Raw genomic sequence first — 288,358 nt, forward strand, 5'->3', positions numbered from 1 at the left:
CCTCACTCGTGGATCAGACCTCAGTGACTGTTGCATTTTCCAAACTCGTAGATTGACTTTTCTTCCCACAGCCTGTCACCTGCTTGTTCTGTTGCTGATTTTGTCATGGTACTCGCCAACTTTGGATAAATTTAGGACATACGCTGCCGTTGAAGGGACGATGGGAGAAATTTGGAGCCAGTGAAAAAGAAAGTCGATTTTGCTGGGTATGTGTGAGAGAGAGGGGGGGGGGGGAGAGGCGGGTTTCACATAGGGACAGCCCCCTGCCCGGGGTCTGCTCACCAGCAAGTTATCTCTCCGGAGGAGGGGAGGGAACGCGCACGCTGAGGTACCGCCCCCAGCTCCCTTCTCTCCGCGCATTCGCTCCAGCCATTGTGACGTCACTGCGTTCTAAAAAAGAACCGAGAAAACAATCTGCATTGAGAGAAATAGATACAGTCCGGGTCCTATTTAAAGGGGAAGCTCTGGGCACCCCGGAGTCAGATCCAGCTTTATAAACAAAGGCGAAGGAAGGATTGCGGGAGAAGCCTCCTCAGCAAATATGGTGTCGCCGGTGACAGTGGTGAGTTCCAACAGCCAGCTTTTTGGTAACTGCAAGGCGGGTGGGGAGAGCAAAGGGGGACGACACACACACACACGCAAGTATAAAATCAAGTGTCAAGATTGCAATAATTGCTGCCTCGGGAAGCGAGCCCTGCAGATCCGCGGCTGACGACTTCACAATCGCTTCGGGGTTTTTATTTGGACAGGTAGCCGCTGCCAGAGAGCATCTGACCTACGCTGGGAATCCTGTCCCCATCATCTGTGCCGGCTCCTAGAGTAGTCCCCCGCCACCCCGTAGTACTTCCATCTCCTTGCCCTTTTTCTTTTTTACTCTCTCCTCCCGCCTCCCTCCGTTGCTGGTAGCAAAATGTGGCTGTGATGGCGGTGGAAGAAGGGGGGGGGGTAGAGATTGGAAAGGGGGAAGAGAGACATCATGACCGGATCGGTCGTTGCTTTACATAGCAAGCGGTGTGGGGGCGTGGGGAAGAGGTGGAAACCCTGCCAAAAGTCAATAGGATGAAAACATTGGGCATGTGACTAGGAAGCGTGACTTTGTTGATTTCTCTCCTTGGGGCTTGCCGGCAAGGCACCGTCTGATTGATGGAGAAGATTGCGGGTGGGAGGGATTCCAGTTCACCTCCCCCTTTCTCTGGCGCTTTCCCCCCTCGCCGCCCCCCCTCGACTTGCTTTGCTCCGGAATTGCTGGAGGATGGCACCATGCTGCCAATCTGCCTGCCTGTGTGTACTTGCATGGCCCATATATATGCGCGTGTGTAAGGCATGTGCCATTCCCATTACGGATTTCTGATCCCCGGGTGGGTGCCCTCTGGGATCGAGGAACAACAGTGCAGAGAAATCAGCAAGCTTTATTTTTGCTTCTCCCCGCCCCCTGCCCACTCCGCAGCTAATAAACATCTTTGTCCGAATGCCATTTAGACTGCTGAAGATGTTTTGAAAATAAAATAAAAATAGGTAAATCTATAGGTATATCTAAATCTTTCTCTCTACATGTGTGTGTGTGTGTGTGTGTGTATATGTAGCAGAATTTTAATCTGGAATGAACACAGCTATGACTGATTGATAGATAGGTTGCTGAAGCAGAGTGATGTAGTCAAAAGCATGCTAGAAGGACGCAGGAGACCTGGGTTCAAATCCATTGCTATCCATGATGCTTACTGGATTTCTAGTACACCAAGCTGTTGTGAGGATAAAATAGGATAATCCTTTGCAGCGCTATTATTCTAGGAAAAAAAGGTGCAGGAGCTCACCATGAACACCTCCCTTGTTCTCTTATAATGGCAATAGTGCCCACCATGTGTGTAGCCAAGGCAGGGGCAGCTGCTCCCCTCGAATCAATAAAAATCAATAAAAATATATAGCAAACTGAGGTTCTGCCCCCCCCAAATCCTGGCTACGCCCATGGTACCCACCTGGAGCAGAGTTCCATTGAGTTCCAGCTGAAAAACCCCCTGATCCTAGGTAGGAACATAGGAAGCATCAAGAGCAGTATTTCCTACACTGACCACCAGCATCTCTCCAAGGTGTTAGGCAAGAGCCTCTCCCAGCCTTACCTGGGACCTTCTGCATGCATCCATCTAGTTTGTCTGTCCTAACCGCAATACGGGACATGGGTGGCGCTGTGGGTTAAACCACAGAACCTAGGACTTGCCGATCAGAAGGTTGGCAGTTCGAATCCCTGTGACGGGGTGAGCTCCCGTTGCCCAGCCCCTGCTCCTGCCAACCTAGCAGTTCAAAAGCACATCAAAGTGCAAGTAGATAAATAGGTACCACTCTGGCGGGAAGGTAAACGGCGTTTCCGTGCGCTGCTCTGGTTCGCCAGAAGCAGCTTTGTCATGCTGGCCACATGACCTGGAAGCTGTACGCCGGCTGCCTCGGCCAATAAAGCGAGATGAGCGCCGCAACCCCAGAGTCTGTTGGGAAACTGCCAGGGAGATAGTGTCCATCATGAGCCCCCAAGCTGGAGTTCTGGACGTCCATCGGCCTCCCGTACTCACGCAGATCCAACAGTTAGGGGCACAAAGCCTTTGGAAATTCCTGGCATCATTCCTAGGCTGGTGCACCCTCTTTATCAGCAGAAACGCAGCCGAAAGCTTGCATCACAGAAGAGCAGAAGAGCATAATTTACAGACTTTATTTAGCGTTTAACAGAACAAAAGAAAACACGTCCATTCTGTCAGCGTGTCTGAGCCGACTGACAAAAACGAAAGGAAAAAACAGCAAGCATAAACATCCTGTGAATAGGACATGCGCAGACTCTGTTGCTTACAAAAGCCTGCTCCCTTTTAAGGTGGAACGGAAATATCCTAACATCCTCCCCCTTTCCGTGTAACCTGTTGTACCTGTGGTTCACCCAATTGCAACCTTTGTACATAAACCTTAAGTTGTTCTTTGTTAACAACCTTAGACAACAGATCAGCAGGAATTTCATTTCCTGCCATGTAGGACACCTGAATCAGTCCTTTCTGAATACACTCTCTTGCACGATGTAGCTTAATCTGCAAGTACTTGGTTCTCTGCTTGCAACTCTCGGAGTTCAGCAAAGCCAAACACGATCTATTGTCTTGATACACTTGTATAGGACATTTCACAGAAACTCTGATGTCCTTAAACAGTTGCATCAACCATTCACAATCCATGAGTGAAAATGACAGAGCATTGAGTTCTGCTTCACAGGAACTTAGGCTCACTGTTGTCTGCTTCTTGCACAACCAGTCAAACAGGCAGTGGTTGTACATGTAGCACACACCAGAAGTGCTTGTACCATCCGTGGTGTCACTTCCAAAACTAGCATCTGCAAAGATTTCAAGACCTCCAGTCTTTTGACTGGTGAACCTCAGCCTGTAGTGCATAGTCCCTTTCAAATAGCGGGCTATGCGCTTCAGAGCTTTCCAATCCTGAACCGTAGGATTGTTGGCATGTCTGCTAAGCAGATTACAGCTTACAGCTATGTCAGGTCTTGAACATCTGGCAATGAAATTCAGCTTGCCTAGAATGCATCTGTACAGCGTTGTGTCAGAAAACGCTTCAGCAGTACTGTCTACCTGGTAACCTGTCACCATCGGTGTGTCTGCTGGGTTTGCATCAACCAAATTCAACCTGGTTAATACATCAGCAATTTTCTGTGTTTGGTGTACCAGAAAATTACCTGCTTGGTCCTTCTCCACCTGCAGAGAAAGATAGTTGGATACCTCACCAAGATCCTTCATGTCAAAGTGCTCCTTCAGTTGAGCTAGGGTGCTTTGATAAAAAGCCTGATTCTTCCAAAACATCAGAAGATCATCAACAAAACATAAACAATACAGTTTGTTTTGCCCCTCCTCCTTGACAAACACACATGGATCAGCTTTGCCCTGGTGAAAACCTAGAGAAAGCAATGTCTCAGTGAGTTTTGTGTTCCAACACCTGGCACTCTGCTTAAGACCATATAAGGATTTCCGCAGTTTACAGACCATACCCTTCTGTATCTCCATCCCATCAGGTGGAAGCATGAACAGCTCCTCCCCCAAAATCCCGTACAAAAAAGCTGTATTAATGTCGTGGTGGGAAACATGCAGTTTCTCCTCCGCAGCGATCTTGAGCATCAGCCGAATGCTCTCATATTTGACTGTGGGAGAGTAGGTCTCGTGGTAATCCTGTCCTGGTACCTGTGAAAAACCTCTGGCAACCAATCTGGCTTTGTGTCTGACTACCTTGCCATTCTGGTCTGTCTTGGCCTTGAAGACCCATTTGCTGCCAACCAGTCTCATTCCTGGGACTACCGGTACCAGTTCCCAAGTTTGGTTCCTGTTCAAGGAATCAACTTCAGCCTTCATGGCATTAAGCCAAGGCTCAGCATCTTTAGAGGTTAACTCCTGAACCTCTTTGAAGCTTGAAGGTTCCCATACCTTCTCTGAGCTACTAAGAACAGCAGTTGCTGTCTTAGCAAACTCATCAGCATACCTCTTTGGAGGTCTGCCCTTGGTCGCCCTTTCAGACCTACGTACTAGACGCAAGTCTTCTGGACTCATCTCCTCTTTCTTAGGAGAAAAGTGACCAATGGTGAACAGTGGTTCTTCCAGTTCATTGTCAGACGCATCAGATGGTCTGACTGAGGCCTTTGCGCTCTGGTAGTCTGCTGTGTCATCACTTTCACTGACATCAGCAGCAGCGCCGCCCACTGAACTGGAATCCGAACTCTGATCATCATCATCATCATCATCCTCATCATCATCCTCATCCTCATCATCAGCAGCAGCTTCCTCAGCTTTAGCTGCTTGCTTGACATCACCTTCATCCTCTTCTGGGTAACACTGGAAAATTCCCACATTTTCCCCCCACTTAGGATTGTACTCAACACTCCTTGTGAACTTAATGGACTTAGAGTCAGTCATCCATACCCTGTATGCACCTTTTTCGTACCCCATGAACAAACCATGTGCCCCACGCTTCCCAAGCTTGTTGGTTTGTTGTGTGCGTACCCACATGTCCGAACCAAAGATTCTCATGTGTTTGGTGTTGGGTTTCTTGCCAAACATCTTCTCATAGGGGGTACAACCAATGGGTGATGACAATCTGCGATTAAAAGAATAAACAAAATTCCCCAAAGCTTCCCCCCAAAACTTATCAGGGAGATTGGCATCATGCAACAAGGTTTTGATTCCTTGCAGCAATGTTTGATTTGCTCTCTCCGCAAGCCCATTCATCCATGGCGATCTGGGCGTTGACATGTCATGCTGGATTCCCTTCTCAGTCAGGAAAGCTTCAAACTGCTGAGAAGTAAACTCCCCGCCCCGATCAGTAAATAAACAAGAAATACGTTTACCGTGCACATTTTCCAACCAAGCACAGAATTCCTTAAACTTCGGAAACGCTTGTGATTTCTGTTCGAGCAAATACACATGAATGTACCTGGAAAAAGAATCAATCAGAATCATGAAGTACCTTGCTCCTCCTATAGAGGGCGCTAGTGGCCCTACCAGGTCTGCATGCACTAGCTGGTAGGGTTTGGAAGCCTGCCTGCTAGACTCCTTGCTCTGCACAAGATACACATTTCTCTGCACAAGATACACATTTCATGTGAAATTTACAGGGTTTGATGTTCAAACCCTCAACCACTTCTGGCATCTTGGCCAGTGCCTTCCAAGAGAGGTGACAAAACCTTCGATGCGCATCATGAATGCAACCTGCATGAAGAACTTTGTTAGTTTGTGCAACACAACAAGAATCAGCATTAGATACAACAGCAGTGTCATCATAAGTTATATGGAACAAACCATCCATAAACTTTGCATGCAAATAGTCCTCTTTGCCTTTACTGATGACACAGACGCTCCTCTTGAAGGAAATCTGAAAACCACGCCCAGTAAGCTGTGGTACGCTCAACAAGTTGCTTGCAGCGCCTGGAACATATAGTACACCACTGATGGTTGTGTGCAAACTTGCAAGTTTCACAGTCCCTTCTCCTGCAATTTGCAACGTCCTTCCATCAGCCAGGTGGATCTCACCTTCCTGAGGCTTGAAGGAGATAAAGAGATGCCTGTCCTTGGAAACGTGGCGGCTGGCACCTGAGTCCACAATAAACCTGCCTTTGGCTGTTGGAGCAGTCCTTACAGCAAGCAAACCCTTGTTTTGCACTGGTGTGGGCTTTTGCAGCTTGCCCCCCTGCTGCTCCTGGCCAGCAGACTTGCCTTTAGCCTTTGGTGAAGCTGTGCCAGCAAGCAAAACCTTGCTTTCCACTGACGTGGGCTTTTGCAGCTCGCCCCCCTGCTTCTGGCCATCTGCAGACGTGCCTTTAGCCTTTGGTGAAGCTGTGCCAGTAAACAATGCTTTGTTTTTCCCTGGCGCAGGCTCTTCACCCTCCCTCTGCTCCTGGCCATCTGCAGGTGTCTGCCTGTGGCTCTGTTTACCTTTGCCTTTCCGGCCTCTGCAAAGGCGATGGCCTTGGTTCCCATGAGAAACAGAGCTCTCAGCTGCCGACTCCTTGGCTCCCTCTGGAGGCTGGAATGCTGCCTGGGACGACGTGACGGTCAGCTCCCCCTGCAGCTTGCAACTGGTGCCCTCAGCATCCCTGCATTCATTCGCATTCTGGGAAACAGCTAGGACCTCCGATGCAGTCAAACTCTGGGCTGGGATTATTGGCTTGTGAGCTTTTTTTAAAGCAGACCACATTGCACGTGCAGTGGTGTTGCCAGCCAGCGTCTTAATTTCCTCAAGAGATACGGATAGGACTATTATGTCAATCGCTTTCGAATTCTGGCCTTTCCATCTCTCTGTCAGAGGAACTGGGGGGGCTTCAGAAACAACATGCCACACCCCAAACTGACGCAGTAAACTCTCACACCATTTTGCCCAGGGTTCATAATTCTGCCCATCCAACTTAAGGGACTGAGCATCTCCAGAAGCTTGGAAAAACTCCATTTCAGCTTTTGGCTGTAGCCGTGAGTCTTCTATGCCTTCAAAAGACTCCTTATCTTGGCAGCCCATTAATCACGAACTCTTTGGCTCGGCTCCCAGGCCAATTAAGCCTTGCCGGAGTTCAAAGGCTCTTTGCCGAGGTATAACAGAAAAAGCGTCCGTCCCTTTCGCTTTTCCCCCCTTCATACCTCTTACGCAGTCTGTTGCAGCTTTACTCTCCTGTAGGTGCTGTGAATCTGGGCCCGAAACCTTGGTGTTGGGAAACTGCCAGGGAGATAGTGTCCATCATGAGCCCCCAAGCTGGAGTTCTGGACGTCCATCGGCCTCCCGTACTCACGCAGATCCAACAGTTAGGGGCACAAAGCCTTTGGAAATTCCTGGCATCATTCCTAGGCTGGTGCACCCTCTTTATCAGCAGAAACGCAGCCGAAAGCTTGCATCACAGAAGAGCAGAAGAGCATAATTTACAGACTTTATTTAGCGTTTAACAGAACAAAAGAAAACACGTCCATTCTGTCAGCGTGTCTGAGCCGACTGACAAAAACGAAAGGAAAAAACAGCAAGCATAAACATCCTGTGAATAGGACATGCGCAGACTCTGTTGCTTACAAAAGCCTGCTCCCTTTTAAGGTGGAACGGAAATATCCTAACAGAGTCGTCCACGACTGGACCTAATGGTCAGGGGTCCCTTTACCTTTACCTAACTGCAATACAACAGGCATTTCATTCCAAATGAAATTAAAACAGGTATTGTAGTGACTTCACTCATTGGGCACTTGAGGATGTGTGCTGTTGTGGCGAGAGCAGACTTTCCCAACCCTGGATCACCAGATGTTGTGGGACTACAACTCCCATCATCCATGACCAGCAGGGGAATGATGGAAATAGTAGTCCAACAACATCTGGGAGCACAAGGTTGAGAAAGGCTGAGCTAGAGTGTTGGGCCTTGGCAGACCAGGGTTCAATTCTCTGCTTAGCCACGAAGTTCACTGGCTTGATATTGGGCCAGTCACTGCCCTTCAGACCAGCCTACCTCACAGGGGGTTGCCCTGAGGATAAAATGAGAGCAGGAGAGCCATGTACACTTCCTTGAGGTTCTTGGAGGAAAAGTGGGATAGGAATGAAATAAAATTGTGATTAATACCTTCTTCAAAGTCACGTGCCTCACTTTCTGATCTTGATGCTCTTTAATTCCAGATGAGTGGTTTGGAGGTCAGCAGGGAAATGTTCTCCGCGTGTGAAAAGAGACTTTATTTTTATTACTTTATATATTCAAGGGCTGATCTTTGCCACAAAAGCAGGTTGTGGGGCTGAGATCTGGTGAAGTTACTGCATGGGGTTCCACAGGGATAATATTTATCTCTGCAAAGAAACAAAGTGTTACCTCTTTGTCCTTGGGTACTGGTAAGAAGACCGAAAGATAATGTCATTTTCATGTTACCTTGATTAATTTAATTATAAGACTCAGTGATTATCATCTGCATTACTTTTATACCAGGAGGACAAAAGTGACAAATTTAAAATTTAGGAAGATTTTGAAAATTAGGAAAGTATTTTTACTGTTGGGATAGTGTAACATATAAGTAAACGTTTTAAGCACAATTTGGTACTTCACTGGAGTATTTCAAGGAAAAGCTGAACATGTGTTTGCCTTAATTATAAGGCATGTTTTGCTCACTTCTGCAGCACATATACAAAAATTGGAACGATACAGAGAAGATAAGGCTATTTATTTATTTATTATGCCGCCCTTTGTCCAAATATCTCAGGGCAGTTCACAATATGTAAATACAAAATGAGAACACAAAATACATAATAAAACAAAAACTAACCAATGACCCCCCCTCCCCCAAAACACATTTAATAGGCCACAAATATTAATCAGCCAAAGGCCTGGTTATAGAGAAACATTTTTGCCTGTTGCCTAAAGAGATGTAATGAAGGCACCAGGCGTGACTCTCTGGAGAGAGCATTTCACAAACGAGGAGATGCTGTAGAAAAGGCCTGTTCTCATGTTGCCACCCTCCAGACGCCTTGTGAAGGAGGAACACGAGGAAAGGCCTTAGATGATGATCACAGGGTCTGGGTCTGTTCATATGTAGAGGGGTAGTCCTAGTGGTATTGCAGTCCTTAAATGAACTTTTGTTGTTGTACAAACTGAAGCACATACATAGCTCATACTTTAACGTTCCCCCCCCATTCAGCACTGCCAAAACCTGATACTATGAAAATCATGGGCCAGACTGCTGACTGGCCCCTTTAATTGGGTTTGTTTTAAAGGGAAAGATAAATAGACAGAACCCGTCCTGTATTATGAAACTGTATTATGAAATTGGGAACCCTAACCAGATCCTTCTGGCTAGTTTAATGCCCTCTATTCCGTCTGTGTATTGGAAGGAGATAATACTTTTTCTTTAACTGAATACACGGTGATGTTTTTTAATGTGGGAATGAAGTGAAATGCAGCCTATTTTACTGGTGAAGCTTCAGGCCAAGATTTGGCCCTTGTGAGCCTGAAAAGCCTTTTCTGTGTCTTTACCTCATTGCCAATCTTCTTTTAGAACCAATAGAACATTGTGCCAAAAAAATACTGTCTGATAAAGGAAAGGTACAGATTATCTCTATTTGACCTTTCACCTGCCTGAAGCAGCTTGAATTCTTTTTTCTCTTTTCCTCTGGACATGAAACACCTGGTTATAAAACATTCTATTCTCTGAACATGACTTATGTAGGCTGGAACTGGAGTTTTTTGCAGGTAGATTTTTGTGGCCGTCTTAGGTATCTATTCTTGTCCCTCATTTTTTCTTCTGTTAGATCTCTTGCTCCTTTTACTGACCAACTTTTAGACCACAAAGACATTTACTAGCTACAGAGCTGGCATCACTGAGCATAAAAGTATGACTTATTTTCGAATAAAGCATGCATAGGACCGCACTGCATATTTTCTGGTAAAACAGATTTGGCAACTGTAATGTCCAAAAGTCCTTGAAGGCTTATTTAATCGTTCATTTTTATTAGGTGTCTGAAAACTGTGCTCAGTACCCCAAATATCTCTAGGGACAGTAGATAGTTAAAATAACTTTTTAGAAAAGCCCTGCTGGAACAATCTAGCCAAACTAAGATACTTCGAAATGTAATGGGACTTACCTCTGGCACTTTGAAAAAAGATAGATATACCTTGTACCATTTTATGAAGACCAGGGTTGCTTTGAGACTTTGAGTCTTGGGAGAGATACTATTTTTATAATATAAAAATACTCTTGATAGTGCTGTATCCTGCCATAGTTCTTTATATCTCAGACCTTGGGCTTTAGTGTGCTGGCACCTGCCCTTCCAATGAACACCAGGCAGGTACCTACACCATTGACATTTAGATACCTGCTTAAAACTCACCTGTTAAGCCTGCTTTCCCCTGAGACATTGTGTTTGTTTTATGGATGTAATTTTCTTGTTGCGTTTATGTGTGAGTATCTGGAGGCGGTTGGAGGATGGATGGAAGCTAACAGATTGAGGTTGAATCCTGACAAGACAGAAGTACTGTTTTGGGGGACAGGGGGAGGGCAGGTGTGGAGGACTCCCTGGTCCTGAATTGGGGAACTGTGCCCCTTCAGGACCAGGTGCACAGCCTGGGAGTCATTCTGGAGGTCCATTCTGTGTCCAGGGCAGCTGTCTACCACCTCCATCTAGTACGCAGGCTGAGACCCTACCTACCAGTCTGTCTCACCAGAGTGGTGCATGCTCTGGTTTTCTCCCACATGGACTACTGCAATGCACTCTACATTGGGGCTACCTTTGAAGGTGGCCCGGAAACTACAATTAATCCAGAATGTGGTAGCTAGACTGGTGACTGGGAGTGGCTGCTGAGACCATATAACACTGATCCTGAAAGACCTACATTGGCTCCCAATATGTTTCCGAGCACAGTTGGTGCTGACCTTTAAAGCCCTAAACGGCCTCGGTCCAGTATACCTGAAGGAGCGTCTCCACACCCATTGTTCAGCCCAAACACTGAGGTCCAGCGCTGAGGTCCTTCTGGCGGTTCCCTCACTGCGAGAAGTGAGGCTACAGGGAACCGGGCAGAGGGCCTTCTTGGTAGTGGCATCTGCCCTGTGGAACGCCCTCCCACCAGATGTCAAGGAAATAAACAACTATCTGACTTTTAGAAGACATCTGAAGGCAGCCCTGTTTAGGGAAGCTTTTAATGTTTGATGTTTTATTGTGTTTTCAATATTCTGTTGGGAGAAGCCCAGAGCAGCTGGGGAGGCCTGGCCAGACGGGTGGGGTATAAGTAATAAATGTTGATGATGCTGTTCATGATTTTTTCTATTAGTGTTGGGTGTATAGAAATGTTTGAAACCAGCTAAATAAATAAAACCCTGGCAATACCTTCCCCCTCTTACTATAGATTTACTCAGAAGTAAGTTCTGTTACAGCAAAGTTCCTGCTTATTTCTGCTGCTCTCCATGGTTGTCCTCACCCCCTTTCTTTCAAAGCAATTTCTTCTGCTGCAATAAGTTTCTGGCTGTTCACAATTTCACAACTGCACTCATAACACCCCCCACAAAAATTACAGAGCAATCATAACTCCCAGCTGCAGAACAGAATGTAATGGAAGATCCAGCACCGGCTACAAAGTGTGTCCTGTACAGAGCAGGAATGCTCATACTGGTGAACAGGAACAACTAATTTCAGGGGCAGATGTAGCTATATAAGAAATGGGAAAAGAGGGAGCTTTCAACTAAAGGGGCAGTGGCCCCCCCAAAGCCATAATGCTTCTTTGCTAATCCACACTGGACAATACATTTATTTTTCAAGACAACAAAATATTCACAAGTTGAGTCCAGAAAAAATGCACATAGACACATTGGAAAGTACTGGAATGCAAGAGTTTGTTATCAGGATTCTCCATACAAATGAAAGTAAACAGGTTTTGTTCATTCTGAGGATCACAGAAACCTTTGTCTGATGGGTTCCTACATTGTAAGAGAAAGTTCAGAGATGCCCATGCCTTCCCACCTATTCTGCTGCACACTTAATGGAAACCTTTGATCTACTGCAGGAGTTTCAGAAAATGCCTGAGGAAGTAGTAAGCTTCAAGGTCCTTTGAGAAGAGCTAGCTTTATTTTATTTAAAATGAAGTAAGTGTGTGTGTGTGTTTGCACATTTGGAGTCTGTAGTTTCAGTTCTCCATGTTCTCTAATTCTCAGTAAGCTGACAGTTCCCCTCCTTCCCCAGCAGACGCTAGTGAGGGTTCCCTGTACAAGAAATGCTGCAGTCAGATCTTAGGCTGATTCTTCTGGCTCAGAGTATCTCCTTTCATGAGAGGCTAGAGGAGCCAGTCAGAGCATTCAGCAGCACTGCAGGGTTTGGAGCCTAAATCACCATGCTTGTTATTTATACAATTGATGTGAATGTGAATGTACCTTTATAGTATTTTTTAAAACAACAACAACAACATGAAAGGCTATTATTATCGTAGACTGTGCAGTTTATGACTAGCAGTGCATTTGAAATGCCCAATTCTGCTATTAGAAGAACTGCATTTTGTAAAAATAAGATGTTTATGCATATTTATGTCATTTCCTTTATTTATCCTTTAATAACATATGCTTTAATTCTTCTAATAATGCAGGAAAGCTAACCACTTTAAATTTCCACTAATTTCAATGGGGGAGATTTTTTCCAGAAGCAATTCTATTCATAGAATCATAGAGTTGTAGAATTGGAAGGGATCCCAAGGGTCATCTAGTCCAGCCCCCTGCAACACATGAATCTCAGCTAAAGCATCCATGACAGATGACCATCCAACCTCTGCTTAACCCCCCCCCCCCAGGAATCAGTCAGTCTACCACCTTCCAAGGGAGTCTGTTCTACTGACAAACAGCTCTTACCAACAGAAAGTTCTTCCTCATGTTTAGTTGGAACCTCCTTTAACTAGAAGAGAGAGCCAGTGTGGTGTAGTGGTTAAGAGCGGTAGTCACGTAATCTGGGTAACCGGGTTCGCGTCTCCGCTCCTCCACATGCAGCTGCTGGGTGACCTTGGGCCAGTCACACTTCTGTGAAGTCTCTCAGCCCCACTCACCTCACAGAGTGTTTGTTGTGGGGGAGGAAGGGAAAGGAGATTGTTAGCCGCTTTGAGACTCCTGAAGGGGAGTGAAAGGCGGGATATCAAATCCAAACTCTTCTTCTTCTTCTTCTTCTTAGAACCCACTGGTTCTGGTTCTCCCCTCTGGAGCAAGAGAAAACAAGCTTGCTCCCTCTTCCATGTGACAAACCTTTAGCTGTTTGAAGATGGCTGTAATATCTCCTCTCAGTCTTCTCTTTCCCAGGCTAAACATATCCAACTCCCTGAACTGTTTTTCGTAAGACACAGTTTCCAGACCCATTATCATATTGATCACTCTCCTTTGCGCATGTTCTAGCTTGTCAATATCCATCTTAAATTGTGGCACCCAGAACACAGGAGTCCAGGCAGAATAGAGCGGTACTATTTCTTCACTTGATCTGGACAATAGACTTCTGTTGATGCAGCCTAGAGTAGCATTAGATTTTTTGTGTTGCTTCATCACACCGTTGACTCATTTTAAGCTTGTGGTCTACTAAGACCCCTAGGTCCTTTTTGCATGTACAGTCGTACCTTGGAAGCAGAATGGAATCCGTTGACTCTTGTACAGTTTTTGCCCATATACTCTCAAATCTGCCTTCCATGCTCTGGGTCATAGATCTCTTCACAAGTGTACACATTCTTTACATATAATGCTACTCCTCTTCTCTTCCTGTTTGGTCTATTCCTTTTGAGCAGGTTGTATACTCCTCAATTTCTACATTCCAGTCATGAGACTCATCCCACTCATCCTACATACCTACTTGGGAATAAGTCCCACTGGGCTCAATACTTCTGAGTCAGCATGCGTTGGATTGCACTGTTAAGCATGTGGTTTGTTGCAATAGCAGTTACAAATAGGATTAGATTAGCATGGAGTCTAATTACTTCTGTGCTATACTCAGTCAAAATTGAAGGATATGTGGATCATTGCTCCCTGGCATTAATAACTAAAGATACATCCTGCAGTGTAATCTATATATTCTTTCTAACTGTTTATAGCTGGGATGGAGAACCCAAGGCACTCTGAATGTTGTTACCTGCAGCCCCCATCATCCCTCACCAGTGACTATGTCAGCTGGGATGGATAGAAGTTGGGAGTCGGACAACATCTGGAAGACCACAGGTTCCCCATCCCTGCTCTCATTAGCTCTCATTTATGCTACAAAAATCTGCAGGCTATTTCTGGCAGGTGTGCAAGTTAAAGTGCAAAGAGATACTGTAATTTGTCTCCATAACTTTCCTTCCCCGGGGGTGGGGTGGGCGGGGGGGGGGGAGATTTGGGTTTGTTTCGCTGCAAGCAAACCATGAAGAGTTACCAAGCCTTGTTCTTGACTTGCTGCTCATGATTTGTTGGGGGAAATTTGTTGGGGGAAAAGAAATAATGAGCCGGGTTCAGATATCACATGGTGCCAGACCACCGCATTGAGTTGGACTAGATGCCCCTTTGGGGACCCTCCATCTCCACAATTCTATGATTCTGTGTTTCCCAGCAGTGCTTCAGCATCGAGGCAGGAGCAAAGCACCCTCAATTTCAGAATGCACCAGAATACTGCAAATTCACATTTAACCACAGTTAATTTGACCGAAGGTTTAATGTGATGTGCAAATGAGGCCACTGAGTGACAAACAAAAGATGAAATGTGAAAGGAGTTCTGGTGTCATAGCACCCTGCAAGTATCAGGCATTGATTACTACCCAGAGATTTCAAAACCATCAACTAGCCTTTATTGGTGTTGACACTAAATCCATATCTGTTTTTGGTGCATTATGCTGCTTGCTTTTTAGATGATTTCCTTTCAGTGAAAAAGATGGAAGGAAAGTAGATTTCCTTTGAGAGAGGGTTTCTGAAATTCCTTGGGACACAGATTGGGAACAAAGCTGCCCAAAGGCCCCTCTGCTAGAAAGCAGAAAGCAAGGCATCACCACTCAAAGGACACTGGAGAACATCTTTTTAGTGAATATTTGATGCTTAATTCTATCCTTTCTCAGTAGGCACTGCCTTAAGGTTTCATCACCAGCTGAGTGGCACTGAAAAGGGATTACCCTGCCGGCCTAACCACTTTGTGAAAGGAACTTTTGCTGAAAACAACTGTCCCTTCATATTGTCCTGCTGCTAATTCAGGGGACATGGCTTTAGCTGATTGTAACTAGGGCAGATTTGTTTTTTGTTTGCAAAAATACATCAGTGCTGCTTCTGCTGCAGTAGGGCAACAGTGTGTTGACACCAAAGAGCTGGCATTTCTACCTGTTATTCCATGGCTAAAGGTGGTGGAATAGTTGGCACACAGGAATGGCTAGTTGGCCTGAGAAAGGAGGTGTGATCTTGTTTAGGTCATCTTATGATGCTTATCTACCTGTTACAAAGCACACTGCTTCTCCCATGGTTCTTAGTTTAACTTAAGAGGGGAAAAATACTCTGAAGAATATGGGAACATGTACGTGATGTCCCTAAGTAAAGGGAGTTGAGTGAGAACATAGGCCATTCATCAAGGCCAAAAATGTTGGTTTTTTACTCCCAGCTACTCCAACCCAAAGCAGCTCTCGGTGGTTTCAGGCAGAGATCTTCCCCAGCCTTATTTTATTTAATTTATTCTATTTCCTTTACATTCCACCTTCTCCAAGGAGTTCAAGGTGATGGCATACATGGTTCTCTTCCTCCCCCATTTCATCCTCACAACAAACCTGAGAGGTAGGTTAGGCAGTGGCTGGCTTAAGGTCATCCAGTGAGTTTCATGACTGAGGGGGGATTTGAACCCTGGTCTCCTGGGTCCTAGTCTGACACACTAACCACTACACCACACAGGCTCCTGCTATCTGAGCCTCTTCACCTGGAGCACCCAAGGTTGTGGAGCCCGGGATCTTGCACATATAAAACATGTGCTGATCTAGGGGGAGACAGCTATGGCAGTTGTACCTTCCCTGCCTCAGCAGAACTAATGGCGGCTTCATGCTGTTGCTAAGGCTGTTTATAGGCTAAATCATTAAAGCACATTCAAGTGCACATTCTTCCCCTCAGAGAATTCTGGGTAATGTAGTTTACCCCTCACAAAGTTACAACTCCCAGCGATCCTTAACAACTGGGCCGGCCCAAAGCTGAGGCATTGGATGGCAGGACCCACAGGGCAGATCCTGATGTAGATATTTATCCCCCACCCCTTATTCCTGGTGATCTTCACTCCTTCCCTGGGAGGAAGGGGAGTGCCATTTTGTGGTTCGCCTCAGGTGTCAAAATGTCTTGGGCCAGCCCTGGTTCACAAATGGCAGTGCCCTGAATTCTTGGGGAGAGAATGCACTTCAAATGTGTGTTATAGTGTGTACATAGCCTTAGGCTGGGGAAGGGGACAAGGGAAATCAAGGTTAAACTTCCTCTCCCAGAGAGTGCTACTTTGCTGATCCTCAAAGCAGCCACATGGGTTTGCAATTTAGTAAGAAAACAAACAAAGCAAGCTCACAGGAAATCTTAATCATGGCTCTTCTGTGTCCCACCTAATTTGGCCCTGCAAAACTGCTTAAGCGCAGATGTGCCATCATTGCCCTTGTCAGAATCACAGAACTTTGTTTTTCTTCCTGGAATTGACCAAAGTAGAAAGTATGTTATAAGTTAATTGACACAAGAGATATTTGTGCTACAGGTCAACCATAGTCTTGGAACCCTATAACATCTTAAGGGTTCTTGGAGTCATTCAGGTTTTGCATGCCAACTGCGTATCCTGTGCAACTGTATATTAGAGCCCCAGCACTTTTGGTGTTATTTTAATTTTAAAGGAAAACAACTTTGAGAGGAGATAATTTGGAGTAGTTGAGCAGTTGGGTTCTAAGTGATCTCAAACACATGCTTATAATATTAGAAGATCATTCAATGTGTGACTTCAGGGTTAATTCTGATATATAATTCTTATATCTCACTGATAGTATATAAACACTACTTGAAAAGCTCACTTTAAAAAAACCTCTCTAACAGAATAAGTAACAATCAGTAAGCCAACTAACCAAGAGGGTGGTGGAGGAGGACTTGCTTAGTAACCAGGCAGAGTGACATGATGTTCATTGAGCTAGCACATGCTCTGGTTGGCTGTGTAGTTCTGAAGAGGTTTTTCCTCTGTATGCTTGGTTGTATGTCTCCCTACTATGTACAAGGCCAAAAGTAAGAAAAACAAAAGCTCTTTGTTTATCTCCCCCCCCCCCATGATACAGTGGAACCTCATGTTACATACCATCCCCCTTGCGACCTTTGCGAGTTGAAGTCACGTGCCGGCAGCAGCGGGAGGTGCCATTAGCAAAAGTGCATCTCATTTTACGAGCGGTTTTGGGTTGAGAACAGACCTCCGGAACGAATTAAGTTTGTAACCGGAGGTACCACTATATACCATTTTGTTCTGTTTCTTCAGTAAAGTATTATAAGGATTTCTTTTTTCTTTGGACTTCTTCTGTATTATTTTAGTGACTTTGCTAACACTGAACCCCATGGCAGTTAAGCTACCTAATCCTGCTGCCTTTCTGCTTCAGATTTTTTCTTCCTGAAGCTGCTTTTATAAAACCCAAACCAAACCCATGGTTTTTGGCTTCCAATTCTAATAAAAAGTTTCAACTGGATAAGAATTCCCCCCAATAAAATAAAATAAATTCCCTAAGGAAACTGTTTAACACCTTACATGTTTTGAAACAATTAAATATAAATTAGAAATAAAACAAATCAGCAACTGCATTGACTCCAAAGAAACCAGTAATTAAAGTCACCCAAAGCAGAGGACAAGAACTGACTGAATGCCTTGGTCAGGAGGGTGAAGAGGAAGAAATCAAGTTAGGAGGGAAAAATCTAAGAAGCAGAACCCACTTCAATAGAACTGGACAGAGGGGAAACGTCTAATTAAAAGGGCAGTTGCACTACTGGGAAGGCTGGCACTACAACTTTATTTTAAAGTAAAATCAGGGATGAATATAGCAGTAATGGTAAGGAAACACGGAAAACACTGAAATGCAATGGGTTGAAATAGTAGCACTATCCTGTTGCATGATGTTTTCATGATGGCTTTAATTGCTGCAGATCATTTTATGACGCTGCTTCGGTTTTTTCTCTGTGCCTCACTCTGGGATAGGGGAAATGAAGAAGGGCAGAATATGAATTGAAATAATAAATGACATAAAAGAAGATTGTAAATGGCCTGGGGGAAGTAGGCATTTTTGTCTACCTTGCTTGCTACGAGTCGCCTTGGAGATTGGTAGTGGTCCATAACTGATGGTTCTTTTGAAGAAGAAACACCTGTCAGATGATGCAAACCTATCCAGCATTGAGATGAAAATACAAGAGGCACGATATTCCTTTTCTTTTCTTCATTGCTTATGTCTTGAAAGATACAGTACTGGAAAATTCCCCTTCCCCAAACAAACATTTTCTCCATAAACAATAACTGTAAGTTTTTTAAGCAGATGGCTGAGTCCTGAGTTTCCCTTCCTCATAGGAGTTAAGCAATCAAGGAAGTATCCTTGGAAGTGCCTTGTAAATCTTTTATGGGAACGTCATTGCTATATGGTTGGGAGCGATGTAGCCTTGCAGCTGAAACATTCTGTTTGCTTTTGTTGTGCTTTTGTGAGCATGCAGGACAGAAGGGAAGGGGAGAGAATAAATAACATAGCACAGGGCAGGAGGGAGAGCGACTGGGATCTTTCTAAACTGAAAAACACAATCAGATGAAGTACTCCATAGTCTTTTCTTTCAGCTTCCTGTATCATTAAACTCTGACATTTTCTTGGAAGAATGTATCACAGCCTAAATGAATTCATTACCTTGTGTTTTCCTTATGAATGTGGAAAGGCAGAAGGAATGTTTTACCTGGTTATCTTTTCAGCATTCCATTTTCTTCTCTGCTATAGTTTCCCTTCTCTGTCTTTCTGGGTCTAATCTTTACCGAGTCCCTGTGGTCTCAGTTCCATATCTGGAACATGGAGCATGTGAGGGTCATGCGTTTATTTTAGGTGCTGCTTGCTCTGAACATGGAGAATAAGCAGATATTGGCAAGGGCATAGTCTGATGCCAGGACCCAGCTATGGTGCATAGAGAGTGTCTCTGAGTCATGCTTTTTCTCACCATTGAAGATACAACTAAACATCACTGGAAAATGCAGGGCCATCATTGAAATGTTCTTCTGTAATGTCTAGGAGCCCACCTCCTTGGCTGGGGTCTGCAGAATCATTTTGAGGAGAATGTGAGACGTTTCACGACATCAAAGTAGCTGAAGTAGGAACATTGGGTTAGCTACAGTGCAGTCATGCACAAGTTTATTCTGAAGTAGGGATATAGGGAGGCAACAAATTCCACCCCATCATGTGTTCCTCAAAGTCAGCCATTGTCACACACACCATTGAGGTTTTCACTGAGCTATCCACCATGTTGAACTATTCACCGTGACTCCAATATCTCTTTCCTTTGGCTCCTAGGCTGTATTTCCTATGGGAGTGTTGTGAGAATATCATCCATGTCAAAAATGTCTGTCATACTCTTCTAGTGTGAAGTTATTACTGAGCATATTAGAGCTGAATAGGAAGATTTGAATCTCAAATGTGCTTGCTAATTCATTCTCACAACGCTGCTGCTAGCGAGTAGTTAACTATTTCTGCTTTGTGGATTAAAAACTGAGGATCAAGATCCTCAGTACAAATCTATATTTAGGAAACAAATAGCATTGTGGGTCAAACTGTGGAGAAAAGCAAGGATATCACCAACCTTCCGGCAGCCCTCAGCATGGGGCTGCCAGTGGGCCCAGCATCCGTGTCCCAAATAGCCACGATGATACCATATTTAATTTTTTTTTATTCAACTGCAATCACCATTACACTACTCACCACCCTACCTGGTGAGTCTCCAGACAGCCATTTAGTCATGGGCATGGGTCTGTAGGCTAGGTGTTACAGTGGTGCCCCGCAAGACGAATGCCTCGCAAAACGAAAAACTCGCTAGACGAAAGAGTTTTCCGTTTTTGAGTTGCTTCGCAAGACGAATTTCCCTATGGGCTTGCTTCGCAAGATGAAAAACGAAAACGTCTTGCAAGTTTGTTTCCTTTTTCTTAACACCGTTAATACAGTTGCGACTTGACTTCGAGGAGCAACTCATAGAATGTGGTGTGGTAGCCTTTTTTGAGGTTTTTGAAGACTTTGGTGATTTTTGAAGCTTTTCCAAAACTTCTTTTAAACGTTTAAAACTTTTTTTGGGGGGGTTTGGATTTTGGGTTGGGGTGTTTGGAATTCAAGGACTTGGTGTTGGGGAGGGGTTTGCAAGAATCTGGAAGCTTGTGTGTGTTTTTTCTGCATTTTTATGATTTTCTGTGACCATTGGGCCACTCTGCTGTTTTTTTTAAAAAATTCTGGATTTGAATTTTGTGTGGTGAGTGGCTGGGGGAACAGTTGAGGAGGGGGTTCTTCAGCAAGAAGCAAAGAGTGGAAGAGGAACCTTCTTCGAGTTGTCCCCCAGAGTCTTGGAAAATGTACTGTACACTTTGTTGATTTTTAAATGTTTTTCTGTCATGTTTAGAAACTTAATTTATTGTTCCTTCAATTTTTGAAATGCTCTTTACAGTATGTGTGACTTTAAAGAGCACCTAATAAACTCTTGTTGTACCAAATTTGGCTTTGTTTGGACTTTTTTTGACCATAGGAACGCATTAATTGAATTTCAATGCATTCCTATGGGATCTCGTGCTTCACAAAACGAAAAATTCGCTAGACGAAAAAACTTGCGGAACGAATTAATTTCGTCTTGCGAGGCACCACTGTACTGATGTAAAAGTAGGCACATTGCATTTGGGGCAAATTACAATACTGGGGAGCCACCATGGATGAGAGTTGAGTTTTGCTCTCATTCAAAAACAGCACCTGCACCCGCCCTCTGCTAAGACAGTGGGAAGGGTAATGACTTGGGGTTTGGCTGGGCCATTCTGGTGAGTGGCCTTTTTGAGCCCTTGAGGACTTCTACTAGTGCCCAGCTGCTGGCACTGAGCATAGTGGAAAGGAAACTGAGAATGCATGCAGGCTGGCATAAGAACTCATGCTACTTTATGTGTTCTAGTAGCAAAGCATGCAAAATGATGTCAAGGGCAATAATTAATGCATTTATTACTTATTAGTATTTATGTTTTATCATTCTTTTATATTTGTAGGAAGCATCCTAGAGTGGTTGGCGCAACAAAGTCAAATGGGCGGGGTACAAATAATAAAATGGTTCATTTGTTTGTTTATACTGAAATGCTTCTGTCCACTGGGAGGAAGTCACCTTAGCTAAGTCCCATTGAACCCATTGCCAAAAGATAGTTGCACTAAACTGAATCCTCTCAGTTTTCAGTGGAGTGTTAATGTTTACTTAGAAGTGACTTCTGCTGAATTCCGTAGACGCCCCTCCAGGCAATTGGCAGAGATAATAGACTCATTCTTCTCCAAGGACTGAAGCCTTGGTCATTACTAATTTTTGCTTGTTGACAAGTGCACACATGGCTTGAGAGTTTATTTATTAGATAAATTTCTATACCACTTTTCATTTGGCCTGTAGCAGTGCTCTGAAAGAGCTATTTGAGCAGGTTTGCAGAAGCCCCTCCAGGCAATTCACAGAGATAATAGACTCGTGTCTTCTCCAAGGGAAAGGAGCCTGGCTGGAATCTTAAACAGAACCATCATTTCCTGTTTGCAACAGAGGAGGGTTGCTATTTTTAGTTTTTATGGTCTTATGCAGTTTTCATGCACGCTGGAGCTATCAGAAGCAAAAATCAATTTGCAGTCTGTTAATAATGGCTCTCCTAGATCACCTTGGAAACCCCCATTGATCCTGATGTTAACCTTCACTCCTTCGGTGAATGTACACAAGCAGTTTTATTGTGTGGTAAGGTATGGTTGCTCACTTATCTGTATTACTACCCATATGGTGTAAATATTCTTTACTGATCATTCTCATGCCTGGTGAATTTTGGCATCTTTACCATATAGGAAGCTGTCTGTCTGGAGTCACTCTTGATCTCCAGCTGAAATAACACACGGGATTGCTTTTGCTTCACATCTGTCCCTTGTTGTCCTCCCTCCTCCCACCTTGTTGCCCTTCTCCCTCATCAAAATTTAGAGGGCAAGAGCTTTGGGGGCAAGGTGCTGGTTTCTGTTACTGATAGCCTGTAGAACACTATGTTCTTAATAATAATAATAAGCCAGAATCAGGGTCTTTTCTAGACCTCCATATTTCTGGACAGAAGTGCTTTTGAAGTTCAGGAGATCCTCTAGAGTAGCTTGTGATGCGTGATAGGAGGAGCACTCCTGATCAGCAGTGTGCAAATGGAAGCACTTCTCATGTGTATTCAGGACTTCTTGGAGGACATAATATTTGCAAAGGACCAAGGTGCATACTCTGTGAGAATGAGCTTTCAAAAACCATCCAACATAACCCATGACTGAGGGTTCACTGTTACTGAAATTTGAGAGGGGATGTGATGTTTGGGAATGAATCTGGGACAGACTAGGCAGTGGCTAGTGAAGTGGATAATTTGTTGCTGGACTAATTTCTTATCTTGATCAGCTAGGACCTGCTGTGACAGATCTGGCAGCTGACCTATTAAGAAGAGTGCATCAGGATGGAGTGAGCAGCTCACAAGACATTTTTCTTGGGTTAGCTGTAGCATGTTCAAGGAAATAGGTGTCTGATTTATCTACCACTAATTAATTCCAGGCGTCTTGGAGTTTCATGATGTAAGAGTTAATCAAGAGAGATGTGAGACAGAATAAGCAAGTTTGAGGACAACCTCTTCTTTTTAACAACTCAAGGAATCATTTGTCTCACTAACACTTTATGTGGTGTGGACACCATTATACAGGGTAGGTACCTTCAACCTCTTCAGACCCAGGATCCGCTTTTAACCTAAATGTGCCCCTGGGGACCCATTTCTTAATTGTTTAACACACATTTGCGTGGTGGTGGTGCTCCTTTTGCAACTCAACTTGGATCAGGCCACATCCTACTAGTGGGTCTGGACCCAGCGGTTGAACCCACCCAATTATCAAGCCCTCACTTGCCTCTCTACTTCACAGACAGGTAGAAGAAAATTACGCAAAGGCCAAAGCTGGTACCCTTGTTGCATAAGTAGCTCTTCCCCGAAACTTTTCTCAGCCCAGTTGTTGATGCTCCAGAGTGTGATACGAAACCCAGGGACACAAGGAGATTAAGGAGGTGGTTGTTTTTATGTTTGCAGTGTGTAGGCAGGTTAATCAGATAATTGGTACATTTTGACATGTTTACACCCAGTAGACCGAAGGCTGTGGATCATTTTGCTTAATGAAATTATTTAAAGTCATATTTACTGGGTCAACCATTCTGTTGTGAGGAAACTGACCCACAGATATAAGCAACCTGTGTTTCGGCCTAATGAAAGTAGTTGGAGGAGGAACAACCAACATGTTCCCTTTAACACTGAATTTGCCGCTTCACCTTTCTGGTTTTCCTGCAGAGCTGGTTTTCTCATAGAGCTGCTGCTGTTTCATGAAGGGCATTCAGCTGGCTTGAACCGATGGGCTATGTTGTTCAACAACATCTGAAGGACATCACATTGGCAGAGTCAGCTCATCTAGTAGGCAAATTTGAGGTGGCTGCCTCAGCGGTGGCAGCCCCCAATACGGCAGCTTCGCGGGCACCCCGACACCTCTGCAGAAGGGGTACCGGTATTGGTTGAACTCGTGCCTGAAATTGCTCAAGCATGAGAGATCTCATGCGATTTGGGTGAGATCTCACCCAAATTGGGTGAGTTCTTGCCTGAAATTGTTGCTGATACTGCTCTGCTTCTCTGCCCATGGCAGAGGCAGCAGGGGGAGTGGAAAGCAGTGTTGGCAGTAGCAGGTATGGCACCAGCGGCAGGAGTGGCAGGGCAGGCAAAGGCGGCACTTTCCATTTTGCCTTAGGTGGTGAAACGGGTCGCACTGCCTCTGTGCATTGATTGTCCCTCCTCTATAATAATGGTCTGTACACAATCCTGGTATCTCTACACAGACAAGAATCATGGTCACTTTTCCACAACTCATTTTCCTGCTCATCCAGTGCAAAATGTTCTTGAATTTTTAGCTGTAGTTCCGAGAGATGCCATACTCAGGGTGTTTTTGTATCCAGCTGACTATATTTATATAATATACTGTGCCAAAAAAGTTGTGCTTCTATTCAGCCCGTCTTCTGCGTTATTCAGTTTGGCATAAGTCTGCCAATGAACCCTTCACGCGAGGATTGCCGATGCACTGTTAAATATATCTATTTGTTACATATATTTTAAGACTGACACCTCTTGGTGTCGGAGTTTGTTCAAAGGCTGAGTCAGAGCCTTCTGCAGAGGCCTTATCACACCACTGCCTGCTGTTACTCCTGAGCTGCCCCCGCAGCACCACTCTGCCTTAATTTGGCTTTAGGCATAACTTAATGGCAACTCTGAGATTCTTTGGATGCCAAATTTGATCATGTGTCATATTATGCACTGGTGCAAGAAACAGTCAGCCTGATATATATTGTGGTTTTGACATGGCCTGTGCTCTTCAAGGGCATAGAGATCATATTGGTCCTCCACCTCATTACCCCTCCGGTTGCTCCCCACCACAAAAGTTCAATATCAGACTAATTGAAGCTGTGGCCTTGAATCTCTGTATCTCATTACCCATTCCTTCAGCCTGCTAGTCTCAGCAAGGCAAAATTTAGAATGTCATGAAACCTGATAAAACAGTGCCTTTTCCTTTTTTTCCTTTGGTAATGTACAATCTGTGTTCTTTTCACAGGAGATTGTGATATAAATAATGAACTGTCTCTGGAGAATATGTGCTGTGAAGCTTGAAAGTCTTCATTAGGTCTCAGTCCCAGAGTCTTCCTTTCGCATTAGAACTTTTCTGTGCTAGCTTGGTTTTCTGGGGAAAAGGACACTGGAGGTGGCTCAATAAGTTTTGGTGCCTGGGGCAGAAAATCAAAATGTGGCAAAGATATAATAATGTTGTGGTAAATAATGAACAAACTGCTGTTGATGGGCTGCCTCAGCTTTGAGGTGATGGTGTGTGGCCTACTTTACAGAGGACAGCCCTCTATTTGAAGGGCTAACTGCTGAATCTGTTTCAAAGATTTGTTGTTGTTGTTTAGTCATTTAGTTGTGTCCATGGACCAGAGCACGCCAGACCCCATGGACCAGAGCACACCAGGCACGCCTGTCTGCCACTGCCTCCCGCAGTTTGGTCAAACTCATGTTGGTAGCTTCGAGAACACTGTCCAACCATCTCGTCCTCTGTCGTCCCCTTCTCCTTGTGCCCTCCATCTTTCCCAACATCAGGGTCTTTTCCAGGGAGTCTTCTCTTCTCATGAGGTGGCCAAAGTACTGGAGCCTCAACTTCAGGATCTGTCCTTCCAGTGAGCACTCAGGGTTGATTTCCTTAAGAATGGATAGGTTTGATCTTCTTGCAGTCCACGGGACTCTCAAGAGTCTCCTCCAGCATGCTTTGACTAAATGTGATCCACCTGGAGCAGGAACTGGCAAGCCACTCCAGTATCCCTGCCAAGAAAACGCCATGGACTAAAACAACAGGCATATAAAAGTTTCAAAGATAAGGAACCATAAAAAAAACAAGATGGAGGGCCTTGAAGCTGCCCATCAACAGCTTTTGAACACCACAACGCACACGTAACTAGCTGCAAAGTAACATAACATGATATGTAATAAAACTGTAATTTTAATCGTCATATCAAAAAGCACAGTTCCTGATGACAACATATCATATCTTCTATATGTATTGGTATTGTAAAGTCCAAGGATTGTCAAGTCCAAAGATTACAATGCACAGGTGTACACAAGGGTGTATCCTGAGAACTATTCTACCATTAACTGCCTTTTGTTACTAATTAGTTTGTTTGTCACACTTTCAGACATAGGACGATGCAGAAGGTGGTTTCGCTTGTTGCATGTTTAAGATGTAGGACAATGCAGAAGGAAGATATCAGCATGAAATGGCATTGCCAACAGAAACTGTGCATTGTAATGTTTAGACTTGACAATCCTTGAACGTTACGATACCAATACATATGGAAGATATTATATGTTGCCATCAGGAACTGTGCTTTTTGATATGATGATTAAAATTACATTTTTATTACATATCATGTTATGTTAAAAAGGTAAAGGGACCCCTGACCATTAGGTCCAGTCGTGGCCGACTCTGGGGTTGCGGCGCTCATCTCGCTTTATTGGCCGAGGGAGCCGGTGTACGCCGTTTACCTTCCCACCGGAGCGGTACCTATTTATCTACTTGCACTTTGACGTGCTTTCAAACTCCTAGGTTGGCAGGAGCTGGGACCGAGCAACGGGAGCTCACCCCGTCGCGGGGATTCAAACCACTGACCTTCTGATTGGCAAGTCCTAGGCTCTGTGGTTTAACCCACAGCGCCACCCGCATCCCTATCTACTTTACAGCTATTTACGTGTGTGTTGTGGTGTTCAAAAGATGCTTCACGTAATGAGGCAATAGTAGTATTTGTTGCCCATCTACATCTGGCAGCACTGTCAGCAGACTGGGCATCCACACAAATATCCTGGTGGTGCCTTCCATGCCATGGTGAGGTGTGTTTAATTATGCTAATTATTTCTACATTTAATTTAATTATGCTATTTTCCCTACAGGTCTAAAAGCATGCCCAAAATTACAACAACAACAACAATTTATTATTTGTACCCTACCCATCTGCAAACTTCATACAAATTAGCACCCTCTTTTGTCCTGTTTTTGGGTGATGCAAACCCTCTTTTTGGGCAGTGCAAAACAGTCTACCCTACTTGGCTTGCTTAATTGGTAGGGCTGGGTCTGAGCAGAACAGACTGTGCACAAATAGGAAATGATAGTATGCTAACTTGTTATGGTACTCTCCTTGCTTCGTAATAATTTCAAAAGGTATTGCTAAGTGCAGATATAGTTATGTTGATACCATATTATCTTCCATCCTGATGATGCCCTAAGGAATGCTAGGCAGCAAAGGCATTTATTCCTCATCCTGTTCATATCTCACTGGTGTGATTAACTTCCTGTGAGAAACACTTTTGCTTGCATAACAGTGCATGATCAGATTAATAACTAGAACATGCCCACATTTAGTGCAGGGAAATTGGATCTCAGGAAGAGAATGAGTTCGGTTTTTGTCTCTTTTCATGTTGCTTCCTACATCATCACCAGCCATGAAATCAGGGTTTTAATGCTAATTCAAGCTAAGCAACACCTGAGGCCCATCTATCCATAGTTGCATCTATGACATAGTGACTAAATAAGTGGCAGAGCCTAATTTTGTTATCTGGGTTGTTAAATGTTTTGAGATGATATGTAGGGATAGATGAATCAGTCAATCTGGGTTTCCCCCCAGTTTCTATTTTTTTCAAGTCTTAATGCAGTTCTGCAGCAATTTGCTTTTTTAAAAATAAAAACAACAACACTAAAAATCGATCAGTATTCTAATTTCTTCTTATATATACATTTTTGCAAACAATTTCTCCTCAATTTTTGTGTTATTTTCACTAACATATGTCTTTTTATGCACAAATCTCCTAATATATACAGTTTTGAACACATTTTCTGGTTGGAAAACTTCATTGTGAAATTTGGAGGCCTGCAAACTTTGAAGGATGGTGGTGTTTTGATTTATCTCTTGGTTCGCAAAGTGTAAATTGGGTAGTTTCTCATTAAAATGCAAACAACATCAAATTTCTCCCTTGTTCCTAATTATATCTAAGTTGTATGATGAGTTGAAATCTGCCTTTATTGTTGCATAAAGATCCTCTGCAATTGTGGTCATGATCTTTCCTGCATTTTAAGCAGTTTCCTCAATCAATTCAAATCTTTTTTAAGAATCCAGATGGACAGCTAGACAGAGACAGCATTTGGTTGTTGCTGCTATACAGCAATATATAAAAAAATAAGGCTCGTTCCAGGGATATCCTTAACCTGCACAAATTGCTAAGGAGTAGGTTATAACAGGTTCTGTGTTAGAGCATTAGAATTTTCTCTACCTTCTTATGACAGACAATGACCATTCTTAGTAGGAAAATGCTGGAGATTTTGAATAATAGCGTTGACAGTTAATTGAATTGTGTGTATGATTTTGCGCAGTTCATATTTGCTTTAGAGTGACTTACCTGGAAATAAATCTCATCGAACTTATTTCTGAGTAGATAGCATCATGCAGTTAAGGCAGTATCCAGATCGCCAGTTTTACACAAATTGCATTAACAGCAGTGCTGACATAATAATAATAATAATAATAATAATAATAATAATAATAATAATAATAATAATGTATTATTTTATGCCCCGCCCATCTGGCCGGGTTTCCCCAGCTGCTCTGGGCGGCTCCCAACAAAATATTAAAAACATGATAAAACATCAGTCATTAAAAACATCCCTAAACAGGGATGTCAGATGTCTTCTAAAAGTCAGATAGTTGTTTATTTCCTTGGCATCTGATGGGAGGGCGTTCCACAGGGTGGGAGCCACTACCAAGAAGGCCCTCTGCCTGGTTCCCTGTAGCCTCACTTCTCACAGGAAGGGAACCGCCAGAAGGCCCTTAGAGCTGGACCTCAGTGTTCAGGCTGAACGATGCGGGTAGAGATGCTCCTTCAGGTGTACTGGGCCGAGGCCATTTAGGGCTTTAAAGGTCAGCACCAACACTTTGAATTGTGCTCAGAAACGTACTGGGAGCCAATGTCGGTCTCACTACTGCTCTGCCACAGCCTCACTCAGATAAGCAGCAGCAATCCTGGGACTAGGGGTGGGGTGGCTGCATCCCACCCATTGCATCACTACTGATAGATCACTTATCTCCTAGTCCTCCATAGGGACTAAGTTCCGAGAGCAATAAAAGCTCCCACCTTTTCTAAACAAGTGCCTCTTTAAACCGCAGAATCCTCTAATAATGATATACAGCTATTTAAATAATACCCTGCTTCATAATATTTTTTCAATAGTCTTTTCATTAAAGCATCTGGGTGCAAAGACTTATTGCAGTGCACAGCTACAAAGGAATTTCTCTCTCCCTTTGATAGGCAGCCACCCCTTTTTAATGCTACTTTGATTAATTCCCTTTCCCTTTCTCTGCACCTCCACTGCAGTACCAGCCCCCCCCCGCCACCCTCCCCGGCCAGTGCCAAATAAACTAAAGCACTAATACATTCAAGTCCAGAATCTCAAGGCCAATTGCCAAGGGTTTAATTATATTCTTCTGGCAAATGACCATTGTTTGCTCTTTAAAAAGTCAAGCCTTACTGGCTGCCAACTCTGCCGCTCCAGTCAGCTGAGGAGGGAGGCTTTGAACTGTTGCAAAAGTCTTTTATTTTTGCAGAAGCAGGAGGTAATCGTAGAGCTAGTTGTAGGCTGTGAGCAAGAACAGATCTCGGAGGTAAGGGAGGGATGACTTGTGACCTCACCTAACTGACTGGAAGACTTCAAATGAAATTTGTACACAGTCCGACCGGACATTAAAAAAACAACAACCCAAAAACCCACCCGTCTTTTGGCAATGTTGTTCTGGGGAAAGTTACCTCAGATTATCAAATCCTCTGCAAGTTTTGATGTCTGTCCTTGTTCTCAGTGACAGAGAAGTTAGAGGGAGGATGTTACAGATTGCTCTTTGGAGAGGAGTACAGTCATACCTCATGTTACGTTTGCTTCATGATACGTTTTTTCAGGTTGCATCCCGCAGTGGCCCAGAAGTACCGGAAAGGGTTACTTCTGGGTTTCGCCACTCGCACATGCGCAGACGCAGCAAATCGCGACCCACGCGTCCACAGACGCACTGCTGCAGGTTGTGTTCTATTCATGTTGCAAACAGGCCTCTGGAACGGATCCCGTTCGCAACCAGAGGTACCATTGTATTCCTCCTTCTAACAGAAGACTTTGATGGTGAGTGCCACTGGGGTTTTGCAGCCAAAATGGGGCCATTAAGAAACAAGAGAGAGGCCAAGGCATGCTGGTGGGGGGGGGGGAATTCAAGGTTTACAGAAGAGCAGCGAAGTGTGTAAAGTTATGCATACATATTATTGAGAAAGTGGGCAGAGAGAAGTTTTAGCTCAGGGATATCTGATGAAGCTGAATGTCTGAAGAGTCAGAACAGACAAAAGGAATATTTCTTCACACAGGGCCTAGTTAAACTGTGGAATTTGTACTCACAGGAGGCAGTAATGGCAACAACTTTAGAAGAGGTTTAGAAGAGGATTAGACAAATTTATGGAGAATAAGGCTATCTGTGGCTGCTGGCCAGTGCTCTGCCTCCATTGTCAGAGGTAGCATCCTTCTGAATAGTGGGGTGCAGGTGGCACTGCGGTCTAAACCACTGAGCCTCTTGGGCTTGCCGATCAGAAGGTCAGCGGTTCGAAACCCCACGACGGGGTGAGCTCCTGTTGCTCTGTCCCAGCTCCTGCCAACCTACCAGTTCAAAAGCATGCCAGTGCAAGTAGATGGATGGGTACCGCTGCAGCAGGCAGGTAAACGCCGTTTCCATGCGCTCTGGTTTCTGTCACGGTGTTCCGTTGTGCCAGAAGCGGTTCAGTCATCCTGGCCACATGACCCAGAAAGCTGTCTGTGGACAAACCGTTAACTCCCTCCTACTAACACATTTATTTATTTATTTTTTATAATATTTATTAAAGATTTTAAACATTAAGTTCACATATAACACCCTCACCCAAATACAACACACAAAAAACAACAGAAAAAACAACAAAGGTAACATATAATAACAAACACACCACAAAATCAAATGTCCAACATCCATCTTTTCTTAAACTTTTGGACTTCCTCACATCTCCCATTTCTGCGTTCCCAGTTATAGAGTTATAAACAGCAATTTATCACCTTATTTCAGCACTTATTTTGTAGTTTTCAAATATTATGTCCCCGACTTTAAGCATTGTTTTCAAGTAGTTAAATAATTAATTTAGACATAATGTTATTCCAAAGTTTATCTTATTTCTCAAATCTTACTTATTCTCATGTTTCTTTCAACTAAGTTGCTGGTGCCATGTTGTTTTCAGTCCTACATCTTTCTTAACACTCATACAGTTTACAATGTTTTTGTAAATAGTCCTTGAACTTTTTCCAGTCCTCTTCCACTGCCTCTTCTCCCAGGTCTCGGATTCTGCCAGTCATTTCTGCCAATTCCATGTAGTCTATCAGTTGCGTCTGCCATTCTTCCAGCGTGGGCAAATCTTGGGTCTTCCAATGTTTTGCGATAAGTATTCTTGCTGCTGCTGTTGCATACATAAAGAAAGTTCGGTCCTTCTTTAACACCCTCTGGCCAACAATACCCAAAAGGAAGGCCTCTGGTTTCTTAGAGAAGGTATACTTAAATACCTTTTTCAATTCATTATATATCATTTCCCAGAAAGCCTTAACCCTAGGGCAAGTCCACCAGAGGTGAAAGAATGTTCCTTCAGTTTCCTTACATTTCCAACATTTGTTAACATTTGCTAACACATTTAAAAGACCATAGAGTGACACGGGAACTGAGGCCATTGTCTCTGAACTGGATCTTGTGCCAATGGGACATTGCCAATTTGCACCTGCAGCTCAAACATGAGACAAAAAACTGCATTGTATCTCATCTCAATAGCTGTGTTGTTTCATTGAGCCCAAGGATCTCCCACCACACTGAAAAGAGCTGGTCAGTTAAACCTTTGCCAATAACCCACCCTTGAATGACAATAGTTACCACTGCACGTGTCCAACATTGAATTTTAGTGGGTATTTAAGTGCCATTTAAAATATAGGTTAGATTGCTGTAAATATGTGGGGCTGCCTCTGAAGATGTTTCGGAAACTTCGGCTGGTAAAGAATTTGGCAGCCAGGTTGCTTGGATGATCCTTGGATGATCCTTGGATGAAGGGGGGGTATATAAATATAATAAATAAATAAATGAAATGAAATATATTGCTTTTGTCATGTCAAGCTTGTGCTTATTTAAGCAGATGCATGGGAAAGGTGAGAAATTCCCAGAGCTCTGTTGCTTTTCACAGGGAGCTTTGTCCAGTTCAAACTTTTTCCTCCATGTGATATTTATGGCAGCTTTTCCTGGAAAGCAATTGTTTTCAGTCCATAAAGCCTGGCCACATGCTTTCTCTCAACATTGAATTGGCTCCTGCCCAGTGTGTGGCTGATAGAAAAACCATTCTGTGGGTGTGCCCCATGTAAGCAAATTAAGTCCGATTCTCTGTGTGCTTTCTCAGAAATTAATCCCACTCACTATCTATAGAAGGTTGGAATTGAAGTTGGTAGTGAGGCTGACAGCTAAGAAGCAAAATATAATGGGCTAATACAATAGGAGATTAAATATGGTCCTGGGCAGCATGTTTAATGTTATTTCTGAAAGCTTTGGGATGGCATCTGCCAAGCTCCTGTGGTCTGCAGCCTTCATTTGTTGCGTTGGGACTTGGACAGAATGATCCCAGGATTTGAATAGCCTGTTACAGTGATATAGTTGCCACCTGAAAGCCAAAACCTTATTTGAGTGTGTTGAGTCATTTAAATGTATGCAGACTTGTGTTTATTGACTAAGATTGAGGCCAAGCTAAAAACTAGCGCCCGACCTTGAACTTGGCCTGGAATCTTTTGAATGAGCATAGCTCCGTCAGTAGAGCATGAGATTTTAAATCTCAGGGTCGCAGGTTTGAGCACCATGCTGGGGAAAAGATTCCTGCATTGTAGGGGGTTGGACTAGAATGGCTGTCACGGTCCCTTCCAACGCTATGATTCTTTGAATGTGCATTGCATGCTCTGAGAATCACCTGTGGCCCCTCGACGGCATGCACCACCACTGGGAAAAGGCAAATGGCAGCAGTTCCCAACATATGCACGCAGCAGAATGGGTGTGTGAAATCTTTGAAAAGTGCACTGGGTCTGCCATAAGGGCAGGGCTGGGGCAACATTTGAAACGGCCCTAAGCAGCATTATTCTTTAAAGTCACTTTAATGAATAAGATTGATTTCCAGGGCTTTTGTACTTTACGGGGAATGAACGAAATCTCTTAAGCCCTTATTTTTGGCATGGAGCGGTTTGGAGGCTGTGCAGCTGATGACAATGGGAAAAAAAGAACTATGGTAAAGTTCAAGAAGCCTTTGTTCTTGGAATTGCTGTTGGTCAGCAAAATTCTTGAACGAAAGGGAAGCAGCGAGGGGAGCAATTTGGTAATGTTTACAGGCTCTGTGTAGTCTCTGCGGAATGATTTGATGGATTTCAGGTGGTTGGGATTTTTTAAAGCAAACAAACTCACAGCTCATTACCTTATGCGTGTGTATGTCTTTCCCCACCCCAGGTGAAGAGTGAAGGCCCGAAACTTGTCCCCTTCTTCAAAGCCACTTGCGTCTATTTCGTCCTCTGGCTGCCCACCTCCAGCCCCTCCTGGTTCAGTGCCCTCATCAAGTGTCTGCCCATCTTCTGCTTGTGGGTTTTCCTGCTGGCGCACGGGATCAATTTCCTGACGGCCCATCGCAGCGCCTGCAGAATCCTGGCTGGTTTGATATTCTCATCCATAGGAGATGCTTTCCTCATCTGGCAAGAGCAAGGCTACTTCGTTCACGGTCAGTGGGGCACCAGTGTGTGGGTCTGGGCAACTAAGCTTCTGGAGCACGTGTCATGTACTGTCAATGATGAAGTGTGGAAGTAATACAGATGTCTGCCCATGTGTGCTCCTGCACTGGAGCTTTAGCAGATAACTGTAAATGCAGGAATCAGCGCCAGAAAAGTCTGTCATTTCTCTTGTTGGGGTTAGCTGGCTGAAGTAATATAGCCATGATCTTCATACACTATGAGGCAAATTTACACATCTTTGCTGGTGCAACCCAGTCAGATGGGCGGGGAATAATAATAATAATAATAATAATAATAATATATTTTAAAAGATATTTTAACACACATATAGGGCTGGCTGGCTATCTATCTGTCTATATTTCAATACGTCAGTGTACAATAATTATTTCTTTTCATGAATATTATTAATATGCTGATTTAAATTTCTCTCCTGCCCTTCCTCTCAAAGGAGCCCAGGATGGCAAACACCAAAATATAAACACAAAGCAATTAAAAATAAAATAAAAGCACATGTAGAATGTTTAAAACCGTCTAAAAACATTAAGAACATCTAAAGATAATCGCACACCCTCACAGCTAATTATTTCAAGGTTGCCAGGATCAGCGTCTTTTAGCTATCAAATGTCTGGAATGTTTTAATTTCCCCCTGAATGTTGTTAATGAGGTGACAGATGCACCTCATCAGGAAGTGCATTGCACAAATGGCAAGCCACCACCGAGAAGGCCCTGTCATGGGTCAATATGTTCCACACTTCTTAGACATTTAGCCTGTTTTATTTGATTCTCTCATGCAACCCATTACTCTGAATAATGGCAACATGCCTTAGGCTGAGCAATAGTTTAAAGAAGGTCATACAACAGATTTACAAATCTACAAATGGTGTGCACAGAGGGCCAGTCTAGACATTGCTGAAGTTCCAGGGCAGCCCCTAAAAATGACATTCCTCAAGTCTCGTTCTCCCCCTCTCCTTATATTGTTTAATAAAAGTCATTGCCGATGCAACATAATCACAGTGAGTTTTGCCACATGCTCTGATGCAGGAGGGGAATTTATTTATTTGTGTGTTTATTACAATTAAATACCATATTTTCTCCAGGAAGTTCAAGGTGCTATGCTTGATTCCCCCCCCCCCATTCTGTTCTCATCTCTGTGAGGTAGGTGAAGCTGAGAGATGGTGACGGGGTCACCCTGTGAGTTTCATGACTTAGTGAGGATTTGAACCTGGTTCTTCCTGGTTCTAGTCCAACATTCTAATCACTAAACCAGGAAATTCTTAGTCTGGTGATAATCTCTGGTGAGTTTCACTAGAGATTATGGAGGAGGGAAGAAGAGCTACAAAGAAGTAGATTATCTCATTCTGTCCAGAGACAACAGCGGTGATGATGGTCCAATCATACTATATTTTTAAAAATCAAAGCCATTGCCTGCCTCCAGCCTAGTGTATAAACCCATGCCTCTAAATCTAGATTAGCACATTTAGCTTTTTGCAAATGGAGGAACCACACCTTTAAAAGCAGCATTAGTGAAACTTGGACAGTATGGATGTATTGGACGGGGAGAAATTTATTGCCAGAAAAATAAAAAAGCCACATAGGTTCCTTTGTGCCCCTGAAGAAGCAGGAGCTACCTTCTGTTTGACTCCACCTGTTTCCTCCTGCAAGCTTCCTTTGAAAGGAGATGGATTGTGACATGTAGCCTGAGGCACAGCATGATTCAGAGAACAAGGGAAGGAGATCCTTTCTGTACTCTTGACAGAGGCACACTTCACCTTGTAGGCAGAGGAGCGAGATGAGATAAGCAGGTGGTCTTTGGGGCTTTGGCTGCCGTAGATGTGCTGACACAGAGCACAGGGCTGACTGTCATGGGGAGAGAGAGTGATTTGGCAAGCTGTGCCGAGGCTGGGAAGGGAGCACAAGTCCTAAGGAGTCACATGCTGCTGTCTAAGGGGAGCCATCATCTGTGGCTTAATTTGCAGAGGGAAGAAATCTTCCTGGCAATTAAGCCTTTCCGCTTTTTTAATAAAAAGGTATATGGCTCCCATCAGCTTCAGGGCCTTGTGTCCATGCTTTGGGCATTTATTTCACCTGCCCCTGAGTTTTCTGTAACCAGTTCTCTCTGGTTTGATGATCTTAAAATGACTTGCAGATAGCTGTGGCTGCAGAAGCAGCTCACATCAGAAAATGTAGGGAGAGCAGATAGCCTTTTCCTGTCAGAAGTGAAAGCTTTTTCACCCTGCACGTATTCTCCCAGAAAGTCTATCCATTGCTTGTCTCCATGTATGCCAGTGTTGACATTCACATTTTGTCCCCCCCCCCCTTTCTGTAGGTTTGCTGATGTTTGCCATCACACACATCTTGTATTCTTCCGCATTTGGGATGAAGCCTCTAGATCTGAAAGCTGGCCTGGTGATGACTTTGGTGTCCAGTTTCTCCTACACTTTCCTGTACTCCTACCTCTCGGGCCCCTTCACCTACCTAGTAGCCGTCTACACTGCCTTGATTGGCTTCATGGGCTGGCGGGCCATGGCCGGCGTGCAGCTGTGCAACGACCTGTGGACTTGGACCAAGCTCTCGGCTTGCATTGGCTCGGTGCTCTTCATGGTGTCCGACCTGACCATCGCCGTCAACAAGTTCTGCTTCCCTGTGCCCTACTCGCGGGTCATCATCATGGCCACGTACTATGCAGCTCAGATGCTCATTGCACTTTCTGCAGTGGAAAGCAGGGAGGAAGACATCTTCAGGAAGAGAAAGTAGACGGGGGTGCCAGCAGGCGCTCAAACTCTGCTGGGAGTGCTGTAACTGCAATTCATCCCGGAGGAGAGTTTTGACTCTGGGTGAACCGGTGACTGCAGATCTTGCTTCATCGAAGCATTATCCTTAGTGTTTAGCTGGCTCTTCTCCAGTCCAGTTTGCCGGAGCCTAGAAGCCACACTGGAAGTTTAGTTCACACAGAACCAACTATCTGACCTTTTCCTCTCTCTCTCTCTCTCTCTCTCTCTCTCTCTTTTGCATCTTGGAAGTTTCATGGGAGGGAGGGCCTCTTTAACTACTTCATTGTGTTTGTATAATACTGGAGCTGAGGCTGAACATTCCAGAAGGAGAAGATTCGTTTCAGGACAACTTTTCAAAAGAAGGAAAGGGTAGGCAGTGCACTGGCGTTTAAGAGCCTTGCCTTCAACACTCTGAATGTGCAAAAGTCATGTGAAAATGACCCTTGGTGCTGCCTGACCAAGCCCCGTTTTGCATACATTGCAGTACAACTGTGAAACAATTGTGTGTCTACACAAGGAACCCCCAGGGCCCAAACGCTACAACAGGACACGGGAGCACTTTGTGGGAGTTTATGTCGGTCGTAAAGCTTGGGCTGCCCCTGGGAGAAACCAGTCTGAAGTCCAGATTCGTTACAACCATTTTATTTATGGGCCATTCAAAGCCTTTCTTCTGAATGTGAATCCTGCAGGGCCCATGTTGTTCTGCAGGCTTAAAAGCAACAACAAAATGCAACAATTTTCTCAGGCTTGGGTGGGTGGGTGGGAGGGAACACAGGAAATGAAAAGATTGCTGTACGTGTGCGTGTGAAACGCAATTAACGGTATATGGTTCGTCAGTTTTTCTAGCAATTTCTAGCTTGCATAATCTCAGATTAGAGTACCAAACAGGAGAACATTGTGAGCTCTCTCAAAATCTAACTCACCAGCTGCTTCATTGGCTGAATATTTTGGCCAAGGAAACCACCGGCTCGTCAGACCTACTGTCATAGCTACACGACGGGTCTGGGAAAGACTTGGATTAGTGACGATGCGTGGAGCCAGCTTCTTCTCCCAGCCTCCACTCCAGAGTCCGGACAAAATCCCATGTATTGAAAGAGGAAGAATCGGCAGGGTTATATCCTGCGCATGCAGGTGGTCTGGTCACTGTGAACAAGCGCTGTGTGGCGGATCCCTGACAGGCATTAGCAAGTCATTGTTTCTATACAGTGGACAATCAGGGAACAATATTTATTTGAAACTAAGCCAATAGGCTTCCGTGTATTTGCGCATGTGTAATGTGCCTGTTTCCGTGTACATGTTGCACAATAAGAATTGTGTTACTTTCCCACCAACTGTCACCAGGACTGTAGAATCTGCAGGTGCCTTCAGACCAACAGCTGCAGTTGCGGGTCTTGCCGAGAGGTACAGCCTATCACCAAAGTGCTGAGAGACCAATCAATGCGCCACTCTCCTCTCATCCATCTTCACTGGGCAGCACTGAGTCACTGTAGATCCAATTGGCAGGGAAGTGCAGTGGGGAAAAGTTATGTGTCAGCAGCTTCCTTGCTGTTTTGTTTCGGTGTCAAGTTGCAAAATGGGTTAGCTTGGCCCGCACTGCAGCGATTGGTGTGAAGACTCCTGGTTGTGTGTGCCCACCTAATTGTTTGTGGGGACTTTGAGGGATACATCGTACTTACTGACCGCAATGTATTTTTCTTCATACAAGCTAGTAAGTGGAGGTCATGGGTAGAGCAATCCTGCAGAGGTTGGAGGAGGGAGAATCTGTGTCAAAGGAGCCACCACTTTCAAAGCCCTGCTGGGTTCTTACCTATATTCTTTTTCCTGGCCCATTTCCTTTTCTCCTGTGAAGAGGGAGGTTTGCAGCCTCTCAGCTGCCTTTCCTAGGAGCTTAAGTGTTGATTTACTTTGAGTCTTTACAGTTAGAATTTACAGCATTCCTTTAGGTTCCCTCTACTGTGTTCTTTCAGTAGAATTCTGCCCTTGCTTGCAAAATTACCTGTTCAGATAAGTACCTTTCCCCTTACTTTGCTTATCTGTGTTGTTGTTGTTTTAAAAAAAACCTATTAAAAGAGCATCCTTAGTCATTTTTAAACAGTGGCATCTTGCCAGAGGTGCACCACATATTCGAGATAGATCGCACACACCTACACCCGGTTAATATCCCAAGATAAAACTTCCACACACACATTCTGTCATTCAGAAATGAACTACAGCGTACGCTGTTCCTCAGAGTCTAGCTCTGGGGTGCTCTCTCAATTCCCATAATCCCACTGTGCTGGGCACTTCGGCCTCTGATTATTCCTACAATTGCTGGAGAAAGGGCCATAGCTCTGTGGTATCAGGCTTAATCCCCGACACATCTTCAGGTGGGGCTGGGAAGGACCCTTGTTTGAAACCCTGGAGAGAGCTGCTGCTCCTTGTCAATGCAGACAATGCTGAGCTGGCCAACTGGTCTGACTCAGGATGAGGCCTCTTCCTCTGCTCCTATGGCTGACACCTTGCAATGGGCATTTCCTTATTACAAGCATTATTATTACAAAGTAATAATTATTACAAAGTACCTACCTTTCGCCAGGGATACTTCCAACACGTTGAATTGTTTGCTACTGGCTCAGTCTTTAAGGTAGAAGCTGCTCATGTGACTTTCTGTAATAGTCAGTTCTGGCAACATCCAATCAGTGGAGGAAACTGTGTGTTACAAAAGTATTGTTGGTCTTATAGCACTTGAACCATTGTGGCTTCTCCCAACGAATGCCACGTTCACCATATGTTGCGTAATCTTATACACCTTTATCATGTGTCTCCCCCACCACTCCCTTACTCGCCTAAAAAGCCCCAAATGTTGCAACCTTTCCTTACAGAGGAGTTGCTCCAACTCTTTGATCCTTTTGGTTGCCCCTTTCTGAACCTTCTTCAGCACTCCGGTGAGGTGAGGTGACCAGAACTGTACACAGGGGGTTTGGGGTCCCATGAATCAACATACCCACAGAATCCCCACTTTTCAGCCCAAAGGCAGAAGCAGAAGCAGCAAAACAATGCTGGCAGGACAGTTACACCTGCAGAGCCCCAGTGGAGAGAGTCCTGCCCTCTGGACGACCCTCCCAGGGAGCAGAATGGCAGCTGGGCTGCTACTTATGGCGCCTCAGCCAACCGAATGCTGGCTGTATGCCAGCTGTTGGATTGCACCTTGCGCTGATTACGTCCAGGATTTAGTTGATTAAGTTTTATGTGTGGATGCAGGCTAACACGTGGAATATTTTGTTTTAGGGCAGCATGTTGGGGCAAGTTTCATCAGGAGGCTACTTTGCAATGTTGTACATTTTATAAAACCGTAACTCTGTTCATGGGAGGAGGAGGAGGATGACGACGTACCTGACCCAAGGAGGATTACTTGGCTGACCAATTCCATTTGGAATTGGGGTTCTGCTGTCTGAGCCTGGTAAGGCACATAGTTTGAATTAACTTTTTCATATGCGGCCTATGAATTTTGGCTTCCCTTGTGCTATTTATGTGAACAGCTAGTTATTGTTAAGGCAGATATGAAAGAGGAGGAGAGCATTTGAAATGTGAATGAGTATTCTGACCAAATGCAGGAATTGCTTTTATGAATGAAACAAGGAGAACTTTATGCCACAGGCGTGAATAAAACATCTGGGTAGGCAATTTGAGTCTGATGCATTCTCCACAACAAGATGCTGTCTTGAGCTCTATCTTTTGGTCGTCTGCAATCCACTATGCCTCTCTTCAATTCAGCACCATGCTTATTTTATGTAACTTAGAGTCATAGAGTTGGAAGGGACCACAAGGATCGTTTAGTCCAACCCCCTGCAATACGGGAATCTTTTTGCCCAACGTGAGGCCCAAACCCACAACCCTGATGTTAAGAAACTCATGCTCTACCGGTTGAGCTATCCAAGTGAGCATGTGGCATGGTATGTGGAGACTTTCAGAAGTAACAAATGGAAGACATAAAGTTAAAAGAATTCCTCTTAGCAGTATGAGTAACAGCAATCCTCTCTAGCCTTAATCAGCAGGACTCGAGAGACAGCGGCTTGTTTCAGACTGGCTCTGAAACCACAGAGGCAAGAAAGAAGATTCTGAGTGTAAACACTCTGCTTTGCTCCTGCCCCATGTGCTGCTACATTCTGATGAAGGACCCCAAGGAACACAGGGTCTTTCCAGAGTGAGGCATTGTGGGAAAGGTGCTTTTGAAAAGGGCCCGCACCACTACTGCTTTGTTGCAGCATCCAGTTTCAGACTTGAGCGGTATACTACTTTTAAGCTTTAGACAATATCTGCTGTGGCAAAGGAGCTGCAGCAGGGCTAGCCTGCCCATCAGCCTCAGCGAGGCAGTCACCTCAGGTGGCAAGCTGGGAACAACTGGGAGGCCCCCAAGGAGCATGCCACCTGCTGCCTCCTGCACTTCCTGTCTGTGGCTGCCACCTGGGAAGAGGGGGGCCACTGCTGCTGCCACCTGCTCCTCTGTTACCTTCAGTGCACCAAGGCTTCCCTGGGCCACCTCCTGTCACCTGGGGTGGCGGGGGTTGTGGGTGGCAGAGGAGACGGGAGGCACCATTTTCTATTTTGCCTCAAGCGACAAAATGTCATGGGCTGACAATCCCCCAAATCACCTCACCTTGAATGCCTTGATCTAAGGAAGGCGGCTTCCGCAGAGTGAGGCATTCTAGCATGGGCAACACTGGAGGAGCAGCGCTGAGCATTTTGCTGAAGCAACTGAGTGGCAGGGGCACTTCAAGCGGACAAAGGAGGAGGGTGGGCAGGTGGGCAAGAGTGCACAATTCCCTCACCCTTCGCATTTTGCCACCTGAGGCAGAAGTCTCAGAGTGGCTAACTGGTGGAGCGGCCCTGTGAGGAAGGCTCTTGAGACAAGGGATGGCTGGAAAGTTCTCAGCCTCATTCCATTTCATTCTGTTCAGGCTGAGGACTTTTCAGGGTGCCCATTGTAAATGGGCAACCAATGAGCCTTAAAGTCATTGTTAAAAGCCCCTTGGCTGTTTGCTGGCTAGCGCCATCCGCTTCTTTAGCCAGACGCTAAGCAGATTTCATACTCGTCGCTTTCCTTGCATTCACTGGTGAAGAGGCTTTTCCTCCCCTTAGAGCAGCCAGACACCCTTAACTTCACTTTGATGGGTGTCTTTTGTTTAGAGAAGAACCAGAATAGAACAGATGGCCTCTTTTTTTTCTTTTCATTTCAGGACACCACAATTTCACAGGCCTTGAAAAGTGCCTCCACCACCTCCTCTTCACATTCTGAAATGGCAGCCAGAAAGGATCCTTGTGATAGATAGCTATCTACAATATAGGTGTGTGTGTGTATGCCATATACAGTGGTACCTCAGGTTACAAACACCTCGGGTTACAGACGCTTCAGGTTAGACTCCGCTATCCCACAAGTAGTACCTCGGGTTAAGAACTTTACCTCAGGATGAGGTAAAGGTGCGGTGGCAGCGGGAGGCCCCATTAGCTAAAGTGGCACCTCAGGTTAAAAACAGTTTCAGGTTAAGAACGGACCTCTGGAACAAATTAACTTTGTAACCAGAGGTACCACTGTACACACATGTTGGCTTTAAATAGTCACTGTGTATATATAAATACTGCCTCCAGTCTTTAGGAATGTCCTGCTGCTGTTAAGACCACAATCAGAAAGGATTTGTTTTATTTCTGTTTTCATTTGTGTTTGTTTACATTCCTTGAAGCATTGGTTAAAAAGAAAAAAAAAGAAAAAGCCTGGGAAGAAATAATGGTAAAACAGGAAAACATGAATAGCATTTTTAGCTATGCTACATTAAAATGGGATACAGAACGATATGTGCAGAAAACTTAAATGTATTCTTATTGGAAACAGCTGCTCTTGAGTCCTAGAGCTAGAGGAGGCATTGGAGATCACATGTCCAAAGTCCGCTTCGGGGGCCTAATTCGGCCCGCTGGCCGGTTTAATCCCCTGTGGCAGTTTATTTCCTGGGGTAAAATCCTAAAAAAAGCCCTCAACAACTTTAGTTTGCCCTTTGGTTGGCCCTTCACTTCATCAAATCTGGCCCTCTTTGAAAAAAGTTTGGACACCACTGATTGCAGGATCTGCAGGGCAGGGCACAATTATAGTGTCACTGACAGATGGCTATTCAGATTCTGGATACTTAAATACTCCTCCCAAGCTAGATTGTTCCATTCTTAAGCAGCTCTTACCATTAAGCTTCTCCTAATATTTCCTACAATCTGCTATAAGTCTAGACAGGCATTTGCAATGCATTATATTTCATTAAATTAAAAATTAAAAAATATATGCAGAATATTAAAAAATGTACCAAACTTTTAATTAGAGAAAGGATATGTCTAGGAGCAGAATTATATTTTTTGTGATGTTATAACTCCTGTGACTTTACTATCTGTTGAATTTTTGCCTGTTGTGTTTGCTGTCAAAAGGCACCAGGAGCCCTGAGAGGGCAGAAAAAAGGGAGTGATCCAAAAAACCAACATCAAAACACTTGGGGAAACTTGGGCAGTGGTATTGGGAAGCTCTGGTGGTCTTGAAAGAAAGATCTGGTTCAAAAAAACACAGGAGGTATAATCTCTTGCCTTTAATGCTGTTGCATAATATTATCAGCATTTCCTTCATGAAGGAAATTGTGTCTGGTTAGGGCGAAAGAGCAGTAAGGGGATTTAATCAGTTGGCATCTTCATTCATTCGGCCTGCTTAACTGCTAGCCCCACCATGAACCTGCTGCCCCAGAGAATCGCAGGGTGTGACCTGCAATTCTGTGCCTGCACTTTTTGCAAACTTTCCCCTGCTTTGCAAAATCTAGTTTGGAAGATATATTAACATGTGCTGTTTTGTAGGGTAGGGAGGGATGTAGGAAGATCACTAAAACATTATTTTTTAAAAAAAGTAAGAAGTTTTTATTAGTTTTCAATCACAGTCCAATAACAGCCTCATTATAACAATACTGATTTATAATACAATTATTCATACCAATCATTCAAATACTAAATTATGTAATTTAGTTAATGTGGCCCCCCGCGTGCTAGATTTGATGGTTTGATGGTTTTCTTTATTTCTGCGTTCCAAAATCATCTTAGTTTCAATTGCATTCCTGTCATAATAATAATCCCTTATACAACAACTGCAATATTAGTGACCTATCTGTGTCGACACATTAAATGATTTATAAAACTGCAAGTGAGGAACTCAAACTATATCCTTGTTATTCTGTGGCAATCATTCTGTCTATAGTGTTTCTTCTTGTCCTTGTAAGATGTCTTTCTTTCCCTCAATTGTTGCTTTTATCCATCATGCCTTGGGCAGAGCTGATATCCCATTGTTGTTCCAGAAATTTCTGCATCGCTTTGTCCCGCGCTTTGTTGTTTTGCATCCAGAACTTTAACAACAGCTGCAGAAGTCACTTTGTCTCAGTAAATAAACTGTTGTCACCATTTTTCTTCTCAACCTGGGAGGAAGAGTGGTCTGTCAAACTGCAGATGACTCACTAAAGAACCTTATCAGATCCTTGGCAGTTCACAGACTCCTTTCATCCTTCCTTCCAGCTGAAGATATATTTCTAATTAAATTAAATTCCAAGTCCTCTTAGCGTTATTCAGCTTACTTCGTAAATAATAAAGGATGGGGAAGAGTCAGATCTAACCATCCATCATAAACCTTTTGCAAAATACAGCTTCCCTCCCTTTTTCCTTTTTTTACACACACAGTTCCGTTTGATGTTATATTCCATATTTATAATCCTATTTCTTCTATACTTGCTTGTACAGATATAATTTGAACTAACAGAGGAGGGTTGACGAATCGTAAATGTAGAGAAGAAAACTTTAAATAAAGAAGCCGTAGGCTCCCCTCCCCTGTCTTTTGCACCAAATGAAATCTTATCTCAAGTTCAAACCTCAAAGTCCTTGCAGTTGGTTTGTTCCGCAGTTGACAATCTCATCTCTTCTAGGATGTGGTTGTACTTTAGTTCAATTAAGCATTAACAGGAAAACCTCTGCTTCTTAATGGCAGCGTAGGAGGGTTTTCGCCATGTGAAGTGTTTTTGCACTCAACGCCTCCCTGTCTCTCTCATTCCATGCTGGAGCGAGAGCCAGGTACTGAGACAAACTGCGAGTGAAGCCCATTCCTCCCGTCCCGGGGGGGAATTTGCAAGGATGATTTATCCTCTGTCATCCTTGTATTTCCTTTGCCAATGATCTCCCAATGTCGTGGGGGCTGCCTATATTAAGGCAGAGTAGAACCAAAATCACATTATTTTAAAATTCTTTGGAACATAGTATTATTTCTTCTTCACCGAATAGTATTATTTCTTCTTCTCTGAACAGAGTTCAGAAAAGCAATTTGCTGCTAGCAGATGGTGAGTTCAAATGGGTTGGCTCTGAGTATTGTACAATTACACTTTCCCTTTTGTGCACAGATATATGTTTCCTTGATTGTTTCTTGTTTTGTGTTTTCATTTTGTTTGTATCATGGAGGGATACTGGGGAGAAAGTGAGCAAGATAGTGCTTTGTTTGTACCCTGGTCATTAGGGAAGAACCAATCTAATGAGAAGCATTACCATCATCCATTTTCAGATTGTGGCAATTTAATTTGGCAGTAGTGTTATCATGGCTCTCTTAAAAGTATAGGCAGTCTTGATAAATGTGCTTGTCAGTTGCTTTTGGGTAAAAGAGTTAGTTACCTTTTTGTTTTTAAAATATTTTTTTAGAAGAAAGCAATCCTCAATAAAAGATTTGCTTTTGTGCATTACTCTATGTCCAGAACCCTCTCTATGGTTCCCAACCTCCTTTGAGGCAGATTAGTTTCTTGCATCTTTACAGATATTGTTATGCATAGCTTGCCTGTTTTAGCATATATATATATATATATATCAGACTGTTAGGGGTTTAAGATGAGGTAGGCAATCATTTCTGGCCATTCAGCCATTGTCGTGGAGTTGAAATAAACATGAGAAAAAAGTTCTCAGGCAAAACTCCCCAAGCTCTATTTAGTTGATGGAATTTGAAGCCCTTCCCCCAAAATTACTATTTAATGACAGTCTTGGATTTGGGATTCAAGGAGAAATCTGGTGGGAAAACAGTCGCTCACTAACACCTTTTTGTCTTACGATTCAATTGTCAGAAATTAACATTCCACAAACTTGTTTCTGCTTGCAAAGCACCCTTTTGGATTGAATCCTATTATGTTCAAAAGGGTGGGCTGGGTAGGTGAGGAAAGGAATGTGTGTGTTTGTGCGCTGTGCACCAGACATTGCTTGTCCTGTGTTTAGGCTGTGCAGGAAACTACTTCCAGGCATGCTTTCCGTTCCCCTTCCTCATCAACAAAACGATTAGAACAAGCAGAGCTGAGACTCTTCAGCATCATAGATGCTTTCCCCCATCTGAACGTATATAACCTCCTCCTGGAGACACAAATCTCTCAGCTTAAGATCTGTTTTTACTGTTATTGGTAGGTTAGGAAGTGAATGTGGGGTGGTGGGTGCATGACAGCTAAAGAAATCATGCCTAAAAAATGTAGATATTTTTAAACCCTCATTTCATTACTCCTCCTGCCATTTACATGAGCACTGTTGGGCTCTTAAGTGGTTATGTGTCCTGGGCATCATGGCCATTTGTAAAGTGACCGCTGGCATCTAAGGAGAAAGAGAATTATCTCCATTGTGGAAAGGCACAATGTGAAAAGTGTGCTCAGATCTAGGGTGATCTAATCTCTAGAATGATCAGATCTAATCTTCATTGCCTGAAATCTCCAAAGCTGGCTTTTATTGCTGTTGTTGGCTTGGGCTCTAGTTTGCCTCTGTCTAGTTCCAGCCTTACTGCAGACACTGTGACATCGCCCAGCCCTTCTCTAGTTGTACACAATGACTTCTGTGTTCCCTGGAGCATGAGAAGACACATTTAGCTGGTTTGATGGGGCTTGAATATTGCAATGGGAATGGGAATGTGCAGATTTCTACCAACATTTGCACTTGTTAGGCGTGGGGAAGGCTGCTTCTGCTCATTGATTACTGTGACTGGAGTGCCACTTCAGAAAACTTCATTCATGCCTTTAAAGTTAAAGGAACTGTAGTGGCTTGCATCAGTGGAAGACCTGGGTTCTGCGCCCTTTCCTCGGTTAGCAAACACTGAATTAATTGCAATGCTTCTCTACCTCACCGGGGTGGTGTGAGGAAAATTTAATGTTTTTGAATCCCTCGCAAATGGGGCACATTTTCATAAGCACTATTATTATTATATATTAAACCACAGTGTTACTTAAAAGTCACTTTTAGGAGCTTGCACAATTGTTTTTAAAACCAGCATCAGTGAATACCACTTTGTTTTAGACTGGTGTTTTTTGTTTTGTTTTTGTTCTAAATGAATGTAATGGTCAGTATATAAAAATGTAATGTGTGAATAGGCCCTTGAATATATAATTCAGTGCCTCTGGATTTTGATCAGAGCTGCAAAACTAGTACACCCAGAACACTATACCACAATGGCCAAATACCATAGGAGTTCTATCTCATGCCATTTTAATTTTTTGGTGCATTTTAGTAGGAATATTTACAATTACACTGCATCTCAAGCAGATGAGTAATAGCGGCACTTCCACCCCCCCTCAGATTTAGCTGCATAGACCCTGCAAATTGGACACCCATCATATTGAATTTCAAACCAAAATTGACCTACAGCAGCAAACCCTGAACAATGTGTTCAGAATTATGCTGTTGAAAACTTTGGGGAAAGAGGTAGGGTTGCATTGAATTTATCTGTTACATGAACATGTTATCTAGAAAAGGAAGTTGCAATGGATAATGCTACACTGGGCTATACAGTGGTACCTCGGGTTACATACGCTTCAGGTTACAGACTCTGCTAATCCACAAACAGTACCTTGGGTGAAGAACTTTGCTTCAGGATGAGAACAGAAATCGTGCTCCGGTGGGGCAGCGGCAGCGGGAGGCCCCATTAGCTAAAGTGGTGCTTCAGGTTAAGAACAGTTTCAGGTTACGAATGGACCTCCGGAACGAATTAAGTACTTAACCTGAGGTACCACTGTATAATTAAGATGAAATATTCTTATGACAGCATTTCTCCAACTTTGAGACAATCCTCTCAAAGGTAGTGCACAAAAGCCAGAAAAACCAGGGACTCTTTCCTTACAGCAGCAGACCAAAACAGCCATGTCGACTATCAAAGCTGCAGAGAAGCAGGGACATAAGGGAGCTTCTCCATATCGTAGCCTCTCCCTTTCCTGATTTCTCATCTGGTTGCAGGCGGGAGACACTCTAATTCTGGTCTATTTTTAATGACAGTGTTTGATTAGCAACACTCCCATCCACAGATTTCCATGCACGTGGCAGCAGACTGTGTGTGTGTGCACCTGGTTGCGAAAGAGATGGCTGTTGCTGGACTGGAAGTGCAGAGTAGGTTTTCAGAAAGGGCCAGAGTCCAACAGACGGAGCAGCATTGCCTTGTGACATCGTGCAGGGCCTTTGGTAATGGCTTTACACCTGTGTACTCTCAAGGGCATTGCAAAGTAGGCCCAGGTTTGAATGAAAAGCCTCCACAGAATAATATGGAGTGGCATGCGACTGAGGGTGGATGCATAGTGAATAATTAGAGGTTTTAGATAACAGAAATTGTACATTCTTTAGCATTTATGTGTGGCAATGTAACAGAGGTTGCATGAGGTGCATTTGTACTATTTTACTCACAGAAACCCTCCCCAATAGAATTTTGGCTTCAGAGGGTTACTACTTCCCAGTATCGATCAAGTTGGGCTTGATCAAACTTCATCTGGTGAGTTGCAAATTATTGTTTTCCCCACATGCTAACAATGTTTTCACCATTATGCAAACACGACGCAAATCATTTTATACTAGCTTCAACTGTTTACGCAAAAAACAACATAAAAATAGACCGTAGCTGCAATGAAACCTAAATTGATCTGAACTCAGAAGCAGACACAATGCAAACACTGGTGTTTTTCTTTTCATGTTCAAATTTATTTTATTTTCAGTTTGTTTCATTGTGTTCTATTGTGTGCATCCCCCCCCTTTAATGTAAAATGCTCTGCGCATATAGATGTACTAAAAAGTAAAATAAAAAATCCTCACTGGCCTGAAAGGCTAATATATTTGTGTTTTTTTGTTTGTTAATTGCCATGCTCCTGCTAAAACCACAGAGCCAGAGGAAGTCCAACTTTAATGAAAAACAGCTCATAGTTATGGCTGGCAGGGTGATGCAGCCACCTCTGTCTATTTTGAGTGTCATGAAAGAGCAGCAAATTGTTAATTTGTTTATTGCATTCCTATTGTATATTTCCTTTTGGGGAGTGGCTTTCCTTCCTCAGGTGCCAAGATAACTAGGGCTTTATCTACCTTCATTTGAGGAGGTGTATAATTTGCTCTTCTGCCTCAGGCAGCAAAATGCTATGCATAAGCCCTGCTAACAAATGTGGCGCTGTAAAACTGTAAAGTGGGGCTGGAGAACCTCAAGCCTGGAAGCCAATTCTTGCCCTCCAGTCTTCTCTATGTGGCCCTCAGGACTCTTTCCCAGGCCATAACCCTCACCAGCCCCATTCTGGACCCCTCTTGAGTGCTTTGCCAGGCTGGCATTTGTCACTGAACTCTGATAATGCCTCTTGCTTGCCTGGATAGAGCAGGTTTTCTGTGTGTGTGTAAAACTAGCCTTCTATGCAAAGGTGAAATGTAAATTCATTACCCCACTCATTTTCCTCTCTTGCCCCATCAACCACTGTCAAGTTTCCCCACCCCAGGGTTGTCCAGAAGGGAAATATAACTCTCTGAAAGTTTTTTCTCACCCCTGGTATAAAGGTTTCACCTGCTTTCACCTGCAATTACCAAGAGCAAGTATATGGTTGGAAGGAAAACAGAGAGAACTGCACAAAGTCACTGCCCGTCGGGATATTTGTTTACATGGCGCCTGATTAAAAGCTATTCTCTCTGGTCAGCAAGAGATTGAGATAGTTAGCGATTGCTGGGGACACAAGCAGCCTACACTGGCAAGTAAAAGCTTCATGCCTGACTTCTCTGTTCTGTGCACCTGCAGGAGTCAGACTGGTGTCACATTTCCCAATATCAGGAAGCTGCAAAATTTGCTCCTGAAGTAGAATAATTCACCTCGGTGACCTTATCCACTGCAGCTTAAAAACCAACAATTTTATTATTGATCCATTGCCCATTTGACTGGGCTCTTGCCCTCCCAGAACAATCTTCACCTCAGAGGGAAAGAGGCAAAGCTGCAAGTCCCAGTCCATCAGCTCAGCTGGGATTTACTGCCATTTGGCTTCTGCTGCTCCCCAAACTGCCTCATAGTTGCTCCTCCAAGGAGAGTTTCATATACAGACATTGAGGGGAGATCTGTACCCTGCACTGTGTAGCACATATATGCCCAGCCCATTTGGGGAGTGTGGGTGAGTGTGTGAACCAGCCTCAAGACTTTAATGCATACAAATTCTCCTCTCAACAGTACTCTACCAGTTCACAGGCATGGTCTGATGTCCAGTCTGATTTATGGAAAGCATGTGAAGTGTATGCTAACAAAATGTGCACATTTGCTCTGATTTGCCAGCTCCCATGTCTCCATGGCAACACTCAATGCTCTGCATTTTGTGTGTGTGGTTTAATGCACAATGAAGTGAATAGGACTCAGGAGATTAACATTCAGTTCCTGATCTTCCTTTGGACCACTATTAAACCTTTCTCAATCAATTCACTGGCTGGTAAGTGCCTAGTCATCACTAGCTGGCTATCAGTAGTATTGCTATGTGAGAAAAGGTTTATAACTGCAGCTTGATGTGCTTAAAAGGCAAGGCCATTCAAGTTCTTAAAGAATCTGCTTCAAACATAATTTAAATCAATATGCCCAGACCCTCATACTGTAAGTTAACGATGTCAAGAATTTCATTTAGCTTGGTCCACAAACCAGATAAATTGGTTTGCTATCAGGAACAAGTATTTGGTACTAAATTGGCTCCAATTGCTTAAGCTTAATTTTTAAAATAACAATTATACAGACACTCTATTTATTCAGATTTGCTTGCACAAAGCTTACACAGAGGTTAGATTACACCTGGTCTTTAATGAGTGTTCATCCTGATTTGTTTGTGAGATGGGTGGGGTGGGAATAAAGAAAAACAAGCAGTTCTATTGGGATCTTCTTTATTTCCAAGTTCTCTGAAAGGTACTGGCAACCATATCTGCCATCATGAAGCTTTGAAGGCAGCCTTTAATGAATCCTGCAGCAGCATCTTCAGGCTAATGACTACAAGTGATAACACAGTTGTGGTACTTAAAGCCATGCACAGCAACTATAATTATTCCGAACACTCAGCCGACTTTAAAATTGGGTTTTGTGTGTTGCTCACATGAGGTGTTTTGACTTCTGCAGGCTCTCAGTCACTGATTCCAGGAGGCTTCTATCATCTTTATCTAAAAGAGAAAGGCCGTCAGATATTAACAACTAGTGGATTTTTTGCTACTGAGCTCATGGAAAATTCTTTTCAGGGTTGTGAGGTCAAGAGCTTGTAGCAGGTGTGTACTCCTCCTGAATGTTTATTTAAGAACAGTGCTTGTACTGGAGGGTGGGGGGCTTAATGAGAGCCACAAGCCCCTCAACCTGGCTTTCTTCTGTTTTAGGCAAATAATTCCCCACCACCACCCAATAACCTTCTAAAATTAATAGCTAAAGAGACTGACAAAAGTTAAGGGGAACTCGGCCTCTTATAATTTTAACACCATTTAAATTGACACGTATCAACTGGTGTCAGTATGCACAGATTTTGGAAGGTGAAGTCATGCGCACTTGTGAGCTGAAGCAAATCAAAATCAGTCACTCCCATATTTCAGCATGTGCTTGTGACTGATACTATCACACAATCTTATCTGTCTGAAACTTATTACCTAGTGACTCACCAGCAGACAGGCTGTCTATTAAACTTTCTGAATTCCATTCATGCCTACTTCTACAGTAAGTTTCAAGTAGCATGGTAAGTTTATCATCATGCAGATAGGTAATTTTACTGTTTAGTCTGAAAATATATTCCTGTTTCTTCCAGATGGTGAGAAATTCACACTTCCCAACATGATACATGAGCCAAAAGAACGGCTATCCTTCAAAATTGGCACTTCCCCAAATTATGCAGTGCGGTTCTCTAACCAAAAAATGCATATTAGGAAAACTTATAGAAAAAAGCATACAAAGAGTCATTATGTTAGAGGAAATTCCTTGCAAAAAATGTGTGCATTAGTCAAAATTGTACAAACAATGTGTGTATTAGGAGAAATGCACATGGAAATGCAGATGAATTGAAACTGATGTGGAAATGTGGAGAACTGAAGATAGGAGAAATGAGAAATCTGTTCACCCCTAGTTCCAGAGGTTTAAAAGGTTGGTGGGAGGCAGTTTCACAGGGTGACCTCCAATGAACCATTGGAATGAACCATTGGAATGAACCAGCAGGCTGAAGCTGGATGACTTCTCCATTCTCCAGATGATACTGAACTGAAACTGCAGGCTGTTACTGACTCTCATCAGCCTGTTTTGCTGAAGTAGTAGCCACAGATACAAAAATAAAGCTGAGCAGTATCAGCCAAATATAGATCCCTTCTATTGGTGCTGTATCAGTTTCTTTCTGAGCCGTGCCTGGAAACATCACTCTCAGCTTTCACTTAAAAAGAACAAGCCAGGGATCCTGACACATGGGGAGGAGAGGGGCGAAGGGGCAGAAGGCAGGCAGAATAGGCAAAGGCAGGAGATGGGTAGCAAGGACTCCCAACAGAGATCACCCGTCCTGTATGCCACTTATCTCCCCCTCTCTCCCTTCAATCTGCTCTGTGAAATTTTGACTTAATAATCCCAAAAAGGAAAACTGGAGGGTGATGTTATTCAAGTTTTTATTCCCAGCATGAATGATCTGGCCCAGGCTAGATCAGGGCTAGTATGAGAAAATGCCAACTTGGGCAGAATTAATTCTTTTAGACACATGTTGGGCTCCTCCAGATGTCTTTTTTATTGCACATTCATGATGATTTGTGCTAATGATGCTATCAGAACCGTCACATGCAATTCTCCTTTGAATGCTAATTGCTCCAGCCAAAGTTTTGGGGTGGCCATTCTGCTTCATGTCCAATCACATCCTGGGCGAAATCCCATAACTTTTCGTACCACAAATGTTCTCTTTTTTTTTGCCCTCCTTCTGTTGCATCATAGCCTTTCTGGACAGCCAGAATGCCACAGCATTATAGAAACATTACTGAACAATGAAAAAATCCACCACGAATTCACTATTATTGTGTGAGGAACATGTTGCAGAGCACCCCCGCAATAGAACATCATTCTGGAGGGGGCCTGTCCTGTTTGGCTTTCTCACGCTCAATATAGTTACACTAATAAGCTGGTGCTGTTAACTACGCCAACCTTCGCCAAGGAAGGAATTCAACTTACCATACACCGTCAGTGTGCAACTGCATTTTTCCTGCCCAAGCTCATTCTCAATCTCTATGGTGTACTCTCCCGTGTCCTTGGCAGTGCAAGTGGGGATCATCAGTGTGCAGACACCACTAGTTGAGTTGTACCAGAACTTGGAATTGGCTGTGATGTTGATTTGACCCTTGTACAACGTAACCACAGGGCGGGGGTTTCCCAGGAAAGCGCAGCTCATGGTGCAGTCATGGCCCCGGCGCACGGCATGATTCTTCAGTGGAGTAATGAAACGGGGGGCATGGCGCCAGTCTCGCTCATGATATTCTTTTATCTTGGCATGGAAAAGTTCTGTTGAAGGAATGGCATAATCAATACTAATTCCAAAGGGGTTTCCTCCTATTCAGATATCCATGTTTGGCTGTCTGTGCCTCCATGGTATGATGATACAAACCTCAAATACTTGACATGGCCTTATGACTTTGCTTTCAGGCCATGGAATTCCTCAAAAGCTGCAGGGCATTTATTTGTCACAACTATTCATTTCTTACTGATCTCTTTTATTTACTCATTTAATAAATTTCTGTACTGCCCTTCCTGCCAAAGGAGCTCAGGGCAGCAAACATACAAATGATTAAGCAATGGATGGATCTGAAATAAATTCCAATACATATCCAGAGTGGAAGAAGATCTCTACCTAAAAGGCTTGCTGGAATAATAATAAATAAAGAGGGGTTGGAACAACTGAAGACAACTCAACTCAGCCTCACTTTTAGCAACTGAGATACTTGGGCCAGAAAACAGTAGTTCCAAAACTCCATAGACATGTGGATATGAATCAAACTGTCTTCTGTTGTTCTAACCCTATTCTCCAATGCCCGTTTATCCTTGAATGCACCCCCCTATTTTTTGGAAGGCCATTGAATTCAATGGCTAACTTTCTCCAAGGTAGTTCTGGTAAACTTAATTTTGCATGGGATTAAGTGGAAGAAGTTTTTCTTCATTTGTACATTGATGTGACTATGTTTTTAAGTGGTCCTAGGCCTTATTCTTGCAGCATTTATACAATAGAAAAGGGAGGCATGATGTCGTTTGCTTGGGTATTTGCTGACCTGCAATGTGCTTAAGTTGTCAGAATATATATTATATATAGCTCTTTCAGAAGGTGGTTTTCCTGAACACAGCTAACAGCTATCATTAAGATAGATTAACTAGTGTGGTTCAGTGACATGGGAGGCACACAAGATATAATTAATATATTAATGGAATTTGCTAAGCCACTGGCTTAGATGGTTTTAAAAGATTAGGCAAACGAATGGAGGGTAGGCCTATGAACGGTTGTTAGCTATAATAGCTGTGTGGAGCTTTCAGGTTTAGGGACAGTGTCTGTGAACCTCAGTTGATAGGGAGTAACAGTGGGTAAGAGGTGTCATGTTCATGTACTACAGATGGGCTTCTTGGAAACATCTGTCCAGCCCTTGTGGGAGAAAGAATGCTGCACTAGATGGGTCTACAGAGAAGCTGTAGCTCTGCATGAGACATATGCAAGAAACAGCTGGAAGTGCTATTTAAAATAGGGAAGTTGCTCTCCAGACAAAAGGCTGCTTGGCTGGGTCATAGACAGCTGTCTATGACTTAAGAGGAATGGGGCAACTTTAAGGACTTTTGCTCATGTGCCTATAAAGCAGCTACCTCTGCAGTTCACTTACTTTCAGTGCCCAGGGAGGGTTTCCATGGAAAGACTTTTGTGCTTGCACCTATAAGGTGCTGTGGCCACCTGAAATGCATGACAGCACCTATGAGGAATCTTATTCTACATGCTGAAATGGAGGAGAACTTCCTGGGGAAAAATAACCCTCGTTTCATAAGACATCTAGGCATTTTGAGCTGGACAGATTCTTATTCCAAACCACATAATAATGAACTTTGGCAACACTTCTACTTTCAACTCTCTGTCCATTTCCAGCTTCAGAAAGCAGGGCAAAATTGCAAACTGAGCCTCAATCTGCTGAGACACAACAAAAACACTATTTGGCTACTTATGCAGACATAGATGCTTACCTTTGTCTTTGTTGATATGCCAGGAATCCTTTGAATCTAGAGGATCACTGTCACCAACTTCATTGCGGGCAATAACCCGGAAGAAATATTTCCTGCCAGGAAGCAGGCCCGTGACAGTGTACTTGTTGCTGTAAACTTTCTCTGCAGCCGTGAACCAGGTGGCTGTGCTAGTGTCACGTTTCAAGATGACGTAATGGGCACCTCCATCCTCCTTTATGTCTGGAGAGTGATCCCATTTCAGTGACACGGTGTTTGGCACCTCTTCATACAGGTTCAGGTTAGTAGGAGGCCTTGGGAAATCTAAGGCAGAAATACCGAGTATGAACCAGTGTTTCATCTTTCTCTGTTTGCGGTCTTCTATCATTTATTTGGAGGGCAGCATCTCCCTCTGGAATGATAGACAGAGTCATGCTATTTCAGCATACCCATGATGGTCTTAAGCTTGAAAAGCTAATCTAAGAATGGCTAACATTGCCTGTACTCTGTGATCTGGCAATCAACTGCCTGTATTAGAACCTCTTCTCAAATTGTTGATCAGCTCAGCAATTGTCAAGAGGCTGGCATTCATTCCTCATCTAGTTTCACAGGCTCACCCCACCCCAAGCCCTTACCACACACTCTTGTACCTGTCACTCGCACATGAATGTCGTAGTGGGCTTCTCCATAGTCATTGCTGAGTACAATACGGTAGAGTCCGGTATCCATGCGTTTGGTGCTGCTGATGAGGAACTGGGAGTGGTTCTTGCCTTTCGTGATGCTCTCTCTTCCCCTTGTGGTATTACCATCCTTTTGCCACACCACATTTGGCGGAGGGGAACCCTGCCAGAAGCAAAACTTGCTGAATATATCAAACCTAAGCAGGAGACATAGCTTTTGCCATTTGCTCTTCACCCTGGCCTTTAATCTGGCTCTGTTTCATCTACCGTGGGTGGTGCATTTGTTTTTTACTACTTACTTAATTACTACTGTAGCTGCTAAGGCAAGGAGCAGATTAAAGGAATGGGGAAGAAGTGGGCAGGAGAAACCATGGCTGAGGCTTCGTCTCTCAAGTAATGGTTAGCTTTAGGTCCTCCAGATGTTGTAGGACTCCAACTCCCATCAGCCCCAACCAGCATGACCTGTGGGCAGGGATGATGGAAGATGGAGTCTGACAACACATGGAGGGCACCATGAAGGGCTACCCCAGACTTCAAGGGAACTCTCTCAGTTGCAAGCTGTCAACCCTAAAAGCTGTAGGAAGGTGGGAACTCTTGAGACAGTGGCAAAAAAATGGGCATGGGAAGCCATGGAAGGAGATAGCTTTTTTTTGCTAAGTTATTTATTCCAGTCCCGTGATTCTGTAAGCACTGGCAACAGCTGAAAGATGTGCAGGCATGCACACAAACCGGGACAACTTCTTAGACATAAAATCACCCAGAATTAAACCTGAGAATCTTAATGAACCCGCATTCAATAAGCCACTCTTCTTAGTAGCACTGCCTGATCCCCCTTGATAAAGCTTCATGGCACAGATTTGAGCAGAGAGGAGGAGATTATAGGGTTTGCAAAGCCCTGATTAGTCTGGCATCCCAATCAGTATTATTCTGCATTACTGTGAGTACTTTAACAGAGAAGCATACATGTTTCAAATGCTACCTGTCTCCTAATTATTCCTAGTCTGGGAAGGTTACCTATGTGATCTCTTAGGGGCAAAGTGTTTTATGTGTCTGATATTTGCTTTGTTTTAAAACCTTTTCCTCCATGAAAAACTGGAGGCCCTTTTAGAAGGTTATAATAGATTTAATAAGAATTATAATAATGTTTTAGACAGTGTCCAGACATCAATGGGATGAACAAGGTTTGTGAGCAAAGAGGAAGTGCAATTAAGGAAATAAGGAAATCCTTGGGACCATAACTTCCCGTTATTGGAAGTCTAGAGCAACCATAACTGATCTGGCAAGGAAATAGATTATTATTACTGATTATGTGTGATTAAAGATTACATACAGAAACTACAGCACATAAACTGAGTACCCAAACAAAAACACAAGCATATCAGAAACTTAAGCCAAACAATGAAAATAAAAAAATTCCTTCCAGTAGCACCATAGAGACCAACTAAGTTTGTTATTGGTATGAGCTTTCGTGTGCATGCACACTTCTTCAGATACACTGAAACAAAAACAGTGAAACAGTGTATCTGAAGAAGTGTGCATGGACACGAAAGCTCATACCAATACCAAACTTAGTTGGTCTCTAAGGTGCTACTGGAAGGAATTTGTTTATTTTGTTCCGACTACGGCAGACCAACCCTGCTACCTACCTGTAATGAAAATAAAATTAAGCCATCAGATTAAATGCCAAAAGTGTGGCATACTTTACCTAGCACTTTTATTTTGTTTCGACTACGGCAGACCATAACAAGGAAGGAACATCAATGTCATTATGATTATTGCTTCAGCAAACTTGGCACTGGGTATAGTTGCCTAATGTTGCTGTTTACTTAGGTCAAGGTGCCCTGAGTACTACGGCATATGAGTTTGTTAAATAGAATCAATAAACTAAACTTTATTTATTTATTGAAATCCATTTATAAACCAATAGTTTACAAAATCCTTAAGCGGTTAATGTACTGTTACAAATATGAAGTAACAGGCTCTATTAGGGAATAGAAGAAATTAATAAATGGTAGAATTTTAATTATTTGGGATATGAATGAAAAATACAAGCTGCAGAGGAATTCTTGGGCTAGCCTATGCAAAGGAAACAAATTAAGAAACAATACAGGGCCATCGGCAATGCAATAAAACTGTCCTTCATCCCCTGCCTTGAGGTGTGGGGCAGAGACAGGAGATTTGGAAGGCTGCCAGGATAACTGGGCATGATGTCACAGGAAGAGTTTGGGGCCTTTGGCACTAGGCTTGGAATACCTGAAAAATGGGTAGAAGGATCTAGGCTGCCTGGCTGAAAGCAGGCTGGGAGAGGTCCCTTGGACTCCATTGCTGCACTGTTATGGGGAATAAGCCCCTCTTGAGATGGCCACACTGTAAGAGTTGGACTCCCTCCATCCAAATTCAGGATGGAGTACATATGTGAATAAATCATATTTTGATCACCACACCATACATTTAAAGCATATGGCTTTCCCCCAGAGCATCCATGGATCTGCGGTTTGTTATGGGTGCTGGAAAGCTCTACCAGTGAAAAGGCCATTGCAAGTGGGATATAAAAAGCATTCACTGCAATTTTAAGGCAGAAGTTCCCTGATGGAATAGCAAGAGCAGCTTACAGTGAAAGAGGCATGAATGCAGAGGGCAGTCCCAGCGCGAACAACCATGTGACTCTTCAGCCTGGCACTCAGATCAAACTTTGGAGCAGCTACAAGACACACCAGGACAACAACAGAGAAATATGGGTGGGAGTGAGTAGTCAAAATTATTAATCAGAAAACACACATTTCCCTGTTACCTATATTGTCACTTTGGCTCTATGCAGTCAGTGGCGTAGCGTGGGTTGTCAGCACCTGGGGCAAGGCAAGTAATTTGCGCCTCCTAACCCGTGGATTTGCGCCCCCTAACCCGTGGATTTGCCTAACCCCCCGATGTTGCGCCCAGTGCGGCCGGCCCCCCCTGCACCCCCCACGCTACGCCACTGTATGCAGTTAAATTTACAGTGGTACCTCAGGTTACGAACTTAACTCGTTCCAGAGGTCCGTTCTTTACCCAAAACCGTTTTTAACCACTAAGGGGGCCTCCCGCTGTCGCCGTGCTGCCAGTGCGCGATTTTCGTTCTCATCCTGGGGCAAAGTTCTCAACCCGCAAAGTTCTCAACCCACAAAACATACACCAGATGACCTTGCTAGTATTCCTTCCACTTTGGGGGAAAGGGAGCTCAAGGCAAATGCGGGCCCCATGAAGTTGGAGTCTATGCACACTGACTTACCTGGAGGGGGCATAGCCAGAACTCCATCCTTTAACTCAATTGGTTCTCCCACTCCAGCTTCATTCACAGCTCGAATCCGGAAGAAATATTTCTGCCTCTCCTGCAGTCCTCCCACTGTATAGCTGGTGCCAGAAATTGGGATCTTGGTGCACTTGGACCATTCCTTGGTGTCTTCAGCTCGCATCTCCAGGATGTATCCTGACGGCGGATCACCTTCCTCTGGCTGCTGCCAGGCCAAGGAAATGCTGGAGTTGGAAGAATCGGCTACATGCAAACCTCTCACCAGTCCAGGAGGCTCTGGGACAAATAGCAAAACATCCGCTTTAAAGGCACAGCTGCATATACCATTTTAAACATATTTGCTCTGCCCTGGTGCAACATTCAGTCCCAGCCTTCCAAGTGTGAGCAATGGATGCTTTGGCACCTTAAAGACTAATAATGTGTTGCTGTCTGCATTTATTTAACAATTATTTATTATTTATTAGATTTATATACCACTGTCAGGGAACTGACATCGGAGCGAGAGGCTAAGGGGAGGCTCCCAGATGATGCTGGCGAAGGACCCAGAAGCAGGGGGAGAAACAGCTCAGTAGAGGGGGAAACCAATCAGCGCAACACCAGGGATAAAGGGGGGCAGACGGGGGAATTGGAGAGAGGGCTCCAGGACTCTTCACTGGACATCAGTGATGAGAGCCCAGGTCCTCCGCTACCCACGCCTTCCCTGCGCAGAAGCCTCCCGCGCAGTGAGAGGAGGAGGAGACTGGGTGTCAAACAACTTTTATGTTGGAAGAGGTTCAAGAAACGCCCACTGATGGATTCTGCCAGTGACTGAGGCAGCCACGATGAGAAGGGGCTGTGCAGTCAGAAAGGTTTAACAAGGCAAATTAACCGAGAAAGGCACCAGTTTACGCACGAGTAACTCATACCCATTACAACCACCTTTCATCAAAAGATCTCAGGGTGGTTCACAGGATAAAATACAAGCTAAAACACAAGAAAGAAGTTAAGACAAAAATGAAAGAAAATAACCCCCTTCTTCCCACAATGTTTTTCGATGCTGGTGATTCCTGAGACTTTGTGCATCCTTACAATTCTGGATTCTTCTTTTCTAAAATTCAGATATATCTCTATTGGATCTTCTTCTTTAGTTATAGGCCATCTCATGAGAGCTATCCATGTGGGTGTGTGCATGCGCATGGGCTATTGGCTCCAAGAGAAGTCTTTTTTCCCAAGCCAAATTGCACTGGGGGGGCAGCTTAGATTAGACTGAATGTGTGACTGTGGAAAAGAGAGAACATGTCTGAGCACATGTGTGCACAATTTTATGGAACAGATCGGTGTTTCTTAAACAGTGGGTTGGGATCCACCAGTGGGCCTTGGGCCACTTTTGGGTGGGCCTCAGTGCCACAACCGGCCTGCCCCATGCCTTCTCACTTGCCTATCCCATCCCATAGCTGTTCCATAGCCTTTGGGTTGGCCCAAGGCAAGCTCCGGTTAGGCCTTCAATGATAAATAAAGATGGCTAGGAGACAGAAAAGTTCGGGGGGTGGGGAGAAGGAAGGTCAACCTCCCTCCTCTGATACGAAAGCGCCAGAGGAGGTGTTAAAGGAAATGGGAAAGTGACATAGAAGGTTAATAATAATAATAATCAGGGAAAAGAAAGGAAAGGGAGGAAAAAGAAGTCCTGTTTAGAAGACAGAACTGAATGTAAAAGGACCAGGGAGGAGGGATGAAAGAAACTGGCAGTAGGTTGTGGTGGGTGAAAGGAACATGGAAGACGAAATTGCAGGAGATGGGTAAAAATTACTTTGAGACATGCGAGGTTGGGAAGGGAAACCATAAAACAAGAAGTGTCCACTTACAGCCTCTGAATCAGCCAATTCTGCCCAAAATAATGAGACTGGGTCACAATACCACCAGAGCAAATACTTGTACTTAGCTTGCGGAAAGCTGAGCTGTGACACTCCTTGTCACAATGAAAACGCCATAGCGAAGAATTTAGCAATTTTCAAAGATGGATCAGATATCAGCAGAAAGTCTTATCAGTAATTGCCAACTGATTATATACCAAACTCTGCCTCTGTCTGCCACCATTTTGTGACTGACTCTGCCCATGAACCACCATTCTGAAATGACCAGCCATTTCAAGTGGGCAGAAATTAGGTTTGAGAACCTGTGTAATAGATAATACATGGAAGATCATGGTCCTAATCCATGATATGTGTTGGTCTAATAATTCATAAACAAATAGCAGCAGCTGTGCCTGCTCAGTATTATTTGAAAAAGGGCCACCTTGCTACCTGCTGAAGTTGTTATTGAAACTGGTTATGGAAACAAACAGCCAGATAGGGAATGGTTGTTGCAGGGGTCTACCCTGTTTCAGTACATGCACATCAAACCTTTTGTTTTTTAAACATATTTATGGAACACTAGGAACAGATCAATGTTAGGGACATACTGATGGGATCTCTTGCCACAACTGAGTTTGAAGCACTGCTAGGTTGCCCAGGCCCCGCTCGGTTCACAGCTATGACACGGAACTCGTATTCTGTATCTTCCAATAAGCCATCCACTTTGCATTTCGTATCTAAAGAGAATGCAGAAGAACACAGGTATCATAATTACTAGAGAGGAGGCGTTTTCCAGACAGAAGAATGTTCAAGTGATCATCGCCCTTTAGGACTCAAGGGAGACACAATGTTTCTCATTTTATATAACTGGGGCATCTTGCAGCTTTTTGCTGCCACCTTCTGGCCACAAACACAGCTTCCAATCGACAAAGAGAAGTCTGCAGTAGTTTCACACTTGGAGCACTTCCCCACCACAGACTTTCAAGCTGACATGCAGCAAATGCAATGGTAATAAAAGCAGGAAATACAGAGCAGTTGTGCACAGAAGAGTCATATTATAAACAAAACAAAACAGGAGCAACTTCAGGAACACAGTAATTGTACACTGTATTTATTCGCCCAACTATTTTACTGCTGCCACTTGGCTTCAAGGGACCTCCAAGACAGCTTATTAAGCAGAACAACATTGGCAAACGAACAATGCCCTCTTCACTTCAGTAACATCCCAAATGCCGTTAAGTTAGTTTGCATGTCTGTATTTAGCTTAGATGCATTCTGGATTTCCAAATGGGTAATAGGAGAGGAAAAGAGCTAATCAAGGCCATGCCCTCTTTCGGTAACAGAGGACAAATCAGGTAGTGAGATCAACAGTCAGGTGGTTTCCAAGACCAATTGTGTGGCTCAGTTACCATTCGAAAGTTAAGACGAAATGGTTAACTGTGAGCCATCTGTAAAAATGGAAGTGTGATTGGACAGAGTAAATGTATACACAGGAGACGACCATTTCGTATGAGGGGTTACGTTCCCGACCCCCATGTGCTTCAGTGGAGCATGCATAAGTGTGCCCCCATTATGCCCCCATTTTCCCCTCTTCCTGGTCCAAAAGGAGCTGCATGTTGACGATGACACATCATTTGGACATGCCTACAATGGCCGCTGCCTGTATTTGGTGAAGGTGGTATCTACTGGCAGGTGCTTTGCACTTAGTATAAACATAATAGACAGGTATTCTGAGTCCCTAGATTGTGCTCCAGGTTGTGTTTATACTGAACTACATGAATCTTGGTCTGACTGAGCAAGGCCATTTTTTTAAAACACTTCGTTCTTTAGAGACTAATACACCACATCTTGCTTTACATTCTTGACAGTTGCAATTTTTGTGTGTGTGTGTAATTATATTTAGCAGTGTGTGTGGGTCAGTTGGGATAAATTTCTGACCTTGAATGAGTTCTTTGGACACTGGGACCCAAAGGTTGCTGCCTTTCTTCCTCCTTTCCACAACATACCCCATTACTGGAGAGCCACCATCTTTAGCTGGAGGACTCCAGGTAATAGTAATCGCGTCTTTGGTAACATCAGTAACTTGAGGTTGAGATGCCTGACCTGGGGGATCTGAAAAGAATTTGAGGACAGAGGAAATCAGAACTACAGCGGAAGCCTTTTCTTTCTTAGCTGCTTTTCTATGAAATTATAATCAAGGCAAGAGTCACTTCTACTGTTCCCGCTTTTGCCTCTGTGCCTATACCCGCCCATTACTTCTGGCCATGGCAACCTCTGGTACACAGTCCCCAGAAAGTTGTCAATAAGGCTTTCAGGCTGAAAAAAAGGGTTCTTACCCCCACCAAGGGGTGTTCTAGAAATCGAAGTGACTCAGGCAAGACCATCTCTACCCAGTAAGTCCGAACATACTATCCCATTATATACAGACCAGGCATAGCATTAAGCAGATAAAGGGGCACATGATTAAAGTTAAATCAACTCCATGAATTGGCTAAGATGCTAAAATTCAACATGATTTCTGTCCCAGGTAAACATTCCTTCCTGACAAATGCAATGACTTGCATTTTGACCAAAACTGAAACCTGCGAATTGAGCCTTCATAAGAGAATGTTTTACTATTTCTCTTCATGTCCTACCTTATCTTAAGATAAGGCCAGCACCAGCCTAAAAAAACCCCACTGGACAATGGCAAACGTCATCATTCAATGCTCTAAGCATGCAACCAGATGGCAATCTGAATCAGAATCAGGCCAGGTACTTACCAATAGGATCCCCAGCAAAGATTTCTTCCGACTCTAGCGGCTCACTCACACCCTCAGAGTTGACAGCCAGGATCCGAAACTGATAGGGTTTTCCCTCTTCTACCTTATCTGTGGCAAAAGTGGTGTGTTTGCTGTCAACCTCTCCAATCTTGGTCCAGGATTTTTTCCCAACCATCTTCCGCTCAATAATGAAGTGGGTCACCTGCTTGCCCCCATTGTCCTTGGGTGCTTTCCACTTCATTTTGACACACTTCCCAGTCTTCTCCAGGAATTCAACTTTCCCTTGTGGTGGTTTTGGTTTGTCTGAAGCACACAGAGAAATTGCAAAGAGAGTGGCAATGGTCACAACCGTTTGGAACTCATCAAGATTTTCTTGAGAGGTGTTCGACAAGCCTGGCCTCATATTCAAAGCAGCCTAAGTCACTTTACTAATTTCATCTACCAGCAGAAACTAAAGAACTATGGTCCTCAAAAACGGCCACCTGATGATCCTTGAGAAACTAGGAATCTGGAACGCATCTCAAAGTCCCGTCACCTGTTCTATGACACTGTAGCAAATTTCTGAAACTGGGCTTCCAATTCCTGAAGGGTAAGCATGGGTACAGTAAGTGTGGTTAACTCTAAAATAATGGACAAAAATGAAACTCAGCAAAAGCAGAGTTATGGCTGCAGTCCTACACACACTTGAGACTAAGCCTCTCTGAACACAGTAGGATTTTATTTCCAGGCAGAAGAACACAAGATCAGGATGTGACAGGCAACTGTCCTTTTAGTGCAGGAAGATTCGGTTCCTTACATTTTGTCTCCCCTTTAAGATACCGAAGAGTGATCACACACATACTTACTTTGGAGTAAGCCCTATGATCAACGCTACAATCCTAAGTACACTTACTAGGAAGCACCTCCTATTGAGCTCAATGGGACTTCCTCCTGAGAAAATATGTTTAGGATTATAGCCTAAATATGCTTCAGATTGTACTGTGAACTGCCCTAGAGGATCACCCCAGGACCTACCAATAACATTGAGGTGCAGTTGAGCAGTGGCTGTTCCACAATCGCTTTTCAGTCTCAGCAAGATAGCACCGCTGTCTTCCCTCACACAGTTCTTGATTGTGAGCAATGCTTGGTCATTGGTCCTTTCGAATTCTATTCTGTCTTCTTCGGTCACCTCAATGCCATCTTTGAACCAGGTGACTTTGGGCAGGGGCTTGGCCCTGAATGGTACTTTGATATTGGCTGTCTGCCCTGCTTTCACTGTCACTGGGTGAGCAGCTAAAGCTTCCAGCACAGATGGATCAATAAAAGGGGGATCTGGAGTGGGGAGAGAATGGAAAAATAGGTCTGAAAACTGCAGTCAAAAGGACACGTTAGCAACATTCATACACTTTTATGCCTCATTGTATGGTCTTCACCAATGACAGTTTAAGGCCCTGAAGCCATACATTCCATTAGCCATAGAATTCCAAGTTTAAGGTGGGCTCAGAAGAGATGTGATACATGTACATATACATACACAGACACACAGACATATGATTTGGGTGTGAAACACCCTAAATTCCTGGGTCTAATAAAAGTTAGAATTAATCAAGGTTTGGGGAGCTAACTGTGCCTGAACCCTTGGATTCAGAAATGCAAGTCTAGATTCTCAGGAAGCTGAATTCTGTGCCAACCACTACATTCGGTGTCTGTCTAGACACTTGCAGAACTGCAATACACTCACAGCCCTGGTCATGACATCAGGTTGATGTCTAGGATGCCCGGTGTGTTACTGAAATTAAGGCCTAGGGCAGGAGGAGGGAGTGGTCAAAGGAAACGGACAAGCTGAAATTACATGGGTGGGGGTGGGGGGGACAGGAGTACTGTACCTGCAATACTGACAGTGGCCTCACTCTCTGCCCCTTTTGCTCTGAATGTGTACTTTCCTTCAGTGTCCTCTCCCAGCTTGTCAATGATCAGTTTGTGGACAGCCCCTTGCTTGACAATTTGGATTCCTCTCATATCTGTAATCTAAAGGAAAGGTTAAAAAGAAAGGTCCTGTTAAAAGTTCAAACGGCAAACAGGAACTCACATGCTAGTTTAATAGGTAAGAGTCAAGTTCTAAAGCTTCTAAAGGAAGCCTTTTCCTTTTTAAGCAGAGATTGGATGGCCATTTGTCATGGATGCTTGACCTTTACACTTCTATTATGCTATGACTCCACATATAAGGGATGTGCTTTTGTGTCTGTATGCATGCACAAGGACCTGCTGTGCTGCAATAGCTGTTCTACCATTGTTGTCTTCATTTAATTTCTTTTTTTAAAAGGGACACACCTGTACTGCTGCATGGTAGAAGGAGGGTGCACAGCCTTCAAATAACCAAATAAAACTGTCAGGGAACTGCCATCAGAGCCAGAGGCGGAGGGAAGGCTCCAGAGGGATGCCGGAGAGGGTCCCAGTAGGGAGAGAGGCAGCCCATCTGCTGGGGAAGGAAATCAGCGTAACACCAGTGGAGAAGGGGGGCAGATGGGGGAATCGGAGAGGAGGCCCCTCGCCGGAGACCAGCGGAGAGAGTATGGGTACTCCGCTGCCCACACCCTCCCTGCGCAGAAGACTTCCGCGCAGGGAGAGTAGGAGGAGACTTGGCGTCAAACAACTTTTATGCTGGAAAAGGTTCAAGAAACGCCCACTGACGGATTCTGTCAGCGACTGAGACAGTCACGATGCTGGAGGCTGTTCAGTCAGAAAGGGTTTAACCAGGTAACCTCGCCAGCAGTGGTGGCAACGTACGCACGAGCAACCCCTAAATCCATTACAAAAACCTAACAACAACGGAAGATTCAAACGTTTATCACAGCTATAGAGGAAAGCATTGCTAGTGTTTGCCACTTTTTAAGAAAGTAAAATAAGCATGGGTGTGACATAGCAGAAGGGGACTCAAGAGCATGTTTTTCAAAATTCCCTTGAGCCACAATATGCTGTGGCATTGGGAGGCGAGGGAATAGGCAGTCGGTGCATTGACCACTGCACAATCACATTCTATAAAGCAATGACATCAAGGATGGAGGATCACATTTTCCTAGGTAGTCACAGGGAGGGATCCAACATTGCATTCTTCTGATCATTCCATCAGTACAAGCATTTCGGCTTGACAGACAGAATGCTCCCTCCCCAAGTTGTCTCCCAACCACTCGGAGTCAATTTCAATGGGGGCGCATTGGGGAGGAGAGGGTGTCCCCCCTCTCCTCCCCAATGCGCCTTCTGCAGGACTGTCACTGACAAAGAGTCAGTAGTTGAATCCCACTTGTAGTCACTTTATTTACAAAACATACCACACCTGCTATTGACAAAATGCAATATCCCTGCATGAGAAATATCAGAAGGGAAGACAGTTGGGACTACAAAAAACAATTGTCTACAACTGCTAAGGCCAGCCTTAGTTTCTTCACTGTCCAAGGAGAAAATGCTGAAGTGACTACACTGTGATGATTGGCTTCCTTGGTCTCTTCCATACTCCCAGCTTCCTATGACTGAAATGTTAATGAGAAAATGGCTGCTAATTCTTCTGTGGCTCTACAAACAATCACATCAATTAACTGGCGTAGATGTGCAGGGGCAGATGTGCAAGTCTCTCTGCTTACGCCATAGAAACATACCTCTTTACCATCCTTCAGCCAAACGCCTTCCACCTTCTCATCATTCAGGACAACAGAAAGCTCTACTGGATCCCCTGTTGGCGCCTGGACATCTGATAAGCCACTCTTTACTGTGGCAAATCTCTCTGAAGGGAGAGGAAACACCCTCAGTTACAGCAAGCAGGGAATGATGCTGAGCAGATAATGCCAAACAAGATAAGCAAGAACACTTGTTGCAGATTTAGTTAGCTAACTATTCCTTAGGAACAAACAAATATAGGAAGCTGCCTAATATGAAGTCAGACCCTTGGTCCATCTAACCCAGTAGTCTCTACACTGGCTGGCAGCAGCCCTCCAGAGTTTCAGGCAGGGGATATTCCCAGCCCTACCTGGAGATGCTGGGGATTGAGCATGAGACCTCCTGCATGCAAAGCAGATGCTTTACTGCTGAGCTACAGCACTCTCCCCTTTTTGTTGTAGGGGCACTTACACCCCCCACCACATCAGATCAGCCTGGAAACTTTTGTCTAGAATCTGCAAGCTGCCAAGTGTGTGTGCTTCTGTGCTTCCACACCCAGAGATGCAAAGTTCCGATCTCATGGGTCTTTAAAGCCAGAAGGGGCAGCCCCTGCTGCAGCAGTGCTCCTCCAGGTTTTCTTCAACAGTTGCTCACTTCCCCGTTCATTTCATTTTAACTACAAGAGAATTTATGTCCTTCCCTTCACCATATGATCTCAGGGCAGGTTGCAAACTTGCAATAAAAGAGTAAAGCAACATTACAATAAGGCCAATTCAGAACAGCTTATAAAGAGAGATAAAAGCACAGCATGTCCTTATTAACATCCAGCGAGTGACAACTTGGGCTCCTCATGTGCAGCAGCATTTGAAATTCAAGTCTACAAACTGAAAAATACAAGGTGCAGATTTGCACCCCGATCACATGGAAGTCATGTGTGGCTGGAGTTCAAAAACCATGTGATGCCATCTGACAATGCCGCTGAAACTTGTTTTACTAAACTCTCTGGCCACCCTTACCTTCTACAGTAACAACACAAGTGCTGTAGTACTCTGTGGGGTCATTTTCTTGTGTGGCAACAACCATGTAGTCTCCTGAGTCACCAAACTGACAATCATCAATGATCAGCTCTGCCGTCTTCCCTTCATGGGTCATGGTATGCTTGTTAGTCCTTGCAATCACCTGTCCATTCCTCAGCCACTTCAAGGTAACATCTTTAGTGGTCAGCTCACATTCCAAGGAAGCTTTGCCCTTCTCCTTGACTCGAACATTCTTCAAGTTTCTGACAAACTTAATTGGTGTTCCTTGAGAGGAAAGAGGAGATAGAAATTGGACTGTATGGAGTTTGACAGGAAGCAAACCAGATTTCGGGAAGTCAAAGCCAACAACAGTGTGTTGATAGGGGGCTAAGTAAGCTAAAGGAGAGATAACCAAAGCCTGGAACTTTGTGAATGTACTCTGTGGAGGTACCATTCTCACCAAAAAAAGAGGATGAAAACTCAAACTGATTTCAGTCTAAAAATACCCATATTTCTAACAGTAGGGTATTTACAAAGCCTGGGCTCCAAACAAACCAGGAGCTGTAACCGACCTTTGTTCTTGGCTTACCATTTGCTCTTTGCTTGGGGGACTCAAACCATGAGCCCAGACTTGGATGCGGCACTAAGCCAGACCATGGCTTTGTCCCCAGCAGCATGGCAGCAACAGGAGGAGGATGGGGTGAGGGAATGAAGCAGCCATGATTTTAGTTCCATGCACCAACATGTTACACATTGACCTTTAAACTATAGTTAAGCTAAAATGTGGATTAAAGTGATGTGGGAACCAGCCCAGCCAACACAGTGACAATTCCATCATATGTTAGAACAAATCAAATCTGGGTTGTACAAATGATTTTGCCTCCCCACTACCCCCATCAGCCATTTTTCTTCAAACCACGAAACAGTACTGTTAACAGAACATTCTTCTTTTCCATAGCAAAAATCCCTTCAAGTCCTTGCTTTCACATTTTAGATTGAATTTAATTAAGATGAATCAGTATAGCCAATAGGCTATTTAGTATTTTAGACATAATACTAGAATAGGAATCCAAGACGATGGCAGCAGAGGAAAGCACAATATTTTTTTTGCAGCAATCAAAAAATGTGATGCACTTAGGCACTGACTCCAGTTTTTGGGGTTTTTTTAGATTGGATACCTTGGGCAATAGTTAACATACAGTTTCAGCATCACTTACTCTGAATGGAAAGATCAGCCTTAGTACTGAGATCTCCAGCTTCGAAAGTGACAGCACCCACATCACTTGGACGGACATCCTTAATTTTCAGTGTGTGAGTTAAGCCATCCTCTGACGAGATGATCTCATACTTGTCATCACGCTTCAGCTCTCTCCCATTAAACTTCCAAGCAAAGTTGGGCACCTTTTTGGAAAGGCGGATCTCAAACACAGCAGTCTGCCGCTCTGTTACTGTCAAAGGTTTCAGGTCTGCCAAAAACTTCAGGGGTTCATCTGTTAAAAAAACATGACGAGGCTTCACTGTTTGCTTATATGTGTGCTCAACCACAGAGATGTCTCCACAGTACAGGCCAGATTCTCAGCCTGAGTTCATCAGTGCAACTCTACACAAATAACAAAGACTACTGTGACTTGTACACACTATAAGTATATGATTTATCTTATGCAATGAAAGATCAGATTTACCTATTACTTTCAATCGTGCAGAGAGATGCTTATCTCCCACCTGAAAACTGTATGTGCCCATGTCGGCTTCAGTCACATTACTGATGCACAGCATATACTTAGTGCCCATCTGCTTTGCTTCGTATTTTCCTAGGGAATACTGAAGACGCAAAGGTTCATCACCCTGGAAAAAGGAAATATGGAAAGCTTTGAATGATGAAGTGAAAAGCTACATGCACCCATAATGCAAATATGGGTTGGGCACTATATTAAATGTGCGTTCTGTACTTGGCCTCCTTTGGTAATATTTTATTTTGAATTTTTTAAGATAGTATATTAGTTTCCTATCAATTATGTTGCTTTGAATGTATACTTTATATTTGAAGAATATCTGAAGAAATGTGCATGCACATGAAAGCAAATACCCAGAACAAACTTAGTTGGTCTCTAAGGTGGTGGCGCTGTGGGTTAAACCACAGAGCCTAGGGCTTGCCAATCAGAAGAAGAAGAAGAAGAAGAAGAGGAGTTTGGATTTGATATCCTGCTTTATCACTACCCTAAGGAGTCTCAAAGCGCCTCACAATCTCCTTTCCCTTCCTCCCCCACAACAAAAACTCTGTGAGGTGAGTGGGGCTGAGAGACCTCAAAGAAGTGTGATTAGCCCAAGGTCAACCCAGCAGCTGCATGTGGAGGAACGGGGATGCAAACCCGGTTCCCCAGATTACGAGTCCACTGCTCTTAACCACTACACCACACTGACCCTCAGAAGGTTGGCGGTTTGAATCCCCACAATGGGGTGAACTCCCGTGGCTCGGTCCCTGCTCTTGCCAACCCAGCAGTTTGAAAGCACGTCGAAGTGCAAGTAGATAAATAGGTACTGCTCCGGCAGGAAGGTAAACAGTGTTTCTGTGCACTGCTCTGGGTTCGCCAGAAAGCAGCTTAGTTATGCTGGCCACATGAACCGGAAGCTGTATGCCGGCTCCCTCAGCCAGTAAAGCGAGTTGAGTGCCACAACCCCAGAGTTGTCCGCGACTGGACCAAACCGTCAGGGGTCCCTTTACCTTTACCTTAAGGTGCTACTGGACTATTTTTTAGCACTTTATATTTGATATTATTTTATGGTTTATTCTAGATTGTTTTACTTGATGTTTTAATGTTGGTTGTAAATCGCTTTGAGATTTTTTCCCTTAAAAATATAAAGTGGTATATAGATGAAACTACTACTACTACTACTACTACTACTAATAATAATAATAATGGAATCATATGTGACAGTGTCAATAGTATCATAGGAACACATCATCATGAATGCACAATTAAAAAGATATATGGAGGGGCCTACTATTTGTGACATTTATGTACACATGCCAGTCATTAAGTGATAACTATACATTCAAGAACTGGCTGCAACTATAACAATGGGAAAACAATGCTACAAAGCAGTCAACATGTATTCATGAATGCATGGATTCAAGTGAACATCATAGTGATGTTATAAAATTATTGGAAGTATGCCATAGCTGGCATATTGGTAGGTAAATGAGGATTAGGAAAAGAAATGTATGCAATTTCCTTTTGGCATACGTTACAGTGTGGCTAAATTAACAACCCTTCTTTTCTCTCTTGGAATATAAAATGAATTGCATTGAATTAAATGGCTTATATAAGTAGATAGCCAAAAAGGCAGCTTTAGAGGAAAACCTATGACAGATATCCCTCCATTCATTATTCTGAAAATCTCACACACCGCCTTCCTTTGTTTCAGCCAATATAAAGAAAGGTGTTTCCCTACCTTGATCCACGTCCTCTTTGTATTGGCATCCCTCAGTTCTAAAATACAATCAAATACTGCTGTAGAGTCCACCTTAGCAGAAACATCCTCCAGGGGCTTCAGAATTTTTACGGCCTGAATAGAAATTAACCAAAGAAAATCTTTAATAATTTCTTTTAAAAAGAGAGAATGAATCACAATTCCAAATGATTTCCTATGCCCTAACCTTATTATTATTATTATTATTATGGATTCTATGTTTTTATGCTGTAACTGCCCTGAGACCTGCAGGTATAGGGCAGTATACAAATCTAATAAATAAAAATAACAAAAAATATTTTAGCATTCTTCTTAAAAGTCCAGTTTTCATTAATAAACAGGATTGCTGATACCTTCTGCTTCTACCCTTTAGCCGCTGTTTAACTCAGCTTTGAATTCTGTTCGTTACAATGCTCTTTTGTTGTGGCCAATTATTCATTTTGTTTGTGTGTGTTGAATATTTGTATCTTTTCCAACCCACAACGTGTCCAGCATGCTCCTCTGCGTACTCCACTCAGCACAGTGTTGTCAAGCCTTTTGTGGAGACAATCACCGATGCAATAAACTCACTTCACACCCACGGTTCAGGCAGTAAGGTTTACAGCTTAACGGTTCTGTACACCAGTAGCCCATAAATCAGTCACTAGCATGCTGCTAGGACAGTTTGCATCTGGATATGGTTCTCCCCCTCCCAGCAGGGAGAAGAGCAGAGAGAGAAAATGTGGGATGTAATCCACTGGGAGCAGTCAAGTACAACATTCCTTGTTTTCCTAGAGTGGAAATGCAAGGGGATGTTTGGCCCAGCCAGTCCAAACTTCTTTGTTCCTCCTGGGCTGGAGCATACTTCCTTTTGCATGTGACTAGAGGTGGGCGTGACCTTGCCTGTCCAGGTAACAAAAGGACAAGGCATGCTGCGACACTCTCTCTTTTCCATCTTCCTTTCATTGTGTGAACTGCAGTGACTGCTAGTTTGCAGTCACTGGGTTATTCTCCAATATGTACATATTTGTAACTAAGTCTGCCTTCAGGGATCCAACTGTGAACTGATGTGAGTAAATGTCTTTTACTGACTTTAAATAAGATTGTTGTGTCTTTATTCTTTTAAGAGGGATAAAAGGGAATTTACCAGGAACATACAATTCAATACTGAATTGTATGATAGTGAGAGGCTTACACAGGCCTGCAACCAGCTATCTGCTGTGCCTGTAAAAGGGGAATGTAAACTCTGCTAAGTAAAGGAACTTGCTAACACAAGTTAGGAAGGATATTAATAAACAATATATCCTCTCCTGCCTCCCTGAATATTCCTACAGAATATGAACAAACACATATCTTTCTCCCAGCCTCTGCGCATGAACATTACCTCATGCTCCTGACTTTGAAGCCACTTTATTCTAGACAATGGGTAGGCAAACTAAGGCTCGGGGGCCGGATCCGGCCCAATCGCCTTATAAATCCGGCCCATGGATGGTCCGGAAATCAGCATGTTTTTACATGAGTAGAATGTGTCCTTTTATTTAAAATGCACCTCTGGGTTATTTGTGGGACCTGCCTGGTGTTTTTACATGAGTAGAATGTGTGCTTTGAAATGCATCTCTGGATTATTTGTGGGGCATAGGAATTCATTCATTTCCCTCTCCCCCAATATAGTCCGGCCCTTATTTGTGGGGCATAGGAATTCATTCATTTCCCTCTCCCCCAATATAGTCCGGCCCTGCACAAGGTCTGAGGAACAGTGGACCAGCCCCTGCTGGAAAAGTTTGCTGACCCTTGTTCTAGACTGTTTACGTTACACTGCAGAGATAAGGAATGACTACTAGTTTCAGTTTCACATATACCAACAGTGTGGAGGTTTCTGTTTGCATGTTTAGGAAGTAGAGCCAAGAGTTCTGTGGCATCATAAAGTATCACAACTATACCAAGGCTTATGCCACCCAAAAGTAGTTAGTCATTAAATGGAACAGGACTCTTCAAACTGGATACATAGTTCTGTGAGGGTACTTCTGGCTCTTTTTCCCCACTCCACCCTCTGAAATCTGCTCTGGGGGTTTGGTCCACCCTCTGGAACAGTGTGGGGTGGAAGTGGAAATAAGTCAAGATTGACACCCTCATCCCAACTTCTGTTTTCAGAAGACTTCACTGACTCAAAGATTTTTCTGATCATGGAAGGGCACCATTGGACCCAATCTTTTGTTTTTGCATCAACAAACTTTGCTCACAAGTGTATCATGGCAATATTTTTCAAGAGGTAGGATTAAAACACACACACACACACACACACACACACACACACACACAGTTATTATTACTATTTTCTTTTTTTAATGCCCAAAGACTGAATTCCACTTTTCTTTCATCCACTATTTCCCCCCATGACATATAGATAAGACAACACACACCTGAATAAAATAACTGCAGCCAAATTGAAACAGAAGACTTCTTTATGATATACATGGGGGCAGAGATGGAATGTCATTTCAGTGTCCAAAAGCATCACTAACCTCAACTTCTACTTTTTTCTTCATCTCCTTCAGCTTTTTAAGAAGTCCTCGGAAATCTGTGAAGCCATATTCCATGCAGACCTTCTCAAAGTCCTTCTTGGGCACCTTGGAGAGAATCTCCAGCATTTCTTTCTCATTAACCACCCTCTTCTCTTTTTTCTTTTGAGCCGGAGGCCCCCTGTGTGTACACACACAAAACAGGTCATGTGGCAGTCATGTGGCATTTATTCATCTACTTCTAACAGAAAATCATCAGGGTCTTTGCAAAACTATAAATCCCAGGGCTCTTGAGAGGGAAACCAGGATAATTAAACCAGCTTGAAGGTCTTAAGCCAAATCTTTCCCAAACTATTTTCCTTTATCCATGGGTATGTTTTTCTTCTTCTCCCAGAGAACATTCTGATCTATGTGGTTGGGCTACTTCCTCACTGAGCTCCCTGAGGAAACGTAACAGATTGTTTCTTGGCTCAGATTTGGCTGCTCACTGTGTTTTCTGGCTCACAGGCCACTCCCCACCCATGGTCTGAGACAGAGACAATGGAACAGCTACTTTGGGACTCCTTCTCCCTCCCTGCACCACTCATAATTGTTGTTGTTGTTTAGTCGTTTAGTCGTGTCCGACTCTTTGTGACCCCATGGACCAGAGAACACCAGGCACTCCTGTCTTCCACTGCCTCCTGCAGTTTGGTCAAAAAACTGCGGGAGGCAGTGGAAGATAGGAGTATGTTAGAGAAGTGGCATAAAAAGTTTAAAGCGAATAAACAGAAAAAATGACCCCTACATGGTCTGCAATCCACAGGGACAGCTATGCTCTGGCCTCTCATTGCCATGGCCTTTTACTCCTGCAAGAGCAGTGCTCATACTGCTTCTTGCTTGGCCACCAGCCCAGCAACCAACCAACCCACAATGATGTTGTAACCAGGGCCAGCCCTACCATGAGGCAAAGTGAGGTAGCTGCCTCAGGAGGCAAATATTGAGGCAGAGAGTGGATGTGCATGTGCTATGCAGCCTATCCTGCATCCACAAATCTAGGCCACTGCCCTTGGGATGCAATGGAGGATGTTGAGATAAGATTCAGCAGTCTGCTGGGCTTTTGTACATGGAATAGGAGTGGGAGGAGGAAACTTCTTGCCCTTTGCTTCAGGCAGCAAAACTCCTTGGGCTGGTCCTCTTTGTAACCCACACAGTGGAAAGATCTGAAAACTGACCACAGGTGTATTGGGGGGTGGGGTGGGTGGAGAGCATCTCACCTTTTCTTCAACATTTTTTTGAAATCCATCTTTTCTTCACCTTTTGGTTCAAAAATAGTGAAAGAAAATTAAAAGAAGAGAGTTAGTGCAGACAGTGAAGGTTCTGGAGCGAGTGGTCGTGGACCAGATCCAAGTGCTTTTGGAAGAAACTGATTTTCTAGGTCTATTTCAGTTGGGGTTTAGGCCTGGTTTTGGCACAGAAACTGCTTTGGTCACCCTGTATGATGACCTCTGTCGAGAGACAAGGGAAACATGTCCCTGTTAATTTTCCTCAACCTCCCAGCAGTTTTCGATACCACCGACCATGGTATCCTTCTGGTGCGACTGTCCGAACTGGGGGGGGGGGGGGGAGAGAGAGAGACAGACAGACTGCTTTGTGGTGGTTCCAGTTGTACTTGGATGGTTGTTCACAGAGGGTGTTGCTTAAGGTATGCTTTTCAGCCCCATGGAGCCTTCAATGTGGGGTTCCACAGGGCTCAATCCTAACCCCTATGCTGTTTAACATCTACATGAGACCCTTGGGTGGGGTTATCCAGAGGTTTGGATTATGTTGTCAGTAGTATGTCGATGACACTCAGCTTTATTTCTCCTTTACAGTTGCAGGTGAGGCAGTGGGAATGCTGGACTGGTTTCTTGCCTCAATAATGGACTAGATGAGGGCCAACAAACTGAAGCTCAATCCAGAGAAGACTGAGGCACTGTTAGTGGGTGGTTTCCTAGACCAGACGGGTAGGAGATTGCCTGTTCTTGATAGGGTTACACTTCCTCTGAAGGAGCAGGTTCACAGCTTCAGGGTACTCCTGGATCCTTTGTTGTCACTTGAGGCTCAGGTGGTCTCAGTGGCGTGGAGTGCCTTCCACCAGCTTTGGCTGGTGGACCAGCTACGCTCTTATCTGGACAGGGATAGCCTAACTACTGTTGTCGATGCTCTGGCAACCTCAAGGTTAGATTACTGCAATGAGTTATATGTAGAGCTGCCTCTGAAGATGGTTCAGAAATTTCAGCTGGTGCAGAATTCAGCCTGGTTGCTCACCAGGTCAATACAGTTTGATTACACCCATCCTGGTTCGACTGCACTGGCTACCAATTAGTTTCTGGGCCTAATTTAAAGTGCTAGTTTTGACCTATAAAGCTTTAAATGGCTCAGGACTGCAATACCTCAAGGACCGCCTCTTTCCATAGGAACCTACCCAGACCCTGAGATCATCTTCTCAGGCTCTTCTTCGTGTGCCTCCTCCACCAGAGGTCTGGAGGGTGGCAACACGAGAATGGGCATTTTCCGCAGTGGCTCCCTATCTGTGGAATGCTGTCCCCAGGGAAGTTCACCTGGCACCTTCATTATACACCTTTTGGCGCCAGGCAAAAACATCCCTCTTTAACCAGGCCTTTGGTTGACTGACATCCTATACCCTATTAAAATGGGGGGGGGGGTAATTGGGTTGGTTTTGCTTTTATTTTGATCATATATTTTGTGGTTTTATATTCTGATTTTATCCTATGTATTGCTCTCAGACCTGCAGGTACATGGTGGTATATAAATTTAATAAATATAAATAAATAAATTAGGAACAAGGAACCAGTTTACAGCATAGCTTAGGAGACCCACCTGTATATCTTATTACATATTTATCAAAGAGCTTCCATTTCCTCATTCCATATTCCACTTTGGTAAAAGTTCCAAGGGCCTTTCTTTCCCCCCTATAATGTGGTGTCTCTCCCCTATGAACTCAGATTAGGCATGTGTTTGGTACTTACTTTCACTGATAGTCAAGGACACAGTACAGATGAGGTCAGCATGGTCATTGGAAACAACACACTTGTAATTGTCTGCATCATCTGCATGGAGGTTTTCCATCTGCAAAGAAGACACGGCACCCAGACAAAACAGGCAGTGAGGGGCACTTGCAGACTTTACACAACTAGCAGAACCCTCCCCTTAAACACTGAGGCATCTGGAGTCAATTTCATGCTGAATTGAATCAATTGCCTCTTGCTGAAGATAGGGCTTCTCCAGACAGGGCTATTTTCACACATGGCTCTCCAGATGTTGTTGAACTGTCACTCCCATCATCTCTGGTGATTGGCCATGCTGGCTGAGGCACATGGGAGTTGCAATCCAACAATATATAGAGAACCACAGATTTCTCATTCCTGGCCTTGGCTCCATACTTGTCTGGAGCCACTTCTCAGGGTTGAACTAGCAAGAAGACTGAAGAGAGGTCTTTGGAGAGATTTTAGCTCTTCTCTTTGACTTCCTCTCCCTATAATGACATCACATAAGCCAATAAGTCATTTCAAAGGCTCTGTGCATGTTCTTCTTTCATAGAAGAACAGCTTAATAAATGCAAGTCTCTGTTACCACAGCTGATGGCCCAAAAAGAGTGTGAGTATTTCAAACTGCAACGCTGAATATCGCTGTTGAAAAATACTGCAATCAGCTTGATGTAGAGCAGAAATTCATTTCAGTTCACTTTTTAATGCGAACCCGCCTTATACACACTTCCTGAGCCAATATGTGAAACAAAACACAGCTAACCTTCAAAAGTTGCACCTCTCCAAATTTTGTGACGCAGCTCACCAGCAAAAAACTGAGTACAAAAATGCATATATTGGGGAAAGTATGCAGATAAACATACGGTGCAAAAATGCATTATATAAGGAGGAAAAAATGCAGCTTTGTGTACAAAATGAAAATATTTGGGGAAATGTGCATGGACAATGCATACAAATTTTCATTCTTTTAAAAAATTGCAAGCTGATGCAGAAATGGAAAGATTGGAACTGAAGACTGGAAAAGCAAAATATGAGAAATCGAAATCCAGAAGATTCTTCCCTCTCTACACTTCAGAGAAGTAAGTTATAGTAAGATAATGGATTTTCAAAGCAACTCATATTACCTTAAGGACATATTCCTTATTGATGCTGTCATAAAACATCTTTGATCCTTCTTTGATTGGTATCCCACTTTCTCTTTTCCAGACGACACTGGGTTTTGGGTTCCCTTTCACTTTGGCTCGAAATACAGCTTTGTCTCCTGTAGGCAAATGTTGAAGCAGCATCAAGTGAAATTCGAGTGATATTCTATTTTGCAACAACCTACCTTTTCTGTGCCAAAATTAACCATTCCATCTGCTGCTCCTCAAACTAATGCTAGAGGAAGAGCAGCTGCATGCAGAGTTTCTGTGTGGCTAGCTCTGGTTATTGTGTCTTCGGATAGTGCCTGTGATGCCTTGAAGGTGAAGTGGCTTATAGACTAGATGAATGCTACTTCTGTTCACCTTCAGGGGCTGTTAGCGGATGAGGTTTCTCCACAAATTCTGGGATGCTTTCCCCTGCAGGTATCTCGACGGAGCGGGTGACCATGCTGAAAGACTCCACAGAAGAAGAAGAAGAGCTCTTGCTAGTTGAAATGGTCTCTTCTGCCAGGCAGAAACTTACAATTATTCATATAAAATGGTTCCCCAGTTTTCAACTCCCCCTCCCAAAAGAACGTAGTATGTGGACAGTTATTTCATTAACTTATTTTGAGAATTAAATCCACATTTTTGTCTCTGAGGGTCCACATAGCAAGTCATGGAAAATAACAACTTGTGCCATTTTAGTGTCTTCCTAGAGATAAATGCTGCTTTCTGGGGTTGGGTGCGCATGAGAGTTACACACCCAAACTAAGCAGAATCAGCTGATGCATGGGGGCTCAATCATGCTTTTTGTTGTGAAAGTAGCCACATCTCTACATGCCTTACACCTGATTGTCAGATATGGTTTCAGGAAAACAGATTTGGCCCCCGGTCGCAGGTTGCCCTCCTCTGACATAAGAAATGGCACCAGAGGGATGAGAAATGGATGGAATGTGTTTCGTTGATCTGCTTATCTCCTGTCTTCACTATGAGGATGCTCCTAGTTTATATAGACATTTGAAAAGATCTGATGTAATGTGTGGACGGTAATGAATATAAGCAGCTAAGTAATATAAAATGTGACGGACTCTTCAGGTTCATTGATTAATCTGTCTTTATCAGTGCACCCAGTGCTGTACAGAGTAATGAAAGCAAAGGTAGTCCTCTAAACCAAGGAGCTTACAAGATAAATTTAGTCAGTGATGGGTGGGAGTGGAAAGGAAGGGTAATAAGTGTTGAGTGGCAATAGAGGGGTTAATACAAAAACTCTATGGAAGAAGTTGATTTGGGGCTGCAATGGGAAAGAAGATAGAAAGGGGAGGGGCTATCTAGGTATTCATGAAGGAGGAAGTGCTATGCAATAGGATAACCAGGAAGGATGGACAAACTAAATGTTTATTCTGTATTTTGTGTTTTTATCTGGTATTTTTATGTTATGAACTGTCCTGGATGAAGGGTGGTATATAAATTTAATAAATAAACAATAAATATAATAAATAATGGAGCAAGAGACCTTAAGGAAGTTGAGGGTGGTAAAATAAGAAGTGGCATTCGCAGGCAATGATATATTGAGATATAAAGAGGGATGATGGATGGACAAGGCTGCAGAAAACTCTAAATCGAAGGGCAAGGAATTAATGCTGGGTGCAGAAAAGAATGGGAGACTATGGCAGGGATTTGAGGGGAGCACCACACCCCTCACACCCACCAATGTCTCAGACATTCTCTAGTTCTTGGTAATAACACAGGAGGTTAGTTCCAGCTAAGACTTAAAATAATGCTCTGCTATCTACCAGCTGCATATTTCTGGTATAAGTTGTCTGCAAGATGTGAAGAGCTCAGCATAATGGAGTCAGGGCACAAGGTGAGTTGCACTACATGTTGCTACAGTGGTACCTCAGGTTAAGTACTTAATTCGTTCCAGAGGTCCGTACTTAACCTGAAACTGTTCTTAACCTGAAGCACCACTTTAGCTAATGGGGCTTCCTGTTGCCGCCGCGCCACCGGAACCCGATTTCTGTTCTCATCCTGAAGCAAAGTTCTTAACCTGAAGCACTATTTCTGGGTTAGCGGAGTCTATAACCTGAAGCGTATGTAACCTGAGGTACCACTGTACTTCCTTATCTGCCCATCCCTGCTGTGACAAATTTTGACAGGTGGGCAGGGCTGACACCTGAGATGTCAGGTTAGGACCCGCATTATTTTTTGTGCTTGTATGCTGTTTGAAACGGTTTTTAATATTGTGTTTTAAGTGTGGCCCATTTTGGATAGAAGGGAAGGTAATGCCAGCCTAAGCATGTCTATTCAGAAGTTATGTTCCATTTAGTTCAATGGGACTTAATAGCTAGATAAGTGTGGACAGAATTATTCATTAATTCAGTCATTATTTCTGAAATCATCCTTTATTGTAAAAAATTATCAGGGTAATAACTACAGCCAACATAAACTCAATAAAAAATTATAACTAATAGGGATAGTAGCCTTTCTCACAGCTGACTTTAGCTGGATTGAGTCCAACAGATTTAGTTCCTTATTGACCAACAACATTATTTGATGCTCTGAGCTTCTGGAGATTGTCACAATACTTGCCTCCCACAATTGTGGTAGTCTGAGACATGTGCTGCACTGAGCTGGAGCTAGAGCTGGAGACCATGGAGTGAGATTCCATATGCATGACGGCGGTTGCCATAATGGCGTTCTGCAGATTACAGTATTTTCAGGGGCTGTAAGAATAAAAAGCTTGATCATTTTACTCAGTCAAAGCAAGTCTAGTGTTCACTCCCATATCTCATGACCATGAAACAGCATGCAAGATTGGGGTAAGGTGATATAGCAGTTGGGAAAAGCAGAGAGGAGCCAGTCTGGTGTCAATGGCTGGAGTGAGCAGGAACAGGGAGAAGGGTTGGCCCTCATCCCCCAAGAACTCCTATTGATTTTCTCCCATTAAATTAGTGTCATCCACTCTTGTCAAGATTAGTAATGTTCCACATCTGGGGAAACCAAGTAACATCCAACTGTGTGTTTCTGCTTGTGGAAAGGGCTTGTGATTCCATATATGCTTCCACAAATGGAGGCAATTTTGCACCAGCTCCTTCTTTCCTCTTGTGACTCCCTGCATCGCAATCCATGCTGTGCTGGAGGCAGTGGCATAGCGTGGGGGGTGCAGGGGGGGCCGGCCGCACCGGGCGCAACATCTGGGGGTTAGGGTTAGGGGGCACAAATCCACGGGTTAGGGGGCGCAAAACCACGGGTTAGGGGGCGCAAATTACTTGCCTTGCCCCGGGTGCTGACAACCCACGCTACGCCACTGGCTGGAGGGTCTTGCAACTGTGAGAAGCAATTATTTTTTGGGCAGGGGTGGGGGTGCTGGAGGGAGGAAGAATAAGTGAAAATCTTTTTCAGTTGTCTTTAATTAGCTGAGGAATCCATGGGATTAAAAAAAGCCTTTCCCACAAGCAGAGGGAAATGCCACACACTGGCATTATACTTATTTACTAATAACTAGGTGCACCTTCCACAACCTTTAACCCAAAGCCAACCCTATCTAGCAATATATAATAAAGATGGAAGAGCCATATTTTTGTACTGCTTCTTAAAGGATCGAAAAGATTTATAAGCTTAGGAGAAAGGTCCACGCGGGGCCCAAATGATAATAGCAATAAGGACCTAGTCAGCCTCCCTATGGAGGGCATTCCAAAGCCAGGAACCACAACCCCTGGCAGCCTGTTTCTGGTCACCATCAGTACCCAAGAAGGTGAGGGTCAACCATGAGGGAAGCTTCAGATAATCACAGTGATCGTGCGGACTGTGGGGAAAGACAAGATGGTCCAGTAATCAACTGCATCCTAATCCTTAGGACTAGGAGTTTAGAAGCTCAGGAAAACCCAGGGGCCATTGAAGCTTTTTAGAGACTGCTCAGATATGCCCTCACCATCTGAACTGCCTGGTTTGGTATGGCATCTTGATGCAGGACAGCCTGGCCCTTGTTGCTTGGATAATAGGTTGGTACATGGGGATGGGGCTTCATTGGGTGGAACTGGCAACAGCAATGAGGTTTGGTGTCATATGGTTTTCAGACAACAGGCTGGCTGGCTTGTTTTAAATCAAACCTCTAAATCACATTTCTACTGAGAGCCACCCACCAAACATATCTGTCACTCAGATCATGGAGAGAGTTTCCATGACAACACTGCACATTATTGATGGAGCCTGCCACTAGTGTGAAGATGGTCTGCATCTTTTCAGATCCAGGACTCATCTTCAACCTAAACATGCAGTTGAGGCCCCATTTCTTCATGCGGTTTGCCATATATTTGTATTGTGCTACTTTCTGCTGCTGTGACCCTCCTTAGATCAGGCTGTCCTGCCTTTGGGACCAAGCCCAGAGAGTAATGCTGGTAGTAGTGGCGTAGCGTGGGGGGTGCAGGGGGGGCCGGCCACACCGGGCGCAACATCTGGGGGTTAGGGTTAGGGGGCGCAAATCCACGGGTTAGGGGGCGCAAATTACTTGCCTTGCCCTGGGTGCTGACAACCCACGCTACGCCACTGGCTGGGAGAGTGCTCTTTGCCCCCTGATGGCTAGGTTATGGGGAGCCTCAGGTACTCTTTTATCTCCAATGCTATTTAATATCTATCTGAAGACGCGGGGAGAAGTGATTAGGAGTTTGGGGGCAAGGTGCCATCAGTACATTGATGACATTCAGCTTTATTTCTCCATAACATCTGAATCAGGAGAGGCCTTACAGTCCCTGAGCTAGTGACTGGATGCAGCGTTGAGGCGGGTGAGGAAAAACAAGCTGAGCTTGAATCCTGGCCAGATGGATGCACTGTGGGTGAATAGGTCCTGTGCCCGAGAAATCGGGCCATTGTCTACCTTGGATGGGGAGCTGGCTAGACTTTTGCAATTCCTGGACTGGGAAGACCTTGCCACACTAGTTCATGCATTGGTTACTTCAAGAATGGATTGTTGTAATGTCCTCTGCATGGGGCTTCCCTTATACTTGATCCAGAAGCTGCAGTTAGTGCAGAATACTGAAAGGCGTGAGATCTTATTAGCATACAACAACTGTGCTCAGAGATCTGCACAGGTTGCTGGATTGCTACCAAGCTGAGTTCAAGGTGTTACTATTAGTATATAAAGCCCCCTAACAACTTGGGACCAGTTTACCATTGAGATTGCCTTATTCCATATAAATCAGTCTTTTGGTGTGGCAGCACTTACACTGTGGGACTCCTTGGCTGTTGATACAAGGAAGGTACTTTCATTGTATACTTTTCAGTGCCCTGCTAAAAACCTATTTTTTAAATACAAGCCTACCCACATTTTTTAATGTTTTAAGCTAGTCATTTTTATCAATAATTTTATTGTTTTATTCATTTTGAAAACTTCTTTGAGGGTTTGTTTGTTTTACAATCAAGAGATATATAAATCTTATGAAATAAATTAATAAATAAAAATTTCAAAATGCCAGTAACCTGAGAATATTATTAATTTGACCCATCTAGTAAAAATATAATTTATTTTTTTTTAATTCCCTCCTGGATATTTTTAGAAATAAAACACAAGCAAAAGAGCAGCAACAGCAACAACAACAACATATTAGAATCCAAACAAATAAAAGAGGCAAACTAAATTATTTGTAATCAGTACCTTTTCTTCTGGCGACCAAGATTCTTGGTGGTCTCTATTATGAAACAGAACTTTAAGGGAGCATCAGTTAGTTCTTCCGAGTCCTGTAGCAGATGTGAAATGGCTAAAGAGTCTTGGCAGACTCTGGAAGACAGCTGGGTCCCACAGCATATTTCAAATAAGGCTCTGCGTAGTTCAAACTTTAAATAAACACTGGCCCCCTGTGGGCTATGTGGTTACATCCATTTCTGCAGCTTCAACAGTTTCACATAGTTAGAATAAGACAGACCCTTAAGGTTAAAGAGGGGGGGATATACAGCAAAACCATTAAATATAGCATGTTATCAAAGAAAGAAGCCTAGCACATTATTTTAAGTGGTTTAAAAAACAACACTTTACATATGACTGAAAAGGGGTCCTTACTAGGACTTAAATTTAAAAATTGCTTTCGCCTATGTTCTGTCCCATATTAACATTTGTACACACAGAAAAATATTGTAGAAAGTGGCTCATGGTGATTATTATGCCTCTCCTTTTGTGTGATATGGTGGCAGGGCATTATCAAAATGTGCTTCATTTAGTTTTGAAAAGTGTCACGTGAAATGCTAGTGATCTGTATCAGAGGCTCTTTTGTGCATGGTTCCAGGGGTGGTAGCCTATTAAGTTCTACTCATGGCTCATGGAAAGTTAACGGACCTCACTTAGCCATGCTCCTTCATTTCAGCAGGTCTACTCTGAGGAACTCTTCATTGAATACCATCCCAAGTCGCTCGAAGTAGAGACTCTATGATGCTTTCCTGGTCCTTAGGGATGGAGTTTGTATTCTGAACCCAATTCATGTTATCCAAAAACTGTATGCAAACCAAAGTTCACCAACCAAATTTCATGCACAAAAATAGTATATTAGGGGAAATGTTCCTAAAAATGCATGTTTTAGTGGAAGTAACATAAGAAATTAATTTTATGAAGGGAAACTACTTGCAAAACTGTGTTTATTCAGCAAAATGACATATAAAAATGTATCAATTATGAAAAATGCACACTAAAATAATAGAATTGGAAGGGACCATAAGGGTCATCTAGTCCAACCCTACACAATGCAGAAATCTAAGCTGAAGCATTCATAGCAGATGGCCATCCAACCTCTGCTTAAAAACCTTCAAGGAAGGAAAGTCCACCACCTTCTCCACTGTCAAACAGCTCTTACTGCCAGAAAGTTCTTTCTGATGTTTTGTCAGAATCTTTCTTGTAACTTGAAAATGCTGGTGAATTTTCATGGGGACTTAGACCTACAAATTGATGCTGAAATATGGAAAACTGAACTTAAGTATGGGAAAACAAGAAAACAAGAGTGACAGAGTGATTCTTGCCTATTGCTCTCTGCTGCCATGTTGAGTGGCTCAGCTATTAAATGTAAGGTATTGTATAAAATGGGACACTAGTAAATTACAGTATGTCCAGGCATCGTTTAGGACCATGCATTTAGTACCAGGAAATACCACGTGACCCAAACTTTTTTGTACAATGTATCCCAGTTAGTTCCCTACTTTGGGATTTCATCATGTGAAAGTCGCTGCAGTGGATGTTAAAAATGTTCCATATTCTTCTGGTCGTCACAATGTGAGTGTAATGCCCAAAGGGGAAATTGCACTGGAAAAATTAGCAGGCTGGATATGTAGCAGGATCTTTCATGTTCCCAGGACAATACCCAGACACACAAGGCACTTGTAACCTCCTTTGGAGTTGCTTCAATACACCTCACTTAAACATATTTCTCAGCTTCCTGATGGGTTTTATATTCTCACAAATGTCTCAAGATGTCATTTATCATGGCCATTGTTTTAGCCCTCTCTGTTTTCATTACGGAAGCAACTGAAAGCATTGCAAACTGTGAAGAGCTCTAGCATGGATCCATGCTAAGGCAGAAAAATTAATTTTCCTACTGAAAAATGTCACACTTAATCACAAAATGTCTACCATTTCCAAAGCCAAACTCCAGTAGGTGGCTGACCAGAAGTCACCTAATAAAAGGATATAATGTGAGTAGTTTGCCTACTTCTAAGCAGTTATGTAGGGCCTCTAGGGGCAGAACAATAAGTTTCTCTTGCGATGTAGAGCTCCACCCATAACTTAAAACTTATCATTGTATTTCCATATTGTATAGCTCCATATCATCATGACATTATACCATTCCCTAGCCTCACTGCAGAGAAATGCACAGGATGACATCACAACATGGGGTAAGTTGCTTCACATTGTGGAGGGAGTGATACCATACTTGGCGCAGAGACACCATTTCTGGTGGCGGCTCTGTGCCATTCATACTCGGTAATTCTGACCCAAGTTCTAGAGATGCTTTTTAAAAATAAAGAAGAATTGCCCCCCTCCACACCATCAAGACTTCCCTAATATAACCAAATAAGAAACTATCTGACCACCCTTTCCTTTTCACTGGAAACATTCATCGCTTCTCGCTTTTATATTGGAGCCTTTTTTTAGCTCCTGCAGCACATTTCCCTCATGCTTGTTTTCGCGGGAAGAGCAGATGACTATGCAAAGCAGGAAGAGCTGCTGTTCCGAGGGCTCTCCGTCAGATCCCTGGGGGAGAGATCGCTGCAGAAAGACGTTACCTTATAAGAGTAGAGAAGAAGTCTTGGAGCTGCCACTGGGACTTCAACTGGGGTCAGACATAATAATAAAACCTTGACTCAAGCAAGCGCTGAAACTTCTCATATATATAAGGCATACATGCAGCTACAGAAATTGCCTCTCCCTCAGGTTCTTAGCTGTGTTCATTTTAAAAGGTAGGACCTGGAAGCAAATTGTATTCAACACACACACACACACACACACACACACACACACTTTGTAGGATGCCCTTGAATGGAACTCTGGAATTGGAAGGATCTATAGAAACAGCAGGGGGGAAAAATGTCATGTGAAAAGCAAAATATTTCTCTCTGCCACACTAGGTTTTTATTGCATATGGAGGGTTTTGGTTTTTTCAAAAAAGGGGAGCAGTTTAACACACACAAAAACAGCCCAATTTGCAACTCTAAGTATTTTAGTCTAAATGCCATCTGCTAATTTTTTTCTGACTGTATACCGTAAGCTGGCACCAAAGGAACAATGCCCAAGGCCTGCAGATGAACAACAACAGGCTCAGAGTAGTTCTTTTACAGGCCCCATGGAAAGGAATGGAAATTATCCAGTGTTTAGTGGAATGTTCGTTTCAGCTACAGCCCTCAACCTTTAGGCCTGCTTAAGCCATTTTAATGCAATCACTCCCTACAAAATGCAAAGCAGTCTAAGTTAATGCATATCCCTACATTTTATGGAAGCAAATACCACATTTCTTCCTTTTGTCTATTTGAATCTCTTACTATTCAGCTTATCCCCCTACTTGCCTTTTCCCTAAACTAAACATTGCCACTTTCCTCCAGTCCTCCACTATCCACTGCAACCTGACCATCCATTTCCTAGCCCTTCACTTCCAGCTGAGACCCCATCAGAGTGTAGGTTAAGGTTCCAACCCCTACCTTAAATGTGCATTACTTACACTTACTTATCTAAAATGGCAAATGCAGTTGAATTGCTCATTCACCCAATTTGGAGAGAATAGTTTGAAGCTTTTCACAATCTTTTTGATGTTTTTGAATAATTTGCTGAAGATACCAAACTTGGAGACTTCACTGTCAACCCCTAATACCAGATCATTGATAAGAAAGCTATAGTGATGCTCCCACGTCAGACCCTTGGAGGATCCTAGCTCTTACTTACCTCCGTTGTGAGAACTTCCATTATTCCTGTTTCCAGTTCTTGAAGTACGTACATAGAGACATCCTGCCATAGCTAAGTTTACTCAGGAATCTTTGCTAAGAGACTTTGTCAAAAGTTTTTTGAATGCCCAAGTACCACAAATATATGGATCAGTTAAGAGGACTGATCCACAAATCTAACTCCTTTTGATATGGTTTGTGGATCCAGGCTGAGGTCATTCAAAGTGGCCATGTGCATCTTCATTCACAACTCCCCTGCACTTTAGGACCTAACTACACACAATGCTGATAACATGATTAACAGTAATGTTGTGATTTTTAAAAAAATCAATAATAATAATAATAATAATAATAATAATAATAATAATAATAATAATTTATTTATACCCCGCCACTCTGGGCATCTTCCAACAAAATATTAAAATACGATAATGCATCAAACATTAAAAGCTTCCTTAAACAGGGCTGCCTTCTAAATGTCTTCTAAAAGTCTGGTAGTTGTTGTTCTCTTTGACATCTGGTGGGAGGGCATTCCACAGGGCAGGTGCCACTACTGAGAAGGCCCTGCCTGGTTCCCTGTAACTTGGCTTCTCGAAGTGAGGGAACCACCAGAAGTGTCCAGGTAGAACGATGGGGATGGAGATGCTCCTTCAGATATACTGGACCTCACATTCAGCATTTAGGATAGGAGAAAAAGCTTCAGTTGGTGCCAATAGAAGCTTTTATCCTAATGTCATTTTTGTCTCACAGAGCAAAACCATGAAGGTGCTACTGGAACCATAAAGCAAATTCTACTGTTGAGTCTCCCCAAGAGAAACTTTCAAATCTGTCACCCCACCATTACTAAGGAATGCTATACAGGCAGAAAAACCAATCAACTCTAAATAGCTTCTTTCTGCATCATTTTGATACCACAGCTATCTTGAAGGGACTGTTCAAAACATACCAGGCATGAACCATAAATAATTTCAGTATGAATCCATTTGAATCCTTTAATGCACAGACTCAGAAGGTCTTATGATATACACAGTATCCGGTAGTTTAAAATGTAAAAACAATCCATCAGAAAAAAGGCAAAAAAGTTACTTTTCAAGCTTAGTAAACATACATTACAGACTTAAGCAATACATTTATCAAAGACTTTTGCACTGTATTTGGATCTAGTAGCAATTTTGTAATTCGTTTTTTAAAATAGCAAATCTGACAATGATGTTTTAAAATTTTGTAATAAATGAAGCTACTGATCTTATTTACAGTATAAATAGGCCTTTTGGGGGGGTGAAGATGATGTCCTGTCACATGTTGAAGAAAAGCAGTATCTTAGCTCTTAAATGCAAAATAAAGCATTTTGAAAGTAAAACTATATATATATTATATATTTGTTTTCGTAGATTTTCACGGGTACAGGAATGCAGGTTTTGGTGTCCTCGGGTGTCTTCCCGTGTAAAAGTTGGGGTGTCTAGGCGACGTTTCGACGAGGTCTCACTCGTCATCTTCAGGCTGGTGCTTTCGGCTTCTTGTTACTGGAACAGAGCGGGATCTCAGTGTTTGAGTTCCTATAAATACTGTAGAGGGGTGTGGTGTATTGCCTCAAAAGTTCTGGGCAGAGGGGAAGTTCCCAGGCTAGTGTTCTTTTCTTCTTTTGTTCCTTAATTACTTGAGGGATATCTTGAGTGATTTCTTGAGTGATATTCTGAGTACCACTTAGGTGGGTCATTAGGTGTGGATTAGTTGCTAAAGCCTTCGTGTCTTGACCTCTTGAATTTGTGAAGAGTTTTTCTGGGAAGATGGCTGTACTGCATTTAGTTGTGCTCTGGCTTGGCTTCGTGTATAGGGGCGAGCTGTGGTTTTGTGCCCTGTGCCAGCCAGATCTGTGTAGGGATTGTAGGGGGGTGCAGCATCCGGAGGTGCCACTATGGTTTGGTTACTGGATGGTGTCTGTAATTTATCTGTGGAGAGGGTCTGGGTTTGGGTCTGGTGTGGTTGATTGGTGGTGGCGTTCTGTGTGCCTCTGGATCTGGTGTCGGTTTTTGTGGGGAGGGCTAATTTCCAGATGTCTGGCAGGCGGGACGTGTCGTCACGCTTGTTCATGTTGTGAGGGTGTTTCTCTATCTCGATGGCTTCCATGATTATTCTCTTGTGGTGATGTTCCATGTTAAAGAGCAATTTGGAATCTGCAAAATTAATTTCGTGTCCTGTTTCTTTCATGTGTTGGAAAAGAGAGGAAGATTTTTCTTCTTTTTTGATGGCATTCTTGTGTTCTGCGATACGTGCATTTATTCGTCTGTTTGTTTGTCCAATGTACGTGGCTGGGCAGAATTTGCAGGGTATTTCATAGACCCCTTGGTTTTCCAACTGGATTTTATCTTTGGGGTTTCTGAGGATATTGGCTATTTTTTGGTTGGTGCAAAAGGCTGTTTTAATATTGTGTTTATGGAGGATTTTGCTAATTTTATCTGTAGTGCCCTTGATATAAGGAAGGAGGGCCATGCCATTGTTTTCTTCTGTGTCTTGGTTTTTGGGGGGTGTTTCTTTTTGGATTAGCTTCGTAACCCTGTTTTGCTGGTATCCATTGGCGATTAACACATTTGAGAGATTCTGTAACTCAGTTAAACTCAGAAAAACTCTTCACAAATTCAAGAGGTCAAGACACGAAGGCTTTAGCAACTAATCCACACCTAATGACCCACCTAAGTGGTACTCAGAATATCACTCAAGAAATCACTCAAGATATCCCTCAAGTAATTAAGGAACAAAAGAAGAAAAGAACACTAGCCTGGGAACTTCCCCTCTGCCCAGAACTTTTGAGGCAATACACCACACCCCTCTACAGTATTTATAGGAACTCAAACACTGAGATCCCGCTCTGTTCCAGTAACAAGAAGCCGAAAGCACCAGCCTGAAGATGACGAGTGAGACCTCGTCGAAACGTCGCCTAGACACCCCAACTTTTACACGGGAAGACACCCGAGGACACCAAAACCTGCATATTATATATTTATATATATATTTATAAATAAATATCTTCTGTTCTGAAATTCCCACGTGTGTCTTCTCAGCTCTAGAATACATACAATTTGTGGTCAGAGTTCTGTTGGTTTGTGTCATAACAATTTTTCACGAATCTTTATTCCTCTGCTGCTGCTCTAGAAAACTGCTTTTCATATAAGCTCATGACATGGTGGACAAACTGATACTGTTCGCAGGTCTGGATCATTCCTCCCCTGGGAAGAGAAGCGGGGGAGGGGAGAGATTTGGAAGCAGATATCCATTGTGTATCTCAAAACGATTAACAAAAATAACACAGCACAAATTAGGGTGGGGGGAGCTAAACACAAAAAACTGATCCTAAGTCTACTGGTTTTAAATAGTCTTCCTATTGGTAATGGTATTGAGTTCCTAGGGTTGCATCTAAGATCACTGGGGTAACATACCAGAGTTTTAAGGTCTAGGATCTGTGCTAAATGCTTCTCAAAAAAATTATAACAAAATATAACATTAATCTCACTGTATTCTGCTTGGCATAATCACACTGGTAATGGATCACGGAGATGCCAAAGATCACAGGAAATTGCTTTTAGGTTCCCCAAATCTATTTACACCTGGCCAATACAGTCAGAATAAAGACAGCCATGGTATAGCCACAGTAAGATGTAAGGTTCCAGCAGTCTGCCTGATTGCATCTTTGGGAAGCTAACTGAAACCTAATCAACAAAAACCAATGCTCCTCTCTGACTACTTGCCCTCACGATGCACAAGAGCTGTTGCTGTCAGTGCTATATGCATTCTCTGTGATATGTTTAAATTCAGAATATGGTATCCGGCCCACAATTTTACATTCTTTGGAAGTCAGATGAGCCAGGTGAGGTTCACCCTGGCTTTTGGGTGAAGCAGCAAGATATGCTTTTTAATGTTCATGGAAAGTAAGAGATAAATATGGTGTAGATTCCATGCCTGCTTTTTTATTTAGACGAGTATTTATTTATACACCACCTACTGGTGTTGGATCAACTGTGTTCCCAGTCCTTTCAGTACTTCTGAGCTGTTACTGAAGCTGAAGGCATGTATCAGCTTTCCTTTCATACAATCTCTAGAGCAGGCATAGGCAAACTCGGCCCTTCAGATGTTTTGGGACTACAGCTCCCATCATTCCTGACCACTGGTCCTGTTAGCTAGGGATGACAGGAGTTGTAGTCCCAAAACATCTGGAGGGCTGAGTTTGCCTATGCCTGCTCTATAGCCTTCCTGGTACAGGTGAAATGGTTACATATGACCACAAGATGGCAATCTAGCTACAGGAGTGATGTCTGAAGTACTGTTGTACACTAATCCCGTCCGTCCGTCCGTCCGTTCCCAATTAACTTTCCATGTTACAATTGGAAGATAGGAATGCCCTCATGGGATCTGTATTCATATCTATACATCTGTATAAAATATATATTCCCCCCAAAAAGCTATAAATTTCTCCCTGCATATTCAGTTAAGCTTATTCTAAGTCTGAGTTGACATTCCACTTCGCTAACATCACCCTGCTCACGTTGCATGGTAACAGTGAATCCAACTAATTTCATCTTTTTAACAGTTCAAGTTTACTCTGAAGTTATGTTTCAGTGATTTCAGTGAAACTGATCACATATTTAAGTCATCAAATCGGTATTTCTGACATTCTGAATATACCTGTCACTTGTAAATAATACAAATGTAATTAATTCTCATCAAAACCGTTCATTACATTCTTAATAGTCTGTAATTTTGTTTTTATCTTGTGTGGCTGCTTCCAGTATTTTTTCTCAGAAATATCCAAATTTGTCATTGTAATGTACCCTCCTTTTTTTTAACTAACTACAATGGAATAAAAACAAGAGATTTCTTAAAAATATATAAAATCAAATGGTAAAAATGTTTCAACATTTCAAAAGGCAAGACTTAAAAGTGAATGTAAAAAAGGGGGGGAGCCTTCCTGTTGTACAAGACCTGGTTCACATGAAATGCTAAACCATGGTTTATAAACTACGATTTAATTTGAGTGTCCAAACCCAGCCCCGTGGCTCAGTCATGCTTTATCAACCACAAACAAGCCACATGAGTAAGCCATGGCTTATTGTTGATTCATAAACCTTGGTTTACATTAGCCATGAACCCAGCCCTTGTATCTATTCCCTAATACTTTCTTTAAACAACAATGATGGGCAACCTGTAGCTCTACAGATATTGCAGTACTCCAGTTCCTATCAGCCCCAGTCCACATGGGACAGTGGTCAGGGATGATGGGGTTTATAGTCCAACGGCACCTGGAAGACCACAGGTCTCCACCCCTGTTATAAATGATTTGTACAGCAGCAATACTTCCCAAAGAGACAAACTCTGTTCATATGTTAAAAAAGAAGAAAGCACTGGGTCTCCAGAGTTTCTTTTTGAAGGAAAAGTGAAAAAGACAATAATACAAGATTCTCTCACCTGTCTAGCCGTAGCTGGCAGGTTGTTCTGAGTATGTCAACTGCGCCCTCGTTCTTCCACTGTTTGCAGCAAATGCTGGTGGCGATGAAGCAGCCAGTCCTACCAATCCCTGCACTGGCCAGAGAGAGAGGAACAGAGAATGAAGGTGGAAATCTTCAGAAAGAGCATCAATTATTCTCTTAGTATTTCAGATGTACCCTTGCCAAATGTACAAAGCCCTGGAGAGAAACAAGCTGCATGCTCAGGATCGCTCCTCACGGCAAGTCAGACTCTAGGAATGGTCACTGGTAACATTCAATCAGTGAGTATAGTGTGTGTACCTTTGTACAAAACTCCTGAGCTACACAAATCAACAAGTGTACACTTTCGCACCTGCAATTGTATGTGTGTTGAGAGAGCCTGAACCTGTCTGTGTTTGGGTGAACATGTGGACAAGCCTTCTATCTTGTTTCATCCCCCACATGGCACAGTCAGCAGCAAGGGAAGAACAAAGCGTTCATAGTTTGTTGTAAATTGTGGTTTAACGCTGCAAGCCAGCCAGCCAGCCAGCCCAGAATGTGGGCAGAAACTATACCTAGGTCTGCAATAGGTTTTTAAATTTTAAGTAGCTGATGTTTTTACTTTGGTAAGTGTGGTTTGAAGAAAGCAGTAACAGATAAGAAGACTCAGTTAATCAGAGTGTACTTGCGTCTTACATGTATTTAATTTGGCCCTAAACCATTAAGCAAGGGGTGTGTCTGTGTTTGTTTGTTTGTTTGTGCCCCCACCATTACAGAATATGTGGAAACTCAGTTGGCATAACCTCTGTGTACCCCATAAGGAGAGTTTGTGAGAATCTAGTATGCAGAGAGACAGTTTAATAAGATGTTTTCCTTGTCCAGAATAAGCAGTTCTCATTTATTTGAGGAAATGAAAAAGACAGAAAATAATGTTCTAACCATCAGCCATATATATATTCAGTGAAAGATTACCACATAGATTGGAGGAAAATGTTACAGGGTGCAATGCCAGACAGATGTTAGGTGAGCCATCTGGCTTCTGTCAGGCCTGATATGTCAACATGTCACTTTAAATAATGGAAGCAGCAAATAACAATTACTCCTCAGTCCAAGAGCTTTTCCCATTTTGCAGGTCTCAAGAACTGCTGGTAGCATCTCAAATGGATTTTCATTCATTGTCACTTAGATAATTTTGGCCACCAGCTGTGCCTTCAGGGGAAATGCTACTTGTGGGCAGTCTTTTCATCCAGCTCTACAGCTCTACAGGACCCAAGATATGATTTGATTTCCACCAACCACCACCAAAATAAAATAAAAGATCCCCTGGTCTATAACACTGCAACAATATTGTTCTTCAGGTTAATCTTTGGTTATTGACCAGAGTTGTTCTTGTATTGCATTTATGGGTGGCAGCAAGTGATAAATTCTACTTATTATTTTAAAAATTATTTTAATGAAAAATGAGAAACAAAAGTGACAAAGCATGTTGTATAATGGAGTATTATTTAAGGACAGTTGCTACATGCATTTTGCAGCAGTAGTTTCCTCATTTAAACAAGTTACAAAATGTATCTGAATGGCTGGGATAAGGGCACTGGACAACAGGACCATCAAAACTGGACAGCTAGGAGTCTGGATAAAATAGCATTCTTGACACAGCACTTGTGAACACAGGATAAACTGAAAATTCTGGCAAAAAGCTGTTTTAGAAAACTGATTTTGCTATATTATGCAGATATACTTTTAAGATTACTTTAAGAGGTTTGGCATACTGATATTTGTGCATTGATACAGCACAGTACATTTAAGGCCACCAGGATCTCATTGGTTTCCACTCCCCCAGGCCAGTTTGTACAAGGAATGCTCATATTTGGTTTTAAAATTTCTCCGTCTAGTGTCATGACATTAAATGATTGTTCATTATATATGGTCAATTATGGACTCTTTCTGTAACCGTATCAAAAAGGGTATCTGCTTTAAAATAGGAATGTTCCCTGCTGCCTCCCGAAGTCCAGCGGTATAAAAAAAAGGAACTTATGTTATCAGAACCTGAATTTATTTTGTATGAGAACACTAACTAGTCTTTCATTTTGATGTATAATTTATGATAGCTGATCTCTGCTCATTTTCCATGCATGCTTGGCTGTTCTTATGATGTTCATAAAAAAATCAAAATCTATTTTAGTATTTATTTTTATTTAAAAAGCAAGTCTGCCATTTTCTACTGTGAACAAGCCCAGGAAAGCCCAAGAACAAAGCTATGAATTTTTTCTAGGATAAAGATGATCTTGATCTCTCTCTCCTTCCCTCTAGCTCACGCACATAGATCATTCAATATTAACAGCGACTTTCCCAGAGACTATGAGTCACTTCATATGAATCCAGTTCATATGCTAACTGGGCAATTCTCACAGTGGAGGAGAACTCCTGTCCACTATGTATTGAATGTACCATGTGACCCCAGGACTCCACCTAGAGAATGATATATGAGAAGGTCAAATTTGCATAATTTTCCCTATATCTCTCTCTGTGTGTGTGCACACACATGTGTATAATGTTGATTCGCCTGCAAACTCCTTCAGTGTCACCTGGATGTCATTACAAAAAATGAGTGGCAGAATTGGGGTGGGGGAAATGGCTGCAGCTTCACCTCAGAAACCGGGTCACTGCCAGCCTAGGAAAAAGAATTAAATGAGCCTATCTCTACCCCCCCTTTTAAACTGACTGTTTCCCCACATTGCATGGTTAATTAAGCAACCCACGCTGTTTTCCATTCCATCTGCACAGCAGATGGGGACAATAAAAGAGTCAGGTCACTTCCAGCACAAACTCAAGTGAAAATGTCGGTATAAGGTTTTCACATCATAAAGGCTTCTGGGGCCATACTTCTGTTTGGGTTTTTTTTTTTGGGGGGGACTTCTCTTTGAAGTTCCAGTGCCAAATTAGAAGCAAGATATGCTTCCTCACTACCTTACCTGACATAGGCTAACAGAACAGTAGTTAAAAGCAGAACTTCACAGGAGGTGGGTCATGCATAAATTGTACTCTCTTGTTACAGGTAGGTAGCCGTGTTGGTCTGCCATAGTCGAAACAAAATAAATTCCTTCCAGTAGCACCTTAGAGACCAACTAAATTTGTTATTGGTATGAGCTTTTGTGTGCATGCACACTTCTTCAGATACCTGAACTCTCTAGATCAGCATTGCGAGAGAAGGTTACTTTAACACAAGACAACTTCCTTAAAACTTCCCATGTTCTTTCCTCTCTCTTCATGGTGGTTTAACCATGCATAATTAAGCTACCTGCAGTGAACTATGATTGGAGCATTCTGTTCTTCCGCACACTGTGTGGCCTCTTCCACTTCCTGAACCAGCTGCAACAGGGCTGGTGCTTGATCAGGAGTCTTCTGATCTGGCCAAGAAGTATACCAGTAGTGTTTCAGATTTCTTATTTCTTCACCCTTCTATAAGAGAGTTATAAAGAGATTTATACAGGCAACCAGAAAAGGTATTTTCCAAAAGGTGAGACTCCCTAATGAGTTTTAAAAAACATTTTCTTGGGGTATGCAGTTTACTAACCCTTCTCAAAGGGGATTTGTGTAATAAGGGCTGATAACAAGATAGAAAATTAAATATAAAGATGAACTATTTAACCTATCTTAAAGCTACATTATTCTCCCCAAGGATGCATAAGGATCTGTTGTGCTATGTAGTCTTCTTATTCCAAAATTATTATTATTATTATTATTGAAAATTATATATTTTCCTGTCTTTTTGCCCAGATTTAATGATGTGTTGCTTTATTTAAAATTGCAAACTGCAACAATATCTTTGCAGCTATCTTTCATGAATGGTATATAAATAACTTTAAATATACAATTAACGCCAATTGCTGGCAAAGCCACACTGACTCTGCTGCTATCCTGAGATGGCCTCCTGGACTAAATTATGACATCAGAGTAAAATTAAGGCTTGCAATACTATGCTGGCAATGTAGGCAATTTACACTTTTCAGAGGTCATACTTTCTTGCTGCTATTCAGCAAACTGAAGAGCTGTTTTCAAAATATAATTATGTTCTTAATAATATTGGGAACATAAATGGAAATATATCATATTTATAACCTAATAGACAGAAAGCTATTTCTAACTGCACATACCACATGTCACTCTCTGTGAAAGCGTAAGACATAAAGCTTTCTTTTTCAAAAAATAATAATAATACCCCTGTTGAATCAACAGATATGCTGCTCAGTTTTCAGGCATGCTAATTAATTCAGCCTGCTTCACTTTATGGCTGCTTAATCTTGTGCCCGATTGGAACGAGAGGTCAATGGAATGTTTGCTTCAACCTTTTAGGCATTGATGGGGAATTTTTACACTGTACTAAACAGTTACTTTCAAATATATGCATCTATGGAAGGGCCCAAGAAAAGCAACATTTAGCACTAAAACTTAAATCAACAAGACCACCTTAAATGATTTAACTTAATTCCAGTTTCTGGAAACTACAGGAGGGAAAAGTGCTCTTGTGCTCAAATCCTGCTTGCTGGTTTCCCACAGACAAACTTTCAGCCACTGTGAGAACAAGATGCTTGCCTAGACGGGCCATTGGCCTGATCCAGCAGGCTCTTCTTATGATCTTAAACTTTAAATCAGTTGAAATCATTAATAACTATTGGAGGGCAGTTGATTTTTAGGCGTTCTGATGTGTGGGAATGGCCTGAAGGAAATACATAGCACTAAGCATTTTGACCAGTGAAGTTTGGATTTAGTAAATAAACAAAACCCAGAGAGAAACTGAAACCACCAACACTTAATACTCCAACTGTACAAATCATTTAACTATGACAGAAGATGTTGCTTATGGGAAGTGTGGAAGATTTACTGTTTTATGAATCTCCATATGTCATTAAATTGCGCTTATGATGGTTGCTGGCAGAAGAGGGAGAAAGGATCTTGATTGCACTTGGTTGCTCTGTATGGCATTGGGCAAGAGTCCTGTGTAGCACCATTTGTACTGTGATGTCTGTTACTCAGTCAGAGAACACATAAAGATAAATTAAGCATTATAGTTGCCAGCTGAAAATGTAGTTTGGTCTTTAACACCACTTAAAACCTTCCAACAAAACAACACTGTATCCAACTTCTCTTTTATAAATCCTTTAAAAGACCGCCAAATCTTTACCGACAAAAGGCTCAGTAGACTTTAGGTTACAGTGGAAGGAAACCAAGCTTAATGAGCTATAAATAATAATAATAATAATAATAATAATAATAATAATAATAATAATGGCTTTTTGAAATACAGTGGTACCTCGGGTTAAGAACTTAATTCGTTCCGGAGGTCCGTTCTTAACCTGAAACTGTTCTTAACCTGAAGCACCACTTTAGCTAATGGCGCCTCCCACCTCCGCCACTCTGCTGCTGCTGCGCCATTTCTGTTCTCATCCTGAAGCAAAGTTCTTAACCCGAGGTACTATTTCTGGGTTAGCAGAGTCTGTAACCTGAAGCGTCTGTAACCTGAAGCATATGTAACCCGAGGTACCACTGTACAACTGAGAACAAAATCCTTACTGAGATCTTTGAGAGGTAAATAAGATAAAATTAAACAGGTTGTTGTTGTTCTAGAGCTCTCTCTTGAAACTCTCAGTCTTCACTTCCATCCTCATTTTGATAAACCACCCCTGGTTTTTGTTGCTAAGAAAAAATCCTCTGCACGTTTTTTGCAGCTAGTGAAGCACACTGAATAGAAGGGACAAAGGGGAATCTAAAAATGTTGGAATGGGATAGTGCAAGCACCGCTGTTATTCTAAAGCCATACATTTAGATCAGGGGTTGCAAACCTTATTGGACCAGCAAACACATTTCCAATTTCGAGAAAGTGTTGTGGTAGCTGTCATATCTACCTCCTCCTGACAACCTCATGCATGCTGTGGGAAGTCACCTGTGTCCTGATGGTCCTGATTGTGGAGATCACACAATATTGACACATCTCCATGACACACAATACAGCTGCTGCTGCTGCTGTTGCTGTTTACCAACAGAGAGCATTCCCCAGGACCAGGAAAAATACACAAGTGGCATACCACACCCACTATTGCACACAGAGCACAGGAATACACTCACCACACCCATACGGACTATGGGGCACTCTCTCTCTCTCTCTCTCTCTCTCTCTCTCTCTCTCTCTCTCACACACACACACACACACACACACACACACTATAACTTCACATTGACATAGCCATACACACCTTGCTGCCTCTCACACACAGACCACACATGCAAACAGACCACACATACATCTCTCCCTCTCTGTCCAAGTAATTTCTGAATTACCCACATAATTCAGAAAATCCCCCCTATGGCTGAAGGAAGGGCCTGCTGTTTCCGAACCCCCCCCCCCATTGTAAGGCCCACCAATGCGATGCCTGCGGGTGCCAGGCTGGTGATTCCTGCATTTAGAGGCTAGTCAATGTACATAAGGAACATTTACTGAGCAAGCATGCCGTAATAAATGACCGGTGCTAGAATTGTGTGGAATGACTCACAGAATTCTTCCGCTGGATGAGCACAAGTGGCTGGAAAGTCTTTGAGCTGCACACATTCAATCTAAAATACCTGACTGCTTTCATTACTATATTGCTTACATGGTTGGAAACCAGACAGACAAATAATCAGTGCAGTAATGAAAAGTGGTGTTTCAGCTGTGTTTTATAGGCTGGATATAAAATGGCAACTTTATGAGCGACCCTGGAAAGGCCTTTTTCATGCAGCTCCACATATACCTGAGTGATCTTACCTTTAGGGTAATAAGCCTTAACCGGTAATCGTCTGCTTGTATAACTCTTTTAACTGTGATTTCAATTCCTTCATAGGTAACCTGTTCTTCTGGCCAGTATTCTGTACATTTCTGAAAAAAATATAAACCATACATATAAAATAAGTTATCGGCTGGCACAGGAGTGACTTTGCTGTACTAAAAAAAAGTACACTTAAAAAGCAAAATAAGCGACATAACTCCAAAATCTACAATAACAACTTTTTAAAGGATCAATCAATCTGTCACAAAATAGGGGGCAAGGTTTGGGGTTTTGCAGGACTCTTCTTCAGGCCGGATATTGCGTAAAGCAGGGTGGGGTGTGTGTGTGTGTGTGTGTGTGTGCAGAAGCATACAAACCAAAATGGCCAGAATTTGGAGCCAAAACCTGATCTCATTCAGATTGAATTAGTGTCTGCTAGAGCAGAATGAGGGACGCGGGTGGTGCTGTGGGTTAAACCACAGAGACAGAAGGTCGGTGGTTCGAATCCCCGCGACGGGGTGAGCTCCCATTGCTCGGTCCCTGCTCCTGCCAACCTAGCAGTTTGAAAGCACGTCAAAGTGTAAGTAGATAAAAAGGTACCGCTCCGGCGGTACCCTCAGTATCCCTCAGTATCTCACTCAGTTATCAAGAGACATAAAGGTTCCTTTACCTTCACCATCTGCAGTGATCATGGAGCCCAAGAAGGTAAAGTCTGTCACTGCCTCCATAGAAGGGGAAGAAATGGAGGCAGTGACAGATTTTACCTTCTTGGGCTCCATGATCACTACAGATGGTGACAGCAGTCACAAAATTAAAAGATGCCCACTTCTTGAGAGAAAAGTGATGACAAACCTAGACAACATCTTAAAAAGCAGAGACATCACCTTGCCGACAAAGGTCCGTATAGTTAAAGCTATGGTTTTCGCAGTAGTGATGTATGGAAGTGAGAGCTGGACCATAAAGAAGGCTGATCGCCGAAGAATTGATGCTTTTGAATTATGGTGCTGGAGGAGACTCTTGAGAGTCCCATGGACTGCAAGAAGATCAAACCTATCCATTCTTAAGGAAATCAGCCCTGAGTGCTCACTGGAAGGACAGATCCTGAAGCTGAGGCTCCAATACTTTGGCCACCTCATGAGAAGAGAAGACTCCCTGGAAAAGACCCTGATGTTGGGAAAGATTGAGGGCACAAGAGGAAGGGGACGACAGAGGATGAGATGGTTGGACAATGTTCTCGAAACTACCAACATGAATTTGACGAAACTGCGGGAGGCGGTGGAAGACAGGAGTGCCTGGCGTGCTCTGGTCCATGGGGTCACGAAGAGTCGGACACAACTAAACACCTAAAAAACAACAACTACCTTCTATCTCAGGGTTGTATGGTTTGTTCATCTCAGTCTTTAAGGTATATTTGTACTCTTATGGCAAATCTTGTATGTTTCAACCACACTGCTTGGTAAAGGTGCCATATGAGCCATGCCCATAACCTTATGAGCATTTCTACCCATGATTCATGACTCAGTGCCATTTGCAAGGGGGAACTCATAAAATGACGGACTCCCCACATGGTTTCTTGCAAAGGAACTGTCTGGGCTTCCAGGATAAATGTAATGAACGGAGGCCAAATAAAAGTTAAATAACGGAGATAATACAGAATATCCACATTTTTCTTTAGCATACACTGCTGCTGCACCTTTGCATGTAAGCCGCACCACCGGTTTACACCAGTGGGAAAATTTGTCACTACCATTTCATGAGTCAAATTTTCACAATTCTGTTCCCCCGCCTCGACGCAGTCCCTCCATGCTACAATAGCACTCATCCATTGTAAAAACTGACAAATGTGCTAGTAACTATCTATAGCTCAGACTCCAAGCAGCTGAAATGAAGAACACCCACACATTTCCGTGGGCTGTCTGTCAGTTCAGATTAGACCTGACAAAAGTGCTGGAATAGTGAGCCACTAATCCTTGCATTATTGAACGTATATAGCAGGAACACAAAGACTCTTTCTCAAGCATCATGGCATAACAAAGGTTTCAGCTCTGCGTCGACACATTTTTAAGACATAGTGTTCATATAATAATTTGAAGCTGGCAGGGGTGGGGGTGGGGGGAGAGAAACATCAGAGCAGGGATGCTAACAAGAAGGGGACTGTAGCCTATATTTATATCAGAGTCTCATGGCATGATTTTATTCTTGAAATAAGAGGTATCAATGAAACATTGCGCTCAATCATATCTTTTGTTAGCACAGAGACTGATGGCATTTACTAGACTTTTGTGATTAATGAATGACTTCTAACCAAATGTGTCTTTTGGAAAAAGTGAGTGCGCATGTGCCGTTAAGTTGCACAGCTTTCCTATCTCCTTGGTAACATCCAAGTAGCACTGCAGATACAAGTTGCGGTGGATAGATTGGAAGAAAAATGGTAGCTGACCGTGATCTATTAAGCTCTTTTGCCCACAGAATTGATTCACAGATTCACAGAATTTATCAAACCGATTAAGTCAAACAGTTGCTCAGCTAGGTTTTGCATAGCAATCCATACTGCAATATGCCAATGCCTCAAGTAGAAATATCAGCAGCTAGAAACAACAGGGTTAAATCCAGACTCCTAAGGGGTGTCAACAGCCCAGTTGCTAACCTGGAAGCAAAACAGATGTTGGGAAAATGACATCAGTGACAGCAGAACTTGGAGGCAGCTCACTTTAAGGGGAGGGAAATGTAAGTTTGGGTACTCACTGTGTACTTTTATCCAGATGGGTAAGTGAGGCACCCACTCATGAATGGAGCAAGTCCTTGTTACCCCAGGAGAGGTAAATAAGCATGTGAACAGCTTTGATACCGACCCTACCCTTGCTAGCACAGAATCCCACATAGCAAGAGATTTGATCTCACCCTCCAAAGTAGGTTGGGACTCCAACTAGAGGGGAACCTTCCAGGAGCTCCATGCGACAGAGAGATTGGAGGATCCTATAGAGTAGATCATATCTGCTGATAAGTATAAACTCTATAAAGGTGGCTTGGCTAGGATCTGGAACAGTCACACTGTTATCCCATGTGACATGAACAATGGTGTGTAGTGGAATTACCACTAGGGAGCTGAGTAGGAAAGGAAGGAGAAGAGGAAATGGCAGAGAAGAGAGAGAAATAGCTTTAAAAAAATTAAGGAAAAGAGAATTGGGTATGGAAAAGAAAAATGTGCTAAAGAAATGTAGGAAGAGATTAAGCAAAACAAGAGCAGAGTCAGAGCTCTGTCCTGGATGAGGCAAAGAGGTAAAATGGAGAGACATAAACACAACCAGGTTGTTACATAAATGCTGATCACAAGGTTCCCTGCCTCTCCTGGGCAGGAGGAATACCTAACCCAGTCATAGATGATGCCTTCTTCAGCACCCCATCCAGAGAAACTAGGGCACGGGAAGGAACGAGGCGAGAACTGGTGGACAAACGGGCACAACAAAGTTCTTGGATTGAAAATGGCTACAACATTATTGATTACAGATGCAGGTAGGTTTGGCTTAGGCATTGGGTGTTCTTTCTGGTTGATACTCCTGCCTGTTGGCTGGAGATTTTCAGGATCGTGCCTCAAGACGTGAGTCAACTAAGCTGGTCTTCTAAGCTGCCCTCTGGAAGTTCTATGGCCCATCTGCTCTCCTATAGGCTTCAGGACAGAACTTCCACCTAGATTCCTTTATTGGAGGACCCTGAGATATTGCACCTGCTGAAGGTGAAGGGGGTGACGAACCACTTCATCCCCTTCCAGAAATAAGACTACAGGATTCAACCCAATGCCTTGTGGTGATTCCTATGAGGAAGGCAAAAACCCCAGGTGGTCTAAATTTGTTTCCAGGCAAATTCCTTCCTGGCCCTGAATATAGTGACCAAATGTATCCAAAGCAAGTTTATGAACAAGGATCAACAGACCCAATTACTAGGTGAGTGAGCGGGTTGATCTGCCACTGACTGCACTGTTTGAAGAGAGTGCAGCTGGCCTTTTAAGCTGCAGTGCTGGGCCAGAGAGACACTTTGCTCCCTCTGGTCCACTGCTGATACTCTTCCCACCCTGAAGGCTGTGACTAGCCCATTCAAATTATAGGTTTTAGTGGGCAAGCCCAGCATCCTCCGTGGCCAGGACTGCTGCAAAGGAGGGAGGGATCACCCTCTTCCTCCCATGTCCTGCTGAGCTGGGCTGGACTGCAAGCACTGCCCACCCGAGAAGCGGGGATAAGCGACCATTTCTAATCAGCATTCACCCTTGCAACTGGAGCGCTATAAGGGTAGAAATCATACTTCCCTAATAACATAATTAAGTGCTGGGAAAACACAGCATCCATTGCCTTTGGGAAAGTCATTTCAATCTCACAACAAACAAGTAACAAATGTATTATTCACCTTCTTCAATGTTGGGATGGGGCTTACATGTGTGCTGATGTTTTGCTCATCACGCCTTTTTAAAGCACTCCAAACCATGACTACTGAGGTAATTTACAAAGCAAACTAGCTTCATGAATGGAACCATATTTTATTCAATCATTTCCCATGGCTCAGGCATCCACTGTGGAAACATCAATTACAACATGGGATAAAGAGCAGAGACTCAGCATTACCTCATTCATCTCTTCTATATTGGTAATCATGACAATAATTGGAGAACGCTCCTGCCACACCATTCTCCAGAAATCACTGACAGTATTAACTATGGGTCCCTGAGTAGCAATGTACACCTTTTCTTCTCCTCTATAGCCCTGCCAACAAAGCAACAAGGGTTCATTAGTGTTGAGCTGTGCACAGACCTCAGTTCTCCAGTCTTTTACCCAAGGACACTTAGCAAATCAAAAATAAATGTGCTAGTGCACTCTTTCTCCCACCTCCCCCCACCACACACAAGCCAAGGACAGAAGGCACAACTTCAATTTATACAAGCAGCAATGGTTGCTATGGCAATGGAAGCATTTATGCTATGCAAGAAGCATGGTTAAACCAAGCTCGATTATGCTCTTTTTGGTTTTGCTGGAGCCCAAGAGCTGTGTTAGACCCTCAGGGTTCAGCACTGCCCAGGCCTTGAAATCTGAGGTCTCCTTGGAGAAGGTGCAAGGGGAGCAAGATTTCCACACCACCAACAGCCCTTCTGAACTGCTGGATCCAGACATCCCCACCAAAGGTCTCCACAGGTTCCTGGCTGGCTCCCAGAACCACCCTTGACCCACAGAGATAAAGCAGAAGAAATGCCAGGCAGAAGCTTCAGAGCTGCTGTTGAAGTAGCTAGATAGCTGCATGAGGTTACTTGTGGGAAGAAGGAGGAAGGATATGTAAGCATCTGCCCAGATCAGGGTCTGGCTCGGAGCCAGGAGTAGATGGAGCCTACAGCTCATATATAAGTTCTGTGTCTGAGTTGTGTCAACTGCTACCAAATAAGCTCCAAGTTCAAGTGCAGGGCCTATATGAACCAGGGAAATGTCCTTAAGGACAGTAAAGAGGGCTGGTGTCATTCTCTGATACTGAAGTAACAACAGCTGGTATCCAAAACAACTGCAAGTGTTTTTAAAGACTACAAGATGTGTTTTGGGGTGGGAATGGTGATCTATTGAATTTTGCAGCTGTTCATGAATAATTGAAACCCACTTACGCGGAAAACCCTTCAGGATTGCTTAGCTCTTACCCTGATGTAGTTGGCATTGATGTAAAAGCTCAGGGGATCATCTTGATCGTCTGAGGTAAGGCACACTCTGCTGTGAGGATCTGGAAAACCAAAGCAAGAGTCTAAGAGTTATGTGCCCTCTGTACTCTATGAACTGCACAGCTGTCCACGAACGCAGAAAAATAATGATCCTAAAAATGTAGCAGTAGCCCTGGCGGATCAGATCAAAAGCCTTGGTAAGTCTACTCTGCTTCCCCCAGGCGGCCATCCAGATGTTTCTGAGAAGCCCAGGTATGACTTGAATGCACCCAGAGGAACTGGTATCCAGTGGCATACTACCTCAGAAGAATGCAGGTGTTCCATTTAGATATCATGGCTAGTAGCTATTGACAGATCTATCCACCATGGATTTATAAAGCCATCTAAGGCAAAAATACATCACTACATCTTATGGCAGTAAGCAGACCATATGGACAGCAATATTGCACCAATGCTGGGGAAGCAGGCTACTTCCGCACCCATTACAATGCCTTTGTGACACTGCCTCTTTCTCCAATTTTTTTAAAAAATGCTATTTATTTTCTTGCTGCTCCGCACAGAGGCTTTTTACTGGTGTCAGCCATGATGGCTTGCTACTACAGTGGGCAGGCTTGGTCCCAGTACCAGTGCAAAGGCAGAGGTGTTCCTTTGCACTAGAATTCTGGAACCTTTTAGAGGATGGAGCTTGGATTTGGGCCTCTTTGAAATTGGCCATTTTCATCCATTTAGGCTGGCACTTTTGAGACAAGAACATAAAGCAGGCAACCAGCTTCCTCAAAAGACGCTGATTCTTTCTGGGGTTTTTTCAGAATTCCACAACAAATTTGTAAATCTGCAAAAGATATTTCCTACAAAAGAAATATAAATTAGCTGAATTAAAGACTATTATCATTTCTCTCAGTAACTGCAATTAACTGTAGAGTTGCAGGCAACTGATCATTAAGTTAAGTGCCTGTTTACCTTTCATTTTAACTAGAGTGAACATCTGTTTTAGACAACCTTGAATATTTCTCCTTCCTCAAAAGCAACACATTCCACTTTGCAGGCAACTTTACTAATCAAGTGATTGCTGTCCTTGAATATGAAACTGCAATAAGAAAAGGATGTTGAGTTTAACTGAAATAGACCAAGTCCTCAGAGCCACATGTACACATACGGCTTAGAGCCATCCTTCATGGCCTCTCCCTGTCCTCCTCAAGACACGCAGCTCACAAAGTTATAGCAACAGATTGATTGGCAGGTGGTTGTGTGGGACTGTGCAGGCTGGCTTTGCAGCAGAAGAAACACTGGGAGCATGGCAAGAGGAAGGCACAGGCTTTGGTAACCATTATCTCTTGCTACACATACTTCCCCTTTCTCTTCTGTATCCTATTTCAGACTGCACGTTCCTTGGGGCAAAAAGCTCTCCCCCCCCTTGCTTTTGTGAAAGTACCATGCAAAGTTACAGATGCTAGCAATGTTGCCCTTCTTCTGCAAAATGTCCTTCTCTCCCAAAGAAATCCGAAAGCTTGCCAAGACCTCTCCATTACCAGCAATCTTACCAGTGCGCTGGCACAAGGATTTGCTGCAGTGCTGCCCAAGTTCCAATGAAATCATTACAAACCACTGAGACCTACCCTTGCATGTGCCTAACTAAACAAAATGAAAATCAGGCGTCCTCCTCACGATCCCTCAATCATCTGTATATACTGAGGGAGAAACGAGAAAAACAAAACCGCAAAATAATAAAAATGAACTGATTATATTGTGTCAGTTATGTGTGTGTGGGGGGGGGTTCATACCAAACATCAGCAAGGCTTTCGGCTTTCAGTTTCTGTATTATTCAAAAGGTCTTTAGAAGTTGCAAATAACTAAGTAGGTTGTAGGGCCGACTCTGTTGTATGAAAAAGGGGTAAAAGCAAAGAGCATACAGCCCAGATGTTTGCATATAGAAGACACACACAATTCAATTCAATTGTCTCTAGTTAAAGGGTTTCTGGCAGCAGAAACCTTTGTGTAAGACCTTGAAAAGCAGCTGCCAGCAAGAAGAGGCAACGCAAGGTTAGACTAAAGCTCAGTGGCAGAGCAAATGCTTTGCACGCAGAATGCTGCTGGTTCAATCCCTGGTGTCCCTAGGAAAAGACTCCTGTTTGAAACCCTGTGGAGCCCCTATCAGTCAGTGTGGAAAATACTGAGCTAGCTGGACCCATAGGCCTGAGGTGGTATAAGGCAGCTTCCCAAGTAAATAGACCGATGGTATAAGAAAGTACTTTGTGGAAGATCCTTGTTACTCAGTGGTTCTGCCTGGCCAATCGGAAACTACATTTACTTGTTGATGTGGCCACTTCAGAGATACAGCTGGCTTTTTGTCAGAGGCCTCACTTACCCCCTGCTGCACATCAAGAGAATCCATGAATGAAAGCGGCATAAAAAAATATCAAGCACAAGGATAGCAAAGCTTATTCCATCGTCTTTCAAGTGTTTTTTAAAAGCTCACAATCATGTGCAATTTCACGCACTTCAATATCACACAGTGAAAGAAACTTCAGCTTGACGAACAGCTGTAACGTGGCTATGGTGCTTACTTGGGAGAATTGTTTTGTAGCGATTCTTTCGGACCAAACCTGGAATATCATATTCCTTTGGATCAACAAAGTTCATCGGAATTTCCTGTTGAAAGATACACAATATGAGCCATTAACGATTCTGAAGGGACAGGAAGAAGCAGAATCCTGTTGTTTTCCTTTGAATGTGAAGTAGTGGCAGCAATGAAATTAGCTCAAAGATGTGATGTGACATTTCTAGTTATTTTTTTATTTTTTACACTCCAAAATCAGATTCCTAGATTCCTGGGAGAGAGTCTCTTTAAAAAAAAAAGAATATTAAAATGCTTCTGAAAATACTCACTAAGGAACACACAGTTAAGAGCTACTTTTAACACTTAGGAGAATGTTGTGACCAAATACTTATGCACCAATCTTGCAGAGGGTGAAGGTGCTTAAATACACTGAAGCCAATGGGTTATAAACAGCTCAACTATGTGCAGGATTGAAGCCATAGCATTCCCTAAGATATGGAAGCAGTAGATGAGCACAGAAAAGGCTCTTCCTGGGGAGGTAGCGTGACTTCTCATGTAATTTATTTTATTATAGGTCAGTACTTTGCACTTGCTGGACTGTAATTCTTGTCCATTTGTGCAGAACCCATTGGCCTGGTTCACATACAAGGCTAAGTCAATTGACGGCTAAGCATGAATGGGCAAGCCACCCCCAAACAAACCACAAATGGTAAACCAAGAACATACCTTGAATATAGCTTGTTGCTTGTTTGGAGTGAAACAAACCACAAGCCTGGAGAAAGTGGGCAGAGAAAACTTTTTCTCCCTCTCTCATAACATTGGACCTTGGGGATATCAATGAAGCTGAATGTTGGTGGGCATTCATGCAGGATATGGTCAAACTATGGAAACAGCTCCCACAGGAGGCAGCGATGGTCCCCCAGTTGGGTGGCTTTAAAAGAGGACTAGACAAATTCATGGAAGAGAGGCCCATCAGTGGCTATGATCTACCTCCGTGGATGGAGGCAGGAATGCTTCTGAATACCAGTTGCTGGAGGGGAGATGCTCTTGTGCTTGAATCCTGATTGTGGGTTTCTCCCAGCTGTCTGTGAGAACAGGATGCTGGATGAGATGAGCCATTGGCTGGATTCTTACAAACCCAGATTATCAAGATACTCACAAAAAACTCTGTCTGGAGTACAAAAGAATCTAATGCTTTCTGGTGTAGCTCCTCCTCAGTGAGAACGTTTGATGCCGTCTGGAGGTATTCTCGAGCTGACTCTTCCTTTGGGGACATAATATAGCCAAACCCTTGCTCAGAGCAGCCTGGAGTGCACATGTCCAATGTGAGTGAAACATTTGAACCCCTCCTGCGCAAGACATAACACACATTTGTTGATGATTGTGAAATTAGTCAGCCTACTTTTCTTGTTTACTTTGGGCAACACACACAAATGTGTTGTTCCCCAAGCCTAATCTGTCTAAAGGTACCTGAAACCATGAGTGTAAACCATGCATTATAATATTCTCCAAGTTGGAGAATGCTGAAATAATATATAGTTCAGGGAATTGCACCAGCAATTCAAAAAATATATTTAAAAAATACAGAATAGAAAAAATAAGAATACAAACAAAATTATTAGCTTAAAAAGAATAAATTGATTTACTAGTGTCAGCCTTATCATAACACTATTGATGATGTTCCCTTGATTAGCTATATCAGTTATCAACGTAATCACCAACATAATTTACATCAACATTTTGTCCAAGGCCCTAACCAGATCCACACTTAGGATTTCCTTTCAGTTTTTGCTTTCCTATAGAATAGCACTATGACTTCTGCTTTGAAGACAGGGACTTGGCACTTGGAGAAAGGGGTCAAACCCTCACTACCCATGTCCTTTCTCAGATATAAACCCATCTGCTTCCAGGGGTGGTGGTGGTGGTGGTGAGGAGGAGGGGGAGACAGAAACAACATCTGCACTGGTCTTTCCCCACACCCACGGAGCTAATAGTAGCTTACCAGAAGGCAGAGGGTGGGGATTAATGTTGGTGAGGAAGAGTTAAACATTGCCCAGATCATCTCCATTCTTCAAACATTTGGGACTAATAATCAAAGCAAATCCTAATGACTGATATATCTGGTTAGGTCCTTAGCCACAATGGTGAATAAACTCAATGTATGACTAACTGATCACTGTCATTCAAGAGCTACATTTTCCCGCTAAAATTCAACATTTTCAAAAGATTCTCTCATATAACCTTTTTCCTAACAGGGAGGGCACCGAAAACATCTGGAGGGCAGATGCTGGCTACTCCTGCCCTAGGTGAGCCACAGATGCCTATAAGAGCACATATAAAGCAACTACGGAGTCCAGTTCTCTTGCTCTGAATGAAAATAAACTCTGCCCACTAATGAGATTCTTGTTGGGCTAATCCACTCAGAATGCCTACACTTCCACCTTCCTGGACCCAAGCTCTTTGCGTTTCTTTACCTTTCTTGCAGTCCCACAGATTTAACCGTTAGGGTTGCTGGATCTGTCTCTACTTTCATATCCATCACGCAGTCAAATACTGGTGTCTCTGGCACGGGGTCCAGATCGAGGAATTCATCTTCAGTTTTGTCCTCTGTCCACTCGGAATAGGTGAATGAAGGCTGGCGGCTTACAGACTGTCGCCTGTCCTCTTGGAGGGGAAATGGGGGATCTGGAGGTGTCTTCAGCAGATACCAAATCTATGGGGAAATATACAGTATCTGGACCTTTCTGCATGTTTGAAAAAGGACTTGCCTTTTTAGTGATCAATGGGTCCATTATACCTCTGCATAATAAAACTGCACTAAAGCAAGCTGGAAAATGCTACACAATCAACTCTTTCTTGCAAGTGTCACAAGAGGACTGTCCATTCTATGTTTGTAGTGAGGCAGAGGGCTTTATGGAACCTGCTAGGCATTGCCACTGACTACAGCAGAGCCATTCCATGCATGGAAAGTCTGTGTCAATGCCAAATTTGAAATCACTTGCTCCTTTGTGTAGTGATCAACTGTGAATGAGTGCACAAAAATCACATGTAAGCCTAGGTCACAGGCTGTGACTACTCTAGAATCATGGAGAAATAGGATAATTCCCACCCACCCCCGTCCCAGAAAGGGGAAGGCTGTTTGAAAGAGCAATCACTGCCTGCTCACAGTCTGCATACTCAGAGCTGGCTTGCCCATGTGGTGGCTGATTCAAGTGGCATCCCCAAGGGGTGGCATCCTGTTTCACCACCCAGCTTTGCTGCTAGTCTCCCCAGCTTCCAGGAGCAGAGCAGGTCTAGCGGCAAAGCTTTGCAGAGCACCTCCCTTCCTGGCAAGCCAGAAAAATGGGGTGGCACTCTGCCACCCAACTTTGCTGCTGGTGCAGGAGGGGGAGATCTCCCTCCGCCCAGTGGTGTGGTGGACCTTTGTACTGTTTCACCACAGGTGAGCGAAAGAGAAAAAAGCTGTGCTCACAGACCTTGCAAAGCAATGCTACAATCAAATCACTTTCAACTCTCCAATGAAGTATTGCTGTCTTTAGTCAAAGACACCCTACACCAGGAACTCAATTCATTTTAAAAAGACACTAGGTCTCCTGCAAATACAAGAGAGTTATTTTGTAAGTTCCTTGTTCATTCAAATAATCTTAAAAAGAGAATAACCAGTCAATATAGCTCAGAAGCCGGAATAAAGCTCATAGATGAACATCATCATCCCGATGTGAAGCTAAATTTGGAGCAGGAAACCAGGTATACAGAAAAGCAGAGTGTGACACAAGTCCAGAACTAAAAAGAGTATTGAACGACAACAAATGTTTGGAAAATCACCTTTCTTGAAAATTTAGAAAATCCGACATGTAAGGAAGGGTTCTACTCACTTCATAGTGTTACACTTTATTTAGTGGATATATTATAATCAGAACTGGCTTCCCCATTCTCAAATTAAGTCACTAAGTTTGAAATGGACACACACACACACACACACACACACACACACACACACTGGCAGTTGTCAAATATTTCAACATCTGTCAGAGAAGAGAAGGACAACAACTGTCCACGGAGAACAGAACAAGGATCAATGAGGCAGGTTCAGGTTGAAAAGAAATTTCTGAGCTACTAGAGCAAGTCAGCAATAAAATAAGCAGCTTAAGGATGCAAATCCAATCTACCCCTTTGGGGGCTGTCAAGGAAGGTTAAGAGAAGCCTCCATTTATAGGGGCCTCACCTAGAGACAGGAGTGGTGGAGGGCAGGGCGTTGGCACAGTCAGTTTGCTTGGTCTCTATGACTGTGCAAACAGCGTTTCCAGAAAACTGCATTAAATCTAATTCAGATATTAAGCTGTTAAATACACAAGCCAACTTAATTTAATAACCTGTGAGGATAAGTTCAAGTCTGCTTTTATTCAATGCAGAATATCCACAATTTAACAGCTTGCTCAAAGGGCTCCACTGTTTAAAACAGTGTGCTGCCTATAATCTCTGGCAAAGTGCCAGAACTTCAACCTCTCCCTGTCCTCTAAGGAAGTATCCAAACCATAGCTAGGCCCGGGACCCGGGGGCTGGATCTGGCCCAACTGCCTTCTAAATCTGGCCCACAAACGGTCCAGGAATCAGCGTGTTTTTACATGAGTAGAATGTGTCCTTTTATTTAAAATGCATCTCCGGGTTATTTGTGGGGCATAGGAATTCATTCATTTTTTTCCCTTCAAAATGTAGTCTGGCCCCCCACAAGGTCTGAGGGACAGTGGACCGGCCCCCTGCTGAAAAAGTTTGCTGACCCCTGATCCAAAACAACAGGGATTTTTTCTTATGTGATCTGCTAAAGAGAATGGCACAAGTGCTTTTCAATTCATACATCATTCCATGTTCTGCCACCATTGGCATTCTACTCCCTTCTATTTATGTAAAATTAATTTTTCATAACATATATGTATATTTTTTTCAAATACTTCATCTCAGAGAAGTTTCAACTGTCCCTTTTCCTGGTCACTCTGCCTTCATTTTTAGAGCTTTTATTCTTTTTCATTATTTGTGTGAATTTTCGCCAGTGTACTTCTGCATCCATTTACCAAGACACCTTGTTAATTTTGACCTGATTTCTTTTAGCAGAGGTTAAAACTGGGCTGTTTCACACAATGTGTCAAAAACTGTAATTGATATTGTTGAGCCACAACAGAGAAGTGAAGAGAAATAAAATGCGATAGGAGTGTTACTCTGGCAGTACCCAAAGGTGTGATCTATTCTACAAACGTGTATCAGTTTTTTAGCAGTAAAAGGTAAAATAGCAGTGGCATTCCCAAATAACCATGGGAAGTGTAGTTTGGTGAGGTAACCTTTGTGATCTTTCCTTTCTCAGCAATTATAAACCCAAGAGTTCTCTAGGATAAATATATTACTGTTAAACTGGTTTAAGTCTACAGTGTAAATATAACTCTGTGAAAAGGGGAAATATGTACTTTGTAAGGTAAAGGGACCCCTGACCATTAGGTCCAGTTGTGACCGACTCTGGGGTTGCGGCGCTCATCTCGCTTTCTTGGCCAAGGGAGCTGGCATACAGCTTCTGGGTCATGTGGCCAGCATGACTAAGCCACTTCTGACGAACCAGAGCAGCGCACGGAAACGCCATTTACCTTCCTGTTGGAGCAGTACCTATTTATCTACTTGCACTTTAACGTGCTTTCAAACTGCTAGGTTGACAGGAGCAGGGACCGAGCAACGGGAGCTCACCCCGTCGCGGGGATTCGAACCGCCGACCTTCTGATCAGCAAGTCCTAGGCTTTGTGGTTTAACCCACAGCGCCACCCGCGTCCCCAAGGATGTGTCAGAAGTGGGATGTGAACCCACGCCTCCTATTTGTAGGTTTATGCTAAATGATGTGATAACCAACACAAAAATAATACTGTTGTATCGTCACATCAGTACTCCAGTTGGCCGCAAGAGCTTCTTGCACTCAAGCGGAAGCTGCGTTGGATGTTAGGCTTCCGAAAGACGTTTGAAAACCAGAGCGTTTACTTCTGGATTTTCAGCATTCGGGAGCTGAAATGTTCCAAAAAGGAGCCGTTCGGGAACCAAGGTTTGACTGTACTATAATTTTTGACACTTAAGAAGGAAAATTCCCTCTCTCACACACATAGCTGCTCTCAACATCCCATAAATTAAACATAAGTCCTTGTTGCCCTACTCCCCCCTCCTTCCTTGATCAAAATGTTGTTTGTTTCAAATTATGAACTATTATACAGATTCCCCAGTATGTCAAACCTGGATTCTTATTCATCCATTGATGGTGATCTCAGATATGTCCCACCATGGGATCACTTCAGTAATCCATCCCCACTCTCTGGCTTTTGCCAACTAAGCTAACCAAGGGAATTGATGTAACATAAATTAAATTACAGCAACGTATTAACATTGTTGTACACCTATAATGATCTCGACTACTTTGTTTCTTTGTTGCTGTGCTTAATTGACTCTGATGGCAAGAAACAGTTTGGGGAAACTGCAGAAAATTCAGTAGGACCGATCATAACAAAAACATCACACTGTGCTTATTCTGATTTGGCTTGTTTCAGGCTTGGAGTGGCTCATTGTACAAGTTCTGGTGATTTTATACAGTTCAGTGTCAATTTAGAAGTCTGTCTTTTGCACTTTAATGTGCACTATTACACCACTCTCTGAAAGCTTTTTATTTGATCTCACAATACATCTTGCAAAGAAAAGCCTGAGCAAAAAGCTAATGCAATTGAACAGCAAAGCTAATCTCACTACCCACATCAGTATTCTTATTCACAGAGGTATTAACATTAATTACCATCCTTAGTGAATGGTTTTTAAATACACTTCCTGCCAAGTTACCAGAGAAAATCCTGCAATTGTCCCATGTCCCAGAATGAGCCTAACAACAATATATATGTAACAATGTTTACTTGCTCAAACCATGTGCATGTGAATTGCTAATGCTTATTGGGGTATTAGAAACTGTTTCTCGTGAAATGCATCACCATGACACTCTGAGGGAACTTGGAAGGTATCAATTTGTTTAGCAAATTCTTTAATCGGAATTGAATAAATTCAAGACGTTAGCTTACCAATATTCCTAGGAGTAGCAAGCCAAAGGAAACCAAAAACAGCAAGAAGCAAGGCACTATGATACCCCCATCTCTTTTCGGATCCTACAAAACAACACAAACCCATACAGGTTAATTGGAGGTATTTAAAAGTCCAAATGTTCCTAGTGCTGCTGTTCAATTACCTATCCAGTTAATCCCTTTTAAAAATCCATGGCCAGAAATCAAGAGCCTTCATTATATGCAAACATCTCAAATTCAAATCAAATGTTTTAACTCAAACTCAGCCCACCCCTATTCCAAATTTTCCAATTGCTATCATCAAACAGGACAGAAATGCCGACTCTACTATCTCTTACATAAAATTGATCCCTAGAACTGGAGTGATTGATCCACTGATCCAAATGCCTCTGAAATGTTTCCTTCTGCTTGGTGCTTCTTTTGTGGTGTAGTGTGAGGATCAATCAGACTTGAAACTGCTTCCTAGCGCATGACATCATAACTCAAGCACAAAACTAGGGAAGACACTGAAGGTCACTGATCAGACCACCTGCCTTTAAAGAAAAATAAAACAGCTTGGAGGAGCAGAATGGAATGGGACTGTTCTGAAAAGGAAAGGTGGGGTTTCCTCTGAAACCATTTGTCCCATTGACAGTATTAATGGGGCAATTTACAACAGGAAAGGGATCCGGAAAGAAAGGATTGCCCCCTCTCTTACTGTCAGAGTTCCAACCAAATCTGAGGGTACCCATTTCTTTTCTTAAATTATTTTAAGGAGACAGGAGATCTGATCCCATATCTGCAAGGTCCCACATTAAGAAAATATGGACTTAAAAGGCACTGCCCTGTCTGTGGAAACAATTCCACACATGAGGTGTCAACGATATGTGGGTGATGACACACAGCTTTATTTCTCATTTCCATTTGCAAATCTCAGGGAGGCTGTAGAACTCCTGAACAGGTGTCTGGGGATGACTTTAGAATTAAGCTGAAGTCTAATGCAGACAGTGCTATGGGTGGGATGGCTGGCTGATCTGGGTGGACTGGTATGACCAGTGCTAGATGGGACCAGTGCCTTAGCTTAGGTGTCCTCCTAGACACCATGCTGTTTGTGTCAACACTGGTAGCATCTGTAGCTAGGAGTGCATTTTACCAGCTCAAGCTGGTACACCAACTACAATCCTATCTTAAAAGACTGGACCTTGCCTAAGTAAATCAATGCTTTAGTCACATTCAGGTTAGGCTACTGTGATGCACTCTATGAGAGGCTGCCTTTGAAGATGGTCTGGGAACTCCAACTGAGGTAGAATGCTGCTGCTCTGTTGCTGGTGGGGGCAAGGTGATAAGAGAATGCAACACCAGTTCTGTGCCAGCTGAGCTGGTTATCACTGCATTTCTCAGCTCAGTTCTAAGTGCTTTGGAACCAAGTTATTTGGAAATCCACTTTCAGCCATACAAGGCTGCCAGGCATTGATATATGCATCAGAAGCCTTTATGTATGCTCACATGTGAAGACAAGGCTTTTTGTGGTGGACTCTAGACTGTGAAACGCTGTCCCCATAGAGGTGTGCCTGGTCTCTACACTGATGGTTTATAAATGCATTTTAAAACCCTACCTCCCAAAGGCAGCTTACAGATGAAAATGAAAGTGCCCAGTTCAAACAGAGGGGCTGTGAAATCTATTCACAACTCAGCTGCCGTGAGCTAGCTCCACAGCTGCACATTGAGCTGTTGCCACCTCAGCACCTAGCTGGGAAGAACCTGTCCATACTGGCTCAGGCTTTCCCCAGAGCTGGCTCCATGGAGCTGTTTCCTGGCTTAAGAGGGACTGCAGTGGCTGACACCCATCCCTCACAATGGCTTTGGGGGCTGAAATGTTATATATAAGAGTTTTTGCTTTTCCCCTGAAGGCATTGTGGGGGGGGGGTGTTTGGACTCAGGTGGTGAATACAGCAAGACACGTTAGTTTCCTGAGTTCAACAGTGGCACTGAGCCAAGGAAGTGGGAGAGCTTACTTCTCCTCCCCTTCATTCCCCCACCCCCCATCATCCATAGAGGTCTGTGTTACGCTGAAAGTGGGGGATGCCCTGAAGGAGGAAGGGAATTGAATTTTGGTGCCCTCTACGGTCAATCCAACTTCCTCAAAGGGGCAGTTCGCCCTCACTTGTGGGAGTGACACTTAGGTCAGAGGAAACATGTCAGAGGCAACGATCCTCCCCCAATCTCCCAAGGGAAAGCTAAAGCAAGAGATGGCAGAGAGAAAGATGGGAAAGGGAGGATAATAATTGGCAAGTCTAGAGTGAAATTAATAATAATAATAATAATAATAATAATAATAATAATAATAATAATAATAATGGTTGCCCCAGCCATTATGGGTGGCTTCCAACAGAATACGTACACAAAAACACAACAGAACATCACACATTAAAAGCTTCCTGATACAGGGATGCCTTCAGATGTCTATGGAAGGTCGTATAATCATTTATCTCTTTGACATCCAATGAAAGATCATTCCACAGTTTGGGAGCCACTATGTTCTGCATTAAAAGGATAGAGATATCACTGAACATACCTTTTCAGAATCTGTAAACAATTGTCCAGGTGAAGTAAGGAGATCGGACAATATCTCAAAAACCTCCAGAAACTCTGGGATTGTTTCACAGCCACCATACCAAAACATAAGGGAGATAACCTGTGCAGTCAATCAAATAATTCATCATGAGCTTTCATCATCAGGAAAGTGAAATTTTCATTTTAATCTCAAGCCTGCATAACCAATTGGTTTTCATTTGTTCATTTGTTTAAAGTGCAAACAGAGATAAAATACAAAAAAATTGCTTTTTTATCAGCCAGGCATTTTTGCAGGCTGCATACATTAACTGGAATAAAAAGACAAACAGATTATTACCTGGTTGTAACATGGCACAGCTTTTGACATAATTTCAGCTATATCAGCATATATGATGTGGGAAATCTGGCCCCTAAAATGTATGAATCTAAAAAAAACAAAAGCACTGTTGTCCTTTTCTCTTTTTTTAAAAAAGCGATCTCCATCTGAGTTAAGTCCGGATCCTTACCAATATCTGTGACAGGGCGAAGAGATACGCAATTCCTCCGGTCCACCAAGCCACCCAGCTATGCTCTGGAGTCCTCCTCGAAGAACCTTTCTGAGATTGTTCTGCCTTGCTCTGCAGTTCCTGCTGCTCATCAGCTCCATTTGGTGGTTCCATCACAGCTGGCTTCGAAAGACCTTCATGTGCACAAACGAAACCAGTCAGGAAATAAAACAGCAATATAAGCCTTTCACTCTTGCTTGGGCTGCAGATGGACAGAAAAAGCTGTCAGATACCTGCCAGCAACCAGAGTTAGTAACTGCAGCTGGAGACATGAACACCACACTAATCCATGCTACCTTCATAGGAAAAATGTAGTGTGGGGAGATATATAATGACCCATTCCCCCTCCACTCCCCACCTGCAACAGAATCAGCGTTTTGTTGTTCGTATGTACTTCAGTTTTCAGTTCTTTCCTTTGGGGCTGTGTGATATCATATGCCTTGCTTTACACCTTTACATATACTTGTTACAATAATAAACTCAACTAGCCATTTTGAAGCGCTCACTCAGAGCCAATAAAAGAGCTTCTGGCCCAAATCTGATTGTGCAATACTACACCAATAAATCACACGGTATGTGTCTAAAGGGCACCATGGAATTTTATACTACCTCCTAAATGAAATGTCCACAACAGATGTAGCACATTCGTACCACAGGTTCCCAGGCATCCTATATGGGGTGTAAAGGTAAAGGGACCCCTGACCATTAGGTCCAGTCATGACCGACTCTGGGGTTGTGGCGCTCATCTCACTTTATTGGCCGAGGGAGCCGGCGTACAGCTTCCGGGCCATGTGGCCAGCATGACTAAGTTCCATTTAATTCAGCTGAACGCAGGGTAAATATACATAGGATTTGGCAGTAAATCCTGCAAGTCCAGACACTGTTCATTCTTTTATTTTCCCCTGAATGATCAAAGATCTATAATTCTCAGTGGCAGCTGTTTCAAAACTATATTCATTACCTGCATTATTATTATTATTTTTCATTCACATCCCACTGTTCATCCAAGGAGCCGAAGGTTGTGTGCAAGGTTCTCCCATCTCTATTTTTATCTTCACAACCACCCTGTGAGGTAGGGGCTGGTCCAAGGTCACCCAGCAAGCTTCGCGGCCAAGTGGGGATATGAACCCTGGTCTCCCTGGCTCTAGGGCAGGACTCGAAGCACAACACCACACTGACTCTTACTACTCTGTTCTGCTCAAAACAAGCTGCCATAGCTGAAGCATGTGAGAGTTGGTTGTAGAATTGGGCTGTAGCTGTTAAAATAGGAATCTGATTTGTTATGAAAGTACTCTGCAAACACAGTGCTTGAAACAGAAACATAGCTTTCCTTCTCTGTTGGCCTCTGAACAAATAGATAAACTGCTTAAGAATCCTCCTCTGTGATGGTGAGCAACAACCACTTCCTCCTGACCCCTCTCCTACCTGGTCCCACCCACAAAATGGCCTATTGTAATCTATGGGCAAGCTGAAGAGTAGCTGTGTGCCAAAACGTCTGAGGAGATTGCTTGACTTTACAGTCACTGCTGAGTCACCAATCCTCTCCACATTAATTTTCACATTGCTCCCACTCAGTCCACCTGTCATTTCATATGGAATGAGAGATGGAGGGAACGAAGCAATGTTCTCTTTTTCCATGCAGTGTTCCGTTTTCTCCAGCGGGTTCTGTCTCCATCCTTGGGACGAGGCACCTAAAAACTGACTGGTGATCATGCACTTAACAACATGTCTCTGTGTGTGTGTCTTTACACACACACACACACACACACACACACACACACACGTGTGTGCATGCACAACAAAATTGTGGCAGCTGCTTTATTGAGCAATGTGTAAGTAAAAAGTAAAGCATCTTCAACTCCCACTGCTTCTCTTGAAGATCAAGCCTTGCTGTATTCAAGCCTTGTCATATATATGGAGAGGCCGCTGGAAACAGCTTCAACTCCCACACTTTTGCTAGATCTGACACAGCTGTGCCAGAGAAGGTGAGGCATGGCTGCTAGAGTAGCCCAAAGATGCTGACTCAGCTCCTTACTGGAGTTTTGAGGTGAGCACCACCACAACTTCAGAAGCAGCGGAGAAAGCCTAGATGAGGCAGGCTTAAGATAGGACTTGATAAACTATGTTGCTGGGAAACTTGGAATGTTTGGTGGAAAAGCTTGGGATGAGTCCAACCAAACATAGGCCAGAGTTTCTTTGAAGACATCCCTTTTATAAAATTCTTGAAGAATGGCAACCACCAAAATTATTTGGACACATATAATTTCTTTTAAAAAGAAACTCTCTTGAGAGGCAACCTTCTAAGAAGGAACAACTCTTCTGAACACAAAAAAGAATCCATGAAAAAGGAAATTAGAAAATTTCTTCTGACATAAAATCCCCTCTAAGGAAATGAGGAATTATGAAACCCTGAGAGAAGAATTTGTTCTAAAGGTTGAGGTGGGGGAGATTATAAAATCACCTACTGAGGCAAAGTCCCTTTAAAATGAAGGCAGTAAATGTTTCCTGTAAAGGTAATACAAGACAAATTCCTTCAGCTGCTGAATGGCATGCAGAAATTCAACGAGTTTTCTCTAAAAAAGGAAACAGAAATGGAATAAGCTTCTCCTTCAGGGGGAAAACCTGCATAAGGCCATCAGATCCATAGTTTCATCTCTTTCAAGTGGCTTCAATTTTGGCTCCCTGTTCTGGAGCTCATTCTCAAGGTAAAACAGAAGAAGTAAGAGAAGAGGGCACAGAGCTGTCTGTATAGCATACTGAAATGACATTTCCATTCTTCCATTAGCAATATAACAATCGCTACCATTGTGTAACCATATTATCTTTATTAATCTCCTAAAGATAAATTTTGGAACATCCCAGAATCTTTTACAGCAGGCATAGGGAAACGGTCCTCCAAATGTGTCTGACCTAAAACTCCCATCATTCCTGACCATTTGCAATGCTGGCTGCCACCAGTGAGAGTCCTTACCCCCCTCCCAACACACAAAACAGAAAAGCATGATGCGGAACCTGTTGCGAGCCGCTAGAGAGGGAAGAGAAAATTAGCAAGAAGCATGGAAGTCTTTAGGTGTGTGCTCTTTGGATCCCTGAAAATTCTGAGTGGGAGACCTAAGTTTGCAATATAAGAGAAATATATTAGATAAATGACCCAGCTTTCTAAAGGAGGCTGAATGCGCACAATAATCTTTCCACAAACAAATTGTGCTAAATTGTACTAGAGGTGATATGCTTATCTTAGTTGCTTGCCATAAACAAAGGTCACCGATGAGGAAGGAAAAGACAAGGACATCAGGATCACCACAATTTAAACCACTGTATGATTTGTTCCAAGGCTAATGGGAGGAAGGGGTCACAGTTTGAAAAATGAGCTGGCTGCCCTTTCCCAGAGCAAGATTCCATCTTTTGCAGCACAGAACCTCTCCACATCCAGCTGAGGCCGACAGGTCACAAAACCAGTATTAACAGTGAGAAAATGTAGCTTATTCCAATGAACCTGTCATCATTTTGTAGTCCTTCTTTTATGGTACATATTATCAGTTCATTCAAGATGTTTCATTGTTTATAACAAAAAAAAATGAAGGGGGAAAAGGTAACAAAATCTAAGAGGTTTTGGATGTTTTGAAGAAAAGAAAAAACAATAATCATTTTGGGTGGTGCAAAACTATCAGGAAAAATAAGAAATACCAATGATCTAAAAATGACCTAGTTGGTAGAGTCTTGGTCCTCCATGGAATTGAGGGAAAAAAGAATTGTAGTTCTTTGAGGAGAGAAGTGGACAAGCATGCCCCCCCCCCAATGTAACTAAGAAAAAGAACCTGGATTGTATAGCTTGGATGCCAGGAAAATGACTGTAGCTGGTTCCCTAATGAACAAGCAAAGAGGTTAACTTGGGGATTACAATCTTGTTGCTCCTTCCACAGGAACCACTGTTTTCTCCATTATTGTTGAAAGTGGAACACATGAATATGGAATTTGAATCTCATCCATTCACAATGCATGGACCCAAATTTCTCATTGTGGTTGTGAATTCAGCTGTTAAAAGCTTGAACAAGGTGGTGTTACTTCATTTGTCAGTTTGCAACCTGCCATTAATGAATTCATAATGCACTATGTATGAGCTTACAAATCAGTGTTATGCAACCTGTACAAAGTGTAGCTTATGGTTGGCTGCTTGTACTTACCACTTAAAAGAAGAAGAAATAAATGAAGCCAGGGAGTCCTCCTTATTAAAGTTCTCAAAGGGGAATTTTAGTTCAAGCATTAGTCAAAGAAACAAATGTTTAAACTGATTGAACAACCCTGCAAAGTACTCCACACGTTTAGACTATGGACACAGGTTTGTTTTGGTCTTTTTTCTCTTATGGGCATATTTGGCAATAGATACACCATTTCAAACCCCAACTAGACCTTCTGAAAAACTGACTTTCCTTTAAAAAAAAAAAGTATGGAATACGATGTCAGAAATATGAGCTTCTTGTGAGAACACAGAAGAATATTAGGTTTCATTATAGTACAAATGGTTAGCATTTGCTATCTTTCAGTTGGGACTTCCTTCAAGGATGCCTTTTTGTCTTTCCTAGCAGCCCCCATTTCTCTTTTGGACAGCTAACAATGGCCAATTATTGCCAAACAATGAAGAATTTTTTTGTTTTTGTTTTTCTGCAATAGCTAAAACAAATGTGTGTGGTTGTTTTGCAGCATTCAGTGTTTTCCAGTACTTAGAGGCAATTTGGTGATGGACTTCTGAGCTTTGTTTTTAAAAACAAAATAAAAACCCAGCAATGAAAGGTTGTCAGTTCAGCTGCTCTTACCACATCAGTTGCCTAGCCTCTCAACCCTGAAAATGCAAAGCCACACAAAAGCTCTGTAATCCTCCAGCTAAAATAAAAACTACATCTGTAAGCATTCAAGTACCCACTTCATGCAGATTGAGTAAAGCTGAAACAAGGATAATAAAGTAGGAGGTAGATTAAAGATAAAAACCTTAACACAAGAGCCGAATTCTGATGCCAAAACAGAATGGCAAAACTAAAATACAATGGCCTTCTAGAAAAAATGTGATTTGTTTAGCTGTTGACAGATTGGGCCTGTGGTTACAGTTTGGGTTATAGAACTTAATTTAGGGTCATCAACTGACAGCAGAATGTAGCTTCAAAAACTCACTCTTTGGTATAGTTACCAGATGCACTCTAGAGCAGAGTCATAGCAACCAGACCACAAAGAACAATGGAAAGATTGTAATATTATTCTGGAGCTTGCCAACATAAGTATGAAGGACTGCACAGGTTGGGATTTAAAGAAAAAGAGAAAGAAAAAAGTGCCCCCTACGTAACTCTTCTCTGTGTATGTGCAACTGTGTGAAAAGAGGTGTGATTATTTATTCATCATTACTGAAACCATGTGGTTGGTTTGCAGTAATGCAGAGTGTAGTTAAAATCATGAAGCCGTTCCTATTCTGAAAGCAGAAGTTTATAAAGCAGTTCGTGAACTTCTGAAATACCCATTACAATGAAGCTTTCACTTCAAATTTACCGTATTTTTCGCCCTATAGGACGCACTTTTCCCCCTCCAAAAATGAAGGGGAAATGTGTGTGCGTCCTATGGGGCGAATGCAGGCTTTCGCTGAAGCCTGGAGAGAGAGAGGCGTCGGTGCGCACCGACCCCTCTCGCTCTCCAGGCTTCAGGAAGCTCTGTGCAACCCTCGGAAGACCGGTGCCACTTCGCACCCGCCTCCCGATGGCTGCGCAGAGCTGCCTGCTGTCCCGGGGCGAGCGCAGCTCTGCGCAGCCATCCGGAGCGGGGTGCGAAGTCGCGCCCGCCTTCCGATGGCTGCCCAGAGCTGCCTGCTGTCCTGGGGCGAGCGCAGCTCTGCACAGCCATCCAGAGCGGGGCGCGAAGTTGCGCCCACCTCCCAATGGCTGCGCAGAGCTGCCTGCATTCCGAAGCCTGGGGAGACCGGCACAACTTACCGCTGGCCTCCCTAGGCTTGCGGATAGCAGGCTGTTCTCGGGGTTGGGATTGGGGGAAGCTCGCGCCTGGGGGGGAAATAATTTTTTTTCTTTATTTCCCCCCAAAAAACTAGGTGCGTCCTATGGGGCGGTGCGCCCTATGGGGCGAAAAATACGGTATGTATCATAAGCACATCATTGCTTTTCAGTAAAGTATATTTATGATCCTAACAGGGTAATACATTGATTTGCAACTCTTTCCCCCTGGGAGGTGGGATTATGATTATCATAATCAAAAGGTCCTCATATAGGTTTCTGGTTCTTGGGGTCTTATGGCATTTTAATGGATAATTAATCTATTATCCCACCCTCCACCCTTGCTCATAGCCTTCTTTCACTAATCCTTTCTGGGACAATTTATCCATCACTGTCACTGTTCAGCTGGAGGTCTTGTCTGATATCATCCAACCCAACCCAGCTTTTAAATTCTGATTCAAAAAAATGCCTTCTCATGAGTCACTGCAGCAACTCCTGCTGACTCCATAGTCTATACTTGTATCTTGCTTAAAACATCACAACTTTGGAAGAGCTCCTGATTATATTTTCTCTTTGCTCCATTTTCTTGTGCAATCTAATACTTTACATAATATTATGGCCTTCTTATACGACTAGCAATATATGTGAATTTTTTAGATGGTATCTGTAGAAGTGAAAAACCTTGCATTCTTTGGAAATGTAGCTAAGCTAAGATTGTTCACATGCCTTCATTCTTTCCCTAGTCTATGACAACATCTACTCTCTCAATAGCACATAGGATCAAAACATTAGATTTCATTTAAACCATTTACAGAAGACGGTAGCATGCAATATGCTTGACAGCTATAGGTATATGCCTTTGGTTTTCAAAGGCTTGGTTAATTATTCTTATTTTTAGGTACCTCCAATTATACCATTCCTGCCATGCAGTTAACTTCAAATGCATCCTCATATATATTTAATGGGTACATGGTTGCTTCGGCTCTCTGCTTCCATATTAAGATCACTAGGATCATGCCATAAAATAGACACTGATTTTTAAACTAACTTTGATATCTAAACATGCAAAAGTACAAGTAGCTTCAATTTTAAATAGTATAGAACTGGAAGGTAGTTAATTTAGAGCAGGTTTCTCCAAGAGAAATGTTTTCAAGGAAGTTGAACATTAAAATGTTTTGTCAGCTGAGATTCCCCTCTTGCTCATGGAGTAAGTTCCCTTGCTAAGACGTTCTAAATTTATAGCCCTGGGTAACTTTCCCCAGCTGCTGATGCAGCTAATTAGATTAGATTGCCATGCTAGGTTCGTATCTATGCAGCAGCCCATAGCTGCTTCCTCACTGGCGATCACTTGTAGCTGAGTAAGATTGTCTTCCATGAACACTGTCTTAACAGTGAGTCTGTGACTGTGGAGACCAATTCTGGATCCACACGTCCTTCCACAGTGGGGACATAGGTTTCTGGGCAGGAGTTGATCATGGTGAGGGTTTGTCCTCGAACACGCTTCTCCCTTTTGTCCTGAGTTCGAGCATCTTCAAAGTCCGTGACACCTTTGGTAAATGCTGTTCTCCAGTTGGAGCACTCACAGGCCAGTGGTTCCCAGTTGTCGGTTTTTATACTACATTTTAAAATACTTGCCTTGAACCTCTTTTGTTGCCCACCAGCATTACGCTTTCCATTTTAATTTAAAGTTTGGAATAGAGTAGTTGCTTTGGAAGACGATAATCAGGCATCTGAACAACATGACCAGTCCAATGAAGCTGATGTTGAAGAATCATTGCTCTGACACTGTGATCATTGCTTCTTCCATTAGTTCGCTTGTCTTCCCAAGTGACATGTGAAATTTTTGGAGACACCGTTGATGGAGTCTTTCGAGGAGTTGGAGATGCTGTTTATAAGTGGTCCATGTTTCACAAGCATACAGTAAGTTGGTAGTACAATAGCTTTGTGAACAAGCATTTTGGTTTCCCTGCTAACGCCCCAGTCCTCAAACACACTGCGCTTCAATTGGGAGAAAGCTGCATTCACAGAGTTTATGCGATGCTGGATTTTGGCATCAGTGTCAGCCCTTGTGGGAAGATAACTTCCCAGGTAGGACAAGTGATCGACCCTTTCCAACGTTACATAGGCTTTCCATAGCATAGCAATGGTAGGCCCTGGTGCCTTCCAGAAACTGCAGCATCCAATCTCCTGAACCGACACTCACATCAAGGCTGATCCAACTCACAACTCTTCTGTGGAATGCCCAGCTTTTCTACAGTGGATCATGCCCAAAGCTCTCACCAGAAGCATGAAATAAATAAGGGACAGTGTGCTTCATGCTGGCATGCCTGAATTCTTGTTCTCTGTAGAACCTTGTGGACTGTGCCATAGCAGTCAATTGATTTCAAAATCTGCAGGGTGTATGGCTTCTGTGACTGATGGAAGAAAACAGGTGCAACACTTATGCTAACACGACTGCCTACTGACTCTTTTTAAAAAAATAATGATTGAATGTTCTGTTAACAAGCTCTCCAGTTCATGTAGGTAGGAGATCTTATTGTTGCAAACAGGACAATAGCATTCAGAGAAAGCCATTGATTAATTGTAGGTAGAACACTGGACTAAAGCTTGAAGGTCATGCTGTGTTTATGTTGCTGAAACAAACAACAACAGAGTGTGGATAATGCATTTAACTTAATTAATTGTTTCCCTCCTCTGCAGTACTGCAGCATTTCTTTGTGTTTCAAAATAAAAGAAGAGAGCAATTTAATTTTAAAATGTAAATAGCTTTGGCCTTTGAAAATGTAGTTGATGTTAATAGGCACAAATCTATAGCAGTACTTCTCGTATTCTGTTATTCCTAATCCTAAACAAGCTTTGCTTCTCCGCTGCTGTATAGGTTGTTTGTCAACCTCTTTTCTAAGCATCTTTCCAATGTCAATGGATCACCACCACAATCCAAGGAAAGGGATTAACATACACAAACAGCATTGTATATAACTTTCTTAATGATGAGCGATATCCAAGTTAGGATGCAGTTCATCTGCATCATGTTGTTTTGAATAGGATGTACGTTCCAGTGTGAAATCTAAATTATGTCCCCTTCCATTCCCCCTCCCAAAGCTACTGTCCATACCTTGCTTTACAAGTGTCTTGAGCCGTGTTGTGGCTTACATTTCTTCAAAGCTGAGCACATTTTACATTGCAGGGTGGGATTTTAAAAGATACATGTGTATTACTATCAGTGATTTCATTACCTAGGGATATGTTATTTGATTTTATTCTATATGTTAATGTATTATATTCTTTTTCTTCCCTCCCCTTTTTAAAACTTCACTGGAGGCCTCCATAATAAGAATTTCTCAAGAACACATATTTTTCCATTGCCTTGGCAAAATGAACCACATTTTAATTGCATTTGTACATTGTTGTTGTTTAGTCATGTCCGACTCTTCGTGACCCCATGGACCAGAGCATGCCAGGCACTCTTGTCTTCCACTGCCTCCCGCAGTTTGGTCAAACTCATGCTGGTAGCTTCAAGAACACTGTCCAACCATCTCATCCTCTGCCGTCCCCTTCTCCTTGTGCCCTCAATCTTTCCCAACATCAGGGTCTTTTCCAGGGAGTCTTCTCTTCTCATGAGGTGGCCAAAGTATTGGAGCCTCAGCTTCAGGATCTCTCCTTCCAGTGAGCACTCAGGGATGATTTCCTTCAGAATGGAGAGGTTTGATCTTCTTGCAGTCCATGCGACTCTAAAGAGTCTCCTCCAGCACCATAATTCAAAAGCATCAATTCTTCAGCGATCAGCCTTCTTTATGGTCCAGCTCTCACTTCCATACATCACTACTGCGAAAACCATGGCTTTAACTATACAGACCTTTGTTGGCAAGGTGATGTCTCTGCTTTTTAAGATGCTGTCTAGGTTTCTCATTGCTTTTCTCCCAAGAAGCAGGCGTCTTTTAATTTTCTGACTGCTGTCACCATCTGCAGTGATCATGGAGTGACCAAGAAAGTAAAATCTCTTACTGCCTCCATTTCTTCCCCTTCTATTTGCCTGAACATGATGGGCCCAGTGGCCATGACCTTAGTTTTTTTGATGTTGAGCTTCAGACCATATTTTGCGCTCTCCTCTTTCACCCTCATTAAAAGGTTCTTTATTTTTTTAAAAAAGATATTTTATTAGTTTTCCAAATTATAACAAGAAAAATGAAAAAAACAAAAAACAAAAAACATACAAAATAAAAACAGTTAAAAACACATTAATTTTCATAACATATCTTCCATACACTTATTTTCCCAGACCTCCTCATACCTCCTTTTTTTGTATTCCAGTTCAATTTGCTAGTTCAGCAAATCCTTGCCATCAAGTTTTTACCCTATTCTAATCTTTCATTACATTACCTTACTCTATTCTCCTCATTGTCCTATAAAAAACCTTAACCTAAATCTTATTTTTAATAACTTCTCTTAACCGTTATATTCTTTCCTAATCCCTTAAACTTTTATACCAGAGCCAAGCAGTTTCATTTCATACATCCATCTAGTATGCATCAATTATGTAGGATAATCCTAATAACAAAAAAGAAAAAGAAAGAAAGAAAATCTTCATCCAATGTCCCTTCCCCCAGGTCCCGGGTTTGTCAGTCCATTTATCCCATTAAACTGGCACATTAACCTGGTGATCTTATATCCGAGGCTCTTAAATCTCTTCCACGTCCCTTCCACTGTTTTTCTTCATATTTTCTTTTCACTCATGTGATCTCCAATTTAATAATGCTTTTGCCTCCTTCCAACCAAAAGGTCCCTTTTCCACAGTCCAAACTGAGCTCCATGTAGTACTTAAAAGCATGTTTCAAAGTCCCTCCAAACTTTGGAGTCCCCAAATCTCCAAGCCTCTCACAATCCACTACCAGACTCGGAAAGTCCATATGTCCCTGCTCAGGGGGATCAATCCAACCCCCCATTTCCAGTCCAGTCCAAACTTCTTCTTTCCGAGTCTGATTTTTTCGAAAGCCCGTTGCCAATTCCAAAGATTCATGTTCCTGCAGGGCCGCAACCTCTCTCTGTGGCTCCATTTCTGACTACCAAGGTTCAGCAGAATCCTCTTCTTTCATCTGTTCTGACAAGGCACAATCTTGGTATAAATCCTGGGTAAACTCCATACTTTTTTCTACTGCCTGTCCAAGATTTCCCACAGTCTGCTTAAGATTCCCAATCAAGTCAGTCATCAAATTCATTCCCTCATGGAATTCTTCCAGTAGAGCATTTGTTTTGAGAAAAGCACACAACATTTCTGAGTACATTGTCTTTCAAGGTCACCAATCAATTCCCACAGGTTATACTGTAACGGCTGGAAATTCCTTAGTTACAGTTTCACTATCTCCCCCTAGAGGGAAAACTTCTGTTACAAATCCAGCCCCAAAGTTTCTTTTACTTTTAGATACTTTGTCAATCGTTGTTATTTTTAAGTTGCAAAAAGAAACAGTGGAATCACAGCTTTTTTCCTTCTTTTAACTATCTGTCAAACAGCTTCTGTCCTGGTCAATGAGCTTCAAACGTCAATCCTGACACCCCGCTCCCTGGGTCAGGACGGTGGAAAATTACTTTGTTTGAGAGCCAGTGTGGTGTAGTGGTTAAGAGCGGTAGTCTCGTAATCTGGGAAACCGGGTTCGCGTCTCCGCTCCTCCACATGCAGCTGCTGGGTGACCTTGGGCAAGTCACACTTCTTTGAAGTCTCTCAGCCCCACTCACCTCACAGAGTGCTTGTTGTGGGGGAGGAAGGGAAAGGAGAATGTGAGCCGCTTTGAGACTCCTTAAAGGGAGTGAAAGGCGGGATATCAAATCCAAACTCTTCTTCTTCTTCTTCTTCTTGTTTTAAACTTACTTCTGCAGGATAAAACAGTCCAAAGAAAGCACCCCCTTCTCCTCCTGCTGCCGAAGGGGGGGGGGGTTCAGCTATTTTAGATGATGAAATCCACTCCTTTAAAATGATTTTCAAAACTCTAGTTTACTTTGTCTTTGCTTTGTTCAAATTACAAAAAAAGGAAGGTTGACTTCCTGTTAGACCTTCCCGTTTCAGTACCGAATTATAATACATTTTTGAGTCCAATTCCTTTCTTTTCCCAGTTCCTTAAATTGTGGTGGTTCGATTTTCCCGAGTTTAGGTACTCACGGTGGTTGTTTTTAGAATCCAAATTGTCCAAGAAGAAGGCAGCGCTCTCCAGCAGCGGCTGTGTGGCTTCGCTCCACGGAAATAGCGGTAGACTCTCAGCACCGTGCCACTTCCCCCTCTTCGCTTCGGAGCCCGTTATTGGGTTCCTTTGAGGGTTGGGGGGGCGCTAAGGGTGCCCGCCGAGTCCCAAGGTCACAGGCTTCATCCGCCTGTGGTTTCTAAAGGGTCCCCGCTTTGCCATAGCGGGAAAGACCCGTTTCGTGCGGAGCTTGTCCCTCCGTTTCAGAGGGAGTCCGCCATTACCGGTGGCGCCACCCAGGAAGTCTCCATTAAAAGGTTCTTTAATTCCTCCTCACTTTCTGCCATCAAGGTTGTGTCATCTGCATATCTGAGGTTGTTGATCTTTCTTCCGGCAATCTTTCTTCCGGCTTGGGATTCATCCAGCCCAGCCTTTCGCATGATGAATTCTGCATATAAGTTAAACAAGCAGGGAGACAATATACAGCCTTGTCGTACTCCTTTCCCAATTTTGAACCAATCAGTTGTTCCATATCCAGTTCTAACTGTAGCTTCTTGTCCCACATAGAGATTTCTCAGGAGATACTTTGTACATACTTGGCTATATATTCCGTTTTTTAACGTGCAAATGATGACTGCAACTGTGGTATCACTTGTAAAATTAAAATGCCAAGTGATTTCAATTAGACAAAAGGTGCCCCCACAAATGTAAGTAGAACATTGCTAGATCAGGCCAAAAACTCATCTAATGCAGCATTCTGTTCTCATAATAGCCAATCAGATGCTCAAGGAAAACAGGATCTGAGTGCAGGAGCACTCTCCACCACTTGTGATTCTCAGCAATGGGATTTAGAGCCATAATCCCTCTGACAGGGGAGGCAGAACATAGCCACTATAGCTAGGAACCACTGATATTATTCTCCATGCCAATTTTCCTGAAACGTATCATTGGGTTTTGTAATTGCCTTCAGCATCCTGCATCACATTCCATAGCAAGTGTTCCCCAGGGGAAGTGTTACAGGATTTGGTTTTCATTAGAAGAGAATACACTGGAGATTTATGGTGTCTTCATAACATTTTGCTTATTTGTGAATATAAAAATACAGCCTATTGGAAGGAAGGAAAACCGCTGAGCCTGCATCAAGTCTCCAAAGAGAGAGAAACTACACCCCAAGGATGCTAGATTCAGCAACTCCAACTAAAACTTCTCAGTTCTCTTGCCTGTACCCAAATTCAAATGGGTAACTGCTTTTAGCTTTCTTCCTGTACTTTCACCAAGCTATGATGTGTGTGACACATCTTCCATCTCATGCCAATTTTTAGCACAGGGTGCAAAATGTTTAGATAAAAGATTCTCTCCACCTACTCAGTATTTATGCAGTAACAGAGAAGGGCCATCACAACACATAAATCATTCTTATGAAAGCAGGTGAAGTTACTCCATTGACCAACCAATTCCCTCAACAGAAATTTATTTTGCCCTCATGACATTTTCCAATAACAGTATTTCCCTTACTGATTTCTCCCATAAGCTCACCGTACATTCAAATATAGACACACATTTAGGCTACAGGTCTAAAAATGGTTTAGTATCATACAATAAAGACATTTACAGATTTCTACACTAGGGTCGACCAACTGGTACTGCAGAAGGCTGATTTATGGGAGGAAAATGTTCTTCTGAGACAGGAAGGGAAATAGAGCAGATTCCAAGCTCAACAGAAACCAGTATATTGCAAAGCAAAATAAAAAAAATGTTTCCACACAAAGAGATAGGTGTTAAATGTACTTCCAGCAACTTGAAAGAAATATAAGTGCTAAGCTAAACGCTAAGAATTTTCCTTTTCCAATAGTTTTTATTAATTTTTTTACAATTTTAACAAATACTGCAACAAACGTTGCACAACCAAAAAACAAACCGAAACAAAAATAAAAAATACAGTATAAAAAACAACAACAAATATACAACAAAAACAAACTTAATTATTTCAATGTCCAACCCTATAAACCTACTACTTGACTTCCTCTAGTCCCTCCCCTGAGTTTCCTTGTGTCTGAATGTAACAGCTTTCCAATATCATTATTAATAACAATGTTTGTTATTTATTCACTTTTCTTAGTATTCTAAATCAAATTTATTTAAATAAATTCTAATTTAATCCTAGGCCTATTTGATACTTTCAAGTAATTTCTAATTTTTAATATTACAATAATTATTCAAATAGTCCTTAAATTTCCTCCAGTCTTCTTGGTATTCCTCTTCTTTCTGGTTGCGGATTCTTCCAGTAAGGTCAGCTAGCTCCATAAAGTCCATCATCTTCATCTGCCATTCTTCCACAGTTGGTAGTTCTTGCGTTTTCCACTTCTTGGCTAGTAAAATTCGAGCGGCAGTTGTGGCATACAAATATAATTTACCATCCTTCTTGGGCAATTCCAAACCCACATCACACTATCTGCTTTACAATGCAATCATTGGATCCCTGAAGGCATTAGTATAAGCATGAAACTATAATGTGGAGAGCTGCTGCAAAACAGCTGATTAAATGGGTATTGTAAACTAGGGATAGATTTACTCCCAGTTGACTCCCAACCCAAGCAGAAGCTGAGCACTGTCAGCAGATTTTATGAGAATCTCTTCTTTTTGCTGAAGAGCTGATCCAGCATTGCATTTAGGTAAAAGCATTAGCTGTTTTCTCAGAATCTGATCTGAAAACAGTAGCTGAGAGTGTACCACTGCACTCAAGGGCTGCAATACTTCCATGTATTTATTTGGCACATAGCATCAGAGAGGAAGTACTCCTAACTTCTACTTACAGCTTGGCACTGGTTAGGAGGAAGATTAAATTCTGCCTCCAATGAGTTGACTGTAAGCAAAGACAGCTGTGTGTTGTGCATTATAGTTCTTGCTGATTTGTGGATATCAAAGGCCATAAATACTTTACAGAAAGATCACATCTTCAGAAAAGGTAAGACTGTAGGTCTCCTAGATACTACTGTGATGCATAAGCCAAATCTGCTGTTTGGTGGATCACTGTCCACGAATCACCCAACCAAACCTTCTCCTGGCTACCTCAGCATCCTATCTCTTATTACTCCCACTCATGTTTCCCTCAGGATGATCCCAGGCAAGTAACACAAGTTCACATGGGTCTTTTCTCCCACATTTTAGAAAATTAAGTATCACTCTTATCTTGGAATCTCCAAGTAGCTGGGCATATTCTCTCCCAACTACTCTTCTGCTCTTGTGGTGTAATACTATAGTCTTTACTCAGGTATGCATAGATCTCTCATACCTGCAGACCACCCAGTCTTCCATAATCACCTGCTTTTAAAAGAAGTAGTTTACCCCTATGGGTGGAAGTCAAAAATTCCCAGTTGCCAAAAATATGTTGTCCATGGTGCTGAAATTTTGATCCACCGAGATAACCTTCTAGGTGTGAATATGGATACTGAACTCATGATATAGTATACTGTTGTTTTAGAGCTGCTTCCAGTAAACTTGCATCAACAATATTTTAACTTCTTCTTTAAGTTGTCAGTATTTTTTAGAATTAATTAATCTCTGCAGCCCAAAGTTTATATCCAGGAGCTTTAAAAAGAGGCATGTTACTAGGAGTGGTTATTTGCAGAATGTCCAGGCTGTAAAGGATGCGTCTAACTTATGCACTGCAATGTTCTGAGAATATTTCTAGAACATTTTCGCTATGGTGAAGTGGAAAAGTTTGCACGCTTTTTTTCTTTTTTTTAAAGTCAAGATCCACAGTAATGCACTCACCATTTGACAAGCAGCAAAAATTCTCAGTCACATGGTTACTTCTCCCAATGGTTCCTCTGGTACACTTCTGATACTTTCTTGGACAATTGATCTTGAATTTGCAAATGTTTTATGCTTTAAAAACCCTTTAGAAAGAAAGAAATGAAAAGGAAAAAAAAGGAGACAACATTTAATACCATCAGTAGCACCATGGGTGGGGTTTTTTTTGGGGGGGGGACTTAATTAATGCTGATTGTATTTCAGTTCATGGTGTCAACGTGTGTTCTAATACCAAGTGTTTTTAAGAAGGTTAAGGAAAATTATCACAATAATGTAAAACTGTATAAAGCATAAAGCTACTGCAGTGGATATGACTGAGACAAATGTTGATAACTCAAACCGGAAAATATTGGCCTTTGGACCACGTTATTGGTGGATTGTATCCTGCAACGACTGCTTGTGTTGCAACCACTATTTTATTTCAAAGGACCTGAAAGGGGAGAGTGGTCAGTGGGTGGCATCTAAAATTTATGCTCTTTTCCAAAGTGTAGTCTTTTATTTCCATGTCTCTTCCATAATTTCTATCATATATTTTCCTCTGTAAGATTTCTTGGAAAGATAAGTCATTCTCTTGGTAGAAAACTGTAGCGAGGGTCTGTGGAAGAGAACATTCTTTGCACGAAGAAGATTCCAGTTTTAATAGTCAGAATCTCTAGACAGGACTAGGAAGCCACAGCTGTTTGTGCAGACATTGCTGAGCAGGAAGAAGGGCCACTTCCAATGCTCAGACCTTGTACATATCCAGTAAGAACCCCAAAATCTCTGGAATAAATACAAGACAACCCATTCAGGTTTCTCTTACAATCTATTTCCTGACAATGGGTTGTTCGAGATTTAGTTTTTCCTGCCTTTGATTTTTATCAGGGAAGATTATCTCATGCTACACTTTCATTTAGCTTTCCACACATGGTAACTTGGAGCCAGAGACAGAGCATCATAATGTTCAATTAAGCAAAGGGAGACTGCTCTGCTTTTAAACATTTGTGGGGAAAGAAGTTGGGATTTCAAGTTCTAAACTGAATTAATGAGGATAGAAAACAAGCCCTAATTAACTGCAGCAGTAGCAGACAACAAAAAACTATTGGTGATTTCAGCCATTAGTCCAATGCATTGGAATATTTTTGCCCATATATGAAATCTAGCCATATTTTGTATTGGAAATCTGTGGATGTGCAAAATTCAGAATTTGATATTTAAATTAAAACACCATCTTTTTCTACTCCCTTCTGACTGTGGTTGGTCCCAGGCTTTTCCTGGCCTTATGGTAACTTCCCATTCCGTTAGCAGACTTTGACCTTCAACACACAGGCACCTCTATCACATGATTTCTGTACACAGGGGAGTTACTTGGAATATATGTAGTGGTGGATAGGTACTGTGTCCTGCCTCCCACTCATGGGCTCTACTTCATATTTACATAGTACTGAGGTACTTACAGCACAACTTGTGTAGACCACTAAACATGCATTTGTATAACAAAGCACATAACAGAACAACAAATTATCTCCCTTGCATCGGGGAAAGAAGTTATACTCTGAGATCAAACAAGTAACTTTCTATGGATGCTCCTCTTATGCCTAGCTATTTTTAATGGTTTCATTATTATGCATTTGTTAGAAGCAACTGCTGAAGTCAATAACATATACACTACATATATGTTATCAGTGAAAGAAAATTGAACACATGCTCAGAAGCCCAACTATTTATCTTTAGAAGCAATTGTTCAACTAATAAGAAGCAACAATGTACAGTCCAGGCTTCAGCCTAGTATGTAGATATAAGCCAAATTAGCCCTGTGACTTCAGATAGATTCATCTGGACTAAATCTAAGGCCACCAGTTTTAAAATGATTTATTATCAAAATTGTTTTTCAAGCATGAATGAACACCATTCTCCTCAAAATCTGATTTTTGAGAAAGGCATTAAGGGGCTAAAAGCATTCGGAAGCACCTATGGTGTGCTTTTTTGGCAACATAGCACATTCCCTGCCTACACTGATATTGTAGGAGCCCTGTTAGTCATCCAGTGTGCGTAGTTTATTGGCGTACTGCCCTTGCTGTATTCTTTGCTAAGGAAGACAATCATTTGTTTTATTTTTACTTTTCCTTTACGTAGAAGTCAGACAGCATTCTTTTCATCATCTGTCATTACAGAGGTGGCTGTCATAAGGCAATCCAAACAACATGGCAGCCGGGATGTTAAAAAGGAAAGGCCCAATTCAGGAATATGAGTAATCAGCCTCTATACTGTGCAGGCCTTACTAAAAGCTTGTTTCACAACTTACAAAATTCTCATATAAAAGTTACTTCTGTAAGGAATTACACAAATCCTGTGTGAAGATTATGTGTGATATTAGTTTATATACCTGACATCGCTTACACAGGATCGACATCATGTTACAATATATATGTGGGATTTCCCCTGAACCGACAAATAGAAACCTGTAGTAAACCTCTTAGATTTCCTGCTAAATCACACAAGATCAAAGCTGACCTTCCTGTTACATATTTGGAGAACAGTTTCATGCTCCTTTTCTATGCAAATGGCAGATACTATAAACTTACCAAGCATTCAGTCACTCTATGTACTACAATTCCAGGATTTTCCCAGCTGAATCATCAGTTACTACCACCTTCTCCTAAAGCATGAAAGAAAGAAAAAGTGTGCTCTTCATGGAGTATGAATGAGAAATGCATTTGGGGAGTTATACGATCTTATACGATCCCTGCATCGAAACCTAACTCCAAGGGCCGGCCTAAAGCAATGCTTTGTGGTCTGTTTAAAGACACCCTAGGGTTTGAAGTCAAACAGAAAAAAATCTCTTCATTTGCACAAGCTCTACTTTTAACTTCCAAAAATGATATTTTGCTGCTTATAAATGTCAATATCCCTCCTTGTCCATCAAGTAATATCTCTGTTGAGAATTGGTCACAACTAAACTTTTACATTGAAACCCAAACACCTCATTAATGATAGTGGGCAATTTAATGCTAGGGTGAGTATTAAATTGGAATACCACCAATGGTGTCGCACATTCAATGAAAATAGGAAGACTCTCTAGAGACAAGGTATAAATAGGGAAGGTATATGCTTGCTTGAGCTGTGTAATAATTTTAACTCACAAATTGTGAATGGTTCAATAGATGGTGATAGAAACAGGGAATTTACATACCCCCCCACCAGGGTGTAGGGTCATCAACTATATGCTGGTTCTTTGTGACACTGTAAATCTGATAGTGAACTTTAGAATTGGGACGCGCACCAAAAACAATCACCAACCATAGCTGATGTCTATAAATTTAAGCTTTGATTTAGAAATAACTAATCATAACAACACAATTTTTTGTCAACATGAGCAAACTAAAATCTAAAATCATCCCAGGAAATGATTCTAGTAGTGGGGCAAAAACTTAGTTGTTTTTAGGAACCCGGTGTCAGGGGTCCCTTTACCTTTACTCTTTAATCTAAAGAACATCAATTCTTGTACTGACATTCTGGAAGTATATAGTGAAATCTTCAAAATGTTTGAAGAGCTTAACACTCCTCCAAAAGTCAGGGTACTTAAAAACAGAACTAGTCCATGGTTCGACGAGGAATGTCTTCAACTTAAAAAAAAATTGTGCCAAATTTCCAAAGATAACCGTACCAAACTAGAACCTTCCTACTTTGATGAAAAAAGAAAATATCACCTAGTTCTGGCCAAAAAGAAACAAAAAGATGCCACCCAAAAATGGTCCCAACTGACTCAATTCAAAACAAAAATAACAAAGTGTTTTAGTTGAGAGTACATGGAGGTCTGAAAGCTGGAGAACAAGCAGCTGTCCCATCAACTGCAGAATCTAAATTGTCTCAGTATTTCATTTCCATATTTAATTATCTACACAATAAATTGCATGGAAAGGAGTCCAACAATAACAAACTAGATAAACTAAAGGAGTGGCCAAGGGTGAAAGAGGAGGAAACTAGAGATATAATTATTAGTTGCAAACTGGGAGAGATGTGTATAAATGGATGTTTTATGATGGTCTATATTTTTAATGTCTAATAAGGGTTTGACTAAGTAAGCAAGTAAGTGTTAAAATTGAACCTCACATTTAGCTGAATCAAAATGCTTCTGTACAGTAATGGGGTGGGTGGGGTGGGTATAGAGACAACAGAAGGGACAAAAATGAAAAGAGATGGTCCATTTGCAAAATTGCTGGTGCACTTCTAGAGCAATAATCCATGAATGAGAAGTCTGTTCCCCACAGATCCCTTAATTAATCACATAACATATGCAATCAATATTTTTATGTCTGAGTCAATATTTCCACCATGAACTTCTAATTATGCTTTGGTCAAACAATTAGGTTTCCTGAAAACTGCTCTGCAGCGTACTTGGTTCTAAAGACAGAAGCAAAAATCTAGAGAAGGCTCATCTTACTTGCCCCAGGGATCAAGATAGCACACTTCAGAGAATTGTCCCTCACTTTTGCTGCAGTGGCTCCCCTGGCACGACTGCAAACCATTGCCTAAAACACATGGCCACTCCAACTATACAAAACTATTCACTGCAAATATGCTGCTCCATGAAAAATAGGGCAAGGCATGTTTTTATGTATCCTTTACAGAAAGATCAAATATTTCCGAAGTTCAAGTGTGACTGAATATATGAGGAAACCAGTTGCACTTTTGAAATATCTTGTACATGTAAGGACTTCAACTTCATTCAGAGTAAGTTTTGCACTAAAGGATGTTTACTAATACTACATATGGACAAAGAAAAGCCATTTTATACATCAGAGCAACTCTACCAGGAATCCTTTCTCCACACTTCTTAACAAAAGAGGCAACAATTTTGCGGGGTAGGGGAACCTTTCACAGAAATGAAGGTGGGTGGATAGTGCCAATTGCATTTAAGAATCCAGTATCATGAAGTGAGAACTGTTAAGACTTTCAAGAAACAATCTTAAGCAGAGATATTTATTACTATGTGCTCTGATTCATCCTAGGAGTCACACACGTGCATAATCTACATGAATAATAAAACGTATCTACAGAATTAAACCCAATAATGTAGCTACCCTCAAATCATATAAGTGTTGATTTTATCCAAGTGCAAGAACTGCATCTCTATGGGACAGCAGTTCACTATGACCAGAGGCAATATTCAAGACAGCATCTTTCAGAAAAGTGGTCACACCACCACGTTGTTTTCTTGTAAAATTTAGCCTCCTGGTGGGCCTTCCAGAAGCATGCAGCTGGCCAATGTTAGGAAGAGACTGCTAGACTAGATGAACTCTTCACTTGATCCTGCAGTGCTGTTATATTTTTAAGTAGCCTGTCATCCTGGCAAAAAATAAATAAATAAAAAGGAGACTCATCATCAAATGTGATTATGTATCAATTATTCCTTCCAAACACAATTTAAGAAAGCACTTGCAATCATTTTCTAATACAAAATGTAGACCAATTTCTAAGAAGTCCATTAATATAGATTCTTTCACAAAGAAGACTCAGAACCAATCTAACAGCAATTTCGAACTGGCACACATTAAGGTGTGAGACAGGAAAGTGTGGGCTGAATCAGATGTTATAGAATTTTCTTCGCATTACCATCCCTGAGAACGTATTTGCTCATACAACCTAATGTGTGACCCAGCTCCTCCACAGATACAGAAATGGACTTGAGGAGATTTCAGAGACTCTGGCTGCACATTTTTTTTAAAAAAATCACAATAACAGGAAATAGAGAATGCTGCAGCTACATCATTAGCATCACGTATCATATTCACCATGCAAATGCTACCCAAGGAAAGGTTAGAATGTGGCCATGCAGCAGAGTGCTGAATGCTGTGATCAGGGAAAGAAGTCAGGAGGGTGAATCTGGGGATATTTCAAGTGACAGAGTACATCCCCTGGGGGTTCCCAAATCATTCCCATGACATAATTAGTGTTGAAAAATGCATTCTGTTGTCTACAATAGGTTTAGTGCAAACCTGATTTCAGGAGGGGGCAGGACATCAGGGAAAGCCTCTTTGGGTGGATGTGCTGGTCATCCATGCATTATTAGACCCTGAGAAGAAATGTCCCATTCTGCTCAAGCACCTAGCTGTCTAGCTGAGTTAGCAACGGAGCAATTCCACATCACAGAAATGTAGTTTCATATCTTCTTCCAAGAGGGAACCGCTGGAGGACTTCTCTGTCATTTAAACGTTTGGCTATATATTGTATAAGGATTGATACTTTCATTCATCTATTATACTACTCAGTCCATAGTTGGCATATACCATGTAGCTGCCTACTAATTACCTGCAAAATTATGAAGACCACAGATAAAAGAACCAGATATTAACTCTCAGTGATTCTTTATGAATATTTCACCTACAAACACAACATACAAACAATACACTCAACAAAAAGAGCTACTGACAGGTCTAATTATTTATTATTATTATTATTATTATTATTATTATTATTATTATTATTATTATTATTACAGTTTGTAGCTACCTTGGATCATGGGATCCTGCTAATATGGGATCCTGCTACTCTTCCTATAAAGGTTTCCTGTGACAGCAGAGACAAAAAGGAGTCACAAATCTGAACACTTACTTGCCTACGGGTAGAATTGCTTTGACACATTAATGCAGACATAAAAAGGTAAAGGTACCCCTGCCCGTACGGGCCAGTCTTGCCAGACTCTAGGGTTGTGCGCTCATCTCACTCTATAGGCCGGGAGCCAGCACTGTCCGCAGACACTTCCGGGTCACGTGGCCAGCGTGACAAGCTGCATCTGGCGAGCCAGCACAGCACACGGAACGCCGTTTACCTTCCTGCTGGTAAGCGTTCCCTATTTATCTACTTGCACCCGCGGGTGCTTTCGAACTGCTAGGTTGGCAGGCGCTGGGACCGAACGATGGGAGTGCACCCCGCCGCGGGGATTCGAACCGCCGACCATGCAATCGGTAAGTCCTAGGCGCTGAGGTTTTACCCACAGCGCCACCTGCGTCCCCTTTAATGCAGACATAGTCAGATGCATAAACTTTCTCAAGTACTTATTTATTAAGCTAGCTGATTTTAACACAGAAGTTCCAGCTTCATGATTATGATGATGACCATCCCACCCTACATTTGGATTCCACCATTCTTCCATCATGGAACCCAAGGTGACATATAGACCCAAGTCCAGTGGCGTAGTGTGGGTTGTCAGGACCCGGGGCAAGGCAAGTAATTTGCGCCCCCTAACCCGTGGATTTGCACCCCCTAACCCTAACCCCCAGATGTTGCACCCGATGCGGCCGGCCCCCCCTGCACCCCCCATGCTACGCCACTGCCCAAGTCTGCTTAGTTTCAGCCAGGTGTAGCCCAATGCACCATCATGGGCACAAACAGGGTGGGGTGGGGGGGAGATGTCTCCATTATAAAGTCTCTCTTCCACATAGTATTTTTTAAAAAATAGCTTGAATACAGTTGTATCTTGGTTGTCAAACGCCTTGAGACTTGAACATTTTGGCTCCTGAACGCTGCAAACCTGGAAGTGAGTGTTCCGGTTTGCAAACGTTCCTTGGAACTCGAATGTCTGACGATGCTTCCGTGGCTCCTGCAGCCAATCAGAAGCTGCACCTTGGTTTTTGAATGTTTTCGGAAGTCTAACAGACCTCCAGAACGGATTCCGTTTGAGAACCAAGGTACGACTGTATTCAATATTGCATCATCTTATCCTTCAGCTGGGGTTATATATATACTGTATCTCACTGTGCTTCTTGCTGTCCAAAACACCGTCACAGTCTTAACAGTCTAACAAAACTCAGCATACCAATATCAAACACAATAACAGATAAAATTGGCTACACATACTTCATCAGCTCCTGCACTCACAAACTCTCTTTTATTTCATATCTGATGCTAGCTTGTACCACTGGGAGGCAGTGATGGTTTCATAAAAGGCAACATGAAAATCGGCATTGATAAAGATTATGGAAAAAGATTTCCATTCATTCTCTCTCTTAACCCAGAGCATAACTCTAAAAGATTCCAAATATACTTCAGCACATAAAGGGATATGGTGTTGCTCCACAGCAGTTGCCTTCAAGAGGCATACAGCATCTAAACCTGGAGGGTGCATATGTAACCAATGGCCACTAATTACGGCAGCGACATGCATCCCTTAGTGTCAATCATTAGCCAAAGAGTTTGCCTGTCTGGTCAGGGTTTGTTTGTTTTTTCAACTATGAAAAGATACTGAATTCCAGCAGAAGGGGCAGGATTCAACTAACCTATCCTGTCAGGACAAGGATTTCTACCTGTGCAACAGGTCTTTCCTCCCTTCTCCTCCTGTGCCCCAAATCTGTCCCTGGGGGGTCGGAGTAACCCCTAGAACATATTTAGGGGGTACACAGGGGGAGAATGTTTTCTTGAATGAGCAGAAATTCTTGCACTGAGGAATGCTTACTTAGCACTATATTGGATTCCAACCAAGAATTCAAGAGGGCTTGTCTTACAAACCTGGCAGATGGTCGACCAAAATCAGCAATCTCTGTGGTCCACCAAAATCAGGATAACAACACTATTTTTAAGATGTTTGGTGGCTTTTGTTAGTTACTGTATGGAAGAGAGCTTAATAGGTTAAAAAAAAAATATTGATATCCATTGTGTACTTAAATTAGGGTGTGGGGTAGGAACCTACATTTATATAACTCAACTATCAATCAACCCATATGACTTCAATCACCTAGAAAACATATTCAAAAGGATATGATTCACACCAGAAGTTGCTTACTATTTAATAGAGGGTGGGTTTTTTACCTGGCAAGTCGTGACTGTGGTTTCTTTTTTTGGGTGGGGGCTAATGTTTCCCAGTTTAAAGTCAGCTTCTATTTTAAAAAAATCATTCACACACGCCATATTACACTAGACTCACAGATACTCAAGACAGTAAATGCAAATATCCGTTGGCATCTTTATGATCTTTTTTGCAATCATTTCTGCCACCATACTATCCCAATCCAGACTGCCCATAGTCTGCATTGTTGATACAGTATGCAATAGTAGAATACATGGGCACCTTCATTTATTATTTCAGTGAAAGGAGCTGTACAAAGGAATACACAAGCAAGTGGGCTCTGTTCATTGAAAAGCGAAACCTCTTTGGTGGAGGGAACCTAGTATGTGCATTAGAGCTTCCATACCTTTTAAAAATAACTTGTACTCAGCTGTTTTCAAAAGTAAGACTGACCACTTGGAATATAATAAAAATATATTAATAAGGGAACAGTTCTGCACAAAGGGCAAAATTCAGTCATGAGCAAGTTCTGATGGAAACTATGGAATGGGATCTAGTCACAACAAAAGAGTCAATTGTTTATTTTTATTTATTGAACAATATTTATATATTGTTTGATTGTAAAAACAAACAAACCTCTAAGTAGTTGAACAATAGCAACTCCCCTAATATAAATTAGACTGCTGAAATAAAGAAAACTTGGGGATAACCAGGAATGGATCTGAGGACACCTCAGCCTTGGTACTCAAAACAAAGACTCCACACAGAGTACCATACAGCAACATGTTCTACTACTATTCAAGGCTGGAGACCTGTGTATAGCGGCTGAGAATCATGAAGAGTGAGGGTGATGCTGCTGTACTTAGGTCCTGTTTGCCGGCTTCCCATACTTGAAAATCAACAACATATGCCTCTAACAGGGGTGAAAAATAAATGTCAACATGTTTTCTCAAAATAATTTCCTTACTGGAATTTTGCAATGTCACTGTAATTTAAGGTCCCGTTTAGCTTTCAGTGGATAAACCGCATGGTCTTTCATTCCTGCTCTCATGTAATTAACCTCTCAGTGGTCTGATCCTTCTAAAGATGCTGTAATACATCAGGGTACCTTACAGTGTTTACCAGGGTCACTAGCGGGAAAGTGTGTACACCATGGGCAGCAATCCCTCTTCCAAACCACCTTAAGCTCTTGTTGGGGAGGGGTCTATGCTCAGTCTTGCAGAATTTTCCCTTAAGGCTGCAGCAGCCCATGCAGCTCTGGACCTGGCAAATGAATTCAGTTGATGAGCAGATTCAGTACTTTTTGATAGTAGCCACAGAGAAGGCAGAGCAGCAGCCTCAGGACCAGGGCAGGGGGGATTTGAAGTTTCATTCTATTTGCAGCTGCTATTTGCATTTCCAGAGAGGCCTCTACTGGCACCAATGGGAGCTTCCCTCGAGATGCAAATAGCAGCTTCTATGAAGGGATTCTTGTTGGGGCCATATCAGGAAGAGAAAGAGTTAAGCTTCCTCGCCCCATTCCATGTGCAATTGACAGTTCTTTCTAGTCTGGCCCTCAGTATGATTTCATCCTAAATGCTCCTGTTTTAAAGCTCACTCTGGCTGGCAGTATGCAACAGAGAAAGATGGATTGCTTTTGGCTCCTCCAAATTACAGTTAACATTTTCAGACGCAGCAGGCAAAAAGTAAGGGTACTAATTTCCAGAAACTCTAGATGTTCCCTGGGTGTGCCAGCCTTGTCCTAGAATGTGTCTGGCTGCTATGTAAAATATCAGATGATCTATTGTTTGAAAAGCACCAAGTTCTCTCTCTAGGAAATTAGAATTTTCTCAATGTGTTCTCCTGTGTCCAAATTAGGCCAGGCACACACTTCATAGCTGGAGATCAGAATTTTACATTTCTTAGGAATAGTGGTTATTTGCATCCAGAGCATCTGCCTGTACGTGAAGCTTCTTAATAGGCAGAAATTCAACATGTAAAGATTTCCTCTTCACTACATGTTCACACTAGGGAAATATAGCATCTGTGCTGAATGCTCACCTGTTGCACAGCTTTTAAAGGCACAGCACCCAAGCCAGAGTCCCACATCTTTTTGCACAACATAGTGAATTTTACACTATGCACCAGATCCCTGCCACATCACAAAATATTTAAAGAGAATTTACAAATGGAACCCCAATAATATATCAAACAGCTTGTTTACATAGCCAAGTGTGCCTATGGTTGCTGACTCAGGGTTATTCTTCTGCAACAGCTACCTATGCAGGCAAAAATGTCCAGTACATTCAGCCATAACTACTAGCTAACTATTAATTCTAAGTGCTGGTTTTGACCTATAAAGCCTTAAATGACTCAGGACTGCAATACCTCAAGGACCACCTCTTTCCATATGAACCCACCCGGTCCCTGAGATCATCTTCTGAGGCCCTTCTTCGTGTGCCTCCTCCTCGAAAGGTCCAGAAGGTAGCAACATGGGAACGGGCCTTCTCTGAAGTGGCTCCCCATCTGTGGAATGCTCTCCCCAGGGAAGTTCACCTGGCACCTTCATGATACACCTTTAGGTGCCAGGCAAAAAAATTCCTTTTTAACCAGACCTTTGGTTGATTTGACTGATATCCTATGCCCTTTCAAAATGTGGGGTATTTTTGTTTTGACTGTGTATTCTGTGGTTATATATTTTGATTTTCTTCTGTGAACTGCCCTGAGACCTCTGGGTATAGGGCGGTATATAAATTCAATAAAGAAGAAGAAGTTGCTTGTGTTTGCAGTAAACTCTGCAGAGTCAACCAATATATGAACAGAAAATATTTTCAAAAATTTACCTAATTCTGCTAGGCCACTGTTTTTGTTCTCTTTCTAAGTCACTGAGCATTCTATACGCCTCCAGGCTTACTAAAATGCAACAATCTGGAGAACTGCAGCTTTTTTCAGTGCCAAGGGTCTAGGTGGGATTGCAAGAGAAATCTTTGAAACCTGCATGCTGCATCTGATCACACAAAGGGTTGGGAATGTTTAATGTATTCCAGGTGACAAACAGTACATAAGCTTGCCTGTGTTTCATGACGCAGTCTCAACAAAATGGTATCTGGTCTTGGAATGTCACCCCAAGCCTAGTGATGTAGGAGGCTAGTGGCAAGGAAATACTACCCCACATATAGAGCCAGATTTCCTCCCCTCATTCCCCTGTACCCCTCAATCAGCTCTGAGGGGCACAAGAGAACCCCCAGAACAGCATTCAGAGGGAGGAAAGGGGGTTTGCTCCACTTGGCAAATAGAAAAGCTTGCACTGATAGCTGGCATCTATCTGCCTTGAGAGGCAATGGAAGTTGCCTCTGGGGGTGAAGTCAAACTGATGCGTTAACAGCACTGCAGTGACCTCCTCAGGGCACAAGCCTAGGCAGTTTGCATGAAGGTCCTGGGCTGCCCAGATGACAAGACCCCCACTCTCAGCCTCGCAGAGCAGAGCAGAGCAATACGTTTGGCACCAGCTTGGCTGCAGGAGTTGCCAGGAGGCGGCATACAAGGCACCATCCAACTGTCTTAAGGACTCCACAGCATTTCTCAAAAACTTTCACATGCTAAACTTTAGGGATGGGGGTGGGGGTGGGAACCACCCTAAATTTCAGATGCACAACTTTGCAAGCATATACATGCAAATTATATCTATTACTTTTAAACGTTCTGTTGGTTTATTGGTGCCATTTATTTATGTGATGACACACACTCACAAATTGCTTTTTCTCAGGTAGCTCTCTCTGTGGTGTGCATGTGCACACATGTAAAATGCATGAATTCCAGTTCATAATGGAAGCTAGACACTCCAGGCACTGCATTTTAAGGCAATTACAGTGTTTTTTCCCCTCTGGTGCTAAAAGCCATTTTGGTCTGCAGCCTTGCACCTTTTATATATCAGTGGTAGCATATTATAATTGCCTAGCAATGCACTTGCCTGGGGTGCTTTACCACTAAAAAGCTTTCAAAGTGTTAATTTGCTGGAAAAAGTAGATTTCTATTATACAGTGGAAAGAATGGGTCACCTTAAGTTTTACAGAAGTTGTAGAGGTTGTACAAACTAAAAAAAAAGTAGGTTTTTATTTTTAACGACTTATCAAAATTCAAATATTAACATAAACTCTGCCTCATCATTTTTATTCTTCAGAACAGAAGCCATCCATTGGGACCTTATGGAGGAATTCAAGTTCAACATCACTGGTCCATCAGGACAAGATTTCAGCTTGCCATACAAAGTGATTCCCATTCTCCTTCCTATCTGTGCTGCTCTGGAGGTTCTTCACACACACACACCCCGGGTGGATTTGGGGGAAGTGTACAGAGACCATGGGGTGGGAAGGGGAAAACCCCCAATGGTAGTCCTTGCATAAGCTTCCACTAGTGCAGCGCAGGGCTAGTTGAATCCTGGCCAATAGAGAAGCACTGTATCACTTGTGTTAGTGAAGCCAATAACAGCTAGCAAAGGTAACAGAAAAACAAGTCAGTCCTTAGATGCTTCATATTTAGCTCAGTGTAGAAGTAGAGAAACATGTGATATTTTAAAAGAAGTGCCACTTATCAGACATGGATTCAGACTGCAATCCTATACTCCTAGATACGTGTATGTTTGATTGAACTAAATGGGTTTTATTTCTGAGTAGACTTACATAGCTATGCATTGTAAGGTAGAACTCCCCTCCCTCTCCAAAACGGGTCTGGAATGGGAGCAGGGTTAATAAAAAATGGTGAGGGGAAAAATTCCCCAAAGTAATTGTACGTAAAATCATCTATGACATGTTGAAAATGTTTTAAAACTCTGCATTTCTCATATTTATTCATAAGATTTAGGAATGCATCACACATTAAAGATTAATAGCCATAACTAATCCTACACATGTTCACTTGGAAGTAAATTCTACTATGATCAATGGGGCTTATTCACTGGTGTGTTTAGGTTTAGAAACTAGTAGCATGAATGGCCACAGCTCTCTGGCTTCCATACGTACAGTGAAACAAGGATGGTATACAAAGACTCCTGAGTAAGCTTGGCTGTCAGGGAATAAGAGGAGAGTTCCTCTTGTGGGTCAGGAACTGGTTAACAAGAAGAACTGGAATAAATGGACAGTTCTCCCAATGGAGGAATAGAGAAAGTGAAGTCCCTGCTGGATGTGCTTTGTAACCTGTTCATAAATGATCTAGAGTTAGGACTGAGCTATGAAATGGCCATGTGTGCTGATGATGCTAAATTGTTCAAGGTGGTTAAAACAAAAAGGTTGTGAAGAGCTCCAAAATAACCTCTCCAAACTGAGTGAATGGGTGGTAAAATGGCAAATGCAATTCAGTATAAACAAGTGTAAAGTGATGCACGTTGGGGAATTTTTTAAAAAAATAATAATGTTGCATATACACTCATGGGGTCTGAACTGGCAAAGCCTGGCAAGGAATGAGACCTTGGAGTCATAGCTCAGTGAAGATGTTTTGGTTTCATTTGACCCTCTTGGCTTTGCCTTTCACCTTTTTAAATAACCCCCCCCCCCCAATCCCTTCATTTCTGGACAGTTTCCTCTTTTGATATCACAAGCTACCATGTTGGATTTACTTGGCGATTGGTGATTAAAAGGTACATTTAAATGTACAGTGGTACCTCGGGTTACAAACACCTTGGGTTACAAACACTTTGGGTTACAGACTCCACTAACCCGGAAGTAGTACCTCAGGTTAAGAACTTTGCCCCAGGATGAGAACAGAAATCGTGCGGCGGCAGCAGGAGGGCCCCATTAGCTAAAGTGGTATCTCAAGTTAAGCACGGTTTCAGGTTAAGAACAGACCTCCAGAACGAATTAAGTTCATAACCAGAGGTACCACTGTAGATTTAATTTAATAGCATTATGGTCACTGCTCCCAATTGTTTCAGTAACACTTGCATATTGCACCAGGTCTTGGGTGCTACTTAAAGATTAGGGCCCAGAGTTGCCATCTCTCTAGTCTGTTACATGACCAACTGCTCTAGGGCACAGGCACTTAGGGTATCAAGAAATTTTACTCCTTTGTTGAGGCTGCAAGACATATGCAGTCAGTCTATGTGAAGGCAGTTAATTCCTTAATTTCATTCTTCATAGTAATGTATAGCATACAGCTCTTGAGATGGGAATTTAATAGCACAACTATATAACACATTTCCCAATATACTAAGAAGTAGGTAGCTGCTACATAATAAGTCTCTGCTTGTATTGTATCAACTGCGCTGATAGCATGTAATGCATTTTCTCTGTACTGTAGTTCTGAACTGCAAGTGTGTGGAGTAAAATTGCTTAAATATATGAATCAAGACTTCCTATTGCCTGGGATTCCCCTTGTGTTAAAAAGAATAAATGCTCACGCTTGTGCCTTTTATGCAAAAGTCTGTGGAGGTTAGAAAAAGTCAACGGGAATTAGAAAAGCTAATTTTGTTATTTAAGGAACTCGGCTGCAATTTTGGCAAGCAGAATTTTGAGTCTAACACAGATGCAGATTTGGCATCAATCGTTTCTCTGCTCCCTCCTCCCCACACTCCCGCTTTCCACCTGAAAACATATGGAGGAGAAAGCACAATACTAGAGCGCTTATTGGCAAGTGTTATAGTGCGCCAATGTACTTTACTCAGTGACAGAGAGAGCCCACTTACTAAATGGTGGTGGTGTGGGAATTGTGCTATGCCTTACTGTGGCTGCCAAATTATCAACCACTAACATGCAGAAGGTGAAATACTCTTCTGGAATTGCACACAGGCGGGGTTCAGATTTGGGAAGTAATAGTGAAAATACCACAAGGCAGCACATGGAACCACTACTACTTGATCCCAACTTGGAAAAGTGAAGATAACCACCATAACAGTTTCTTAAAAATAGACTTCCTGCTTCTGCATAATGGGTTTATGTGGTAGTGGCCAGGTGTGGGGGTGCATCTGCTAATGCAGTACAATGCTTTGATCTCTGCGTCACTGTTTACAGTATCTTTTCACGGGCATTGGAAGGAGTGTAAGCAAAGGCATGGTTATTTTTATGGCTCACTGCTGAACTGTTTTAATGGCTGGAAGCTGTGTTTTTAATCTTATTTAATTTAACATTGATAGTGTTCTTTAGTTTTTGTCATTTATACTTCATCATGGGACCCCGTCATGGAATGAAGGGTGACCATTAATGACAAATAACAGTAAGGCACAAAATTACTTACTAAAATGTTAGTCCAAGTTCTCCAAGTCTCTTTATAGAGTAGACTATGAGTTCTTCACATCAGGTGCTTTTATGGAATTTTATGCAAACCTATTATCAGACCTTTGAGCTTCTTAGTGAAAAATCTAGATTTGGTGTCTCCTCCTTCCTCTGCATGGAATCCTAGAGCTTCTGGTCTCAGCAGCTTTATGGACATAAGGATTTTTCTAATGGCTTTAGGTGCATATCTGATTGTTTTTTAGAAGTGGACACCAGAAACATGAATCTGCCATCTAAGCCAGACTCACCAGAGAATCTGTACTTATTTGCAGTACAGAACACTTGGGCATTATTGTGGCATTATTAGGCCAGCATTGTGTCAGGATTGGATACATCCACCGGTAAGCGCAAGATGAAAGAGGAAAATAAATTGCAGTGGAAGGGTTGAAAGGCAAGCAAGCAGGTTGACTAGTCCAAGGCAGCAAGTTTCTGCCATTGGCAGTCTAAGCAGTGAGAAAGTAAAGAAATGACATGGTGTACTATGCAATGATAATTGTACTTAGCTCAGCCATTCCCAATCTGGGAGACTATTGCTGTAGTGGAGTCCCTGCAGTTCCATATTCCTCAGGAGCAGATACAGTGTAGTTTCCCCCAAACTGGGGGTGGCCAATATCGTTGCTGGGATACAATTATCATGCTCAGAAAAGTCCTGTTGGCCCATATAATCCCTGGAATCTTCAAAAGGATTTTTAAGTAGCAAGGCTGGGAAATGCTTCCGTGCTTGAGATTTTTGACTATTACTATCAACAAGAGTATCAATACTGATCTAAGCAGAACACAGTGTAAGGCTATGTTTTCAAGTGGCGCTTTACACCTGTTATTACACCAACATGTAGTGCTGCCACCCACATTATTTTTGTAGCCACTGCCAGAACAAGCCACAATGGGTGGCCTTAAAAGAAAATTAGACAAATTTATGGCAAAAAAAAATGCTAACAGTGACTACTAGCCATATAGAATCATGGAACTGTAGAACTGGAAGTGACCTCAAGGGTCATCTAGTCCAAACCCCTGCAATGCAGGAAACATTTGCCCAATGTGGGGCTTGAACCCACAACTCAGAGTGGGATGCTGGACAAGAAGTGATGTTGACCTGCTCTTCTTATGTTCCTACTGCCACAGAAGTTACCTGGACTAGGTAGAAAAATCACCTGGAATGTGGGAGTGCAACAAAGTATGGTGGAGGCGGGAATACATCACCACAAAGGAAGTGCAGTGGTACCTCGGAAGTCAAATGGAATCCATTCGACTTCCAAAATGTTCAGAAACCAAGGGATGGCTTCTGATTGGCTGCAGGAAGCTCTTGTAGCCAATCGAAAGCCACATCAGACATTCAGGTTCCAAAGAACGTTCACAAACTAGAACACTCACTTCTGGGTTAGCAGCGTTCAGAGCCAAAACATTTGACTTGCAAGGTGTTCAAGCTCCAAGGTATGGCTATATTTCAAGCAACTTCCACAGATTAACATTAATGCTTAGACTGAGCTTGAGAAGTATACTATGGTATGGCAAAACGTAAAGCCAGGAAATAGTCTCACTTCAAGGATTTTTTTTTTTAAAAAAAGAATATTTGCTCATTATACAGTCTCATAAATTGTCTCATAAAAGCCTACATGGCTCTGAAAACATAACCATAACAGATGAATATAGGATTGCCATCAGAGTAAATATGGTTCTGATTAAAGTAGGGGTTTTTTAACGACCAAATTTTTAGTCTGTCACAAGAACATATGTGATTGCTGTATAAAACAAAAGGCTACCAGACTTCCCTGTTCCATCAAGAACTATGTCCATATTGCAGCTCCTATTACAAAAACATAATGGATGAGGCTTAAACATCTTAATTACCAAAAACAATTCCACATTTTAAAAAAGACCCATAATCAACCAATAAACCTAGCACTGCACATATTTCAGCAGATGCTTTCCCTTTCCTCTGCCTTCTCCCCACCCCCATCGAACAAGATCTCTCAAGATGTGGGGACTGCCTTCAAGGATTGTCTGGAATACTGGAACCACATAACAGACAGGCAGATAATATACAAAAGTAGACAATAATGGAAAAGCATAGTCAAACTAATTAAGGTTAATTAAGGTCTCACTCGCCTTCCATTTCCACCATATTCACAGATGCATATTTCTTGCAACCAGTTTGAGGTGGGCCCAGAATTGCAGCCCTTTGCCATATATATAGACATGCAGGCAAGTAACCCTTTCCAAAGCATCTGGGTTCAAACAGGCTCTCACTTGCAAGTTATTTGTTTTAGTGGTCTAATAGAAAACCTCTTAGACCAACTGCAAGCCTTGATCTCTCACAACAGGTACCAGACAAGGGAGAAGCTCTCCTTTTTTGACAACACCTTTCCTTTAACACGTACAAAGGACATTACAAAAAGGTTGCTTTTTGTCCCCATTGCTTCTACTGGAGTTGCGCTTCTCTAGATCATGAGATGCCAAAGACAAGCAACAAGCAGCATTTTTTTTAAAAAAGTGCTGACTTTTAATTAACAAGGTGAAATTCTACTGGAGTTCTGCATGCATCCCTCAGAGACCTATGAGACGCCTGTATCTGGATTTGACTCAAACACACACACACACACACACACACACACACCTCTTCTTATACAATAAAAAAAGCTTTACGGGAATAGCAGAAACATAACAAAACAGATTTAAAAATTAAAAATCCAAAGCAGCAAGTTATCAACCCCTCAAGAAAAAAACCAGCTGGCAGGCGTTTAATGTCTAATACCTATTCCAAAAACCCAGGTCTTCTTCAGCCATAAATAAATGTGTGCCTAACTTTGGAACGTTTTAATTAGATAGATTAAAATGAAAAGTTGGGGAAATAGGATCACGTTGCTGGTTTTCCTCTAATATGAAACTTAGGCGATTTAATCAGAAACACTATAATAATTTTGCCTGTTGGCTAACAAAAAAAAAAGTCCCATCTTCACTTAGCACCTATTCACTTTGCACCAGCCGCAGCTGCCTCCTCCCGCCCCCCTCCAGCCATCCAGCCTTTCCCGCGATGTGGCTGGGCTGCCGCACAAAGGGCGCAAGCAAACAGCACTCAGAATCAGTGGGCTTCCCACTACCTGCGCGCTACCGACCCAGCAGGGTTTTCTCAGCATCTAGCCTGGTCAGAAAGTGATGGGCTACCATTGCGACTCCGGGTTGTCTCATCAGGTCGGCTTTAGTCAAGTGTTATCCCAGGAGAACATTGAAGGGGAAAGGGGGAGAAGCCCGGTTGGCCGTTGTTAATATTCTACTGCAGTCCGGAATTGGGAGATCAGGTTTTAGCTACTCAGTGCAGCGACTAGAACTGAAACACACAAACAGCACCTCGCTTCCTAAGCTGGAGCGCGCTCCCTACATTGCCCAACCAACACAGGAGGAATCTTTCACACACACACACACATATGCATTACTCCTTTTTAATATGAACCACACGCACGAAGGACAACAGGGCGCCACTGTGGGCTTTGCTCGTGTGTGTGAGCGCGCGCACTGAGGAGCGACGTAAACAGACCCTAAATAATAATTTTTTAAAAAACACCCCGCTAATATTGACCGCTTGGTGCCGGGCTGCCTGCGTCTATTTCGTTTCCAGGCAGTGCCGGTGTGCCTGGAGGGGCGACTGTTCATCCATCGCCCTCCTCAGCCCACGCCGAGCGCGCCACCGCGCACCCACTTCGGCATCCGCGCGGCTTGGCGCCCGCTCGCCACCTCCTCTCCCGGACGCCGACGCTGACCAGCGGGTAGGAGGCGGCGGGGGACCACTCCGGAAGAGAAAAGCAGAGCTGGAGCAACAGCTGCACGCGAAAAACATCCGCAAGAACCCCGCGCGGGAAAGAGCCCTCACCTCGCCTCAGGAGCCGCAGCCGGCGCGCGCAAAGCAGGCGCCTTGGACTCTCTGCCTTGGCGCCTTCCCCTCCCCCCTCCCCCGCTTCCCTTCCAGGGGCTTCCCGCCCACCGCTCTGGCGGGGCTGTGCGCGCTCTCCCAGCCGCCTTTCCTTCCCCCCTCCCACGGCAACAGCAGCACCCACACTCGCGTTCTCCCTGCCCCCCCCCACGCCCCCACCTGCTCAATCCCGCCGCGCCTCAGGTATATGGAAAGGAAGCGAAGAGAGGCGGGAGACTCACGCTGCGGAAGAGACCACCAGAGGCAAGGCCGGGAGAGAGGTGTTTGCGCGCGCGCGCGCGCGCGTGTGGTGGGTGCGCGCTCTCTCCCTCTCCTTCGACCCACTGCAAAGGCCCCCTCCTCTTCGTCGCTCCGGCAGTCTGGTCTGCAAACCCACCCACCCCAACTCCACGCTGCAGAGCTCCACCCCACGGCACAATTCAAAGCCGTCTCCCGCCCCCCACTGAAACAAAAAACCAAAAAACGGTACCTCACGGCGCCAAGCGGAAGGCCACGCCAATGCAACTCTCTCTCTCCCTCTCTCCCTCTTCCCCGCCGGTGAGGTAAAAGCCTCCCAGAAACGCTTCGCGCGCCGTCCCGACGCCCCTACACTCTCTGCAGAGCTTCAAACCTGACTCACCTCAACAGAGGAAGCCGGCCTCCGTCTCCCGGATGGAGGTGTTCGCGGTGTTTTTTCGGCGGTGCGGGGGGAGGCTCTCTGCACATGCACAGGAGCGCTCTCTTCTTCGTGCAGACCAGGCTTGAGTTGTGACACTTGAAGATAGGTTTGGGGGCTAAGCCCTGGGCTGGCCTGCTCAAACCCTCCGTTCATTTGTGGAAAGCCCCCTCCCCTTTTATTAAACCCCCCACCTATTTCTTGCTACACAGGCTCCCGCCACACACTGCAGAGCGCCAGTCCAATAATGATGGAAGGCTCGGTTCTCTACATAGTATACAGAAGTTTCCTGCTCCACCTCCCCACAATACGCTCCCAAATTCTGCTATTGCTGGCCCCTATATTTAGGAAGCAAAAACCTTACAGCTGTGAAGGGCCCCCATCTGCTTTCCACAATGTTGGGTCCTTCCAGCTGTAAGACAAAACCCCTGGCTAATAAAGCTCTCTAACCATCCCCCACCCCCTGTTTTTCAGGATGCAACCTGCCTTCCTCAAGGTGTAACAGAAATGCGTGGCTTACAGGGAAACTGAGCCCAGCAGATGTCAAAGGCAGTCTGCAGTCATGGCCCTCGCCTCCTCCTTTGTGTTGCTTCAGGCACTGTGGCAGGTGAAGAGACTTCATGTGTTTGGGGAGGGTCATTTTGAGTGGCGGAAAGCCTCCCTTGTCCCCATGCTTTATGCAGGTGCTCCCCCCACAGGGAAGGGCTGCATGGCTGGCTGGCTGCGGTAGCAACAACAGCCGCCCACATCCCCCATTAAAACCGCTCTCCCCCATACCTCTCGTCTCTTTTCAGCTCAGTGGCTTGACTGACAGAAAGCCTTTCAAAGGCCGCCCACGCACACACTCGCACACAGACATACATATTTCTCTGAAAGAGAGAGAGATGGGGAAGGGGGGGGGAGAGAGGGAAAACATGAATGAAATGCTCAAGTGGCAGAAATGCCCAGAAGCAAGTGAGGGCCAGGGAGCAGGGGGAAGAGAGATGGACACAGAGGGAAGAGACCGACCAGATAGATCATCAGAGGACAACCACATGTGGACCTCTTCCTCTTTCAGGCAGCGACAGCAGTATATCATATTTTTCATTAAAGACAAATATAGTGTAGACCCAACCCACATAAGAGGTCAGCTGCAGGTCCTATTCACACAGTTACGTATGCTGGGCTTGACACATCTGCACATTGCAGTTCCCTGGCAGCCCACTGCCAGCCAGACCTGTAGAGGCATCACCATATGCAGTGTCCCACTTTTGCCATGTCGCCCAAAAGAGGGACACGTCCATAAGTCATGCCATAAGTATGACTCGGTGAGCAAGGCAGCGCATGCACATGAATGGCTAGCTGGGAAATGTGCAGAAGGCATTGCTAGGGAGGTGCGGTGTCTTTACAAGTGCTATGTGTGCTTGAGGTTGCTGTTTTGTTTTACAAAAGCATTTGAAATGGTTCTGTGGATTCCGCAAGCACCATCAGAGGTAGAATATATGTTTTGCATGCAGATGGGCTCATGTGCATAAAAGTACCTCTCCATGAGACCCTGGAGAGACACCACCAGTCAGTGTAGAGTAACCGGTACTGACTCAGGCAGGCATTCACATCTGGGAATACGTCCCTTTGAACTGGGGTTGTTTCTGAATAAACATATAGGATTGCACTGTAGCCTTTCAGTAAGACAAGTTTCTGTGTACAGTACTGTGGAGAAGAACGTAGGTACCATTTAGCCAGCACCAAAACATCCTTACATCCTGTCATGGGTGCTTAGTTGAGATTCCTGCATTGTGGGGGGTTGGACTAGAAGACTCTTGGGTCCCTTCCAGCTCTAAGATTCTTGTGATTCTATTATCTGCAGTAGTAACACACTGATTTCATCTTTTCCCCAGGACTGGTTGAAACCTGCAAAACCTGTTTGACCAAAGAAGATGGGGTGGGGGAGAAGAGGCCCTTAGAAAATGTCAAATCTATGAGATATTTCTTACAAAATACCCCAGCTTCTGCTATGGTAGCCTGCCCCTCAGAAGGGAAGTTCTGTTTTAGCTTGCAGGGACAAGAAGAGAGCCTCCATTATAGTAACTCAGGCAGGGGACATTCTGATAATTGATTGCTGTCTCCTTCCTTGTAAATCTTTGCTGTCCTCTTTTATCACATGTAAATTTTAAGGTAAACAGAGGAGCATGAGATTCCTTCCAGATGTGTTAAGCCAAGATATGATTTCATAAAATGTCACATCTCCCCCACCCCACAGCAATATATAACTAATAAGTTTCAATAACTTTGAGGATCCTGTCACAAAAGCCACAAAATATATGTTTCTACTTACTAGAACAAAAGAAGAAAGATGCATTTTTGAGGCCATTTCTCCGTGATTTAGAGAAAACTCCTTCTGACTAGCACTATTTACAAATAACATCGGACTACCACTGAGAACTGTAGCCCATGCAGAGTCCCCTGCTCTGTTCTCCTTAGCTTCCAGTTCAACATGCCAGCTGTCACCCGTGATAGCTGAACAGAAGCTCCATATTCAGATACAGTGTACCTCCAAATGCCAGATTTAGAAAATGAACAATGGGGGAAGGCTGTTACTTTCATTCTCTACTTGTGGCCTTCTTGGAAGGAATCTGGCTTCCCCTGTTTAAAACTGGATGCTGAGCTAGAGGACCTTGGTACCAATCTTGTAGAGCTGCTTTTATGTATGTCGTTTCCCATGCCTTGATGTCAGTACAATGAGCTTTTTAAATTTGGCATCCAGCTACTCCATTCCTTCCTCTTTCCTCCTCCAGTTAGTCAGCGTTCCATGTCCATGGCACATGCTATGTCCTCATTGGGCTGCTTGGGGGGGTGTTGTTTTTTCATTTTGGGCCCCACCCAATTTCCCCATTAGAGCCTTGAAAGTGTCTGCTGATGTCAATGGGCAGTTTTGTCTTCTGATCATGGGAACATTTTAACACAGTTTCTTAGTCTGAACATGGCATATAGGTCTTTGTCTTTGTTCCTCTTAGTGATCCCTTTCAAGCCACTCAGTGCCATCCATACCTGGTTAAATATCTCAATATTTCATATCATTAAGTTCTGATGGGTCTGTTTTGGGGTTGTCTCCCCCTTGAGGGTTTTCCTGGAGGTTGGCTCGGCTCAAGCACTTTGGCTTTGCTGGTTCTCTGTCTGAAGGGTAAATGGGTATGCAGGAGTCTGCCCATGATCAGCCTGGCACGAGAGGGCACCAGGATTGGGGGCTTCTTCAATGCTGGCAGGTAAGGGCTCATATTCTGCACCTAGGTGTCTTTGGAAGATTTCCCTGGTACTTTGCTGTTCACATCTGAGAATAATCAACTGATATCACAGCTGTACAATAGCCACTTTTCACATTGCAGCTGGAAAACACTTTCCCCAAAGAGTATCATGACTCCGAGGATAAAGGCAACTGGGTTCCTGAAGTTTGCCAGGAGGCAGTCCCCTAAGCAGTCATGCCACTAGAGGCCTCATTGGAGGAGCCACCCTAGCAGACAGTGAAAAGGTCACTTTGCTTCCTACCTTGGATTCAGGCTCTTCCCCTGAACTATCTGCATCTTCAGAGGGCCATCATCTTCCACCCTGCCATGCACTTATTCAAATACAGCCCCTATAGCTACCATGCAGGCTCCCTCCATGAAAGCAGGGTTTCACACACACGTCTCCCTGCAGAACTATCTGAAGCTTCAGTCACCACCACACTACCCCAAGCAGTGCTAATGCAACAAACTCCTTAATACCTGGTAGTAGTCTCTGTATCTGGTATGGAGCTCTCCATGGTCCTGCCCTTTGGCTATCTAACCTGCACTTTGCTGCACTTTGACTAAATGCCCCTATAGTTTCTAGGAGAGGAGCACGAGGTAGAGTAATGAAGGGAAACCTGTGCCCTGTAGGAGTATCATTATCCCTGACTATTATCCATAGTAGCTGAGTGATGGAGGTCAACAATATCTGGGGTCCATAGGTTTCCATTCTTGCGGCAAAGGGGCTCAGCCAATTGAAGGGAACTGTATACATTAAGAGCCAGTGTGAGGTAGAGGCTAAGCTGTTGTGATAGGTTTACCACACCTATCAGCCAATCACCCATTCCCACCACTCTTCTGAGTAATACCCCTCCCCAGCCTCTCACTATATATAAGGGTCTGGTGACTTCTGTTTCAGTGTACAGTGGTACCTTGGGTTAAGTACTTAATTCGTTCCGGAGGTCCGTTCTTAACCTGAAACTGTTCTCAACCTGAAGCACAACTTTAGCTAACGGGGCCTCCTGCTGCTGCCGCCGGAGCATGATTTCTGTTCTCATCCTGAAGCAAAGTTCTTAACCTGAAGCACTATTTCTGGGTCTGTAACCTGAAGCGTATGTAACCTGAGGTACCACTGTATCTGAAGAAGTGTGCATGCACACGAAAGCTCATACCAATAACAAACTTAGTTGGTCTCTAAGGTGCTACTGGAAGGACTTTTTTAAAATTTTGTTTAAGCTGTTGCAGTTAGACTGGGGTTCAAATTTCTGTTCATCTGTGAAACTTATTCAGTGTCCTTAGACCAGCCATTCTCTCTCAGCCTCACTATCACAGGGTTGTTAGTGTGGGTGGAGGAGGCATAAATGCTGCCTTCATCTACATGGAGAAACTGGGGGATTAAAATATCAAGCACATATTTTTCCAAATGCTAACATTACAGATTTAGCATGTAGCACATGGATTCACCTCCGAAAAGGATAATGCAATATGCCATACAGCCTTTTCATTCATTTCTATAGTATGCTGGATCACTGTAGTTATAATGAGTCCATACGCATAAACTGACTACAGTTTTTATTGAAGTCCGTTTCTACGCCTTGGTTTTCATCAACTTGATGTTCTCACCAGAGGTTTATAATCACTCTGGGATCTTTTCAGAGCTATATTGTTACCTTTCATCAACAAGTACCTTGTTAAACCCAATGACAGATTTATTTCCGATTTAGTGAAGAAAGTTTGTTTTATTATTCCTGAGCTATTAAATGTATTATGAAACCAAAGTAATATATGATTTAAGGTCCTTTAAGGACTTGAGCTGCTACATAAGGGAAAAGCTGTTGTTTGTCCCAGTAGCCTTTGCTATAACTTGAAATATGTTTTGCATCTGGTATGATCTAAGTTAATCAACTCCGCATTGCCCTCCTGTGCACCATCTTGAGATTGTTGGAAACTAGGTTTTCAAAGTTTTCTGTTCTGCTCAGATCCCCCCCCCCCCCCGCTCCATTTTTGTTCGTGTACTTTGCTTAACATTAGACTTGTGGCATTTTTGTTGGTCCTGATAAGTTGTCCTACTGTTGTAGACTACTAGTAGGACTTGCAACACTACGTTGCAGTGTATCCTTATTAATTCTGTCAGTAAGAGCTATTTGACATTGGAATGGACTCCCTTGGAAGTTGGTTGATTCTCCTTCCTTGGAGGTTTTTATGAAGAGGTTGGATGGCCATCTATCATGTATGCTTTAGTTTAGATTCCTGCATTGCAGGGGGTTGGACTAGATGACCTCTGAGATCCCTTCCAGCCCTTCTATGATTGTTTAGGGTACGGGGATGGCATTTACAACAAATAGTGCTGCATGGCTACTGCATAAGGCTTTAGGTGATAGTAAAAGCTTAATATATACAGTTTATGTGTGGGTGGCTTTTAGCAAATGAGAGGGGGACATTTGAGAGTCACTTGGCTAGTTCTTCAGCTACCTGCCTTCATGTTTCAAAGTTTTTATGTTCATATTAATGTGTCAGCATGACTCATCTACAGAACATATTACTGCCAGTGCTGTTGTAGCCCTTGTTCTGAGTCAGAAAGTGACTTTGTGACAGAGAATTCTGGTGAGCCCAATCCTAGTGATTTTCCCAGTGGGACACACATTGTTATTAGGTATTGGCACACACTGAGTCATAGCTCAACATGGCAGATGAAAGCTGACTTGCACATGAAAAAGGAAGTGGGTTTCATTACTCAAATTATTTCTGAATTTTCACTCTTCTACCTGAATGGGATGCAGTATTAATTGCACAATGCATTTTTCAATCAATCAACATAGGTGATTTGTAACAACCTATCTGCCTGATGTTTTCTCAAAGGAACACTCCATAAGCAAAACAGCTCCACAAGCCTATTCACAGGTAACACTACTCAACAAAGAAATGGAAACTAATGCCATATCATCCCAGCGAGACGATCCAGGTGTGAAAAACCAGCAAGGGTCTCAGTTTTGTTATGTCATAGACATGACTTTTGGTGTTAATGAAACTGTGATCTTATACCTATCAGGAACCTGGAGTTGTGGGACAAGGCCAAAAGTCAAAAGTGGAGAGCAAGTCAATACCAAGAAGCAAACTAGGAGGCAGGACCAAAATGCCAGACAGACATTTGGCCTGAGAATGAAGTAAAGGATACAGCCCAGGAAGACTGTTGTCTGAGCAAGGCTCAAGTGGAATAGCTAGCCTGAGTAGGTGGAGTCGGTCGAGGGTCTGAGGGTATTCCACTTGGTTACTAGATGCTGCAATCTGCAGTTCAGTGACTCACTACATATGGCAGCTTTGCACAGATGCAAAGAATGGGACAAATAGTTTGCTCATGATAGTTTCACATATCCAAGCACCACATCCAGCAGGTTTCTATGCAAGTCTAATCACTAGTTTCATGTGAATAACATTTTCTGTGCTAGTTATTTTTCTTACAGTTAATCTCTTTGCTGTGATATCTTTTCCTATCCCAAAAATAGTGTCATATATGCACATATATCATTAGGGGTTCTTGTGTTTGTAGCCACCTTCTAAAGTATTAAGAAATTCTTATTAGTAACTTAAAAAAACAAAAACCTAATTGCTCCCCAGCTTGGTTCTTGGCTTCCCATGTCTATAATCTACTTCACTGTATTTTAATGTGATTCTTTTGGCATTTCCTCATTTGGATTGCACTTGCAGTTCTGTTCTCGTGACATGTATAAACTTCTGAATGCAAGGGCAATTCCTTCCATGTGACAACACTGTCCTGACTCTTCCACTGTGATGTTCCTGCAATGGGGCCACAAAACAACTTGACTTTTAAAGGCACAAATTACATTTTTGATGTTATTCATAAAGTGAAAGACGATGCAATTCTACATGTTGGAAATGGTCTATTAAATATTATACGACAGAGCTGGAGAGAGGGGCTCCGATGACACTTTTCCACTTTTGTTGTCATGGTTACTGTGATGTCATTAAAATGCCATGGTTACCAGAATCTTCATTTGTATCAAATATTAGAGAAAATAGAGAGGGTTTTATCCCCAAAGTTTAGGGAAGCATTGTTTTAGAAGTACAAAAAATATGCTTTAAAAGAAAGAGAATCCCAGTGGTTATAGTTCATTCGTACAAAAGAAATTACTCATGGCTGACTGAATTAAATGTGTGAGTTGCCTTGCATTGCTCTGTGAAATAGGCTTTTAAAAATTCTGTTATTCTTTGAAAGTCATACATTATGGAATGTTGGGTGTAAAAAAATAAATTCCTCTTATGCTTTTGTATGACTTTAATGCTCTTGATTCTTAATCAGGGTATGCCACACCACTAGTAACAGCACACTCATATAGTCACCTACCTGGGAGTAAGCCCTCTGGAATGGAATAGGGTGTGCTTCTGAGTTGACATTTGTAGAACTGGACTGCATTAGGATTTGTTTTACTTAAGGAACTAAACAAAACATGTAAATACCCAAGAAGGGAGGTGTAGTGGCTTCAGTGTGTATAATGATCCATTGACTGAAGAAGCCTGATCAAAGATAAATCAATAGATTACTGAGACTGTCTGCCTGAGAATTTATCTCTGGCTGAAACAGCAAAGCAGTGGAACGGGAGACAGTAAAAATCACCTTGCTAAGGCTAAACAGAGATATCAGTAAGCATATATCTCTGTGCACTACACCTATGTACATCATGTTATGCTTTGTGTATTCATTCAGGGAGGGCATGCACAGCAAATGAGAAACAAATATGCATTTGTTGGTGTGTTGGAAATGGATCACACAGAAGTGCTAATAGCAATACTTGCCACACAGACTATTGTGAAGAAAAGTCTACACACACACACACACACACACACACACACACTTGCCCTTTGAAGATCACCTTTAATCATTGTGTCTGCATTTTCAGACCTTTGTTGTGACTTCATTATCAGCCATGAGATCTTTTGTCCTACAGCAGTCAAAAAGGCAAAAGCATTATTGTAATCCACTGTACACAAAACAGAGCGACAAAGGAGAGCCAAAGGAATTTCAAAGGCTGCAGAGGTGGAAAATGCCAAGTCAAACAATAGCCCACTTGCTTGTTCCTGTTAGTGCATTAGCTTTCCTATAAGTGGCCATACCTTTTCTTTAAAAACAAACAAAAACGAGTAGCAGTAATACTGCATACCAACAGTTATTAATTCCTGTCAGGAGTATAGTACACCTGTCTCAGTGGCAACAGCTGCAGCTACATGTGACTATGTGGAAATGAACGAAATACATTTCTGAAGCCATAAGGAAACAACGCCTGAAATAAATACGGTCACAATCAACAGGTCTTAATTGCCCTGTGCTTAATGCCGGGTTTAAGTGAAGTTAAAAATTTCTACAACTGATAAATTCTCTGGATCTGCATCAGGTCCCTCATACTGACATCTTACCACCACAGTATCTCACGGGGTTTATGGCTTGCATCCTCAAAAGCTTTCTGGATCTTGCTCTCCGTTGAACTGTATACATAGCAAGCCACCATTTGTGGTGGTGGTGGGTGGTTGTTACTTTCTCCATGACAGTGGCAAAACAGAGCAAGCCTATTGTCCAATTTCACAGTAAACTGCTGCTGTCCTCACTTGTTGTTATTGGGTGTATGAGTTAGATCCTACAGATGAGCAGAGCAAGCCTGTGAGAGAAGAGAAGGTGGCAGAAGCGAGGCAAGAGAAGTCAGAAGACTGAGAGTAGCAAAACTTCAGATGACTCCAGAAAATGAAGTTTGGCTCAGAGAAAGGAGGGAAGGACGGAGGGAATGTCTGAGGGGTGAAAGAAAAGAGAGAGGAAGAATGGGCAGTGAAATGACCAGGAAGTAAAGAGGAAGAAAGGAGTTTACACAGGACAGTAGGACCAGACCAATACATTTTGGCACTTGAGGCAAACCACAAATTAGGGTCCTGCTCCCTGCCAGACACAGGAGCCAACTCCTAGGGGTCTTTGGCCCCCCAAAAAATTATATTTGAGGGGCCCGACCCCACAGTTCATAGGAATTGCCATTCAAATGGTGTGTGCGCCATGTCCTGATTTTGCGAAGTGGGGCTTACAGTACCTGCTCCCCTCAACATTTTATTCAAGTTGGCACCCCTGTTGCCAGGGAAGAAGGGGTGAGTGAAGACCTATATCAGGAACAAGGGGGGAATAAGTATCTACATCGGGGCCTGCTGTCCCTGTGGAGCTTGCCACCAGAGGCAGTCAGCTCATCTTGCTTCAGGGGTGGGCTGGTCCTATAGGGTAGTATTCAACTACAGTGGTACCTCAGGTTACATATGCTTCAGGTTACAGACTCCGCTAACGCAGAAATAGTACCTCAGTTAAGAACTTTGCTTCAGGAGAAGAACAGAAATCGTGCTCCGGCGGTGCAGTGGCAGCAGGAGGCCCCATTAGCTAAAGTGGTGCTTCAGCTTAAGAACAGTTTCAGGTTAAGAACGGACCTCCGGAACGAATTAAGTACTTAACCCGAGGTACCACTGTACTGCATCCTGGCAGTTATTGGAGCAGAAGAGCACTCCTCACCCCACCCTTTGATTTGCTGTAACTGGTGCTTAGAAGCATTACTGCCTCCAGCAGTGGAGCATATGCCCACACTGACTGGGATGGGCACGTGGGGCATGCCTCCAAGGGGGCGGGGCACAGAGGGTGCCCTCTGCACGTCACAGTTCAGGCTTAGGAGAGGGGTGGGGAAGCTGCTTTCGACTCTCCTCCTGCTCCGGTCTGACCTGGCAGTGGAGCTGCTGCAGCCAGGCAGGAGGTGCCTTGCAGCCAAGGAGGGTGGGCAGCAGCACTGCCACCCACTCACCTGCTCTCCTTCCCTGGGTCAGGCCTGACCTGGGCCCTGCAGATTTGCACCAGGCACAAGCGCCGCAGCCGAAGCAACTCCTTCTACCACGGAGTCAGGCTCCAATGAAGGAGCTGGGGCTGGGAGCACGGCACCCACAGCACCCCTCTGCTTGCTGCCAATTCCAAATTGCCCAGCTGAAGCCTTCTTAGAGGGGTAAGGTAAAGGTAAAGGGACCCCTGACTATTAGGTCCAGTCGTGACCGACTCTGGGGTTGCGGCTCTCATCTCGCTTTACTGGCTGAGGGAGCCGGCGTACAGCTTCTGGGTCATGTGGCCAGCATGACTAAGCCTCTTCTGGTGAACCAGAGCAGCACACGGAAACGCCGTTTACCTTCCCGCCGGAGCGGTACCTATTTATCTACTTGCACTTTGACGTGCTTTCGAACTGCTATCTTGGCAGGAACAGGGACCGAGCAACGGGAGCTTACCCCGTCGTGGGGATTCGAACCGCCGACCTTCTGATCGGCAAGTCCTAGGCTTTAACCCACAGTGCCACCTGTGTCCCTCCATCTTAGAGGGGTAGTTGGTTGCAGACCTGTTTGCTATGCTTTGCTCCTGTTGTTTGCAATCTGTAGCTGGTTTCCCGCCCCCTCCCCATGCAGTGGCGTAGCTCAGGTACCCGGGGCATTGCACGTGTCTTCTGCCCAGGGGCGAGGCAAGCCACCCATTGGGCAGGGTGAGCTGGGGCAGGGCATACTGCATCGAGCCTCCCCACCCCACCTGTAGGGTGACTGAGGGAGAGGTGGCAGACGGATGCAAACTCCAAGCTACCGTTTTGGGCAGTGTGGAACCTGCTGGTGCACGAGCCACCGCATCACATAGCCCATAGCCATTTTGTCACCCCCTTCAGGGATGACACCCAGGGCGGCCCGCACCCACCACACCCCACTTCCTACACCACTGACTGCCTCCATCTGCAGAGGTAGAGTATAATCATGGCTAGCAGCCCACATTAGCTCTCTGCTTCATGGATTTGCATAATCCTCTTGCTTGTGGTTCAGCTGTGACTACACATTGTTGCCTCTCCCCAGGAGTTCTGAAGCCTCCAGGCCAACTCTGATGACTTGAGCCCTGATTCTGTGTCTAAGTAGCTAGGAAACACACAGTGCAGAAGAGCAGTCTTGTACAGGCCTTCCCCAACGTGTTTAACTGTTAAAATAATATATTCCTCTTTGGTTCCAAATAGTCACACACACATCACCAAGACAATGGACACGCAAGCATAACACAGTGAAATTGCGCTTGATTGCATGATTACTCATTTCCTACTTTTAACTTAGGTTATGTTAGTTAGGCTGTTATACAAACTGTTGACACAGATTTAACAATACAGAATACAGTAGTGCAATGCACTGTGGGAGTGCGGAGCAATCTAGTTGTCCTGTGTGGGCTGAAGAAAGCATTAAAAATATTCTGATTACACAGGCTGCATAACTCTAAGATCAGTCATCTCCATTTGCAACACCCACTATCTTCTTTGGTGTGATTCCTATAATGGGCAGTCATGGCATGTAGCTGTCAGGGAACTGGACTTCCTTAATCACACAGGTGTGCTTGTGTTAAAGATTACTTTTTGGATGCCTTTTTTATTTTTGTAAAGAGCAAGAGGTGGAGATTGGAGCAGGTTTAGAACCTCAGCGGTCTACTCAGAAGTAAGCCCCACTGAATTTCAAAGGGCTAAGTACACAGAGGATATTGTTTAAAATAAGTGCTGCTACTGTTCTGGAAAGGAAGTGAAAGTAATTCCTTTATAGCAGAGATCACTAACCTTTTTAGGTCCATGGGAACAACTGAAATTTTGAGAGTGCTGTGGGTGCCACCCCTTCTGGTCAGTTCTCTACCTCCATCATTGCAGACAGGCCTGGGAGAAGAAGGGAAAAATTGTGTGGTGGCTAAAGGTATGTATGAGCATCCCTGGGGAGAACATTCCACAAGAAGAAGAAGAAGAAGAGTTTGGATTTGATATCCCGCCTTTCACTCCCTTTAAGGAGTCTCAAAGCGGCTAACATTCTCCTTTCCCTTCCTCCCCCACAACAAACACTCTGTGAGGTGAGTGGGGCTGAGAGACTTCAAAGAAATGTGACTAGCCCAAAGTCACCCAGCAGCTGCATGTGGAGGAGCGGAGACGCGAACTCAGTTCACCAGATTAGGAGTCTACCGCTCTTAACCACTACACCACACAAGCTGGGAGCCATCTCAGAAGAAGTCTGTGCTCATGTTTCCAGCCTCATTGAGGTATTGCAGTACTGAGTCATTTCAAATTATACAAAGGTCAAAAGCAGCATTTTAAATTGGGCCAGGATTGGCGTAATTAATATGCACAAACCACCTAGCCCACCTGTGACTTTCTTTTAGTATTTGCTGGAGCAATGTCTGAGTTGCTTCAGGTTCTCAGCTGGCTCCTGGACCTTCATCAACCTGAGAATGGCCTGTTGAGTCTTGCCAGGCATCTTTGCAGGGATGTAGCAATGATAGTAAGTAGATGGGGCTGTACTTTGTCCAGTTACATTTGACCCATGAATCTTGAGTGACCTTACAAGATACAGATGCTCTGACCAGCTTAACTTTACATAGCATGACCTTTTGTTAATGAAATTCCAGTTTTTAGACACAATGATATCTGGATATGAGGCCTCATGAACACAAGAGCAATATCCAAACTGCCCTTCATGTTCACACTAACGGGGGGAAAGAGAAGTTTCCCAACTATTTTTATTTCAAGAGAAAGACAGAAGTCCTTCTATTTCCCCATTTTCTGAGGTTTATTAAGAAGCAAACAAAAAGGCCATTAGATTCTCTCTAATATTCACGGTACATGATTGAACAAGGCATCATTGTTACAATTAGTCACAACCAATTCTGAATTATACCCTGTTTTAATTAAGTGCAGAGAGAGAAACTCCGCATGAATATTAAATGGGTTCATGGGGATACATTTCAGTATAATGAATACTCAATGAAACATGATGAAACATGACAAAGAAATTGCCATATTTCTGGTCACAGTTTCGGTCTTCCCATCCAAGGATCAGAATTATTTTATCAGGAACAGCTAATATGAGGCTGGTGAGCCTGTAGACCTGGATGTTGTCTGGCTCCCAACAGCCCCAGCCAGCATGACTAATGGTTAAAGACGTTGGGAAACATGGATGAAGGAAATTGATAGGAGTTTACTTGCTGACGGTATTCCTACTAGTAGAGCCAAGCAGAAAGCCTTGAAATGGGGCATTCAGAGGGTGGGGTGGGGTGGGGCTCAGCCAGCCCAGAATCCAGTGGATCCTGAGTCATTTCCACAGCCAGTTGCCAGCCAGCATCAGGCCTGTTCTGGGCCCAATCCCAGCAGCAGCCTGGCACTGAGATTGGACCAATCTGTCTACACCAGGCTTCCTCAACCTCGGCCCTCCAGATGTTGTTTGGCCTACAACTCCCATGATCCCTAGCTAGCAGGACCAGTGGTCAGGGATGATGGGAATTGTAACATCTGGAGGGCCGAGGCTGAGGAAGCCTGGTCTACACCCTACCTTCTGATCCTACCACTGTGATCAACTGGGCTGTGGATGTGGTGGTGGCTCTCCCAGTTCACAGAACCTTGGCAGCACGAAGCAGGTAATTTGGATTGCCCTGGTAGTCTCAGAAATGCTCCTGAGAAAGGTTCCCACTGAAGCTGGTTGGGCAATTTTCTTATTTATTACAGTTCCTCAAGCTCCTCGCATTCTTTAGCATCATTCTGTGGCCTTTCTTTTATTCTCTAGGTAAGATATTTGCCATTTACTTCTTTTAAAAAAAACAACAACAAATTTCCCATATACAAACACTGAACAGAAAAAAGTGGTGCAGATTATATAGTTTTAGCAGTGAGAGATAACCTCAGTTGGAGAATGACGTAACGAGTAAGGGAAAAAACCATGCCACGCTGAGCACCATTGCGCCTTATCAGAGAAGACCATCAGCCTTGATTGGGAAATCAAGAGTTGTACAAGTCACGTTTTTTGCTCAGCACACGTTTCAGTGCATCTTCAAGGAGTTGTGAATCAGCCCCAAGGCTATTCCCCTCCCTCATGAAAACATGCTTCAGGGAAGGGCCTGTGGCCCAGTGGTAGAGGCCATCCATGCCCAACGTCACTCCGTGGTGCCTCCAATGTTCAAGAGCCAATGTGAGTTCAAGTAGACACTGCTAGGTGGACCCCCAAATCGGACTCTGTGCAAGGTAGTTGCATATGTGTGTGTTAACCACACAAAAATAAAACTTTGGGATTAGCCATGGGAAGCATACATTGTTACACATGAAAATGTGTATTACAGACGAAGGAAAGTAACTTATTGCTTTTTGATATGGTGCGGTTGATAAATTTACTAGTATTGTTATTGTATTGATGCTGCCATCTAGCGGCTATTAGCAGGACATCCTCCTTCAGATTTCAATTTTCTTTAAAGGGCTTTCAGATTATAAAAAACTCGGATTACTGATAAAGCAGTTTTCTTCTACATCCCTTGTTAGTCTTGCCTCATCCATTCCTCTCCTCTACATTCCCTCCCTTCCTTTCCCTTTATCAAAACTTAGAGGCAGGAGGCGTGGGAGAATCTCTGTCTTTCTCTTTTGGTTCATCCGATGGAAAAGAAGTCCATAGTAATGAGTTTGTCTTTAAGGTGCCACACAATAGTGGTAATATGTTTGTTCCATACCCCGAGACCCTACCTGCCCACGGACTGTGTCGCCAGAGTGGTGCATGCTCTAGTTATCTCCCGCTTGGACTACTGCAATGCACTCTAGGTGGGGCTACCTTTGAAGATGACCTGGAAACTAGAACTAATCCAGAATGCGGTGACTGGGGGCGGCCGCCGAGACCACGTAACACAGGTCTTGAAAGACCTACATTGGCTCCCAGTACGTTTCCGAGCACATCTTAAGGCAGCCCTGTTCAGGGAAGTTTTTAATGTGTGACATTTTAGTGTATTTTTGGTCTCTGTGGAAGCCGCCCAGAGTGGCTGGGGAAACCCAGCCAGATGGGCGGGGTACAAATAATAATAATAATAATAATAATAATAATAATAATAATAATAATAATAATTCCAGTGTAAACCATGTAAATTTCTGCTGCAAACATGGTCAAAGAAGAATCATAGGCTGCATTCAGAATGCACTTTATTTCAGTTTTCTCACCTGATAATGGTCAGTAAAAGCCACTAGTAGTTATTTAGCACATTTCCATGCCAATTGCTTCCAGGAAAAAAAATCTGTTTGCAACCCTGTTGTCTTGGATAACCATTAACCATAGGACAAAAGTTGATGCAGTATCAATGCATACAGTACTTTCCTACCATTTTCATGGGGGAACAGAAGAGCACATGTGCATAAAGGGTGAGGTGGTGGCAACATGTCTGCTGTTGTGTCACTCACTACTCACTGCTGGGAATGAAGTTTAGTACAACATGCTGGTAGATTGATCAAAAAGCCACATTTCCATAATGCAAGAGGTAATGAAGTTCAAATGTTCAAAGGAACATTAGCAACCAGGACAGAAGTGCTGGTATTATAGCCAGGAAAACTAACGCAATAATACCTATGTCTGAATGCACTCGGTGAAATTTCCACAAATGTCTGTGTGTCTGTTTTGAAAAGCCTAGCCAGAGTAATAGTCCTCGCATTTCAGACAGAATACACTGGTTTCAGGTAGAATTAGGTCCTTGTAACATAGGGATTGTGGAAGTGCGCTTGCCTGCTTCACGCAAGCACAAAGATTCCTTGTAGTACTAGCCCAATCCATGCAGCTGCAACGTGCGTGTGAATACTGGCTGGGCTTGGTAGGGGAAAAACATGCCCTTGGCCCCCGCAACATGGCCACAATATTCCTGCACACATTGCAATTGTGGCAGGTTAGCATCCCAAATACATGGTTACAAGCAGCTTGGTGTATGTGCGCATTTGAAGGGACAGTAGATACAACTTCATCCAGATACCTTATCAATTTTCATTATGGCACATTGATTTTTCACTGTATTTGCCCTGATATATCTAGTCACTTTTGCTACAGTATCATCACCATGGTAAATGCGCAGAGGTCTGCAGTCATGATGACACCTTTGTTAGCTTTCAAGAGCAACAGGATCCAGGTGGGGAAATCTCAAGGAAAAAGCACCTAACAGTGATGTCTTGAGTCAACAGATGGCGCCCTTGCCTGTAAATCAGCATGCTGTTTAGAACAGGCTTCCTCAAACTTGGCCCTCCAGATGTTTTGAGACTGCAATTCCCATCATTCCTGACCACTGGTCCTGATAGCTAGGGATCATGGGACTTTTAGGCCAAAAACATATGGAGGGCCGAGTTTGAGGAAGCCTGGTCTAGAACAGCAGGTTCGAAACGGGGCAGGATAGACAGAGGACTCCTGTTCATCTGGAAACCTGCTTCCCTTCCTTGTAAGGAATAATCTGTCAAAGCTTTGTTTTGCAGGCTTTTCAATAATAAACACGCTCCTGACAAAGGTTGTTAGAAAACTGAAGCATATTATGAACTTGTCATATTTTTAGATATAAAAATGACATTACATTGCCCTGGAGGAAAGCAAACACCCTGTGAGATGCCTTGGACCTCAAATAATTTTGTGGAACACCTTCTGTCATACAAAGCCAGCTGCCCTTTGAAACCTGGTGCCAAGGCCTCGTTTTACTGTGATGTGACATCTGTGAGGGAGCACAAAAGAGTATTTGTCTGTTGTGACACATGATACAGAACGGGGGGTGGGGTGGGGAACCTGTGACTTTCCAGATGTTAATTCCTCACCACTGAAGTCCAGCAACATCTGGAGAACCACAAGTTTCCCATCCCTAGTGTAGTAGAACCTCCCTCTTTGAAGAGGTCCCTCTTAGCAAAGTTTTTGCAATCCAACGGAGGCCAAACTGTTCTGCCAAGTGCATGGTGAGGAATAAGCTATATCTTAGCTTAGCTGGTTGTATTTGCTCCATGGGGTGTTTGGGCTGGGTTTTCATCAGTACATCTACCTCTCTTTTAAATCAGAACCAGTGAAGGTGGTGAAGGTCCTGTGTGAGTGCCTGGAGGCAGTTGGAGGGTGGATGGCAGCTAACAGACTGAGGTTGAATCCTGACAAGACAGAAGTACTGTTTTTGGGGGATAGGGGGCGGGTGGGTGTGGGGGACTCCCTGGTCCTGAATGGGGTAACCGTGCCCCTGAAGGACCAGGTGCGCAGCCTGGGAGTCATTTTGGACTCACAGCTGTCTATGGAGGCGCGGGTTAATTCTGTGTTCAGGGTGGCTGTCTACCAGCTCCACCTGGAACGCAGGCTGAGACCCTACCTGCCTACAGACTGTCTCGCCAGAGTGGTGCATGCTCTGGTTATCTCCCACTTGGACTACTGCAATGCACGCTATGTGGGGCTACCTTTGAAGGTGACCCGAAAACTGCAATTAATCCAGAATGCGGCAGCTAGGCTGGTGACTGGGAGTGGCCGCCGGGACCATATAACACCGGTCCTGAGAGATCTGCATTTCCAGTACATTTCCGAGCACAATTCAAAGTGTTGGTTCTGACTTTTAAAGCCCTAAACGGCCTCGGTCCTGTATACCTGAAGGAGCGTCTCCACCCCCATTGTTCAGCCCGGACACTGAGGTCCAGCACCGAGGGCCTTCTTGCGGTTCCTTCTTTGCTGAAGTTTACAGGGAGTCCTTCTCGGTAGTGGTGCCCGCCCTGTGGAATGCCCTCCCACCAGATGTCAAGGAAATAAGCAGCTATCCTATTTTTTAAAGACATCTGAAGGCAGCCCTGTTTAGGGAAGCTTTTAATATTTAATGCTGTATTGTTTTTAACACTTGATTGGGAGCCACCCAGAGTGGCTGGAGAAACTCAGCCAGATGGGCGGGGTATAAATAATTTTTTATTATTATGTTAGCTTTAGAGATAAGCACTCCTCATACATACAGATGCATAGGGAGAATAAAATGCGCCAAAGCAAGCCCTACGTCCACTGTCCCGGGCATGGTGGACATGACTGCTTCACTCCCAACTTGGCCACATGAAGCAGGAAGGCCTAAGTGAGCCCAGTTGAACTTACCACCCAATATAGGAATGTTTGGTTAGAGTGGGCAGGAGAGAAACTTTGTGGGCAGCATTACGTCTGCTTCTCCTACACACTTCTTGCTCACATTAATTCTTTTTAATGCATCAAGAGGAATAGTGTATAAGAAGCAGCTTAGAGTTGTCAGTACAAGAAGCCCTGCTTCGCCCTGTCTATAAAGGAAGCCTAAATCATGCCTGGGTCATCCTGGTACCAAAGACCAAGAAGATTGCTTACAAAAGCACCATTCCAGTCTTCTCCTAGAACACAGCCCAACTGTGCCAAGCACAACTTGAAGCACAAGCTGAATCGATAGCGCCATGAATGATGTCTTGTTGAGATCTCACAGATAACTTCTAATTGATTTTCTAATTTGATTCAGGAGTTCCTGAAGAAGAGGTTCTTCAGCATGGCTTTATACTATTGAATATGGCAGCTGTTTACCAGTCCTCCACCCAGTTATATGTATGTACAAAGCTAGCATAATTGGCAGTAAACCCCACCTTCCACCAGAAGCACCCCTAAAACTTCATTGAGCAGAGTTGTGTTCCATGAAGTTCCAGGTGTGACATAAAAAGCAGTTGTTCTTTCGCTCTTTGGAAGATGGTCAGTACATAGCTGGCTCAATGTATGATGGCAGACATGCTGTAGGTTAGGCACCGACTATGAGGAAGCACCAGGGGTGTCAAACCAGAGACTCTTGGGCTAGGGCCTACACACTTTGCAAGCACCACCATGGCAGGCTGCTAGAGGAGAAGGTTGCTGGTGGGGCTGGCCAAAGCATTTTGCTGCTTGTGGTGTAAATTCCCTCCTGCCTCCAACCAAAAAAGCATAGTATTTTGGCACCCAAGGCAGAAAGCTCCACAAGTGTCTCTTCCTGGGAGTACATATGCAATAATAAATGAAACAACTAACCGTTTGCTGCCCTTTCATGACACCCAGAATCAGCTGCATGAGGTCACCGTCTCTCTGCCTTGTGGTTGACCTTCCCCCCATTGGTGGTCTGCTCTTTTTAGAGTTTCACCAGGTGTTTATATAGTACCACCAAGCTCTTCAAAATGTCCATCTCTGGCCTGACTCATCAGTCAGAACTGTTTGTTGTTCAGGTACAGACTGGACCACTCTCAGTCAGTGTGCACCCCAACTCTCCCCACTTAACAGAGACACTCCCCGTTTTCTGGCACCTGCCCCTCAATTTTGCATTATGAAAATGCCTTGTTAAAATGTTGTAAGTTGCTAGAGGGCTGTCATTCTTAAGGATTCCAGCCTTCCCCCGTGTACCGTAGAAGTTAAATAAGCACAATCTTATTTATGCCTTTATGGCAGCTTCCTCACACCTGTTAGCTAACAGCTGGTGAAGGGCCCCAAAATTGGATGAGGGCAAAAGTGGGGTCAATGGGTTAAAGCCCTCTCCCTCAGGCCATGGGCCTAATCTGGCTCCCACTTCCAACTACTGTATTTTTCCGTGTATAAGACTAGGGTTTTGTTTTTGTTTTTACCAAAAAAAAAAGGTTTACAATTGGGGCTTGTCTTATACATGGGTAATGCTGAGGGGTGTTTTCTTAATTTGGAGTCCCCAAAAATAGGGGGCGTCTTATACATGGGGGCGTCTTATACACGTAAAAATACAGTGTTTATTTTGAGGAATCATCCACACCAGGGCTAAAGGCATGTATAATATCAGGACTTGTCACAAGACCATGGGCATGTAGACTCATGCACATGGGCACAAAGGAGCTTTTTTTTTTACTAGCTGATAACAGGTTGTGAAACAATTATGAGTTCTTCCCCTAGAAAATATTTCACCTAAGGAATGGTATGGACAAAGAAATGTTTCTCATGATTGTACTTCATTATTAAAACCTTATTACTCTATTGCTTTTCATTGTGTGTTTGTTTAAATTTCACTTGTGTTAATCATTTATTTAAATTCATTTTGTCTTGCTACTTACATTCATTTGTGCGGCCCTTCCCCCATGAACTTTTGTTGTTGTTGTTGTTGTGATAGCAGCAGAGTTTGAGCTGCCACTTCTGGAAACCATTTAATTGCCCCAGAATGCCCCAGACATCACACAGTTCTGGAGCATTCTGGGGTAGAGGCGAAATGGTGCCCCTGCACTCAATGCTTACATTGCTGCCCCCACCCTGAAATGCCCTGGAATTAAGAGGAATCCACAAAAACATACAATGCCTTTCATTGAATGTACAGTGCATTTTACAGTCTGAACAATGGCACTTTAAGAGGTTATTCCAGGTTTATTAAAGTTCCTGCACTTCCTGATGTGAGCTGGGGAAACTGTTGCTATTTTCTGTCAGAGGTTAAACATATAAAGAGAGCATTATGAGGATTGCTATCCTGTTGTTGTTACGTTAGACACCACTTTAGTATGTATTTGTTTTACTTCTGCTATGAAAGTTATTTTTCTCATCTGCTTCCTGTAAATGCTTGAAAGCATCAGCTAAAAGGCTGCATTTGTTGAACCTTGGTAATAGTTGGAGTTGCTCTGCCCCCACCCTTTTGCTGTCAATCTCTGGACTTTGTTCAGAGAAAGTCCATTTATTGGCAGGTTAAACTTTGTTCCTGGTGCTGGTTTTTAAGTAGGCCATTGCCTAGAAACTCTTTGCTTACTGGCCACGAGCTGGCTATAGAGAAGGCTGGTGGGAAAGAGGATTTGCTATCGCTGGGCAACCCAAGGATCGCCAACCCTGGTGCTTCATCCACCTGACCTGACTAAGTAGCCAATCAGACTAAGTATCCCACAGCAGGTGACAAAAGCACCTATGGGTGGGGTAAGGTGGAGGTGTTGGAGCTATTGAGGGACTTGGAGAGATTGCAGAGAGTATAGAGACACAGAATCACAGAGCTGGTTTCTTCTTTCTGGCTGCGAAGGGCACATCAGGGCAAAATAGACAGCATACTGACTGACTTCCAAAATTTTACTTTTTAAAAGTAAAATTCTTTATGGTTCATTTTTGACTTGGCAGATTATCAAGTTCCTAAAATCTAGCTGAATGCCATATAAAACCACTGTTGCCATCATCACAATCAAGGGTGAGCTATGGGTGGGATTTTATCTCTCTTCCCCCCCCCCACCCCCCAGATCAATCTTATCAGACAAACTGTGGCTTTTAATCTGTGCTAGTGACTGTGAGTATGAAACCAGGAAAAGGGAGTTATTCTGAATTTACTTCACACAAAGGACAAGGAAGTGACCTTGCGTGTGTGGTGCTATTAGTTTTCATTATTTTTTCAGTGAGCATAATTTCCTTTTAGGGCAGTTTTTGTGAACCTGGTGCCCTTCTGATGCCTGGCACCACAATTCACATCAGCCTCAGACAAAGGCTGCTTTAGGGGGAAACTAGAATTGGACTTCTTTGTTATTGTGCCATGCCCAAATTCACATAGTGCTAATACTGGTTCCAGATCTTCCCCAAATTGTTTGTTTGGTGGGTGGTTCACTAAAGTTTGGAGCAAACTTATGCTGCAATCCTATACATGTCCACTGGGAAGCAAACCCCAACGGGGACTTACTCCCAGGTAATATGTATATAGCAGGCATGTCCAACTCCCAAGAGACTGTGATCTACTCCCACCATAAAAAACTGGCAATGATCTACCCATTAGATTCACCAAAGTTGTTGAGCTCCCCCCCCCTTTTTTCCTGGAAAATCAATCAGGATCACACGACCGGGGATGCCCAGCGATCAACCAGTTGGACATGACTGGTATGTAGCGCTGCAGCCTTGTTTAGTTATTTCAGTACTACTACTATATAATAATAATTTATTATTTATACCCCGCCCATCTGGCTGGGTTTCCCCAGCCACTCTGGGTATCTTCCAGCAAAATATTAAAATTCAATAGTCTGTCAAACATTAAAAGGTTCCCTAAACAGGACTGCCTTCAGATGTCTTCTAAAAGTCTGGTAGTTGTTTTTCTCTTTGACATCTGGTGGGAGGGCGTTCCACAGGGCAGGTGCCACTACCGAGAAGGCCTTCTGCCTGGTTCCCTGTAACTTGGCCTCTCGCAGTGAGGGAACCGCCAGAAGGCCCTTGGTGCTGGACCTCAGTGTTCATGCAGAATGATGGGGGAGGAGACACTCCTTCAGATACACTGGACCGAGGCCGTTTAGGGCTTTAAAGGTCAGCACCAACACTTTGAATTGTGCTTGGAAACGTACTGGGAGCCAATGCAGGTCTCTCAGGACCAGTGTTATATGGTCCCCGCGGCCACTCCCAGTCACCAATCTAGCTGCCACATTCTGGATTAGTTGTAGTTTCTGGGTCACCTTCAAAGGTAGCCCCATGTAGCGTGCATTGCAGTAGTCCAAGTGGGAGATAACCAGAGCATGCACCACTCTGGCGAGACAGTCTGTAGGCAGGTAGGGTCTCAGCCTGCGTACCAGGTGGAGCTAGTAAACAGCTGCCCTGGACACAGAATTAACCTGCGCCTCCATGGACAGCTGTGAGTCCAGAATGACTCCCAGGCTGCGCACCTGGTCCTTCAGGGGCACAGTTACCCCATTCAGGACCAGGGAGTCCTCCACACCCGCCCGCCTCCTATCCCCCAAGAACAGTACTTCTGTCTTGTCAGGATTCAACCTCAATCTGTAAGTACTACTACTAGTAGTAATAATAATAATGATTATGATAATGGCATCTTACTTTCATCTGTACAATAATCAAAGCAACTGTCCGTTTAAAGAAAGGTGTACATAAATAAATAAATAAGTTGGTTTGTTTTTTAAGAAAGCTATACAGACAACCATATGGGAATGTATCAAATGTTGCCATTCTGCTTGCGCAACAGAATTCTGCTTATGCAATGCAATTTCCCCCTGTTCTCCTCCATAGACCCTGCACAGCTTCAAAATTTGCTCCAAATAGTCCAGGAAATAAATGGAGCAGACTTAGGAACTACACAGGTCAAGGAGAGGAAGTGAAAGGATTATCACTTATGCAGCATTGGGTATAAGCCATAAAGAGTCAAATAATAAATATATTTTTTTAAAAACCCAGAGAACTTTGGTTTAATGCTCTTTTAAATTAAATCCACAATGACACTGATAAATTACCTCAATTTACAGTTTCAAATCTAAAAGCTGATTATTACAGTGTGTATTCTAGATGTCAATAAATAAATTCCAATTTTATAAGTTTGCTAATTTGCTAATAGGAAAGATGCTTTAAAATATGTTACCTGAGGCAAGGGGTAGGTTATCTAACCTTTCTCTTCCCTCACAATAACTTACAGGTGTGTGAGCCACCAAGCAACATTAAACAACAAAGATACAAAATATGCATTTTACTAAAATGCAGGGAGATGAATAAGAGCATTGGAAACAGATCTCCAGCATAAAAAACAACAAGATCGCAGAATTGAAACATAACAATCATAGTCAACAAGGCCTGTTGATATAAATGAGTTTCAGCTGTCATTTGATAGGCTAGCAATGATGCAGCCAGGCAGCGCTGCCCTGGAAGGATGTTCCATAATCTAGGTTGGTTCAGGAAAAGACCCTCCCTATCTTATCAACTTGCCATATATCTGTTGGAGATGAGACACTGAACAGAGCCTCTGACGCTACTCTTAAGGCTTGGCCAGGTTCATATGCAAGCAGACCGTTCTCAAGCTAATTTATGGCTTTATGGGTGAATAGAGCCCTGAAACAAAATGGTAGCCAGTGCAAGTAACACAGCCTTGGAGTAATGTGATCTGGTCTACAGACCTCAGTGGAAACTCTGCCAGATGCATTTTGAATGAATGGATGTTTCCAAACTGTCCTCAAGGCAAATCACACAGACTGTAATCTACTCTGAATGAAACTGTGGCATGAATGGGCTCAGTCATCCATTCTTCACCCAGCAACTATCATTCCACATGTTTACCACAGCCCCCTCACATGATTGACCTTAGGAGGCATCACTCCCCTTCCCCCAGAATGGCCCTTAAATTGAGGCAGTGCTGTGATATATAAAAATACCGGACTGCTGGGCTATTCTTTGTTGCTGCATTGGCTATAGACAGTTACCGTTGGGTGTGAAAATGAAAAGAAGGGGCTCAAAGGGAAGAATCTGTCTTGATAAAAGAGCCTTTGTGGAAAATAGTACTTCTTCTATCTTTCATAGTGCTATGCCCCTTTCCCCATGTAATGGAATATATGGTACTTGGGAAGAGTTATAGACAGAACAACATAGTACAGTGGTACCTCGGGTTACATACGCTTCAGGTTACATATGCTTCAGGTTACAGACTCCGCTAACCCAGAAATAGTGCTTCAGGTTAAGAACTTTGCTTCAGAATGAGAACAGAAATTGTGCTCCGGCGGCGCGGCGGCAGCAGGAGGCCCCATTAGTTAAAGTGGTGCTTCAGGTTAAGAACAGTTTCAGGTTAAGAACGGACCTACGGAATGAATTAAGTACTTAACCTGAGGTACCACTGTAAGGGTGACAGTACAGCTCCTAGAAAAAGGCAGAAATGCAATTCAAATTGGCAGGATATTCAGTAATGTAGATATACATAAGAAAAAGATGTGTTGATGCACCCAGTGCAAGCGTGGGGAATCTGTGGCCCTCTGTATGTTGCTGAATTACAGCTCCCATTATTCCTGACCCTTGGCCATGCTTGCTGGGATTGATGGGAGCTGTGGTTCAACAACATCTGGAAGGTCAAAAGTTTCCCACTCCTGACCAAGTGATATGCGTGGACAGTGTCATTTGATAGTCTAGTCACCAATTGGCACAGAACTTAGCTGTATCTTGGTGAAGTCATGAATTTCAAGTTCCTGTTATGTTTTTGGAAGCCAATAAATGCTCTTGTCTATCCTCCTATGAAAAAGGTAACACTTGGGGTGCTGCCGCTCCCTGCAACAGAGCAGGGTTAGAGCTCTGTCAGCTGCTGCTAACCTGATGTTTCTCTTGTCCTCGCCACAGACCTGGCCTGCCCCATCTTGGTCCCAGTGCAGTCAGGAGTGCTCCCCCCCCCAACCTCATGCACCATGACTGGGTACAAGCAGAAGTGTAAAATAAAAAACCACCCGCTCCATCACCTTGCCCAAGAATGGAAGATTTGAGAGTGGGCAATAGTTGGCCATATTGGCCGGGTCCAAATATTTTTTTTAAGAAGCGGTTTAACAACCGCCTCTTTCAGTGGGTCTGGGAAGGCTCCCTCACAGAAGGAAGCATTCACCACCCCACAGAGCCCATCGCCAAACCCTTCCCAGCTCGCTTTTATGAGCCAGGATGGGCAAGATCAAGGAGACAGGTGGTCGGTTTCACTCGTCCAAGCAGTCTGTCCACATCCTCGGAGGTAACAGATTGGAATTCATCCCATGCAACTTGACTAGATAGGACTCTAGCACTCTCCCGCCCCAGCCCTGCTCCCAGGGTGGAGTCTACCTCTTTCTGAATCTGAGCGACTATAACGGCAAAAAGCTTCGCAAAAACATGGCAGGAGATCTTGGGTTCACACTAAGCCTACTACAAACATTTTTACAGATGTGAATCCTGATAGGCAAAAGATACGTGACTCTCCCAGGGCTGCAGAAAGCAGGAAAGGACTTTTTTCATTAATCACTGCACTGCACAGTGTGATTAAACACAGAATTACAAGTGCCTCCCCCTGCCTTCCCTGGATGATACACCTTTGCTTTCTTTTATATAACTGAATAGCCCAGCTCTACCCTTTCCTACAACGATGTGTCTTCACTTCATTGGGCTGAAGTGAAGAAAACAATTCTGAAGAGGAGGAAAGGCTTGGGAAAGGAAAGGTACACAGTGAAAATAGAACAAGATGTCTAAGATAATGTCCCGAACAGCCCTCTAATTCATCACTGGCATGTTCACAAGCCCATCCAAAAAAACAGTCACAAAGTCTAAGCGGAACAGCCCAAATCTCTGCCGATGAATTGAAGGAAATTTGTACTAAAGAAAATACATGGCTTGCCGTGAAAACCCACAGTACTCAGACAGCCAAGAATAACAGCCTGGAACAGGAATTCCTTTAATTTTAACAATGCCATAATCTAGAGTTCATTGGAGGCCAAACAGTAGCACTATCAACGGTACTATTAACACCTAATGTAATCGCTAGAATTCTGGAATCTCATAAACAAGCCAAAAATGTCTCAATTTTTAAAAGCCGGAAACCACAAAACCCTGAAAGCGCTGATCAGAGTCGTTTCATGGTGAAAATCTTTGCCCCTCCAAGTTTAAGTTCTGGCAGCTTAGCCTCTCCCTGTTTAGCCTGACTTAGGTAAATGAATGGAGTGCTGCCCAATCGCAAAGTTTTCGACAAGCAAAACAAACCACTCAGTTATCCTATGTAAAATCTACACCTTTTCCACCTGGAAGGTACATTTCCACTTGTGTTAAGCTCAGGTGAAGAAGCAGAAGGGCTGCAGCTCAGTGGCAGAGGATCTGAACCTGGGACCTTCTGCTTGCAATCCCAGGCATCTTTGGCCAGGACTGGGAGGGATCCTTGCCTGACACTCTGGAGAGCTGCTGCCAGTGTAGTCAGTGTAGACAATACTGAGCTACATGGTCCAATGATTTGACTTGGTAAAAGCTTCCTATAGGTCCGTATATGGCACCCATAAGTAGACAGGAACACCCACATTCACCATACCCTTGACTGTGTAAAAGTCCTCAAAAGCAAAGTTTACAGCAGGGGAAGGCAACCTAAGGCCTGTGGGCCAGATGCAGCCCAATCACCTTCTCAATCTGGCCTGCAGACGGTCTGGGAATCAGCGTGTTTTTACATGTGTAGAATGTGTCCTTTTATTTAAAATGCACCTCTGGGTTATTTGTGGGGCATAGGAATTCATTCATATATATGTTTCAAAATATAGTCCGGCCCACCACATGGTCTGAGGAATGGTGGAACGGCCCACAGCTGAAAAAGTTTCTGACCCCTGGTTTACAGCAACAGAAGTATAGTGGTACCTCGAGTTACAAACGCCTCAGGTTACAAACGCTTCAGGTTACAAACTCCACTAACCTGGAAGAGTGTTGAGAACTTTGCCCCAGGATGAGAATGGAAATCGTGTGCTGGCGGCGCAGCAGCAGCAAGAGGCGCCATTAGCAAAAGCACGCCTCTAGTTAAGAACAGTTTCAGGTTAAGAATGGATCTCTGGAATGAATTAAGTTCGTAACTAGAGGTACCACTGTAGTAATATTTCAAAGTCATGAGACAGCCACACATGTCATCACAGTATGAAGGAATATAGGGCCCATCGGGCATCATGGCTCACTCAGCTGAGTAATCATTCTTATAAGATTAATAGTTTTTTCATGTTGTCATGTTTAATTGCACTGACGCTATCCCTTCCAGGACAAGATGTTAAGAGGAACCAGTGGGATGTTCAACAGCTGCAGCTTCATCAAGACACACTGAACACCAGCGTAGAAGAAAAGAGTTTCACAATAGTGTTGCAAAATCTAATATTTATGTTAAAATGTAGATCCCACTGTTCTGGCAGCTAACAATCACATAATCAGAATGATATCAATGATTAGCAAAAATTAAACCAACATAGTAATGAAAGCCTAGACCTGACGTACAATATAAATATTTAAGATTTGTCTTGTTCCTCTCAACAGAGAACATCATCACAGAAGCTGGAATTCTACCAGTGGAACCTTTTGTGCACTGACTTTAATCATTCAGTATATTATTAGCCATCTTGAGTGTTTCAAAGTAAGTGAACTAAATGAGCACTGCAAAACAAGCCTCTTCAGAATAACTGGGCAAAAAAAGAAGGACCTCGGAGGCAGGAGGAGGCAGCCAGCGAAACCAGCAGGAACTTGCACTGCAGGTCTGGGACTTCCGCTACCTCTTGCTATAAATTAACCAGACTGATCTGGGAGGAGGACGGAAAGGTGGCTGAGCAGACATGTCCAGGGCTTTCTAAGTATGCACTGATGGAGAGCTGCCAACAAGTTGCACCAAAGCCTTGCCAAGATTTAGGGAAGCCTAGATAGTTCTGCTGCAGACCATATGCATTTGAAGGATAAACCCAAAGCTCTGCAAAATCTCTTTCTACCAGTAGACCTCCTTTGACAAATGTACTGAACCCATGAGTAAATTGGGATGAAGAAGAAGAAGAAGAGTTTGGATTTGATATCCCGCCTTTCACTCCCCTTCAGGAGTCTCAAAGCGGCTAACAATCTCCTTTCCCTTCCTCCCCCACAACAAACACTCTGTGAGGTGAGTGGGGCTGAGAGACTTCAAAGAAGTGTGACTGGCCCAAGGTCACCCAGCAGCTGCATGTGGAGGAGCGGAGACGCGAACCCAGTTACCCAGATTACGTGACTACCGCTCTTAACCACTACACCACACTGGCTCTCTCTGGGATGCATAAGGCTGCAATCATCTGCACATTTGCATGGGAGTAAGCCCCATTGGACAGAGTGGGACTTACTTCTGGCTTGTGCTGGATTTCTGTAAACATACAGAGTTAATAGTCCCATGAGCCCCATGGAAGTATCATGTAGGGGATGGTCAGATCCTGAGGAAGAATGGGAAGAACTGAGATAATTGGAGCTCAAGCACGCTTCAGGAGAAGCTGGTGCCAAGCCATGCCACACAACTAGGTGGGAAGATATCCCTGCCCAGGGACAAAGCTGAGCGACAGAACTCCTCCCCTCTCAACAAATCGGCAGGAGGGGAGGTGTTCCTCAGAACTTTGCCGCTGGTCCCATTCTGCCCCTAGAGGCTAGGGACACCAGGAGCAAAGCTGGGTGGCAGCTGGGGCAGGGGGCAACACCAGAGACAGCCACCTCACCCTGCCTCATAGGCAACGTGGGCTCTGGTTCACAACCATTTTAAATTGATGGTGATGATAAAGATGGTGGTCATTTCCATTTCCCATTTATAGAGAAAATACCAACGTAGATGGTACGTAGACGTACCATAAAAATGAAACAATAACATTTCAGTTCATCAGTAAAATATCTCCCCAGTAACCAAGCCATCTAGGGATGGTAGTAGTGGTCAAGGACAGTATGGATTAAACAATGGGTCTTCAGTTGATGGCATAAACGCTCCACAGTTGGTGATCTCAACAGGGAGAGCACTGCACCAATAGGTGCCACAGCAGAGAAGACTAGATGTTCCCTCTTCTGCATTAAGAACACTCACATATGGCTCCAAGGGGCTTTTATATGAAAACATTCATAGTTAGTGCCAAGAGGCATTAAAAGGGGGTGGGTGGAGTTGTGTTTTCTCTTTTCCTACCTCTTGGTAATATTAGATAGACTTTATAGAATCAAGCACAAGCCACAAAAGCTTTTTAACGTTTTGAAATGTGTTTAAATTAGGGGCACTCAGTCCCCAATCTCCATACCAGATCAGCTACTTTCACTCTAAAAATTGTACCAAGAAGAGTTTGCATATTCAGAAATCTTCCTTCCTTGTCATCAAATGATGTAATAATGTCCTTACTTGCATATACAGCTCAGTTGTTACACACAGAGGGGAACTCCTAATTGAAGAAAGTAATGTTTCAGAACAGAAAACCTGTGACTTGAGTTGATCAACCTCATTCCGGAAACAGATGCATCCTCTTATTTCTAACATAAATTTCTGGCTTCCCCTACCCCACCCCCACCCCACGCTCCTGAAGTTTACAAGGAGCCCAGAGGAAAAGAATAATTAGTGCAGTATTGGCGTTATTATTTCCTGACATTAACTGCCTGCTACTTGTTCATCCACCCCCTCACCCCAAGATTGACACGGCAGTGCAACTTGTTCACACAGTGCCTGTCCCTGCAAAATACCTGGATGGGATTTGAACTTGTGTCTCTATTCAAGCGAGTCATCCAGGGCTGCCTACAGACTGTCAGTTTTTTGCAAGAATGGTTTGAGCATATAGCAAAAATTCGGATTTGCACAATTTAGGTGGATTAAAGTAACCTGTTGCCCTGGTGCAACAAATCCCTTTTGTTTGTTTGTTTTTAAAAATGGACGTGTTGCGGATAGGAAAATGACAGGGAAACCTGCTGAAAGTGCAGGTGAATTAATAGAACCACTGTGCAAACAAAGCAGGATAAATGGAAGCAGAACACTCATTGACATGTAACTTCCCTGCAAGCAAATCGGGGTGGAGGTGGGGGAACTCAATAAAGACCAGACACAACCTCCACATAAGATTTGTTGGGCATCTCAGTATAAAAGCCCAGTGCAAAAGTCATGATCCCAAAGCTAATGGGCCATAGTAGCTACAGAAATGCCTTGGCTTCTCAGCCCCTGACCTGCAGCAGGCCAATTATGTTTCCTTTGCAGTGTGCAGCATTCAGGTTTTGGGCCTCCACTGGAAGTACTCCAATAATACAATGACTCTGGTGCTGTGCCACATCCTGCTTGTGGCTGCAGATGCATACAGCCATCTCAGGATGCGCAGGCTTTTTCAGTGGCTGCTGCCTATCTAAATGGTGGTATGACTAAGCTGTCTTAATGTTTGACTGGATATATATATCCACCACGTTTTTGGTCCAAGCTCTCAAAACAGCAAGCTTGCATCCTGCTAATCTGGCTGTATGTTTTCCCGACGTATGCGGGTGATCATGGAAGAAGCCAGGAAGAACAAATGGAACGAAGGGCACTTTTTCCTAGAGTAGAACACTCTTGTGTTGGCAACCTGCAGATGGTATCAGCCTGGATAGCTCAGTTGGTTAGAGTGTGGTGCTGATAATGCCATGGTTGTAGGTTTGACACCCCCTCCCCCCCATATGGGATAGCTGCATATTCCAGCATTGCAGAGGGTTGCACTGGATTATCCTCAGGGCCCCTTCCATCTCTACAATTCTAAGATTAGGAAAAAGAGTTGGAAGGAGGAAGGTACAGTACCACTCACTGAAGAGGTACTGACCTTTCCCCAATCAATCTGAATATACTGCATTGTGATTTTTGGCTTCACTGTAAGCATTTAATAATTTCAAACTGGAAAATTCAGACCACACAATTGTAGCTGATTGGGATGTCTTGCATGACAAACACGCTTCTCCAAAGGACTGGACATTTTGTGATTAGGAAAGTGATGAGAAAATGCAGTGGGAAGTGTGGGATAACACTTGCTTTGACACAACATCATCTAGCTTCTCTGTGAACAAATCAGAGTAAATACTCATTAAAGAGCTGCTGTCATCTAAACTCCCTGCAAACTGTCATGGTCTTGTTGCTGAGCAACAAGGTGCAGAGCACAGTGGAATTGGAGGCCGGCCAACTGGAAGAGTCTCTGAGGTGTACTTGCCTGGAGGCAGAGTCAGTGTCCAAAGTCAGGCCCAGTCCTAGGGTCAGGAGAACAGCAGTCTGTGTGGTCAGACGATCCATGGGTCAAAGGTCAAGATGAGCAGGAAGCAGCAAGGTAGGACCAGGAACTACAAGCACTGCTTCCGGCACCTGCCTGTTGCTGGAAGTTCTGCTTAAGAAGGCTGAAGCCAGCTGGCTCTCATCATTGCCTTCTCCTCTGTGTCCTTGAAGGCTGCAGGTGGAGTCACTCTGCCTTCTCCCCCTCCAGGCTGCTGTTCAGCAGGTGAAGCTGACTCCTGACACAAACAAATCAGAATGAGCAGGTCCTCTGCAAGCACCTTCAGTCTTGAGACACAGAGTGGGAAGAGGCAGCAGAATTCAAAGACTAGGTTCTCCTAGCTGCTATACCGGTTTCAGGTTATACCTGGGGATGCTGGGATGGAGAAACACAGAGGTTTTTACTAGCTTACCTGTGCCAAAACAAAATCAACAAACATGGGAATGCCAACAAACATGGGCTTATACCAAGTCAGATCATTAGTCCGTCTAGTACATCTTCTGCACAGATTAGCAATAGCTCTCCAGTGGTTTCTGGCAGGAGTCTGAAACCTACTTTGAGATGGCAGGGACTGAACCTGGGACCTTTTCCATACAAAGCATGAGCTCTACCGCTGAGGACCATTCAAGGCCACTGTGGTAAGTATGCTAAGCCATGCCAATGTGTTTCAAAGTACTGAAGGACATGTTCAATGAAAAATGCTGCTCTGTGGTCCCATTGATGGGCTTGAGTAAGATATCGTTATGCTCCTTCTTTTCCACCCTTACTTTATACTGTCCATGACGGACTCTCCAGAAGACTAGGAAGCCATCACTTAGTGCCGTCCAAAGATTTGTCAGTTTAATATGAATCAAGAGAGCACCAGTGACCTAAATCCTGTGACTTTTTCCCCTTTAAGGGTGAGTGGTATACTTACCATACACACTGGTTGCCTCAAGCACAAATCACCATGAGCTATATACAGTGTGTGGTGCACTTAAGCAGGCACAGAAATCTACTGATTTTTTCAAAATATTGTGACACTTGCACATTGCTTTCCCAGCAACTCACAGCAGTTTACATTAAAACAACAACAACAACACAGCAAAACAAGAAAAAGAACATTGGCTAAAATCTAACTAAGCACTAAGGCAAACTTTCAATCAGCACAATAATTTCTCCTTGCGCAACAGAACATTCTCCCCCTCTCTTCCTCTAGGGGGTTCCCCTCGACCCTCTAGAGCAGATCTGGGGACAGCACAAAGCACATGTGGGGAAGGAAAGGGAGGGAAAGTCCCATTGTGGAAGTTGTTCCAGTCATGTGATCATTTATATATAGACATAATTTTATTTGTGTGTTGCCCTTCCACAGTGCAAACCATGCTCAAGGTGGCTTACAACATAAAAATACATAACTACAGTGTAACAAAAGTAGTCATAAACAATAAATAAAACATTTTTTAAAATATGAAACCAAACTGAACCATTTCCATACAGTGGTACCTCTGGTTATGAACTTAATTTGTTCCGGAGGCCTGTTCTTAACCCAAAACCATTGTTAACCTGAATTACCACTTTAGCTAATGGGGCCTTCCGCTGCCCCCGTGCTGCTGGTGCGCAATTTCTGTTCTCATCCTGAGGTAAAGTTCTTAACCCGAGGTACCACTTCCAGGTTAGAGGAGTCTGTAACCCAAAGTGTTTGCAACCCGAAGCGTTTGTAACCCGAGGTACCACTGTATAAATCACAAGATCTAAATACAAGGTATTTATTGAATACCTCCTGTTCATTATTAGTATATCTGTAATAATAATAACCACATGAAATTGTAAAGTGATTACTGCACTGAATTGCCCTGCCCACATTCCATTCATGCAGAAAAGATGCCCAGACACGTGGGTTGAAAAAGCCCACGAAATGTTTGGGTTAGCCCTGATCACAATCCTTTTTAATGTGCTAGACAGAAAATAGTATGAAGGATTTCTCCAGTCCAAACATACCCTCTGACGCTAGTCACATCTTGATAACTGCATGAGCCCACTGATATGCTGCATTATTTAAAAAGGAATGCTCTTCTTCTACGAAGGGACTGACTTTCCATTGCTCTCTGCACAAAGTATGCGAAGTGATGAGGGTCTGACCCCCGGGATGGCTGAAATGTAAAGGCCTGTTTTAATGGGATTGAGGAGGCTGCCTAGCTACATTTGCTCTGCTTTTATACAAGTCAGTCCTGCTCATTTCCTTTCAGTGGGCGTAGGGCTTAACATTCATTAAAGCCAAATCTCTCCGTTTCCTGCAGCCTTCCCTGCTCTAATCTCCACAGGTCATTTTGCATTTTGGATCCATCCCTCTGTGTGTTTGATATCCTTTTACGAGTGTTGCACGCGAGGAATGCTCAGTGAACCAAAAAACAGATACACTGCGACTTACTTTTGGCTTGCATAGCTTGTGTGAGGCTGGAAGCATTAATTGGTTCATTGAGAGAAGCCATCAGTTAATGGCAGAAATGGAGATTATTAAAACAGGTTGATGCTCAGTTGCTGGTATGGATGGGAAATAAATTCCATTCTGCTCACATTTCAGTGCAAATCTACCTGTTTTGTACTTTCTGAAACGAGGTGAACCAAGACGCAGCTAGCCTTCAGAACTCGCACTTCTCTAAATTTTGGAGTGCTATTCTAACAACCCCCAATAGTGTACAAAAATGTATATTGGGGGAAAGTGATTCAAAAAGGAACTTGAAATGTTGCATACATTCTGCAATACCTGTTGACGTTTGATTTCCCCTTTGTTTGGAGAGCCAGTGTGGTGTAGTGGTTAAGAGTGGTAGTCTTGTAATCTGGGGAACCGGGTTCGCGTCTCCGCTCCTCCATATGCAGCTGCTGGGTGACCTTGGGCCAGTCACGCTTCTCTGAAGTCTCTCAGCCTCACTCACCTCACAGAGTGTTTGTTGTGGGGGAGGAAGGGAAAAGGAGAATGTTAGCCGCTTTGAGACTCCTTAGGGTAGTGATAAAGTGGGATATCAAATCCAAACTCCTCCTCCTCCTCTTCTTCTTCTTCTTCTTCTTCTTCTTCTTCTTGTGTCTGTGAAATTTTTTTTAAAGCGTTAAATGCTTTGGGCTTTGTGAGGAAAAAATGGTAAAGTAATGAAGGGTGCTATGGAACGAGGTAAAAATAACAACAAAATGTGAAACAGCAACCCACATAGTCAAGCTGGCATGGATTGCTTCCCAGATCACACAATTAGCCCTTTACAGTGACATAACAATGTTATTAAATAATAAGCGACACTGTGCATTTTCTTCAGCGGTTAAACATTAGCCCTGCTACTGCAGTCCTTCTGGTGACTCCTGCCATGACAGCAACACTGGAAGGGGTGAGTGGGAAGGGCAATTTAGATTCCCACTTGGACTGGCCAGAATGGACTGAGTACCAAGTGACTTCTGCACCAGGGAGAATCCGGCAAGAAACCAAGAAATTTGATGTACTCAAGGCTCACTGACAAAAGGGAGGGAGAGGTGCAACTCTGCAGCCCAGCAACTGACTGCAGTGTCTTGTTTGCTGTTCTTTGTGAGCAGAGCTTAACCACAGAGGAAGGAGGTGGGAGAGGGAGACAGAGCTGTGGTTGACAGTGAAAAGGCCGAGCCCTGGGCAATGATCTCCTACTTCTTCTGCCATTCTGTAATACTCATGCATTGTCCCTGCTCAATATGGATGAGCTCCCTTTTGCAAATAATTTTTCACCTACAGCATCCTCACCTTAAAAAGTGCTTCTGGAGAATCAAGGACAGTAGTTGTGGTTCCTCAGACTTCATGGCAATCCATAACAATGCCAGGAAGCTGAAAGCCAAGGCAAATGCCTTGAAAGACATGCCCCATGATCGGTAAGGAGGTTATGCAGTGCCACAAATTGTACTTACTTGCTATTTACTCACATTTTCCCTTGGTCTCCCAAACTCCACATGGAGAGGATGGAGCACCGAGGATCATCAAAGATGCCCCATGTTGTCCTGGACCTGTATTACCCCTTAAGTCTTCCTGTATTACTAGAAAGATCCTCTTGCAAGTTGACGCATGCCAGTTTGTTGCTGGTTGCAGGTTCTGCAGTTTCTAGGCTTTGTGGAGCTTGCGTCAACATGCAATTGCCTTGACTTTGATCTGAAGCAGGCAGGCTTTTAAATCACTGGATAAGAAAACAAGACTGAGCATCCAAGCCATGGGGAACTCCTACAGTGAAGGCATTTCAAGTTATTAGCTCAACATGCACTGTTTTAATATGCTGCGGAACGCTTATAACATTGGGACGTCGTTTTTGCCACTAGTCTTACAAGATGCAGGCATCCCCAAACTCGGCCCTCCAGCTGTTGTTGGACTACAGTTCCCATCATCCCTGACCACTGGTCATGTTAGCTAGGAATGATGGGAGCTGTAGTCCCAAAACAGCTGGAGAGCCGAGTTTGGGGATGCCTGTACAAGAGGGACACTTCCACGCCCCTGTAATCTATTACATATTCACCAGAGCTCTTTCTCTAAATATTCTGTACCGATAAGCCATTAAATGGTCAATAAAATTCATAGCATTGCATGAATAGCATTATTTTCTATTTTTATCGCAAAATGCATCTGAATTGTGCAGAACTGTGTATAAAGGGAGCCAGGCTTCCTCCCCTCCACTTTCCCCCCCACTTATTTTTTTTAGACTGGAAAGTTACAGCTGCTTTTGTAGACAAAATATAGAACACTGAGTCTCCCATATTATAATTTAGACACTCAATGGGCCTCTTTGTTTGGGTATGCTGATTTTAAAAGAAAAAACCTCTTGTTTATGTGCTGCTTTGACCTACTAGCCTCCTCTCTTGTTAATAATAAAAAAAGTTCTTTCAGAGTCTTCCGTGCAGTAGAAGTCCTCAACAACTTTCAGGAAGGAGTGAGAGAGACATAAAAGTGTCTAGGGTGGCAGAGGAGAAGAGAAAATAGCTGTGTCTGTGTGGAGAACATTGGAAGTGCATTCATTGTACATGCACATCAAGTGCATGATGGGTAGGGAATGGGATGGTAGGATTTGTCAACTTTGCTTCTCTCGGTTTCTCATTTTTCCAGTTGGAATGGGAAAGTATTAAAGTATTAAATTAATTTCATCTGCCGAAATCACTTATATCAATTGCTCTGCTTTTATTTTACATTTTTTTACTTTTGAAAAGTTTGTCCGTAGACAGTTTTTCCAGGTCATGTAGCCAGCATGACTAAGCCGCTTCTGGCGAACCAGAGCAGCGCACGGAAACGCCATTTACCTTCCCGCCGGAGCGGTACCTACCGGTATTTATCTACTTGAACTTTGACATGCTTTTGAACTGCTAGGTTGGCAGGAGCAGGGACCGAGCAACGGGAGCCGTTGCGGGGATTTGAACCACTGACCTTCCGATCGGCAAGCCCTAGGCTCTGTGGTTTAACCCACAGCGCCACCCGTGTCCATGCATTTACATGCATTTACAGCTGTACAATTCCAGCACATTTTTGTTAGTTCTAAAATTAGCGACTAGTATTCAACTAAGTTTTACTCAGAGTAGATCCAGTGAAACTAATTAAGTTCATTAATTTCAATGGGTCTATTCTGAATAAAACTTAGTTGAACGCTCCGGCACGTATAGGATTGCAGCCTTAGCCTAAACCAATTTACTAGGGTTGCCATATTTTGAAGAGCAAAAAAGAGGACATATTTGCCGACTTGTACTTTTAACTACAGATCGACGATTCTCATTTTAAATACTCCTACTATTTGTAGGCTATAAAAGCTGCGATATATTGCTAGTAGCAATGTTCTTAACTTTCACCAACAAAGTAATAATAATGCATTTTGCTCCCTCACTTGCCATATGAAAGTATTTGGGCTCATGCTCACATCTTTGTGAACATAAGTGTACACAGAACAATTTATTACACTGTTTAACATGTGCATATGGACTCTCCTGAAGGGCAGGAGGATGTTAACTCTTGCCCTCCCAGACTCCTCCTCCAAGATCTTGTAGTTGAGCCAACAGCCTTTGAGTTCAGCCACAAGAGCAGGGATTTAGAGAGTATGGAGCTAGTTGCTGCTCTGTTGTGATTATTTGCTGCAGACCAGCTTAGCCAGGTGCCTTAGATCTGAATCTAATGCACTAGAAGAAATTTATTGGGTTACTGTAAACAAAAACAAACAAACAAACAACAACAAAAAACCTAGACATTTTGCCAATTTTTTAAAATCTGCAGAAATTTTAATCCTGGAAAAAGGACATGTCCTGGAAAGAGAAGACACATGGCAACCCTTACTTCTTACTTCTGAGTAGGCATGGCCAGGATTGCACTGTCACCAATGGTGTGTTGGCTGAATAATAACTTAGAACACACTGTGTTAACTGACACCTACCACTTTCTGTGGCTTTCGAGTTTCTCAACTTCTAACTATAGACCAGCCTAAACTACATGTAGATTTCAAAATCTTCCACTGTCCCATATATTGCAATCAGCGGTGGTCACAATACAGTTTCTGTTAAGAATGGCTAGCCAATGGAAATCAATAGGCCATAGATTGCCACATGCATGCCTTGTGTTTACCAGAAGCAAAGGAAGTGGTGGTCAATTTAACCTTCCAGAAGAGTTTTGTGGTTATGATAGCAAGCAGCCAATGCAAAATGTTGGTGAACGTGCGGAGCAAACGAAACAAGGTTGTTGCTTGTGGCTTCGGAGGTGGAACTGATGAGTGGCTCCCCTCTCGGAACTACTGTGAGTCAAGTGGACTGTGTCGTTAGCTACAAAATTGATCTAATTTCAGAGGAGTAGCTGCCTGGGTTAGCCCGTTGCTGCAAAAGGAGAAGCCTTTGGTACCTTGGAAGGCTAACCCATCAGCATCCATGGACTAGAGTCCATTCCATCAGATGCAGCAGGACAATCCTTCATGCAGCTCGTGAACTGGACTCTAGTCCATCAAGGGCTAGCCAACAATAAGCATATTTGTCTTCATGGGGATCCTCTGCTGCTTTTACAAAATGGACTGGTGTTCAGCCATGGATTCACTATGAGGATGGATCAGCAGAGACTGGAGTGTTGGGGTACATGGGGCACTGCCCCACCGACCTCAGTCCTCCTTCAGCCTCCCTCCACCCGCCTGCTTTCTTCCTGACAACCAGTTCGGGGGCTGGCACTGCTCTCAGCTTCCTCATCTTTTGGCTCCTTGTACCACTAAAAATTGGGACGTGGGTGGCGCTGTGGGTTAAACCACAGAGCCAAGGACTTGCCGATCAGAAGGTCGGCAGTTCGAATCCCCGTGACAGGGTGAGCTCCCGTTGCTCGGTCCCAGCTCCTGCCAACCTAGCAGTTCGAAAGGACGTCAAAGTGCAAGTAGATAAATAGGTACCGCTCTGGCAGGAAGGTAAACAGCGTTTCCGTGCGCTGCTCTGGTTCGCCAGAAGCGGCTTAGTCATGCTGGCCACATGACCCGGAAGCTGTACGCCGGCTCCCACGGCCACTAAAGCGAGATGAGTGCCGTAACCCCAAAGTCGGCCACGACTGGACCTAATGGTCAGGGGTCCCTTTACCTTTACTTTTTACCACTAAAAATGGAGGCGGATGGAGACAAAATAAGAATTCATTGGCTCTGCTTCTCATAACTTCTATAGTAGTGAAACCAGTCATAATCTGAAGACTCTTATATATCATCAATCAATTCCCCCCATCCCCATCCAGCCTGTCATACAAATAGAAATCCATCAACTTTGCCAAAAGACAAGCTCCACCGTGCACTTCCTACCTCTGAACTGTTTCATTGCCAGCTGGGCATTATAAAAACCACTATTTAAGAGTTGGTGCCCGAGTTTGAATTTTTCCTCTTTCCTCCTTGTCCCTTTTCTCTTGTGTGTCATGTTTGTCCATTCTGGGAGCCTTTGGGGCTGAAGAGCAAGAGTATCAATGCTCATAAATAAATAAATAAATAAATAAATTAAATAAACAAATAAATAAATAAATTAAATAAATAAATAAATAAATAAGGAAGAGAGCATTTCTGGAGGACTAAGAACTTTTTTTACAAATAAGAATTGATGGACCATCATAAAACCAAAATGTATAGGAGCCCTGACTTGTTCTTTTAATTATATTGTTGGAGGAAGAATGCACAGGATAACATTCTCCAAGAGAGGAAATATGGTGTTTCAAATGAAATTGTCTTCTTTACAGTTTTTGGTGCTCTGGATACTGATATAAACATCTGCTTTCCATTTATTTATAACCTTAGAGGCTAGGATACTACTCTTCAAGCAACACACTAACAAAGTAATGCACAGTGCTCAATAAACTCAATGTTTTGGCTTCAGTCTGGCAAAAGGCAAACCCTTCTTTCATTTACCACCAAGTCTGATAAAGAGTTCTGGGGAACTCAAACATTTGAACATGATTTTGTGGCGTTTTGGGTGACCTAACAAAGATATCTAGTATTGATTTTGGGTTTTTTGTGGCCAACACAACTGCTTTTACTTTCAATGGAAGGAAGAAATTTCTCTTCCCTCTTCTGCAACTCTTTGCACTCTTACAAAGCCTTGCTGGAGAGTTGCGGCAGGGGGGCCGGAATCGCTTCCTGAACTTTGTGAGATGGTGCATGGCAAAGGAGGGGCTTCTGGGAGTAGAGGGCTTCTCCCCAAACCAGAAGCTGCCTCCGTCCAGAGTTTAGATGAATTGCCCCCTCCCTCAACAGCCCCCCTTGCACCCCATCATGGGTGTTTACAAATAGTGCTGACGCCTCTGATAATGCATTTATTTAACTTCCTGAATTTCTTTCCCCTCATACAAAATATGCAAAGATCAGAACAAAGCAGCAGCACTTGTGCAGGGTAGGAAAATTTCTGTTTTCCCCCAATACTGAGCTTCTCTAAAAAGTCTTGTGGTTTAGAACAAGTGGGTTTCACTCAAAGCAAAGGGTACGTAAACGGTTTGGTGCTTTTCATTTTTGTGTACCTCTCCTTAGATTTTGGGGTAACATAATTTTATACTGTGGTGCTCTTTGGACACTCTTGGAATCTAATTCTCATCAACCCCGTCCAGCATGACCAATGGTCAGGGATGGTGGGACATTTGGAGTGCCACAAGTTCCTTATTCCTGTCTTAGAGAATCTTGCCACTGGAATACTTTTCAATAATCCTTCACCCACCCACCCCGCCCCATTACATGCTACTCCCCAGATTTTACCTTGATATGATGGCCATCTCCCCTTCCCAAGTGTAAAAAAAGTATTTCTGCTAATCTAATGATTCTGCATTTTACATTATTTCATTTAATTTGGACTCATTCCCTAGGTTTGCCAACTGGGTCTTGTAGCTATGCATTAAACAGGAGCTTGATCTGCACAGAGTAAGGAGTATTAACAGTTTATCTCCAAGTCACATAAAACTTTGTCTACTGATTTTTGCATATTAAATATCAGTTAAAGGCACAAGAGCAGAAGAGGCTTGTTCTCGTTGGTCGGCGGACAACCCTGAAAAGAACTATAGCTCAGTAAAAAGCAACTTTTCAGCCCGCAAACAATAGGTAATTGATGAGGTCTGCCTCGCTGCCTCCATTTGCATTTTGTTTCCTTTGCAGCATTATTGAATCACTAGACGAACAGAGAGTTGTAAGGACAGGTGGGTGCTACTTTACCAAATTTTCCTTTTGCTTCTTCTCTTTGCTGTTTTATGAGTTGTGAAACAGTGTATGCTCAGGGGATTTCTTTTGTCAGGCTTAGCAAACTTTCTTTTTTGGGGGGGGCTGTAAAATATCAGGGCTGTATAATGTCACTGTTAAAGCCACTGGGTAGGTGGGTGGGGGATGTTTTCCTGGCTCTCTGCATGTTTTCCTCTATATGGTGCAAAAATATTAAATTGCATTTGTATCTTGCTTTTTCTCCTAGGAGTCCAAGACTTAGGCACCCCTCCCCCATTTCCATCTTTGAAACAACCCTTTGAGGTAGACTGTGCTAAATTAATACATGCCCATAAGCAGTCAATAGCTTGCAGGGCCCCAATCCTCATAGAAACAAGCAGCCTCATGGCGGGTCAAGCCATCTGTCTCTCAGTACAGTGGTACCTCGGGTTTCATACGCTTCAGGTTACAGACTCCGCTAACCCAGAAATAGTACCTCGGGTTAAGAACTTGGCTTCAGGATGAGAACAGAAATCGCGCGGCAGCGACGTGGCAGCAGCAGGAGTCCCCATTAGCTAAAGTGGTCTTCAGGTTAAGAACAGTTTCAGGTTAAGAACGGGCATCTGGAATGAATTAAGTTCTTAACCAGCGGTACCACGGTACTGTCTACAGCAGAGCTTTCCAAACTTTTCATGTTGGTGACACACTTTTTGGACATGCATGATTTTGCGACACAGTAATTCAGTTTTACTAGCAAACTGGAGGTTAAAGGAACCCCTTTCCAGCCCCAAGAGGAGTGTGTGGAGTGTTTGTGTGACACACCTACACACTGCAGAGGGTTCTCTCCCAGCCATACTTGCAACTGACTGGAACTTTTTTAGCTTCTGCTCTCCACCAGCAGCAGGCAAGCAGCCTAAGACAATTCAGAAACATCTCTGCCACGAAGAAGCCACTTCATTCCTCCTTCGCTCCAAGTGAGGTAATATCTGCCCTCCTAATTTCTCTCTCTTCTCTGCTTCTGTCTTCCCAGCTCTATCATTCCCCAAACATATCAGCCACTCTGCCCCAGCACTATTTCCATTCCACCTTCTCTAACATAACTTAGCTCCACACACATCCATTTGATGTGCACCACCCTAATGCCTCATAATTGATTTTAGGATCCCTCTTTTATTGCCTCGTGGTTTTAACCCCAAACTTGCAAGTCCTCTCAAATGCTACCTGAACAGTCAAACCTCTTGGTTTTATTGTAGCAACCTGCACCTTTATCACTCCATCTCTATTTTTTAATAATAACTTGCAAATTATTTGATACTAGGCCTTGGTCTCTTGTCTAGTTAAAGTATAGTTTGCTGCAAGTCTGAGCTCAATACTGGAAAAAGACACATGTTGAAAACATGAGTTTGTGTACACAGGAATGCACCTGTTAATTTTCTGCTTGCCATGCAGGTGTTAAGAAGCAAATACACTTTGCCAATCAGCTATGTGTTGAAGAAATTGTAATGTCACTGGCTCATTTATCCACATGTGGTGGTAATGACCCAAAGCTTTTTGGTTTTGGGAAAATGGTTTTTCATGAAGCAGGACTTACTACAAAACAAGCTACCCTCTTTGGCAAAATCTTTCCCACAGGGATATTACTCACCTGATGACTGCTGCATGGCTGACTATTGCAAGATATTGGAAGACTCTAAATGGAGACTTGTTTGAGAGCTGGATCTTACAACTCTGGAACTTAATTTCAATGGACAAACTGACAACCCATGTCCGAAAGAGGCAAACAAACAAGAAAAACACTACCTTTCAATCAACTTGGCATAGTTTTATTACAAATGCAACATCGATAAAACATGGTTAAAGCCTCCTCCTGAAAACCAGGCAGCCACAGGAAACACTTTTATGAATCCATGTAAATTACATCGTTTACAGTACACACATTTATGATTATGTGTACTTAGACCTGTGTGGGTAAAGTCCATTTACAATGCAGATAAGGAGGCACTAGAATTGTTACAGAAGCTGTTAGCATGTAAATCTTGTTTTAAATGGCTGGCCACCTGAACCACAAATTAAAAGCACTTGTAGAATCAAATAAGGCAGCTCTTTCATGCTGTTTGAAGTGCCAGGACATATTTTGGGGGAAGTGGGAACAGGTATGGGCATATCCTTCTCAAGCGAAGGTCAGCAGCTACATGGGGGGAGGTTCCATCCTCTGAGTAAGGGAGGCTATGTCTTAGATACCTCGAGAGGAGCCAGGAGCTCCCTTTTAACCTCCCACACACTTCCTTCTAAGATACAGAGCCCAGCAACCAACCAAAGCAGCCTACTGTCCCCTTATTTGCTGAAAACCTACCTGCTAGGGTGAATGCTATGGCTAGATGGAAGAAAATGTCAACAAAATAAACATCACACACAAGTCACTGAGCATATTTTGCACCCCCATGGAGAGCTGGCATGAAGCTCATCCGGATTGGAGATGATGAAAATCAGAGCATACAGGGTTGAGTGGGCCAGACCAAGTGAGCTACTATTCCCTTACGCTGGGAAAGTGCATGCCAGGGCAATACACTATTATAACCAACAGGTCACAGAAGGAATGCTTAAAGGAAATTAAGCTACCATATGTTGTCTATGGGGTTAGTCTGATCAATATAGAATATGGCTCTGCATACATTGAGGGAATGCTACTCCATCTGTAGGGGCACTGACCATCATGGACAGGACAAAAGTAGAATCACCTTCGCAGCTTTAGAGTCAGCTGTGTTGACCTTGGGTATGGTCAGAGTACTACCTTGTCCTAGCAGAATATGGGCAGCTCCTTTTCTATAGAAGTCCTTCCCTTTCATTCCTCCCCCAATACACATTTGAGAATGGGCACTCCTTTTCCTGCTGCTATGAGCTGGGGAGGGGGGGCATTGTTTGCTTTTTCCTTCAGAAGTGCATTTTTGCATAGCATCACTTCTGTACATAGCAATACTTGAATGTAAAAACTAATATGGCATTGATGAAACTGCCAAGACTGTCCCATAGCCCTCAGCTTCACTGGAGACAGGAGCAGCGGGTGGTGTAAGTGCAGAATGATAATGGGCAGGCCAGAAGAATATCTAGAAATGCATCTGAGTCTAGGTGCTGAACAATGAGGGCCAGCATCCTGGATAGACAGGATGGGGAGTGTCTTCTCCTATACTACTAGAAGTACGTGTGACGACATTCAAAGCTGGTGAACAATGGACATGTGTGCTAACAAAAGGGAGTACTTTCCTTGTTATTAAAGTGCTTGAGAATGCATGGGTGATTTGGGCCTGGCAGTGGAAACTGGAAACCAAGCAGAAATAAATTAAAAATAGTCTGCTTGCTTCATCTGTATTCTGTGCTCAGCGTATGGGCTGAATGCAAATAGTCCATTCATCTTAAACAAATTAATTAGGCTGCAAAGCTGCTCACATTTCACCAAGAACACTTTTATTAAACATGAAAGATGCCAGGGTGGTAAAAAAAGAAAAGGCCAGGAAAAACCTATGCTGTATTTTAGATTCCTCTTTGCAACAGGGCTAAAGCAAAACATTTAAATGTCCCACCACTGCAGAGTTCCCTTTTAATTTGTCCTGCTTCCCTTTATTTCACGAAAAAGCAGAAGTGAAATTTAAAGCTGCTTGCATGGTTTATGAGCACGTTTAAGGATTTCCTGATACCACCAGTTATCAGCTCAGCTAAAAATAGTTTGAAAGACCTTTGCGATCTCTGATAGCCTAGTCTCTCTCTCTCCCCGTTTCGTAGCTCTATTCCACATATAGGTTGTGGGGAGGATGTAGCCTTCCATATATTGTTGGGCTCCAGCTCCCACCAGCCAGCGGTGATGGGATTTGTAGCCCAGCAACACCCGGAATGTCACAGCTTCCCCGTCCCTGTTTTGGGTCTCGTTTCCACGTAAGCTAAGCGTGCCATCAAGTGCAGCTATGTGCAACAGCCGGCACACTTATCTTGGGCGTGAGATTCCCTCAGCATCGCTGAGACTTGCTTCTGAGTAGACCAGAGAGGCTTGCCCTCTGGCCCCGCGAACTAAGCGCCAGCCCCATCGAGTTCAACAGGAACCTTCGACGCAGCGCGCCTTTCCTCGGTGCAGCCCCGCACAGGATCCGCTTCCTCGTTCAGGCTCGCAGCCTCTCCCCCAATGCAACGGCGGTGCAACCAGGAGCGGATCCCCCACCCCGGAAGAGCGTCCCTTCCCTCCCAAATTGGCCGCGCGCTCCAGAAAAGGGGGGTGGGGGTGGGAGAGACGCGCCGCTTGCCCGCCTCACCCAGCCCGGACGGGGGCGGGATGAGAATGTCAGCTCGAACAACTTCCTACTGGGCTCCCGGCGGCAGGCAGTAAAAAAAACACCAAAAGCGACCTTTTCAACTGCTGCCAACGTCGCCGGCCGATTCCTGCCCCCTGGCAGCGTGGAGGAAGCGATGAATGGCCAGAAAGGGGAGGTGGCTGACGCGCTGCACTCCCCGGGCCGCCGCCGCCTGTCCTGCCTGTGCATCTCGCTCCACCCCGTCGCCGCCGCCGCTACGGCCGCGCACTTTCCCCCCCGGAGCCCGCGCTGCCGCCGCCGCCGCCACAGAGGAAAGAGGCACCGGGACGCCGCCGCCCGGGGCAAGGCGCGGGGCCGAGACGGCTGCGCGAGGAACCTGGACGGCGCTCCTCCTCCCTCTCTCTCTCTCTCCGTCCCCCGCCTTTCTCCTTCTCCTTTCTGTTTTGGCGGGCGGGCGGGCGGGAGTCTCCCTGCCATGACTGCGCCGAGGGAGCCTGAGCGAACATGAGCCGCCACGGCGAGGGCGAATTCCTGAACTGCCGCCTTTCTCCCCCCGCCGCCGCCGCCGCGACCATGAGGAGGCTGGCGCTGCTCGCGTTGCCTCTCTTGCTGTGCCTGGGCGAGGTAAGGCGCGGACGGTTTGGAGGACTGCCACCCCCCACCCCACCCAACCCAGCCCAGGCTTTCCCTCGCGTCCACCTACATGCCAGGGATCTACATGTCTCGGTCCGCGAACCTGCTTCCCCTGAGTAAACCCATCCATCTTTCGTCTTCCTACCTGTCTCTCCCCCCCCCCTTACAAGTCCCTCCTTGGTTTAAGCTAGGGCAGCCTTATACATCGTGGGTAGGGGAGCCTGTAGCTCGCCGGACGCTGCTGGACTCCAACTCCCAGCATCCCCGATCGTGGGTCTTGCTGCTCGGGGCTGATGGGACTTGGAGTCCAGCAACAGCCGGAGGGACCACCGGCTTCCCCAGCATCGCTGCTATACGTGCTTGGTTTTGTTTTAGGGGACTGTCCCCCACCCCCGTTGAGGATAACGGGACGTCTGAGGAGAGATATATAGGATTGGGGCGGAAGTCTATAAGAAACTGCTCTGGTCCTTTTAAAACAAACGGCAACAGGGCATGACCCTCTCTGGTTCCTAGTCACTTCTGGTGTGTGTTTGTTTTGAACCCTGAATTCCTGCAAGCCACTCTGCATCACTAGACTCATTAGAAGTCAATGGGTTTAGCCAACTCTGCGCTGTTACAAACTGGCTGCGGAGGAAGTGTCCACACATGACTCTGAATGTGCCTGTGTGTGTGTGGATATATTTGCGAGGGAATCATGAAAGAAAGCTTTTGATGTACATTCTGTCTAGCCGATGCAGTTTTTCTATTTGAATTACAGATATAGGGAACTGTTGACTAGTGATTACATAGCATAGCAATCCTAAGGAGGAAGCAGCATTGAACTTATGAACACGCATGAACTTTGAACACGCATGTTGTGTGTTTTGAAGTGATCTCTGATCATGCCTGTAAAATCACTAATCCAGATAATCTAATCTTTGATACACCTCAGCTGCTTGTATTTAGACTCAGATTTAAAACAGTAGCCAACCTTAATAATGTATGTTGGAGCACCTGCTCAAAATCACATAACTTGCACTCATTTCCCTTTAAATTGTCTTGCTGTGCTCTCAAATTAGCATGGTTAAAGAATGATAAAAGTAAAAAACTTTCCCCACCCCCTACATATCCTTTAAATCTAAGTTTTTGGAAGAAACCATGATGTTAATCTATAATTAGGAAAAGAGGGGGTGGTAGCTATTCTGGATGAAAACACAGAGTATAATTGTGTAATATTGGGTGATAGCATGGAATGGTGATCTTAATTCATGCTAGTTGCTATGGCTACAGAAATGGAAAGTTGTGTTTGGTCAGGATAATTGATCTGGAATGAGATTATTGCCTTTTGCCCATTAACTAATCTTGCAAATGCACCTATTAATGGTTTCAAAACTACATGTTCTATACTAAATCCATCTAAGCGGCGGAAAACCCAATTGGGCCAAGGGCCCCTAGATGAGAGTACTGGCAGGTTGCAAGATGTGTATGAGCACCTGTGTTGCTACTGTGCTTGAGTCATTTGCTGACGAAGACGCAGGTATGACCCCAGGGTTTCCTACAGCCATTGTGACATGTAGTTCTGCCCTACCGTGGATATGATGGAATGCAGATAAGGAGTGCTATCATAAAGAAGATCAAAGTGCAGTGTGTAGCGATGGTTTTAATAGGCGATTGCATTCTTTGCTGTAACATAGATTGGTTATGTAGCTTAATTGTATTGGCTAGCCTAGTCTATTGCCACTGCTGTTGTCATTGTCCATTATTCCCAAAGAACTCTGAATATGCTGCAAGCCAAAAAAAACCCCCAATCACTTTCCTTACAGCAGTGGAAAAAGAAGTCATTTTATTTCTTAGTCTCTCTCTCTCTTGTACACAACTTTCCCCTCATCATTGCTATTGGTAGATGATATACCTTTTGAAGCAAAAGAGATGGTTGGGTCAGATTTTACTGACTGCATTAAATGTTTGGGTGAAAAGCAATATCATCTAATCTAACTTGGTCTGAATGTTGGTATTTCTGGGATTCTTAATATGAGAAAAGAATCAACTTTCAGAGAACAGGTGTGTAGTATATGCACACGAGTGGTGGTCCTGGTTAAGATATGGGAGAACAGACACCCCAAAGATGGAAGAATCCAAAATACATTAGGAATGGTTTTGTGGGAGAAAACTACTGCAAAGATTGGACAAGGTCACCCCATGTCTGGAACAAAAAGGCTTCTGATCTGCTGCATAATGGTATAGTTGTGGTAGTCCCTTGATGAAGTTCTCAGATGTTCCCTAGAAATATGAGACCTGAACAACTTTATTGCCTAATTTGGGAAAAGGTAATTAAAGTTGTAGAAGGTATTTGAAGAAAATAATTGGAGTTGGACCACTGAACTGCAGGCTGATGTCAATAGTGTCTTGGGGCCTCATCTAATGTCACTTTCTAAGATTATGGGTAAATACACTTTAATGCATATAGGTATAATGTTGGAAGGGCTCGCTTCTTGCATATTAACATTTCCCCAGTAATTTATTTATGTGGTTTTGGGCGTCTTCAGAAACCAGTTGACATTTCCTCTTGAGTAACCATCAAAGGGCCACATGCCAGTAATGGGTGGGTCCAAAGGCAAAAATCTACAGACCAGCACATGTAAATTTTGACTTCATGCAGCTAGTTTCCACACACTTGTGCCCCTCTCTATCCTCCACCTAAACAAGCAAGAGGCATGATCAGAGTTCAAGTATACATTCCAGCCAGGCAAAAACACTGGCAGGACTAGTAAGGGATGTGGACTGGAGAGACGGGTGGGAAGAATTCCTAGGGCCAGGTAAGAAAGGTCTGGAGGGCCATATTTGCCCCCCCCACCAGAAAAACACCCCAGGGCCTCCAGTTCCCCAGCCCAGGTATGTAGCCTATATATAATAATCTTTCAAATATGTCAAGCCACAAAACTTTAGTAGTCCTCTTTCGATGGTGTGATTCTAAGTAAAGTGAACACATGAGGACGGATAATGGAGATGAGGACAAAATTCTTGGGGAGCCTTCACAAGTACAGGAGGCTGCCTGTTTCAGACGTTCACTGACCAACTCTTAGAGAGTTACAGGAGAGGAGAGGAGCGGGGCACCCATCTGAATTGCCCTCCCAGAACCAGAACGCCATAGTGAGCATCTTTGCCACTTGGGGTCCAGGTGGCCTTGATGGCTAGGAGTGCCTTTTATCAGCATCAGCTACAGCCGTTCCTGGATAAGGGTAACTTTACTATGGCAGTCTGTACATTTGTAATTTCAGGACTGGTTTACTGCAATGCTAGGCTGTGGTGATGTCCAACATTTCCAGCTAGTGTAGAATGCTGTAGAGTGGTGATGGGAACAGTATGGCCAACAATAACACTGGTGTTAAAAGACCTGCACTGGTTTTCCATCTGCTGCAGAGCCAGAGTCATATTTTTTGTACTAGTGTACAAAGACCTGAACAACTAAGGACCAGGATATCTTAAGGACTGCCTTCCCCCAGCTGAATACTGAGATCAAATGGGTGAGCACTATTAGTGGTCCCCTACGGACCAGAAGGATGGCTCCAGTCAACAAACAGTTGTGCCTTCAGTGTAGTGGGCCCTACACTATGACCTCCGTCCCGTTAGAAAACAGGCACACAGCATCGCTGCTAAGTGTCAGCTGTCTGGTTAAAACTTTTTATTTCAGGAGGCCTTTGCACCATGAGTGCTGTTCTGATGTTTTACTTTTTTATGTTGTATATTTTTATTCTCTGTAAATTGCTTTAAGACCCATATGGGGGGGGGGCGGGACAAAATGTAATTTTTAGGAATAAGATGGCTAAATTTGAGACTCTGAATTAACACAGCTTTAAAATAATGGATAAATGTTTCTCGACATGTAACCTGCCAGCCTGCCGAGCCTCAGTGGCTGAGCACCAGGTCCCTGTTCAATCCCTGATATCTCCAGGTAGGTTTGGGAGAGTGAAAACCCTGGACAGCTGCCCCTAGTGAATGGATACAATACTGCTTTAGATGAGCCAATGGTCAGATTGAGTTTCCTATGTTCTCTCTGCTTCTATAGCCTTTGGGGCTGTCCCTGGTGGTTGCTAGTGGTTTAGTTCCACTTACCAAGGTTTACTTTTCAGATTAGGGCATTTTTGTTGTCAACAGCAAGACGAATGTGGGAGTGGCCCTGTGGCAGTGACTCAGAGCATGGGATTGATCGCCCTGACATTTTAGTTGAAGCCCTGTGCCTCCATTGACTACAGTGGCTTTACTTGCAGATTATTCACCCTTGCAGCAAGTTTAAAGAGTCGCAGATTTGTTCTGGCATATGCTTTTATGGACTGGTTCCCACCTCTTCGAACTACTGATATGTCCCAAAGCTCCTTCCCACCACTTATTCTTTCTGAAGTCTGCTTAATGATAATGCACATAAGCTTCTTCGTTCCTTGGTGAACTTGCATTCCTTTCCCAGAAGCTGTTTACACTCGTATTGTGACCAAAGTTTGAGGAAGACGGTCACAGTTCCGCTATAATAAGCTTAAGTTGTGTTGCTGCTAGTTAATTAGTTACAAATGCTCTTATCACAGTCAGCATTTAATCTCTCTTACTTCCCTAATGCTGGGAGAAGCATATCTGGAGTTCTTGTGTCTACTTTACACTGAATAATGGAGAGGGAAGGGGAGTGGCAAGTGCAAAAGAGGGAGGACTCTTAGAGGGCAATTCTCTCTATTCCTGCAGCATCTTTCCAATCGCTTCTCCCTTTATTTGCCCCAAGGCAGTTTGCTAAAAAGCTTCAGTGTGAATTATTTCATTACAAAGCATCTCTGTTCAAAGCAAATATTTTGTTATTGTGAGTCCAGTTTGCTGCTTCTTCTCTCTTTGCCCCCAGCCCCCTGACTGAGCATCTGTCTTTAGTTTATGCGTTTACATTTTTTACACTTTATACATCTAGTTAATTTCTATCTCTCTGCCCCCAGGCCCCCCCTTTCCATTTCACATGAAAAGGGTGCTTTAGAATATGGGCTTGGAAACTTTTGTTTTAAAAGAGGTCAGCAGGGCAGAGAAAATACTCAAGATTCCGAGGCATCAACATCAATTTTTTAGGCATCAGTTCAGTGTAGGGCTGAGAAATACTTCAGATTCCTAAATGTCACCATGGGCTTGTTAGTATCCAAGCAACCAATTTGACCAGCCCTTGTGATTTCTGTTTACCTGTGACATTTATTGGCTTACCTTTGTGAGTATCATGTGAGTATAAGTGCTGCTGTAGCATAGTGGTCAAGGATGCAATATTACACCAGAGTTATGCAGGCCGAGGGGCTGGTGAAACACCAGTGGCACAACTGCTAACATCAGTGCAAGTGAGTAGCCACCATTACTTGTCCTCTCTGGGAGGAAGAACTGGAGTGCAGTAGTGGGGTCTACTGGAGGGTATCTTGCTGAGACCCCCCACCCCCACCCCCCGCAAAAGCAAAGCCAGATTGGGACGCAGTAATCTTCATTGGCATTGGAGCAGTGCTCCCACCTGTAGAGGAACCCATCCAAGACCTGTCGTGTGGATGTAAAATCTCACACATGTCCAAAGAATAGTGCTATCCTTTCAATGCAGCATAGTGTCTGTGATCATCCTATAAAGCTCTGGCAGAGGTTTCGTTTGCTTGCAAATGCTTCTGCTCCTCTGGTTGCTGCTACACTGAATCTGTGATGAGCATCCTCTCTTTTGTTCATTGCAGAGTTAATAAATCATAGTCAGTTGCAGCCAAATTTGTTCTCTGAAGCCAGACCAATTCAGAACGCAGACATTTCCCAACATGCATAAGTATTCAGCCTAGGAAAGTACCCTCTAAATATCTGTTTCCAAATCTCCGGTAGAGAAAGGTGCATGAGTCGTAAAAGTGTAGAATTGCAAGTAATGATCAGAGAATGTATACATAAATCAAGCTTGGAGTATGGAAGTATCAGCAAAATATAATGTATAGCCAGTGCTCAGCTATATCACATGTAGTTTTACAAAGGGGGTGGATTTAAGGGCTAGCAATCTGAGAATAAATCAAGGTGATATCAATGAAGCAGACAAACTCTAAATCAAATACAAAATAAAGTCAATACAGTCTTTATTTTTAGTGGACGGCAGATATGTAATCAACAGACACTACTACAATAATTCATTCTCTATCTCCATCTCTCTCTTGTGCACTTTAAATGAATAAATTAAGTTGCTATCCCATATCAGTCATTCCCTTCCCTTCTGCAATTAATGTTGTGTGAATAGTGAGATGATTCTACAATGCAAATGGTCCTGCCCCTCCCATATGACCCTGCTGCTGCAACCTCCCTCCCTACCCAATGTATTGGGGGCTGAACTTTTGCAGCAGAAAGGCGGTTCAACTCAAACAAGTTCCCTGCATGATTTAACAGTATAATCTTCTTGGGTCTTAAATAAAACAAGGCACTTCCTTCAGCTGGGAAGGTTCCCTGGCTCCCAGCACCACGAGAGACCGAAGGAATGGTGATGGGTTATGCATGGGAGGGACAGGGTCACTCTCCCTCTCATGCAATGGAAACTTGCGTTTGCGTGCGCAGAGAACAACTGAATAGGGCTATTCTCTTGGCCTGAAAGTATTCGTTTGGGACAGCTGCTCCCGGTCCTTCCAAGGCAATGGGGGAAATGACAAATAGCTGCATTACCTGCAGTGAGAGAAGGCATATCAACAATGTCACGCTGAAATTTAATCTCTCAGGATTAGCCACAACTTTTAAAATGAAAGAGAGAGAGAGAGAGAGAGAGAGAGAGAGAGAGAGAGAGAGAGATGGAAATTCTGTGTACAGTTAAGAGCTCATCCCACAGTGGACCTTCATACCTGGAGCTTACTGTTGAGAATTTTCATGCCATGTAAATTATCTTTTGTTAGAGAAACGTGAGATTTGAAAGCATGTGGGTGTGTTGGTACATAATATAATTTTCTGATTACACAATGAGGATGGATATTACTAATTACTGCTACTAATTACAGGCTCGCTGCTGGAGAATATGAAAGTTGGCTAGCTTCGCGATATAGCAACCATGCGCTTCCTTTTTCCAAAAATAGAGCCTCTTGCATATGGCAAGCTTAAGACTCATCTCTGCTCTACATTCTTTTTCCGCTACTCAGTTGAGATCTGCTAATTGGCTTCTATTCACTTAAAAGTAAGAGAACACTATTAGCTGCCTGCTCCTGCAAAACTTTGAAACAAAAGACAAAAACCAGAGGTTGCTAAGTGTCAGAAGACTCGTTTGGCTAGCTTTAAAACTAGCTCAAGTGGCAATCTGCACCAATAATATAAAATAAGACTACAAAGAGAGATGTAGTACTGTAAAAAGAAAGCAGTGAGAATATGCCTCGGTTCAGGTGACAATATGTATAATCCTGACAGGCTTTGGCCGGATCCAGCAGAGATCTTTTTTCTGTTCTGCTCCATTTCTTCATGTGGCTTCTGCATATGGCAAGTCCTGTTTCTTGCGCCTAGCTCTAGCTAGCGATGTGAATTAGCATTAGCCTCTTTATAGCAAATTAAATCGTAAGACAATTTTTTGTTCTGTCTTGCTTTTTCTCACATTTGCTCAGATCACCACTTTTAGCTTCACAGGGACTTGGTCAGTTGGTCAAGGTAGAAAGATAGCAATTTGCTCAAGCGCTCCTGTCCTCCCTCGGCGTAAACAAAGTGGTGGGGATTTGAACCTGGTTCCAAATTGCCATAACCAAAGCTCTTTGCCAGACAACTGCTGTGTATAGTCAATCTTCCAAACAGTCTCTTTGTTTCGCCACAGTGATGGTGAATGTATGCAAACACTTTGTTAAAATAGCAACCTTTTGCTATTTTACATCTTTTAGGAATTCATTATGGGAATGAATTGATGGAAATTAATTGGAGCCTCATTTTTGACCCTATATGTCATGGGTAGGCCCGGGGGCCGGATCCGGCCCATTCATCTTCTCAATCCAGCCCACAGATGGTCCGGGAATCAGCGTGTTTTTACATGAGTAGAATGTGTCCTTTTATTTAAAATGCATCTCTGGGTTATTTGTGGGGCATAGGAATTTGTTCATCCCCCCCCCCAAAAAAAATATAGTCCGGTCCCCCACAAGGTCTGAGGGACAGTGGACCGGCTCCCTGCAGAAAATGTTTGCTGACCCCTGCTATATGTAGCCAGGAAGGGCATATTTTTCACCTGAACAATTCCACACACAAACACAAACTGTCTCTCCATAAACATGAAAAGCAGCAATTGCTCAGCTGGCAGCAGTTACTTGGCATATGTTGAAGGATGATGCCAAGAGTATGTGCCGTTGCTTAACTGTTCATGTAGCTGGCTTCAGCTAGGTTGCTTGGTTTTGTCCTTTTATGGGGTTGAGATTTGCATATGCTCATTTTCTGTGTGATAGGCCATATCAGATAGGGGATTGGGCATGGTACTTAGGCTAGATCATGCACTAGATCATGATCATGGCTAGATCATGCACAAGGATAGCACAGTCATTATGGAACAGGTGAGATGTTTGGATTGAGACCTATGAGCATAAAGTAGGCATAAATTTGAGAATGCATGCCTGCAACCTTTAGATGCATGGAAAGAAAAGACTAGGGAGGGTTAGACTGAAGAGGCTGTCTGAAATGTGGCAAAGTCATAGGGATGGAGTTTTGCAGCAGATTGAGGTACCAAAACCATGACTTTGCAAATAATTGTTCCAGAAAGTTTATCTTCTTAAACACAAAGACTCTCCTCCTGCAAGAGAGGGGAGTGGTTGTGGGCGGGAGCCGGACTCCGCCCCAAGCAGGGGGCGTTTGCCCCCTGCCTTCCACTCACATGGCTGGCGCCCACGGCCAGGCGCCCAACCAGGTGCCTTCAAGGGGCCGTGTACAGCAGCCTAAATTGCTGCGGTGCCAGCCTCCCGGCCTCACTTTTCGTCGTCCCGTCGCGAGTCACCCACCCTCCACTCCCTTAGAGCAGGGTTTCAGTTTTCTTTTGGCCTTGCTATGGACCTTCGGTTGGTCGCCCTGGTTGTCCGGGGGGCCTGGTAGGAGTTTTTCCATTTGGCGTTAGGTTTTTTGGTTTTTTCGCCTACCTCGTAGCAATCGTCACAACTTTCGTGGTATTGGTGGGTAGGTTAGGCATTGGAATAATGTGTTGTGGTGTGTCGAAGGGCTAGGTGTGGCCATCGCCTACGCCTTCAATTTTTGGGTATTCCGTTAAAGGAATCCGGCGGTCATGTATTCTGTCCGATACCTGCATGGCGGGAGGCCATGGCACGACCCTCGGTGACATCAGGGGAGAGCTTATAGTTGGATTAGCATCAACAGGCTCCACCTACTGGTGAATAAACCCCCCTGTTTTAGACTCACCCCTCTCCGAGTGGGTGGAGTCAGCTGACGTAATCCAATGCCTAAGCCAATACCTTTTCACTTGCTGTAATCAATAAAGTTGTGGCCTTTTCTTGCCCATTAACCTTATATCACGTGTCCTTGTGCTTTCATTCCACTATGCAGGGATTGGGTCCTCGAACCACAAACTTAATTTATTTACTAACAGCTATTGTTGTAACTTAAATGAAATAATTCATTGTTAAGATTAAATTAAGCCTCCTTTCTAATCTTGCTTTTAGTGTTTCCTAAAAGTTCCAATTAAAAAAACCACAGATATGCATGTGTATTAAGGCAGGGGAGACCCAGAGATATGCATGTACATGTCTTGCCAGGAAGAGAAAATTACCTTTTTCTGCAAACCACGCCCACCTGCCCCACACCTGATGTCATATGTGATGTCAGATGTATAGCAGATAACGATGTGAATACAAAGGTACAGTTCTAATCTTAAACTGTTAAGATTGCTGTCAGTGCTGGCTGGTGCTCACAGCAAGCTCCAGGGATTAGCTGGACTGTGGAGTTCCTCTAGTGCAGGTGATTCCTGCCTAAAGTTGGGCTTGATGTAGCTGCCATTAGGCTGGATGTAGTCAGCTGATTGACGCTGTCAGGAAGTCCCACAGGGAGGACAAGCTGGGCTGCAAAGAAGGAAAGGAAAGAATGGTGAACATAGTTAATATGTGCTCCCAATTCTTTCCTTTTGAAGTTGGGTTACCTGATGATACGGTGATGTCAGGTAATCGGTCTACGTGGAGTAGGAAGCTTGATCTTGTTCCCTGTTGTTGACTTAAGATGAGTCCAGCTAGATCACCCTTTCTAGTCCAGCTTTCTTTTCCCACAATGGTCAATCAGGTGGAAAGCCTGCAAGCAAGACATGAATGCTACAGCTTTCTCCCCACTTGTGCTCCCCAGCCACTGATATTCAGGGGCCTTATGCCTCTGCTCATGAAGATAGCACATAGCTATCAATAACCAGTAGCCACTGATAGTCTTTTCCTCCATTAATTTGCCTAACCCTCTATTGAAGCTGTCCAAGTTTCTGGTCATCTCCATATCCTGTGGATGCAAATTTCATACCTTAACTATGCACCTTGTGAATAAATATTTATTTGTCCCGAATATCCCTCCATTCAGCTACATTAGAAGACCCTCTCTTATAGTATTATGAGTGAGGGAGAAGTGTGCATCACCACAGTTTATTGCATATTTAAGAAACAGGCTACCTTACTCATATGTTCCAGGTCATAAGCTTGTGTGTATTCTACCACATATAAGAATGCCTGGCAGATAAAAATGTACGTATGCTAAGTATGTATGCCATACTTGTTGTAATTCAGTCAACCAAGTAGAAAACCGTACCACCCAGAAAATTCTTTGCTTATATTTACTCTCCTGCAGTCTATCTTTAAACAAGGAAATTGACACAAGGAAATTGTGAAGTACAAATGAACTGACCTCTGGTTACAGATGCTTCTGGTTACAGACTCCGCTAACCCAGAAACAGTACCTCAGGTTAAGAGCTTTGCTTCAGGATGAGAACAGAAATCGCGCAGTGGTGGCGCGGCAGCAGCGGGAGGCCCCATTAGCTAAAGTGGTACCTCAGGTTAAGAACAGACCTCCAGAACGAATTAAGTTCTTAACCCGAGGTAAGGTCTGAACCCATAAGGCTGTGATCCAAAATTTCACTTTAGCCATGAACTCAAGCCACTCCTATTCCTTCAATCCTCAGTCAACGTTTGCGGTACAGGAGCAATAATACTGAACTACCTTGCAAAGCTGTCATTGCCAGATCTACAGATTTTGCTCTGGGGGGCAAAGGTTCTGCCCTTCAGCCTCCCCCTGCCCCCTGTCTCTCTGAGAGCAGCAGTGCTGGGTTAAGGGAACAAAGAGGAGCAAGTCTTTATCCCCTTTGTGCCCCATTCAGACTTCCATAGAAAGTCCCACCTTCTTGCCCGCTCCAGGAAAAGGAATGTGAGGAGGAGTGTCAATGGAGGACAAAGGGGAGAAACTTTTTCACCATTGATTGTTGTCATTGTCCTGCCACTGGGCTGGCCACTGCAGCTTCACACTTTCCTCTTCTTGGGGTGGATAAGGAAGAGGGCTGTTATCGGACACTGTGGAGGGGCCATAGCCAACCACACCTCATCCATTGTCAGGGCCTGACTTCACCTTTACATTCCTGCTGGTTACGCTCCTAGTGTCCACCCACCTCTTTGAATATGTGGGATCTGGCCAGAACATAAGGGCTGTGATGTGGCTGCAGTGTGCCTCTGTCCCATGCAGGGTGCTGTTCTGCTGCCTGGGGCACATATCCCCTCTTACCCCCAGGCTTAAAAGTTAATCTGCAAATTAACCTACTAATATTAGAGGTGGTGGATAGAATGCATATGAGGTGCTTTGAATGCTCAGAAAGCACTTTATATATTGAATTGCGTACTTATGCCCTGCTTTCCATCCAGAATTGACTCACAAATACAACAATTGAAAACCATCTCAAAGAGGCGCTCAAAAATGTTAGCCATAAATTGTTCGTATGAGAGGATATTATCATAAGAGCTACCCCCACAAAAAAACTGAATATCCATCTGTGCAAAATGACTGTTAATATTACCGTATTTTTCGCTCTATAACACACACCCGACCATAACGCACACATAGTTTTTAGAGGAGGAAAATCCGTAGGCATGCCACCCGTAGGCATTCCCTCCATAACACGCACAGACATTTCCCCTTACTTTTTAGGAGGAAAAAAGTGAGTGTTATGGTGCAAAAAATACGGTATATACCGGTAGATGACAGTACATAATATGAGTGTAAATATTGACACGATCCACCACCCCAAATATTAGCAGATTAATATACTTTATGGGAGAACCCTAAGCAGTACTATTTCCTCATCATTTCTAATGCGCTGCAGTATGCGGTTTAACTGGTTGGTGCTTACTTTCAACACTCAAATTAATTCACATTCTTTACACCCATTTGAGGATTGGTTTGCTGGCACAGCGTAAAGAGTGAAGCCTTTGAGTCTTTGCTGATAAACATTAATCATCTTGGATATATCAGCAGTGTGAAGCATGTACTGGGGTTTTTTCAGTTCTTTGTGACCCTTGGCTAACTGATGACAAGAAAAAATTCCTTAACTAGTAAACATTGTTTTAAATAGTCAAAGTCCCTTTTCTTCCAAGGCAACTATGACACTCATAAGCTATGCAGTTACTGCTGGGAAAATGTAGCCCCAGTGAAACCAAAGCTACATAGAAATAAGTCCTATTGATCTCAATGAAACTTCCTTCTAGGAAAGTATATTTAGGATTCCAGTCCTAAAATCTCACCTCAGTACAGTGTAGCTCAAAGCAAGGGCCACAGCTTTTTCCATTGCAAGCAAGTAGTGATCTCTGCCATTGGCGTCACGCCAATATGACCCGATTAAAAAATCCAGAAAACAGATGCAGTGTACCACTACTGGGTCTGTGCGACTTCAGAATGAAGATGTGAGGGTTACAGATTTGAATGCTCTCGTATGTTAAAAATATAAAACACAACCCCCACTCTCTTTCTATATGGAAGGCAAGCACACCTGCCTTTCCCAGAAAGTCACTGTGCTGGTTTGGATGCTCAACCATCTACTGGAACTGCCCTATGTGGTACAAGGTGAACCACTTCAGTACCAGCACCTTGGACTCTCAAATCCCCAGCAGCAAAGTAAAAACTGATGGCTGATAGTAAAAGATGCTGGGAGGTCCTGAAGAACCAGTAGGGCCACAATCCTCCTCTCCATCTTTAGATGCCTATGATCCTCTTGGGTCACACTAGCAGTTTCTATCCTGGGGCCTAGCCTACTGGCTCTTTAAGAGGCATTGAATAGAGTTACAGTGGTACCTCGGGTTTCATACGCTTCAGGTTACAGACTCCGCTAACCCAGAAATAGTACCTCGGGTTAAGAACTTTGCTTCAGGATGAGAACAGAAATCGTAGAGCGGTGGCGCAGCAGCAGCAGGAGGCCCCATTAGCTAAAGTGGTGCTTCAGGTTAAGAACAGTGTCAGGTTAAGAACGGACCTCCGGAACGAATTAAGTACATAACCAGAGGTACCACTGTATTCTCTTTATCTAAGCCTTACTGTCTTGAGTGGCAAGGGTTAGACATAAAGGCTATTGCAGTGCTGGTACTGCATGGCTACAGATCAGAGGGGGAAATCCAGGCGTTCCATCACCTACAAAGATCCTTCAATGGAAAGTTCTTTGGAAACACAACGAGACTTTATGGAGATCATGCAGCAGTATAATAATTATTTCACTTGTTGGTTGAGGAAATAGCATTGATTATAGGCCCTACCTCCATAAATGTTGCTTGTGAGCCTTGAAATTGGCACTAAAGAATGACGGAAACATGATCTTTCTCCTCAGGTACTTCTCCTTTTGGTGAATTGCACATGCAGGCAATTCTCTTTGAGTGTCACCAGTAAGATAAGATGATGGATTTATCTTTGCAGAGTGTGTTTCTAGCTCCCATTTCTGGGTTTCTCTGTATGTGGTGAAGGCAAGAACCATACGCCATCTTTGATGGGGCTCCTTGACACCATATGGGGGGCAGGAGGGGGGGTAGGAGAAAGAGAAACGCAACCATGGGTTAGCACTATGTGGGCGAACTAAAGTGAGCCCATCAAGTACTGGTTTTCTTTCCTTCCCTTCCCCTTTCTTCCTCTCACATCGGTGGGAGATGACTTCAGCCTTCAAATAATGTTGTCATGTTGTGCAATACAAATCAGGAAGCCTGAAATTCTGGTAAATTAAACTGGTCAGCTTCATAACCTGTTGTCTGACGCCGGCTTGCTTTGAAACCACAGTTTGTTGTAACCCAGGTTACTTAATTCTTATGAAACGACAGCATTCTTAAAAAACGAAACTATCTCCAGGCCACATAGGAGGGAAAGGAGCAGGGAGTTCTCAACACAACTGTTTGCTTGAGCTTGTTGCATTCCACCCATGTAGCATTAAGCCGTGGTTTAGTGTTACATGCAAATGCAGCTCTTTGTGTGTGAGTGCCTGCCCCCCGCTATCCACAGACCATCTTCTATGTCGATTCTGGAGCAAAAGGCTCATTAAAACAATCCCACAGCAGCATAGGAACTGCCTTGTATGGTCCATCTAACTCAGTACTGTCTACACTGACTGGCAGTGGGTTTCAGGTCCACCCATGGATGCCATGGGATCGAACTTGTGACCTTCTGCATGCAAAGCGGATTCTCTGCCAAGGAAGCTATGGAGTTGCCAGGAATGAAACCTAGGATGTTTGGCATGCAAAGCAGGAATTCTACCGCTGAACCAGAGACCCTGTTTTGTTCCTATATGTTTTATATTTATCATATATAACTTCATATATAGAATTAGATATATTTTAATAAAAAATTAGATAATTTAAAGCTATAATAATGCGAGGATCTCAATGTGAGGGATATTAAAAAATAAGACTATCGGATCAATAAAATAGAAACAAAATAGATGAAGGAGCAGGGACCAAACACCAAAACCCACCAAAAAACCCTTCAATGAATAAAGCAGCCCACTTAAAGTTCCTGTTGCAATGAAACAGAAAGCTGCTTCTAAAGCTTAGGAGTTGCTACTTGTTCAGTAGCGGCTACCAGCGTAATGGTTGGACTGCCAAAAGCAGGGGTCAGCAACCTTTTTCAGCTGTGGGCCGGTCCACCGTCTCCCTCGGACCATGTGGTGGGCCGGACTATATTTTGAAAATAAAAATAAAAATGAATGAATTCCTATGCCTCACAAATAACCCAGAGATGGATTTTAAATAAAAGCACCCATTCTACTCATGTAAAAACACGCTCATTCCTGGACCGTCCATGGGCTGGATTGAGGAGGCAATTGGGCCCCCAAACCTTAGGTTGCCTAAAAAAAGGTAAAGGTAAAGGATCCCTGGCAGTTAAGTCCAGTTGCAAACGACTCTGGGGTTGCGGCGATCATCTCGCTTTACTGGCCGAGGGAGCTGACGTTTGTCCGCAGACACGTTTTTCCGGGTCATGTGGCCAGCATGACTAAACTGCTTCTGGCAAAACCAGAGCAGCACACAGAAATGTCATTTACCTTCCCACCGGAGCGGTACCTATTTATCTACTTGTACGTTGACATGCTTTTGAACTGCTAGGTTGGCAGGAGCTGGGACCGAGCAACGGGAGCTCACCCTGTCGCGGGGATTCGAACCACCAACCTTCTGATCGGCAAGCCCTAGGCTCAGTGGTTTAGACCACAGCGCCACCTGCATCCCTAGGTTGCCTACCCCTGGCCAAAAGGTTCTCAATGACTGAACTTACAGAGCAGAGAAGTACACCTGAAAGAATGTGTTCTCTCTGCTAGTTTCTTATGCAGTAAGGGCAAGTTCTACTAGGATGTGCAGCAGAGATAGGGAAAGAGGGCATTCTTATAGTTTGCTTCACTAGGGTGTTGTTGTTTTTTGTACACCCCCCAAAATTACCTTTTAAAAAGGCAAAACCCTTGTACAACTATTTGCATGGATTATCTATGTCTTGGTTATTCCGTTTTACTGTGATGCCTTACTGCTATCCTATAAGGATTGAACTCCATAAGCTTCCTTAGGGGTTATAAGAAACTCACCACCACCACTGAGAAAGTAGAGGAGGTATCACACTTTTTGGCAACACACACACACACACACACACACACACACACAGAGAGAGAGAGAGAGAGAGAGAGAGAGATGTGATGTGATGTGATGTGATGTGATGTGAGCTTAAAAGTTTTGTGCTATAAATTTGGTTTGCAAAATACTAATACTAGGCCAAAATGACTACTGCAACACTGGCCTCAAATTAAGAATTTTTTGGGGGGGGCTGCCAGATAATACTCTTTGCCCAACTCTGTAATAATGAAATCCAGATGGGTACAGAATACCCTTTTGGAGACTTCCTATCCAACTACAGTGCCTAATACGTTTGCATTGTTCCATTCACTGATAATCCACAGATGATCAAGTGTGCCTTCCACACCCATTGCCTGCTATGAGGTCATTATGAAAAATGCACATGGGTTTAATCTGGCAGGCTTTGTATCTAAGCAGGTGACTCATAATGCCACAGCCAATTTTGTATTTTTTTATTATTAAAAAATGCTAAATAGCTTCCTGTGATGAATTGAAAGAGCTCCTGAACTGGATGCCACAGATGACCTGTGAGTTTAGGATTTCAAGTGCAAGTTTGCTTAGAAATTGTGGTGAGTTCATCAGAAATGTGTTTGTGTAGATGTATGGATGGACAACAGATCCTCAAACTAGAACCCACAAGCATAAATGTCTGCTTTTGTATCTTGGGTGTAAGGAAAGAGAGAAAAAGATGAGAGAATGAGCTGTGAGGTCCTGAGTTCAAATTTCACCTCAGCCATAGGTTATTCAACTCACCTAAGGCAGGCTACCACCACTTAGCCTCAGTCTGCCATTTGTAACAAGGGGGTAACAAAACTGGCCTACATTACAGGGTAACTGTGTAGATTGCTGAGATCATGTACATGAATCACTTGAAAGGGTAACCAGGATTAGAAGTTGAATTTTCAGTCCTTGGGGTATAGTGTTGCTAAGTTTGAGTGATTAATGCTTAAGGAACCATGCTGTGACTAGAACTTCCTACAACTGAGAACGAAGTATACTGGAAACTAACAGAGCATGCAAATACTGGAAGGAACAAGATGCCTCCAGGCTTAGTAAACATTGCATCACACGGAAGTTTCTGGAGGGGAGAGCTAAGCCTCATCTGTTGCAAGAGTAACGTTTTATACACGTATGAAGTAAAAAATGCTATTGATTTTGTGTTCCTGAAAAAGAAAAGAGGATCATTCGGCATAATTAAATTGTGAGAATACTGGATTTCCTAGGTTGCCGCTGGATTTAGAATCCAGTGTAAATTAGCAGGAATGTAGCCCAGTTCACAATGAGAAGGTGGAAATCGCCCCTGCAGAAGATCACAAGTTCAGATATTAGTTGGTGGGTTTAAAAATGGGCATGAGGCAGTTTTGCAACTGTGAGCCTTTGGGTAGCCTCCTCTGCCCCTGAATTGTTAGTTGTAAGTGGTGGCATAGTAGTATGGTCGTACCTTGGATCTCGAATGGCTTAGTTGCTGAACGTTTCGGCTCCTGAACGATCAAAAACCGGAACGCATTCTGCTCAACTTCCAAGGTACGACTGTATTAACAGTAGTGTGGACCTGCCCTACCAACCTCCATCTTGATTCCTCCAAGTTCACTTGCTTCTTTACTTACAACCAGTTCAGAGGGTCGGCCTGGCTCTCTGCTTCCTCAGCTTTAGTGTTACCCTTTGCAACTCAGCAGGAAAATGGGGACAAAACTAGCATTAGTTGGCTCTGTTAGTCATTGGCTCAGCCTCCACCTACAGTTGGGTTCCTTGCTTTCTCTCCCACCAGGGCCTATTACAATGAGTAATAGCAGTAAATAATATAATTAATGGCATCTGTGGCTTGTGCAGCTAAGGACATTAGTCAAAATCTAATGTCTACCCCAACTCCCTTTTTGGGTTCTTTATTTTTTAACAAAGAAAAGAAATGGGGGGGTGGCAATAACCCATGCTGCTTATACATTTCAGATTACAAGCAGTATCAGAAAATCCAAGATCAGCAAAATTTTACAAATCCAGAACAGTTTCTGTGTTTCCTCCCTCTCAGTTCCCCACTGCAGCTTTACAAAATAAATCTTGAACACTGATGCCCTTGCTTTCTGTGCACTGATTTCGTTTTTCCAGAAAGTTATCAAAGCAGAAAGGGTTACATGGCCCATTAATTTGAGCTACAGTTTGTCCCCAGATAAAAAGTCACATGTTTTACCAAGCCAACTGCAGTGGTACCTCGGGTTACAAACACTTTGGGTTACAAACTCCGCTAACCTGGAAGCAGTACCTCAGGTTGAGAACTTTCCCCCAGGATGAGAATGGAAATTGTGTGCCGGCGGCGCGGCAGCAGTGGGAGGCCCCATTAGCGAAAGCGCGCCTCAGGTTAAGAACAGTTTCGGGTTGAGAACAGACCTCTGGAACGAAATAAGTTCATAACCCGAGGTACCACTGTAATAATAAGTGGCAGGTGCTTGCCTTCCCAACTAGTTGCCCCTTGCAAATTTAGCAAACAACATCAATATGAATATATTATTTATTTATGGGTGGTATCCAGGGGCTTTGTTCTGTTAACACAAAGAATTACGCTTGCACAATGGAACTCCTCCCCTCTTCTCTCCCTGTACCCTTCCCTAAACTCCAGAGAATTGGGGGAAACACCAGAACAGATTTAGGGGGTGCACAGGGGAAGGAGAGGGAATAAAGCTCTGTTGCGCAAGGGTAAATTTTTGCACTAATGGAATGAGAGACTTGGTGCTTCTTTGAATGCAAGATGATTGCTTGGGGCTTCTCACTGCACGTTATCCCCACATCCTCTTCCAAAGAATATCCCTCTGTGTACAGTCTTCCTTTCTTCTTCCTGTGACAGATCTATTTATTATTTAAGTATATATCCTTGTGGAATGCCCAAAGTAGCTAATAACAAAATATACAACAAAATGCAAAATAAATCATTAAAACATATGCCATCATACCAGGTCACATTTTCATACCATTTCTCACATATCTTGAAGCAGGTTGAAATGCACCATTTGAAATGCCCATTTATTAGTATTTATTATTTATTTATACTTTTTATTTATTGCATATTATTAATAAATAAACATAATTAATAATTAATTTTTAGGTGTACAATATATAATCTGCTCTAAGAGTGTTAGTATTTGTTATATTGTACATCTAAAAATTAATAATTAAGTCCATTTATTCATAATACACAATAATTAAAAAGTATAAATAAATAAATCACATGTTGTGAAGTGAGTAAGGCCAACAGTCCTCATTCCTCAAATGGTTTACCAGTAATAAATAATTAAACATTCAATTTATAAATGCAGTAAATTTTTCATTGAAACCTATTCCTTGCCCTAAAATGCTTTGTTCCCTCTTTAACAGGCTCCATTTAATGTCTCGAAATCTTTCCTTTTCCTTTAGCGTGACTATTAGTTTTATAATATACAGTTGTTCCCATAGCTGTCTTCCAAGATCTGATTTGTTGAGTTTCCAGTTGCTTTTCCGTGACTTTGCATACAAAATCCTGGCCGTCGTGATTATATATAGTGCTGGTTTTGATGTTCTGGTGCTACAGTACATGAGTTTTTTACATAGTTCAGCAGACATAAAAGACGATCTAATGGAATTTGTACAGCAATTACCGTATCCCAAAACCTCTTAGCTTTGCTACATCCTTATCATAACCACAAAGTCTCCCTTATCTGTGTCGCAGGGCCAGCACCTAACCATTCCCCTTTCTCCTCAACTTTAACTGACTTCCAGGGAGCCCAGTGCCACTGAGGTAACATCTTTACAGAGATTCCCTTATAGTTACAGTGGTACCTCGGGTTAAGTACTTAATTCGTTCCGGAGGTCCGTTCTTAATCTGAAACTGTTCTTAACCTGAAGCACCACTTTAGCTAATGGGGCCTCCTGCTGCTGCCGCGCTGCCGGAGCACGATTTCTGTTCTCATCCTGAAGCAAAGTTCTTAACCTGAAGCACTATTTCTGGGTTAGTGGAGTCTGTAACCTGAAGCGTATGTAACCTGAAGCGTATGTAACCCGAGGCACCACTGTACTTGCGACTGAAAAAGTAGCCGACTTGGAGAAGGGCTTGTCAACCTTTTGCAGCCCAACATTTGGAAACCTGAGAAACTGTCATGGGAGACTATGCCCCCTAACCATTGCAACCCCTTCATCTCTTACGACAGTGTGGTCTTCTCATGATAGGCGTGGGTGAACTCACAGGAGGAAATCTTTAACAATGTAGTAAGGCTCAGATGTTTTGTAAGGTAAGACAGGACTAGCACAAGGCAGGTCTTCTTTGCTGGTCCCCGTATGGATTTGGGCCTTAACTCTGATCTTAAGCCATCAAGTTTTTTGATCATTGGATAACTATGTTAAATTGGCCAAACAACTTGAGAGTATGGTTGAAACTAGCTGTCATGGCTAATGACCTATTTTCAGACAATGTCTCCTGTTCCTCTACAGGCCCAGGGTGCCTCTGTTTGTTAAGGCTTGGCACAAGAGGGGGTTAACTCTGTTTTGACAACAGGCTACTGGCACTGCTCTCCCAAGAACGGAAGCCCCCGAAAAGGAGAACAAGCTTGCGGTGACATTGTGGTGAAGCTTCAAGCTGCTGACAGATTGGTCAGAGGCGGAAAATTTCCTCACTTGACTCACTGCGATATTGCGGAGATGGTGGAAGGATCTAAGGCGTCTTCCCAGAAGAAGGGTAGTCTAAGGCTGCAGCCCCTAAACACACTCACTAGCAAGTAAGAAGTATCGAACACAATGAGTCTTACTTCTAAGTGAACATGATAGGACAGTGAGGAAGGAGCAACTCAAAAGCGTTGTAGCAACCTTTGAAAGCTTGCTTTTTTGAAGTAGAAGGAGGGTTGGGATGTGTGGGGACAACCTTTTGTCAGGGTTTAAATTCCTTTGGGGTAATCTGTTGGGATGCATGTTGACATTGAGTGGGGCCAGAGATAAAAATGTTTTGGAATAAAGAGCCTCCTGAGAGCCAGTGTGGTGTAGTGGTTAAGAGTGGTAGTCTCGTAATCTGGGGAACCGGGTTCGATTCCCCGCTCCTCCACATGCAGCTGCTGGGTGACCTTGGGCCTGTCACACTTCTTTGAAGTCTCTCAGCCCCACTCACCTCACAGTGTTTGTTGTGGGACAGGCAGGGGCTGGTGAAGGGCAGGCTGAAGTTGGTGGGGCAGTTCCACATTTTCCCACATGGACGAGCCTCCACTCAATGCCAGGCTGGAACTGGAATTCTGTCACATGGGATAGCATTATTCTCCTCCTCCCTTTTTATATTGTGTGCCCTATGTATAAGTTAACGTGGAGGAAATCATTTATGGGCACACTTGGAAACATAATAAAACCCTCCCCCCACCCCTGTAGCTGAGGCCAGAAAAACTGGATGGGTTGAAGTGATAAAATGCATAAAAGTTGCCTCTTAATCATCCTTGTATCTGTTATAGCAGTGTGTGTGTGTCTGTGTCTTTCATTTGTGTTTGAGTCCTGTAGGAAAGAGAACTTGCTCAGAGCCATCATGTTTCAGACTTGTTACCACCTCCCTTTATAGAAACATCTGAAAAGAAAGCTATTTGGGATATCTGCAAGAAGTTAAGGACACAGGGTAGTGTTTTGAGTGTCCAATGAGCTACAGGTTCACCCCGTTCATGTCTCTCACGTAACCTACCGCTATTTTAAAAAGGTAAAGGTAAAGGGACCCCTGGCGATTAGGTCCAGTCGTGACCGACTCTGGGGTTGCGGCGCTCATCTGTCTTTATTGAACGAGGGAGCCGGCCTACAGCTTCCGGGTCATATGGCCAGCATGACTAAGCCGCTTCTGGCGAATCAGAGCAGCACACGGAAATGCCGTTTACCTTCCCGCCGGAGCGGTACCTATTTATCTACTTGCACTTTGACATGCTTTTGAACTGCTAGGTTGGCAGGAGCAGGGACCGAGCAACGGGAGCTCACCCTGTCGCAGGGATTTGAACTGCTGACCTTCTGATCGGCAAGTCCTAGGCCCTGTGGTTTAACCCACAGCGCCACCCTGTCCCTATTTTATAACACTTTAATTAAATAGCACCGCTATTTTATAACACCTTAATTAAAGAGCAAAGGTACTGTAAAATCTTCGATGCACATTCAGTGTGTGTGTGTGTGTGTGTGTAGCGTGTGCTGGCATTTGCATACGTCATCATTTTGATAATCATGAATACTCTGACACATGGAAAGGTGGAACGGGAAATTATTTGAATATGCTAGTCTAGCATGGCAAGGAACAGCTGCCTGAGGTTTTGCTAGAGTAGACAGTGTATATTCTCACCCCTCCACAGCATGCAATTGCCCCTGAGGCCTGGATTAAATGCAATAATTGTTCCAGTTAAATTGCTGTCAGTATTTTAATAGGCATAACTGCATGTGCCATCGGTGGAAAGCCCAGTTTGCAAAAACAAAATATATTGGTGGCGAAAAAGTTCACAACTGAATTGGATTGCACCAATAAAATTACTTTTGTAAACAAGTGGTTTTTTTCCACTGAGTAGTATATAGGCTGATAAGGTTGACATCTCTCCCTATGTACTTGTACACTTATGTCAGGTTGATTCATGATGATAAAAAAAAATGACAGCACAGCACAGGCTGTTTGCTTGTGTGTTACATAGGACGGTTTCTGGGGCAGTGATGGTACGGCAACCTTCTCACTCAGAAGCAGTTGTTAGTGGGCAACTGGCAAACTGATGTAAATCTCCCAGGCCTCAGAAATGAACTTTCTCTTCCTAAGGGAAGGGTGGGTTCTGTAACAGCAAAAGTGACCACCTTTACTCTTTACTGCTTCTCTTTTTCTCTGCAGCCTGCAGTTCCAAAGGCCCAGTTGAGCTCTCCCATCTTTGAATACTTAAAAGTTACCAGCTTATGGCTTGTTTTGAGAGGAGCAAGCTGTGCAAATATTTTGCCTACGCTGAAATACCAAAACTATAAACATTTCTAAAATGGCCCAGTTTATAGGGCAGCACATTTCCATTTTTTCCTCTTTTCATGATAGATAAGAGTGTGTGTACGCATTGTACTTGGTTGTGTCATGACACCCAATGGCAGGCCAAATAGCTGCAGAGCAGGCGTGGGGAACCTTTAGCCCTTCAGATGTTACTGAACAACAGCTCTCATCAACCCCAGGAAGCATGGCCAATGGCCAGGGGTTGTAGATAACTAACATCTGGAGGGCCAAAGGTTCCATACATTAGAGCCTCTACAAACTGTTTCTGTTCCTTGCCATATGAAAAAATGCAGGTATGAATACAGGCTGAACCAACTTGAAATTTTGTGTGAATGCAGAATTTGTATTTTTAGAGGAATGGATCTGTAATGTTTTTAGGATGCTGAGTGAAAGCACCCAGTATTTGTTGGAAGATAATTTTTTTGCAAGTCAGGAGTAAGGAAGATGGCAGCTGAGATACAAACTGAGTGAGCCATAACTCCAGGGGCATTTCAAAGGATTCTGGGATGTACACTGTAACTTGTGCCAGAGACTATATTGTGTATACTTTGGTTTCAGTAAGGGACTTTCTTGATTTAATTAATTAATTAGTTTATTTATTTGTGACTTTTTTTACATGAGGCATTCTAAATTGATTTACAACAGAATAAAATATTTATTAGGCACTGTACATAAAAGTAAGACTTTTGGAAGTGAAGACATAAGAGCACAGGGGCTAGTAGGTTTGTTCTGAGATAACTCGGGCAGTTTTTACATGCTTACGAAGCATCACTTTGACAAAACCTGAGAAACTCTGCATTAGTACATTCTGTTAGGTTTCCTCAAAGGAGGAAATGGAAGAATAACTTTTAATTTACAACTGGTTGGCATATGCATGTGGAAGTCCTAGAGTCATCTAGGGTTAAAAATTGCAGATGGAATTAAAGTCTCTATATAACTTGATGAAGAACAGATGCCAGAAAACAATGTGGGGGGTGAGTGGGAATGTTTGGGTTATCATTACAATCTCTCTTCTTCCCCACCCCAAGCATGCAAGAATGCATATTAAAACCATAGCTGTTTGAGAACCCAAATTGTTACCTGGAGAACATGCAATTTTTGGTTGACAAAATTGCTGCGGGATTGGAATGCACAAGAGGGGCTGCAACGTGAAGACCTTATTAAAAAGACGAATCTACTCTTCCTCTTAAAAAAAAAAAAAGTTTTTCCATTTTCCTTTTTGTTTCCTTTTCTTTAAAAAATCCCCAAACTTCATCAGTTTAATACACGGTTGTTTGATTCCTGCAAGCTTTGGTGCACAAACAGAATACTACTCAGTTTATAAACAAAGGGGGAAAGGGGAGTGCAGATGAGCTTGACGCCACTTTAGCATAAAATTGCAGGAGTAAACAAGGTTAATTATGTGACGGGGGGGGGGGGAATATCTGGGCAAAAGCTGGAGCTTCTCTGCAGCATTTGCAAATGGTGGTTAATGTAATGTTAAATGTTGATTTAAAGTTCCCTGGTTGAATATTTGATGAGGAGTTGCCTACTTACCCTCTGTTTCGAAGATGTTGCCTACCTTTGGGCAGAAGTCTTTGGTTTTACCAGGGCGAGATTCTGCTTCCATAAGTGATACCACATCCACTGGGATAGAGACAGAAGAAGTCAACATGTCTGAATAATAGAACTCTGGAAGGTTCAGAATGGACCCCAGCAATGATCAATATTGATTGAAGCTGCAGTATAAGCCCATTTTCAAAGGGTTAAGGACCAGGAGCATTTTCTAGCTTTTTCTTTTAAACACAATACAGTACTTGAACCTTCTAATCTGCTACATTGTGCCAAAGTCAGTATTGCTGTTGTGATAGTTGTGGAAACCACATGATTGGGGAGAGAACGGCAGTGTGACGTAGCTACTCTTGCTAATTAGATGAGTACTACCTAAGACAATCCTGTGACAACAGTTGTTACTTTAAACCTTCAATCAAAATGAAGCAAGAACTAATATAGGCCAAAGGCCAAGTTCTGTTCATTTAGGAACATTTAGCTAATTAAAGATTGGAAGCTTGCTTTGTGTAAACCCCTCCTGAACTTCCACTTTATCTACACATGTCTACACATGATAACACAAATGGGTTTTTATTTTTTCACATGCATGAGCCCCATGGAGACGTGGAAAGGGTGATCAGATGAGGAGGAGTGGAAGGAGAGCGAGGAAGGTCCTTCCAAGGAGGGCCTGAGTGACTTGGGAAGTAAAGACCTGGATCCGGGGGAAGGACCAAGTGGGTTGTCAGAAGAGCGGCACACTTCAGCGTCATAATGTAATCCAGGTGCAACATCATCACCATCCAAGGGGGCCCCAGCGCCTCTCCTTAGCAGCGAGGAGGCATCACTCTCAGAGGAGGCACCAAAGGATAGATGTGAGAGCAAGCTGGCCCCATTATCTCTGTTTCCATCTCCCAGGGATGCAGAGGTGACAGCGCTGGCAGGAGCATCCTCTGCTCACTCATAGCACTTGCTTGGCCAGCCCTGAGACCTGGGGAAACAATTGCACAAATGATGTGCCTGTCCCACTTTTCAAAATGGAAGCCTAGGGGGTGAGCCAAGTGATGGAACAATGCCTCAGCTTGCCCCTAGCCATGCGTTGTAGAGCTCTCCTGTGCTTTATGAACCTGTCACCTGACCTATGTTGAGATGCTGTACTGAATTTTCACCGAAAGCTTTTACGTTTCCAGTATGTTTCTGAGCACAATTCAAAGTGTTGGTGCTGACCTTTGAAGCCCTAAACGGCCTTGGTCCAGTATATCTGAAGGAGCGTCTCCACCCCCATCGTTCTACCAGGACACTGAGGTCCAGCACTGAGGGCCTTCTGGCGGTTCCCTCCCTGCAAGAAGCCAAGTTACAGGGAACCAGGCAGAGGGCCTTTTCGGTAGTGGCGCCCTCCCCGTGGAACGCCCTCCCACCAGATGTCAAAGAGAACAACAACTACCAGACTTTTAGAAGACATCTAAAGGCAGCCCTGTTTAGGGAAGCTTTTAATGTTTGATGTATTACAGTATTACAATACTTTTTTGGAAGCCGTCAAGAGTGGCTGGGGAAGCCCAGCCAGATGGGCGGGGTGTAAATAATAATATATTATTATTATTATTATTATTATTATTATTATTATTATTATTATTATTATTATTATTACAGCTCATCCACACTTCTGCTTGTGCCTAGAAAGCACAGGTCTGAGCTGTTTCCCCCTTGCCCCGCTCCTTTCTGAGGGATAACCCACTCTTTAGCGATCTATGTCCATCTGGAGAAAACCCGAATTGCTGTTTGCTTCAGTGGAACACTAAAGAGAGGTTTCCCCCTTCGTTGCAGCACCAGAGCCAGGAGTCCCAAGTCAGCAAGTGGGAGCCATGACAATATATATTCTGGCTTTTTTTCAAAGTGGGGAATGTGGATTGGCTTTCAGCAACAAAGGCGAGGTCTGACTGTCTTTCTGTTCATACAGAATCCACCCACCCGTGGCTTTAATGTCATAGTAGTGCTGGTCATTTTGCTGTAACTGAAACCCTGACCTGTGTCTTGTCAGACTCATTGAGAGGAGCAGGGATTCAGTCTGAAAGTCTGTGGCAATTAGGTATTTGGATATCAACTCTATCTTTTTTGGGGGGGGCGGGGAGCAAAATCTTGATTTTTATTCCTTTTTTAAAATAATTACTTCCTGATTCACAGGCCATGTACAAGAATAACGGGACACTTACAATATTCTTAGTCATCAAGAAAGTCCCCGTGTAAAAATTTGCAAGTATTCCAGTTCACAGTCTCCCTTGATGAGGGATGATCATTACTTCATCTGTTGAGATTTTTAAATTTTATTTTATTTGCCTGTTAGAAACAAGAATGGTGTCTGAATTGAGTCTTTGTGAGGCTTCATCTAGTGAGTTGCAGGGGGGGAAGCGTATAAATGACTATCTGCCCTGATGAAAATCCTCAATAGAGCCCATTGTTTTTTATATGGCTATTATTGGAGATGGCTGGATACTAAATGATTTTAACCACCAGGCTGAAAAACGTCTATGTTGGACACTCTCTCTCTTTCTCTCTCTCTTTGCTGGGATAATGACACTGCTTTGAATTCAGATATGGAATTTAGTTAAGGGGAGTTAAAGATCTGCTGTTCTACCCATTGTGTCTGTCTCAGAGACAGTGGATCACTTTAGGGTTTGTAACAGTGACCCTGTTGTCTAGTTCAGTTAATCTTTTATTGCTGGTTTCAATAAAGTACCATTGTGGGTTAAATTTACTGGGTCACCAGTAAATGCTGCTAACAGCATTTGAACAAAACAGAAGTCAAGATGGCTGATTAAGGCTCTTCTCTTGTTTTGACTCTTCTAGTCAGCAGTGACTGCTGGGCTCCACAGATTTCTTTTTCGTTTTAGGCAGTTTGACGTGTAGAGTGAATTGAAGGGAGGGGGCCGGGATTGCATTCATTGCTCTCAATCTATTCTCATTCAGCTTAATCTGTGAGCAGACCATAGATGCCTTACATACAAAGCTTTGCACATGATCTGAGACCCTGCCAAGAGAACAGCAGAGATGTGGTCCTTCAAGATGTTGCTGGACATTCTTAGTGCACTTCTGATTTATGTAAGTTGACAGTATAAGCTTTGAATGGCATCTGACATGTTCGATGCATGTGCCAGAATGGGCTAACATAAATTCTGCTCCGTTTTTCTGTATTGCTCATTCCCAAATTACAAGCCAGGTTTTCTTGGTTAGTTGTTGATCGCTATTCATTTGGCCTCTTAAAAAGAGCAGAGGAAGCATCTCTTTTTTTATTTAGGGTTTAAATGAACAAGTGGAAACCAGAGAGAGGGAATAAAATAATAATAATTCCCAGTCTCTCTTTAAGCAAAAATTAATGGGAGAACAACCCTGAGCTAAGCATCACACACACACACACACACACACACACACAGAGAGAGAGAGAGAGAGAGAGAGAGAGAGAGAGAGAGAGGTTCTCTTCCTTGGAAAGGATCACCATTTTTTTGCATCAGAAAAACCTGTAGTGTTTTTGCCAGTCAGAAAAGGGGATTTCCACACTTAAGGTTGCATGGCAATGTGTGAGTGACGTAGTCCTGTGCAAGCAGGGAGACTGATTTGTGTCCTTGAATTATTCCTTGCCCAGTTCCCCTCTCCTCGCTCTTTTTGAGCTTTCTAGTATCATGTGCAGGCACAACAGTGCCACTATGAATGACAGTTAAAATCCACTAATAAGGATTTATCTTAGTGGCTGCAGGCAAGCAAGTAGATTCCCATTCATGTCAAAGGGCTACTCACAGTAAATTCTGTGAAATGCAACATGAATGAAAATCATGCAACAAGGACAGCTTAGCAGAATGTGCAAAGCTGTCTCTCGAGACACACAATGTTTTTTGAAGGTTATACTGTAGGTATGGTGAGTACTTTAATTTTAATGAGGGAAGATTCCTTGAATATCTGGTGAGTTTCTGACTCCTCCGAAGAGGTTCTTACTGGGAGATGGCTAGTCTGTGCCCTCTCTCTTCTCTGTTTACTAAATATTCACAAAAACGGAAATGTTAATAAATAACTAAGTCCTGATCTTGGTTGCTGTTTTACTTGCTTTCACTTTTGTTGTTTTGAAATCCATTTTTAAAAAGACAAAGATAGCGCACCAACGATGACTGGTTCTAGGTCTTTAAACTTGACCATTGTAATATGCAAACAAAAAACTAGCTGGAAAGATTTCTTTATCCCCTGCTTTAGAGATAGCTGAAGTCCGGCGGTAACAGAAGTAATTATTAACTTTGAATGGAACCCTGTCACATGGGCAGAGAGAAAAAGCTCCTGGCATAAACGGAGGGCAATAAAATGTCCCATAAACCTTATCACTAAGAAGTAATTGCTTTCTCCTGCTAATACATTCAGTACGGGGAATGGTGACTATGAGGTATCAAACCTAGTGGAACAAACCTAGATTAACCTTGGCTACATCTCAGTCCATGTATAGTTTAAATAGGTGGGGTTTCTCTTTTTTCTAGGCTCCTGGGACTTCTGTCTCTGGTGCAGAAAGGGCTACTTTCTGGCAGGGTAAAAGAGATGACAATCTGTGAAGCAGCTGCACTCTGTAGATCTGTACCCAAACTTCCCCTTTCCCTTCGGTTTTCTGCTGCTCTTGCAGCTTTTCACATCTGCCATTTGTGGGTGCTCCCACCCATCGGCCATGAATTCCCATCAATGAGGAAATTGCATTTTTAGCATCTTACACTGTCACGACCTCTGTTTTGGCATCACACTTTTCCTAACTCAAATTAGGAGCTGAGCCCTAGTGTAAAAACAAGGCTGAGGGCAGTGGAGTGTCATCTGTGCCTGCAAAATATATTCACATCTACTGCTTTGGATTAAATATTCTGAGTTACTATAAATAGTCAGGTTTTCTTCTCCAAAATGTTCACAATGGCTTTTTTCATTTTAAGCTGCCCAGAGAGAGAGAGAGAGAGAGAGAGAGAGAGCACTGTACAGTTTAGTATTTTGTACTAAGAAGGACCTGTGTTTGGGACAGCTAAGCAGAGATTGTGATGGGGCAAAGAGAGTAGCTAAGCCAAGCTGCACTTCAAACCTAAATTATATTCTGGGATATTCATTTATGTTAACAGTTCCCAGTATGTATATCCATAAGGTTGTCTGCAATATTAAATTTGTTACTCATTTTTTAAATGCTCTTATAAATCTTGCTTTCTCTTATCTCACTATTATGTTCCTATTCGAGGGTTTTTTTAATTAAAAAAAATACTTTGCACAGAGCTGCCCCAAAGAGTTGGAAACACGCTTGGAATGGTTGGGATACAGTACCAGAGGCTGCAGTGGGAGTGGTTATTGTAAGAAATCAGGTGGGACCCTTTGTGCAAGGGTAAATCTAGAACAAGTCCCATGAAACGGGGCTATTAGTGTAGTATTGTTCAACAATAGCAACATGGACATATTGCATGCTTTTAAAAAAGAATGCTGTCTCACAAATACGAATTGTTTGTTGTTAATGAAATGTTTATAGTGTTTAATATAAATAAAAACCTATAATCCGTTTACATAAAAGCAGTTAAAAATATAGTAACATTCAATAATGGTTCCTAAAAACTGGATAAGTAAAAACAAAACTATAGCTCACAAATAAAACAGACCTGGGTACGGAAACGACAAGTGAAAATTATGAGTCAAACTCCAGGAACTTTTGGGAAATCAGAGAACACATTTTAAATATGATTACTTTTAGGAATGTGTGGCAACTTTTTCAGTTTGAGGGATGCACACAGAGGATGCTCATGTTAGTATCTTGGCTCACAGTCAGAGGTACCTGGCCTCCCCCGAGGCAATTGAGCGAGATACTGTGTTTACCATCCGTCTGCGACCCCCCCGGCAGGCTAGGTAAACAAACCCTGCGATTCTTCTCATTAGTCGTGAGAAAGAACACATCCTCTGCTTCTTTGCTTCTCTCTCCCTCCCTGCATTCCCCCAGGGAGGGGAAATGAGACAGACAGGAGTCCTTTTTACATGTTTTATTCCTGTCACTCAGCAGTACATAGAAATGCAACTGCCCCCTTCAGACTCCATCAGAAGAGTCACAATGCTCCGCCCCTGTACTTCCAGCACAGGTCACATGACACTCTGAGCTAACATCCGGTGCTCAGTACAGAGAATAGGCTCCACCTTTTCCCCAGCAGTACATCTGCAAACCACAACATCCTGTTTTGCATTCCAGCCATCTGGAGCTGGCTTTTGCCTTGGTGCTTTTTCCTGACAGCTCATTCATAATTTATAAGTGTTTATTGGAAAAGTAAGTGGTGACATAAAGTAAATGATAAATTATTAGTTAATTGATGGACTTTATTAAATAAGTCTTTCACATGGGATTTTATGGATTACTTAGCACTGGATGCTGAGAAGCTTTACAATCTTTCGGGTGAGGCATCTCAGCAGCCACTTGGCCTTGACTTGTGAGGACCTCTGAGCTCCAATCTCTGCCAGTCACTCATGGGAATAATCGAGCCCTTCCAGATGTGCTAACATGGAGATTATGAGAAAATGCTGGAGGGTATGGAAACGTTAGAAATCAGCTACAAGGACACTTGAATTCCCGCCTCCCCTCCAAAAAAAACCTAGTGGGGAGATGGCACATTGCAGGCCACCAGAAAAGAGAAGTTTGGTTAAAAAGCAAATGCAGCCGCCACATTGTCGGGGGTCTTAAGAGGCCTGCTAAAAATCTCTTGGAGCGCAGCAGCTGGGCCACAGGTTGACCATACCTGACCTGTACTTGGGCACATGCTGGCGTTGCTCAGCCTGTTTCACAACAGAAATCTGCGAGTGACCAACTATCATGATGGCAGGCTTCTAGATAGTACTAAACTTCTCCAGGTTTCCAACTGGTTTGTGTGATCTGTTGGGGTGGTTGCTGACATGAATCTCCTATTTATAACAAAGCAACAGACAGTGTTTGCCATCCTCAGGATTGGAACTAGCGCTAGGCTGTGATTCTGGATCCCCTCAAGAGTTTTTCCACTGAAAATCTCTCCAGAGTGCTGCCTTGTGGATGGGACCTTCTGCTTTGCCTTGTTTCAACTTTTTGCAAGGGCTTTGATGCCATTCATCCTCATGGACTACTCCTCACATTGGAGGGGGGGCTGGAGATGGCTGGAATAGCCATCTAGCCGCAATGGTTCTGCAGTGAAGTGGGTGGGCAGGCGAAAGGTCTGCTATGTTGAATGTATTCTGGCACTGACAGCTCAGTATCTGCTCTCTAAGCTCCAGTGATAAGATTAGCGATGAATATTCAGGAGTTACCTTTTAATATTTAAATGCTTACATAATTTCATTTGAGATCTCTTCATGCACCAAATTAACTTGGGGGGGTCAGTTTGTATATGCATTCCCCTCCCCCCTACACATGGGACAGAATTCATTGAGCTTGAACACACACTGCATTACCAACAAAAAGCACTTTTAAAAAAACACTCGTCTGCTTACCGGATATTTGGCTGCCGAACAAAATAAGCTGAAGAGGCTTGGATTCCTCAGCATCCTGCAACATGCTTTCCATTCCAAATGGTTTGTGAAATTATGAGCTGGTTATTTAGAGTTCGTGGAAAGGTCAGAACATAGAATTCTGCCGGAAGAGAGATCTCCACCCCACCCCACCCCCGGTTTACATTTGGGATTTTCTTTTTATTTCCCCATGTTGCTTACGCTTTCCAAACGCTCTTACAATGCTGAACTTTTCTTAAAGAGAGAGTCAAAGCGTAATGTCTCCATCTTATTTATGACATGGGAATCATTGGGGATGCTTTTTAACCATTGCATTTTGGCTGCTTGTGGGGGAACTGATCAAGTTGATTGCTAAGTGGCCCTTTCCAGGTGTTTAGGGACTGCACAGGGAAATGGAATCAGGATCCCGTCTCTATGTGTGTTTGCTGACCTTTCTGAATGCCAGTCATAATGAAAGCGGGCAATTTCAACAGACCCCTGTTAACCCCCCCCCCCCGAACTATAAAATCCCTTGGTGTGTTGGCCTTTTGGCATGGACAGCCAAGAACACAGGTTTCTGGAGGTACAAGTTTGAGTGGAATGGGATCAGAGCTAGTGGGAAGACGCTGCACAGGTATTGTGTGGGACCTAGTTCTGTTTGATGCAAAACTGTCAAAGGCCCATCAACTAGCAATCTTGGCCTTGATTCTAAGAGATGTTCAGTGGGGGTTACTATAAGACTAAATGCTACTAGGAATGTAGTTGTGTGATACAAGAATTGTGTGACTTTAAGAACTTGAGCTTGTATTTCCCTCCTCTGTCCCATTTCTTTTTCCTTGCGTGTCGTGTCTTTTTTAGATTGTGACCCTGAGGGCAGGGTTGTCTTACTGTAAGCTGCTCTGAGAACTCTTTTGGCTAAAGAGTGGGGTATAAATGTCTGAAATAAATAAAAGAAGGTTGAAAAGGGGGAAATATTTTCTGAGATTCTCCCAGCTGCTGACCCAGATAACCACATCTTCTCAGTTCCCAAAGAAGTTGAGGAAACTTTGCCAGAGGTTTTCAGACTTATCTGGATTTCCTCTTTTATACATTCTTAAGTTTGGTGCAAGTGGTTTTGAACACAAATGCCACAGAACGGGGCAAATGTTTGTCAAAACACTTCCACTGTACTTGAGAATACCTGCTTGCCTTCGTCCTTGATCTGAATCTTAGAGAGTCAGTTGGTGGTTTATTGGAGTAAATGGTAGCTTAAGTTATCTGTTGTCAAATTCTAAGTAAGTCCTGACTTGGAAAGTGCTTCTCAGCTGATGGAGCCAAACTTTTGTGCCATCTCTGATATAAATCTGCCCCTTAAACTTTCTGCAGAAACACAATGAACTCCCTTACTAACAAAGTGTGGAAGGAAAGGAAGGTAGTAATATATGAGTTAGAATCTCAAATCTGGGAGCACCAGGGCAGTAAGAAGACTGTGTGAGGTTGGGCCTGCTTAAAAACTGTTAAATGAGAAATGCCATGTGCTGGGTTTGAAAACTCCCAATATAGGGTACTTGACTGAAACATTGTTCCTCATTGCACTTTATATCATTCATTTTCCAGCTTGGTAGTAGAGCATCTACTTTCCATCCAGAAGATACTAGGTTCAGTCTCCAGCATCCACTCCTCTGAGTGAAAAGGGCTAACTGCTTTAGTAGGACAGTTAAGATATTTGTTGACAGCTCTTTAATATGGGCAATCCAGTGAATTAAATATAATGGTAAAAGGATTTCTCACTCACATATACCACTTGGATGCATGCATGTGAAATACTCTTTATGTGTGTGGTTTTTATATGCATTAGTACAGGGGTGAGGAATTATTCTCAACTAATTAATTCCATGTAAAAATGTGTGAGCTTTTTTTACATGCCGGAAAAGCAATTTCAATACTCATTGAATTTGCCCAGACAGAGATCCATATGCTCTCTGAAGCACATACATCCAGCTTTAGAAAAATCTGTAGAGTGAAGATGCAGAACTGTGGAGTATTTGCACTTTTTAATGATCCACAATTTCTGAATGCACAAATAGGTTCTGAGGAACACTTCTTCCTTTTTTTTAAAAAAAAGTTGACTTGAGGAAGTTTTAGTGATAAATTGAAATGATGTACAGTATTGTTGATCACACAGACACTTCATTTTCCTGACTTTAAAAGCTGAATATGTGAATTTGAGCTGTGGAGTTGCTTAGTCTATGGTCTGTGACACAAATTTCTCAAAGCTGATCATACCTCCAGAAGTACCCCCTTCAATTTAGGCCACACCAATGGCCTGTATTGAATCGCTGAGACCTTTGCCCATTTATTTATTTGCCTTACATTTATATCCTGACTTTCTTCTGTCATGGAAGCGAAGGCAGTGTCTATGCAGGTTGTCTGTATATATGTATTTCCCCTTTGAGAACCTTTGAATGCTATGAGAGGGAAATTGAAGCACATGTTCATCATGAAGGACCATAGCTCAGTGGAGGGACATCTGTTTTGCATGTAAAGAGCCCCCAGTTCAAACTCTTGGCATTTCCATGTAGGGCTGGAAAAGATCTTTGATGGAAACCCTGGAGAGCCACTGCCAATCAGTGTAGGCAGTACTGAGCTTGATGGACCAATGGCAGTGTCCTATGTTCCTATGCTCACATTCTTCTCCATCTTGTAGGTGAAAACTTTACTAAAGGCAAGCCAGTGATTTTTTTTAGTGTCTGCATGAGAGAGATTGTGTGCATATGTGTGTCCTTTTGCACATGCATCTCACAGATCCTGAAATAACTTCTGTTTTGTCCTAATGCTTTCTGCTTTGTTGCAGTTAACTGAAAGCATAGAGCACCACTCAAGAGATTAATTTTTCTGTTGCAGTTGAATGCCACAGCCTTGACTCCCTTTCTGGTTGGCTGGCATTGTGTTTCCTTGTTGTTGTTAAATATTCCGCATTCACAAGTGCTGTGAGACGTTAAACACAGCAATATTTCAATTCAATTGAACCATTCTAAGAATCGAAAGATACTCCTGCCATTCTGACTTGTTTGGGAGTGGCTCCCCAGTCTTGCCTGAAGGGAAATAATGAATAGTGCTGTTTACCATTGTGCCAGGAGTGCTTTTGACTGACTAATCAGCAGAACAGAATAGCCTGCCTAGAGGAACTTGGCAGTTACTTTCCATCTTGCCATTCTGCAGGGTGATCAAAACACTTCCGTGGCTGTTGTGCCAGGTAAATCTAGAGGCACGCCTACTGATCTGGGAGATGCAGTGTGGGGAGGGTAGAAGGGAGGAGCTTTTACAGTGGTACCTCGGGTTAAGAACTTAATTTATTTTGGAGGTCCGTTCTTAACCTGAAACTGTTCTTAACCTGAAGCACCACTTTAGCTAAAGGGGCCTCCTGCTGCGCCATTTCTGCTCTCATCCTGAAGCAAAGTTCTTAACCCGAGGTACTATTTCTGGGTTAGCGGAGTCTGTAACCTGAAGCATATGTAACCCGAGGTACCACTGTATAGCCATAGCTCACCTTCCTTCTTTCATGTAACCCAAAGCAGTGGCCACCTATCCAGGTTGATGTGCTTAGCTTTAGAAAGGTAATGGGTGAGGCACCTGCAGTCTGTTATGGGGAAACTGCTGCTTATGTACATATTAAAACTAAAACAAGTCTTCTCCAAGATCAAACATGGCTTGTGCCTCTTTCTCACACATCTCCACGCCATCCCTGCTTTTGTGTGTGCCTCTAGGTAAGTTAAGATGTTGGCCGACTGGGTCTCACCAGCACTACGCTTTGCAGCATTCCCAGCCACTTTGTAAACAAGGTGGTTGGTTGTTTAGGTTTTTTTAAAGATAAGTGTTATACAAGTGGGGAGAAGCAGGAGGTCCAGGGCCCAGGACAGACCCAACTCCTCTTTGGCATCCATCAATAGCACCCCTGCTCTTCACAAATCCAGAACTTTCCCATGTTTTTAAAAAGCAAACACCTCCCTGCACATAGGGCACAACCATGGGAGGGAGAAATCTGGACTAGAGGGCCCACCTCCTTGACTTGCTAGTTCCAGGTTTGTTTTATTCTAACATCCCCACCTCCCAGTCAGTCTGAAGTGGCTCAGCAATCTTTCAGAAGCTTTGCCTTGTGAGTCTGCTGATTCGTGTAGCTCTACTTTTAGGTTCTTAGCTATAAAGCTTGCATTTCTTCCCGCTATCCAGCTATCCCACTTTCCTCTTGAAAACTGTTGTACAGACGTACCTTGGAAGTCGAACGGAATCCATTCCGAAAGTCCGACTTCCAAAACATTCGACTTTCAAGGTGCTGCTTCCGATTGGCTGCAGGAGTGCCCTGCAGCCAATCAGAAGCTGCGCCAGACGTTCAGCTTCTGAAAATCATTCGAAAACTGGAACAATCACTTCCGGTTTTCGATCGTTCGGGTGCCAAAACGTTCAAGTTTACAGGCGTTCGGCTTCCAAGGTTCCACTGTACTATGAATGATCAGCTAAAATTGTATTGAAGGAACATAAGACACTGCCTTGTACTGAGTCAGGCTATTGATTCACCTAGCTTGGCATTGTCTACACTGACTGGTAGCGACTCTTCAGGGTTTCAGAATTTGGTCTTTCCCAGCTGTTCCTGGATATGCTAGAGGCTGAGCCTAAGACCTTTTGCACAGGAAGCATTGAGTTATAGTCTTCTCACTGTGCTCCAACCTCTGTTAAGCAAAACACACACACACACACACACACACACACACACACACACACACACACACCAACAGGAGTTAAGAAAGGAAACAAGAGTCAAGTTTCTCGAACACTTATTCCAAAGATCCAGCGCATACCACGACTCATATTCTGCCTGTAATAAAACCTTTTTCCCACAATAGTGTCTACCAGCTGCATCAATTTTCGCCCCCTGAAATAAATTTAAAACATGTGGTCCCACTTATGTTTGTCCCTTTTTCCGCTTAGTAATGTTTCCAGTTCAGGATTGGTGGTCCTCCCTGAAGTGAACCCTCCCACCCCACATTGAAGAGGACAAGGTTGAATATAGAAGCAATAAATCCCCTACTGCTGTGCTGAGTGTTGGCCACATTGAGTACCACTTGTAGACTTAGGTTCATTGAATGTGTTGGATCAAGGCCTGGCTGGCTGAAAGCAGTGAGAATTTGGCCACAGACCTAGCAAAGTTTCACCCTTGAAATGTAACCTCGTGTCACGTGAAGCCAAATAATCCACTGTGACACAAGAGAGTAGCTGCTTTCCTGTAATAGCTGGGCTTCTGCTACTGGAAGGGTTGAAGCAGTGGTTATGAGGCTTAGCTGTGCCCCTCCAGGTGTTTCTGGACCACAACTCCAATCACCTCTGACTCCAGCAACATCTGAGGGGGCCATAGGTTCTACATCCTTTGCCTTAGAACAACAGGGGGGGGTAACATTTCATAAAGGCTTTAATAGTATAATGGAGGTGATGGGGACCAGCAACCAGATATTGTGGATGAACCAGATTTGAGTACAGTGGTACCTCGCAAGACGAATGCCTCGCAAGACGGAAAACCCGCAAGACGAAAGGGTTTTCTGTTTTGGAGGTGCTTCGCAAGACGAATTTCCCTATGGGCTTGCTTCGCAAGAAGAAAGCCCATAGGGAGATCTCCGGGGACCTCTTTTAAATGCTGGTGGTGGGGAGCAAAGCCTTTCCCCCCCTCCGGCCTTCAGAAGAGGTCCAGGAAGGCCGGCGGGGGCCGAAAGGCTTTGCTCCCCACCGCCAGCATTTTAAAAGCAGTCCAGGATAGCAGGGAAGCGCTTCCCGCTATCGCGGACGGCTTTTGAAGGCAGGCGGGAGGGAGCAAAGACTTTCGCCCCCCGCCCGCCTTCAGAAGAGGTCCTGGACCTCTTCTGAAGGCGGACGGGGGGCGAAAGTCTTTGCTCCCCCCTGCCTGCCTTCCCGGGAGAGCGGAGAAAGGCAGCACGTTTCTCCGCTGTCCCGGACGGCTTTGGAAGGCAGGCGGTGGGGAGCAAAGACTTTCACCCCCCGCCCGCCTTCAGAAGAGGTCCAGGACCTCTTCTGAAGGCGGGCGGGGGGCAAAAGTCTTTGTCCCCCCTGCCTGCCTTCCCAGGGGCTTTTACATCGCCCCGGACAGCGGAGAAGTCCTCCGCTGTCCTGGGCGATTTTAAAATGCCGCCCGCCAGCATTTTAAGATCACCCCGGACAGCGGAGACGTCCTCCGCTGTCCCGGGGTTTTTTAAAATGCTGGGGGTGGGAAGAAAAGCCCTTGTCCCCCCCCCAGCCTTCAGAAGAGGTCGGGGGACAGACTGTCCCCGGACCTGGTCTGAAGGCGGTTTCCATAGGAACGCATCAATTGATTTTCAGTGCATTCCTATGGGAAACCGTGCATCGCAAGACGAAAAACTTGCAAGAAGAAAAAACTTGCGGAACGAATTAATTTCGTCTTGCGAGGCACCACTGTAGTTTGCCTGAGATGTGCACAGTTCGCTTGAGGACATTCCATTTGTTGGCCAGGTGGTGTTGGTGGGACAGAGTTGGGTAGCGCCAAGTGACACCCGACTGCTTTGCCTGGTTGTAGGGAGAGGGACAGAAGAAACAAGGAGCTCCGGTCGATTTTTATTTTAAGACTTAGGTGAGCATTATGAAAGACTAAAAGTCTATCCTTTAGGAATCTGGATCCAGACCATTGCCTGCTTCCCATGGCTATCTTAGAGATCACTTTACCCTCATAAGGCTTATCTCATAAAACTTAACTCTCCCAGGCATTTGATGGTTTGTGATGATTTTGCTGGTGCTGTTATTTTGCTGCTGTTTTACCTTTGTCTTCTATGGATTTTTGTATGATTTTTATGGTTGCAATGGATTATTCTCCCCCACCCATCCACCCCGTTTTATGCTTCTGTTCATTCATCCATTTTATTTGCTGCTTGCTGCATGTAGTGATTGTGATTACAACGCTTCTGTATGGCAGTAACCAGAATGAAGTGACAGGCTCTTGTAGGAAAACAAACCTAAATAGAAATTGCATTTCTGTTAGTCCTACCGCAAAGTAAAATTTCTACATTCCTCTCCAACTTGTTTTGAGGTTTCTTTTTCAATTGCCTTAGTCCTGTAACCCAAATTGCTGATGTAATGGATTGTCTTTCTTTGCCAGATGTGACACACTTACAAGTATAGATGAGCTTTTAAACAGTTGGATGTGTGGGAGGGGAAATCCCAGCCATAAACTAATGTGGTTAACTGTTTGGGACAGCCAGGCAATGATTTATGGTAGAAGCCGACTTAGACAGCATTGCATAATGTCATTTGTTTTGCTGATGTTGTTAGTCTTTCCTTTTTACTTTCTGTAAAATCAAACAGGTTGCAGAGTTTGAAGTACTAATGGAGAGGGGGGGGAGTAGGAGGTTACTATTTTTCTTACATTTCTCCATGTAAATTGATAGCATTTCAGCCTTATGCTGTAGAAGCAGGCGAGACGTTTTCGTTTAAAGTAGGCCTCTAATTGTAAAGTGTGGTTATATGTATTGCTGACTTTTGTTTTCAGGAATGTAGCATAAAATGAGATTAAACAACTCCCTAATACATTCCAGGAATTCTATGTGCAGTGATGGCAGTGTGGCAATGAAGAGATTGACATCACTTTAAAAAAAATATTAGATGGCTTCATTACTCGCAAGTAATTAGGAGTGCCTCTTCCACAGTTCTACATTGAGTATTACAGCACCTTCATAGGTGGTATTTTTTAAAAAATGCATTTCCTTCAGTCACATTCAGTACATAGGTGTACAGGTCATGTTCCAGATGCCAGCTACTCATATCAGTGAGGAAATTTAGCTCAATTGATGCTTTTGTTGTGCCTGAGGTATATGTGTAGAAAGTGGAAAGGCCACTCATATGAAAATTTCAGGCTGTTGTAATGTGCATCAAACATATTTTAGAATTGCTTCATCCAGGCAAGAATTATTATAGCTACAGATTTAAAAATTTTGCATCAAATGTTGTTGGTGCTTCTTGCACTGTGGCTCCAGTGGGGGCATCTGCAAATGTAGCGGTGATTAACTTTTCTTTCTTTCTCGGGGGCTGTATTCACTCTTGACCAACGCCCCATGGGCCTTCTTTCAGTGGTGGGTGAAGCTCCACACTCTTGTACGTACACACACACACACACACACACACACACACACACACGGACCTCCTCATCTGATTGGTGTAGATCAGTTGAACTTGCTGCTCCCTCTCTGCTCATCTAATTGATCTAATGGCCTGAGTTTGGTTTCTGGCAAAAATTAAGTTACTGCCTACCATGGGCGTAGCCAGGTTTTTTTGGGGGGGGGGCAGGACTTTTGTCAGAACCGGTGTGATTTGTCAGTTAAGTATTTCTATTGATTTACTTGATGGGGGGGAGCTGCCCCCCCGGCTATACCCATGCTGCCTGCTATGGCAAAATATTGCAGAATCCATTACATAGTCCTTTGCGTTATTCTTGTATTGTTCCACACCATTCATTTCAGTGCAAAGGAAACGCATTGCAAATCCTGGAGGGATTACTGTTGATAATTGTGTATCATTATACTTCATCTGTGGACTGAAAACACCAAGAACCACTGTTTCAGCCATGGGACAAATAAGTAAATATCAGCAATTTCTGGTCTTGTCTCCATTGAAATTCTCCGACATCCCTACCTGATTTGTGTGCCTATCAGGGTTCTCTGCTGTGCCCATTGTGTAGCTTTTTTTGTTTTTACCACCATGAAAATCAGTCAGGTGTTGGGGGGAGGGAGCAGAAAAACGTACTGCATTAGGCCCCTGAATTAAGAGTTAGCTAATGGAAACAAAGGGGACGCGGGTGGCGCTGTGGGTTAAACCACAGAGCCCAGGACTTGCCGATCAGATGGTCGGCGGCTCGAATCCCCGCGATGGGTGAGCTCCCATTGCTCGGTCCCTGCTCCTGCCAACCTAGCAGTTCGAAAGCACAAAGCGCAAATAGATAAATAGGTACCACTCCGGTGGGAAGGTAAACGGCATTTTTGTGCGCTGCTCTGGTTCGCCAGAAGCGGCTTAGTCATGCTGGCCACATGACCCGGAAGCTGTAGGCCAGCTCCCTCGGCCAATAAAGCGAGATGAGCGCCGCAACCCCAGAGTCGACCATGACTGGACCTAATGGTCAGCGGTCCCTTTACCTTTAATGGAAACAAAAGGAAGGGATTGTCTCCTGGAACAGATTTCGGGGGGGGGTGTTTGCTGGGGAGTGCAGCGGGGAATCAGCAAACTATTGCTTTCTTTCCTCTTCTAAAAGTGGATTTCTCTACTGAATCAAAGTTCCTTGCGCTCATAGAAGGGTACCAATTGGATCAGCTACCTCCTTCTGAGTTGTCTAAATGGACAATAAAAGGCTTGTAGGTGGGAAAACCTGCTACTTTGCTGTAAAGTAAATACATGGCAACATTTTGCCGTTCTTGTTTTATCTTATGCTTGTGTTTGGTGACGGGCTTCGCTTGCAATAGATAGAGAATGTGGACAGAATGACACATTCTGGAAACAACTAAAATAGCAACAAATGTATATGGTGGCATTCAACTACATACAGTAATTGTGCTGGTGCAAGGATTACCAGTAACGCAATGGGACTTTCCCCCATCTCCTCCTGCTGCACGTGTCCCATGCCATCTCCAAATCTGCTCCAGAGTGTTGGGGGAACCCTAGAACAGATCTACAGGGGTTGGGGAGATATCATTCCTATTTGCCTTTGTCCTATGCTGAATACAACCCATTAATATCCACAATTGCCACTGATCATAACTGTCGATAAGAATTTCTTAGAACAATACTCTGCCAAGGAAGAGATTGCAGGCATTGGAATGGGTGGATACTTTTAAGTGCACTGTTTTGTTTCTGTTACGTTCCAACACCTTAATTAAAAGTGACAAAGAATCTTGTGGCAGCCTAAAGTCTGCCATTCATTTTGCCATAAGCTTTCTTCAACTACAATCCCAACTACATGTTTCATCAAAACTCTGAAGTGTTTCCCTCAGGGAAAAGGGAACAAACGGGTCTGATTCAAAGCCTGTAATCACTTGCTTTGGCAGCATATTATTAAAGGTGCACCTGTAGCAAGAAATACCTGTACTTATTGACAGTTATGAATTGCACCCATTCATTCAGTTTGCTCCAACGGAAGCCCCTTTTAAGGCGTTAAGATGCAAGACTGGGACAAATGCAGTCTTTAAAAGTTTCCATCCACTTCTGATAATTCATTTGCAGCAGGAATAGGGAACCTGTAACCTTTCAGATGTTGGGCTGTAACTCTCATCATTCCTGACAATTGGCTGTGCTGGCTGGGGCTGATGAAGTGTGTGTGTGTGTGTGTGTGTGTGTGTGTGTGTGTGTGTGTGTGTGTTGTTTGTAATAGATTTTATTAAAGTTTGAAAAAACATACAATGGTTAGTATCAAACATCCAATATACTTTTATCAAAGGTTTAAAAAACCCTAATCTAAATAAAAGCACAAACCAAAAGAAAGAGAATTAAAAAAAATAGAGGGGGAAGGAAAGAAGAAAAGGAGGGGGATGAACAAAGGGGGAATAACTTCTGGTGCTTTGACTGTCATAATTGAAAAATGTTTGAAACATCCACTTTGAGATAACACCCAACAATCCCACTTTCTAAAAAGATATATTTTCTTCAATCCTCAAACCCAGATATCATGTCCATTTTCTTTTTCACACAAAAAGTCTATAAGGAGTTTCCAGTCTTTAGTAAATAAGGGTTGATGGAAGTTTTGTCCAGCAACATTGGGAAAGCTCCAGTTTCCCAGCCTCAATTTATAGTCTGGTCCAAGGTATAGATGTTTGATGAGAAGTAAGTGCCGCTCTCATGAATGATATTTATTCCCAAGTACAGAGACATAGGATTACAACCTTTATTCCACAGATATTTCAGCTAGATGATTTGCTGTTTGTAGCAAAATATAGAAAAAAAGCCTATGCCTATGCAATTAGTTTCATTTTCCAAAAACAGCCTAGTGAAACTGAATTGTTAGATTTCACTTCTTTTTTCTGTGTACATACAAAAAGTTATTCTGGAAGGTGGCATTGGACACCACAAAACAAGCAGCGGTCAAGGAAGCAGAATTGAAGTGTTTCCTTCTTATTTCATGTGTCTTATCATGAGGGAGACAGGTGAGCCTCTATTCATTATGTAGGAAGCGCTTGGTGATAAGAACAATCCACAGTGAAACTAAGGAACTGTAAATTTCATGTTGGCTTTTATTTCCCACTACCACAGTTCAAGTGCAGTGCTATTTTAATATCACCGTGCATCCTTAGCATAAGATTTTCATTCTGTAGAACTTGTTTGTGACCTGTCTAAATTGGCTCATCATGTTGAGCCCAAATATCATTTAATAATCAGGCAATTATCTGAAACTTAGCAAAGTAAGTGGAAAGGTTGTCCTCAGTTTGTTTCTGATCAAGGTAAATTTAGAATAAAGTTATGAAATTATCTTTGCAGAGTAATTCTAAGTTTTCTGTTTCATTGCATGTTTGTATTTAAAGTAGAAATCTGTATAGAGAGGGTTAGGTTTGAACAAGCGTTACCTTAAAAGAACAAGCCAAATCTATATTTACATAATTGAGGAAACCAATTTGTTGGGAATCTCATATGAGATACACACGCAGTGGAAGTCTCTCCCAGTAGTAGTCACCACATGGAAGCAGCTTAAGGCCCAAATAGTTTACTGTTGCAGAAGATAACTAAAACAGTTATTGCATGTACAGCTTGTAGGCTTTTGCAGATACAGATATACAGTGGTACCTCTGGATGCGAACGGGATCCGTTCCGGAGCCCTGTTCTCATCCTGAAGCGAACCCGCGCCTGCGCGGGTCGCGATTTGCCGCTTCCACGCATGCGCGTGACGTCATTTTGAGTGTCTGCACATGCGCAAGCGGCGAAACCCAGAAGTAATGCGCTCCGTTATTTCCGGGTCGCCGCAGAGCGCAACCCGAAAACACTCAACCTGAAGCATATTCAACCCGAGATATGACTGTATACAGAAAGTAGAAGTACAAAGTATTTCTGTTGCTCCAAATAATCTCCAGCAATTCAAGATGTAACCCACCAACAGACTGACAACTTACATACTAACTGACAGACTAATGCATGCCAGCTCAGTAGTCTGTCAGTTAGTTTATGAGCAGGTATCATCGATATAGTCGTGGCACTGGGCAGTTACTGTAGAAACTGGCTTGTCTGACCTTGCACCTGTGATTAGCTCATCCATAGGGTGACTCACATCAATGAAGGAAATTGACCACTTCTTATGTCCGCTTACTCCAGCACAATTATCTGAAGCTTTGTGATGGAAGCCGATCTCATAAAATGAGTCCTTTTATGCAAAGCTCTCTACAGGAAGCAGATTTAATGCACTGCAGGGTTTTGCTTAAACTGCCTCAGTAAACTCAGTAAATTTCTGTTCTAAAAGTTAAACTGGCTAGTAACCAACACACCTGTTCTTCTAGTGCGAAGGATGTCTGCTAATGGAACAGAACCACCATCCCTTCTCTGCCCGCCTGCAGCCCACTGTGAGCCCTCAGAATCAGCTCTGGAGGGTTGGGGAAGAAGAAGGTGAAGTCATGTTGTGCAGGCAGAAGTCTGTTGCACTCAGACCCCTGAGCAGTGCTTGTAACAGCTTTCTTTACCCTTCTATCATAGTGCATTTTCTTCTCACTTGTCCCTCTAAACCTCTCATTTTTCATTTGACTACAAGGTCTCATATCCACAGCAATCAACAATGTGGAAAAAGAGAGAGAGAGCGTGCATACATACATACATACATACATACATATATCTGACATAAAAGTTATTTATTGATTTCTTACTTGGGGCATTTATTTACTGCCCAGCCAATCCCACCCCCTGGGCTGCTCATATTTTAAATATATATAAATTAGGCTGCCAGTTATCCACAGAGGGTCCGTACTGATCAGCACCTGCAGAAGGGAAAAGCCCCTCTAGGGCCTGCCTTTGCCATTGAACATGTGTTTCTTTAAGTATGCCAGTGTTTTCTAAAAGCTTGCCAGATTTTCTGTGAACACAGCCATCTTATCAGCACCATGGAGGCCCTGCTTCCTTTCTGGGCCAAGACATTAATTTATCATGTTTTTCTTCACATTTATAAAGATAGGTTCATAAATATTTATAAAGGAGGCTGTTTTCCTCTTTCTTTAAGACCTTGATAACTCCTGGGACTTGGCTGGTGACAGAAGGAAGTCATGTTGAATTCAGTACTTTGGGGACCTTAGCAAGTTTCCAGCAAGCATATATTAAATATTGCCAGTAACGTACTCTTTTAGGAAATCTAGTAGCAAACCAGTACAATGCAGCAGGTTTTATTTGTATTGTACTTATGGGCCACCTTTTCATCATAGAACCCAAGGTTTGCATACATGTGGCTCTCAGATAGCCACCCAACCAGGTATGACCAAATTCATACCTGCTTAACTTCATTCAGCAAGGTGGCTCATTCTGTGCCTTCAGATCACACTCTGGAGCATTGGGTGTCTCCACTTAGCCACAAAGTCCACTGGGTGACCTTGGGCCAGTCACTGCCTCTCAACCTACCCAACATCAAAGGGTTGTTAGGAAGATAAATGGGACATGAGGAAAGCCATTGTACGCTGTCTGGAACCTGGAGGAAAGTGGGGATATAAATGAAATAAGTACATAAGAATCAAGGGGGGTATCCAGTGCTCTTACACTTGTGCAATAGAACTCCTCCCTTTTACTCTCCCTGTCCCCACACCCTTGTGCACCCTACACTCTCCCATAATTTCCTCTGAAAGGTTGGGAGAAATTCCCAGAACAGATTTGGGGGTGCATGCAAGGGGCGGGGCTTGTTGCACAAGCATAGATCCTTAGGCTAGAAGAATGAGTGACTTAGCACTTCTTTGGATACAAGCCTAAATAATTGGCATATGACTCTTCAGCTTTTGAGTTCTAGAACACAATAGAAAAATTCCTAACCATTGTAGAAATAAGTTGCTGGAAATCTAAGATAATTGTACAAGGATGGGATTTCGCTCACATATAATTACTGCTTTTATTTCAGGTCTTTCTGGCTTTGCTTCATTATTCTGTTTTGTCCTAGGGCACCGTGAACCCTTTTCAGGGTGGAGTCGTATTTCAGATAAACACTTTGTCCCATGTTTTCCGTGATAGCATTTAAAAAAAAAAAAATCACATGTCTCTCTTTGTTTATAATACTTACTTTAAATCAAAAGTTGTTCTGATGCACAACTAATTAAAGCAAAACTTCGTGCTGTAAAACATAGTATATTTCCGTACTTTATAAAACAAGTGAAAAGCAAAATTAACAGTTCTCATTAAAGTACATTTACAAAGTAGGGAGTTATACCAGCTAATTAAGAAGTTTTAAATAGTGATTTGGGGGTTGTTCCAAAGGCTTCCCAGGAAAGGCAAATTCCAATTATCCACAGCAACTGAATCAGGTGAGCCTGGCAGTGGTGGTTTAAGGGAAATAGTGGGCAGACAACAACCAGTTAGCTCCTCAACCGGTCACTAGTACTTGCCTAAGATGCTGGATCAGTGCAGGTGGCTAACATCTTAGACACGTCCACGCACAGGTCATTTTGGACCTGGAAGAGGATGGAACGGGGGCGGGCTAAGGCACGCTGCAGTGAAACATGGAGGCCGGGAACAGAACCCCCCACACAAAATGGTCACTGCCTGTATAGTTTGCAGGAACAAAGAAAAGGGCCTTCTCAGTTGTGATGCCCAGGATGTAGAAATTCCTCCCCTAGAATACCCACCTAGCCACGTTTTCATTGGTCTTTCACCATTAGCTGAAAGAGCTTTTGATCTGGTAGGACTTTGGCCTGTCCTTCGTTTGATTCTTTCTCTCTGCCTGGATGATGTAGGGTTTTGTCCTGCCGGTTTTTATTGCTTCTGTGACGTCTTAAATTGTTTTATTTTGGATTTCTGTTAATCATCTGCTGCCCTGAGCACTTTGGAGTGACAGGTTGAAGTGGAAATTTCATAATAAACATAACTAGTCATATCACACCCAAGGTTATCTGCTCCAGGAAGTTCATATAGGTGTAGGGGAATAAGACAGATCCCTGTGGCACTCACAATAAATCTCAGTGGCAGAAATAAAATGGCTCCAAGTAAAATTGCCCACTGGGAATGCATGGAAAGGAAGGGGGGCAGTTAAGTACAGTGCTTGACCTCGTTGTCCCTGCCAAACCCTGAGAGCGACCCAACAGAATGTTAGGTCATTTGGATGACAAAATCTAGTGTAAATGTTTCATATTTAAGGTTATTATGAGCACATAACTTTTGTGGTTTTGTTGTGGCCTCTAGTGGTTTGCCCTGAGTATTACAAGAAATTAACATGGTAGTTTAGATAACAGCATTTTACTTTGAAGCGTATTGATTTCATATGTGTGGTTTGTGAAAGGCAAACAATACACTACAAAAATATTTGAATGTATGCATATTATTATATCTTCTATAAACAAAAGTTGCTTGAATGATTACATTAATACTATGGGGAGACTATAGCTCCTGGGGATATTCAGTAGACAATAATCGCTAATCAACTCAATCAAGCCAGCAGAATTTTTCCTTAAGTGTAGAAAAACAGATTTTGTAAACCTTTTTTTAAATTAAAAAAGCTCATTTAAAATATAAAAGCTCATTTGGCTTTTGTGTATGAAAAGTCAGGTTTTTAAAAAAGAAATTTAAAAAAGATATAATGTTAGTAGACTATATTTTTTTGTTAAGAGGTAGGCAATGGGAATAATGGAAGGGTCCAGTGATCTGGGGCTTCACAGTGGCCTAGATGAGCTTCTGTAGGTGTGAGCAGCAAATAATGACATGATGTCTACCTGTATCCAGTATAAAAAGCTACTGTAAGTGATGCCCACAAATGGAGTCACTACATAGCATAACAAACCCTCAGGGGTCTTGTTAAATATATTGATCTTTTCAGCTTTTCATGTTTTATAAATATTTCTAGCTGCCATATTTAGGGGAAGTGGTAGAATATGTGTCAATTGCTATCCTTTCTCCCCATTCTTCTGCATGTACATCTCTCTGCTTTTTCGCTTATGCATCTCTATGGGTGAAAGCCAAAGCTGACATTCTTCTTGCAGAATGGCTTTTCATCCAGTGGAGGTGTCTGCTAATGCAAAAGAATGGGAGATGTTTGTTCACAAATTCCCCCCATCCCCAAAATCTATTCCAGAGGATTAGATGGTGATGGAAGGAACTGCCAGGGAAAGGGTGAATCGGAGAAACTCACTTCCCTCGCATTAGCAAACACCACTGCTGCATTGAAAGCACAAATGTATGCCACAGTAGTAATGACATTTTCAGGATCTTCTAATGCCTTTTCTTTCCTTTTAACAGGTAGCAGTTGTTGCTGCTGAATGTAAGTACCACCCTTATTATCCGTTCAGATTTCAATTCTATCCCTGATGGATGGGTCACTGGTGTTGATTTATGGTTACCCAACGCAGCTCTGTAAATGCTGTTTGAAACCTTTCACCTCTGTACCTCTGTTCCCAGGCCAGGAAGCACCCCTGGTGCTGTTAACTTGTTACTTGAATTTTATAGCTTTTCACATTATCTGGTTTATGAATATTAAATGGTATGTTGATAGGCTTGCTTCCCTTCAGATTGTTTATTCCACTTCTGTAGATCTGCTTGGCTTGTACCAATGCAACAGCTTCTACCCTTCGTAGTAAAAGCGCCATCTCTTGCAGAAAACCTAACTCTTTTGCTATCAACAGAAAGTCACTGAGAATGCTGCATATTGTGCTCATCCAAGGCCCTGCCCCCTTTTTTGTGCCATTGCCATACAAGTATCCTGGCATTTAAGCAGACGCTTGACAACCATATGTCAGGAGTGCTCTGATGGTGTTTCCTGCTTGGCAGGGGGTTGGACTCGATGGCCCTTGTGGTCTATTCCAACTCTATGATTCTATGATTCTATTCTATTCTATGATTCATTAGATCAGTTCTGCATACGATCTGGTCTCTTGTTGACTCTTGATCTGCAGAAGCACCTCTTCCCACCCCACACTGCTCACCAGTTTCATACTGTCCAGAGCTCATATAACAGAGAGTATTTCCCCATATTTCGTAACAAATATTTCATTTAGCAGTGGAAAAAACCTCTAGTTAAGCAAAAGCATTTAGCTGTTGGCTCTTTTTTTCTTCTGCACAGGTGTTAATGAATGTGGATCTGTAAATGTAACCGTATCAGAAACAGAAATACATATCCAGCCACCTGACAACCATACAATAAGTAATGTAACTTTTGCAAATGGAACACGTGCTGAAGTGCAACTATCAAATACGACGGTATCTGGACTTCAACCTGGCACTCAGTACGAAGTGACTTTTGAGATTTCTGCTGAAAAGCCATGCTGCAAAATCATTACAACAAGTAAGTAATGGGCTGGAAGAGATGTTTACGGATCTGAGATGGCATCGGAGGCAGTTCTTACATTTTAAATAGAGAGAAGATCGCTTGGATTTCTCACACGTGTGCGATTCTGCTACTAGTAGCTGATTCCAGTAAGACCAGGCGCTGCTACTGAGTAATGGAACTGAACTGTCCGTTCTAATGCAAAGCACAACTGAAGTCTATAGCCTCTAGCAGCAGCCAGCCATCTGATCAATAGTGCAAATGACAGCCAGGGTTCTTCTTCCCGTGCTTAGCCTTGGAAAGCAAATGGCTCCTCCTACAATTATTAGCACTTCAGGCTCCATTGTGTGCACTTTGCCTCACTCAGGAAGTTTCCCTGCTGAGCTGTACAGGTTTTCCTTTCGAGTCATGTTTGTTCCTGCAAGCAAATAAGTCCAACTGTAAACCTCCTTCATTTGGTCCACATTTAGAAATTTGGGGAGGGGGGTTCTGTGTAGTGCTTTGAAACAGTAATATTCTTTAAATAAAAATAGTTGGTTTTAAATTCAAAGAGAGCACTCATTTTCTTTCACTGTTGCATGTGGCTATTTTTTTAAAAAAAAATAATGTCGCTGAAGGCTTTTTGAGGTAATGGAACTATACAAAGTCCAGAGCTGCCAAGTAAGAGCCTTAAATAATTAACTGATGAATATAGTAATTGAGTTCTACAGAAAAGAGGTTTGGTTTAAAGACACTCAGGAGCAAAGTTAAGAATTAAAAATGTATGAATAGCTTTGCTGTCCTTCAAATCCGACATATGGGATCGGGATTTCCTTTGCCACAGAATGTTTGTCAGTACTGTATGAATCCGAACCTTTTCCTCCTGACACAATTGTCTTAGATGTGTGTAGAGACTACACAGCTTTGCCTGGTCAGCTGCTGTGTACATGAAGCATTTCTAAAATCACTGCTTGGAAACTGTGGATTCACCCTTGGATTGAATAGCCAACGTTTGTCTTTCTGGACCTTGCTGCCACATTTCACAATGTAGTGTTGGTACCCAAATGTATAATGATCACCAGCCCCTTCTCAGCATACACAGCTAGAGTGCTTCATGTTATGTGCAGTTTTTCTTCTGGACAGACAAGTTGGTTGCCATGTCTTCAATGCAACCATTAAAGCACATGTCACTGTCTTTGAAATCAGTTGTGTCCAAGCCTTTGTAGACAAGAATTTCCAAACATTATAGACTTTCCCTTATGAGGGCTCATAGCTCAGTACACTTGCTCACCTTTAAGGAACTCCTCTGGTGTCCTTGCTACAATTGTCTAGAAAGAAGGCCGTCGTGGAATTAGTCTCAGCTGCCTGTTTCTGAAGAGTGACTCTCCCATTACGAAGACCTATATGAATCCATCTTGAGGTACCTCCAAGATGTGGCATTCACCTGATTGTTGGTCATTTTGTAGCTTGTGCCTTTCCTCGCATGGGTCAATTTTGAACTGTGTGGGCAGAAATGGCTCACCTGAGGCTGCTGTGACACCAGCTGATTGGCAGTTGGACAACTCCACCCACCTGTCAAGCTTGCTGTACTCCATCAAGCCAGCTACTTCAGTCTTCAGGCTGTCCCCACAGAGACTGCACTAGACACACAACCACAGCATCTGTCCAGCAGCGGTTGGATATGCTAAGTCAAATTTTGTGCAGCTCAGCTCTTCCTTCACATTCTTGTTAGACTTTTTGTTGCACTTCTTGTTTCTTTTTAACTTTAAAGAGTTTTTTTATTAAGCCAGGGATTGGGAACCTGTTGCCTTCCAGATGTTGTTGCACTCCAACTCCATCATCTCTAGCCATTGGCATTGCTGGCTAGAGCTTGTTGGAACTGGAATCCAACAGCATCTGGAGGGCCCCAAGTTTCCTATCCTTGATTTAGCCACTATATAGTATATGCCAAGTATTAAGAACTGCTTCTGATTACCTGTCTGATTACTTAGCTGGGAAAGAGCCTGGATTTGGCTGTTTTAATTTTCAGAATTGGTTGCCTTTCTTGCAAATAAAACAGTAGTTTGACATAATCCCACAGGTTATGGTAAGCTTCCTGAGCATTGTTCATCTGACTCTTATACCTTTGTGCAGTAGAATGCAGTTTTCATACAGATCGATAGAACGGAATATTTAACCTTAAACAAAAATGTCCTGTGGCTTCCAGGCATGTTTGCAGGACATATCAACTGATATACCTCCCAGGAGTGAAATATTGAGTGGCACCAGTGCATGAGCTTGTGGTATTGCATCTCCATCAGTTTTACTGCCTTTTGTTCGTAGATAAATTGTTAATGAATAGGAAGCGCCTGCTTGTAAATTCCCAATTATTCAACCTGTGTTGTAACATATATCCTCAAGCAGATGGTAACAAGGCTGAAGGAGAGCCAAGTGCTGCAAACATTTATTCAAGTGTGCCTTCAAATGATTGATGCAATTGCACACAGAAAACAAATGTTAAAATTTAAATTGCACGTATGCTCACTCTGTTTCTTCACCAGAACATATTAAAATTAAGAGTATAAGTTTAGTGCAATTCAGGTACCTTTCCATTTTTATGTTATTTATCAAAACATCTATAACTGGAGCAAAAGGAGCACAGTTTTTGCAAACCAAATTGTAATGCCTTGTATCTCTTAACCGATTTTGGGTAGCACATTCTCAAATGGAGATATTTTCTTTCAGTGGTGCAGATAAAGCCCCTTTCCTTTTTCTTGAACAGAACCCAGCCCAGTTTTTGACATCAGCCTTGAAAACCGCAGTAATTCAACAGTAACTTTAAAGTGGAGCAATCGCGATCCAAATGCATCTAACTACACTTATCGGATACTAATAGAAGGAACTGATCCTCCCAGGAAAGAAACTTATAACACCACCAATGCAGTAATTAGGGGCCTGGAACCTGGAACATTGTATACATTCACGATATTCCCACAAGTTGATAATGGTGCAGTTGAAGGAGAACCAAATCATACAACTGTTTATACCAGTAAGGAAACATTTGAAATGTTATGCACATTCACATTTTACTTATGCATTTGCAATCTTATGTGGGTGGGGAAAAATAAATGGAGAGCAGGTTTGCTACCCACCAATGGTGAAAATAGTTTTTTAAGTCCTCCACTTCTCTTACCTGGCTCTAGGAAGATCGCAGGAGGGCTCTGGGAACACTCAGGGCCCTTGTGCGACCTTCACAGAGCCCACTAAGCAGCCCTCGACCTCACAGGGGTGGGGGCAGTTCTTGGGGTTCCTGGCTTTGCCTGATTTTGGTTTGGTTTTTTTTGCGCTTGGACCCCCAGAAACAAACCATCGCATAAGTGGCAAGTCCACTGCACCTTGCTTCCTTGTGCAGCTAATGTGCATTAAGGCTATGCCTTTCCAAGAATGAAAGATGCATTAGAAAGTAGGTGGGAAATTGTCTGCAGTTATTAAAAATGTTTTCTGAGTTTATACCAGGGTACGCACTGAAGGGACACGGGTGGCGCTGTGGTCTAAACCACTGAGCCTAGGGCTTGCCAATCAGAAGGTCGGCGGTTCGAATCCCTGCGACGGGGTGAGCTCCCGTTGCTCGGTCCCTGCTCCTGCCAACGTAGCAGTTCAAAAGCACGTCAAAGTGCAAGTAGATAAATAGGCACCACTCCGGCAGGAAGGTAAACGGCGTTTCCGTGCGCTGCTCTAGTTCACCAGAAGTGGCTTAGTCATGCTGGCCACATCATCTGAAAAAACTGTCTGCGGACAAATGCCGGCTCCCTCGGCCAGTAAAGCGAGATGAACGCCGCAACCCCAGAGTCATTTGCGACTGGACTTAACTGTCAGGGGGCCTTTACCTTTAAAAAAAAATATGCACTGAATAAGTTTGATTTTTTTTAAAGTTGATTCTACAGCAAGTTTGTTCTTGGCAAGTAAAGGTGGAAACAGATATGACAAGTAGCTGATGCCTCCTAAGTGAATGTTTAATCTTGACGAAATATTAGCTGTAAGAATTTATGCAATACTAAATCTGATAACACTTCCTTAAACAGGGCCCAATCCAGTTTTTGGCATCCAGGTTGAAAACCTCAGTGACACAGAAGTAACTTTAAAGTGGAACAACCCAAATGATTCCAACTACACTTATAGGATACTAATAGAAGGAACTGATCCTCCCAGGGATGAATCTTCTAACACCACCAGTGCAGTAATTGGGGGCCTGGAACCTGGAACATTGTATACATTCAGAATATACTCACAAGTCGATCATGGTACAGTTGAAGGAGAACCAGATACTACAACTGTTTATACAAGTAAGAAAGATCTATGATGATTTCTAACTGTCATGGGCTCCATAAATGTCCATTCCCTGCATCTTCAATATGGAGTCAAACAGAGCTATAGCCAGAAGGCCTGTAATATGCTGGGGAACTAGTTTTCTGCACACTTAGTTGCAGCTGTTTAATACGATATGCTTGTCATTTTAATGGAATGGATGCCAAATTGCAATTGTGGGACGTTCTTTTATTCTTATTCTGAAATTTATGCTCAGTTGTAGAATTGACAGGGGTTGAGAATGGGGGAATAATTCTGATTCCAATTTATTGAGTGGGGGAGAGAGAGCCCTTTTGCCAAGTTCATAAGCAATATGCAGTAGTGACACAGAATGGAAGTGTCTGTGAGGGGTTTTTGGGGGGAGGTGGGAAGGAGTGAAATAAAATTTGATATTGTGAGAGAGCTAACTGGGAGAAGATAATGCAAGGCCTATAGGTAGCACTGACTCTGCCAAAGAACCTCCCCCAATTTTCATATTTTAGTATGCCGTCTTGCGACTTGATGCAGAAGGTAACATAGAAATGTTTTAAATTAGTACAGTGGTACCTCTGGATGTGAACGTGATCCGTTCTGGAGCCCCGTTCGCATCCTGAAGTGAACGCAACACGCGTCTGCACATGTTGTGATTCGCCACTTCCATGCATGCGTGTGACGTTATTTTGAGCATCTGCGCATGCACGGAGTGGCGAAACACGGAGGTAACATGCTCCGTTACTTCCGGGTCGCCGCAGAGCGCAACCCAAAAATGCTTAACCCGAAGCTACTTCAACCCGAGGTATGACTGTACATGTAAGTGGACTTCTTTAATTTTTGCGGGTTTGAAAGCAAAACTTAGGCATCTGCCCTCCCATTTTTATTTTTATTTTGAGTGAAAATATTGAAATCCCCACAAAAAGGTCAGTTAGTTAAATTATAGTAAACCTACATCAGGGTCAAAAATTTCTAGCAGTAACATCTAGCTGTGTAATTAAAAAAAATCCCTTCATCAGTGCGGCTAAAACCCTTTTCCTTTTTTAACAGAGCCCAGCCCAGTTTTTGATATCAGTCTTGAAAACCGCAGTAGTTCAACAATAACTTTGAAGTGGAAAAACAGCGACCCAAATGCTTCCAACTACACTTATCGGATACTAATAGAAGGAACTGATCCTCCCTGGAATGAAACTTATAACACCACCAGTGCAGTAATTGGGGACTTGAAACCTGGAACATTGTACACATTCACAATATTCCCACAAGTCAATAACGGTGCAGTTGAAGGAGAACCAAATGCTACAACTGTTTATACAAGTAAGTCCAAGTTCATACAAGTAAGTAAACATTTCAGACTGCCTGTTTCTGTACCATAAAGACATAAAGAGGAACGCCAGCCGCAACATAGCCTTTCCCTATTATTTTGCTAGACTAAGTATATTTTTCCTTGGCCAGTCCCCTTCCTGGCCAAAGCCCCATCCAGAGACATGCCCCAGTATATAATTGAGGATTCATCCTTTCCCACAGGAGGGAAGGGCCCAATGTCTACCCAACCACAAAAGGAACTTCTGCCCAAATGCAGAAGCAAAGACAATGCAAGAACTGAAAGGGGGACGGGACAGGAAGATGTCAAAGGCCATTAGCTCACACCAACAACTGGACTGGCATATCAACCAGAACTCTCCATAACGAAGTGGACCGATTCATGGAGCATAAGGCTACTAACCAAGATGGCTATGCTCTCTGCCTCCATAGTTGGACGCAGTAATACTTCTGAATACCAGTTTCTGGGAGAGAGTGCTCTTGCTCTGAGGTCCTCCTTTTGGGGCTCCCCATGGGCATCTGATTGGCCACCATGAGAACAGGATGCTGGACTAGATGGGTCTCTGGCCCGATCCAGCAGGCTCTTTGTATGTTGTTGTGATGGTATGGGAAGAGGGACCCTCTTTCCTGTGCTTCAGTGTCCAATTGCCTGTGCCTGCCCCAAGTCAAAGGAGGCACCCAGTGACAAAACGTGAAGACCCAAGAGTTCACTTTTCCCTGCTGCATCACCTAACTCAATAGTGTTGCCTGTCTGGCTCAGTCCGAGTGGAAATGCTCGGGAGATGGGATTTCGTAAGGTTTTGTGGAACCTCTCACAATATTACGAACCATCACAATATTACCAACTCTACTCGACGGGCCTAGAGGTCCCCGCCTCTAATCACCACCACAATAGCCTACACCTGACAAGCTGCAATGCAGAAGGAAGGGCCCCTTTTGTGTTATTCAATATGTGCTTGCAGCAGTTGCTAGAAGATTGATTGCAAGTATTAAGAACGTGATTATCATGTTAGTTTAATATTTTAAACTGAATCTTCGAACCATAGAGTTGATTGTAGTACAGTTCTCTAGTTAGCAAGTAAAGCAGAGGTGGTGATATAGCAAAAGTCTGTATTGGCAGGGGGTTGGACTCGATGGCCCTTGTGGTCTCTTCCAACTCTATGATTCTATGATTCTATGAAATGAACGTCTAAAAATTTTGTACCTTAAAAGTAAAACTGTCCTTCTGTATTTGTTTTTAATAATGTAAATGTTAATATTCCAACAAAACATTAGCTTACTACATTATAATTAAACTCTATACCTGTTCAAGAGATCTCTGGCACATCTAACAGTGTCATAATATTTCCCTTCGCTTGCATAGCTAAAATCCTTTTCTTCTTTTTTAAACAGAGCCCAACCCAGTTTTTGATATCAGTCTTGAAAACCGCAGTAGTTCAATGATAACTTTGAAGTGGAAAAATAGCGATCCAAATGCATCTAACTACACTTATCGGATACTAATAGAAGGAACTGATCCTCCCAGGGATAAAACTTATAACACCACCAGTGCAGAAATTGGGGACTTGGAACCTGGAACATTGTATACATTCACAATATTCCCACAAGTCAATAATGGTACAGTTGAAGGAGAACCAAATGCTACAAGTGTTTATACAAGTAAGTCCAAGTTCATACAAGTAAGTAAACATTTCAAACTGCTAGATTTCTTTACCATAAAGATGCATTCTGTACATTCAAACTGTTTACTCAAGCAGGAGATGACAAGATTGAGGTAGACAAGTAGATAATGGTAAAACTGAAGGAGTCTCAAATAATGTAACTGTAGATACAAGTATGTTTTAAGATTTCTCTTAAGGGTAATGCTATATATTCATGATACATACTTGAGCAGAGTAGGTATTATATGATTGCCCTTGTAGTTTCCTGGCTATTGGTGGTTATGCTAATACATCTGCATAGTTAACGCACGCTAAAGATGCTGGTTGTTGTCATTGTGGTTAAAAAAAAAGAAATTGCATGCCTTAAGTCTCTTATACCAGGAAAGCAGAATTACTATTTTTAAGTTGATTCTGAAGTACGTTCCTCTGACAAGTGATGATCTACCGCAGAATGTGTGATCTCTACATTAGCTGCCTCTGCCTATCCTTCCATTTTTGTTTTATACCGTACTCTAACAAAATGGTAGCCAATCGTATTGTAGTAACCGTTTACATTTCTCAAGGAACTTCTGATATCACTATTTTAATATTGTGATGCAACTTTATGTTATTGGCACAGCTAGATCCCTTTTCTTCTTTCTTGAACAGAGCCCAGCCCGGTTTTTGACATCAGCCTTGAAAACCGCAGTAATTCAACAGTAACTTTGAAGTGGAACAATAGCGATCCAAATGCTTCCAACTACACTTATCGGATACTAATAGAAGGAACTGATCCTCCCAGAAAAGAAACTTATAACACCACCAGTGCAGTAATTAGGGGCCTGGAACCTGGAACATTGTATACATTCACGATATTCCCACAAGTTGATAATGGTACAATTGAAGGAGAACCAAATGCTACAAGTGTTTATACCAGTAAGTAAATTACAACAGGTGGAGATTCCCAGTCTCTGCATTTCTGTACCATGAAGGTGTATTCACAGTATGTGCTTGATCAGAAGCTGACAAAATGGTGGTAGACATGCATGTGTCTAAACAATTAAATTCAGTTTTAATGTTAAATACCATTTATTTTCCACCGTTACATATTGTTTACAGGTGCGGTATTCTTCTTGGTTTTTTGTTAGAAGCTAGCCTGCTTTCCCATTTCAATGATTTACTCACTCCCCACCCCCAAAAATTCCTGTAGATGCCCTGAGGTTGCTGGGCTCCCAACTCCCATGACCCCCAGCTATCGGGGGAGGGAATCATGGGTATTGAAGTGCATCATTCTCTGGAGGGCACCTCTTTGGCTAGCCTTTGCCTTAGAGGCCTATTACAAATAAAAGGGAAGTGGTCCTCCCAGGAATGACGCTTCTGATGTCCCCAGTGCAGCAATTAGTAGCTTGGAATCTGGAACATGGTGCAAATGCAAACATATCCAATAGCAGCTGATTAAAAAAACAAACTGAAGAAGACCAAGCTGATATATCTGTTTATATAAGTAAGCAAATTAAAACGGGGCAATTTCCAAAATGACATTCATTACTATGCCATTTAGGTACTTTACGTACATTCGCATTTTCTTTTTGAGCAGAACAAGCTTGAGGTTGTACAGATTTAAGAAGAATCTGTACAAAGGTGTTCTTGGACACTTAAGGCATTCCCCCCCCCCTGGAAAAATGTATATATATGGTGAGGTTGTACAGGAGGCACAATGGATCTTCCCCTTCCCCTTCTCCCTGACGCCCCCTGAAGCCTCCGATCTGCTGCAAAGATTCCCCCAAACCTCCAGAAGCGATTGAGAGTGTATAGGAAGCTTTAGGAGGGAGGAGAGGGTGGCCTGTTGCGCAAGCAGGACAGCACAGCTGGATTTCAGGCAGCGTACTTACCCTTACTTGTCCCTCCCATGGTTCAGATCTCACTTTCCTTTTGCGTTTCCCCCATATAGAGCCCAGTCCTGTCTCTGGCTTCGATGTTGTTGGTATTGACACAATGAACGTAACCTTAAGATGGGAAGACAACGATGCTGCTTCTTCAGGGTACACTTACATAGTATTGTATCAACAAAACCAAGTGGAAATGAATGTGACATCACGATACAAGAACGTTACCATTCTAGGACTTTTACCAGGCACCCTCTATCGCTTTAGTGTATTTCCACAAGCAGCAGACAACCTCACCAGAGGGGACCCACAAACCACACACAGGTACACAGGTAAGTAGCTAAAAAGCAATTGAAAGTGTTCCTTAAAGTGCTAACAATAAGTATTAAAAATACGTTTCCATGAGAGAGTTGAATAATTTAGTGTGTGTGTGTGTGTGTGCACGCCTTATAATAACAAAGGAAAATCTTTTGGAGGTTATGATGCTAATTTGGAACACAGTTCAGCTTATATATATATTTAAAAGCCTTTTTCCCCCCTTGACAGCTCCTAGCTCAGTCACCAGCATCAGAGTTACAGATGTCAGTATAACAACAGTCAACTTAACATGGGAAAATCTTGATGCAGCTTCTTCAGAGTACACCTACAGGATACAGATTGGTGGTGAAGCCACTGAGGACAAGATATTCCCAACTACAAGTGCTGAAATTTCAGAGCTAACTCCTGGGACCAATTATACATTCAGCATTTATTCTGTAGCAGGGTATAATCAAACTGAAGGGAGACCAGGCAGCATAAATAACTGTACAGGTAAGTCTGTTCAATGGCAGAAGGGCAGAATCTTCTCCTTTATATGCTTAAGCAGATAAGGTGATGTCTGCAGAAATGGGACAGGGGGTGAAGCAAACAAAAGCAGAGCAGACTTCATGTCTTTTTTGAGGAAAAGTGTTTTATTAGGCTACCAAATTTAAAATCTGACTTATTTTGCTTCTCTGTGCCCTGGGTATGTGTACAAGGCAAATGAACAAAGGGAAAATTATCCCCACCTTCATGTCAATAGCATTTGGCGACATCCAGCCAGACTATGGAGTGAAGAACGCCTGAAGAAAATACGTCCACCTGTATATGCAAACTAATAATAACCACTCTTAGATTCCAACCCTAACCCTGCTTACTTAGCAGCAAGTTCCGTTGAATTCAACAAGAATTGCGTCTGAAAAGACATAGTTAGGACTGCGCTGTTAGAGGCAGTGTTTGAAACAATTAATCTTCTTTTCAGTTCCTGGTGATAAATAAAGGATTTGATGCAAACAGAAAAAACCCTCTTTGGTGTGCAAAAAGGCCTTTTCTAATTGAGTGTTTTATCTCTTGCATAAGATACAAGAACTGCAATCCTTTTGCTTCCGTTTGCACAAGGTGTATGCAGTCTCTTGCCGTGTGGTCTTGCACAGAAGCCCCACGCAATGCCTTCTGTTAGCTCTTATGCAGCAGTTAATTGCAAGACCAGCCCCCTTTTTTTGTCTAACACATTTTCTCCTGGCCAGATGAATGTTATATATTAGGCATGTCCAGCAGGTCAATTGTGATCTACCAGTTGATTGTGAGATGTCCCTGGTCGATCGCCCCTCCTCCCCAAAACAAAAGCTCAAAAACTTTGGTCAATCCAATGGGTGTATCACTGGCACTATTTTTATAGTGGGAGTAGATTGCAGTCTCTTGGGAGTTGGACATGCCTGTTATACATGATCCAAATTTGATATGCCATTTCTCCTTGTGCCCTCCTTGTTGTGGTGTGTCTTGTGTCCTATTATGAACAAACTGAAATGCATACAGTGGAACCTTGGTTCTCGAACGGCTCAGTTGACGAACAAATTGGCTTCCAAACGCTGAAAACCCGGAAGTAAGTGTTCTGGTTTTCAAGTGTTTTTCGGAAGCCAAACATCTGATGCAGCTTCCGCTTGAGTGCAGGAAGCTTCTGCAGCCATTCGGAAGCCACGCTTTGGTTTTCGAACGTTTCAGAAGTTGAACAGACTTACGGAACGGATTCCGTTTGAGAACAATGGGACTACTGTATTGTAAAGAGACAAAGTAGGGAACAAACCTAGTAGGAGGAATTAAGAGATTTGGTTCTGTTCTGCCCTGCTGCCTTTTACATTCAAGTGTTGTGTGTGTTTATTAAATGCCCTGTGTGACTAGCCTGCTTTCTTTGTTGTAGATGCCGCAAGAGTGGAGGTGTTGAACTGCATGCAAGTCGCCAAGCAGCCAAAATTGATTCTAAACTGGTCTAATCCAAAGGGGAGGTTTGCTGACTTTGGAGTTGACGTCTTAAATAGTACTTGGGGCAGTAAAAATATATCGGAAAACCATACCACAGTAACAGATTTGAACTACTATACCAACTACACTGTTAGAATTGTCACACATTCGTGTGGGAAAGATAGTCATCCTCAGGAAAAAATATGTCCCACAAGTATTGGTGGTAAGCATATAGTTGCTTTGTCTGGGGTTGTTGGCAAGGAATGCATAATGGAAATGAGTTTCTGAACTAGATAGCTATTGGCATTACATAAAATAATTATATCACATCGCAAATTTTAGGCCCAGTGGAAAGGTGTGTGTTCGTCAACAGAGATAGACGTGGGTGTGTGGTTGTTTAAAAGTTTAGAAATAGTTTTATGACCACTTATTTAAGAAAAAGAGTCTTTCCATTTTTTTGCTAAAGGAAAACCTCACAGCTGGAGAGTTCATATATTATTATCTTTAACCCTTTTGTCCCTTGTTTTTATTGCAATTGTGTCTGTTGGGGGGGGGATACCAAAACTAAAACTAAAATAAAACAGAATACCATTAGTATATACAGCATAGAAGATGCCAGTCCAAATAGGAACATATTACAGTGCTTTCAGAAAATATTAAGCTTTTGTGAAGCTCCATGCAAAGGAAGTTGCACAGTTGTGGGGCAGCCACCAAGAAAAGTCTCTTACAGTTTGACTTGGAATAGAGGGCCTTCAAGCTTTCACACCAACGTTTGCTGCTTGATCCTTTGTTGTTTGCCATGTATGTAAACCACTGCAAGGAACATCCATGTGGTGGCTTCATGCATGATGCAGGTGCAATGTGTAGTGGCATTTGGAGCGTCTGAATGAAGTGGGTGACTCCAGGTGGTAACTTGCACTTTTAAGAGTTGTAGAGTACAGAAATCATTTCAACAAATCTCAATATAGCTAATGTGCTATACAGATAATCAAGAACTAGGCTATTCTTTGCAAACAGGCCGTTGTGTTCCTTTGTAGTGCTGCAGAAAGAGATTTGATATACAAAAATTGTTTCCCCTACATTCCATGTTTGTTTTATTTGTTTTTATATGCTTTATACTAGTGGTTTACAGGTTTTACGTTGTATTTTTGATTTTATGTTTTCTGTTTACAGGTTTTATGTTGTACACTGCTTTGATACTTTTAAAATATTAAACAGTTTATAAATGTTTTCAGTTAATAAATATTTGCTTTCCAGACCCTCCATCTCCACTTACAGCCCCTGCCATTGTGGGAACCACTCACAACTCCTTGACAGTTCGGTTCAGTAGCTTTAATGCAAGCCATGGACCTTTAGTAGCATATGCAGTAATCGTCACACGAAAAGGTAAAACAAAAACAAAATGCATGGCCAGTACAGCCATTTTATCATTTATTTTAAAAAATCTGTCCTTATGTAAGAAGCTCTGTTCCATACTTTCTCTTTTGTTTTTAAAAAAGTAGTAGAAGTAAAATTCTGAGACTGCATTTAGAGTTGATACCTGCAGTATTGCAATGATTAGATCTGATTGTTTCTGGCAACAGTGAAGGAAATGTCAACATTTTTTGGGTGCAATCAAGATTTTATTGATTCCTCAGCAAAACCCACTTTGTTTCATGTTTATATTTCTATAGAGCACCTGTCAGCATGGTATTGATCAAAGCTATTATATCAACCAAGATAGGAACTTGAACGCAATGTGTTTTGACTATACACGATTTTGGCTTTAGGCTCAATCCCCAGAATGTAACCCCCATGTAACTTATGGGTTTACTTCTTTTTTTAACTTAATATTTTGATTTTGGACAATATTGAAGTAGCTGTTGGATATTTTACTGCTAATGAACTCTATGAGTATCTAAAAATCTATCATTTTCTATTTACTTGATAATTACGGTACCTGATGGTGTATTCTCATTTTTACCCCCATACAGATGTAGTCTCTGCAGAGGCCTTGAAATATACCTATGATGATTTCATGAAACGGGGAGCAGATGCTTACGTTGCATATGTCAAAGATGAGCAAATGCGTTCCTCTTCCCCCTCCAACAGTGAACAGCATACTATTGAAATAGGAGACGGATCCATAACACATGGTTATGTCAGTGGGAAGTTAATCCCACTTAATTCATACAGGTATTTTAATTCTATTTCTAACTCCATTTCCCTGAGTCGTGTTGATGACTAAAACATAATAAATGAGTAACACACACTTTTTCTTTAAAAATCAAACTCTGATTTCAAATCCCATTTTTTTTCCTCCTCTGCCTTGCATTAGGGTATATGTTGCTGGCTTTACTCGCATTGACTATTTGAATGACACCATTGATGAAAAGGAGAGTTATGTCTCATTTTCAAAAATTTCAAATGCTGTTGTCTTACCTCAAGATCCAGGTACGTTTATTTCATCATCATCAAACCTTTTATTGGCATCACATCCAAACATACAAAACAAATCAATACACAATTACCACTTCCCCAGTGGCAAAAACATTTGCTAAAAGGAAGGAGGCAGAGCAGTCAATCGTCACATCTCTAGGTCTCCAGGGAGATCAGATGTCTGCAGTGTATTTCGACAACAAAAAAAACAAATAGATATATTTAGCTACTAACTTGGTGAGCTCCTGATCATTCCCCAGTAATAGAAAATGTATGATCTCCAACTCTGGTTTCCATTTGGGGATACAGAGTTCATCTAGAAATTGCTTACGGAGATCAGCATATAGTTTACAATTAAGAACCATGTGTGTAAGGGTTTCCACCAGGTGGTCTTCACCTGGGCAAGTTCTTTCTCCTTCCACCCTGCCTGAGAACCTTCCCCAAAGGAGAACCCAGTTCTGTTCCCCTCCTTGCCAAAGCGTAGCCTTAGACCTTTGTGTCTAATGAGCAGAGTATATAAAACCAACCCTGTGGGGTAGTACGTTGCCACCACTCCTTAAGTCCAAACAACCTGGAATTCCCAGACATTACTGGGCACCCCTAAAATTCTAGAGAAGCAAAAGCTAAAGGCCAGACCCTCTGTTTCCAGAGTCTCAGGTTAAACACTTACTCAGTAGCAAGTGACCAAGAGATTGGGAACTAGACTCAGTACCCAAGAAGACAGGCATCAATCTTATATGGTAGGTTTATTAAAATTAGTAGTAGCAGAACTCCAAGGTTTGTAGAATAAAATAAAATTTAGAAATGCAAACCCCACAGTGAGGACCAAGTATGCTTGGCAACTGTAGAATGCAAATGTACTATTGGGATTGCAGTGGAGCGCTGGGAGGAAAAAGGGGGAGAGAATGGAGTGTCGCAGAATACTGAACAGAAAAATCCCACAGTGTACCATTTTTTTCTTGTGAATCCCACTTAAACATGGAATCCTGCATGTATCTTAACAGCCTGACCTCCCTTACCATCTGATGTCTTGTGTGAACTACACACAGGGTTGGGCATAAGGTCCTAGTACTAGCTATTGGATTTTCTTTGCTCTTGAGACTTTCATCTGCTTTGTGGCTTGTAGTTGAGTCAGATGTGCCGTGGAGCAGGCTCCAGTTCACCTTATGGGAATTTTCCAGTTGCCAGCTCATGGTCAGTAGGGGCAAAGCCTTAACCATAAGTCCTGGTTCAGAGGACACAGTATTCTAAGAACCTTAGAATAATAGAATTGTGGAGTTGGAAGGGACCATGAGGGTCATCTAGTCCAACCCCCTGCAATGCAGGAATCTTTTGCCCAACACGGGGCTTGAACCCACGACCCTGAGGTTAAGAGTCTCATGCTTTTACAGGCTGAGCTATCCTGCCTTGGCTGAGCTCAGTGCAGCACCGCAGTTAAAAGGACTGAGGAAGGAGCAAAGCAGCTGCAAGCTCCTCTCTGGGAGCCCACACAGTTGGCTTACTATGTCAAGTGAACCAGGTCTGATGCGTGTAACCGGGGTCAGACCTAAACTCTGATTTGTTGAGACACCACTGAATTGCACTGAACGACCCTTTGATTCCTGAGAGTTCAGCTAGCAATGTCTGTTCGTTTTAGCTTGTTTGGATAATGGGAGATTCAAATATCTCACTGAATCGTTACCCTTCCCAATAATTTTACCCAATAAAATCTCAGTGCTGAATAGAAACTGTGAGCTTCTGCCTTGCTAGGGCAACAAAAGCTAGTGATTGCTGAGAGTATACTTGAAGGGCCCTTGTTAAAACCTTGTGGTTGCCTTGCCGTTATGGCTTGTAAAGGAGTTAAAATTGTTTGTTTCTTTTCCAGATGTCATCATAGGAGCCGTTGTTGGATGCATTCTGGCTGCTGCTGTTATTGCTGCAGGAATTGGTTTTTTCATCTTCTGGAAGAAGAGAAGGTATATTAGCTACTGCATAATTCTTTACAAGGATGTAGTTGTGCATAACACTTCATGATGCAGGTCTCCGCTGCTTCTCTTTCACGTATTTGGAATGCTTGGGCTCTCTTTCTACCATGCATTCAAACCATTTTCAGGCTGTCTGTCTTAGGAAGGCCAGGAGGCCTTAATTATTTTTTACCAGGGTGTAATAACTCTGCAGGTAAGAAATAGGTTCTCCTTAATGAACCAGCTTAGTCCAAATACAGAAAGTCCTGCCAAACTGTGACTTGATAGGTCAGCAATGGTTAGTCTTTAAAAATAATTAAAGTCGCTTTACCTCTTTTCTTAGTCTTTATTCTCTGAGTTCCCCATGGCCACAGCTGACCATTCCAGGGATACCCACCTGATACAGTGCTCTTGAAGGGAGTTGACATTTTATCAGAAGTCATGCTCTGCTGATACTCTTTTTTTCTCTTGGGAAGGCTCTGTGGGTGGATTTTGTTCATTCGCAGTACCTGATTGCCATAAAGTTGGTCTAGAAGAAATTCCTCCCTGATGAGACTGGGCTTGTGACCCTGGGAAGTGGTTTCTTTTTGGTCTTCGTGTGCAGCTTGGATGGTTTACTTCCTCAAAGGCTCTGGATCTGTTGCTCTGTAGACTGTTCTTCATAGAATGCTGTGTAATCTGCAATCAGCGGCGGAGGAAGCCGCTCGGGTGCCTGGGGCGGTGCACCCAGGGGCGGGGTGAGCCGCCCATAGGGGTGGAGCACACCATGGGGCCTCCAGAGTCTGCCTGCCTCCTCCCACTCCAGCCGCCCTACAGCTGGGGAGCAGGCAGCGGGTGGAACTCTTGGGCAATGTGGAGCCTATGGGCACCCAAGCTACTGCATCTCTCCCAGGAGAGACATATGGCTCGGGCACGCTGCAGGCCCCGCGGTGAGTGCCGCCTGGCATTTTGTCACCCCCTTCAGTGGTGACACCCGGGGCGGCCCACACCCACCACACCCCCTTCCTCCCCCCCTGTCTGCAGTGTGTGAGTTCATCTTTGGGGAAAGCTGTGCCTTGTGGCAAATGGGTTGGGTCACATGGACCCCAGTACTTTCCAATCCTATATTTGTTGCTTAATGGAAGGCATAGTTTGTGGCCTGATGTTGGCATTTAGCCAAACCAGTAGTTGCGGAAAGCTTTGTATTTTTTATTTCAGTTTTTCCAAGAGTGAAAAATGCAACTAACCCTTTTTCAAAATCTACAATTCTACAGGAAAGGTGGAAAAAACAACCAGGTGCCATTTACCCAATTAGAGTGAGTTGACTATTACTATCTTCTCTTTAGAATATACTGAGGATCAATCAAAATTGGCTTTGTTTTAAAGTGGTGGGAGAGATAATACTTGGAGGGCTTTAAAAGTATTTGGGGTCATTGAGGTCCTAATAACCTATGTTATAAAACTCTGTGTTATGATTAATTGGTGTAATAATGTGTCAGAATGCCTGTGTAAAGATACTAAATAACATGCAAAGGTCTTTCTTCCTTGGTGGTTAGCTGTGGGGTGCCCTGTTTCACCAGTATTAAATTCAACCTAGTTTCTATGGCTCTAAGATAGATTGTGCATTGTGTGTGCGCAGGGGAGTAGGGTTATACCTGCCCAGGTAGGGGCACAGCTGGGCCACCAGCCCAAGCTGATGGAAGGCACTCCAAGGCCATCCGAGCCGCAAGCAACAGCAAAGGATCCAGGAGTACCCCCAAGCTATGTGTAGTAACTACTGGGTTGCTTTTTCTTATCCTTCCGGATGAAGCAATTTATGTGAGGAGTCAGGAGAAATAGATGGAACTAAATAATTGGAAATGGCAGGAGCATAGCTTAGACTATAAAGAAGATCAATTTTTAAAGCTATGTTTTTGCTCCAAAATTTAATTGGGCATTCTTGTATCACAGCAGGGAATTTGTAGTTTATGTAATACTAGATTCCAAGTATTATGTATAAAATTGTCCTGCTCAGTTAATAAAGGCTGTAACTAATGTGTGCAATTTTTCTCTCTTCCTTTCCACCTTCCTCTGCAGACCGAGAAAGTAAGCAAATAATTTACTATACTCTAGATGAATAATAGAAACAGTGCTTGAATTCATGCCTCTCATTTGATTATGCTTTATTTCTGTTCAGCTTCTCAGAGAATGCTTGGTGCTTTATTTCCTAAGCAAGCGTGTTATGTTGTGTACACTCAGCACTTCAGCTGTCAAAATATGGATTTGGAATTTCTCAGTTTCTGTTGTCCCTAATTCTCACCTTGTTGGACTCCAGCATGCCCTTGGTGTAGGGGCCAGATTGCTGCCTGTGAAAATTCATGGCACAAATAAGACGAGAGCAGTCAGCGGGGAAAGGTGGCAGCATGACTGCCACTTACCAGCGAAAAGAGGTTGGAGGGAGCTGCAAGGTTTACAGTTGTGTTGGACTGACTCTGCTGGGGTACCTGCACAATGCTGACCTCCCCACCACCACACCTTCCCCCCTCCCTCTACTTCTTAGTAAGTGGCAGCAACGCTGATGTCAGGAGGCCGGGTGTAAACCCAGCCCCCCCTCCACACCAGCTATTCCTGAAATAAAACCTCCAGTCCCTACTGGGCTATGACCCTTTTCTAGTCAAGAGTCTGTGCTAGGCCCAAAACAATGGATGGCATATCTCAGGTACTGCCCCTATGAAAGTAACAGGGCAACTAAATGTGCCTGGGTGGCTCTGGGGACATTCCAGCACTGCTGCCACCGTCTTCAGGAGACCATGTGTGCACCGCCACCTCTCCCTGGCAGCTGCTCCGGAAATTGAGTTTTTAGCAAAATATGTGTGTCCTAGATAATGCCGACTGCTACAAGGTGGTTGTTTTTTGTTTCTTTTCAGATCAAAGTTATTTAAAGTGGAAGACTTTGAGTCTCATTTTAAGAAACAGAAAGCGGACTCAAACTGTGGATTTGCAGAAGAGTATGAGGTATGCATCTGAAATGTTCTCAGCTTTTTCTCTGTCGTCGTAATGTTTACATTCTTCCACATAAGAGCTCAGCTACGTAGCTCTCGTGTTGTAACCCACCCCGGGCCCTTAGGGTGAAGGACAGGTAATAAATTAAATAATGACAACAACATATGCTTCCTCCTGCGCAGCTGAAAGATTAAGACTGTCCCGTCTTCTCTGAACAGTTGAAAAAGGAAGGTGCAATAGGACTTGAGTCCCTGCAAAATCTGAAATTCATGTTTTGAGGTGGATTTCATTATTTAAAGAGCCAAAATTCAACTGTGAAAAAGCCATATGCAATGGGAAACAATAAGCAAACCTAACAATTAGGAATTACCTTCCCCCAAAGTTCAGTGCTGTTGGATGCCATATGGCCAAGTGTTGAAGAACCATTTGCATGTCATGAGGTAAAATAATCCTAAATTCCTTCTCTATTTGCTGCAGGAGCTCAGGCCTGTTGGTACAAATCAGCCCAGATTTGCAGCTGAACTACAAGAGAACAAAGCAAAAAATAGATATAACAATGTCTTGCCATGTAAGTTCCTCAACCCTACTGCTACTAAAAACTGACCTGGCACCATCACTGTGCTAGAATCCCTTCTCCCCCTCCACCCCTATCAGCAAAGATAAGTGGGCTAGGATCAGACTCTAACGCTACTTTTAATCCTAATTACTACACCACCTATATTCTTTCATCTGGTTCATAGTGTTTTCTTTATTTAGTGGCTTAATTCATTTTATGTGGTGTGTGCTGTGGAAAAAGGAAAATATATTGACACATCCTTTTAATAATAACAACAATAATAATAATAATAATAATAATAATAATAATAATAATAAATAATTATTTTTTTGCAGATGATATTTCTCGTGTCAGACTTCAGATCAATGACCATCCAACCAATGATTACATTAATGCAAACTATATGCCGGTAAGCGTTCCCAGCCTATTTAAAAAACCCCATAGTGTTTTAATGACAGATTTATAAATAAGAAAAGTGGTATTCAGACCATACTTTGATTGCAGGGTTACAACTCCAAGAAAGAGTTCATCGCTGCACAAGGCCCTTTGCCCAATACGGTGCAAGACTTCTGGCGCATGATCTGGGAGAAGAAAATTTATACTGTTGTTATGCTGACTAAATGTATTGAACAAGGCAGGGTGAGTTATCGTTAAAGTTCCGAAACACGCTACAAAATGTTGCCGTGCACCACAACCACCACCAATTTTGCAGCTCAACGATTCTAAAAAAATTAATTCAATGATTTAAAAAAAACCCTACCAGTTTAAGACCACAACCTGGGAAATTGGAAGCTAAGATTGATGCCTTAACAGATGTACCCCATGATCAGTAATAAAGTTGTTGAATCCAGATGCGGAGGATAAAGATGCCCCACACTGCCCTAGTTTTGTATTGCCCTAAGTTTTCTGTGTGGCTCTACAATAAACAGAACGATAACAGCTTCTTATTCTGGATTTGGAACTGCAACATTGTGAGTGACAGAAGAACGTTCCTCAGCTACTGCCGTGCTTAGGCTTCCACCCAGCAGACACGCTGCAAGACCTCTGGGGTTGCTTTGAAGCCCGAGATGCTTCCTGGCAGTGGTAGTGGGAAGCAGGCTACCTAGGCAATATGGTGCTGCAGTTGATAATAAGGGATAAGTGGAAGGATTCAGCACCCTCTTCCAGCACAGCTCTTATTTTGCTCCTGATTTGTTTGATGTTTGGTGTTTATAGCATTCTGTTGGAAGCTGCCCAGAGTGGCTGGGGAAATCCAGCCAGATGGGTGGGGTATTATTATTATTATTATTATTATTATTATTATTATTATTATTATTATTATTTAATAATTAATAATAATAATACCCGCCCAAAACCACTTTGCAACAGAAAAGACTTGTGAGCTAAGAGCTCTGTTTGATACTCTTATGCAAATCCCTACGAGAACCTTTTAGACGGGAAAAGGGCACTGGCCTGCAAATGCATTGACATCTAAATAATTACATAACTCAACATCTGTAGGCTCACCACCTCCACGCTTACAAGGTGCAGTGTTTGTTGTTGCCTCTGTGAAATCTATGAAATATTTCCAAAGCTTACTTTGGCATTTACCATTATTGGCACCCTCAGCAATTGCAACAGTGCTGGGCAACAAACTGGGCATGCATCACACCCCGAGGCATTGGTAGTAGAACCACTCCCACTCCTGCTTTATCAGAGGATAACCCCCACCTCTCACTGTTTGACCCCACCTGCCAACACAGATGAGCAGCAAAGAGGCACAGGTCAATTTCTTTAGTAATACAGTAATATGCTTCTTAAGAAGGAGAACAATGGGGGGCATCTTTACTGGTCCCAGGCACTCTATCCCACCCCATCCCCCATCTGGTCCTAAATCCAATGTCCCCACCCCTTACTTTTCTTATATTCTTTTTACTTTTGTGGACCTATCATATAATTTGACTTATAATTTATATTTCTAGACAAAATGTGAGGAATATTGGCCAAATAAACAATCCAAGAGCTATGGAGACATAACAGTAGCCATGACTTCAGAAATTCCTCTTCCAGAGTGGACAATAAGAGATTTCTCCATGGAAAAGGTGAGTTGTTTGCGCTCTCTCTCTCTCTCTCTCTCTCTCTCTCTGTGTGTGTGTGTCTGTGTTTTGCTTATACTCTGGACTGATGACGTATCACTTAGGCTGCAATCCTATGGGGTCCCAGCAGCCACAGGGCACATCACATTTCCTTGTCAGAGACACCAGAGAGAGAGGGTTCTGAGAAGGAGTTCTGCTGTCTTATCTGATCTCCTTGTCACTACAGAAACCTTTGGGCACTGATATGACTGGGGCATGGGTATGTCTGGTTTTAGACATTTCTGTTTGCCTTATTATTCTGGTAATTATTCTGATTTTGGAAAAACAACAACTAGATATGGGCAGCAGAGATTTTTCACAGGAGAAACAAGGGCTCTGGATTAGACATGTGACCTACCTTTCAATGTGATTTGTTGCCTGCTGTTAAACTTATTTATTTTAGGTTAATTTATACCTCTTTTCAGATTTGGAACAGGCAACAAAACGAGCTCACAATAAAAGCGTTTCTAACTCTGAATTTTAGAGATGGGCTGAATCCACTCCACTCAAGTGTGAAACTTTTCATAGAATTGTAGAGTAGGAATTTGAATGGGTTAAGCAAGAAGGCGTCTGCTGAGACCCTGAAATTAAACACTGGGTAATTGGGAAACATCATAATTGGGAAAATTGATAATTTTCAGATTGAAGAGGCTCCTAAATCTCCTCATTCATCACTAGGAGCAAAGTAGAGCCTCAGAGTCTCTATATTTGACCTTTCCCATGTGAATAAGTTCTCTGAAACCATGCTGTTCCCCCATAGTCATCCAGGGAGGTGTGTGTGGCAGGCGCAGTCTACCACAAGGACCAAATTGCCCTAGCAATATTTCACAGCCCTCAACCTCCAAATTTCCCTTCCCCCAAAAACCCACCCAATCCCAAAATGCATTGTGTGTGATCTACTCCATCACTAGTGAAAATAGTCAAGCTAGATATAATGGTACCTCGGGTTAAGAACTTAATTCATTCTGGGGGTCCGTTCTTAACCTGAAACTGTTCTTAACCTGAAGCACCACTTTAGCTAATGGGGCCTCCTGCTGCCGCCATGCTGCTGGAGCACGATTTCTGTTCTCATCCTGAAGCAAAGTTCTTAACCCGAGGTACTATTTCTGGGTTAGTGGAGTCTGTAACCTGAAGCGTCTGTAACCCGAGGTACCACTGTATAAAAATTTCACTTCCCTGATTTATCCAAGCTATTTGAAACCATCAAAAATACACTCGGCTTGCAGCAATTCCAGAAGGTGTACTGAACCCAGGTCTTAGGTCAAGCACTCAGAGGATAGAAATATGAGTTTGCTCAATGAAATGTATTTGGCACTTGGTCTGAGTCTCATACACTTTTAAACATTTGTTTCTTCCTCCCCTGACACTGTTCGCTCTGAGCAACTTGTCACTGTCTCTTCTTCCACAGCTGTCCTTGGGCCCCAACCCTTCCACTTAGCTTTAACCTGCCTGCTCCCCCCCCCCCATTCTACCAAGCCATTCTCATGGCTCACATTTTCCTGTGCCAGGCACTACAGAATTGCCAGGAAGTGGCTTACAGGCTTAATTTTTTTATTATTATAAAATACTTCGTGACACCATTCTTCTGAACCCTAACGACTACTCCTGTTCCTTTGTTTTCATTTCTAAGAGTGATTCATCTGAAAGTCACCCCGTGCGACAGTTCCACTTCACAGCCTGGCCAGATCACGGTGTCCCGGAAACAACCAACCTCCTCATTAACTTCAGGCACTTAGTACAGGAATACATGAAGCAGAACCCTCCAAGTTCTCCTACCTTAGTGCACTGCAGGTACAAATATTACTTTCTGGAAGGGGAGATGAGACTCCCAAGTCTAAGTGGTATCCTATATACAGTTATGTTTATGTGGAAGTGCGGGGGCTGGGGTGGGAATATTTCAGTGCCACTGCTTATGTAACTATAAAGGAATGAGAACTCACAGGACCTTAACACATGCAAAGTTGGGTATTCTTGTTTCTATTGCCATTCTAGTTTTCCATAAAGTCACTGATTTTCAGGTGGACAATGGTAAAGGTAAAGGACCCCTGGATGGTTAAGTCCAGTCAAAAGCGACTATGGGGTTGTGGCGCTCATCTCGCTTTCAGGCTGAGGGAGCCAGTGTTTGTCCACGGACAGCTTTCCGGGTCATGTGGCCAGCATGACTAAACCGCTTCTGGTACAACAGAACACTGTGACAGAAACTAGACCGCACAGAAACACTGTTTACTTTTCTACCACAGTGGTACCTATTTATCTACTTGCACTGGCGTGCTTTCAAATTGCTAGGTTGGCAGGAGCTGGGACTGAGAGCAATGGGGTGTTGCGGGGATTCGAACCACTGACCTTCTGATCGACAAGTCCAAGAGGCTCAGTGGTTTAGACCACAGCACCATCCGTGTCCCATAGGTGAACAATGATACAGCACCTGATTCTTCCAGGCCATTTCCTGGGCACAATCTTAGCACTAGCGAGATGAATTTACCTCACTCTTTGCATATTCAGAGTTACTTCATGTAGAGGCGTCCAACTAAATGGAGTGAGGGCAGGGACCAGATCATTATTTTGCTTTCTGCCCAGTTGTCAGAAAAGCAAGAGGCAAGGCCTCCTCAGTCTCTTTTTTAATAGATGTACACTGTAAACCTGTGGTCCTCCAGATGTTGCAGAACTACAGCTCTCCTTTCCCCTGGCTGTTGGCCTTGCTGGCTGGGTCTCATGGGAGTAGGAGCCCAACAACATCTGGAAAGACAGAGGTTTCCCCATCCCTGCCTTAGACAGACAGCTTTTGCAGTGGGCTCCATCTCTTGGGACCGTGGTGCCAATATGCCTAGGGCCACTTGACAGGTTATTTCTCTCTACCTGTGCATCACTTCTGTGGAGGAAAAGGCATCACCGAGAGTATTAAGAGCAGCAGAATAGATTGTGTGTGTCTTTTTTTTTTCTTTCTTTCACAGAAGGAAGATAATTATGCTGTCTTAAGTGATCCTTAAACCGAGATATAAGCAAGGATTTAGGGCTTAACTGAAGGCAAGCACGAAGCCATTAAATACATACGCACTTGTTTTTTCTTACAGTGCTGGTGTCGGAAGGACGGGGACATTCATTGCAATTGACCATTTGATCCATCAAATGGAGATGGAGAACACTGTTGATGTGTACGGTGTTGTATATGAGCTTCGAATGCATCGGTCTTTAATGGTGCAAACAGAGGTATGGGCAGGATGCTATTCTAAGCACATAAATCAGTGACCTACACATGGCATAGCAAGTAATATTGTCACCAGCTTTCAGCATTGTTCCAGTTGGTTTAATATTTCTTTTGATAACCTGGAGATGCAACTGCAGACACCAGACCTAAATTTCTGAACAATTAACTCTGCACCGTTATTTCAGTTTCTGTTCCTATTGCTCACCTTGAGGGCCACTGTTGTTGATTTCTTTTGAATGCTGGAAAAAAAGAAATCCCTTTCTTGCAGTCACTTCCTATATGGGCAGGAAGAGGCAGATGTTTTAAAACTGCGAGATTTCCCCCCTTTTCTTTCATATAATGAAATGGCAGTGGAGAAGCCCAAGATGTATGGATGCATTGCAGTTGTTGACTGCAGTAATGGGCATAATCTCTCTTAAAAATGATTCATCATATGAAATCTATGCTACATGTTCATTATTAATGTTATTGTTATTATCTCTCTCCTTTAGGACCAGTATGTCTTCCTAAACCAGTGTGTTTTGGACATTATCAAATCCCAGAAAGATAAGAAAACAGACCTTATCTATCAAAACACAAATGCCATGGCAATCTATGAGAACTTCACACCGTTGCCACATATTGGGAAGGCAAATGGCTACCATGCATAACTGCAAGGGAATGACAAGCCTCCTACTTCTGCCTTTTACATAAGTGAGGAAATATGCACTGTTTTTGTATGCATTTCTATGCAGAGACTTTTTCCACTTTTTAAAAAAGAATAACTGAAGATGTACACATTTTTAAAAATGCCAATGGGAACTGTAGTTTCTACAATAGTTTTAAAGGGAAAATACACTGTATTTTACAGATGGATTTGAAGAAGGTGAAGAAGCATCACATGATTGGTGTATTATCACTGAATAAATGACGGGATCCCTTTTTGAACTTCAGAAATAATAAATGACACAGATACTTAAAATCAGGTTTGAGGGTCACTGTTCCAGAGATGTTTGTATGTACATTGGCTTTTCGCCAACAGAAACCTACGTTATCAGTGACTACTCAAGTTCTTTTTGTTTTATTTAAAACGGGAACACAAAAAATTAGCAAATAGGATATTTTATTATGTACTTGTGCCTTTTTCTAGCTGTTTTGCTATAGACAAAATGATCAGAGTCCTATATTTTTGTATTGAAATTCTCGGTTGAAATATAACATTTAAATAATATCAATATCAATTCTCATTTGGAATAGTTTTGTTGATTCTTCCTTCATGGAGGTGGCAACCCTTTCTTTGTATTTTACTGCAGTCTGCAGAGACTTTTTCCTAGAGGTAATTCACTTGATTGTGTGAGGACTGGAGCAATGTGTGACACCTTGGCTGTATAAAACTGTGTTAAACTGTGGAATGGAGCCTTCTTATATGGTTTAGCTGAAACTTGTTTAGCTTTGTATTCATCCGTCGAGATTAGTACATCCCACTTCTAAAATCTGTTAATATCAGTTGTAAGTATATTCACGCACTTTCAGTGCTCTTCAGAACCCATTTGTGCCTTTGTCTGTGCCTGAAACTTCCTTTTCCTTCACCTCACTGTCCATAGCCCCATTTTCACTCACTGCCAATGAATCTGGTGAGCTGAAGATGTCATTGTCTGATGTCACGATTCTACTTCTGACATGCCTGTAAACATGTGACTCCCTAAACCAATCTAAACATGAGTGAGAAGAAAGGTGGCTGAGGTCAGTGAGGGCAAAGTGAAGGAAAATGGGGAAGAAATGAAGTGGCAACTGCCAGTGGAACAAAAGGACATCAAGCATGTAAAGAAATAAATAGCAAATCTTCAATATGAGTATTCCCCCCCCCAATTAGTTTTGTGGGATATGCTAATTTCAAAGCAAATATTGAACATAGGAGATGTTTTGCCTAGCTTTCAATCATGTAAATACAAAGCCTATCAATGTGTTGTGGAAGCAGGATTGTTAAAGTACACACTGGCTACATAAACACTTGACAGGTGAAGAGGCAGTTGTGTGTCAGGTCCACTAAATCCAGCATTACCACACAGGCCCTCAGGTTTCACAGCAGTTTCAGGAGAGTAGTGGTGCTGCCTTCAACATGTGTAGATAGGAGGGAGGCAGCTGCTTCTCCGTGTAGTTACAACCCATCTCACTGGGAACTCATTGAGTGCCCACTGTCTAGGTAGCAGTTAATCCAAATGTTGCGGTTATCACTTGATAGCTTATCTCCTCAGTTGGTCTTGAGAGATGGCCTTTAGTGGTGTCATTCACGGAAGAGGAGGGCTATGTCTCAATCTGAGCTTTAACTTGTTTTCTTTGTGTGTTGGTGTTGTAGTATGTGTCTCTGTCGGTGGGAAGGGGAGGGGGGAATGAAGGACCCACCCTATCCAGGTTGAAATTTTTATGTTCTCGTATGTAATAAGGATTTATTTAAAAGTGCAATATTTGATTTACTGAATGAACGCTTGCCTCTATTTCCATAGAGTTTTACTCAGGTTCAGTATCTCTTCTTAGTTGTTCTGTGGTTTAATGTTCTTAAATGTGTCGTTTGTGGAAGACTGAAGAACTCCTATGGCAGAGTGATCCCAGGAAGGTCCATTGACTTTGCTCTGTTTCTCTAAAAAGTAAATGTTCTAAAGATCTACTGATTCTTTCAGCTGCAGAATATGTTTTAGCCAGTTAAAACTGAGGTATATATTTTTAATGTTGTTGTATCAAAGATATATAATTGCTCTACCTTTTGGTTTATTTGTTTGTTTGTATTATGCTGCTGTAGTTGTAACGGATACGATTAATGAAAATTGAAGGGTTCTCCATTAAATTAATTGTGTTGGTACACTGATGGTGAAATTATGAAGGTATTCTTAATGAAGGACTTGTGGCGTGGGAAGTGGGAGGGGTTGTGGTTCATTATTCTTTTAGTCAATGCGCTGGCAGCATTAGGAACTCTCTTGAGTGTGTTATAGAGCTATCTGTAAAGTATTGGAGCGTTGTGGGCTCCACTCCTCAACTTTCTTTGGTGCAAAAACCCTTTGAATTGCATTGAGCTTGTGCAGATCAGGCGATATGCTTGAGGGAATTAGGGTGCTGAAGGGTATACGGTAAGCCACACTCCATGGCTCTGGAGTATTTAAAATTCTGCCAGTGGGGCAAAATCTTTTGGAAACCAATAGCTCAAAAATGGGGAAATGGTTGCTAATACAGTTCTTCTCCTACCAAAGTCTATGATTGGTGGCTTTTTATATCTATGCCTTAGGTAGAATGACATTTGGATGTTGGTGGTTGGACCAAATATATACATATTTTAAATGGTTGAAAGAGGGGCCCCACTAAAATATAGATTAATCTGTTTCATACGTGCCACATTCCAATGCAGGGGTCTTCTACATAGTAGAAATGAAATCCTGCTTGATTTTGGGGGAGAGCCAATAAACCCTTGTTGTTGTCGTCTCTGTAGATCATTATCCAGGAAGAGGTTTTGCACAGGATTTGTCTAATGTAATAAGCAACGATCCTAATCATGCCATAATTGATGCTAGCAGTCTTTGTGCATCTTGACATAAATACAGTTAGCATGCAAATAATTGCACTTGTGAACTCTCCTTACAAAATGGGGTCTCAGACCAAAACTGACCTATTGGGGTTTTTTTCTTTTCTCTTTTTACAAAGTGCCTGTCTAACATAGATGACTGCTGTGTCTGAAAAGTTACCAGAATGTATTTCGTTGTTTCCTGTTAAAATAAATGGCATACTTTCAAGGCAATGCAAATATTCTTAAGAATGATGAGGGGAATCTGGACTTTTCCTTTCCTGTGGACAGAATGGGCTGAGATCCAGTGCAGACTCCCACTGAAGGAAGTGAGGAGTGTTTTTCTACAAATATCTTTCCCTGTACTTTTCATTGACATCTTCCACACCGATCTGAAATGTCTCCCAATCCTGCAGTGTAGTGGGAGATGGGGACACAGAGGAGCTATAGAAGGACGAGAACAATAAAAGGTCATCTTTCCCCTTTCTTCAGCAGAATATCCTACAGGTGAAGTTCTGTTAATCAGGTAGGATCCAGCCCTACATGCCTAAAATTTGTGCTGGTTGAAAACATTAGATCAATTAAAAGTTGCAGGATCACAGGCCCCAGGGTTCAGAGGTAATTAAATTTCGCATAGGCTCCACTCATTATGGAGGTGTAGGACTTGGGCAAAGAAAATAGGGGGAAGCATAGGAGCTGCATGCTCTTTGCCTTGATCAAAGGTGGTGTTACCCTCCAGATATCACTGAATTACAGCTCCCATCAGCCCCTGCCAGGGATCATAAGCTGCAGTTCAGCAATGTCTGGAAGGCAGCAGGTTTCCTCACCCCTGGCTTAGATTCTTTCCCTTACTTCCTTTCAGTTAATCCCTTGCAGCTCATTCACCCTACCTCATGAAGATGTTGATGGATGCTACTAAAATAATGTAGCTCCTGATAGGTATCTTCGTCAGGGGACAACTCTGCCCAGTGATAAGTTTATAGCAGGCATAGGCAAACTCGGCCCTCCAGATGTTTTGGGACTACAACTCCCATCATCCCTGACCACTGGTCCTGTTAGGGATGATGGAAGTTGTAGTCCCAAAACATCTGGAGGGCCCAGTTCGCCTAAGACTGCTTCATAGGGTTTGGCCAGAGTCAGTCTGGCCTTCATTACTAGCTGCAATCAATGGGGCTGTCAGGGCAGGACTTTAGAGCTCAGGACTCAGCAGAACGAGCAGGGAGGCCCCCAAAAGTAGCAGCGTTGGATTGCCGCATTTTCAGCATATTACTATCTAAAGAGGACTATTAAGTCCAAAGCCTAAAATTGCCTAACTATAACTGAGTGCGCATCATTTTCATAAGCCATCTGTGTGTGTGAGAGAGGGGGGGTGCTGTTTTAGTTCATGCTGTAAAAACTTATCCCTAAACATTTGCACTTGATTACCTGCCTGTAACGGGAACATAACACAATGGTCTGTGGATGTGCTATGCTAGCCCATCCTAAGCATTTGCTTTGCTGACAGGCCTGATCTTCCTCTTAGTCAGAGTGTAGAAGCTCATCTGGGGCAGCAGCAAAGGGCAGCTAACTTGTCAATTATTTGGCTTATTATTTTTACCACTGTTGGGTTGTTATTTTTTTGCAGGTGGGGGTTCAGACACCAAAATGCCTTGGTCTGTCTCCTTTGCTGACTGCAGAGACAGTCCAGCAGGGTACATATCAAAACTGGCTTGAATCGGATAGTTTCTCACTGGTCTGCTTGTTATATAATTTCCTTTTGATCTATGCTTTGAAGTTATAAAAACACCTCAGAGTGCAAAATTATGTTGCTTGGAGTGTTCAAATCATCCGTTTTTAGCCTTAAAACTTGGGAGTAATAACCTATGGGTCAGGATTCAAAGGAAGGAGAGAACAGTTCATGCAGGCAAGAAGCTTGCTTGTTTGCTGTTTTCACCACTGTCAAAAAGAGAGAAGTTGTCATTAAGTTTAAAAAGCAACTAGTCTCTTGGACAGTGGAACCTGCTGTGATGCCCACATCAAGCAAAACCCCCATGCATCCCTCCTTCTTTGGATGCTTGCCAGTCTCCTTGTTTTTTATTCTATTTTTAATTTCCAGGCAAGGCATGATTTTGAAAAGAGAGTATTCTTTGTGCATCGGCTGTTGCTGTTATAATTGTGTGTTCAAATGATGTACAATGTTCAGTGTTTCATTCATTGTACAGATGTTTGCTGCATACTGTCCTTAATTTTAATTGTCTGATTGTCTTTTCAATGACATAAAAATAACTAAATAAAACATTGACACAATATGTTTCAGTGTACATTCTTCCTCTGTGGTCCGTGGTAATTTAATCAACTCCCCTTCCATTTATCTCATTCTAGGGCAGTTTCAAAGACTTAAATGATGAAAATTTAATCCTTTACACACGACTTTCTAAACTCTAGCTTGCCGTGTCTTTGCTTCAATCTTTCTACAAAAAGCGGAAGGCGGACTTCCTGTTTAGACCTTCCCGCTTTCGGTGCCTAATTAAGAAATTTCATAGTCCAATTTTCCGTTCTACTCACGGGCAGTTGTTTAAAATCCAATTGTTCACAGGAAAAAGTCAGCGCTCTCCGGCAACAGCAATGCGGCTTCACTCCGTGAAAGAAGCAGTCGATTCAAAGCACCGCGCCACTCACCCCCACGTCGCTCCGGATCCCCAAAACAGGGGGTGCAAAGGTGCCAGCCGAATCCCACGTCCACAGGCTTCTGCCGCCTGTGGTTTTTGATGGGTCTCCGCCTTGCCGTGGCGGTTCAGACCCTGTTTTCCACAGAGCGGATTCCTCCCGGTCGGAAGAAATCCGCCATTGCCAGAGGTGCCAACCCGGAAGTCAGGTGAAAGGAATCCTTATCTTTAGGAAGCCGACTAATATTTCCTGTGTTTACCACCTTGCTGCCTCACCTGTGCATGCAAGCACACGTGCATATATGCAGGGACAGAAGAGAGGATAAGCAGTGCATGGATCCATTCCTGAATCTGCATATGGAATAAATGGGTACAAGGCTAGATATGCACCTCAGATGGCATGCATCTGTTCACAGGTGACACGAAAACCGCAGGAAAGTTGAAGTGCCGTTCTAAAAAACATGCTTCTGCAATATCATTGACACATTTAAAAAATTGTACACAGGCACATTTAAAACATCCTTTCTGCCTTTCACATCATCAGCAGGAGAGAAGCTCAGAAGCATTCAAGTAGCATGTGTAACATCCATCCTAAGTAGCCATTTCAGTGTGCAAATGATAAAGCCTAGATTCCAGCAGTCAAGGGATGAGCTAACAGCTCTGAATCTCATTGCCCAGTAGGAGTGCAGGGCTTGTAATTGAGAATAAAGATGAGAAACGTATCACAGCTTCATTCAAAATGGGGAAGAGATGCCACAGATTGCAACAGCATTTCCGTTTTGTAATCAACACCTCTGTGACTTGAGCCTGTCTTGGAGAATCGCATTGTTTGCCTTGGAAGCCTTTACCCCTAGTTCCAAATGGATGAACCTGGTTGCTGGTAGTTAACTAGAGCCATGGGGAATATAAGGAAGCATATGAATGCCTGTCTAGCAGCAGTGCGAGATTATGTTTTGCATGTAGCTGCCACTGGGAGGAATTAGACATAACGCTAGACAGATTGCACAAGCATCTTTGCTTGCCTGATGGAATGATCACCCCTCTCCTTCCCCCAGTGCACTCTTCTGGGAGTTCTCCTGACCCCCGAGCCAACTTAGGGAGTATGGGGGGCACAGGAAGAGAAGAGGGAGGAAAGCCCTATTACACTACTGGAAGTTCTTCTGTGGGCTTCTGCTGGCAGGACTAATGAGTTGAATCCAGCCCAATATAGCTATTTCCTCATGCAATCTGATAATGTGCCCCCGTAACCCTTTGCCAAGGCCAGCCCACCCATAAGACAAAGTGATGTGACTGCCTTAGGTGGCAGGATCTATGGGGCAGCAGATCCAGCTGCCAAGGAATGCATCAACCACTGCAGCTGCCGCAGGGTCAGCAACAGCAGTGGCACACTCAGAGGCTGGATCTGTCGCCTCTCAGCAAACAGTAGGCACGGCTCATCTGCCACTTCTAGGGAGGAAATGGCAGGGACTGCGCCTTCTGGAGTCTTCTGGGATCTGCACCCTCCCAGCATGATTCAGAGCCCCACCACCAGAGCCTTTGATTCCCACTTCAATGAGTAGGGTTGAACTGAATTGGATTCCTCACTTGTTTCTGATGGAGATCTTCACTCAACTCAACATGGGCTCAAACCCATGACCATGAGATCAAAAGTCTCATGCGCTACTCCAGGCATAGGCAAACTCCGGCCCGCCAGATGTTTTGGGACTACAAAATGACTTGCCCAACCTTGCCCTTTTCCCTTGCTCATTGGAGTTTCTGGGGTGCATTTTGTTTGCCTGAACAGGGAAGACTGTCATGATTATTTATTGTAGTTCTTTATTTCATCAGATTTGTATACCACTTGAACGTAAGAAAGACCCTCAAAGCAGTTTCCCCACATCTGTGGCCCCTTTTAGCAACACACATCAATTTGGGAGGCCCTCCATTTTCAACTCAACGCCAGCATCCCCTGGAGTGAAATCTTTGTTCCTGATCTTCATACTGTTTCATGGTGAACCTACACTTCCTGTTTTCACTTTCCACATCCCCAGAAGCTAAGACCTTGCCCTGTGTTGGAAAATCACATGGAGCTCACATTTCTCCACCCAGGTCTGCTGTGTGCAAGACCACAGGTGGATGGAGCGGAGGTGCAAATTCTCACCTTTGCAGGGTACCCAGGCAGCATGCAATGCTCCCCCTTGCACTTTCTGGTGCTGATTTTCCTTATTGGCTAATGCCTCCGTCCGCAGGAGCCAGAGCAGGAGAGAGGCACGGTCTCCTGTGGAATGGTAGCTTTGGACAATTTTATTGGCTGATGAATCAGTTCTTCTCTGGCAGCTTTCCAGTAATGCTGGATTGCCTGAGATGGGAAGGGAAGGCAGGTTACTCTGCCTAAGGCTGTGAAAGGATTGCTTGGAGACCAACGCGGCACTCATGCCTTGCTGCACAGTGAGTATATTAAGAGAATATCTCTCTGCATGCCATGCTATCTGAGGATGATTTGCCGAAACCCTCAATTAAACCTGCAGCTTCAGCAATCGCTGCTTAACTGCAAAGATGTTCCTGGTTGTCGCTGAGATCGGATTGCTATTGCAATTGAATGAGTTTGAACGTGGCATTTGGCTCTTCCTCTGGCAAATTCCTTTGCTGCAAGATCCTTCCTGATCTGAAGGCTTATCTGCAAGATGCCAGTTTTGAATAATTTTGTAGCCTTTTCCTCCGTCCCTCCCCTGGAACTCCAACATTATAGGGGGAGGCAGGGAGGGAACCCTGATGCTTAATTTGAATTCATTTGGGGGGTAACTTCTTTTGAAGTTGGGGGGGGGCTTTTGGCTGGGGGTGCTTTTGCTATCAGTTGTATAGCAAGGATTAGCTTTCCAGAGGAGTAGAAATAGGGCAGTATAAGAAAGGGAGGAGGAGAGACAGAGCTTTTACTTTTGCCAGCCTGGGGAGTGTGCTGTGCTTAAAGGGACAGGATACTGCATTGCACCTAAATTACTTGCAAACAGTTCTCTTCGGGAAGTCTTATGGAAGTGACATCAAAAAGTATTGCTACCTAGGGGGTTAATGGGTCACCCCCCCCTATATATGCCCCCCCAAAGGGAACTCTGGAGAAGCTTGAAGGAATGCAGCTTTTTCAGACTGCAGTAGCTGTCTAACAAAACCTGCAGTTGAACCTGAGGACCTGCCTGCTTCTCGGAAGTGCTGTTGAATATTTTAAGTTTGGAGCAAGCGCTCCTTCCACTGCTAAAACCAACCATGTGAGAGGCTGTGACTTTGGAGTAGATTTTTTGAAACATTAATATTTTATCTCCTGATGTGGTGGAGGGGGAGACTTTTCCAAGTGACTATAGTCTTTGGAAATGGGGGAGTATGTATCTGAGAGACAAGCATCTTTCATTTAGCAATGGACACCTATGTGGCGAATCACTGTGGACTCTTCTGGGTGTCTTTTGCTCACCAGGGCACTCCCGGGCTTCTGAGGTGACATTACTATTTTGTGTATTCCAGACGACTGGGAGTTTCTTTGTGTATTACACTTGTGAAGACACTGGTTGGCTCATTTTGGTTGTCTGTTGCCCAATAGAATGAGTTGGTTTTCTCCCATTCTGCGACTCTCATTGTCTGGAGCTGAGTAAGCTCCAGGTCCCTCTGTCTAGATGTCCCTAAGGAGGGACTCATGGCCTTTGGGCTCTCATCTCATCTCCAGAAAGGGTGGCTAGGTCCAAAAGAAGAGAGGTCTTCAGCACCTTTAATAGCACACAACTACAAACACTGCAGAAGCCCTGTCCTCTTCAGCAGCCAACCACCCTATCCACAGCCTTCTGCTTCTGGCCTTTCCATTGCTCTTAGCCTGCCTCTGTTTTAATCATTATATGCATTTGTGAATTCTGGGCCATAGTTTATGTCTTTGATTATCTCCACCACTGTTGCCTGAGGAATGCCTCTTTCAAAGATACAGTGGTACCTCGGGTTACAGACGCTTCAGGTTACAGACGCTTCAGGTTACAGACTCCGCTAACCCAGAAATAGTACCTCAGGTTAAGAACTTTGCTTCAGGATGAGAACAGAAATCGTGCAGTGGCAGCACAGCGGCAGCAGGAGGCCCCATTAGCTAAAGTGGTACCTCAGGTTAAGAACAGTTTCAGGTTAAGAACAGACCTCCAGAACAAATTAAGTTCTTAACCCGAGGTACCACTGTACTGCAAAAATGAGCACTGTACATTTTTGAATGGCAGGGACAAAAACAGCCATGATACAGGAGCATCAAGAGTCATCTAATTGTTGATATCCCCATTCCAGTGAAGCTTGCGCATTTTATTTTTTTTTAATAAAAGCCTCCATCTCATTGCCACGTTCTTTGATACTGCCATTTTATTTATATCATGCTCTCCCTATCCTAAAAATATCTCAAAGTGGCTCTACAAACAGTACATTCATCTTGGCTGCTCCATGGAGCACACAGTCTGCATATTTCCTCTCACACCTTCATGTGGTGCCAGTCCAGTCCTTTCTGAGCCATGTGTAGGTCTGTCCCAACTGAGTTGGGGATGACACCTCTGCAGAAAGTGTCCTGCTCCCAGGCTTCCCCAACCTTCCTACTTGTAGTGACAATCTCCTGGGAGGCAGATGCTGTAGGCCCAGCAAGAAAGACTTTCCAGGCCCCCATAACCAGTGATGGACCTTGGCGCTTTCAAATTTCAGTAGTGCCCTGTGCAATGCCAAAATCCTCCAGGCACCCCCCGCCTCTCGTGTTCCATTGGGTGTCATAGCTGCAGCACCCGCTGCAGTGCCTCGAAGGCTCAGCGCCCAGGATGACCAAACTGGCCGTGATACCCTAAATCCACCTTTTCCATAACCCACTGTATGTGTCACCATTATCACTAGAAGCTCAATGAGTCTCAGGAGCTGTCCAACGGGTCAGGAGGCATAGTTTCCGCCAGAGAGACAAGCTGTAGCATCAAATTAGTGATGAATGACACACAATCCATGATTACCACTTCATTCTTGTGTTCAATCAATGTGTTAACTTTTTGCTTTAGTTCCCCCTGCCCCCAATTCTTGTAGTGGCTATTCTTTCCCAGATTGAAATGCATTGCAAAGCAGGAGCACGCACTGCTAGCCAAATGTTGCTTAATATGGCGACCAATAGTGCAGCGATCTTGCTCCAGGATTAGAACCATTGATTGCACAAGACTGGAGCAAGATTGTGTGCCCATTCCCTCCGATAAGAGCCTGATATTTTTGGCTCCAGTTTTGTGCAATCAATGGTTCTAAGAACCCGGGCTTTTTTCAGCCTGAACTTGCCTGAACTCTCTCAGGTAGGTGCCATTGCTATTCCAAGAGAACAAGGGAGGCATCATCGTGAGTTCCAGCACCTCTTTTTCTAGAAAAATAGCACTGTATAGAAGAGATGCCCACTCACATCAAAATGCATTTGTTTATACAAAATATTTCCATCCCACCTTTCAGGACCAGCATCCTCACATGACCGCCATATAAAATGCAACCAATTAACTATTTGGAAAATCTAGTTCCGCCTTATTAAAACGAGCAGTAAAGATGTCAATAAGATGCAGCGGTTGCTAAAAAAACAAAATGCAGGTGGATTTGGAAAATACCCTGATGTTGGGAAAGATGGAGGGCACAAGGAGAAGGGGACGACAGAGGACAAGATGGTTGGACAGTGTTCTCAAAGCTACAAACATGAGTCTGACCAAACTGCGGGAGGCAGTGGAAGACAGGAGAGCCTGGCGTGCTCTGGTCCATGGGGTCACGAAGAGTTGGACACGACTAAATGACTAAAGAATAACAACAACAAAATTGAGAGTCAGCTGATCACAGAATGATAGAATTGGTAGGGTTCCTGAGGGTCCTCTAGTCCAACCCTGTGCAGTGCTGGAATCTCAAATCAATATCACAAATATGGGTCCACCACTGGATCCACTATGTCCCTGGTGCCTGCTCACCTAACCTTTCTTATCTAGCTTCTCTTATCTTAAAAGATACATCTGGCCCATGCAATAGGCCAGGAGCAAAGGTATGGGGGTAGGACAGTAGCAAGGTTGGCGCTGTGCAAATGCGCCTCTGCTTCACCTTCACAGCCCTAAAAGTTGCCACTTCCCTGCCCCATCCAGATGAGCCGCACTGTTGGGACATCCCATCTCCAGGATGGTGGCTGCTTCTCCAGTGGGGTCTGATAAGTGTTGCAGAAGTGGGATAGGAATCTACATTTTCACCTGCATCATCTGTGTGTATTGCTCATTTCTATCACTGGACTTCCCATTTTAGGGAAGACAGGGTTTGGTGTCCCCTGTTTCTGGCTTTCAAAACTCAGCGGACTCTTGTGATTATGGAGAGCGGTTGGAGTGGCCGATGTATATCACTGTGAAATAGCTTTGTCTCTTTAGTCAAATTAGTTTTTTGTAACACGGCTGTTCAGAATACTGAGCGTTACATTATTTCATCATTCAAAAAGAAGCGAGAGACATAAAACAGGAAGGAAGACATGTAACCGCATAACTGACAATTAGGAGTTAACCTTGTTTTATAGCAATTTGGACTCTGCAATTAGTTTCATTGATCAGATCTGAAGAAAAAATATCAGCCCATGCATATGCATGCAAGGATAACACTGTGAGGCAGTGTGCTGTGAATATGTATGAGCACATTGTGGGACTGTAATGCAGGGCATGGACTGTCAATACTTTGTTCCAGAGGTGTGATGGGAATACATTAGGCAATGTTAAGATCAAGGGAAGGAAGTTTGTGTATACTCTGAGTGACACACAGACACACAAGAGGCTACTCCATCAATTTGGAATAACAATAAAACCACTGCTTTCTTGTCTTTGGACAGGATTGGTCCATCTAGCTCATTATCATTTACACTGTCTGTGACTGGAACCCTCCAGGGCTTCAGACAGGTGTCTGTTCCTGTCCTACCCAGAAATGCCAGGAACTAAGCTATGAAATAATAATAATAATAATAATAATAATAATAATAATAATAATAATAATAATAATTTTATTATTTATACCCCACCAATCTCAGCTGTTCTGAGTAGCTTCCAACACATATAAAAACATAAGGGAAAGAGAAAATTGTGTTGTTGTTTGTTTTAGATTAGATTAGATTAGATTAGATTAGATTAGATTAGATTAGATGAATAACCCACCCTTCCCCAGAAGGTCCCAG

At 43.2% G+C, this 288,358-nt stretch overlaps 4 protein-coding genes and 3 long non-coding RNA genes across 25 annotated transcripts; 4 read left to right on the plus strand and 3 right to left on the minus strand.

Annotated features, from left to right (window-relative positions):
* Positions 1-218: 218 nt before the first annotated feature.
* On the plus strand, positions 219-48,562 carry TMEM86A (transmembrane protein 86A). Of its 5 annotated transcripts, XR_014523543.1 has the most exons (6): positions 219-562; positions 33,384-33,648; positions 35,985-36,798; positions 39,697-39,868; positions 41,646-41,753; positions 48,147-48,562. XR_014523543.1 is itself a non-coding variant. In XM_083494289.1 (3 exons), the coding sequence occupies exons 1-3, from the start codon at positions 542-544 to the stop codon at positions 36,410-36,412; spliced, it is 714 nt and encodes a 237-aa protein (XP_083350415.1). In that variant the 5' UTR covers positions 219-541; the 3' UTR covers positions 36,413-40,445. The 5 variants fall into 5 exon arrangements, 1 of the variants encoding a protein (XP_083350415.1); XR_014523540.1 differs by having other exon boundaries at positions 35,985-39,868; positions 40,464-41,753; XR_014523541.1 differs by having other exon boundaries at positions 35,985-39,868.
* Positions 48,563-50,596: 2,034 nt separating this feature from the next.
* Positions 50,597-84,169, minus strand: IGSF22 (immunoglobulin superfamily member 22). Its single transcript, XM_083498018.1, has 23 exons — positions 83,883-84,169; positions 80,822-80,955; positions 78,614-78,754; positions 78,233-78,369; positions 77,091-77,190; positions 75,336-75,375; positions 74,086-74,263; positions 71,567-71,680; positions 69,796-69,958; positions 69,331-69,603; positions 68,114-68,398; positions 67,100-67,224; positions 65,333-65,474; positions 64,482-64,778; positions 63,468-63,770; positions 62,644-62,817; positions 61,314-61,442; positions 58,856-59,152; positions 58,203-58,291; positions 55,561-55,753; positions 54,935-55,234; positions 52,898-53,224; positions 50,597-50,883 (listed from the first exon to the last, which is right to left on the minus strand). Exons 2-23 carry the CDS (start codon positions 80,919-80,921, stop codon positions 50,816-50,818), a joined length of 3,975 nt encoding a protein of 1,324 aa, XP_083354144.1. The 5' UTR covers positions 80,922-80,955; positions 83,883-84,169; the 3' UTR covers positions 50,597-50,815.
* Positions 50,846-52,054, plus strand: LOC310703961. Its single transcript, XR_014524490.1, has 2 exons — positions 50,846-50,985; positions 51,510-52,054. It is a non-coding gene; the product is annotated as an uncharacterized lncRNA (long non-coding RNA).
* Positions 84,170-90,633: 6,464 nt separating the features above from the next.
* On the minus strand, positions 90,634-155,323 carry PTPN5 (protein tyrosine phosphatase non-receptor type 5). Of its 13 annotated transcripts, none has more exons than XM_083486833.1 (15): positions 154,692-154,780; positions 136,857-136,930; positions 134,254-134,378; positions 118,284-118,456; positions 117,779-117,898; positions 115,225-115,308; positions 110,614-110,852; positions 109,299-109,488; positions 108,147-108,231; positions 105,565-105,644; positions 104,513-104,650; positions 99,899-100,009; positions 96,398-96,558; positions 93,098-93,211; positions 90,634-90,864 (listed from the first exon to the last, which is right to left on the minus strand). In XM_083486833.1, the coding sequence occupies exons 4-15, from the start codon at positions 118,434-118,436 to the stop codon at positions 90,768-90,770; spliced, it is 1,572 nt and encodes a 523-aa protein (XP_083342959.1). In that variant the 5' UTR covers positions 118,437-118,456; positions 134,254-134,378; positions 136,857-136,930; positions 154,692-154,780; the 3' UTR covers positions 90,634-90,767. The 13 variants fall into 13 exon arrangements, 12 of the variants coding, with proteins under 12 accessions (XP_083342959.1, XP_083342954.1, XP_083342960.1 ...); XM_083486828.1 differs by lacking the exon at positions 154,692-154,780 and adding an exon at positions 154,444-154,582; XM_083486834.1 differs by lacking the exon at positions 154,692-154,780 and adding an exon at positions 154,382-154,474.
* Positions 154,395-161,284, plus strand: LOC310703835. 3 transcript variants are annotated; one of them, XR_014524391.1, is made up of 3 exons: positions 154,395-154,482; positions 155,352-155,484; positions 160,939-161,284. It is a non-coding gene; the product is annotated as an uncharacterized lncRNA (long non-coding RNA). The 3 variants fall into 3 exon arrangements; XR_014524392.1 differs by lacking the exon at positions 154,395-154,482 and adding an exon at positions 154,708-154,764; XR_014524393.1 differs by lacking the exon at positions 154,395-154,482 and adding an exon at positions 154,826-154,879.
* A 24,639-nt stretch (positions 161,285-185,923) lies between these two features.
* On the minus strand, positions 185,924-200,568 carry LOC310703803. The gene is made up of 3 exons (XR_014524380.1): positions 197,638-200,568; positions 190,103-190,203; positions 185,924-186,741 (listed from the first exon to the last, which is right to left on the minus strand). It is a non-coding gene; the product is annotated as an uncharacterized lncRNA (long non-coding RNA).
* A 211-nt stretch (positions 200,569-200,779) lies between these two features.
* PTPRJ (protein tyrosine phosphatase receptor type J) lies at positions 200,780-280,822 on the plus strand. The gene is made up of 24 exons (XM_083496109.1): positions 200,780-200,914; positions 249,389-249,410; positions 250,209-250,430; positions 253,153-253,419; positions 254,453-254,713; positions 255,756-256,022; positions 257,421-257,687; positions 258,338-258,604; positions 259,620-259,886; positions 260,101-260,364; positions 261,770-262,033; positions 263,068-263,196; positions 263,784-263,985; positions 264,128-264,243; positions 266,093-266,183; positions 267,425-267,466; positions 269,057-269,144; positions 269,610-269,700; positions 270,024-270,097; positions 270,193-270,327; positions 271,650-271,769; positions 273,433-273,593; positions 274,874-275,009; positions 275,499-280,822. The coding sequence occupies exons 1-24, from the start codon at positions 200,795-200,797 to the stop codon at positions 275,655-275,657; spliced, it is 4,032 nt and encodes a 1,343-aa protein (XP_083352235.1). The 5' UTR covers positions 200,780-200,794; the 3' UTR covers positions 275,658-280,822.
* Positions 280,823-288,358: the final 7,536 nt, after the last annotated feature.

The sequence above is a fragment of the Podarcis liolepis genome, assembly GCF_965112155.1.
Source record: "Podarcis liolepis genome assembly, chromosome: 1".
In the NCBI taxonomy this organism is placed as follows: Eukaryota; Metazoa; Chordata; class Lepidosauria; order Squamata; family Lacertidae; genus Podarcis; species Podarcis liolepis.

Bases quoted from the DNA above. Each gene is read 5' to 3' on its own strand.
- TMEM86A (XM_083494289.1), top strand. From the start codon at position 542: ATGGTGTCGCCGGTGACAGTG. The intron at 563-33,383 runs GTGAGTTCCAAC...TCCCCACCCCAG, and splicing joins TGGTGTCGCCGGTGACAGTG to GTGAAGAGTGAAGGCCCGAA. The intron at 33,649-35,984 runs GTCAGTGGGGCA...CCCTTTCTGTAG, and splicing joins GCAAGGCTACTTCGTTCACG to GTTTGCTGATGTTTGCCATC.
- IGSF22 (XM_083498018.1), bottom strand. From the start codon at position 80,921: ATGGCAACCGCCGTCATGCATATGGAATCTCACTCCATGGTCTCCAGC. The intron at 75,376-77,090 runs GTAAGTACCAAA...TTGAACCAAAAG, and splicing joins GTCCTTGACTATCAGTGAAA to GTGAAGAAAAGATGGATTTC. The intron at 71,681-74,085 runs GTTAGTGATGCT...ATTTCTATTCAG, and splicing joins AGAAAAAAGTAGAAGTTGAG to GCCGTAAAAATTCTGAAGCC.
- PTPN5 (XM_083486829.1), bottom strand. From the start codon at position 118,436: ATGGAACCACCAAATGGAGCTGATGAGCAGCAGGAACTGCAGAGCAAG. The intron at 117,899-118,283 runs GTAAGGATCCGG...TTGACTGCACAG, and splicing joins TCGCCCTGTCACAGATATTG to GTTATCTCCCTTATGTTTTG. The intron at 105,645-108,146 runs GTAAGCACCATA...TTGGTTTTCCAG, and splicing joins CTACAAAACAATTCTCCCAA to ATCCTCACAGCAGAGTGTGC.
- PTPRJ (XM_083496109.1), top strand. From the start codon at position 200,795: ATGAGCCGCCACGGCGAGGGCGAATTCCTGAACTGCCGCCTTTCTCCC. The intron at 250,431-253,152 runs GTAAGTAATGGG...TTTCTTGAACAG, and splicing joins CTGCAAAATCATTACAACAA to AACCCAGCCCAGTTTTTGAC. The intron at 269,145-269,609 runs GTATGCATCTGA...TATTTGCTGCAG, and splicing joins GATTTGCAGAAGAGTATGAG to GAGCTCAGGCCTGTTGGTAC.